This window comes from Cydia fagiglandana, chromosome 27, assembly GCF_963556715.1.
Source record: "Cydia fagiglandana chromosome 27, ilCydFagi1.1, whole genome shotgun sequence".
Lineage (NCBI taxonomy): Eukaryota > Metazoa > Arthropoda > Insecta > Lepidoptera > Tortricidae > Cydia > Cydia fagiglandana.
The window spans coordinates 8,504,403-8,792,760 of NC_085958.1; the positions used below are offsets into that span (position 1 = coordinate 8,504,403).

A 288,358-nucleotide genomic window follows, 5' to 3' on the forward strand; every position below is an offset into this window, starting at 1 on the left:
AAATATTTGGTGATGAATTCTGATGTTCAGGATATATTAAGGGGCTACCCCACGCGAATGACCTTCGATCTGAATCCCTTAGTTTTCTAATGTTTTTTGTAGCTTATTATATTAACAACAACAGCTTGAAGCAATATATATTGCAAAACGTAATTCAAGACCAAAAAAAGTAAGAAAATGTTGCCACTTTTTACTAGCGCGTCTTGTATTTATGCAAAAATAAGTATATAAAAGAACTTTGTTAAATCGCAGGCGTAAATTACTAATAAATTAATTATCTTAGCGTGATTATTTATCAAAAGGAATTTACTATTTTACAAACAAATTATTGCAATGGCAACATTGTCTTACTTTTTTTGGTCTTGAATTACGTTTTGCAGTTTAGTATCCTATATTTACTTCAAAGTTCATTGCCTTCGAGATATTTGGCATCAAAATTGAACAATTTTAGGCTAAAAACTGGTTTTCTGGCCATAACTTTTGTGTTAGTTTAAAATGAAAACCCTGGACACGTTTCTCGAGACGTCAAAGACGAACCCAAATATTTAGATTTCGTACATGTAATTGTAAGATTCTTCACTGCAAACTAGATAAGAAAAGTGTTTTTTTTTTAGAAATAATAGGAGATTCGATTCAAAACTTGTCAAAAATGTCGGGTAGCCCCTTAATATAATTAGTTCTTAAAATGTTATCAAAAAGTAGAAAGAAATTAATTGTAATGGCATACGAATTTTTGGTGCCAAAGAATATTTATTGGCTGATGAGGTTGAACTAAAAATGTGACTTGTGAAGTCAACAAGGCGGATAAAATAATTGCCAACCTGGAGGGTTCACATAATTATTGCAGATGGCGATTATTGTTTAATATCCTAAGCTAAGGACATATCTGGTGTAAAAGTGAGCCTTTTAAAAAAAAAGCAATTTTTTTAAGCCATTTATAGTCAATACCGGGATCCCGGGATCCCGGTATTGATGAAGACAGTTTCGGTATTAATACCGGTATTGAAAGAAGTCCGGTATTTGGAAGCCCTAATTGTGACCTAATTAACGTAAGCTGACTTCGTGATACTTGTCACCTGTCTTTATAAAGTATTAATTGGTTCTCCGACCTCTTGACGTGAACTAGCAATGTACAAATTACAGAACATTCCCAAAAAGCGGAAACGTTCTCGAGAATGTTCTCAGAACATTCCTGCAACATGGAAATTATTGTTCCGCCATCTTGGAATTTCCCCAAAAAAAATTTTTTGTCATACGAATCTAGAGGCCTCTATCTCCCGCCATGCCAAATCTCAGCGCGCTCGGACCAACTTGAAAAAAAAAAAGGTCGGCCGTTTTGATTTTTTTAATGCAGTTTGTTTTGTCTCGGCGCCCTCTATGACATTTGGTCGAGCACCCCCCACCTAGGTCTGACCGTTTGGCCGGGCCGTCATACATTTTTCTGACCGGAAGCGGTAGACCAAAAGTCGGAATTTTCTGGGGGTAAGGATATTTTTTTTTTGTAATCTTATTTATTTTAAAAGCCATACATCTTATGATTAAGTCGGCTTAAAAATAATAACATTGTAACTTAAACTTTAGGTGTTACTTAAAACAATTGGGGTTACTACTTAAGGAGTATTTTTATAATATTCAGATCTAAGGTCCAATGACTGTATAATGAAACTTAAAAATCTACCACTATATTCGGTAGTAAACCCTGAGCTTAAGATTTGATGGAAGAAGAAGAGGAGATCCCCCGCAGAGCACCGAGTTTCTTTTAAAAGATCCAACCTAGATTGTTCGTTGATTTTACACTCGAGAACTAAGTGAAGGAGGTCCTCCTCTCTCTCGCATCGTGTACAGTTTGGATCGTCTCTTTTTTTCATTACGAAATTAAATTTGTTGAGTGGGACGTGGTAAGTTCGGGTTCGAAAACAGATAACTATTTCCTTTCTGTTGAGGTTTCGAGAGGCAAACCAAGGTATGCGTGGTGGTTCGTCTACAATGGTCCTGTACCAGATACCTTTGTTTTTTGAGCACTCATTGAAATAGGATTTAAATTTAATGTAACTGTCGGTTTTAACTTTTGGAAGATGATCAGTATAGTGCGGTACCGTATCGAGAGGTATTCCGTTCTGTAGAGCCTCGGATGCAAGTGAGTCTGCTACCTCGTTACCCCTAATGCCCACGTGTGAAGGAATCCATTGCAAACGAACTTCAACCCCGTTACGTATCAATCTATGGATACATTTAATAATGAGGTAAGCTTCGTATCTACCGACACTGCCGCCCTTAGCACTTCCCAACAAATGTTGTAGACCGCTCTTCGAGTCTGTAAAGATTACAATATTACGGTATGTTGTCGACTCTATGTAATGTACTGCTTCATTAATTGCTGTCAGTTCGACTCCCATTATGGGTATACTTGGATTTTCAATAAGAAATTTGGCCCCAAAATTCGCAGCTTCATCGTAAAACGCGCAACTAGAACCGTGTCTAGTTTTGGACCCGTCAGTGTAAATTTGAATGTGATCTGAGAACTGTACGTCTGTCATATCTTCGGTACGTTGCTTAAGATCGTGAATGAGTACTTGAGCTTTAGGTTCATTAATAGTGTTCACTTTATGCATTATCATTTTATCCCAAGGGAGTGTTTTAAGATCATAGGAAAGCAAACATTGGGGCAAAACTTCAAATTTTGACATGGGTAGGTTGGAGTACTTTCTGAAACTCTCAATCAACAGTGGAAGTTGGTTTTTGCGCCAATATCTTGCGCCCGAATCTAATGTGTTGTTTAATATTTCTAATTGTGTTCTCAAATAGTCGTATGTTCTAGAAGAGAGTTTCAGGAAGTATTTGTCACTTAAATAAGTTCTTCTGAAATTTAAGGGTGGAATACAAAGTTCGCTTTCCATTGCAAAAATTGGGGTGTCCCGAATAAAGCTTCCACAAAGGCGAAGACATTGGTTTTGGATTACGTCCAATCTCTGGAGAAGTTTAGAGCTGGCGTTACCGTAAATTATACATCCGTAATCAAGTCGAGATCGCACCAGTGCTAAATACAGTCTTCTTAAGTGAGTTGGGTGGACACCCCACTTTGAGTTACTTATGGAACTAAGAATGTTAACGTACGCAGTACACTTTTGTGCAGTTTCTAAAACATGTCGAGTCCAATTAAGGCGACTGTCTACCCAAACACCCAAAAACTTTGTACAATTAATAACCTCAATTTCAGTGTTATTTATACGTATACTAATAGCAGGTACTTTGTATTTTCTAGTAAAAATGCAGAGTTTAGTCTTTGTGATAGATAATTCTAATCCAATTTTCTCTAACATTGATGTAAAGATGTTAAGACTTGATTGAATGGTACTAGCACAAAGATCAATGTTTTGATTAATACAATACAGAGCGAAATCGTCGGCATATTGTGATACCTTAACTGTCTTAACGAGTGTGTTGCATAACTTAATTGTGACTATATTAAATAAAATAGGTGACATAGGGTCACCTTGAGCTAAACCCTGTCTGCTTATTCGTGTTATTTCCCTACCATCCCGTAGCCTATATATCAAAAATCTTTCGTTTAAAAATTCTCTAATATATCTACACAGGAGCGGATCCACATCAAATTCAACTAAAGCGGTTATAAGAGGTTCAATTGCCACATTATTATAAGCGTTACTTATGGGTCAATTTCACCAAACGAGCATTTTTGTCTAATTTCCATGGAATTTTGAAATACCAACATTACACAAAAAAAAATATGCTGAGAATTTGATAAAAAATATAATAAATATTAATTTTCTTATGGGATAAAAATATTCATAAAACTATAAAAGTTATTTAAATTTTAAATTTTGGGCAGGGCACGGGAATTAGTGTGTCCATGGAAATTAGATTTTACTAGGACGGAAATTAAAACACGGCACGGGAATTGTTTTCTTAACTTATTTTGGTACTTAAAACTATTATTTATGTATATTTTAATCTACAATAATATACTGCAACTATACTGAAGTGGCATCGGACATATTTACCTTCTTTAATTTTATTTTCGAACGACAAATCTACGACAGTATGTTACACTAAAAACTACGTATTTGACTAATCCTTTCCTTTATTTTAATGGCAACTAATCTCTCTTTCTTAGTAAAATGTACATATTTCAAAACAATACTTTGAGTAGTTTCGTAAACTTGTCCGCCTTTACATACAAAACTATTCATTAAAAAGTGTCATTATGTATCTGCATGTAGATAGGTACAAGGTGTATGATCTGGTATATGGTCTTATAGGAAATGATACTAAGAAATAAATAGGGGCACAGTGAGAAGAAGTTATTGTGTAAGTTAATCTGAAGAAATCGAATATGCTGCCTTCATAAATTAATAACCCAAAAAATTTTTTGAACACATGAGTTAAGGTGGGGTAAGACTATCACCGGGGTAAGACTATCACTTGTATGGAATCCTCATACTGTTAGTCTTGCCCCGATCAAAATAAACTAAGTTAGTCTTACCCCGCCTTAGTTTACACATAGGTATACGGGGTGTCCCTGCCCTGCGGGAAAATCTTCAAAGTGTAGGTTGGTTAAGTAATTTCTCAAAAATATCATAATCTTCCTAAAAAAAACTTGCTTACAAAATACCCCCTGGCACTGACTAAAATAACCGACTTGGTTTCACATTACAGCCCAAAACTTTTTTGTAGTAGAGTAGAAGAACTGCGTTGCGAGATTTGCATCTTTTTACATGAATTGAAATGATCCCATCTCTTTTTGTAGGCTGTCCTTCTTTTCGGGTAAACATACCCATACCATACTGATACTATGTATATACATATCATAATACATCTTTATTCATACTCACATCGTCCATCGTAGTGTACCTTTATTTTCCCTACTAACTAAGAACTAAAAGGTAACGTTGTTATCGCATATATTTCTATAGGATTACAAACTTAATTATGCAGTTATCTTTAGAACGTGACTAATATTGCAGTATTATTAGATTTTTATTGGCTTAAAAAGCTAAAACCTAATTACGTTTCAAATTTGGAACTTGTGGGTATGCTAGAGGATATATTTAATTTTTCTTGTACCTATTAGAAAAGCTAATTTATAACAACTAATCTATTAAACGAGCAATTCTTGTATATATTTCGGGGATCTCGGAAACAGCTCTAACGATTTCGATGAAATTGGATCATATATGGGCGTTTTCTGGGATGAAAAATCGATCTAGCTAGGTGTCTCTGGGAAAATGCGCATTTTTGAGTTTTTAGGTAGGTATATGTTTTGTCTCCCAGATATTTAAACTTTATACGGCTTACGCTGTCAGCTGTCAAATTTACAAAATAAAACCATTGTAAATTTGATTAATTTTGTTTCATGTAACCTTAGGTACGGGTATTATAATATGTAATAATTCCAAAAATAGTTTTATGTTTATATAATATTTTAATATTATAATTGAATAAGGTAAGGTGGCGCAAGACTAACAGTACGAGGATTCCATACAAGTGATAGTCTTACCCCAGTGTCGTCTTATCCCACCTTACCTTACGTATTAAAATTGCCCGGGTTATTCGGGTCCACCCTGTAAGTATGTACTATAGTACTTATACTAAAAAACCGTTCATAGATTTTTGTGCATTCTCTGAGATTTCCTTAACCTTTTGGCCGCCGGACCTAGTCCGCAAAGACGCTCACTCACACGCCAGAGCAAATTTTAAGTAAACAACTAATAAAAAGTTTAGGGATTGCAAATAGTGATATCGATATTTACAATATTATGGTAAAAATCTTTTTAATTTAGCTTTGTTCTTATCCTGTTTTAATTTCATTCCAAATTGCCAAAATTAAACATATGTTTTACACCCGAAAATGTTTAAAATATAGGGATTTAACATAAAAAACAACCACTAAACAATGTCGATTCAAGACGTGATATCGCCGCACTAGGCTGTACGAGAAGTCTTTTATACAAGACAACGGCGCCCATGGACTGCCCGCAATGCAGACCGACAAGGACTGTTTCCGCGCGGATCAAGTAATAATAGTCTCTAGGTCAACGGCGTAAGCGCTTGTCGGTACGTAAACTTTATTGGCGTAACGTTAAAGCTGCGCATCATGTGTCGATAAAGTCAATATACCGGAACTGTTTTAGTGAAAATTACACGTGGGTTGAATTTTTAATGAGTGAAGATATTATTCCGGAATTAGAATCTATCATTATAATTTCAGTTTGGTTTACATTATTCTATAGGTAAACTCTTATCAAAAAAACGTTCAACGACTTGTTACAAAAAAATTACACATTAACTTCAATGTTATAACAATAAAAGTAAAGTCTGATAAACAGGTATGTCCCTGTACCACACTTGTGTGAAGCGGTCGCTGCGGTGTATCCCTTCCCACTAAGCTATAAAATAACATCAATTTTTTTTTTTATTTATCTCTTCTGCAATTAAATAGTCCACAATCTACAATGGCAAATTTACTTGTCTGACTCTACTTTATAGAGCTAAAGAAGCTACCTGAACTTTAAATATAGTTATGCCTATCTGACTCTCGTTCTACGTATTCTAGTAAGTAGTTACCTACTATTCGTTGAAAAAAATTGGCGATTAACAAGTGTTCAAATACTTAGATAAAAACATATTTCTGACTTTATATTTACTTTAAAAATTACCATATCGAGTTAACATTCCCATCCCTAGCTGTCTTTTATACAAGACAACGGCGACGAGGAACATGAAAAATGTTGAAAATTGGAGCAATTTTTTTAAATGCCTTATTATAAAAGAAGGGATTTATATAGCGGCTTAAAAAGCAAATAAATGAAAAAACAAAGACCTTAAATATGAACACGAGTGTAAATGAAATTGCAATTGTTATTATTTTCACATTAACTCAGTGGTTGAATTTGTGTCTTGTATACAAGACGACGGCGCCAGCGTATCGTTCTATCGTTGTCTTCTATACCGGACAACGGCGGTCAAAGGGTTAAATGTAAAATAGAAAGATATACGTCATATTATTATTACATATAATATATATTCAATGCCAATATATATATATGTAATAATAATATTATTACATATAATATATATTCAATGCCAATATATATATATGTAATAATAATATGACGTAAACATTGCCAATTAACTTACAGTGCCCCCAATTAAAAATTTGTTGACAATAAATGTAATACTTTCTAATTCCCGTGCCACTTAATCAGCTGTTTTAGGTAAATATTCTATGGGAATTAGGGCACGGAAATTAGAATTCGTAATAAAAAAATTCGCCAAAAATTTTAATCGTGTTTAACCAAACTGTTATGTTATCGCTTACATAAAGATACATAAAGGGCTCCTAAATATGATAATTGTTTTTGAAAAGCTATGTGGGAAATAAAATTTATAAGGGGCATCGAAATTAGAAAAAAATTGTCGCCCACCCGGATTCCGAAATACTTATGCGATTTGCTCGAACACGCCGCGGCTTGACGTACATCCGCTTGCTTTGAGAATCAGCCGAATATTGCCAGTACAGGTGAGGTGGGACACGAGGCGGTTCAGATACAGACGTCGGCTGTGAGAGCCCTTTGAGTTTTGCCGACGAAATTTTACTCGCGCGCTCGGACAAAATTTAAACTTCGATCACGAGTTATTTACCACAATGAAGTTAATAGTTTATGTGCTCAGTGATAGTAAATATCATCTAGTTTAAGTATTTGACACTAAATTAGTGATACTAATGTAGAATTTTTCGTAGGATTTTTCATTATGCTCAAAAGTAGATTCCGGACAGGGCACGGGAGTAGTAATTTGAGCCTTTAGGTATTTTTAAGTGTACTCTAAAAACCAATTAATCAGTGAATTCATATGGAACCCGGTGTGAAAGTGTGGCTTCTTTATGTAAAAAAAAAATGGTAAGTATTATTTGATGCTAACCCGCGATTTTCATCACGGACAGAAAAAAAATCGTGTTCAGAAATTGACCCTTATGTCTCCGTACGCGCATAAAACGTAATTTTTGTTTATAAACGCAGTTTCTGTATCTACAATGAACCTACTAAGATTGTCTTGACATGAAAGCCCACGACGGAAACCCAAAGTACTATCATTAAATAATTTGTTACTTTCGAAATGATATTCAAGGCGACGAGTTATCATTAAATTAAACGTCTTACAAAGGCAGTTAATAAGTGAGATAGGACGATACTTAGTACTATCAATATTTCTCTTTGGTATGGCTATAAGTTTGATCCTACGCCACTGATCTGGTATCTCACCTTTTTTATAAATTGTGTTAAATATGTGTAGAAGATATTCTTTCGCATTATCCGGTAAATGACTAATCATAGAATAAGTAATGGAATCTAAACCAGCCGAAGTATCTACTCTTTTAAGAATCAAATTTAGTTCTGAAAATGTAAATAAAAGTGGATTGGAACCATTCATATTAAAATCTAGGGGCTGAAAGGAAACACCATCAGGAGTGAGATCTGTTACAAACGAAACTGCGGTACTCTCTGGTAAGTAGTCTTTAGGACTTCGATAACCTTTAAGCCATCTGAGTTTCCTCCAAACCACACTGCTGGGCGTATTGCAGTCTATGCTATCACAAAACTCTTGCCATGAGTTCCTTTTTGCAAGCTTAATCAGTTTTCGAGCAATAATTACCTTTTCTTTGTAAATTAAGTAATTTTCAACCGTACGTGATTTCCTAAAGTGTTTAAGAGATAATCTTCTCTCTGCTACTGCCTTCGATAAATCAGGATTCCACCAAGGTTTTGGCTTGAATCTGTTAGGGTTAATACCGATTTTAATATAAGGAATGTTTTTGTTGGCACTTTCTTCAATTATGTCTATGAGTTTATCGTAATCACTTTGTACATTGTCTCCGAAATCTAATCCCTCACATGCAGATTTGATGTGTTGTGTATATTCTACCCAGTTGGCCCTTTTGATGTTTCTTTTCAATTCGCGGTTAATTTGAGTACTGTCTAACGTTTTAATAGAGATAATAAGGTGATCACTCCCAAACGATTCGTTAGTGACGTTCCAATCAAAGTCGAGTGAGAGATCAGCACTACAAAAAGAGATATCAGGTGATGTGCATACTATACTATCATTAAGCTTGGCGCAACGGGTAAAGTCTCCATTGTTAAGAAATACGTAGTTCTGTTCTAAGCTAGTGTCTGATAAAAGCCTACCCCGTGTGTCAGTTGTGTATGACCAAGCCGTGTGTTGAGCATTGAAGTCACCGACTATTAGAGTTTTCTCGGAGAAGTGGCTGAAAAGCTCCTGGTAATCCCCAACGCCCACTGTGACATTTGAGGGAGAATAGACACCTATGATATGTTGAAGTTTATTGCTATTAAGGACTTCAAGGCACAAAAGGTCAATATTATCATAATTTCTTGGAAGAGTTTTTAGAATGCAGTTTATAGATTGGTGGACCATAATAGCTAGACCCCCATATCCATCTGGTCGATCCTTTCTAAAGACAGAGTAACCTGTTAATTTAATTTGGCTATCACAATCCAGCCAAGTTTCAGAGAGAATGCATATGTGTACTTTTTCGTTATTTAGATATGAATCCAATTCACTTAATTTTGGTATTAGACTTTGACAGTTCCATTGAATAATATTAAGCTTGAAACGTGTACTTAAATGCATTAATTAATAAAAAAAAAAAAAAAATAAAGAAAAATTGGTACTTAAAAGTAACTTACTTATTTGTTGCGGGATTTCCCTTGCGAGATAAGAGCTTTAGTTTACTTACAATACGCGTGAGTCTGTTCTTAACACTACGACGTGAGATGTTAGGTATCAAGTCAGTATACATTTCAATCAGGGCATCGATATCTTCTGTGTAACTGGAAGTGATTTCTGAGATGTCCTTAACTCCATATGTGTCTGTGAGATATTGTTTAACTTGTTTTCCAGATAGTGAGTACGTTTTACAGGAATTGGTTATGAAGTTCTCCAAGTGGTCCCAATTAATAGATTCCAGATCGCTGTGAGGTGTTTTCTTGAGTTTCTTTCCACTCTTGGATTTGTATACTTCGTCTGAGCTGGACTGGGACAAGTTGTCGAAATCCTCATCACTGTTTCCGTTGCTAGATATACAGTCTTTTGTTGCTTCGGACTCCGTTAAATCAGTATTTGTCGAAGTTTCAGTAGGTGGATGTGGACGTTTGAAAATTTGTGGTTCCGTTGGATGAGAAGTATCCTGTGTTTCTTGGTTGGAAGCATTCATTTTGTTGGTGTTATCTGGGCATTTAGAGGCAACGTGACCGTCTTTTTTGCATATAAAGCAAGTCATTGTATCTGATGAAAAATAAATCCAGTAACTCGTTTCTTCAAAATCAATAGATATTTTTTCTGGAAGTCGGGTGAAATCCTCGGGTGTTACGTAAACTTGTCTTCGGAAGCTTAGAATGTGATTGTAGCCAGTTTCATTGAAACCAGCACGTAGGAAAGATATGGGTGACTGTGGCGTGATATTCATTTCTAGCAGTTTCTTTTCTATTTCAGTGTGCGGTATAATAGGGCACACGTTAGATATAATGATACGTTTGTTTCTGCTGATAAGCGGTCGGATGGGCAGTTTTTGTTTTTGGATTGTGACATATTTCTTAGTATCAATGATCTCATCAGCGATTTCCTTTGACGAAAGGTAGATACAAATTCTATTGTTTGCTATTCTTGACAAAAAACGGATTTGAGATGGGTCGATTATTCTACCTAAAGCTTGAGCATAATCTTTTATTTGTACATTTTCTATAGCATCGATGATGATTGCTTGGTCCTTTTTGGGGAACGTGGTGGTTTGTGTCACAGTAGCATAACTAGGGTTATTGTCTAACGTTTGGGAGCTCATTTTGTTCCTGTAGTCAGAAACGATTAGAAATTTGCGATATTGTCACTTATCAAAGATAAATAAAGTCCGATTCCATCATTAGGCACTTTACACAATGAGGGTAGAAATATCACTTGTGAAAATATAATTCACTAGCGCGCGCAGATAACGACCGGTCTCGGTGGCAGGTCAACGACCACTGGGGGGTAAGGATACTACACCTAAAATATCGTGAATATTCATGGTATAAACTACGATAAATAAATAAATTATCGTTCTCGAGAACATTCTCAGAAGTTACCGAGAAATTCTCATGTGGAAAGTTTCGCAACTTTGGAAAGTTCTCGTGAGTGCATTGCTACGTGAAACGTAGGTGAACGTCTTTAAAAACCCTTATTAGAGGGGCTCGGATCAAAAACCGATGTAACGAAAAAATACCTACAAACATAGTTTTGATATAAATATATAGAAGAAAGTAGCCATTACTCGGAACAGCACGTGCCGCTGACATAGATGGCGCTGATTCCGTGCTGTCACGACGTATTCTGAGCTAAAATGACCCCTATTTTCAGTGTTCATTTAATAGTGACTCATCGGCCCATTAACCGATTTCGGTAAAATTGGTGCCATTTGATAGATCTTATTTTATTTTAATGAAATATGAGTAAAATAGAGCTGGCGGAATTATAATAAGCTGCTAAAACATAAAAATGTGTCAGTTTTTACAGAATTTTTATCACTGCTCTTGTGCGAAAATTAAGGCACAAAACTGACGCAAAATACCAGAAGTAGTAAGAATAAGCAATAAAAGTTCTTTAAATACCACTCTTACCCTAGTAAAACAGGCTAATCTCCTCAAATAATGCATTAGAATCTATGGCGGCGCGGCGGCGCGAGTTACTTTGATAGAACACATAAGTAGAACTTATGACGGCTGCTTGACAATCTCGAGTTCCTATTGCTAATTACTATCTTAGTTGGGTACTTTCTGATGTACCTACCTATGGGATGGGTAAAACATATTGGACAATACTATAAAAGGTAACGACTCTGGTATATACATTATATATCCCGTTTTTCTCATATTTGAGTCTCAAGTACTGGAAAAAATTATTCCGCCTGTAAAGGTGTTGCGTAAAAAATTGCTTATAGATTCCCTTAAATTGGCGATGGCTACAGAGTTTGCTATAAAACGAAAAATAAAACGTGTCTTTCCGTATAAAATATCTATTCTCGTAATTTTGGTGTGTTATTTACAAAAGAATAGTACCTTATTGTTACATTCATTACTCCAAAATGAATTGATCATATAATTAAATAGGTGTGACGGTGTAATTAATTATTTTAAAATTACCTATCAAATGCTGTATTCAAGTTTTTTAGAAGGTACATATAGTGAATCATTATGACACGAAATATTCTTTACAGACGAAATTTAAGAAATCTCTAACTCTCTTATTAAGCAGAGAAATGTTAAATTTATTAATATAAATTACTAAAATACATAAACAGGAATATAAAACTAAAACTAACTACAATTAAAATAACTAAAACTAAAATTAAAAATACCTATCAAAATTTTATACCCTCGGGAGGGTGCCCAACACGCAAGATATTATTCAAAATTATTATAATACATCAAGCATTCGCGAGATGCGTGACTTCGGTATTCAAACACAAAGCAATAGTACAAGAGTCTAACTAAATGCGAAGGCCGAAGGCTGAGCTCTGCGTACGACCGATTCGAAGGTCCGAAGCGTCCGACAGACGCGCGCCTCCCGTAACTTTTATAGTATTTTAAAGTACAAGTGTCTAAAACGCAAAGTGTCCAAAGGCTGAAGTCGCGTAAGGCCGAGGGCCTCTAAGCATCCAGGAGGTCAGTTCTAAACACAGGTCAATAGTATAAGTGTCTAAATGCGAAGGCCGAAGGCCGAGCTCAGCGTAGGGCCGAAGGCCCGAAGCGTCCAGGATGTCAGTGGTTAAACACAGAACTGACAGCCTGGACGCTTCGGGCCTTCGGCCCTACGCGGAGCTCGGCCTTTGCATTAAGACATTGTACTATTGTTTTGTGCTAAAGTACTGACGTCCTGGACGCTTCGGGCCTTCGGCCCTACGCGGAGCTTGGCCTTCGGCTTTCGCATTTAGACACTTGTACTACTGTGGCTCTAGTGAAAAAGGGTACAAGTCACGCGCAGCTTAGGTGTAAAAGGGCATAAGTGTTACGTGGAACTTAGGCCCTTTTACAACTGCGCTGCCTGAGACTTGTACCCTTGTTCACTAGGGCCACAGTATTGTTCTGTGATTAAGCACTTAAATCCTGGACGCTTCGGGCCTTCGGCCCTACGCGGAGCACGGCCTTCGGCCTTCGCATTTAGACATTAACTATCACTACAACAATACTACTTTTATCTTATAATATTACTTCTACACATTTATTTATTTATTAAGGTTACAAAAAAAACATTAACATGCAGCGATACTTGCACTAGGCCATTGTAAACCCTATTACATTGCATTAAGGTTCATCACAAGGTTATTAACTATAATTAGTATATAATGGCGGCTACCTCGCACAACGTATCAGCATTGCGATACAGCGAGGAAATGCCGCCAGCATCCTTGGTACAATGCCTCAAGGGCCTATTTTAGATTTAAGCTAGTTATTAATTTCGTTTAGTAGTACCACTGTATATATATTGTATGTAAATAAATGATTTATATCAGTAAAAAAAAAAAGTATATAATGCAGTTGAGATCGTTTACTTTTGCTTTACACATTACTTATACTGGGTCAAGCAGATCTTGTCAGTAGAAAAAGGCGGCAAATTTGAAAAATGTAGGCGCGAAAGGATATCGTCCCATAGAAAATTTGAATTTCGCGCCTTTTTCTACTGACAAGATTTGCTTGACCATCTATATTTACGAGTTACCTATATTTATGATATCCTTATATACTAGTTGACATTTTAAACTTGATAAGTAAGAAGTTAGGTATAGAAAATTTTTAGTTATGTATTAGGTACCTGTTATTTTGGAGGGAAAAAGGGTGCCAAGAAATAAGACACGGCCGTTTATCGTACAGCTATATTCCGACTGACAGGGCTGTTGCCGGGTGCAACCGGCTGGCGTGGAAATCTCATCTACCCGATATCTTAAACCTAACAATCTTCTATTTATTATGGGTAATCATAATCAAATAATATACTGTTATAGTCAGACCGTAAAAAGTCTGCAGCGATTTTGATAGCCCACGCAGTGAAAGTGTCATTTTAAACGTCAAACTTCTATGAGATTATGACGTACTTATATACATAACACTTACACTGCGTGGGCTATCAAATCCGCTGCAGACTTTGTTTGGTGCGACTATACTGTCTGTCCTTCGGGGCCCCCTGCGGATGGGGGCCCTGGGCACGGGCCCCGTGTGCCCTTATGGTAAAGACGGCACTGGTTTCTGTCCAATGTTGGGGTTGCCGTGTACAGTCTTCATTTTTTATATGAAAATGAGCAGGCCGCCACAAATACAAACATAATCGAAGAGTGATTTTGGTTTAAATGATACGAGTTCAAGAATTTAAAAATATAATCTCTACAAAACTCAAGAACTCATATAGTTTTTCTCTCCTCTATTCTGACAGCAAAGCCGTCGGCAGCCTTCATCATAATGTCGAATTTGACAGGTAGAGGGCGCTGTAAGTCGTCTGCGCGCGCGCCGGCCGGCGGCAGCAGATGGTAGCGCCGAAGCAGGTTAGCTAAGGCTGTTTTAGCTGACAGCATGGCGTACGTTTGACCTGGAATAAAAAGTTTTAAATTTGTCATCATCTTCCTCGCGTTGTCTTCACATTTTTGCCGTGGCTCATGGGAGTCTGGGGTCCGCTTGGCAACTAATCCCTAGAATTTGTATAGGCACTAGTTTGTACGAAAGTGACTGCCGTCTGACCTTCTAACACAGAGGGCCAATAAGGCCTTGCTGGTATTAGTCAATACAGTCATTCGACGAAGCCGTCTAGACAGGCACGAAAATTATGGCTGTGGTACACCCAACATCTTGTCCAACGCTGCAAAAGAAAAATAGTTTTAAAAATGTACATAATACGAACCTATACAGTTTCTGACAGAGTAGCTGAAGGGTATGAACTGCGCTGGGTGTCGCAGCGCGCCGTCGAGGAAGCGCTCGGGACGGAACTGCTCCGCGTCGTGTCCCCAGTACGCGGGGTTGCGGTGCGCACCCCAGATGTTGATCATAACGGATGTGCCGTCCACTAACCTTGCGCCTGATGCTATAGAGTAAGAAAAATGTACATTACAAACCTATACAGTTTCTGACAGAGTAACTGAAGGGTATGAACTGCGCTGGGTGTCGCAGCGCGCCGTCGAGGAAGCGCTCGGGACGGAACTGCTCCGCGTCGGCGCCCCAGTACGCGGGATTGCGGTGCGCGCCCCAGATGTTGATCATAACTGATGTGCCGTCCACTAGCGTTACGCCTGATGCTGCAATAAATGATAATTCAGCCTATATACGTCCCACTGCGGGCACCGGCCTACTCTCATAAGCGAGAGGGCTTGGGCTATAATCCCCACGCTAGCCCAATGCGGATTGGGGACTTCACATACAAGAATACAGTATGATTCGTCCCTGAATCGCTGACAAAATTCGGTTTTGTAAGAAGTTTCCTTTCTGTACGGTAGTACCTAGTATTATTTATTCTGTGCTTACGTATCGCATAGCACCGCAATAATATTGGAGCTGCGTTAATAATAGCGCCATACGCCATAAGCTACCTTTGCCCGTGGGACGACAATTAGGAATCTCCATCTATCCATAGCCATCTTTCTCGCTAGCTCGGTATCACCTGAGATGATCCAGTTAGAAGGTCCAACCATACTGTTCAACCTTAAAAAAGTCCAGGGGGCGCCATAAGCCTTGTGAAGTGCATATACTTGGAAAAATTTGACCTATGCCGTTATGGCTCGGAGGCCGAATGGCACCACCTGCCGCGATTATTTCAGTTTATAATTAGGAATCTTACGTAAAACTAGATCGCTGTGCACCTCCCGCGCCACTATCGGCACGGGTGGGTAGAGCCGCAGACTCTCCTTGAACACAGCTTCCAGGTATTTCAGTCGCGGCAGATCTTCTGCTGTGACCGCTCGGTCCGAGTCGCCGAAAACCTCGAGCAATCTGGATTGAAAATTTAAATTTAAGTTTTGATACAAGCTTTTATCGCTGACTGTACTTTTCTTTCCACAGACAACTGAGACTCATCGTGATAAAACTAAAACTTACTCCTGATGCACTCTCTCCTGCACCTCAGGATGCCGCGACAGCAGCACAGCGCACAGGCTCCTGTGGCTGACGTGTCGCTCCCATCATGAAATGCCCCTTCAACTTACTCCTGATGCACTCTCTCCTGCACCTCAGGATGCCGCGACAGCAGCACAGCGGTGCAGCAGGCTCCTGTGGCTGACGTGTCGCTCCCATCATGAAATGCCCCTTCAACTTACTCCTGATGCACACTCTCCTGCACCTCAGGATACCGCGACAGCAGCACAGCGGTGAAGCAGGCTCCTGTGGCTGACGTGTCGCTCCCATCATGAAATGCCCCTTCCACTTACTCCTGGTGCACTCTCTCCTGCACCTCAGGATACCGCGACAGCAGCACAGCGGTGCAGCAGGCTCCTGTGGCTGACGTGTCGCTCCCATCATGAAATGCCCCTTCAACTTACTCCTGGTGCACTCTCTCCTGCACCTCAGGATACCGCGACAGCAGGACAGCGGTGAAGCAGGCTCCTGTGGCTGACGTGTCGCTCCCATCATGAAATGCCCCTTCAACTTACTCCTGGTGCACTCTCTCCTGCACCTCAGGATACCGCGACAGCAATACAGCGGTGAAGCAGGCTCCTGTGGCTGACGTGTCGCTTCCATCATGAAATGCCCCTTCAACTGCCACGTCTACGCCTCGGCTAGTCTGTGGCCATGAGTAAGCCCATTCATAATAATAATAAAAAAAAAAAAACTTACTCCTGGTGCACTCTCTCCTGCACCTCAGGATACCGCGACAGCAGGACAGCGGTGAAGCAGGCTCCTGTGGCTGACGTGTCGCTCCCGGCTACCATCATCACCATTATTTCTTCGCGAAGTTCCATGTCGGAATAGCCATTGTTCATGCCTCCAGAAGACTCGATTATTACGTCGAGAAAAATCGACCAGTCCGTTTTTTTGGTGTTTTCTAGAAAATATTTAAAATATTTAAAACATAATGCATTTTTTTCTATGAAAAGCGTCACGTGATTGTCTGTCATGTCAGAAAAGCATAGAAAAGTAAGCGCCGGCAGCTCCGGCCCGGACACGGCCCGGTCTAACGTGAGTCGATCATCCTTAAAACCGAATAATACAAAAAGCTGTATTCAGGATACGAAAGCTGTATATATTATAGTGACATTGCTCGGTATATCTCTCTGCGACAGAATTAGAAACGAGGAGATCTGGCGACGGACCAAAGTAGTAGACATCGGCCGACGGATTGCTACTCTTAAATGGGCCTGGGCCGAGCACATATGTCGCAGAGATGATATGAGATGGAGCAAGCGTGTCCTAGCGTGGAGGCCTCGTTCAAAAAGACCAGATCACAGACCTCCAACAAGATGGGAGGACGACATTAAAAAGATTGCAGGCCCGCTCTGGAGGAGAGAAGCAGCAAATAGGGCTGCTTGGAGGAGATTTGGAGAGGCGTATGCCCAACAGTGGGCGCATACTCGCTGAGGAAGAAGAAGAAGAAGAAGCCACCCAGAGACCTATAAAAAGGTCTCCTAATCCATTCTAATTTGAACTTTCTGTTGACAAAATAAAATTTCTTTTTGCTTGGGTTTGACGTATCGGCTAGAGGTTAAAGGACAATACAATTTTACACACATCGACCTAACTCCTCACACCCACTTGCACCATCCCTCTAACCCGGGGTTAAGCGGCTAAACCGTTAACCTAGTGTCAAATTGTATGGGTAACCATGGCAACCCCAGGTTTAACCGGTTAACCCCGGGTTAGTGGGATGGTGCAAGTGGACCTCAGTGAGATAAATAAAACAAGAGGCTTGTGTTTGTACCATGACGTTCAGTCATTTAGGTTCCTAGCTAAATTGGTTGATCAATACTAACGCTATAGAATTTCCAATTTAGCGAGAACCCTAATAATTACTTCTTAGTTGTTAATTACTTACTGTTTTCTTTTATTTCCGTTCGTTTCTTTTTTATAGCCTGTAAACAAATAAGTTTTTGGTAAAAATTTCATTTTTGGTACAAGCTTTTATCGCCGACTGTACTTTTTTTCCACAGGCAACTAATACTCATCGAGACAATTCTAAGAACCCTAAACAAAATTAGGTTTCGTTGTTTTATCAAGTTCAAGTTCAAGTTCAAATCACAGAGTTACTATGGCCACCTCCGGTCTCCATCATCAGATCAGCTCGATGACACCATAATATTGCATTGTCACCCGACTTACATATTGCAAAATTTCAGCTCAATCGGAAACCGGGAAGTGGATCAAATTTAACTTGCAAGATTTGATTACACACAGACAACGGTTACGTGAAACTAAATAAAAGCTTGTAATAAGCAAAATGCAATTATGTTGTTGGATAACTTGTATAATGTATTAAGCTATCACAATATCACACAAATATCTATTTTGACGTTTTCTGGGACATCAGTTATCCTCGACCACGACCAGTGTAATCTGCGTCGAAACGTCGGAAATAAAGGTAACAAATTAAATAAACCCGTTTTTAAGATAAGATAAGATAAGATCAATCATCTTCCTCGCGTTACCCCGGCATTTTGCCACGGCTGCCCTAGAGCCTGGGGTCCGCTTGACAACTAGGTAATCCCATGATTTGACGTAGGGACTAGTTTTTACGAAAGCGACTGCCATCTGACCTTCCAACCCAGAGGGGAAACTAGGTCTCATTGGGATTAGTCCGGTTTCCTCGCGATGTTTTCCTTCACCGAAAAGCGACTAGTAAATATCAAATGATATTTCGTACACAAGTTCCGAAAAACTCATTGGTACGAGCCGGGGTTTGAACTCGCGACCTCCGGACTGCAAGTCGCACGCTCTTACCGTTAAGGGGCCCACTGATAAACAGTCCGCCGGACGTTATCGGCCTATCAGTTGTTCGGAACTGTCAAAATTTTGTTCTAACTGACAGGCCGATACCGTCCGGTGAACTGTTAATCAGTGGGCCCCTTTATTGTCAACACTGTGTTGGTACATAGGTCTTATAAATATCATTTAATACGCAGTGCAAGTGTCATTTTAAACGTCAAACTTCTATGAAATTATGACGTATAAATAACACTTGCACTGCGTGGGCTATCAAAATCACTGCAGACTATTCTTGGTCTATGGTCTAACTCTAGACCCAGGTTTTAAAGTTGTTTATTCTAATATTCTAAAGCCTCCTCCACACTCGTGCGCGAATCGCGGCGCGAAGCCGCGAACGTAAGTGTGGCGTCGATTTTCGCAGACAGCGAAATCGACTCCACACTCGCGTTCGCGGCTTCGCCCGCGATTCACGCACATAGTCTGGAGGGGGCTTAATAACCCCATTAAGGGGGCCACAGCTTACCAGTTCGCCGGACGGTATCGGCACAGTATAATAAAGAGTACTAACGTACAGTATGGACACTCCCTGCCTCCCGTTGAAAGTGCCGCCCACCCGCTCTCGGTTACCTCACAGTTACCGGCTGGCAAGGACGCGACGACGCGGTGCGCAGAGCGGAGGCCACGTAAAATATTCAAATATTAAACAAATATTTACAAAACCTATCAGATCACACTGAAACCGATACAATACCTATATGAACAAATAATCATGTTTACAACTTACGTAATATGTTGGTGGCCTGAATTTCCTTACAAAATTTTCGTTACTTTGTTTATACTGATTCAAAATAGGAAACTATTGTATAAATTGAGCTTAGATACCCACCTTACAACATAATACGATTCTTATTTCTTCCTAATTCGCGCAATGAGTTTTGAGTAATTGAGGTCATCGAACTTGACAACAAACTGGCGAGAACCCTCGTACGTCTTATCTCACTCACACAAGCATGTTACGCGTTGACCTACACGAGCTTACCTACGCACACAGTCTATACGTAGGAACGCGTTTGTTTCATACATTTTTATCGCCAGTGTCCGGGGTGTGGTATCGGCCTGTCAGTTGTTCGGAACTACGTTTTGCGATTAACTGACTGGCTGATATCGTCCGGCGAACTGGTATCTCTGGCCCCTTTAAACTTTAAAAAATATATAGGTAAGTACCTCATCTAAAAACGCATTGGCGCCTTCTAAATGCTTTTGAAACTCTTTGTAGACGGGCAAGCTTTTGTACACAATGTTCGGATGGAGCCATGGCTGCAAAATCCTCTTCGCCACCATGTGTGTACATGCGTCTATGGCTTGCAGCAAATAGTGGTTTGGGTTCCCTTGCGAATTTAGTTTAGTGCCTATTGCAGACTCTGTGAATGAGAACCATTGACATATGTGACATCTATGAAAAGGGACCTTATTGTCGATGGCGCTTACGCCATTAACGATGCTCCGATATAAATATAATGCCGCGCGACGCTGTGCGGCGTAAGCGTCATCGACAATAAGGTCGGATCCCTTTTTAAGATAATGCCCCATATATTGAAGGATGGGCCTTATGGGCACTATGAATGGTGCTAGTTCAGCGGTGTCCCTCAAGAATTCGAGCCAATCGTGCAGTCTAACGCAACTTACTTGCGACCAATCGCGGGCGTGATGCGACCTCATCAACCAATCGCTTTGTGGCGTTAGATTGCACGATTGGCTCGAATTCGTGTGCGTGACTCCGCTGTACTGGCCCCATTCGTAAGGCCCGTAAAAGTGATTAAGTTATTTTTTCATTTCTCATGCTCTGAAAGAGGGTCATTGTTGTTCTAAAAGGTGTGCAGAAAATGATACGTTTCTGCACTAGAGCATTTTAAGGTTCCAAGTACGATTTTATTATAATTTTTTCGATAAGTACTTAATTGAAATTTGGGTATTAATGGATTTGTACCCAATTATTGTATACAATTTCCATTCTGATATTTGACTCCCCATTCCATAAATAAACGATACTTATGCCTAAATTGTTAGTTGAAAGTATCCTCATAAAATATTATAAATATTTATACTTTAGTCATGTTTAAAAAAAAACATAATGCATTTTATTTTCCTCGTATTTGAAATGAAAAGTAGAGTGTTTAACTCGGGTGAAAAGCATCATTTCTGCCAAGCCAAGTGCCGAGGTAGTTTGGAGCTCGAACGCAGTGAGAGTGGTTCATCCCTTGGTTAACAATCTACTATACTGCTACACTTTTCTGCATATCCCTCGCTACGCATCTTCGCACATCTTTGGTGGAAACGCAGCCTGATAACTGGGTTCACTTACCACCAACAGAATCGAATGTGTACGTAGTGATGTAATCCCAGATGGAGAAATCCCCTCGTCCGACCTCAGCCCTCATCAGGTCCACCATGATGGTGCTCTGCGTGTCAAACTGGGGTACTATTTTGTTCAAGTTCTTCAAACTGTAGAATGGAGAGTTGATTTTTCGGCGAGGGTGCCAAATGTTTACTGTGAACAGAGTTTGAATTTGAGTTATTTGACCTAAATACAGATGTTTTTTACAAGCTTTTATTTAGTTTCATCTGACCGTTGTCTGTCTGTCTGTGTGTAATCAAATCTTGCAAGTTTTTGATCCACTTCCCGGTTTCCGATCGAGCTGAAATTTTGCATGATTAATAAATCGGAATGCAATATTATGGTACCATCGAACTGATCTGATGATGGAGACCGCAGGTGGCCATAGGAACTATGTGATAAAACAACGAAACCTAATTGAATTGTGTTTGGGGTTTTTAGAATTGTCTCGATGAGTATTAGTTGTCTGTGGAAAGAAAAGTACAGTCAGCGATAAAAGCTTGTACCAAAAATGTAATTTTTGCCAAAAACTTATTATTTCAGTCAGTCCAGAAGAATTTTGTCTTGCTATTTCAGTCAGTCTCGGTACAAACGATGCGGAAATTGACTGAAGTAGCATGACAAATACGAACGGTTCCGAGAAAGTACGATGGAAAACAATTTTATGAACTACATCTGTAAGGTGATGAAGGCTGTGGAAGGAAGGAACCACGTTCGACGTGTTGCCTCCCAATTTACTATTTACAAGTGCGATAGAGAGGCAACACGTCGAACGTGCTTCGCGGTAGGCCCTCTGACATGAGATTCATGAGATTCAGCCTGCTAACAGACGGACAGTCTTAGTAAAAGGGTCCCTATTACCCTTTGGGTACGGAAGTAGAGATGCTCGAATTGTGAATTTGGCCGAATACCGAATATTCGGCCCCTCTCTCGGCCGAATACCGAATATTCGGCGACCGAATCATACCCATGATAAAAATAAAATATATGTAATCGACCAAATGCTCAAAAACGTACCTTCGTGTCTAACTACTTTCCAAGAATAAGTACATTTTAAATATTAAATAATGATGTGATTTTATTTGAATTAGCAATATTGGACACAATACATAATACATCTTAAATAATTACGAAAGTAACTATCCGTCAAAACCCGTTCCTTATCGCTTCCGGTGCAAAAGTGCCCATAACACTCACGGCATTACCCCGCTGAATGGCTATGGACAGCCTCTGCACCAGAAATGATTCGGAGCGGGGATCCTCTCCCTTTTGCCTGAGTCGACGGCCTATGTCACGCACAAATTGTTTCGCGTCAGCACCCCAGCAGCCCGCCGTTTCCACCGCAAAAGGGACGAAAATATAACCCGAGCCCAAGGGAACATACTTTTGGCGCTTCACCGCCGCCTGAGACTCGGCCGCCGCTCCGGCCGCGCGTGCCGTGCGACTGATATTAAATATACCTAGTTTTTGGTTATTTTTTTGTGTACCTACTTTTCTTTTTACGCAGGTGCAACAGATATTCGGCATTCGGCCGAATAGTAGGCAACATTCGGCCGAATACCGAATATTCGGCAAAGTAGCCGAATAGGCCGAATACCGAATACTTAGTTGCCTATTCGTGGCATCTCTATACGGAACCCTAAAAAAAGGAGATACTATAGGTACTCGTACCTGGTGCAAATATAGAGCCGTTGCCTATAGCCGTCCTGGTGAACTTCAGAGAGAACTCATCCTTGTCCAGACAAGTCTTGGACACTAGTTCGATAGCCGCCGGATCTGTCATACCTGCTCGATAATAAATAAGTTAATTCATAAAATTAAACTATTGAAACGGATTATGTCGCGTATATTGAATTCAGACTATACTCTGTATCTTTAGCACTTGATTTAACAATGTGTGTATGTTTCCGATTCAGGCCACAAGATGGCAGACCCTCCAACGCGCCCAGTCCCTACAGGTACTCACAAATGAACAGTCTGTTGACCAGCCAGGCACTTGACAGGCCGCCATATTGGTTTGACAGTCGACCCATTTCTTGTAGGTAATTCATTCGATCTGAAATAAAGTTACCGTCAAAAACATTTTTGATAGAAGAGCCCATACACGTGCACACTAGCGCCACTGCTAAATAATCGTGATTATACACCGTGTTTTTTTTTGTTTTCCGTTAATTTCAAGGGTGCATTCCTGAGCTTAAATCAAGTAACTTTCTCAAAGACACCGATATTCTAATTAACTCCATTTCGGAGATAATCAATATTTTATTTTTTTCCTATAAGGCCCCTACAAGCGTGTACACTTGCCTTAGGGCCGGTTTACATATTGATTAGTGTTTAGAATGAGTTCATGCATTTGCTACTAAACTTAAGTACAATCTCGGTCGATCGATGTTCGAAATGACATTGATATGTCATAGATTTCAATTGTTTGGTCGATTTAAATGTAATGCCCGTGTTACAACAACGCTATATGCTACATTTAATTACTTTTAAATATTTTTTTTCAAAAACTGCAAAAAACATTTTTTTTTTGAAAATTAACTATGCCATTTAGTTCTCTTAAACGTACCACCAACCATACCCCGAAGTTAATGGAATTCAATAAAAACACGGTGTATATTATAAATTTAATCATTCAATCATTCATTCTTCATTCAATCATTCATTCTTCATTCATCCATTCATTCATTCATATTCAAATGTTTGTACGATAATGAAATGATTTTTCATCTCAATAAAAATTACCTTCACTATTCCCAAGGAACATGAGCGCATGTCCAAATATAGGATAATTGTTCGGCAAGCAAGCTATCTCTGCCTTGAGCTGGTAGAGCCGCCTTCGAGACCATCGGTAGTACGCGGCACCGATTGCCAGAGCCGTCAAAACCAGCTGCCATAGCATTCTGACCGCTCTTCAATACGATACTGTAAATAAAAAAACCGGGCAAGTCGGACTCGCGCACGAAGGGTTCCGTACCATAATGCAAAAAAAGGCAAAAAAAAAACGGTCACCCATCCAAGTACTGACCCCGCCCGACGTTGCTTAACTTCGGTCAAAAATCACGTTTGTTGTATGGGAGCCCCACTTAAATCTTTATTTTATTCTGTTTTTAGTATTTGTTGTTATAGCGGCAACAGAAATACATCATCTGTGAAAATTCCAACTGTCTAGCTATCACGGTTCGTGAGATACAGCCTGGTGACAAGACGGACGGACGGACGGACAGCAGAGTCTTAGTAATAGGGTCCCGTTTTTACCCGACTACGGCAACGTAAAAGGAGGGTTAATACCCTTTGGATACGGAACCCTAAAAAGATAGGGATTGACTGGAAAACCTATGCTGGTGCCATCTGTAAAATACTTCAAACGGCCAACATTATTGTGTCGACCGGTCTGGTCTAGTGGGTAGTGACCCTGCCTGCGAAGCCGATGGTCCTGGGTTCGAATCCTGGTAAGGGCATTTATTTGTGTGATAAATACAGATATTTGTTCCTGAGTCATGGGTGTTTTCTATGTATTTAATGCATGTATTTATCTATGGATGTTTATGTCGTCGCCTAGTACCCATAGTAATAGTAGGTACACGCTATGCTTAGTTTAGGGCTAGGTCGATCTGTGTAAGATGTCCCCAATATTTATTTATTTTCACCACACCAGCTCGGAAAGAATTACTTATTTGCACTTCAAAAACGAATAGCAAAGTTGCATTTTATCCACATGTGAGGCAAAGTAATCAAATGCAAATTTTGAGATGTTTTCTTATGTTTGCTGGTAGAATTGACTTTTAAATGATGATTTTGGATGATAAATATTTAATAACATTCATTTGGATTTGATTTGGTTTGATTTTGTTTGATATTTTACATATAATATTTGCTTCGGGTTGGTGTGGTGAAAAATTTTGTGTTTCACTCGTGGGCAAATTTTGTTTAACCCTCGTGCTTTGAAACCCTTGCAACGCTCAAGATTCCATTTTTCGAACCACTCGCTTCGATCGTGGTTCAATTTTGGAATCTTTCGCCTGCTCGGGTATCAATATTGGCACGAGCGGTTAAACAACAACTTTGCCCCCTTCTAAAACAAATAACTATTATTTGTATTTATTGTGGTACCTCTTTTTTATATCCCAGTATTTAAGTAATTTTACTTACATTACAACACCTCAATATTTCTGGTGATATTTGTAGTGGTAGGTAGTATAAAATAATATGTATTAGCTTCTACTCTTCACAATAGGTACTGTGAAGTTATTTACAATAGAAATATAATTTCGCAACAATTTGTACACTGAGAGCTATATTCACTTTTCAGAAATCTAAAAACCAAAGAAACAAGAAAAAAAGAACAGAAAAGAAAAAGCCATAAGAAGAAAGAAGAACCATGAAAGAAAAAACCGTAATACGGCCCCGACACTATCATTAGCAATAACATGAAATTTCATGACGCTCCAGCGTTTGGTCCAGTCAGGTCATGACATTCCTAAATCTCCCCACACACTTTAAGAAGGCGTAAGAAGGGCCATGGTAACCATGGTAACTCTAGGTTTAACTGGTTAAACCCCAGGTTAGTGGAATGGTGCATGTGGCGCTAAGAGTCACTTGCACCATCCCACTATCCCGGGGTTACGCGGTTAAAGCGTTAACTCTGTGTCAAATTGTACTGGTAACCATGGTAACTCCAGGTTTAACTGGTTAAATCCCAGGTTAATGAATGGTGCACCAGGGGCCCTAAAAGTATTACCTCCCTGACAGTTGAACAACCCCCAATGAAGGTTGAGGGAGGCGAAATATCTTATGATATTACAGACACTTCTACACTTCTACACGTGCAGCCTATGGGTCAGCTATACGCGGCGGGCATACAGCGCTCTGCGGGTGCAGTACAACAATGCGTACAGGGTGGTGTTCGGGCTGCCGCGACACTGCAGCGCATCGGGAATGTTCACGGAGGGACGGATCGATGGCTTCCACGCGATCATCAGGAAGAGGTGCAGCTCGCTGTTGAGGCGGTGGCGCGCCAGCTCGAATACCATCCTGTGCATGTTGGCCGACCGGACTCACCATGGCTGAAGCACTGGGTGCAGCTACATGTCCCATTATGTAAAAATATATAATGTTAATGTTTTGTTTGTACTAACCCTAGATTTAAGCATTAGTATGTTACTAACACATATGGACTTTTGGTTCGAAATAAAATATTATTGATTGATTGATTGATTGATTGATTAACCATTCGCTTTTCGGTGAAGTAAAACATCGTGAAAAAACCGGACTAATCCTAATAAGGTCTAGTTTACCCTCTGGATTGGAAGGTCAGGTGGCAGTCGCTTTCGTAAAAACTAGTGCCTACGTTAATTCTTGGGATTAGTTGCCAAGCGGACCCCAGGCTCCCATGAGCCGTGGTAAAAAAATGCCGGGATAACGCGAGGAAGAAGACTACGAAGAAAGAGTATATATGTTTAAAATCTTAAAATAAAATCCTTGATTCTGATTCTGTTTCCCTAATCCATACTAATATATTATTAAGGCGAAAGTGTGTCTGCCTGTCTGTCTGCCTGTTGACACTTAAGGGGTCATCCATTAATTACGTCACACCAATTTCTAGGTTTTTTGACCCCTCCCCCCCTCCTTGTCACACTTGGTCACATTTGGCAAACCCCACCTAGTGTGACGTCACATTTTTTCTACGAAATCGCCAAATCGAATTAAGTAAGTACCTAAGTATTAGTAATATTTTATCAAAATATTTTTGACGATATAGATATTCGTAATTTTATAACCCAAAACTGCTTAGGAAAGAAAATTAAACGAATAAAAACGATTATCGTTTTAAAAACTTGTTATTTAAATGTACAGCGAATAAAATAATTTAAATAAATTTTCGGTTACTGATGAAGTTAAAGTGACGTCACAAAGTTTCTGTCTCCCCCCTCCCCCATGTCACAATATGTCACATTTTCTTGACCCCCTCCCTCCCCCTAAACGTGTGACGTAATTAATGGATGACCCCTAAGCCGCTGAACCGATTTAGTTGAAATTTGGAATAGAGATAGTTTGAGTCCCGGGAAGGACATAGGATAGTTTTTATATCGGAAATCATCCCTGAAGAGAGTGCAAAGGGGAGTGGAATTGAAAGAGTTAATGAATTGCCTAATAATTGGAGTAAGCAATGCGAGAATTGAATGATTGCTATTAGCATTACCCAGGCGCCGTACTTTAATAAATTGGGTCGATCAACTATTTCTTGCTGTTATTTTGTCCCATCAGCCACGAGACAATAGTAGCATAGTTTCTTAGAAAAGCTGTTGTACCATGTTCTACAAACGTGCTTAGTAGATGTCCCATTATGCAGTGGCGTAGCTAGCATGGATGGCACCCGGTGCGGAAATTGTGGGTGTCACCCCAAAATTCAATCAAAATTGTAAAATATATTTAATAATAGTAGTAATATTTAAAAAGAGTAATTGTAATTTTTGTTAAATAGCTCAGGATATACTCCATCGCTTTCATTTTACGAATTTTTATAGAAAGAAAATATAGCCCAAAAGAAAATATCCACGAAACGTTTAGCCATTTATTTTAGAGTGACATGTGACATATTGTTAAGAATCATAAAAAATACAAATTTAAAATATCTGACTTTGATCACAAAGGAGTTCGCAACATGTGGCACTACTGATGTTCACGGTCGAGTGTCACCCCTAAATGGGTGACACCCGGGGCTGACCGCCCCCGCCGCCCTCCCCCCCCTAGCTACGCCACTGCCATTATGGAAAGGCCTTACAACTACCAAAAAATTCAAGTTTGGTTCATTTAAATACGAAATAACTAGTATTTTAAGAGTGACCCGGGAGACCGTAACCATGGCAACTAGTGACAAGAAAAAGTTGATTCACCCAATTACACGCAGACGAAGTCGCGGGCAAAAGCTAGTAAGTAATAAATAAAAGAAATATATACCATTTTCATGAGCCAGCTCTTAGTCTACTATGCTTGAGAATGACGTAAAACAAGAGGTCAGGTTTAATTGTCATTGTCTTAAGTACGGAAATAGACAGTTTATTTTTTCAATGACATTATACAGGATGGCCAAATGACAGGTACACATTTTAGTTTTTGTAATTTTATTCTATGAGATATAATAGTTATTTACGATACAAGTACGGAAAAGAGGAACTCGTGACGATTCAATTTATCGTCACTCGTTTCGAATTACCTATTCACACGTGTATCGTACAACGTTTTACAGTACATATGGCCTGTTAAACTTTTGACACACGCACGGAAAGTGCTATTTTACGCACTAGTGCGGGAAAATACATATGTACTGTAAAAAATATTTTAAGTATTTCTTGTTAAATATAGTATTTAGGGCCAGTCATTAAATATGGAAAAAAATGACAGATAAATGTCCACCTCTATACTTCGTTGTTTTTAGCATTAGAAATTAGGTAAAACTGGAATTCAGTATAAAGAGCGGACGGACGTATCGGACCTATCAATAGATAATGTAATAGAATGTTGTGCTGTGGAACTGGAACCTAACATAGTACTTATAACTCTATATAGAGTCAGTCGCGAAATGGATGTATTTTTTGATAGTTTGTATAAAATACTAAGTAAATTTAAGTACAGGAATAATTTGCACCTAGTAATATTAGGAGATTTTAATATCAATGTATTTGAAAAATCTAAGGATTCCTGTAAGTTATGTAATATAATGTCAGAACACAATTTATTCCAACTTGTAAACAAACCGACTAGAGAAACACTTACGAGCTCTACGTGCATTGATTTAATATTCACAAATCGTAAGCAGTACAGTATATCTGTTGTAGACCACGGCATTTCAGATCACAAAAGTATAATTTATACGTTTGCTATAGGCAAGCCCCCCTCTATACCGCAAGTATATACGAAAAAAAGGCTTTTTACAAACAAAAATATAGATAATTTCAAGTTAGCATTACAAGATATAAACTGGCACAATTATCTTATGAGGGAACATGACATCAATTTAATTTATAATAACTTTAACCAAAAATTGCATGAATTATTAGACATACATATACCGGAAGTAAATATTAAACTAAGAAGTAATAATAACAAAGTTAAATGGCTTACAAAAGGCTTAAAAACGTCTTGTAGGCATAAAAGATTATTAAAAACAATGTTAAACCAATCGAAAAGTATCATATTAAGACAGCACTATAAAAAATATAGAACGACCCTGAAGAAATGTATAAAAGCTTCAAAAAGACTAATTTACGAAGAAGAAATGAGAAATTCAAATAATAAAACTAAAACGATGTGGAATATTGTAAATAATATCACAGGAGCTAAGCCGAAAAAGAATCTTAAAAACCTTACGTTAACACACCAAAACACTACCATACGTTGTCCCTATGCTGTAGCAAATATGTTTAACGACTATTTTGCTAGTGTAGGTGAGGCATCTTTGCTGTCGGAGAAGCCTGGCCGACCTGTTGTAAATCCTGCTATAAATACCATGTATCTTAGCCCTGTTACTGAAAAAGAAGTCAGCGCCATAATTAAGGGCCTACCAAACAAACACAGCTTCGGCTTTGACAACTTGCCATCAGCTATCATAAAAAAATGTAGCGACGAATGAACACCAATTATAACTGACTTAATCAACAAATCATACGAACAAGGGGTTTTTCCGGACAATTTAAAAATAGCTGTAATCAAACCAATTCTAAAGAAAAATAGTGAGAAGGAAAATCCCAGCAAATACAGACCAATTGCTTTACTTCCAGTAATATCTAAAATCTTTGAAAAAACAATAGCTAATCGTATATATAATTTCTTAGAAAAATTTAATATTTTAGATGACAACCAAAACGGTTTTCGTAAAGCTCGCAGTACTAGCCTCGCGGTGTATAAATATGTGAGTGAAATATTGAACTACATTAACGAGAAACAATATGCGATAGGCTTGCTCCTCGATATGACCAAAGCGTATGATAGAGTGTCCCATAAAATCCTATTAGCGAAATTATATGGAGTTGGCATTCGCGGAAACGCACACAAATTGCTGCGGTCTTACTTGAGCGACAGATCTCAACTAGTAGAAATCCCATACTATGACGAAGAGACAGGGGAACTCAAAAATATTAGATCTGAAACGCGAACAATAAATTCATCCATACCACAGGGAAGCGTTATAGGCTGCATTCTGTTTATAATTTACATAAATGATTTGCCCAAAGCCCTAAAACAACATAGCGTGCTCTTTGCAGATGATGTGTCCCTACTCTTCAAATGCCCTAAAAACTATGACATTGAATATGAGATTAAATCGACGCTAAACAGACGCAAAACAATGGTTGGAAGACCACTGTCTAGACTTAAACCCTAAAAAGAGCAAACTGATACAATTCAAGCCTTATCAAAAGCTATCTTTGGACCTAACAAACTTAACTAATGAAATCGGAATAGAAGAAGTAAACGAAGTAAACCTTTTAGGACTACAACTTGACACAAGCTTAAATTGGAAAGGACATGTTCAAAATTTGAAAACAAAATTTTCGCGTTTCGTCTACGCACTAAGTGTAACAAAAAGAAGCACAAATATCGAATGCGCTCGCTCCGCATATTACGCCTATGCCTACGCCTGGCTTCGTTATGGAGTGATCCTTTGGGGACATAGCGTAAACGCTCATGAAATGTTTGTTGAACAAAAAAAATGCCTGCGTATTATTATGAATGTTCATCTGCCAGAAAGTTGTAGAGACCATTTTATACAATTGAATTTCTTGACTCTACCATGCATATATATATATGAAATTAGTATATTTGTAAGGAAGCACATATATATGTACGAATTTCAAAAAAGCGCACGACGCCAAAATAAGTTAGCTGCCCCAGAATCGAAACTTAACATCTACAAGCAAGGGCCATACTATCGATCAATAACAATTTACAATAAAATACCAGAATTCATAAAGGCGGAAAACAAACTATGTATGTTCAGTAAAAAGCTGAAGACATTTCTCATCCATAAAGCCTATTACTCAATTGAAGAATATATGACTGACATTGCATGATATTAAACTTTTGTACATAATTATAGATACTTACCTATTAGTGAAATAATTATTTTTTATTTTTTTATCTTAATTTATTTTCTAATTTTCGTTTAATCTTTTTTGACATTTACTAAGTTATTTTATTGTGAATTATGCTCCTTATTAACTTTTTTTGACATATTGCAATATAAACTGTTTTACTTTGAACGTGCACCCGTGTGGCGTTAAAAATAGAAATAAGATTTTTGCTTGTCAATAGTATTGCTTAGAAAAAAAAAATCCTATATGCATGACGTTTGTACCTAAAATGTAGTATTTAAGAGATTTTTGCAATGCCCTGACAGGGTATCATGTACCACCTACTTTACAAATAACACCTAAGTATTGTAATGTACCTGATTATGCAAATAAATGAAATGAAATGAAATGAAATAAACAATCTTGATGTGTCTTTTAATTGAAAAATACATTTTAAAAATAAGTTACGGCAAATACGTAACTATTATGAATCTAATACGATCATTTATATTCTCCTGCTTTCATCAGTAATAGTTATTGATTTTTAAAAAGCGTTTTTCAATTAAAAGACATGCCAAGATCGCTTACCTTCTTTCAAGTTCTTTCTAATGCTAAAAAAAACGAACTGTAGCAGTAGCAGCACGGCAGATGTGAATGTGAACCTTTTTCAGCGCGTTTTTCATCTTTGTAACTAACAATGGTACTTTAAAGATTACCTAAAGATACAATATTTTTTGAAGAAAGTATACTTTTGTTGAAATGTATATTTCAGGTTAAGGAGTGATATCAATCTAAGGATGTTTTGCGCAATTTAGCCTGTTTAATAAACGTTTATCAAAATTGACCTTAAACAATTAAGTTAAAAATTTTATAATAATGGTGCGAATATTTTTTATCTGATATTAAAATAATCATAAATAATATAATAATTCAGCCTATACACGTTCCACTGCTGGGCACAAGCCTCCTCTCAAGCACGAGAGGGTTTGGGCTATAGACCCCACGCTGGCCCAATGCGGATTGGGGACTTCACATACACCTTTGAATTTCTTCGCTGATGTATGCAGGTTTCCTCACGATGTTTTCCTCCACCGAAAAGCTAGTGGTAAATATCAAATGATATTTCGTACGTAAGTTCCGAAAAACTCATTGGTAGGATTTGAATCCGCGATCTCTGATTGAAAGTCGGACGTCATATCCACTCGGCCACCACCTCTTAGGCCCACTTGCACCACTAACCCGGGGTTAACCGGTTAAACCAGGAGTTGCCATGGTTAGCCATACAATTTGACACTATTTTAATAGTTTAACCGCTTAACCCCGGGTTAGTGGAATGGTGCAAGTGGGCCTTAGTTATAATATTTTACTTATTCCCTTAATATTAATTTACAATAGCCTTATTCACCTAATTAGTATAGTCAATCAATTATTCGCATACGTGCACAATAAGATGTCTAACAGTTAACATTCCAACAAAGTTATTCAGTTCTAGCCAATCGGAATTGACACTTAATACTATGTCATTAAGATATATCGCAAACGCAAAATAATTCTGCATATAAAATACTCTACCAACTTATTTGCAATCAAAGTCAATTTGAAATGAACCGTATGTGGTAAGTAATAAGGTCCGTGACAACTGCAGGTATATGGCCTTGTGCGATTTGACAGTCTCTAAGGGTGTGGTCCCACTTAACACGTTGATTGCCAAGCCAAAAATGGCGAACATACCGAGATGGCCAACGAATGTCGAATAGGTAAATCCCTTCTCTAGTGGCCAAAACTAATGCCAAAAGCCAATACGCTACGGCCACCATTTTGCGGCGCGAACAAGATTGTATGGCTTTATCACGCGACAGCGCGTCATCGGCCACAGGGTAATAGACTGCATCATGCGACGTCGCGTGATGTGGCAATCAACGTGTTAACGCGCTTTAAAGGTAGTTTAAGCTTCTGATTTAGTAAAACTTATAAGTTTTTGGCAAAAAAATATTTTTTAATACAAGCTTTTACCGCTGACTGTATTTTTCTTTACACAGGCAACTAATACTCATCGAGACAATTCTAAAAACCCCAAACACAGTTAGGTTTCGTTGTTTTATTACAGAGTTCCTATGGCCACCTCCTGTCTCCATCAGATGAGCTCGATGGTAATATTGCATTGTCACCCGACTTACGTATGTATGCAAATTTTCAGATCAACCGGAAATCCGGTATTGAGTCAAATTTTGCTTCCAAGATTTGACCCATACTCACACACACCATCGAGCTGAACTCATAATGGAGTCAGGATGTGGCCATAGGAACTCTGTTGTTCTGTCTGAAAAGATATTGTAAAATCCTTTTTGATTAAAATATTATGTGTTTTTTTGTTAATTTTTCTGTGGAAAGAAAACTACAGTCAGCGATAAAAGCTTACTGTATAGTCTTTCGATTTGTAGCTGGCCCCGAACTGTTAATCTTTTGTCTATTGTTAAGTAAAACCGCACGTGCTACTACCTGCAAAAAGGGTCGTATACTTACCAAAAATGATAAAAATTGCCAAAAATAGATTAAAATGTTTCGTGTCAAATGCCACTCGTTGACACTCGCACCACGCCCTACGTCTAACCAAACTAATATCAATCGGGGGACAGCCGGATATATCGAAGGTCGGAATACCTGCCCTACCAACAAAACGGCTTAACCACCACCAAATCTTACGACGAATATCAACTCTAACACCTTAGCATAAGGTCCAAAATTGAACTAGAGCTTGTTGAGTTTTTTTAAGCTCTATTTCCAGTTTCACCCTTAGCTGTAGGCTAAACGTGGGTAGTTCCGCACAAAATTGGTCAAGAGTGAGACGGAACATTGCGAAAAAGGTTCTGCAAGAAATTATATGCCTACAGTGATTTATTTATTTATTTATTAGTCAAATAAGTAACACAGCATTACAGTAAAACCAAGGCACTGTGAAACTACAAAAAAAAAAAACAATACAAAGAAACTACAAATAAAAACAAATAAAGACAAATTAAACATTAGATTTGGGCGACGACGTAACAGCGTGGCTCCGTTGCGTCGTCTGACTTAATAATTCGTGATATTCGTAATTTTCATAATTGCAAAAATTAAATGGACAATATGTAATGTATTAATACTACATTACGACACAAGTACGAAAAGTAGGAAATTCGCAACGAGTGAGCTCGACAGGAGTTGCGAATTACCTTTGCTGCGGCTGTGGGGAATTACAGACCTCGCTTGTACACAATTGCACAATGTAGGTAGGTACCTACTATTAACCCTTATCTTGGCAAGGCTCAAAATATCTTAAATATAATTTTTTTTTTAGTTTTTTGTCACCTATTTATACGCGACTATTAAAAAATAAGAAAAAAAAATCCAGGATTTTCCAGTTTCGGAAAATCATATGTATCATATTTGATACAATGCCAATACCTCGACAAAATAGTTACCTACTTTTTAGAAGAAAAATGAAGATTTTAATAAAAATAAAACATGTAATGCAACAGAAATTAGCATTTACTTCTAATTAAACGCAATCTAAAGCATCAGATGACTATTAAACCTGTAAAAATAAATTTAATCTACGAATACCTGATCACATGGGCGGAAAATTAGATCCCGTAAAGTTTCAAAAAAGTCGTCAGCAAAAAGTTGAGTAAAATATGAAAAGTAAACAAATAATTAAAAGTAAAAAAAAAAATATTTTTTACTTTGGGGCCATTTTTTGCCATACACATTTTTCCGTGCTACGGGCTACGGCGTAGCAATAATGCTACAGCGTACGAATATATAGTTAAATAATTCACCTATAGTTTTTGTAAGTTTTATTATGTTTGTTAATTTATTTCTTTGTTTCTATCAATAAAGAACCATAATTCATAATTTTTTATTGCAACCATGGTACAGTATAGATGTCAAGTATAATATATGTACAATGTCTCACATGGACCCTGTAAGGGCACAGCATAGCTTACTTATAACATATAATTATTAATTTGTTTGTATGTAACATAATTGTATTGTATATATTACATTATCAGGTTCAGATCGCTAATAAGTTTATTACATTTATAATTAGAATTTAATTAATTAATTAATATAGGTACAATATTCATATAATAGGATTAATACAATTTTTAGTTATAATTTAGGTAAGTATTTTAATGTCATTATTTTAATCATAATAAATTATTTAGAAGGTGTCTGTAACATTATCATTGAAAAAGTCCTTTAGGTCGTAATAACATTTATTTATTAGAAAGTCTTTCAACATTTTATTAAATTTTTTGTCATTTGTTTGAGCTTTGATGTCGTTTTTAAGGTGATTATATATTTTAACTGCCATGACGTTTGGACTTGTACTATGAAGTTTTAGTTTAGAAGTTGACGGCAATGCTAGATCATGCTTAAACCTTGTTTCGAAGCGTCGGGGCTGGTCTGCTAACTTTGTAAATAGGTCCGAATGTTTTCTTACGAATTTACAGATTTCGTAAATATACATAGAAGTTAGGGTTAGAATTTCGTACTTGATGAAGTATGGTCTACAGCTTTCTGGAATCCTAATATTCGCGAGGATGCGTATGCATTTCTTCTGGAGTAGAAATAAATCGTTTACGTCTGTGCTATTTCCCCAAAGGATAATACCGTACTTGAGCCAAGAGTAGGCATAAGCATAATAGGCTATTTTTGCCGATTGTAGGCTAGTTGATCTTTTTAACTCTCTCAGGGCATAAATGAACTTGAGCATTTTATTTTTGATTTTCGTAACATGTGCTTTAAATAACATCTAGTACTTAAAAAAAATCAAACATTTAATAACTAAATAATACGACAACTAATATTAAATAATTGAAGCCTGTTTTGTAACCCCACAAAAATAAAAAAATTACAAAATCATGTAAAAATATTTTGACGATTACTTGGCAATGTATTAAATGTAATACAATCCTTTCGATATGTACATTTCTGAGTTCTTGGCAGTGTATCAAATATAATACATAACAGTTTCATGTAAGGTTCTTTGTATTAAATGTTTTTAAATTCGAAGGCATTGTAAATATGTATGCACTAAGAGACAGTAAATATATCAAAATGTAGATTATGGAAAAATATATACTAACATAAGAAATAAATGCAAAACTTCCAGTACGAACCGAAATCTATTGTTTCCGCGGCGCCATGTTGATTATTACTAATTAATTTACAATGACACTCGTGTCAACTATTTTTTTCTATAAGTAAGGAGGGTAGCTCGACATATTGATGGCAGAATTATTGTGTTAGGTAATAAAGTGAACCTGCTACATTTTTTTTAATTCCATGTATCACGCGTGTTACGATGCCAAGATAAGGGTTAAAGACCTATTTTATGCTATTTATTTATTAAATAAGGAGTATTTACTTAAATTACTTTTTTACATTTCATTACTTAAAAATAATTATAAGTAAAAAAGGACTTTTTGGATTAAAGTAGGTATATACGATAACGAAATTTTTTGGAAATCTATTATTCCATGGAAAATCTCAACATGTATGAAATAGGACAAACAAAATTTTGACAGTTGTTTGTAACTGTCAAAATTTTGTTCTAACTGACAGGCCGATTCCGTCCGGCGGACTGTTAATCAGTGGGCCCCCCTTTAGAACGTACCTAACCCTAAAACAGTAGTCTTTCTTGTAATATATTATTAGTGACATACGGGGTTACGTGAATTACATTATAAACATTGTGGTTTCTTAATTATTAATTAAACGGAAAGAATTTGATTTGAAACAAGGTTGAAATTATTGTGTGGTTGAGGACTGTGCGGCGCCTGCGCAGGCTGTGGGTCAATGCCAACCATCCGTGCATTTACCCTAGAGCGCTGAAATCACAGACTGGTTGGCAACGAACTCAAATACACTGTATTCGAACTTCAAGATATTCACAAGAAATGACACGTACTAGATCCATTCTAGATACAGTAGATACGTTATAGTTTAGATATCAACTAGTTCTGTGTAAAAACAAAAAATAATAACATTATATTACTATACAAAATAGTCCTATCTAGCTATAAGAATACTTGCTATACCCTTTATAGGGTGCCATGTGATTCTATTTTTATTGTACCACCTATGTACCATGGTTTGCAAATAAACGATTTCTATTTCTATTTCTATTTCTCTTTTGCAGCGCAATTCGAGCAACCAATGTCACTTTTACGTTAGATAGAGTAAGATATCTGTTAGATGTGAATTGGATCTCTAAGTCATATCCTGTGGAAAACGTTCAAGAGTATCTCCAGAATCGCGCAAATGTCAAATTTGACAGGTTAGATCTTAAACATATCGTTATTGTATATCTTGGTGATGACTAAAAGATATCTAATAGATGTCTATTTCAAAATCCGAATCGGGCCCACAGATTGTACATACGGCCCGATTCGAATTTTGAGATACGTCAATTAAAATAGATCTAGAAACGATATGGATTAGATAATATGTCAGTGTCAAATATGACGTTTCTCTAAACAAAAACATTTTTCACAGTGACACATCATGTATTCCATATCGTTTCTAGATCTATTAATTGACGTATCTTAAGACGAAACAGGAGCTGTGTTTTAAATATTTTAGGTAAATATACCCGTCTCCCTAACGGAAGCGGCTCCTAAAACTAGTGCGATAAGGACAAGGCGAAAAATCTTGCGTAAAAATCTCAAAAATCGAGGTTCCGTACTCGACTGTTTCCTCCTCCAAAACTTAACCAATCGTAACCAAACTTGGAAATCTAAATGATTATGAAATTATCTATGTCGGACTGTTTTGCTTTTTTGACTGATTGATATCAATTTTGAATACTACGCCTCTCATTGCGGCATAGGCAATGAGGCCATTTTGGTCATTTTTGTAGGGCTCTAGCGCCTTAAAAAACAAAAATATCAAAAAAAGCAAAACGGTCCGACACAGATATTGACAATATTAATCTGTGTTGGAAAAATCATTGCTCTAGCATCAAAACCCTCGGAGGAAACAGTCGAGTACGTTTGTATGGAGGAATGACCACTCCTGTTCGCTCTTGTGCATAATAAAAATCCGAGCGCAACTAATTTTATTACCCGCGCTAGATCAGTTGATCTTGTACCTAGGCAGAGGGGAAATAGTGAGAATGCCGCCTCCCTTCCGTGTTGCTCGAAGAACAAAAGTGTCACCGTTTGAGGAGTACAATCAATGTTTTAATTATTTGCTCATGTTACAGGCCACACCCGGTATACCTAGACACTATAACAAACCAAACTTGTATTAATATTTCTTATTTTTTCTTACATAGAGGAGGTAGAGGGGGGCAAAAAATTTCCAAAAATTCGTATCTAACAAATGAATGGCGCCTATGGTCTGTCACTTAGAAATAAAATCTTTAGGTAAATTCCTGCTCCGCTGCATTCGGAAATATACTTAAATAGCTAGATCTAACTTTTTAAACCATTTTTTACCCAATTTTGTGGCACTTTTTCGACCTAACCTAACGACCCGTGAAGAAATTTCGTGCGATCAGCACTTTTTGCGCCTAATGAGTAATGCTAATTAATAATATCTAGATTAATTGGCCTTTTGCAGACCTTACTATGAAGGTAAAGTTTTTATCGGGTAATTGACGGGTTATAGGACTTTGTGAAGAAGTCACCTGCAATAATATGTTGCACAACGTAGACCGCCAGTGTTGCCAACTGGGATTTTGAAAAAATGCTAGACTAATGTCTAGATTATGCCAAAATTATGCCAAAGATTTTTGAAATATACTAAAAAAAATGCTAAAATGTCACTTGAAATTAGACACTTAAAACACATACATTTTTCATATTTGCCGTCTTTTTCTACTGACAAGATCAAAAATAGACCGTCGACGTCCAACCGTCTCCACAAAAGTCAAAATTCATATGAAAATAAGAACCACATAAGGCGATGGCGCATATTGTTGCTGCCAAGTTGGTGCAAACTTGGTTTAGGCTAAATTATGCTAAAAAATATGCCAGGTGCCAAAGCGAGTGAAAATGTGCCAGATCTGGCATCATTTATGACAAGTTGGCAACACTGTTTGTGAAGAAGTCCCCTGCAATTGCGGGTCTCTATTGTTTCCCACATAGTATTTAGTAGAGATGCCACGAATATTCGGCAACTATTCGGTATTCGGCCTATTCGGCCACTTTGCCGAATATTCGGTATTCGGCCGAATGTTGCCTACTATTCGGCCGAATACCGAATATCTGTTAAACCTACCTAAAAATAAATATTTCACAATAAAATAACCACAAACTAGGTATATTTAATATCTAAAATGTAATCTTGGAGAAGGCAAGTTTTTGAGCATTTGTTGATTCCAAAATATTTTATTTTTTATCATGGGTCTGATTTGACATAAAACATATATCTTAGCAAACGTGCTTTGTTGGCGAACAGTTTTCGTAATAATTGTGACTCAAAATGTTCGCATGTTATGCCGAATATTCGGTCGCCGAATATTCGGTATTCGGCCGAGAGAGGGGCCGAATATTCGGTATTCGGTATTCGGCAAAATTCACTATTCGGGGCATCTCTAGTCAAGGGGACCCTAGCGACATCTACCGTAAGAGTGAGTGGCTCAGATGGCAGAGCGCTGGAGTATCGATCCAGAGGCCGTGAGTTCAAGTCTCACCCAAGACAGTAATTAAAGTTCCGTACCCAAAGGGGTCATCCATTAATTACATCACACGTTTAGGGGGAGGGAGGGGGTCAAGAAAATGTGACATATTGTGACATGGGGGAGGGGGGAGACACAAACTTTGTGACGTCACTTTAACTTCATCAGTAACCGAAAATTTATTAAAATTATCTTATTCGCTGTACATTTAAATAACGAGGTTTTAAAACGATAATCGTTTTCATTCGTTTAATTTTCTTTCCTAAGCAGTTTTGGGTTATAAAATTACTAATATTTATATCCTCAAAAATATTTTGATAAAATATGATAAATACTTAATTCGATTTGGCGATTTCGTAGAAAAAATGTGACGTCACACTAGGGGGGAGGGGTTTGCCAAATGTGACCAAGTGTGACAAGGAGGGGAGGAGGGGTCAGAAAACCTACAAATTCGTGTGACGTAATTAATGGATGACCCCAAAGGGTAAAACGGGATCCTATTACTAAGATTCTGCTGTCCGTCCGTCCGTCTGTCACCAGGCTGTATCTCACGAGCCGTGATAGCTAGACAGTTGAAATTTTCACAGATGATGTATTTCTGTTGCCGCTATAACAACAAATACTAAAAACAGAATAAAATAAAGATTTAAATGGGGCTCCCATACAACAAACGTGATTTTTAACCAAAGTTAAGCAACGTCGGGAGTGGTCAGTACTTGGATGGGTGACCGTTTTTTTTTTGTTTTTTTTTTTTTTGCATTATGGTACGGAACGCTTCGTGCGCGAGTCCAACTCGCACTTGCCCGGTTTTTTTTTTCATTTTTGCATTATGGTACGGAACCCTTCGTGCGCGAGTCCAACTCGCACTTGCCCGGTTTTATTTTTCTATTATTCTAAGCTTAATAACATATTATTGCGGGTAACTGTACTATTGTCGTTGACCGTACACATGACCAGATGACCCTGTCCTAGATCTCGCGAACGAAACTATTCATGTTATATAATCGATGCATCCATTATAATGGCCACCGTAACGAATACGGTACGATTGCTTTGTTGAAAAAAGGGCGCCGTGGCAAAAACCATGTCTATTATAACTTATAACTATAACTAATCCAATGTTTTTTGACATTTGCAGCGTTCTGTCGTTGTGTCAACGTATTTGAAGTTCACAAAAATTATAGGTAGCCCAGATTTTAAGGATGATTCACGCGAGACCGAACCGGACTGGCCAGTTATTGAAACCTTATACTGAAACGAATTATGTTTATAGGTGAATAGAATTCATTTTTAGTTAAGGGTGACGTTATTAGCCGGTGGCCAGTAATTGTCGATTTACCTTATGCACTACATCTGTATTTATATTGTAATCGCAGAAAAGTCGCCCGTTTTCTTGAACGAACCGGAAATAACAGTCCAGAACCTACTAAATCTATTATTTTTTATTTATTATCACATTTATCGCATTTAGGACACTCCGCGGCAATGGCACTGTGTTTTATGTTACCATTTTTGTTTGTTTTCGAGAAGAAAACGGAGCAGTAGTGACATTTTATTTTGTTGAAATCATTTTTATGGGGATAATTTGTGTAATCGTGCCCCTTGTTGGCACAATGAGAGCAATTTGTTTGATCTGGGGTGCAGCGCTTGCGTGCGTGCCCGTACTGCATGCATTTGTAGCACTGCAGTAAGGGCACATACACATACTAGGCTTGTGCCTGCTCGGTCACTACAAAGAGCGCTCCGCTCTCGGTCAATCGGTCAAAAGAACTAGTTCGGTCTTTTAGTTCCTTTAGTTCAGTTCGGTCTTTGAGAGCTGGGAATGTATGAATTGATTTTAAATTAGTTTTTTCTATCTTTAGCAACTGAATTACGATTCAAGGACCCCTATTCGACAAGCGACGTTTGACGTATCTTGTTGATCTCCCGTTGATGTGGGAAAAATCATAAGTTCTCGAATACATACAATGTCAAAATTTGACATTAACAATCCACAGTTAGGGAGACAAGCAAACCAAACCGAACCACCCTTAGTTTAGAGTTGAGTTTTGGTTGTACCAAATGATATTATCCACCGTTGATGGAATCAACACTCAGTATGCAATAAAATCAACTGTTGATTTGACGTGGATGCGAAATCTGACAGTTGTACGTGTCGAATTTGGCCCAAGTTGTATGATACTATATGACGATTAAAAATCAAAAAGTACAATAAAATAAAATAAAAAAACATGGAAAAAATAATTGATTTTTCTTCATACTTTTCAGGACTGTTTGTCACTCTTTTATCTCGTTCGCACTTGTGCCAGCGTCATTGTGAACCATTTCGTTTAGTCTATATATTTACTGTTTCACTCATGTCAAGCGCTCACCAATCCCACTGAACTAAAGGACCTAAAGACCGATTAAGAGCGTGCAAAGATTTAGTTCCTTTCGGTCCTTGACGGGATTTCATTCTTAACAGTTCTTAGTTCATGACCGACACAAGCCTAGCACATACTTGCACCCGTAGGTGATGAAGATTTACCTGTTTCTTTCAAGATAGCTTTGAAGTGTTAGGACGACGGCATTCATTATATCCTCCTAAGGCTCAGGCATACAAATGGAAAATGCAAAATTTGCCACAGAAATTTGAACCTGCAATGTAGGAAATAGAGTTGATTTTGCGTTGTTCAAAAACTGAACGAAACAAAGCAAAAGCAACTCTATTCCAATCGTATATGATTTCAATTTAATTGAACTGAATAAGTACTATAGGTAGGACCTTGGGCCTTAGGAGGATATAATTGTTTGTTTCTATTCCTTCTTTTGAATTGAAACTTAATGTCAGCCTCTTTGTCTATATGAGCGATTTTAGGGTTCCGTACCCAAAGAGTAAAACGGGACCCTATTACTAAGACTCTGCTGTCCGTCCGTCCGTCCGTCTGTGACCAGGCTGTATCTCACGAACCGTGATAGCTAGACAGTTGAAATTTTCACAGATGATGTATTTCTGTTGCCGCTATAACAACAAATACTAAAAACAGAATAAAATAAAGATTTAAATGGGGCTCCCATACAACAAACGTGATTTTTGACCAAAGTTAAGCAACGTCGGGAGTGGTCAGTACTTGGATGGGTGACCGTTTTTATTTTTGCATTATGGTACGTAACCCTTCGTGCGCGAGTCCGACTCGCACTTGGCCGGTTTTTTATTTAGTGTCACATTTAAAACATTTATTTATCTCAAATCGCAAATCGTGCGCGCGCGCTACCCTTCCGGTATGATTTGATATTTGAGTTGCGCAGAACGCTGCGCGGAAGCCGGCTTTCATAGTAAAAGCGACCACGCGCAAGCGCATGACGCCCTATCTTACCTTCAAATGTCAAAAAGGGCTGCGTTTGACGCATTTGCGTTAATGCGCATAACAGTAAAGTTGTGGTCTAAGATCCTAAGTAAGGTCGACCTTCAATGATCTGTCTACCGCAAAGAGTATAGAGTTAGACCGTAAAAAGTCTGCAGCGATTTTGATAGCCCACGCAGTGCAAGTGTCATTTTAAACGTCAAACTTCTATGAAATTGTGACGTATACGTAACAATTATACTGCGTGGGCTATCAAATCCGCTGCAGACTTTTATTGGTGGGACTATATTACAGTTGTGGTCTAAGATCCCAAGTAAGGTCGACCTTCAATGATCTGTCTACCGCAAAGAGTATAGTAAGTCTATCTTATAGGCCCGTGCATCAACTATATGTTTGTTTTTATTAAAATATGGGTTTATTGATAAGGTAGATACAAATATTAAAAATGAAAATAGACTAACTTATCTATAAAATAAAACTAAATTAAAACTAAAAACTAATAAAATAAGATAAAATTAAAATATATCTAAGTAATTGGGCCCCTATGTTTTTATTTGATATATTACATTTATTATTTGCTTCGGGTTGGTGTGATGAAAATTTTTGTGTTTCACTCGGGGGCAAAATTTTGTTTCGCCCTCGTGCTTTGAAACCCTCGCAACGCTCAAGATTCCATTTTTCGAACATTTTTTCAATTTTGGAATAATTCGCTTGCTCGGGTATCAATATTAGCACGAGCGGTTAAACAACAACTTTGCCCCCGAGTGAAACAAATAACTATTTACCGTTAGAAATACGGATTTAATAAACAACAAAAACAAGAGATTTACTTTTAATTCCAAAATTAAAATCGTATTTTTATTTTCTGTACCTACCTATGTCACGTGACCGAAAACGATGGCCATAATATAACAGAAACAGGAGGCCCATTTTAGAATTTCGAGTATTTCGTTAAATAGTCCGTTTTTTTTAGCATTAGAAAGAACTTCGCAGAAGTTCGCTTGTGGTTCTAAATCTGGCACTTTTAGCGGTAACAATTTGAAGTAAATTATATGTATTGACCGTGCTACATTAGATAATTCAATAATTATTAACAATTAACGAGCCTGATAAAAACTGCACGCTTGCTTCTGTGGAGTTCTTTCTAATGCTAAAAAAAACGAACTGTAGGCGTTTAATAAGTTCTACTAATAGAATTGAAATCAAGTGGTCAATACCACTAGATTCCGAATTCCTATCGCTCGTATTTCAAAAAACCGGGCAAGTGCGAGTCGGACTCGCGCACGAAGGGTTCCGTACCATAATGCAAAAAAACAAAAACAAAAAAAAAAAAACGGTCACCCATCCAAGTACTGACCACTCCCGACGTTGCTTAACTTTGGTCATAATTACACTCAATTATTTACACTCTTTTGCTTTCATAAAAAGCGTTTTTCTATTTAAAGACACGCAAGATCACGTAGTCTTTTTCCCATGATGAAAAAAAAACTAACTATGGATACTGCTATTATGACGTTACGATAATTAACCGTGCGCGAACATTAACAGTTTAAAATGTTTAATTAAACAATTTTTCTTTGCATTACGAGTATATAGCGATATCATTTTCATGAAGAAAAATTACCAGTTGGTTATCGAAGACATACACATTTATAAATAATATTTGAAAAAAAAAATCTTGTAATTTTTTTTGTACTTTTTTTTCTTGTTTTTTTTTCTTGTATTGATCGACGATCCCTCAACTGCCAGGCTTAGTTTAATATTTAACTTACTGGCTTCCTATGATCTTTCCCAGACCTCGCACTCCATTTCATATTTCCATATCGAATTTCATCTAAGTACGCGGTTTAAGCGTAAAGAGGTAACAGACAGGCAGCCAAACAGATTTAATATCTCATTTATAATATTAGTAGGAAGAGACCGCCCCTCCCCCCAATAAATAGCAGTTTAAAAGAACTCTTAAAACATTACGATAAACCGGGTGTGGCCTATAACATGAGCAAATAATTAAAACATAGATTGTACTCCTCAAACGGTGACACTTTTGTTCAACAACTTTAAAAAGTTATGAAGTATTTAGACTCCCTATTTTTCGTCATCATCATTCATCATTTGAGCCTATATACGACCAGAGATGTGACTTATTTGAAATACTTGTATTTAAAATGCAAATACAAAATGCAAAATACCTATTTTGTATTTTGTATTTAAATACCTTTTGAAGAAAACTATTTTGTATTTTATTTGAAATAGTTTTTGGGACCTATTTTCTATTTTCAAAATACAAAATACTTTATCATCATCATCTCAGCCATAAGACGTCCACTGCTGAACATAAGCCTCCCCCTTGGACCTCCATACGTGCCGGTTGGAAGCGACCCGCATCCAGCGTCTTCCGGCGACCTTAACAAGATCGTCTGTCCATCTTGTGGGTGGACGTCCTACGCTGCGCTTGCTAGTCCGTGGTCTCCACTCGAGCACTTTTCGACCCCATCGGCCATCTTCTCTGCGTGCAATGTGGCCTGCCCATTGCCACTTCAGCTTGCTAATCCGGTGGGCTATGTCGGTGACTTTAGTTCGTCTACGGATCTCCTCATTTCTGATTCGATCACGTAGAGAAACTCCGAGCATAGCCCTCTCCCTCTTTATAGTAGGTATACTTTATAGTAGGTAGGTAATGTAGGTAGGAGTTACAATCGCTTCTGATGTTACAATCCTGGCAACTCTATCATTCTTTTAACATGGAACTGTTGAATCTGTTTAGTAACGTCGCACATGACCACAAGCGTAGCGAGTGGTTAAAAAAGTGGAATCTTGAGTGTTGCGAGGGTTTCAAGGCACGAGAGGAGAACAAACTTTTCTGCCCTGGTGAAACATAAACGAGACGTTTTCATCACACTAACGAGAGGCATTATACTCGTACTAGCTGTAAAACATTACAAATTAATGCTTTAAAAGTTGGCCGTTAAAAACCATCATCCATACCTACATCCTACCGGTTAATATGAGCAAACAACTAGAAATTTGCACTTTAGATAGAGGATTGATTTCAAAGAATAAAGAGTCTTTTCAACTCGGAAATTCCGAGTAATACTTTTTAATTCAGACTAGGTATTTACTACTCAGAGTACCTTTTATCGCAAAGTATTTGTATTTTTAAAAAGTATTTTGAAAATACCTATTTCGTATTTTGTATTTAAATACAAATTCAAAAACTATTTTGTATTTTGCATTTGAAATAGTATTATCAAGGAAGTATTTGTATTTTGTATTTAAATACTTTTTATAAAGTATTTTTCACATCTCTGTATACGACCCACTGCTGAGCACAGGCCTCCTCTCATGCGCGTGAGGAGAAGAGGAGGAGGAGTGGAGGAGAGGATGCTATTTTTCATACACAATAAATATTATCTTCAATGGACGCCATCGCCACGCCATATCATTGTGCTTGTCAAGCCTTAAACAACAAAATTCGCGATACATTGCGTCCTTAAATTGTATTCAAAATCAAAGTACTTACAAGTTATTTTCAAAAGTCGCTGAACAAATGTAGATCAGTATGAGGAGTAGAGCCTATAGTTAAATTTTTTGCTCATATTACAGGCCACACCCGGTATGAAAACCCTTTTGTTAAATAAATTAGTTTAAGCCGCAAACCGCTTTATATTTGCGTTATGTCACAGAATAAATAATAGTACTAGATTACAGAGATACAGTCCAACCTGCAATAATAATATTATAACATTTTATGTTAGGTACTCTTAAGAGGCAACAGGAGTGGTCATTTCTCCATACAAAAGTACTCGACTGTTTCCTCCGTAAGTTTTGATGCTAGAGCAGTGATTTTCAACACGTATTAATATTGTCAACATCTGTGTCGGACCGTTTTGCTTTTTTTGATATTTTTGTTTTTTAATGCGCTAGAGCCCTTCAAAAATGGCCAAAATTGCCTCATTGACTATGCTGCAATGAGAGGCGTAGTATTCAAAACTGATATCAATTAGCCAATAAAGCAAAACGGTCCAACACAGATAATTTCATAAGAATTTGGATTTCCAAATTTGGTTACGATTGGTTAAGTTTTGAAGGAGGAAACAGTCGAGTACGAAACCTCGGTTATTGAGATTTTTACGCAGGATTTTTCGCCTTGTCCCTCGCACTAGTTTTAGGAGCCGCTTCCGTTAGCGAGACGGGTACTCGTATATTTACCTAAAATATTTAAAACTCAGCTCCTGTGTCGTCTTAAGCAGGCCACTGACGAGCCTTCCAAATGGATGCCGTTACAATGGATTCATCCAAATGGACGGCATCCTAATATTAAACATTGTACGTTTTTGACATTCACGGACCGATTTTGGATTGCAGCCACGCTATTTAGACTGTTGGAAGGCTCGTCAGTGGCCACCTTTAGAACGCCGCAAAAATATGTGACACGCTCTTATGGCTCTACAAATAAGATCGTGTCAGATATTTTTCCTGCCTTCGTTGTGTAACATATTATTGCAGGTGACTGTACAAATTTCGAGGATATGACAAGTTAAACGTAAAGTATTTAAATATTTAGTCGAAAAAACATATTATAGTGTAAGTGAATTTTTGTTAGACTATATTTAATGGTAACTGAGCGTTTTTAAAAATAAACGTAGGTACATTTCATATTAAATGTAAAATATTGACTTCTTGGGCTCATTTTACTCAAAATCATTTATTAGCACATTCACTCTTCATACATGAAAAAATGTGTCCCAAAATTTTCCCTTCCAGATCGTCACATTTTTGTATGAAAAGTTTTTTTATTTGTATGAACGTGACGCACTGGAAAAATATTTTTTCATACAAAATTTTGTGACACATTTTTTCATGTATGAGGCGTGAATGTACAAATGATTCTGAGTAAAATGAGCCCAAGATGTTAATATTTTGAAAACATTAAAGAAATGAAATTTTTTTTGGAAAACGCTCAACTGTGCACAGCATGTAGTCACAGTTAGGGATACCAGATACAAATTTAGAATGTCCTGACAAAATTCCTTATATTCGAATATTTTTCTTGACATTCATATTTTTGACGACGACGACGACCGGGGGGGTGGGGGGGGGAAGGGGGTCTGACCGTTAGCGATGGCCGATAGAGCCGATAGCCGCGTTTTATTAAATTTATTATTTGTATTAATGTAAGTAAATAAAAAGGTATTTTATAAAAAAAGTCTGTCGATTCAAAAATTCCTGACATTTTCATGTTCCGTCCCCATTCCTAACAAAAGGCCAAAATTCCTGACATGTCTGGAAAATTCCTGTCATCTGGCATCCTTAGTCACAGTCTATTAATTGTACGCCTTACAGCACAACATAGATGATACAACATTAATATTATAAGATCTGTACTTATGTACTATTCATACCTGTGTTGGACAAATATACGATTTTGTATTTGTATTTACAGAAGACTCACTCTCTAACAAAACGCGTCTGTTACGATCAGCACAGATATGGCAGCTAGGTGGCGACAGCGCCACGCGCGTCTTATGGCTTTCCCCAAAACTGGGGTGGAACGGATGTACTTTTAGCTACCTGTAGCAAAGCGACGAAATCGCGGAGTGAGCCACGCCTGCCAAAACTCGTCTATTACGACAGATATGACCGCTAGGTGGCGCAAGCGCGAGTAGGCGTCCGTCCCGTAGCGGGCCGCGGCAACAACAGATAATAATTGTAGTGCATAATTGTTTTCCATTGTATTTTGGCACTTGTCCCACCAAGAGCGAGTAAGCGATTAACTATCGGCGATTTTCTCGCCCAAGAAATGAACAAAAGATTACGATCCTGTGTTAGTAAAAGAGACACATATATTAATAGTTCATCGCTGGCTGTTCACACTGCCGTGCCGGCGAGAACGCTCGCAACGATCGCAACGCCGCGATAAGATAAAACTAGCTCAGCGGTACTCGCTCGGCGATGCTCGCTTCGTAGTTAGAATTCAAACTGCGAGACCAATCAGTCTGCGTGTTCGGCTACGCTGCACCGCCCGAGCCAGTGACGCGAGTAATAGCTCGTCGCACTCGAACACTCGCCTATAGCCGATCGACAAAACTATTGGAGCTAACACTCGCTTCTCGCCGCTCGCCCACTCGTTTCTAGTTTATCGTTCTACTCGCTTATCGCTCATCGTCGGCGGTGGGACAAGTGCCTTTCTAGGAAACGTTTGTATTTATCATGATACTTCAGTCGACGTCAGTACTTTTTGTGCCGAAACTGACTGAAATAGCTTGCTATTTGTATTAACGTCTGCCCTATTCGAACTTCAAGATATTCACAAGAGACGACACGTGCTAGATCCATTCTAGATACGTTATAGTTTAGATATCAACTAGTTATCTTATGCAGCGCAATTCGGGCAACCAATGTTACTTTTACGTTAGATAGCGTAAGATATCTATTAGATGTGAATTGGGTCTCTAAGTCATATCCTGAGGAAATCGTTCAAGAGTATCTCCAGAATCGCGCAAATGTTAAATTTGACAAGATCTTAAACATATCGTTATCGTATCTTGGTGATGTCTAAAAGATATCTAATAGAGGTAGAGAGGCTCGGTAAAGAGTACCATTTTGTACCATTTGGAGTTGAAACTCTAGATCCATGGGGTCCCAGCGCGCATAAGTTGTTCGCAGAAATCGCGAAGCGTCTGGTTGACGTAACTAGTGACCGAAGAGCTGGCGGCTACCTCGCACAACGTATCAGCATTGCGATACAGCGGGGAAATGCCGCCAGCATCCTTGGTACAATGCCTCAGGGGCCTATTTTAGATTTAAGCTACTTATTAATTTCGTTTAGTAGTGGTTCCGAATTGGGCCCCGTGTCTTGACGCGTGCTAGCTACCACGGTTTGTGAGATACAGCCTGGACGGACAGTGAAGTCTTAGTAATAGGGTCCTGTTTTTACGCTTTGGGTACTGAATCCTAAAAAAGGAAGAACTTGTTACCATTTTTCATACAAATTTTGGGTGTCAGTTTTGTGTATGAAAATGCGTCACAAAACAAACAATATGTTTTCATTTTAATAATGGTAGTCCTCGTGATTTTGAGTAAAAATAACCCAAAAGAGTTTCTCAAAAAAAAGTAAATGGTACTTACACTTTTCCCTGAAATGGTCCATTACATAAAAAACACAATTTTAAACTTTAGCGTGGGAATGTAGCCAGCCTTACGGGCACTATAGCCTCTAGCCGCCCAGGGACCTATAAAAAGGTCTCCTGTTCCATTCTAATTTGAACTTTGTGTTGACAAAATGAAATTTAATTTTGCTTGGCAAGGTTTGACGTATGGGCGGCTAGAGGATAGGGTGTATGGTTTAGTTTTTATTATAATATAAGTATTTAGTTTATTACAGTCAATTTTATTGTATTGCGTTGCGTGCCTTGCGTGCGACTTGCAATCCGGGGGTCGCGGGTTCAAACCCCGACTCGTACCAATGAGTTTTTCGGAACTTATGTACGAAATATCATTTGATATTTACCAGTCGCTTTCCGGTGAAGGAAAACATCGTGAGGAAACCGGACTCATCCCAATAAGGCCTAGTTTACACTCTGGGTTGGAAGGTCAGATGGCAGTCCCTTTCGTAAAAACTATTACCTTCGTCAATTCTTGGGATAAGCTGTCAAGCGGACCCCAGGCTCACAATAGCCGTGGCAAAATGCCGGGATAACGCGAGGAAGAAGAATCAATTCCATTGTACCTAGGTATAGGTAATGTATTTGTATAATAATTGTGATTAATATTTGTTTTTGTTTAGATTTTTTAAATCAAAAATACACCAAAAGCACTGGTGGGGGTTATTACAAGTTGTTTTAAAAGCAAGGCTGCCGCCGTCTGTGCCAGTGCACTCGCGCGAGTAGATCGGCCCGGTCGCTACTGGTCGCTAGTACTCGCTACTGTAGTATTTAGATAGTCCGCGGACTTTGAAATATTGCAGTGTTTGTGCACGTGAAACGGAAAAGGGAATTGGGGTAAGTGCAGTGTCCTAAAATTTAGGGAATAACCTTTTTTATTTTCTTATTTATTTATTCATTAAATATGTACAGCAAACTTTTCACTATATCTAATTGTACATTTTAATTGTGCGTTTAAAGACATAGTGTGCAGTAACAGCCCAAAAAGACCGGGGCCTGTGCTAGGGCTAGTTACAATATATGTGACACAAGTTTAGAGAGCGATCGGATTTTGGATAAATAATTTTCCTATACCTAATATAAAATTTACAAGTCAACGAAAAAAAGCTTAATTAAACATGCATTACTGGCAATTTTTTTGTAAGTACGTATATAACATACTATATAAGTACGTATATTATATGTAGGAAATTGTGTTTAAAGTTGGTAGTGTAAGGATATAATTATATTTTCAGGTTTAGAATATGTTCTATCAAAAAACTAACTTAAACTGTAAAAAAAAACTAAAAATTTGGACTAAATAAAACTAAAATATGTTTAATAAATTCTCTTTTTTGCGAAAGAGCATTTATATTGCTTTTCTTATATGTATATTTTTAGGTACTTATTAGTGTTGTTTAGGTAAAAGTCACACTATTATCTACACCCAAGTATACACATTTACAGGAACGCTAATAAAAAGTTTAATTGCTAATTTTGAAATTACTTTAGTTTCTGAAATCCAGTAATTACGAGTAAATCTCACTCGGGGGCAATTTTTGTTTAACCCTCGTGCTTTGAAACCCTCGCAACGCTCAAGATTCAATTTTGGAATAGTTCGCTTGCTCGGGTATCAATATTAGCACGAGCGGTTAAACAACAACTTTGCCCCCTTGTACAACAAATAACTATTTTTGCATTCCTCTCAATTTGTCCTTAATGTACAGCATGGCAAAAAGAGTAGAAATTAAAAAGTGGCAACATTGTAGTGTCGTCCCGTTTTCTTATACAGGGTGATTCAGGAGACGTGAGCAGGACTAACACTGCGCATTTCGTTAATTATAAGCAACTGTTTCGTATCAGTATTAGTGAGGTTAACGTTAATTTTCTAGTCATGTTGAAAAAAAAATTTATTAATTTATTTACGACATGCATGGTCGCCCTAAAGTTAGAATCCTAAACTACCGATATTCTGTGTCAAATTGAATGTCATCACGGTCTGGTTACTTTTGAAAACTCGTATCACACTCAAGTTTGACGTTTATTTTCTTCGTAATCAAAATGCTGTCATTACGGTTAAAGAGGTTTTATGTCTATTAATTAGGTCTTGTAGGGTGACCACGATTGTAGAGAATTAAATTTGCCCTCACCAAGAAGTTAAAAAGTAGGAAAAAGTGTGGTTGTTTCACCTAAATACGACGGTGATCGATCAATTATCAGTTACTGAATGTGCAGGATTATTCCTGCTCACGTCTCATGAATCACCCTGTATAAATTGGTTTGAAAGGGACGACACTACAGTGTTACCACTTTTTAATTTCTACTCTTTATTGCCAAGCTGTACAAATTACAAACTAAAATAAATATTATTATCACTACACCTAAAGGGGCCCACTGATTAACAGTCCGCCGGACGGTATCGGCCTGTCAGTTGTGCGGAACTGTCAAAATTTTGTTCTAACTGACAGGCCGATACCGTCCGGCGGACTGTTAATCAGTGGGCCCCTTTAGAAAACAAAGTCCCCCGCCGCGGATGTCTCTTTGTGTTTTTGTTCGCGATAAACTCAAAAACTACTGAACGAATTCTCATACGGAACCCTTCGTGCGCGAGTCCGACTCGCACTTGACCGGTTTGTTTGTATTTCGAACTGGGATTTCGTGGGTTTTCGGACTTGAATGAGGAGTTCTTCAACCAAATTATATGAAACCCTGATGAAAAAAAATCAAAAATTGAAAATCGCTAGGTAAGTAAGGCTCGATCACCAATCTCACCATACAAAGTTTTCGTATTTTTAAAAAGTTTTTACGAGTATTAGGTCGGCCTGTATGTAACTAACTATGTAATGGAATCTAAGGTAACTAATTTAACCATCTTCCAAGGATCGTAGCGTCATGAAAATTGGCAGCTGTATGTAGTTCTGATGACAATACAATAATATGGTACTGTCGAACTGATCTGATGATGGAGACAGGAGGTGGCCATAGGAACTCTCGACCTGTATGTAACTAACTATGTAATGGAATCTAAGGTAACTAATTTAACCATCTTCTTAGGATCGTAGAGTCATGAAAATTGGCAGCTGTATGTAGTTATGATGACAATACAATAATATGGTACTGTCGAACTGATCTGATGATGGAGACTGGAGGTGGCCATAGGAACGTCGACCTGTATGTAACTATGTAATTGAATCTAAGGTAACTAATTTAACCATCTTACTAGGATCGTAGCGTCATGAAAATTGACAGCTGTATGTAGTTATGATGACAATACAATAATATGGTACTGTCGAACTGGGGGCCGATTTTTGATTTCGATCGCTCGATTTTGTCATTCGAAAATCGGTGGAAAACGGCGAAATGCAAATTTTTGAAATACGAGCTATCGAAATTTGGAATCTAGTGGTATTGACCACTCGATTGAAATACTATTAGTAGAATTTAAATGCCTAGTGGTGGAGATATCATTTAACGAAATACACGAAATCGAGTGGTCGAATATCAAAAATTGGCCCCCTGATCTGATGATGGATACTGGAGGTGGCCATAGGAACTCTGTGATGAAACAACGCAACCTAATTGTGTTTGGGGTTTTTAGAATTGTCTCGATGAGTATTAGTTGCTTGTGGAAAAAAAGTACAGTCGGCGATAAAAGCTTGTACCAAAAATGATTTTTTTGCCAAAAACTTTTAAATTAGAACTTTGTTGTATTATTATACAACAAGTGTGACTTTCTTTTGTGTCAGAAAACGACGAAACAAAGGAAATCCTACCTTATGTAAGTAGTTTTATCAGGGTTCGAATTAGATTGAAACAGAGTGTACCTTATAATGCACATTGGGCGTTACGAGGTTCAAGAAGATAGAAAATAAATATTAATAAATAAATATTATAGGACATTTTTACACAAATGTACTAAGCCTCACGGTAAGCTCAAGAAGGCTTGCGATGTGGGTACTCAGACAACGATATATATAATATACAAATACTTACATACATAGAAAACAACCATGACTCAGGAACAAATGTTTGTATCATCATATTCATCATACAAATACCCTTACCGGGATTCGAACCCGGGACCATCGGCTTCATAGGCAGAGTCACTAAAGCCTATTTTTTTTTATTCCGTAGACTAAAATGACATTTCCTAGTATGAACATAAAATGTCATTTCATAGTATGAAATGTCATTTTAGTCTACGGAATAAATAATAGGCTTTACCCACTAGGCCAGACCGGTTGTCAATAAAAACACAAATTAAAACTTGAATTTAAAATGTTAATTTCTGTGCGTAATGCGTTTCCTGATTTGTTTTTGTTTAATTTATTCAACATTTAAATTATAAGTACTTAATTTTATGTATCGGACTCGCTGCGACCTCGGTTTTGAAGAGACTATGGTGACTGCTAACCTCCTAAGTCCCTGCGTACAGTTTTTTGTACATATTCCAAAATCTATTTTGAACTTTTATTGTGTAACTTAGGGTTCCAATTTCAAAAACAAAACAATTGCTTCTGGGTCTCAGGTGGCTATAGTTATTGGTTATTGGCCACTGCATAATTGGCCACGTCTTAACTCCACTAACACTTTCTGACATGCTTATACAATTTCACGAGAATCGGTACAGCAACCTGTAGAGGAGAACATCCGGGACATATTGATTGCCCGAGTCACAACGGAGACCTTTGCTAACGCTTCGGTCAATAACAGCAATGTCGCCACTGTCACAAAGCGAAGTCGAATACAGCCCTTGTCAGAATGTAAGATGCCGTAAAGTCGGTAACAATCACGTAACATCAACGCCAAGTGATCAGTACCCATCGGGGTCATTGTCAACAACCGATCTGCAAAAACACAAGCCAAAATCACCTTTATTCCACACACGTTAAGAGCCATCATTAATTTCAGCAACAGCAAAATTTACTTGGTCGTGTTTTGAAGGTGATAAAACACTTGCGGTTAATCAAGTGAAAGTTGAACGAAAATGAATCTTACACTGACATGTTAAGACACAACGTCTTGTTTTGCTAACGGTAAATGCATGTTTGTAACGATTTTAACGCCAAAAGGTTCTGGTTTGTGGTTTAATAGAATTTAAATCTTATGACAAGCGCATTAGGGTTGAATTTGGAAAAGTTAAAAGCGGGTAATTAAAAAGCTTAGTTTACATACAATGGTGCATTTTTCATTCATAATTGTAAACTGTTGTCAATGAAAAAAAAACTTGTTGGATCAATATTGTTTTAACTAGATGATGAACGGGAGTCATGGAAATCAGAGGGAGAGGCCTTTGCCTAGCAGTGGGACACTTCAACAGGCTAACTAAAAAAAAAAACCGGGCAAGTACGAGTCGGACTCGCGCACCAAGGGTTCCGTACCATAATGCAAAAAAAAACGGAAAAAATGCAAAAAAAAACGGGCAAGTGCGAGTTGGACTCGCGCACGAAGGGTTCCGTACCATAAAGGAAAAAAAAAACGGAAAAAAATGCAAAAAGAAAACGGTCACCCATCCAAGTACTGACCACGCCCGACGTTGCTTAACTTTGGTCAAAAATCACGTATGCTGTATGGGAGCCCCACTTAAATCTTTATTTTATTCTGTTTTTAGTATTTGTTGTTATAGCGGCAACAGAAATACATCATCTGTGAAAATTTCAACTGTCTAGCTATCACGGTTTGTGAGATACAGCCTGGTGACAGACAGACGGACGGACGGACGGACAGCGAAGTCTTACCCTTCCCCCCTTCCAGCGAAGTTTTACCCTTTGGGTACGGAACCCTAAAAACGGTCACCCATCCAAGTACTGACCACGGCCGACGTTGCTTAACTTTGGTCAAAAATCACGTTTGCTGTATGAGAGCCCCACTTAAATCTTTATTTTATTCTGTTATTAGTATTTGTTGTTATAGCGGCAACAGAAATACATCATCTGTGAAAATTTCAACTGTCTAGCTATCACGGTTCGTGAGATACAGCCTGGTGACAGACAGACGGACGGACGGACGGACGGACAGCGAAGTCTTAGTAATAGGGTCCCGTTTTACCCTTTGGGTACGGAACCTTAAAAAGATGAAGCAAAAGGGCAAAAAATTTTTTGATTAACTTGATAATTGTCCGACGATACAAAATCACGTTTGAATAGACATTTGTCTATTTAATAGTTTTGTCAAATAGTAGCATAATGCTGCACTGCTAGAGATGCCACGGATATTCGGCAACTATTCGGTATTAGGCCTATTCGGCCAATTTACCGAATAATCGGTATTCGGCCGAATGTAGCCTACTATTCGGCCGAATACCGAATATCAGTTGCACCAACCTAAAAAGAAAAATTATATAATAAAAATAACCAAAAACTAGGTAAGGTAAACGTACTAGTGCTACACATGCTAATGCCCAATAGATGACACCTTGCTGTCACCTCTATGGACAATGACTTAAGTTTCAAGATGACATGTACAGTCACCTGCAATAATATGTTACTCTTCGAAGGCCGCAAAAATATTTGACACGCTCTTATGGCTCTACAAATAAGATCGTGTCAGATATTTTTGCGGCCTTCGTTGTGTAACATATTATTGCAGGTGACTGTACCGGGACCGCGTCGAGCACCAGTACGTTTACGTATAAGTATTTAATATTTAAAATGTATTCTTTTTTGAGCATTTGTTGATTACAATTTTATATTTTATTTTTATCATGGTTCTGATTTGATTGACTGTAACTAGGTACATTAATTAATTCTGTTCACCAAAAAGTATAATATGTACTTAATACATATATCTTAGCAAATGTTATGCTTTGTTGGCGAATAGTTTCCATGATAATTGTTACTCAAAATGTTCGCATCTCATGCCGAATATTCATCCACCGAATGGGCCCGAATATTCGGCGCTTCGGCCGAGTGAGGCACCGAATATTCGGTATTCGGCCAAAACCACTATTCGGGGCATCCCTACAAATCAAATAGTCGTCACATTTTTAACAAGCTTTTATTAGGTCGACCTGTATGTAACTAACTATGTAATGGAATCTAAGGTAACTAATTTAACCATCTTCCAAGGATCGTAGCGTCATGAAAATTGGCAGCTGTACGTAGTTCTGATGACAATACAATAATATGGTACTGTCGAACTGATCTGATGATGGAGACAGGAGGTGGCCATAGGAACTCTGTGATGAAACAACGCAACGTAAATGTGTTAGGGGTTTTTAGAATTGTCTCGATGAGTATTAGTTGTCTGTCGGAAGAAAAGTACAGTCAGCGATAAAAGCTTGTAGCAAAAATTAAATTTTTGCCAAAAACTTATTGATAAACTAGTAACCTTCAATTAATGCCAGAACAATTAGTTATAACATAAATTATACAGTATCATTCTCGATGTTTTTTGCACGTTTTTAATTTATTCATGTCTTGAATTCATGTTTATTTACAGGCACAGATACCTCAAATGTCAAAGGTACTCAAAATGTATTTATAACTATAATCCGGTATCAACAATAAAAAAAAGCGGCCAAGTGCGAGTCGGACTCGCCCATGAAGGGTTCCGTAGCAGCAAGTAACATAATAAAATTGCGATTTAAGATTTATGACGTATTAAAAAAACTACTTACTAGATCTCGTTTAAACCAATTTTCGGTGGAAATTTGCATGGTGATGTACAGTCAAGGAATTTAAATTCCGACCCATTTCGTACTTTGTCACAGTGACAACCGTATGAGGTCTCTAGCGGCTTTCATATTGATTGTCACTGTGACAAAGTACGAAATGGGTCGGAATTTAAATTCCTTGACTGTACATCATACATATTTTTTTAATTTTATTTTAGAAGTTACAGGGGGGGGACACATTTTACCACTTTGGAAGTGTCTCTCGCGCAAACTATTCAGTTTAGAAAAAAATTATATTAGAAGCCTCAATATCATTTTTGAAGACCTATCCTATCACGTATGGGTTTGACGAAAAAAAAAATTTTTGTGTTTCAGTGCTAAGTATGGGGAACCCCCAAAATTTATTGTTTTTTTTTCTATTTTTGTATGACAATAGTTTCGGAAAAAAGTGGCTGTGACATACACGGACAGACGGACAGACGGACAGACATGACGAATCTATAAGGGTTCCGTTTTTTGCCATTTGGCTACGAAACCCTAAAAAGGTGATTTTTTTGATACAATAAGTTGCTAAGCGGGCGAGTTGTTAAAATGCGGCCAATTGCGAGTCACTCTCGCACGAAGGGTTACGTATACCAACGCAAAAAAACAGTAAAAAAATCAGGTTGTACGAACGATTAAACAACAACTTTGCCCCCTTGTAAAACAAATAACTATTTTGTGTGCAGATATATTTTTAGTTTTAGTTATTTTAATTGTAGTTAGTTTTAGTTTTGTATTACTGTTTGTCCTTTAGTAATTTATAATGATTTTATATTATCAGAAATATGACTTTTTCCGTCATGTTTTATTACCTAACCTTAGGGCGCGCCTTAAGTAAATCTTTTTGCTGCAGCCTGGCGCCTATTTAGGTTAGCGTACACCCAATTACAATAAAAACGACTTATTTTGCCAGTTAATTCTGTACAAAAGTAACCCATTTTCACACTCCTGAGTGCATAGTAAATCCTACTTCACGTTCGCCGCGCCTTGTTACATTACAAGTTACAACACTTAGCCTTGGGGGTATGTCACTTGAATTTAAGATAATCTAGTAAAGTACCTAACCTAGTATATGGAGCACGGATAAAGTTAGAATAGCATAATATCACTATCACTACAGCTTATACCGGGTGTGGCCTGTAATATGAGCAAAAAATTAAACTGTAGGCTGCAGAGATGTGACTTATTTGAAATACTTGTATTTAAAATGCAAATACAAAATGCAAAATGCCTATTTTGTATTTTGTATTTAAATACCTTTTGAAGAAAACTATTTTGTATTTTATTTGAAATAGTTTTTGGGACCTATTTTCTATTTTCAAAATACAAAATACTTTATAGTACGTAGTTAATTAATGTAGGTAGGAGTTACAATCTCTTCTGATGTTACAATCCTGGCAACTCTCTCATTCTTTTAACATGGAACTGTTAAATGGAACTGTTGTCTGTTTAGTAACGTCGCACATGACCACAAGCGAATCTTGAGTGTTGCGAGGGTTTCAAGGCACGAGAGGAGAACAAACTTTTCTGCCCTGATGAAACACAAACGAGACGTTTTCATCACACTAACGAGAGGCATTATACTAGCTGTAAAACATTACAAATTAATGCTTTAAAAGTTGGCCGTTAAAAACCATCATCCATATTCCATACCTACATCCTACCGGTTAATATGACCAAACAACTAGAAATGCACTTTAGATAGAGGATTGATTTCAAAGAATAAAAAGTCTTTTCAACTCGGAAATTCCGAGTAATACTTTTTAATTCAGACTAGGTATTCACTACTCAGAGTACCTTTTATCGCAAAGTATTTGTATTTTTAAAAAGTATTTTGAAAATACCTATTTCGTATTTTGTATTTAAATACAAATTCAAAAACTATTTTGTATTTTGCATTTGAAATAGTATTATCAAGGAAGTATTTGTATTTTGTATTTAAATACTTTTTATAAAGTATTTTTCACATCTCTGGTAGGCTGTACTCCTCATACTGACCAACATTTGTTCAGCGACTTTTAAAAATAACTTATGGTTTGATTTTTAATACACTGTAAAGTTTATTCTAAGACACAATGTATTGGGAATTTTGTTATGTTTAAGGCGTGACAAGCAACGTCAATCACAATGATATGGCGTGGCGATAGCGTCCATTGAAGATAATATTTATTTTGTATGAAAAATAGGGAGTCTAAATACAATACAATACAATATAAAAAATACTCTTTATTGCACACCTCAATAAAAGAAGACAATACAAAAGAAAACAGAAATACAAGCAGAGGTAAACAACAGGCGGTCTTATCGCTAAAAAGCGATCTCTTCCAGACAACCTTTGGGCAGCGGAAATACTTCATAATTTTTAAAAGTTGTTGTACAAAAGTGTCACCGTTTGAGGAGTAAAATCTATGTTTTAATTATTTGCTCGTGTTACAGGCCACACCCGGTATATGTGGGGTAATTTTTGAGCTCTAATCAGAGTTCCATAGCTATTCTGTTTTTGCGTATCTTAAATGGTCGACGTACAAAAATGTTTTAAGTGGTGCGCTCCAAAACCTTTCAGCATTGACCTATGTACTGCCATCGTAAACTGACAAGTTAGATTGGTACTTTGACGTAATTACATATGTCATAAAATACATGGGATTATAATCTGAGCATAATTAGTCTATTTAAATAAAGTGGCAGCATGATGGCAAATTAAAGTGTTATAAGGCCAAAATTTGAATAAATACGTTCACATGAAGGAGTGAATCAAGCAGGTGGCCAATGGCCATCTGTTCTCTTTTAAGACGTAAGTAGTGTATTAAAGTAGGTAATTAATTTAATGAATAATTATTAGCTGCCTACATGAAGTTAGTTATTTATGTAAAACAATATGTTTTTATCGGCCTCCGTAGCCTAGTCAGTAGTTACCCTGCCTGCAGGGCTCGAATCCTGGCAAGGGCATTTTTTTATCACGAATATTTCTTCTTGATTGACAAACAAGCATACGTACCGATGATGGCTGATAAATCCCTACATTATACCGGGTGTGGCCTATAACATGAGCAAATAATTAAAACATAGATTGTACTCCTCAAACGGTGACACTTTTGTTCAACAACTTTTAAAAATTATGAAGTATTTAGACTTTCATACAAAATAAATATTATCTTCAATGGACGCCATCGCCACGCCATATCATTGTGATTGACGTTGCTTGTCAAGCCTTAAACATAACAAAATTCGCAATATATTGCATCTTTGAATAACCTTTAAAGTGTATTAAAAATCAAACTACAAGTTATTTTCAAAAGTCCCTGAAGAAATGTTGATCAGTATGAGGAGTACAGCCTACAGTAAAATTTTTTGCTCATATTACAGGCCACACCCGGTATAATGTTATAAATGCGAAAGTAACACAGTGTGTTAACACAGACCGACAGACAGACCGTAACCCGCTTCACGCTTAAACCGCTGAACCAATTTACATGAAATTTGGTATGGAGATAGTTTGAGACCCGGGGTAGGACATAGGACAGTTTTTATTAATCATCATCATCACTTCGTTTCATCATAAATTAATATCTAAACGAATATCCCTTTGTTACAGATCGAAACGCACAAAAATCAATGCACTAAAAGCAAGATGGCGCCACAAGAGCGAACTTCGTGCTGCGAGGACGATTCCCGCCAAAACCACGGCATAGACAACCTGTCAAACATAGACTTGGGCTTCGTGAACAAGGGCTACCAACCTGACAGCGATAAACCCACAGAGAATGTTGCCAGCCCGAAAAAAGAGAAAAAGGCAACGGATTTCGATGATTTACTGCCATACGTGGGGGAATTCGGATTGTATCAGAAGATATTGTTTTTACTGATGATACCATTCGCGTTTTTCGTGGCGTTTGTGTATTTCTCGCAAATTTTTATGACGCTCGTGCCGGAGCAGCATTGGTGCTGGGTGCCAGAGCTGGCGAACCTGACTGTGGAGGAGAGGTGAGTTCTCTTTTTTCTTTTTTTTAATGACTTTCCCCTCTTGTGTGTATTGGCAGGAGGGATTTTGCCAATGACGACGTTTTAAGACGTACCACGCACGATAAGAATGCTCGGTGAATAATTTTGATTGGGTGAGAGTTCTCTTTTCTTTGACTAGAAATGGAATTGAGGTCAATCTCCAATTTAATCATCAATTTTAGATTTATGGTTACATTTGAGCCGTTTTTTAAAGAGATTAATGCATATTTAGCTATGTACACTTAGCCCCATTCGCACGGGAGCTTTTTCAACGCGCGTTAAAAAAGCGTTTGAATGACACAGATGGATAACCATGTATGTATTCACACGACAGCGGTGACGCTTTTTATCAAGGGTTGTTGGATTTTCGACTTTGAGCCTTGGTCTTTAAGTCGAATTTATAGTGTAGACAGATTCAAGCGCTTTTTTAACGCGCGTTGAAAGAGCTGTCTCATCGAATGCGAATGGAGGCTCATCAATAAGCTACTACATATATGGTTGGTTATCAAGTAAAAAAAATCATGACAAGTGACGTCGGGCCAAACAAAAGCCCTGTCCAATCTGATTAAACTGTCCGATCAAATCAGGCCGTGCGGACGCAAAAGCAACTGCCGTCGATTATTTTTTTAACTGCGTTAAAAAAGCGCTTGAATCTGTCTACACTATAAATTCGACTCAAAGACCAAGGCTCAAAGTCGAAAATCCAACCACCCTTGATAAAAAGCGTCACCGCTGTCGTGTGAATACATACATGGTTATCCGTCTGTGTCATTCAAACGCTTTTTTAACGCGCGTTGTAAAAGCTCCCGTGCGAATGGGGGCTAAGTGTACATAGCCAAATATGCATTAATCTCTTTAAAAAAAGTAACGGAGTGTATTTATGACTCACTCAAAATGTAGACATTATGTTATCGCTTAAAACAGTTAAAACATGAAGGCCATTGATACCTACACTACACGTCATATCCGCGTTACAATTAACTTCCTATAACTTAAGTATTTTAAAATGGAGCATGGATAGAATGGCAAATATAGCCTAGCCAAGTCTAGCGAGCAAATTTGTTAGTAGAAAAAAAAACCGGGCAAGTGCGAGTCGGACTCGCGCACGAAGGGTTCCGTACCATAATGCAAAAATAAAAAATAAATAAAAAAAAGCAAAAAGAAAACGGTCACCCATCCAAGTACTGACCCCTCCCGACGTTGCTTAACTTTGGTCAAAAATCACGTTTGTTGTATGGGAGCCCCATTTAAATCTTTATTTTATTCTGTTTTTAGTATTTGTTGTTATAGCGGCAACAGAAATACATCATCTGTGAAAATTTCAACTGTCTATCACGGTTCGTGAGAAGCCTGGTGACAGACGGACGGACGGACGGACGGACGGACAGCGAAGTCTGTAATAGGGTCCCGTTTTACCCTTTGGGTACGGAACCCTAAAAATGTGCCAAAAATATTTTTTTTAATTTAATGTTCCGATTTCATGAGAACATTCTCTTGCAAGTTTCCCCTAAGAAAATTCCCGTTCAGATTTACAAGAAGATTTGGCAAAAACCGTGCAGAAATACCAAAATAGAATTCATGGTAAATTAGCAATTTTTAAAAACTCTCTTTGGCAGGCATATTGCTAATGTTACCTGTGTTTTAAAATATATTATTTCACACCGGGCACGAATTAAAGCACCAGATAATTATTAGAAATTTTAGAAAAATATAGGTAGCAGTTATTTTTAAACGCAATTTCTATTGAATAAATCGGAAAGAAAGATAATAATTAAAAATTAAAAAACACGACTGCGAAAAAGCGAACTGAAAGGACAAAAATAATTTTTAGTTGTGTTAGTTACTCAACTTAATGAATGTAAATTAGAATATAAGTGTTCAGTGAAGGTTATAAACAGCAAACGCAAAAGTTTAATGCTCATTTAGGATCGTGACTGTACCTGTGCATTTTATTTCAATTGCAGTCGGGGACCTTGATGTATTGACATTTTCCCATTTAAAAGGTCCCCGACTGCAATCGAAATAAAATACACTGGTACAGTCACGATCCTAAATGAGCATTAAACTTTTGCGTTTGCTGTTTCTAACCTTCACTGAACACTTATATTCTAATTTACATTCATTAAGTTGAGTAACTAACACAACTAAAAATTATTTTTGTCCTTTCAGTTCGCTTTTTCGCAGTCGTGTTTTTTAATTTTTAATTAATTTATTTTATTATATACTTTTTAGATTTTTGAACCAACCATATTTTTTATGATTTAAGGCAATTTAGTTGGACCTTTCATCATGTTGATCCTCGATATGTTAGCATAAAACATGCTTAAAAAGCTAACGGTTTTAGTATGATAGCTTTGGTAAGCGTACAGCATGTCATGTACTTACGTCGGGGTACGCCTGACTCTTTTAGTATGAGGGCGCCGAAGGTGCCCGGCTTTGGAACGCGTACAGCGCACCACGTACGTCGGGCTACGCCCGATGCTTTGAGTATGAGGGCGCCGAAGGCGCCCGGATTTGGTAAGCGTACAGCGTGTTACGTACGAGGCACCCGGCTTCTGAACGCGTACAGCGCACCACGTACGTCGGGCTACGCCCGACGCTTTGGATATGAGGGCGCCGAAGGCACCCGGAATTAGTAAGCGTATAGCGTGTCACGTACGTCGGGCTACGCTCTACACTTTTAGTATGAAAAAGTCGAAGTCGCCTGGGTTAGGACCGCGCGCAGCGCGCCACGTACGTCGGGCTACGCCCGACGCTTTGAGTATAACAAAGTCGGCGTCGCCCAGCTTTGGAACGCGTACAGCGCGAACGTACGTCGGGCTAGGCCCGACACTTTTAATATGAGAAAGTCGAAGTCGCCCAGCTTTGGAACGCGTGTAGGGCGCCACATACGTCGGGCTACGCCCGACACTTTTAGTACGGCTTTGGAAAACGTACACCGCACCACGTACGTCGGGCTATGCCCAAGGCTTTGAGTATGTGGGCGCCGAAGGCGCCCGGATTTGGTAAGCGTCAGCGTGTCACGTACGTCGGGCTACGCCCGACACCTTTAGTATGAGGGCGCCGTTCGGCGCCCGGCTTTGGAACGCGTCCAGCGCACCACGTACGTCGGGCTACGCCCGACGCTTTGAGTAGGTATGAGGGCGGATTTGGTAAGCGTACAGCGTGTCACGTATTACGACACTCTTAGTATGAGAAAGTCGAAGTCGCCCAGCTTTGGAACGCGTACAGCGTGCACGTATGTCGGCCTACGCCCGACGCTAATATAATTATATTATTTTATGGTCAGCGGTCAAACTCCTTCCTTTTATAATAAGTATCCCATTTAATAATAATATTTGGTTTTATGAGATTATCTTCTCTTAACATATTTTGTCATTTCTTAATTTCTCAAAATTAAACTTAAACCCACATGTTGCATATATATTATCAATCGGCATTCAAAGCCCTTCATTTTGATACCCCACTCGATAGGTTTGCACGATATTTTTTTCTAAAGGTTGCGTTATATCGCGTATTAAGTCCGCCATATTGTTTTTATAATGACTTCACATAGCCTATGTCACCCGGGATAACGTAAGGATTCTAATGATGTATCATACATCTAAATCGGTTAAGGCATTCAGAAGTTAAGGTGGAATAAAGAAACTCACATAAATAAATATGTATACACATACAAACATGAACGCTGAAAACAATACACTCTTTTTGTTTGGGCAGTCGTGTAAAAAGTAGGTGAGTTGACCGTGACGCGAGGTGACGTCACTATATTAGTTTTCATATAAATTCCATATTAGCAAATCGTTTTGACAGTTCTAAAAAAGAAACTGATTTTACTGTTAGCCTATTGAGACCATTCAGCCTCTATTGGAGTAATTTATTAAAACTAAATAAACATGATAAAACTTAATAGAGTAATTTTATTAATACAAAAAATTATGCAGATATACCCATAAATACGTCAACAGCTGTCGGAAGCTGTCATGTATTGGTTTTTCTGGCGTATAATGAATGAGGCATCTAATCATGTTAGACAAGTGCGAGTTGGTGTATTATAATATTTATAATGTTGCAAAAAAGAATACTACGAGCTCATTTATCAAGTTTGAAACTCTGAATGTTTTTTACAGTACCTACAGTATTGGTCCTAGCGAATGAATAATCTTTTTAGGGTTCCGTACCCAAAGGGTAAAACGGGACCCTATTACTAAGACTTCGCTGTCCGTCCGTCCGTCTGTCACCAGGCTGTATCTCACGAACCGCGATAGCTAGACAGTTGAAATTTTCACAGATGATGTATTTCTGTTGCCGCTATAACAACAAATAGTAAAAACAGAATAAAATAAAGATTTAAATGGGGCTCCCATACAACAATCATGATTTTTGACCAAAGTTAAGCAACGTCGGGCGGGGTCAGTACTTGGATGGGTGACCGTTTTCTTTTTGCTTTTTTTTGTTTTTGTTTTTGCATTATGGTACGGAACCCTTCGTGCGCGAGTCCGACTCGCACTTGCCCGGTTTTTTGTAAGAAATTGTATGTAAATTATTATTCTTGAATTAAAACATTTTTTGCTGTGGCCATCGTTTACGAGTTATTTACGAATGACTAAAGAATTAAACTGGCAAAAAATCAAACTGGCCCCCATAAGGGGGTGGCCTATGTACAGCAGTGGACGTCTTATGGCTGAGATGATGATGATGATGACTAAATAATTCTCCCTTTAATATCTTCTTTAATATTGATCCTAGCGAAAAAAAGTAGTGCGCAGGTATTTTATAAGAAATCTTATTTAACGTTAAAGATATTATTTTGCTGTGGGGTACCGTTTACGAGATAACGAAAAAAAAACGATCTTAAAACAAATTATAAGTGACTTTCCCACCTTAATATACAGTGGAACCTGGATAATTGCAATCTCAAGGGACCGGCCAGTTTTTGTCAATTAACCAGGTTTTTCATTTAAGCAGGTCGTGTCAATTAACGAGGTTCAAAAAATCGTTAGGTATATCAATTATAGAGGTTTTCATTAATAGAGGTTGCGTTCTGACAAATTTCTTTTACGGAGGTGCAAATAACCATTTAAAGTAGATTTACACGCTTACGTTCTGGGTTTCTGGTCTGTATATTGCTTCTGTCTATACTTGCACTTTTACACTACATTAGTTACCACTTTATTTCCTTATCATTTGGGTTTAAAAAATCCCTTGAATTGTAGAACAAAGTTTTATTAGAATGTAAAGAGCATAATTTGTTTTTTATTGATGAAAACTATTTCACCTACTACAGGCTGTGATAGATACCCAATAAATAACTTAAATTATGGATGGAGATATAAATAAAATGATCATTGCTATTAAAATATTGTTTCTGCTGTCTACAACTAGGTACATTATTTCAATTACAGAGGTAATAAGTAAGACTCGTTTCAATAATAGAGGTAAAAACAAGAGCAAGAATAACGGATTTTTTTAGCACAGTGTCAATTATAGAGGTCTTAAGTTGCAATGTGGTCAATTACAGAGGCAAAATTACGAAAAGCACTAAAATTTAAATTTCAATTATAGAGGTTCTAAAATTTCAATTATAGAGGCCTTTTGGTCTCAAGGGACTGGGACCGGACTTTTGGTTGCAATTATTGAGGTTTTCCATTTATGCAGGTGCCAATTAACCAGGTTTCACTGTATTTTGAAATATTGATCCTAGCGAAAAAAGTATTTTGTAGAACATTTTATGTAGATTACTTATGTAATACAACATTTTTTGCTAAGGGTCACGGTTTAAGAGTTATGCACGAAAAACTATAATAAGGGATCTTATAAAACCCCCCCTACCCGTTATCTTCACCCCCACCCCCGGTACTTTTAGTATCTTGTTTAATACACCATTCCCTACAACCATGCCAAAATTGGCTTTTTACTCGAGTTAAGTATTTCCACCGATTGGCATTGTTTGGTGTTCGTTTGGTCAGAGATATATATAACTCCGTATAAGATAAATAAATTCTAAGAAAAAAACGTGCCTCGGAAATCAAGAAAAAGTCATTCTCGAATAGATGGCGCAATTACCTTTGGCCTATTCTCGGCTAGATGGCGTTGACGACACCGTTTGATATTTAACATTTTTAACACATATCAGTGAAAGAATATGGGTCAGTATGGAACAATAAAAAATAAAAATCATTTATCCGTAAACATATTTTGATTAATTTATACATTTTCAACTTTATTTTAAGTTTTAATCGTGTGTCGATAGATGCCAGTAAATGTACCGTGACTACAAAATTTACTTTGGCAATAAACAATACAATAAACAATACCAATAGCCCTCTATACTATCTCTACATTCTCTACATTACCTCTTAGGTGTATTCGGGTAATACCGAATGTCGGATAATTCCGAAAATCAGATGAAAATCACCCTAAATTCCATCATGATAAAAGTCTCTTTTCGGAATTACCCGATAGTTTTCGACATTCGGAATTACCCGAGTAAACCTTATATTCCCTTTGGTTTGGTGTACCTACTATACTTAGCTTATAGCAACGTCCAGAACTTTTCTTACCTACTTAAAAAACGTTTATTCTTAGTACAGTCCGTCTCTAACGTTTTTTTCGCACACCTCGGATGTCCGGAGGCGATACATACTTAAATCTAAAACGTCTTAACGCGCTTCAAGACTCAATACAAATCCTACATTTTAGTACTAAACCTTGACGGCGTCAATTGCTTCCAAAAACTCATATCTTAGTAGGAATATTATAGTTTGATACGACGTTTTAAAAGATTTCGGCAACAAACCATGACGGCGTCAATTACTTCGAAAAACTCATATCTCAGTACGAATGTTATAGTTTGATACGACGTTTTAAAAGAAAATGCAGTTGGCCGCGGTGACCGGCGAAGCATTAAGGCCGAGTATTATTGCGAGTGCGAACATTAACCAGTGTATCCTGAACTTTAAGTTGGTATTAAGTGTAAGGGATAGATGGGTCTAGTTATGTTGGTAGTTAGTTAGGAATGAAGTTGGAATGTAGCCTAGGGAGGTCAGTTACGAAATGTTAAATAATAGTTGATTGTTACAAGTGTTAACGTAATGTTTTGACTGAATACTATATGTAGAGACCAACACAAATCTGCAACTTCGATAGCACACGCAGTGCAAGTGTTATTTATATTTATACGTCATAATTTCATTGAAGTTTGATGTTTAAAATAACACTTGCACTCCGTTTGCTGTCAAATTCGTTGCAGACTTGTCTTGGTTTAACTCTAGAAGAGACTAAGCAGGCGGTAACTTCATCAAGAAAAGAGCGTACTCCCATCTTAAAGGCCGGGAACGCGCTTGCAACCCTTCTGGTATTGCGGGTGTCCATGACAAAAAACAAAATTTTGACATTTCCGAACAACTGACAGGTCGATACCATCCGGCGGACTGTTAAGCTGGAAACAGATTATCGGACGCGGCTGACGGGCGCGACATAAAAGTGTGCACAGTGTTCGGGACGTGGCTTGCGGACGCGCAACAACGCTTAGTCCGCAAAGAACTGTAGACGAAGAAACATCCATTTTTGTAATCCCTTAATTTGAGATTAAGTAATTCCTTGTTGCGAACACACTCGATAATTCTTTCCTCCATTTTTACCGTACGCACGTCCAAGCTGAGAGAGCTTGGACGTGCGTTCTGGCGCAGTGACGCGTCCCGCACCCCGTGCATACTACTGCATACCGTCCGCGGACGTTTTCGGCTGACAGGAACATCCAGCGCGCCAGATTTCTGTCGGACGTCCGAAGGCTCAAGGTCAGCACAAGGTTACGTCCACGGCTTACCTCCGATAGTTTGCACAGTTCAGTGTATATTCATTATCTAGATACCTATAAGTCGCGGCTGTGAGTCGCGTCCGTCAGCCGCGTCCGATAATTTGTTTCCAGCTTTAATCAGTGGGTCCCTTAAGAGCGCTCTTACAAGAAAAGTCGAAATAATGCAAAATTGATGATACTAGTCGACGAAATTCAGGACTTTGTGCTCATTATTAGAAACAATGAGTACTTGTTCCAGTAAAAGCGTCTTCTTATCTTTTTAAATATCGTTGTAAATATTAGAAAAAGGACTTATTAAATTAGTAATGAATTTTTTTCTGATGGTCGTTTCCGAAAAACCGCGTGAAGCACTGAACGGCAAGCTCTTATTTGGAAATGTTGAGAAGTTTACTCTGCTAAACCTGGCTATTTTGTATTACTAATACCCTGTACTTTAGGCATATCAAACGATATTTTTCCTACATACCTTTGAGAAAGAGAAAATCAAAGTAAAACGAACTCAATTTTCTCTCCGAAACAAGTGTCAATTCCTACGAAAATCTACTTAATATCGAAGTCATTTTCATACTCAAGCAATCTGCAACGTTTGCTTATACTGTTGGTATACATTAGTGTTTATGAAATTCTACTATAATTTTTTGGCAATTTTTTGAAAACTACTCTATATTACCGATGACGCGCGCTCGCCAGCTCAGTGCCGCGGCAGAGCTTGTACAGGCAGGACGTGTGTCGGTCGGCTCCGCACATTTTCAACGGCGACGACGAGGTTTTTTATCATTGTGTGCGGCGGGCGCCGTGTAAAACGCTATACTGTGTGCGTGTAAACCGCAACGAGAGACTTTGATCCTAGCACTGTTTTTATAGTATTATAATTTATAATACCAGTTTAATAAACTACCGGACAGGATTAAAAATATTTGAAACGACCTGACATTCTATATGTATTGATTTGACTCAAGATAGTACTCAGGGTCTGATGATGGAGCCGGAAGGTGGTCACCGGTACCAATCAACCATGCAACTAAACCACTTCGTGTTTGGGCACGTTTGATTCGGCTCAACAAGATCTTTGACTTAAGATAGTACTCAGGGTCTGATGATGGAGCCGGAAGGTGGTCACCAGTACCAGTCAACCATGCAACTAAACCACTTCGTGCTTGGGCTCGTTTGATTCGTCTCAACAAGATCTTTGACACAAGATAGTACTCAGGGTCTGATGATGGAGCCGGAAGGTGGTCACCGGTACTAATCAACCATGCAACTAAACCATTTCGTGTTTGGGCTCGTTTGATTCGTCTCAACAAGATCTTTGACACAAGATAGTACTCAGGGTCTGATGATGGAGCTGGAAGGTGGTCACCGGTACCAATCAACCATGCAACTAAACCACTTCGTGTTTAGGCTCGTTTTATTCGGCTCAACAAGATCTTTGACACAAGATAGTACTCAGGGTCTGATGATGGAGCCGGAAGGTGGTCACCGGTACCAATCAACCATGCAACTAAACCACTTCGTGTTTGGGCTCGTTTGATTCGTCTCAACAAGATCTTTGACACAAGATAGTACTCAGGGTCTGATGATGGAGCCGGAAGGTGGTCACCGGTACCAATCAACCATGCAACTAAACCACTTCGTGTTTAGGCTCGTTTTATTCGTCTTAACAAGATCTTTGACACAAAATAGTACTCAGGGTCTGATGATGGAGCCGAAAGGTGGTCACCGGTACCAATCAACCATGCAACTAAACCACTTCGTGTTTGGGCTCGTTTGATTCGGCTCAACAAGATCTTTGACTTAAGATAGTACTCAGGGTCTGATGATGGAGCCGGAAGGTGGTCACCAGTACCAATCAACCATGCAACTAAACCACTTCGTGTTTAGGCTCGTTTTATTCGTCTCAACAAGATCTTTGACACAAGATAGTACTCAGGGTCTGATGATGGAGCCGGAATGTGGTCACCGGTACTAAGCAACCATGCAACTAAACCATTTCGTGTTTGGGCTCGTTTGATTCGTCTCAACAATATCTTTGACACAAGATAGTACTCAGGGTCTGATGATGGAGCCGGAAGGTGGTCACCGGTACCAATCTACCATGCAACTAAACCACTTTGTGTTTGGGCTCGTTTGATTCGTCTCAACAAGATCTTTGACACAAGATAGTACTCAGGGTCTGATGATGGATCCGGAAGGTGGTTACCAGTACCAATCAACCATGCAACTAAACCACTTCGTGTTTAGGCTCGTTTTATTCGTCTCAACAAGATCTTTGACACTGAAGATACACAGGGTCTGATGATGGAGCTGGAAGGTGGCCACGGGTACCAGTCTATCCTGTAACTAAACCACTTCGTGTTTGGGCTCGTTTGATTTTTCTCAACAAGATCTTTGACACAAGACAGTACTCAGGGTCTGATGATGGAGCCGGAAGGTGGTCACCGGTACCAATCAACCATGCAACTAAACCACTGCGTGTTTAGGCTCTTTATATTCGTCTCAACAAGATCTTTGACACAAGATAGTACTCAGGGTCTGATGATGGAGCCGGAAGGTGGTCACCAGTACCAATCAACCATGCAACTAAACCACTTCGTGTTTAGGATAGTCTTATTCGTGTCAACAAGATCTTTGACACTGAAGATACACAGGGTCAGGGTCAGATACAAAGAATGTCACTAAAATGTCCCAAAACAGGACACCTTTCAATATTGCAGTTGAAAAAATGTTTAGAAACCTCTGTTTACCTCAGATATCGATTTTAAACGCAATCGGGTAATTTCTAGAAATGTCCCAAAAAAGGACATCTCTCAATATTTCCCTCGGAAACAAGTTTCGAAACCTTTGAGCACCTCAGATATCGATTTTGAACGCTATCGGTTAATTTCAAGGACAGTCCCGAAAATGTTCCAAAAAGGACATCCTTCATATAGCCATCGGAAACATGTTTCGGAACCTTTGGTAAACTCAGACACCGCTTTTAAACGCATTTGGTCAGTTTCACAAAAATGGCCTAAATAAAAAGGACATTAGGTAGGTACATACAAAGTAATCGTCAATCCGAATTGACGATTGAGGATTGACCGATCAATTCGAATTAACGATTAGTAATCGTCAATCTTCAATCAGTAGATTTAGAATTAGTTTCGTCAATCGTCAATTCGAATTGATCGGTCAATTCTCAATCGTCAATTCGAATTGATTTTTTGCCAACACTGCTATCATGTAACTGAACCACTTCATGTTTGGGCTCGTTTGATTCCTCTCAACAAGACCTTGGACACAAGTTAGTACTCAGGGTCTGATGATGGAGCTGGACTGTGGCCACGGGTACCAGTCTACCATGTAACTGAACCACTTCGTGTTTGGGCTCGTTTGATTCGTCGCAACAAGATCTTTGACACAAGATACTACTCAGGGTCTGATGATGGAGCTCGAAGGTCGCGACGGGTACCAGTCTATCACATAACTGAACCACTTCTTGTTTTGACTTCGTGTTTGGTTTATCACCTAGTGTCAAAGATCTTGTTGAGACGAATCAAACGAGCCTAAACACGAAGTGGTTTAGTTGCATGGTTGATTGGTACCGGTGACCACCTTCCAGCTCCATCATCAGACTCTGAGTATCACCTAGTGTCAAAGATCTTGTTGAGACTAATCAAACGAGCCTAAACATGAAGTGGTTTAGTTGCATGGTTGATTGGTACCGGTGACCACCTTCCGGCTCCTTCATCAGACTCTGAGTATCACCTAGTGTCAAAGATCTTGTTGAGACTAGTCAAACGAGCCTAAACATGAAGTGGTTTAGTTGCATGGTTGATTGGTACCGGTAACCAACTTCCAGCTCCATCATCAGACTCTGAGTATCACCTATATAGTGTCAAAGATCTTGTTGAGATGAATAAAACGAGCCTAAACACGATGTGGTTTAGTTGTATGGTTGATTGGTAATGGTGACCACCTTCCAGCTCCATCATCAGACCCTGAGTACTGTCTTGTGTCAAAGATCTTGTTGAGACGAATCAAACGAGCCCAAACACGAAGTGGTTTAGTTACATGATAGACTGGTACCCGTGGCCACCTTCCAGCTCCATCGTCAGACCCTGTGTATCTTCAGTTTCTTGTTTCTTGTAAATAAGCGAGTACCTATAATTTCTTTCGAGTAATACACGTTCATAAGTACGAGTATGGGGCTATTCATAAATTACGTCGTTTCAAATGGGAGGAGGGGGGGAGGGGTCTGGACATCGGATGATGGTAGCATGACGTAGGAGGAAACAGAGTCATCCGAAGCATGATTTTTGGATGATTTGAGGGATGGGGGGGGGGGGGTCAAAAATAGATGACGTAATTTATGAACAGCCCCTATGTACATTTGCACTGCATTTAGTATTTTCGTACTTACCAAATAACAGTTTTAGGACTTTATAATATAAGTTAAGTACAGTTAGTGTTGTTATGGTTGATTTCAATATGCTTCGCGAAGGATCAAGAATGTTTAATCCATCATGGTAGTGCGAGTGTGGTAGAAGGGATCGGAATACTGAGCTCGCACGGCCTGCCGCAGCGCGTAAAATACCTAAACTCGCTCAACCCCGAAATGTAATAGCACTCTTAACTATAGTAGTTCTTAGTTGGAACTTTTATATAAAACCAAATTAAACCAAACGAATATCATAACCCCGGAGCAAAAAGAATATATAGTATAGAGGGGTCCTGTCATAGTAAATGTGGTAGTCACTGAAAATTTACTGCCATCTATCGACACACGACTATAACTCAAATAAACACAGTCATATAAAATATTATCAATAAAAATGAATATAATTATATGGATAAATTATTATATTATTTTTATATCATTTTGACCCATGTTCATTCACTGATATCTATGTGTTAAAATTGTTAAATATGAAACGGTGTCGCCACGCTATCTAGCCAAGAATAGGCTAAAGGTGTGTGCGCCATCTATCCGAGAATGACTTTTTAGGGTTCTGTACCCAAAGGGTAAAACGGGACCCTAGTACTAAGACTTCGCTGTCCGTCCGTCAGTCCGTCCGTCCGTCCGTCCGTCCGCCCGTCTGTCACCAGGCTGTATCTCACGAACCGTGATAGCTAGACAGTTTAAATTTTCACAGATGATGTATTTCTGTTGCCGCTATAACAACAACAGTGAACAGGCACCTTCTGGGCGAGCTCGCTCCATCGTAGGCCACGTCTACGCCTCGGCTAGTCTGTGGCCATGAGTAAACCCATGCATAATAAAAAAAAAAAAAAAAACAAATAGTAAAAACAGAATAAAATAAAGATTTAAATGGGGCTCCCATACAACAAACGTGATTTTTGACCAAAATTAAGCAACGTCGGGAGTGGTCAGTACTTGGATGGGTGACCGGTTTTTTTGCTTTTTATTTGCATTATGGTACGGAACCCTTCGTGCGCGAGTCAGACTCGCACTTGCCCGGTTTTTTTTCATGATTTCCGAGGCACGTTTTTTTTCTTAGACTTTATTCATCTTATACGAAGTTACATATGTCTTTGCCCGGAGACACTGAGACGTTAAGGATACAAAAACATTTCGTAAAAAACGTGCGAATCTTTTTCTCCGAACACTTTATTTATCACAACATCCTTATAGTAATCACGATTTAATTAAACTACATATACACATTTACAGTCGCCATCAGATATATCGGAGCGGCCGAGGCGCTCAAAACTATCTGAACACGCACTCTAACGCCTTGACAATAGAGGCGTGTTCCGATATCTGTGAGCGCCTCGGCTGCTCCGATATATCTGATGGCTACTGTATAGTATACAGAAATGAATAATCCAAAATTAAGTTCCCAGAGATTTTGCCCGTTTGATTTTTTGCATTGTTTATTTTTAATGAAGAAGGTAGTACTTAATTTTATGAGCCGTGTATTAGGGTTCCGTACCTCAAAAGAAAAAAACGGAACCCTTATAGGATCACTCGTCTGTCTGTCTGTCCTTCTGTCACAGCCTATTTTCTCTGAAACTACAAGACCAATTAAGTTGGAATTTGGTACACATATGTAAATTAGTAACCCAAAGATGGACATGTTTTTTTATAATTTTAAAATACATAGGATCGAAGCTATTTAAGAAATTAGCCAAAAGATGACCATTCCCCCCCCCCCTTTATCTCCCAAACTACTGGGTCTAAAATTTTGATAAAAATACACAAAATAGCTCTACCTATATATGACAGGAAAACTACTATGACTACTATGACTAGAAATGTGCAGTCAAGCGTAAGTCGGAAGTCCGTACGGAACCCTAGAAACGCGAGTCCGAATGGTACTTGGCCGGTTTTTATTATTTTAAAAATAAAATCTGTACCTAATGGTTTTTTATACGCTTTAGACGGTCATGCTCAACAGTTACTGGTCACTTTAATATCTTATTAGGGTTCCGTTTTCGTTATCGAAGATTGTTTACAGAAAATTGATTATACCTTTCGCATCGAAAGATGGTCTCGAGACTCTATGACAGTTCAATTTCATATGGAGTAGCTGACACACAAAATGCTTTAGACATTTTCTGGAAATTTAGCACGCAAATGAATTTAGTAATTCACATAAAATTATAAAAATGCGGTAAAAACATAGGTATTTAATCAATTATTATTTACGCACCTTAAAGTAGTAAATAAAATAAAAAAATGAAAAGTTCTCATAAAATGTTTTCCGTATTTTTTCTGCACTTTGATTGCCGTAGACCAAAAATAATAGATAGTATAGAGGGGTCCTGTCATAGTAAATGTTGTAGTCATTGTAAATTTACTGCCATCTATCGACACACGACTATAACTCAAAATAAACACGTATAAAATTATTAAAAAAATGAATATATATGGATAAATAATTTTATCATTTTTGTATCATTTTGACCCATGTTCATTCACTGATATCTATGTGTTAAAATTGTTAAATATGAAACGGTGTCGTCACGCCATCTAGCCGAGCATATGCTAAAGGTGTGTGCGGCATCTATCCGAGAATGACTTTGTCTTGATTTCCGAGGCACGTTTTTTTCTTAGACTTTACTTATCTTATACGGAGTTATATATATCTCTGGTATTATTTACTCCGTTGTTGTTTCCTCATTTCACGGCGTTTGCAAATCATCTTCCAATTTGCAGTATAAGCTATAATTTAAGATCAGTCACGTTTTGTATGTATGCTTATGAATTAAACAGGTATCACAGTATAACCAGTAACTATGGCGATGGCGTAAACGGATAGTCAGCAAAGTTAAAAATAGCGTAAGGTAGGCAATTTACGTACGGCCTCCTAGCCTAGTCGGTAGTGACCCTGCCTACGAAGCAGGTGGTCCCGGGTTCGAATCCTGGTAAAGGTATTTATTTGTGTGTTCATCACAAATATTTTTTCCTGAGTTATGGATGTTTTCTATGTATATAAGTATTTATATATACGTGTATATTATATACATCATCGTCTAGTACCCACAACACAAGCCTTATTGAGCTTACTGTGGGACTAGGTTGATCTGTTTGTAAAATTGTCCTATAATATTTATTTATTATTTAAAACCTAATTAAGACCCCTCTTTTATGTAGTAAATACCTGGTTCTATAGTCTGTATCGTTAGGTATTTAAAAAAGTGTAAACAAAATCTAAAAATGGCTTCTTAAGCCAGTTGAGGGTAGATGAAAACATTACATGATCAAATAATGTAGGTTAAAGTCAGGTCGTTCAGTGACAGATCCAGGTGGTTGTGTATTTGGTTGGTTAATCAAGAAATGTTATAACTACCCGAAAATGTACAAATTATTTGTTTATTCTTATTTAAGTACCTAAAGATACAGAGTATAAATATTTCTTGTTGCTGAAAATCTTAAAAAATACTTACATTTGTTGCTATATAGTAAGAATTTGTGAATTGTACGTAAGTACAGTGAAACCTGGTCAAGTGGGACCTGGATAAGTGAGAAACCTCTATAACTGGGACTCATGGTGCGGTCCCGACACTTTAGCACTGAATTACCTCTGTTACTGAGAAAAAACGAACCTCTGTAACTGGGATTCGTTGTTGTGATTTTATAGTCACATTTACCTCTATAAGTGAGACGGAGAGTGTATTTTACCTCTTTTACTGAGACTATATTTATAAGATTACATTTTCCTAATTAATTTTTAGAATTTTATAGGGAATTGACTTCTGTATCTGAGATAACGTCAATCTATGACCTCTCTAACTTGGACTTCATTGAACGATTTCCGTATTCTTACTAACTTTTAGTCTATCCACAAATTCCGCATTTGCCTAATTGTGTCTAAACAACTTCAAACTTTGATTTAGTTAATTTATCTAAGTAGCTAAAACTACCGAAATGAAAACTGAAATTTTGATAAGTAACAAGAAAAAAATAATTTTCATTTATTAAATTTCTAATACGCAATGAAGTTCGTATCAAATTTAATTTAATTGTGATATATCTATCCATTGGAGAATCATTCAAAATAAATTCAAAGAAATATTTAAACAGGCTTAAAACATATTTTGGGTCAAGGATTATTTTACCTTATTTAGTTTTAAAGATATTAATTACTAAATACCTTATTAACCACCTCTATAACTGAAATATACTCTATTCTCACCTCTGTTAATGGAAACCTCTGTAAATGAGACAGAAATTTATCTGTACCTGGCTAACTGGGAGCCTGGGTAAGTGGAAAACCTCTTTAAGTGAGACAAATTTGCTCGTCCCTTGAGATCTCACTTATCCAGGTTTCACTGTATTTAGAATTCTAATTACAGACGTCAGAATCAAGCAGATATTTTTATAATTCAAGACAGGTACTTTTAAAAGAATCTAGTTTTAATCATTCTCGACAGGAAAAAACAACATTATAATGATTATAAAAACTGAGCGGTTAATCTGTATAACTTACAAATGATTGCACTATACCAAAGACATATGTAACTTCGTGATGAAAAAAAGCGCTGGTGGCCTAGCGGTAAGAGCGTGCGACTTGCAATCTGGAGGTCGCGGGTTCAAACCCTGGTTTTACCAATGAGTTTTTCGGAACTTATGTACGAAATATCATTTGATATTTACCAATCGCTTTTCGGTGAAGGAAAACATCGTGAGGAAACCGGACTAATCCCAATAAGGCCTAGTTTACCCTCTGGGTTGGAAGATCAGATGGCAGTCGCTTTCGTAAAACTTAGTGCCTACGTCAAATCATGGGATTAGTTGTCAAGCGGACCCCAGGCTCCCATGAGCCGTGGCAGAATGCCGGGATAACGCGAGGAAGAAGTATAAGATGAATAGTGTAAGAAAAAAGCGTGCCTCGGATTTCAAGAAATAGTCATTCTCGCATAGATGGCGCACCCACCTTTAGACCTTTAGCCTATCCTCGGCTAGATGGCGTGACGACACCGTTTCATATTTCACAATTTTAACACATAGATATCAGTGAATGAACATTGATCAAAATGATATAAAAATAATAAAATCATTAATCCAAATACAATACATTTTTTTGATTTTATACGTTTTCGTTTTGAGTTTTAGTCGTGTGTCGATAGATGGCAGTAAATTTACTGTGACTACAAAATTTACTATGACAGGACCCCTCTATACTATCTATTATTTTTTGACTATAGGTATATATAGTTAGACCAAGACATGACATGTCTCATTGTGTGCAAGAGAATATAATCATATAACCAAACTGGGACGCCTTGTCTGTAATTTTCTGTACAAAACAGTATGCCGACTTTTGCGGGAAGAGGCACGTCAATAGTTATTTGTTTTACAAGGGGGCAAAGTTGTTGTTTAACCGCTCGTGCTAATATTGATACCCGAGCAAGCGAAAGATTCCACAGATGAAACACGAGCGTAGCGAGTGGTTCGAAAAATGGAATTTTGAGCGTTGCGAGGGTTTCAAAGCACGAGGGTTAAACAATATGTGCCCCCGAGTGAAACACAAATATTTTCACCACACCAACCCGAAGCAAATATTAAATGTAAAACATCAAACAAAATCAAACCAAATCAAATTCAAATGAATGTTATTACATATTATCATCCAAAATCATCATTTAAATGTCCATTCTACAAGCAAACATAAGAAAACAACTCAAAATTTGCATTTGATTACTTTGCCTCACATGTGAATAAAATGGAACTTTGCTATCAGTTATTTTGTTTTTAATTTTGTTAACAACAATGTTTTTTTTTGTTTTGAAGATTTTTGGTAACTGATTTGAGCTTTTCTTAATTTACGTATTAAATTATAATTCTAAAATATACTTCTAATAAGAAAATAAAAAGACAAATAAATAACTTATGAACTAAATGTATCTATGAAAAAAACTATTTTTTTTTGACATATACAAACCTTTTTTTTAAGAATCGACAAATACCTAAAAGACAAATACAAAACGGAAATAACAATGAACATTAAACTAAACATAAAACTAAATTAAAACTAAGAACCCTAAATATATCTAAAATTAAACTAAACTAAAACTAAGAATCCTAAATACAATACAAAATATCTAAAATTATTTGAGGATTCCTAACACACAACCAGAAATGAGTGAACGTCATTAATGTTGCTAATTCTGATCGTCCATATTTATGTTTTTAATCTTTTATTAATAGATTCGCTATGACGCAGATTTGAATTGAAACTAGTTAGCTTGTTAGATACAACATAATTGACAAACAAAAGACGACCGGACTGGCCTAGTGGGTAGTGACCCTGCCTGCGAAGCCGATGGTCCTGGGTTCGAATCCCAGTAAGGGCATTTATATGTATGATGATACAGATATTTGTTCCTGAGTCATGGGTGTTTTCTATGTATTTAAGTATTTGTATATTATATATATCGTTGTCTGAGTACCCACAACACAAGCCTTCTTGAGCTTACTGTGGGACTTAGTCAATCTGTGTAAGAATGTCCTATAATATTTATTTATTTATTTATTTATAATTTGGCTATTTCTAAAAGTTGTAGAGTTGGGAGCTAGTAAAAATATTAGGAATTTTAGAAATGTAAAGTGTTAAGCAATTTTTTTACCTTTTTTAGAAAAGGAATGGAAGAAAATACAACATACCAGGTATATCGATCGATAAGGTAAACAGAAGAAAACATACAAACACTATCCATGCGTCTGTCCCTCAGTCAGAGTGCTAAAGCCTGTATCTCATGAACCGAAAACAATTCTCAGGTCATATAGTGACGTTATTTGTTTTTTCACAAACGTAGCCTTGGTTTCTAGTTTCAATTTCAATGTCATTAAAACTAGTCGAAGAGAACATTAAATACATTCCACTTAATTTACGTCAAGGTCGTGCTGTCATTTTATTTTAGACCCCTAGGGGTTATTTGACCTCTAGCTCCGTTATTCAGGATCTAAACTCGTATATGTCATGTCGCTTTTGACCTTCTATTACATAGGTACGAATAAATTACCTGCGCCGAAAAGATCCATTTTCATTTTTAGAGTTCCGTACGCAAAGAGTAAAAACGGGACCCTATTATTAAGACTCCGCTGTCTGTCTGTCATCAGGCTGTATCTCATGAACCGTGATAGCTGAAAGCCGTGATAGCCATGGTGGCAGTTGAAATTTTCACAGATTATGTATTTCTGTTGCCGCTATAACAACAATTAAATACAGAATATTTTTTATTTATTTATTTAGGATCACCAACAGACAATACATCATGAGAAAATAATCTGTAGCTTACATAACATTAGGTAGACGCAGGGTAGACGTTTGTCCAATTACCGTAAAATGGGGTGAGTTGACTGAAATTTGACTTTCAAACCTCGATAAAATTTTATTTTTACATGTGAAAACTGAATGGTGTATATAATAAGTGGTTCGGACGTTTGTATTTTATTTTGGGTAGTTCCATTTCATAACTTTGACGATAAAGAGGAAAACCTACCTCACCCCGTAGTGCCTCGTATTTGGGGTGAGAGGGTTTTTAATACAAAGGTGATTTTGGAAGATTGTTGGATCGACTTTTTTTATTATGCGTATTACTATAGCCCCATTTTAAATTGGAATACATTATTTTTGTAGCAGTAGCCTTAAAAACCCTTCTCACCCCCCTCTCAAACCTCTCCCCATTCATAACCCACCTCTCCCCGCGAAACCTACTCACCCCGTTTTACGGTATAGGTAACCACAGCTTACTCCAGTATCTTAGGACATACAATATATGTAGGTACATAATAATAAATATTTAAGTGGAGCTCCCATACAACAACCGTGATTTTTTGCCGGTTTTTGCGTGATGGTACGGAACCCTTTGTCCAACTCACACTTGGCCGGTTTTATTTTTATCCATAAGACTTTTTTTATTCATACAACAGCAACAATTCTATCGTACAGTCAGCAGCAAAAGTTTCTAAGCGGGTCAGGTGTTCAAAATGATCTTAACGCGACTTTATTATTAACAGAATAAGAGCTGATTGTATAATTCATAATTCATAATTCATAATATTTTTATTGAAAAAAGATTCTTACAGGACACTTTTTGAAAGTCAAGAATTGTTGAGATTAAATTAAAATATTTAGATATAATAAACAAGCCTATTAAAATTAAACTTATATGCCACTCTTGACTGTAGATAAGGTATCCAACCATACGTGTTTATCAGTTAAATAATCGTCTACTCTATAATAGCCTTTCTTTATTAAAGTACCTTTTATTACAGCTTTGAACTTGTTTTCTGACATATTCACAATATGATTGGGTATCTTATTGTAGCAACGTGTACAGAGCCCCAAAAATGATTTTCGTACTTTGTATATCGGTGGACCTTATTACAAAAGGCATAAGGTCCACCGATGTACAGTTATCAGTGTGGGCGATAGTACGAATAGGTATTCTAAACTTATCCTTGTTTAATACAAGTACCTAATCATTGTGTTTTTTAGGGTTCCGTATTATCCAAAGGGTAAAACGGGACCCTATTACTAAGACTCTGCTGTCCGTCCGTCGGTCCGTCCGTCCGTCTGTCACCAGGCTGTATCTCACGAACCGTGATAGCTAGACAGTTGAAATTTTCACAGATGATGTATTTCTGTTGCCGCTATAACAACAAATACTAAAAACAGAATAAAATAAAGATTTAAGTGGGGCTCCCATACAACAAACGTGATTTTTGAGGTTAAGCAACGTCGGGAGTGGTCATTACTTGGATGGGTGACCGTGTTTTTTTTTGCATTATGGTACGGAACCCTTCGTGCGCGAGTCCGACTCGCACTTGCCCGGTTTTTTTCTTAGACTTTATTCATCTTATACGGGGTTACATATGTCTTTGATACAAGTAATCATTGTGTTTTTTTACACATGCGAATAATTTTACATCTATTGCGGTATAAGTGCGTCAGAAGAGTTAATTATAAGAATATGCATATGTATCTGGGTATTCATAATTATCATAATTATGCTCTTATGTTGCAGTTCGTAATACGTTATGAATAGCTTTATCAAATAATTGAAATAACATGTATTTAATTACTGATAATAGGTAGATATATACAGGGATACCTACTACAGTAACTGTAGATACAAATACTAGACTAAAGGAGCCCACTGATTAACAGTCCGCCGGACGGTATCGGCCTGTCAGTTAAAACAAAATTTTGACAGTTCCGAACAACTGACAGGCCGACACCGTCCGGCGGACTGTTAATCAGTGGGCCCCGAAACTGTCACCTTTTGCGTTTAACTAACAGGCTGATAAGTCAGGCCAATAAGTCTATCCTAGAGGAGCTGAAGATCACCACACGGCTCTCTACAAAATGTCAAGAACGCGCACTCAGCTTCTTTGGTCATATCATGCGGTCTAAAAAGCACGACCTAGAAAGGCAGATTATCTTGGGCCAAATAGAGGGCAAGCGAGCGCGAGGAAAAGCACCCACGAGATGGTCTGATGTTGTGAAGAGGGAGGTTGGCGGCAACATGCAGTGCGTGACCCATATGGCTTATGATCGCACATTGTGGAGACGTAGCATACATGGTCGCGATCCTCAGCAATGAGGGACCGAGGAAGAAGAAGAAGAACAGGCTGATATCATAATCATAATCATAATCATTTATTCGATGCAATCCATGGTGTTTATAAAGGTGTTTAAGTTTCATTCAGTACAGCATGGACCCTACTAGGGCGTGGCAACATATTATACGTAAAAAAAGTAAGATATTTAAACATTCATACATTATATAACTATTTATAATTTGTCAAGCTATTTCCGTCAGTAGAGAAAAGCGGTAAATTTGGAAAAATGTAGGCGCGAGGAGTTCGCATCCCAAAAAAGGTTTAAATTTCTTGCCTTTTTCTACTGACAAACTTGTTTGACTGTCTATATTTATTATTTTAGGTAATTAAACTAATTAAATAGGTCACAATATGCTATAGTCCATATACTTTACTATCGTCCGACCTGTGGCCTATTTTATAAAGCTACAAGTTACAATTTACAAGCGGAAGTCCCTTTCTAACCCTATGTGTTAGAACGAGACTTCCGCTTGTAAATTGTAACTTGTAGCTTTATAAAATAGGCCACTGGGGCCCATTTCTCAAACGGTATTAGACTAATATTATTTATCGTTCGAGAAATGGGCCGCTGGTAATCTCTGGACCCCATTAGACTAATAATATTAGTCCACGAACTGTCAATTGGTATGGGTTACCATGGCAACACACTAATAATATTAGGCCCACCTGGGGCCCATTTCTCGACCGGTATCAGACTAATATTATTAGTCCACGAACTGTCAAATCGTATCGGTTACCCTGGGGCCCATTTCTCCAACGATATTAATCTAATATTATTAGTGTGTTGCCATGGTAACCTATACGATTTGACAGTTTGTGGACTAATAATATTAGTCTAATAACGTTCGAGAAATGGGCCCCTGGTAACACACTAATAATATTAGACTAATACCGTTCGAGAAATGGGCCCTTGCACCATTCCACTAACTCGAGATTGAATGGTTAAATCTGGAGTTGCCATGGTTACCAGTACAATTTGGCACTAGGTTAACGGTTTAACCGCTAAACCCCATGTTAGTGGGATGGTACAAGTGGGCCTTAGACTAAATAATACCGTGCCAGGGGCCCATTTCTCGAAAGGTATTGGCCTAACATTATTCGGGTATTGGCATGGTAATATACGATTTGACAATTCGTGCACTAATAATATTAGTCTAATACCGTTCCAGAAATGGGCCCCAAAATGGGCCCCGGTGCAAGTTAAACAAAAGCTTGTAAAAAATGTGATTGACCTGAGATACTAAGTTTAGCAGACGCCCGGCCTCAGAAAGAGGTCGCGGCGAGCACGCCGCAAAGGCAAGGCCGTGGCTAATCGGCCAGCTAATTCTTCGGCTTCCGGATCTACGGATATTCGTGTTCAACTGTACAGGGCATTGGCATCGTCGAAAGCGGGGCCATTTTGAAACCGTCTAAGTACCTTTAGGGCGTCTTGCACCATCCCACTGACCCACTGACGGGCAGGTGTGTCTCACTCCGCGATTTCGTCGCTTTGCTACAGGTAGCTAAAAGTACATCCGTTCGGCCCCAATTTTGGGGTTTGCCATAAGCCGCGCGTGGCGCTGTCGCCACCTAGCGGCCATATCTGTGCTGATCGTAACGGTACTGAACGTAGTAGCGGTACTGATAATTCCGCTACTTGATGCTAGATGTCGACTGCGAAAATAATAGTCTTTTTGGTACCAAAACTGATGTATGGAGTGAGCACTCTATTCTTATTTCTTACTATAGTTCGTTTTTTTAGCATTAGAAAGAACTTGCAAGAAGGTAAGCGATCTTGACATGTCTTTTAATTGAAAAACGCTTTAAAAATCAAAAACTATTACTTATGAAAGCAGAAGAATATAAATGATCGTATTAGATTCATAATTGTTACATATTTGCCGTATCTTATTTTTAAAATGTGTTTTTCAATTAAAATAGGTACACATCAAGATTGTTTACCTTATTTCTAATGTTAAAAAAAAATTAACTATACGAATATATTTCTGGCAATCACACTTGACTACAACTATAGTATTGTAAGCTTATATATGTCTGTATTATATGTATGTATGTTTTGCAATAAAGTTTTTGTCTATCTATTATCTATGCTGTATATGTATGTCGTATATATGTATAAGTATTGTGATATTGTTGTAGATTTAATATTTATAGGTATTTTCTTCAGAAGTATTTTTTCCAATTTAGTTTTTTCCACCTCCTAAAGAATTTAATTAATATTATAATTTCTCCACTACCTAAAGGTAAAAAACTCATTTATTGTAAAATAAGTGTTATAAAATGAATACAAAACTAAAATTAACTACAACTAAAAACTAAAGCTAAAAATTAAAAATACCTATCAAAATTTTGCGCCCTTGGTAAGGTGCCCATCACGCAGGCAGCGTTCCCGCGCTGGATTGCTATGGACAATCTTTGCGCGAGAAAGCTGCCCGCGCGAGGGTCACCTGTGGCCTGCCTTAGGCGTTTGCTGAGCTCCTTGTGGAGCCCCCGAGCCCCCCTAACCCACGGACCTAAAGGTTGTCTGGAAGAGGTCGCTCTTTAGCGATAACAGCGCCTTTTGTTGCCTCTGTCTTCATATATTATGTGTCTCTCTATAAATGTTTTATTGAGATTGTGCAATAAAGCGGATTTCTATTGTATTGTATATTTATCTATAGTTCGTTTTTTTACCCGACTACGGCAACGCAAAAGGAGGGTTATGATTTTGACCGTTATGTATGTGGGTATGTATGTATGTATGTTCATCTGTTCCCTCATAACTTCTAAAGTACTTATTATAATTTAACAAACGATGTGTCATTCGAATCGTCTTAATCGTCCGCTGGTTATAGGCTATATGGCGTCACAAAAAAATGAACACTGCGCCCTCTAGAGGTCATAAAGTCACGAACCAAAAAACTAAAATTAAGTAATGATGATGTGTTATACATCATTGGAAAGAGCTCAAATAGCACATTTCAAATATATAAATATTGTTAGCTTTTGCACCCGGCTTTGCTTGCATGCGCCAGATAAAACATTAATTTATCGGTTAGGTAATTAGAACTATGAATCTACAAGCGCTCTGGATTCTATCCGCGTGTTACGCGACTACGGCGATACAAGAAGGTTTTTGCAAAAGAAATTTGTTTGGCCGCTATACATGGTGTTTTTTTAATGTCCTGCAACATTTTATAACGTGAATAGGTATAGAAGTCCTGATCAGCCAAAATGTATGAAACAGTCAATTTTTTTACAAGATACGTACGCACTCCGAAGCCGGTCGCCTTCGGCGCCATCGTACTAAAATTGTCGGGCGTAGCCCGACGTACACACGTACGCGTTCCAGAGCCGGGCGCCTTCGGCGCCCTCATACTAAAGGAGTCGGGCGGTGCCCGACGTACGCATTCCAAAGCCGGGTGCCTTCGGCGCCCTCATACTAAAAGAGTCGGGCGTAGCCCGACATACGCGTTCCAAAGCCGGGCGCCTTCGGCGCCCTCATACTAAAAGTGTCGGGCGTAGCCCGACGCACGCGTTCCAAAGCCGGGCGCCTTCGGCGCCCTCATACTAAAAGTGTCGGGCGTAGCCCGACGTACGCGTTCCAAAGCCGGGCGCCTTCGGCGCCCTCATACTAAAAGTGTCGGGCGTAGCCCGACGTACTCGTTCCAAAGCCGGGCGCCTTCGGCGCCCTCGTACTAAAAGTGTCGGGCGTAGCCCGACGCACGCGTTCCAGAGCCGGGCGCCTTCGGCGCCCTCATACTATAAGAGTCGGGCGTAGCCCGACGTACGCGTTCCAAAGCCGGGCGCCTTCGGCGCCCTCATACCAAAAGTGTCGAGCGTAACCCGACGTACGCGTTCCAAAGCCGGGCGCCCTCATACCAAACGAGTCGGGCGTAGCCCGACATACGCGTTCCAAAGCCGGGCGTCTTCGGCGCCCTCATACTAAAAGAGTCGGGCGGAGCCCGATGTACGCGTTCCAAAGCCGGGCGCCTTCGGCGCCCTCATACTAAAAGAGTCGGGCGTAGCCCGACGCACGCGTTCCAGAGCCGGGCGCCTTCGGCGCCCTCATTCTAAAAGAGTCGGGCGTAGACCGACGTACGCGTTCCAAAACCGGACGCCTTCGGCGCCCTCATACTAAAAGTGTCGAGCGTAACCCGACGTACGCGGTCCAAAGACGGCCGCCATCGGCGCCCTCATAGGCACTAAAGGAGTCGGGCGTAGCCCGATATAGGCGGCGCTCTGCGTGTATTTCTGTACTGAGGACGCCCTCGCAAAAGTAATAGAAAGTGACTTCAAAAAGTTAGTAACGAAATCATGACCCCAAAATTAATTAAATAAAAAATAAGTTCAAAAACTAAAACCCGACTACTGCAAATCGCGCTCTAAAAAGTATGAAACAAGATAGAATTCTTATCTAAAATTATCATGCAGAAAATATTATATATGTTACCATTTTTTTATATAAAAATACAACATAATATAATTTACTGAATTTTTTATATATTTACAGAGATTCAGAGGATAGCCGTGGTCGTACGCCACATTACTTTTAAGTTTATAATCGTGGCATACGACCACGGCGATCCTCTGAATCTCTGTAAATATATAAAAAATTCAGTGAATTATATTACGTTGTATTTTTATATAAAAAAATGGTAACATATATAATATTTTCTGCATGATAATTTTAGATAAGAATTCTATCTTGTTTCATACTTTTTAGAGCGTGATTTGCAGTAGTCGGGTTTTAGTTTTTGAACTTATTTTTTATTAGCATTAGAAATAAGGTATATAAACAATCTTGATGTGTCTTTTAGTTGAAAAACACATTTTAAAAATAAAATACGGCAAATATGTAACAATTATGAATCTAATACGATCATTTATATTCTTCTGCTTTTATAAGTAATAGTTTTTGATTTTTAAAAAACGTTTTTTAATTAAAAGACATGTCAAGATCGCTTACCTTCTTTCAAGTTCTTTCTAATGCTAAAAAATACGAACTATATGCTATAATTTGATGATTTGGATCTGAAGACGGCTGTGGAATACTCATCCTTGAAGATTAGATTTCTGTTCTTTCTACCGCACAACTGTTTTTTAAATACGTTTAAAATTATTATTTTTTTTATTTCAATTAATATAATGATCAGACAAATAATACAAATAACATACAACTAAGGCTTACAAATAAAAATTAAAACTATAAATTTAAGAAAACAAACCGCTCCCTGCCGTTGCCGGTGCAAAGGTGCCCATGATGCTCGCAGCATTTCCACGCTGGATCACCACGGACAGCCTTTGCACAAGGAACGACTCGGAGCGGGGACCCTCCCCTTTCTGTCTGAGTCGACGTCCCAAATCACGAGTGAAGCGTTTCGCGTCCGTCGGCAGACCAGCAACCCGCCGTTTCTACAGAGAAAGGGATGACTATGTAGGCAGGGGAGAGAGGGGCGTTTAAAATTGTATTATTTAATGTAAATGTGTTATCAATCATTTTGCTTACATAAAATAAGCTATAATTTACCGATTTGATTGAACACGATTCTAACACATGTACAATCGGCAAATTGAATTATTTCTCACAATCAAAGGTCGAAACGAGGCCGAATCTAATAGACCGGCTAATTTGTGCGGAAGGAAGCGTTTCGCACGGCAGGTGGCCGGTTTAGGGTACTATTGATTTGTGATATTTTTTGTGAGTGAAGTTTAATATTAACTTAGTTACGGAATTAGAAATTCTCCTTTTCTTGAGTGACCTTAGTTACAACTTGGTCTGTGCGGAAAGAAATGTATGGCGTCCAATACTACGACTCTTTTCTTTCCGAACAGACTAAAATCCGATTTAAAAATCTTTTTCATTATTTACAAACCCTCTCAATAATCTCAAGGAAAAGATCTATTAAAAAAACCGGGCAAGTGCGAGTCGGACTCGCGCACGAAGGGTTCCGTACCATAATGCAAAAAAAAAAAAGCAAAAAGAAAACGGTCACCCATCCAAGTACTGACCCCTCCCGACGTTGCTTAACTTTGGTCAAAAATCACGTTTGTTGTATGGGAGCCCCATTTAAATCTTTATTTTATTCTGTTTTTAGTATTTGTTGTTATAGCGGCCACAGAAATACATCATCTGTGAAAATTTCAACTGTCTAGCTATCACGGTTCGTGAGATACAGCCTGGTGACAGACGGACGGACGGACGGACGGACGGACGGACGGACAGCGAAGTCTTAGTAATAGGGTCCCGTTTTACCCTTTATTGGGTACGGAACCCTAAAAACAGAAAAGTTTACGTATTTTTGCGTAACTGACTACTTGGCAGCTTTATTTCTTCTTCTTCTTCTCAGTCGTGCACTCTTGTCAGAGTGGTGGTGGCTGTTTGGATGACGCACATGCTTTATAGTTGTGTTTGCTCAGAGCAAAAAACCGGGCAAGTGCGAGTCGGACTCGCGCACGAAGGGTTCCGTACCATAATGAAAAAAAAAAACAAAAAAAAGCAAAAAGAAAACGGTCACCCATCCAAGTACTGACCACGCCCGACGTTGCTTAACTTTGGTCAAAAATGGATGGGTGACCGTTTTCTTTTTGCATTTTTTCCGTTTTTTTTTTTTGCTTTATGGTGCGGAACCCTTCGTGCGCGAGTTCGACTCGCACTTGCCCGGTTTTTTTGTTTAAGTTAAACACCCTAAGGCAAGTGTACACTTTCATAGGGGCCTTATTAGATAATAATGAAATTTTGATTATCTCCGAAATTGAGTTAATTAGAATACTGGTGTCTTTGAGATAGTAACTTAGTTTCTTCTTCTTCCTCGCGTTATCCCGGCATTTTGCCGCGGCTCTCATAGGAGCCTGGGGTCCGCTTGACAACTAATCCCATGATTTGACGTAGGCACTAGTTTTTACGAAAGCGAATGCCATCTGACCTTCCAACCCAGAGGGGAAACTAGGCCTTATTGGGATTAGTCCGGTTTCCTCACGATGTTTTCCTTCACCTAAAAGCGATTAGTAAATATCAAATGATATTTCGTACATAAGTTCGAAAAACTCATTGGTTCGAGCCGGGGTTTGACTTTGAACCCGCGACCTCCGGATTGCAAGTCGCAGGCTCTTACTGCTAGGCCACCAGCGCTTCGAGAAAGTAACTTAGTTTAAACTCAGGAATGGACCCTTAAAATTAAAAAATTTAAAATAACACCTTGTTCAGGGAAAATCATTCCTAACAAATTACAAAAAAATAAACTATCTTTATGATGACTGTGACTGTGAATCTGAAGGTACAGTCGCCATCAGATATATCGGAGCTGCCGATGTGCTCAAAAATATCTGAACACGCACTCTATCGCCTTGACAATAGAGGCGTGTTCAGATGTTTGTGAGCACCTTGGCCGCTCCGATATATCTGATGGCGACTGTACGTATGCTGTTATTATTATGTTGGTTTTTTTTGCGGTCAATGAAATTATCTTTTTTAACGAATTATGAAATATTACTATAGAAATTGACTTGTCTGCAAAACGAAATCTCCCGAGGTGATGTAAGGGGCCCACTGATTAACAGTCCGCCGGACGGTATCGGCCTGTCAGTTGTTCGGAACTGTCAAACTTTTGTTCTAACTGACAGGCCGATACCGTCCGGCGGACTGTTAATCAGTGGGCCCCTTTAGGGGTCATCCATTAATTACATCACACGTTTAGGGGGAGGGAGGGGGTCAAGAAAATGTGACATGTTGTGACATGGGGGAGGGGGGAGACACAAACTTTGTGACGTCACTTTAACTTCATCAGTAACCGAAAATTTATTTAAATTACTTTATTCGCTGTACATTTAAATAACAAGTTTTTAAAACGATAATCGTTTTTATTCGTTTAATTTTCTTTCCTAAGCAGTTTTGGGTTATAAAATTACTAATGTTTATATCGTCAAAAATATTTTGATAAAATATTAATAATACTTAGGTACTTACTTAATTCGATTTGGCAATTTCGTAGAAAAAATGTGACGTCACACTAGGGGGAGGGGTTTGCCAAATGTGACCAAGTGTGACAAGGAGGGGGGGAGGGGTCAAAAAACCAAGAAATTCGTGTGACGTAATTAATGGATGACCCCTTATCAATAACACCACAATTTAATAATTACATGAATTACATCGTCCTGCCATATTTCCATTGCCATAACATGACGAGTGACGTTTTCAACTAAAAGGTACCACAATGTCATTTGTCGATAAGGTTCATTTCAAAATGAAGCTTTATTGAAATAGAGCCTTATTGACAACTGGCAATAAGTACCCTCTAGGTTAAAAAGGCTTAATATGGAAAGGCGTAGACGTTCCCCGGACAAGCCTTGGGCCTAGTCGGCCTTCGGCACTCTCAAAGCGTTTCCAACAAGTTTTGCACCAGTTACCAGAGATCACTTGAGTACAAGATGCCGCATCGTCGGCATTAAATATTGTTTTTAGCTTGCTTTAAGTAACAAATATTGTACACCATTAAGGTAGGCTATGGTTTTAGTACCTATTAAATGTAAAATACCTTTTATGTATAACTATAGTCACAATAAATATTTTATGATTATAATTAGAGTCACAATTCGTTCACAAATAAAGCATTCGTTGATTTTTAAATAAATTGAAACCTATCTTTACATGTGAGGTCAATCATCACGTTGTACCTATATTCATAATAAATGTGGTAGAGTTAGAGCAAGAAAATATGCAACGATTTTGAATTTTGATAGGACACGCAGTGCAAGTGTTGTTTAAGATCCAACAGGAGTGGTTATTTCTCCATACAAACGTACTCGACTGTTTCCTCCGTGAGTTTTGATGCTAGAGCAATGATTTTTTCAACACAGATTAATATTGTCAATATCTGTGTCGGACCGTTTTGCTTTTTTGATATTTTTGTATTTTAAGGCGCTAGCGCTAGCCCTTCAAAAATGGCCGAAATGGCCTCATTGACTATGCCGCAATGAGAGGCGTAGTATTCAAAACTGATATCTATTAGCCAATAAAGCAAAACGGTCCGACACAGATAATTTCAAAATCATTTAGATTTCCAAACTTGGTTACGATTGGTTAAGTTTTGGACGAGGAAACAGTCGAGTACGAAACCTCGATTTATGAGATTATTACGCAGGATTTTTCGCTTTGTCCTTATCGCACTAGTTTTAGGAGCCGCTTCCGTTACCGGGGCGGGTATATTTACCTAAAATGTTTCAAACTCAGCTCCTGTTTCGTCTTAAGATGGTAGGCTATGGTTTTACCTATGAAATTTAAATACCTTTTATGTAGACCCATAGTCACAAGTCACAATAAATATATTATGATTATGATTAGTGTCACAATTCACAAATGAATGGAGAGCATCGTTCACAAATAAAGCATTCGTTGATTTAACATTTGCGTTTTTAAATAAATTGTTTGTGAGATTAACCATCACATATTACTAAGCAGTTTATTTTTCTATCTCTCAGTTTCCATTTGATTATTCCGCATCTTGTTACTTGCAATGCTTGATCGCACTTAAGCATAAAATAAACAAGATAAAACAGGGATGTCAGGGATACATTTTTTTTTTTTTCTCAACTTAAATCTGCAATCGGCTGTTCTAGCCATAATCAGATGGTTTGTTTCTTTTTTTTTTTAGGTTGTTATTTAGGGTGGTGTTCCACTGAGCACCATCACCAGTTTACGTGGGGGCTTATTGTCTCTGGTCTAGCCCTAGGATGTGCCATCTTTTTAGCCTCGGTGTGTAGTCTTGTTCGTTTAACAGGTTTCTGGCTAATTCGTTGCAGTGGTTTTGAAGTCTTTCCTTGTACTTTTTGCAGTATTCGTTTACCTCTTGTTTTATTGTTGGTATTTCTGTGTATTCATGTATTTCACTATTTCTGACCAGTAATGGTGCACACGTGATCCTTCTTAGGGTTTTGTTCTGGAATCTTTGAAGTATTTCTAAGTTTGAGTTGCTGGCTGATCCCCATAGCTGTATTCCATAAGTCCATATCGGTTTTATTATACATTTGTATATCAGTAGTTTGTTGTTAAAGTGTTAGAGTTGATTGTCTTCCAATTAGCCAGTATAAGTTCCTGCATTTGATATCTGCTTCTTTTCTTTTCATTTTGATGTGGTTGGCCCAGGTAAGTCTTCTGTCGAGGTGGAGTCCTAGATATTTGACGCAGCTTTGGCTAGGAAGGGGTTCGCCTCGCATAGTCACTGGTGGGCAGTCTCCCTTGCGTAGTGTGAAGGTTATTTGGACAGGGATACATAATAATCTAAAATATACTTAACTATTACAAAAATCTTAACCTACTCGTAGACAATTGTACCTACCTATATCCAACATAGGTGTGGTATCAAATTATGTGAAAATATTAGTAATGTAATAAATAATAGTAATATTCAAAGAGAAAAATGGGGACTACGTTTGTATAGAAGTGGTTGTCTTCTTGCCTCTTAAAGGAGCAATATATTTAAAAGATTCCTCATATTATTGCGGAGTCTAAACTGGTAGTCTACGAAAAATTATTAATGACGGTCCGGTATTGTTTTTTACCTTCGAATATTAAAATAAAACTTTAATTTCGTACTTAAATTGTCAATAACATCACTTGCGTCAATTGTTAGGGTTCCGTACTTAAAGGGTAAAAACGGAACCCTTATACATCATCATCATCATCATCATCTCAGCCATAAAACGTCCACTGCTGAACATAGGCTCCCCCTTGGACCTCCATTCGTACCCTTATACATAGGATCACTCGTGCGTCTGTCTGTCTATCCGTCTGTCACAGCCTATTTTCTCGGAAACTACTGGACCAATCAAGTTGAAATTTGCTACACATATGTAAATTAGTAACCCAAAGATGGTCATTTTTCTTATAATTTTAAAATACATAAATTCGAAGTTATTTAAGAATATAGCCTAAAAATGACCATTCCCTCCGCCCCCCTTTATCCCCGAAACTACTGGGTCTAAAATTTTGAATTAAAAAATACACTAAATAGTTCTTTACCTATAGATGACAGGAAAACCTATTACAAATGTGCAGTCAAGCGTGAGTCGGAATTATCTACGGAACCCTAGAAACGCGAGTCCGACTCGCACTTGGCCGGTTTTTTTACTTTTAACTCTGCCGGGAAAGGAATTAAGCTGTTTTTGGTTATAAAAACAATTATAATTATTATATGTGCAATCTTAATGCACAAAGCCAATATCTGAATGTATCATTATTGATACTAAAACAGAAATATGAGTACGACGGGTAAATTATGCAATTTTTTAAAAACACCGTACTGTCGCCATCAGATATACCTATCGGAGCGGCCACGTTGTTCACAATATCTGAACACGCCTCTATTGTCAAGGCATTAGAGTGCGCGTTCAGATATTGTGAACAACGTGGCCGCTCCGATATATCTCATGGCGATTGTACAAAACTTTGTTCATGGTACAGTCGCCATCATATATATCGGAGCGGCCAAGGTGCTCACAAATATCTGAACACGCCTCTATTATCACGGCGTTAGAGTGCGTGTGTATCGGAGCGGCCAAGGTGTTCACAATATCTGAACACGCACTCTAATGCCTTGATAATAGAGGCGTGCTCAGATATTTATGACTGTACTAGTACTACCCTGTTGAAAGAAAAGTACAGTCAGCGATAAAAGCTTGTACCAAAATATTTTTGACAAAAATTAAAACTGTCACCTAACTACCCTGTGATGACAAGGGCCCGATTCGGATTATGAAATAGACATCTATTAGACATCCTTTAGACATCACCAAGATACGCTAACGATCGGGGGGCACGGCAGTGCCCCCGCCAAGTCGAGCGCGAAGCAAACACTGCCGTACCATCCTTTACTGGAACCATTTCGCCGCATTTTCAGGCCCCTATTTGAGAACCTCTGGATAAGACCAGAACGCAGAAATTTTGGTCATCCAGTAAGCTATAATCACATACTTAAAATCCAAAATTTCAAGTCTGTAGGTCATTTAGTTCCGAAGTTAAGCGAAAGCAAAGTTTCGCATTTATGAAACTCACTCATGATCATCAGAATAGAACTAGTACTTTCCATAAACTCAGAGAGCTGAAATTTGGTACAGAGTTAGGGTTTAATGGCCACATAAAGGGAAAACCTAAAAATATTGCAATATCAGTCACGTTTTAAAGATCTAAGAACTGCATAAGTAAGTTTGTAATCCCATATAAATATATGATATTACAAAGTTACTGTTGCAGTTCCTACAAATAGTAGGTAAAGTAAAGGTACACTACGATGTACGATGTGAGTATGAATGAAGATATGTTTAGTTATGATATGTGTATACATAGTATGGGTATGAGTACCCGAAAAGAAGGACTGCCTACATAAAGAGATGAGATCCCATCAAAAACATTACATGTAAAAAGGTGCAAGTCTCGCAACGCTTTTACTACAAAAAAGTTTTGAGATGTAATGTGAAACCAAGTCGGTTATTTTAATCAGTGCCAGGGGGTGTTAAAACCGTATCAATAAGATATGTTTAATTTGTAATACGTATAATGACCTGGCCATCGCACGGCTGCATAATGACAAAAGGATCATCGTCACCTATTAAAAATAATTCTAATTGAACATAACGCTAGCGCTAATTGCAGTTTGAGCATTACACATATTTACGAGTACGGTACGAGTAAAGCATTATATGCGATTGCCAAGTCATTATATGATGATTAGTGACGGATTACTGATTATTATTTAATTATTAGATTTAATGAATGGGCAATACGAAAAACTGTTGCTACTGTACAAGAATCAGAACCGGAAAAAAAGAAAAAAAAGATTTGTAATAATAAAAAAACTACTCCTAAAAAGAAAAAAAATGTGTTAAATAAGATAATCTAATAATATAAATCAATATGCCCACGTTTCTACAAAAAGAAGTGAAATCCCACCAAAAACATTCTGTAAAAAACTAGCCAAGTCTCGATGGAGCTGCTTGTTTATCTCTAAAAAGTAATGAAATCTAGACAAAGTCGTGCCAAGTCTAAGGTTCCTTACTGCGATTTCTTTATTATTATAGTTAATGTTGTGTGACTTGGCCGTTGAAGGGTACAAAACCAGGTGCCCCATGACATCATTGCACCAATCTGCCATTGCACCAACAAGAAGTGTTTGTTTCCGGCTCGCCCATATATAAGTATTATTGAAATACGCAGCTTTATCAAGCCTACAATTGACTGGTTATTGAATCAACGTTTTCCTGGTGGCAATTTTCCATCATCAATGGGTAGCGGTTCTGGCGACAGATTGGTGCAATGGTGTCATGGAGCACCTGGTTTTGTACCCTTGTGTACCCTTCAACGGCCAAGTCACACAACATTAACTATAATAATAAAGAAATCGCAGTAAGGAACCTTAGACTTGGCACGACTTTGTCTAGATTTCATTACTTTTTAGAGATAAACAAGCAGCTCCATCGAGACTTGGCTAGTTTTTTACAGAATGTTTTTGGTGGGATATGTTTAAGATCTAACCTGTCAAATTTGACATTTGCGCGATTCTGGAGATACTCTTGAATGTCGGAAGCCGGTGTTGCTCGAAGCTCTTGAACGATTTCCACAGGATATGACTTAGAGATCTAATTCACATCTAATAAGTAGATATCTTACTCTATCTAACGTAAAAGTGACATTGGTTAATGGCTGCCCGAATTGCGCTGCAAAAGAGAACTAGTTGATATCTAAACTATAACGTATCTAGAATGGATCTAGTACGTGTCGTCTCTTGTGAATATCTTGAAGTTCGAATACGGCAGGAAATAAATAAATTGATTGATCTAATCTTTCATCATTTTCTATTTCAGACGAGCCCTCGCCATCCCCCCCAAATCCGAGGGCCCCTTCTCCCACGACCGCTGCCGCATGTACTCGACGAACTGGACGCTGGCGCTGGCCGAGGGCCGGACGACGCCGGACGACGAGTGGCCGATAGTTCCTTGTACCAAGTGGGAGTATAATAGGAGCGATGTGCCGTATGACACTATTGCTAGTCAGGTGAGCGTATACTGGACAATGCTGGACGACGCTGGACGAAGAGCCTATTAGTCTCCTGTACCAAATGGGAGTATAACAGGAGCGACGTGCCGTATGACACTATTGCTAGTCAGGTGAGCGTACACTGGACAATGCTGGACGACGCTGGACGACAAGCCTCTATTAGTCTCCTGTACCAAGTGGGAGTATAATAGGAGCGACGTGCCGTATGACACTATTGCTAGTCAGGTGAGTGGATGCAGGACGATGCTGGATGCCGCTGGACGATGAGCCTATAGTCCCCTGTATATATATAGTCCTCCTCATCGTTTTCGATGACGGCGACCCCAGATAAACATCATGGACGCTGTCTAGCGTGAGCCCTTATGTGGCTGGCCAGGCCGAACTACCAAAACCACCACCACCACCGCCACCGTTTGCCTAAAGTTGTCCTCTGCTCTGAGTTGGCAGTGGGTAAGCGGGAGCACGGTGGTCAGCACCTGCGCTACAAGGAGTCCCCTGTACTAAGCGAGAGTACAACAGGAGCGACGTGCCGTATGACACTATTACTAGTGAGTTGACGTACTGGATGATGCTGGACTATGCTGTACGACGCTGGACGACGAGTCTATAGGCCCCTGAACCAAGTGGAAGTATAACAGGAGCGATGGGATGAGCCGTGTGACACTAATATTCTGATTCTCCAGGAATAAATGTAAACACATTGACTCTATATCCGTACAGAAAGGAAACTTCCTACAAAACCAAATTTTGACAGCGGTTCAAGGACAAATCGTGCTGTCTCTTTTTAATGTACGGCAATATCCCTTTCGGCTAATTAGGGTTGTCAAAATTCAAGTAGGTAATTATCCTATCTGTCGTTCTGCAAGCAAAGGGGCGTCAAGCTGTGTCAACCCTAATAATTGCTCGGCGCAATACTGAGCCAACGGAGTCAAGAATGCCCGAACGCTGTAGTTTCCTACCTATGCCCTATGTGTACCTAGAGTCAGACCAAGAAAAATCTGCAGCGGATTTGGTAGCCCGCTGCAGACTTTTCGTGGCTTAACTCTATACTATATTTGTTATAGCTTGACTGGGTGTGCGAGAAGGACAACCTAGCGGCGACGTCTCAGGCCATCTTCTTCTGCGGGGCCATAGTGGGGGGCCTACTGTTTGGCTGGATCGCCGACAAGTATGGAAGGATACCAGCTTTAGTAGGTAAGTATCAACTCCGTTTATAGTATGAATTATCTCAGATGATGTTTTCGAGTTCGGGCGCTAATCCGTTAAACAAAAGCCTTGGTTTCTTTTAAGAGCGGTCTACAGCACGTGCCAAAGCAAACAAGTCTTTTAAAAAGCAACTATCGTGATAGTATTAAGGTTCAAATTCATATGTCAGCTTGTTCGGAGAACAATTAGGATGGTCTTGTTTTTTGAGATAACAAAAACGTGTTGTCTCCGAATGGGCCGATTCAAGAATTTGAACCATATAATTAGGATGGTAAATTTGCTTTTTAAATGGGTTTCTTCCCGTTACTTACGTCGGGGCTATTAGCAGTAAGCATTGTAACCACTGCATAAAGGAAACAATATCTTTTGTTTAACAGATTAGGGTCCGAGCCCGAAAAAATCACCTGAGATTATTCATACTATACTCACGTCTTAAGGACGACTCACGCTACAAAGGTCCGGGCCCGGGCCAGGTCGTACACTTCAGTTTTCTATAGAAAACGTCAAGTGTTCACCAGTCATAGAAAAAGAAGTGTCGGGAGTTTCGTCCCGAGCGACTTGCACCATCCTACTAACCCGGGGTTAACTGGTTAAACCTGGAGTTACCATTGTCATGGTTACCGGTACAATTTGACACGGGGTTAGCAGTTTTACGTCGGGTGATATTAGGATACCATCGATCTGATCTGATGATGGAGACAGGAGGTGGCCATAGGAACTCTGCAATAAAACAATGAAACCTAATTGTGTTTTGGGTTTTTAGAATTGTCTCGATGAGTATTCGTTGTCTGGGGAAAAAGAAGTAGAGTCAGCGATAAAAGCTTGTATCAAAAATGAAATTGTATGCCATGGGCGTCACCAGGGGAGGGCAGGGGGAAGAAATAAATATATTACTCTCAAAATTATAATTTCTCGCAAAATTATCTCGTTGTGTTCAAACCCCTTTGCTGCCCGATGGTTTAGTAAATTTTCGGACAGTTTATCACTTCAGGTCTAATTCTTAGTTAAACTTTTTCAGGCACAAACCTAATCGGTTTCGCGGCCGGCGTCGGAACTGCGTTCAGTCACAGCTTCTGGACCTTCTCCGTATGCCGGTTCCTTGTCGGCTTCGCCTTCGACAACTGTTTCACTATGATGTACATTCTGGGTAAGGACTCCTGACAACTCATGTTGCCCTGGTAGCTTCAGTGAAAAATCTGACCTGATTGGATTCGGGACTGCGTTCAGTCACAGCTTCTGGACCTTCTCTGTCTGCCAGTTCCTCGTCGGCTAAGTCGGCTTTGCCTTCGACAACTGTTTCACTATGATGTACATTCTGGGTAAGGACTCCTGACAACTCATGTTGCCCTGGTAGCTTCAGTGAAAAATCTGACCTGATTGGATTCGGGACTGCGTTCAGTCACAGCTTCTGGACCTTCTCTGTCTGCCAGTTCCTCGTCGGCTAAGTCGGCTTTGCCTTCGACAACTGTTTCACTATGATGTACATTCTGGGTAAGGACTCCTGACAACTCTTGTTGCCCTGGTAGCTTCAGTGAAAAATCTGACCTGATTGGATTCGGAACTGCGTTCAGTCACAGCTTCTGAGGGCCTACCGCGAACCACGTCCGATGTGTTGCCTTCCTGTCACACTTACGTACGAATTTACAAGTCCGACAAAGAGCCAACACGTCGAACGTGGTTCGCGGTAGGCCCTCTGGACCTTCTGTCTGCCGGTTCCTCGTCGGTTTCGCCTTCGACAACTGTTTCACTATGATGTACATTCTGGGTGAGGACTCCTGACAACGTATGATGCCCTGGTAGCTTAAGTGCACAATCCGACCTGATTGGATTCGGAACTGCGTTCAGTCACAGCTTCTGGACCTTCTCCGTATGCCGGTTCCTCGTCGGCTTCGCTTTCGACAACTGTTTCACTATGATGTACATTCTGGGTAAGAACTCTTGACAACTCATGTTGCCCTGGTAGCTTCAGTGCAAATTATATGGCGACATATCCGATCTGACCTGGTCTGACGTGTTGTTTAAGCGGGCCACTCACATACCTGCCGCAGGGACAATACCGGTCGCACGGCGGTCGGAGCAATTTAGGTTGTTTTCTACACACTAGCCTGCCACTCAGTTTGTAAGTGATAGTCCCGCTGAACGCACTTCGACGAGAATGGCTCCTGTGTTATCAAAGCACCAAAGGATTGGTCCATTTGGTTCGGTAGTCGCCAATGAACTGACTGGAATTGCCCCAATCGTACTACACATGTAACAACCTAGCAGGGCGGTAGATACAATCTAGGGAGCTAGGAAGGTCTTGCGCCCCTGCCGCCCTGCTGCAGGCCCAATCTAAAAATTGCCCCTGCTTCTCTACACATATCACAATTAAGAAGGCAATTAAGGGTCCAATTCCAATATTGCCCCTGCGGCAGGTGTATGAGTGGCCCGCTTTTGCCTTCGACGACAGTTTCACCATTCTGGGTAAGAACTCCTGATAACTCATGATGCCCTGGTAGCTACAGTGCAAATTATATGACAACAGATCCAATCTGACCTGCCTCATGCCAATCGCTACCTGTCACTATCACGATATGGCGAAGTTCAAGCAGTGTTTCCAACTTGGCATAAATGATGCCAGATCCGGCATAATTTCACTGGCATTTTTTTTAGCATAATTTAGTCTAAGCCAAGTTTGCACCAACCTGGCAGCAACAATATGCGCCATCGCCTTATGTGGTTCATATTTTCATATGAATTTTGACTTTTGTGGACGGATGGACGCCGACGGACTATATAAAGTTGGTCAAGCAGATCTTGTCAGTAGAAAAAGGCGGCAAAGAAAAATGTTTGTGTTTTAAGTGTCTAACTTCAAGTGACATTTTAGTATTTCTTTTAGCATATTTCAAAAAACTTTGGCATCATTTTGGCATAATCTAGACTTTGGTCTAGCATAACACTGATTTAAACTTTCACGATTATTTAACATTATGAAACTACACAACGGATTTACCTGCGACTGCAGTCTTCTCCGAGACCACGGGGACGTCGGAGGTAAATCTTAAAACTTAAATACGCGATTAAGTCCCGTTGTGTAGTTTCATAATTATTAGTCTAGCGTTTTTTCAAAATCCGAGTTGGCAACACTGAGCTCAAGCGATCGTCACATTCGTCACCTTAGCTAGGCCGCCAGATTACATTAATGAGATAGTATAGGTACTTAAATCTGATTTTATTAAGATCTAACTTAATTTGTTACGACTAGAAGGATTAGGATTTAGGCTACCTCAGCCATTCTCAAAGTGTGTTCTGCGGAACCCTAGGGTTCCGCAAAGCCTCTGTTGGGTTTCCGCGAAAATATACTTGTAATCATAACAAAAAACCAGCTCTTCTATAGGTATATCTGATCCACAGTGATGAACGAAAATATTTAATCTGGGGTTCCGTCAAATATTTTGCTTGCCGAAAGGGTTCCGTCACCAAAAAAGTTTGAGAACCGCTGAGATAGTAAATATGTAGGTACTTAAATCTGATTTTATTAAGATCTAACTTAATTTGTTACGACTAGAAGGATTAGGATTTAGGCTACCTTATCCATGCACGTATTTGACTTACTTAACTAATTACTAACTACAAAAAGTCATAAGCGACCACGTTTTCTATACAAACCAGGCTTTTTAGAAATGACAAGGATTTTAATACTAGTTCGTGATCTCGGGCAAGGCGACGGTACTCCAAAACACGATCAACCTTGGTATCTCATATAAGCCACAAACCTCACAATAAACTTAAGCAAAAAACGACTTTAACTTTATGCACGTAGGATTCAAAATTGAATGATAAAAACTGCTATAAAACGGCAAAGTTTCTTGCTGCTACTTTACGTTCCATATTTGAATTTTAAAACGAACTAAACTGACTTGGATTTTATTCGATTTTCAACCTTAATAGTACTACATATAGCACATTATTAAATGCAATTTAGTTTTTGTGTTATTTTTTATATTGAACAGTCGCTATCAGATATATCGGAGCGGCCAAGGTGCTCACATATATGTGAACACGCCTATCTGAGTGCGACTGTACATATCTAATTCTCAAATGCCTTATCCGGATAATAAGTGCGATTGAAAATGAACTTTAATACGTTGTAATACAGTTGTATATTTCATGTATTTTTTACGATTGTATTTCTGATGGTAATAAATGTTATTTATTACCAAGGCGAAATAATCTGTCACGTAAAATTAAGTCATTAAAATGGCTATTAAAATGAAGGTCTAACAAATAATAAATAAATTACATAATAATTAACTTGAGTCATATAATAATTTATGTGAATTGTAGTCTCACTGGGTAATTGTGCACCAAGTTTTTATTATGGTATAGGGTGGCTAAAAAATAACTGTATTCCCGTTGCTAGGGAGGTTTTGAGATTATACTGAGCAAAAAACATTACTCTCCCATAGAAATTGACCAGCCAAAATGTATGAAATAGCCAAAATTTTTTCGCGATTTCGGGCTTGGTCCCATAGCACAGATTAATTAGTCGAAGTCTCTCAGTATATAATCTCAAAATCTCCCTAGTATCAAATATCAAATATCAAATATCAAATATCAACATTTATTCAGCAAATAGGCCACAAGGGCACTTTTACACGTCAACATTGAATTTACATAAAAGCAAAAATAATAACATCAACAATTTTATAAATTAAAACTAACAATTCAATCTAACGTATTACAATTACTAAGAGATGTATATGGTCTCTTAATGTCGAATTACATACAAAATACAGATAAAAAAACACACACAAAAAATCTATAATATTTAGAGGTGTAAATGTCTCTAGGTGTCAGAACTATAAGATTATATAGTTTATCAAGTTATCCTTAGAGATGTATAGGGTCTCCAAGAGTCAATATCCTGTATAATTAATACATTCATTAAAAGAAAAGAAACATACGAGAACAGAATGAGGCGTCTCACTGTAATTAATTAATAAAAGTTACTAAGTATAATAGCTCGTGTTAGCTTAACAGACCAGTCTCCACAAACAGCACCCGTTCACGAGTATGACGCGTATCTCAGCCATCGCCTCCCTCAACCTTCATTCGGGAAAGTGGCGACCCGATCAACAACGCCACCGTAAGCAAAGACTTTTAAGCGAGCATGACATGTTCAAGCTACCGGCCTATATTAATATTAAAATAGTAATAACATGTAGCTGTAAGACACGGCATTTTGTGCTCATATGTTACATAAAAAGACAGTAATATAGCTTCACATAATTACTAGCCTAAGTTGACTTAGAGATGTAAAGGTCTCTAAGTGTCAGAAACATTAAAAATATAGGTAAGTATGTACAATCAAAAATAAAAATCAAATAAATAAATATGTACTTAGAGATGTATAAGGTCTCCAAGTGTCCAAAACTAAAATTAAATTAAACAATATAATCAAGCGAGAACATCATTGTCTCATGTGTCAATTCTACTGGACACTAGCATATTTAATTCAGTGTAAAAAAAAAAACAATATTTATTTAATTCTTATTATACTAATGAAACCAATCAAGCTACCGGCTTAAAAGCATCTCTATCGTTTATAAAATCATTTACAGTGTAGTACGCCTTACATAACAAGGAGTGCTTAATGTGCGACTTAAATTTGTGAAGTGGTAAATTCACTACATCAGTGGGGACTTTGTTATAAAAACGTGTACAGTTCCCGACGAAAGACGTACTAACCTTACGGAGGCGGTGGGCGGGCACGGCAAGTTTATGTTTGTTTCTAGTGTTATAGTTATGGATATCACTGTTAACCTTGAATTCGTGGATGTTTTTCCGAACATACATAATATTCTCTAGTATGTATTGAGATGCAACGGTAAGAATGTTAACTTCTTTGAATTTCTCTCTTAGGGATACTCGAGCGCCCAGTCCATAGATGGAACGTACAGCTCGTTTTTGCAGCACAAATATTGTCTGAATATCTGCCGCTTTTCCCCACAACAGAATTCCATAAGACATAACACTATGGAAGTAACTATAGTATACCAGCCTGGCCGTCTCTACGTTTGTCAGCTGTTTGATTCTCCTCACTGCATAGGCTGCTGAACTAAGCAATGGGAATGCAGTTATTTTTCATCCACCCTGTATATGAAATGAAAATGATAACTATATCACAACACACCCTCATTTTAGTGTTGCAATAGGATAGTAGTGATGGTTTACTTTAAATCGGCACTATAGCGACCCACCCCACCCAGGCTTCACACGGGACAAATCCCAGTCTGGAGCGTCATTCAAGGCTAATTTGAAGAAACTTAATGAATATGCTTTTCTCAAACATGCAATGAAATATTTATGTTATGTTCCTTATAATAGGCTGCGAAGTATGACGTTTCAGGTGCGGCTAGGACAAGAGGTCGTTAATGGAATTTCATACAAATCTTGCAGGCCTAGGCCGGCAAAGTCCTCTTTTTTAATTTCCATTTCACAGATATTTGTGACACAGCATCGTGGCATTCAGCCATTAAAAAAAACTAGAGGCAGTATTTGCTCTATGGTTCGTAATGACACTCTGCCACTACGCCTATAAAAAAAAACAAAAAACAATGTTTGCTACAATTTGCAGTTTTATTTGTATAAAATCAACATGAACTTAATAAATAGTATTATTAATTTATTATTAACCAAATTCTATAATTTTAAATTATAAATTTAACCACAAAAATAAAAACATTTAAAATATTTTATCTAAACGTTAGCAGTAAAAAGGTCTACTCAAACACGCGTAGTTATTTTTTTAAAATTGTTATGGAGGCAAAGTTGAAAAATTTTCATTCTGTATTTCTGTTTTATTGGATTTATGTTGCGTAGTTGATTTTTTTACTTTAATATGAGTTCCGACAAAATAACGAAATTAATATTAATTGTAATCGTAGGAGTTGGAATTGGCAGCGTAAGCAGAATTGATTTTAAATAACTTGCTGCCTCTGCCGCCAAGTCAAAGATGAAGTATGTATATGGTTGCTTATGGCAATTTTATTATTTGAGAAACTAAGAAAAATGGCTGACAGTTTATTAGAAACAGTTTTGTGGCATATTTTAAAGAAATGAAAGTAACTACAAACTCGTCAACACTGTGGAAATTATACTTATTTTGTGTGTGAAACATGATATCAACATAAAAGACTATGTAAACTTATGTGACGAAAGGCGAAAAAATCAAAGGTAGTACATGAAAATATACGGGTAGTAAAAGTACACGACTCGTGTAAAACATACGCGTGATAGAGATATAGGTACGTGTTAGTTATATTTTGGGTGTAGTTTACTTTTAGTTTTTTCTATAAATAAAACTTGGGTTTCGGGTTTATTTTATTTATTTCATTGCATGTTTGAGAAAAGCACTATACATACCTCGGCGGGAAATGGGGTTGCCCGCGCTCAGACCTATCCGGCCTCGCTTCGCTCGGCCGTCTATATGTCTTCGGCCGGCAACCCCTTTCGTCCCGGCCTCTGTAGTAATGTACTATTCCAACCAAGCGTCATTTGGTTAAGTACTGATATCATTTTTTTTTATATAGGTATATTTATAACCCTATTTTTCCCAGTTCTCGAGTACGTGGGCCCAAAATGGCGGACGTTCGTAGCCAACATGTCAATCGCTCTATTCTTCACGTTGGCGGCGTCCCTGCTGCCGTGGATAGCGCTGCTGGCGGATGATTGGAGGACATTTGCGTTGGCGACAAGCGCGCCTTTCATCATGGCCGCCGCCACGCCCTGGCTGGTGCCGGAGAGCGCCAGGTACGATCCAACATGTATTCTGTATCTGTAAATTTTCCTTGATAAATGTAAGTCACGTTCGCAGCCGCATTACGCTGCGTCTAGTCTAGTCTTACGTAAGCGAACAACTCGCGACGCGGCGCGGCGCGGCGGGCCCAAGGCGTTCGCGTTCGCAACGAGATCGCCCACGTAGGACATTTCTATAGGTCAAAGGATTGATTCACCCCGCGCTGCATCGCTTCGCTTCGCGTTCGCGTGTTGTTCGCCTACGTAGTACCTACGCTGCATTACAGCCGCGGCTATGACGTTCATTTCGTCAATCATCAGAGATATACGAGCGTCGATTTCCTATGTTTTAGATAAGCCTCCTGACTTCTACATGATGGACAAAGTTGCGTTCAAATATAATTTTCAATGCTATGAAGACCGGCATACAAAATGTAGAGAAGACCGGTCTGTAGACCGTCTTATAATTTTCAATGTTATGAAGACCGATATGTAATTTATTGCAGGGAAGACCGTCATAAGGCAAGAACTGTCATATTTGTATTCATGTTTAGACACAGTCAGAAAGGAAGAGCTACTCGTAGACTCCTGCTCTACCGGCCATCTTTAAGTGGAGTATGTGTACAAACGCATGAGTTAAAGCGACGAAAGATCCTGTAGACGGTCTTCGCTTATAGACTGTCTTCACCACCTTATTATAAAATAACTTAATTTCAGATGGCTGGTGTCGCAAGGAAAGATCGAGAAAGCTCTGACAATAATGAAGAAGTTTGAAAGAATCAACAAAACGAAGATTCCGGAGAAGGTTCTCAGTGATTTCACGGTAAGTTTTTAATCGCCCTGTAACGGATGAATCACGTTAGACCGGGCCGTGTCCGGGCCGGAGCATCCGGCGCTTACTTTTCTATGACGTGACAGGTGATGACGTGATGCTTTCCATAGAAAACGATACGCTGGAAGCTCCGGCCCGGACACGGTTCGGTCTAACGTGAGTCATCCTTAACCCACCTGTAATCGCCATAAATAAGTATTTGGGGTCAATCTTACAAGGATCGAACTAGCCTTTGGGGCCAAAGCTTGTACTATGGGTACTAGACGACGATATACAAACTTAAATAGATAAATACATATTAACATACATAGAAAACACACATGATTCAGGAACAAATATCCATGCTCATCACACAAATAAATGTCCTTACCGGGATTCGAACCCGGGACCGTCGGCTTCATAGGCAAGGTAACTACCCACTAGGCCATGCAGGTCGTCAAATGATGCTGTTATTGTAGTTGTCTTAAGGCACTTCACCACCTGCTGATAGCTCGTCCCCACCTAGAGTGATCATCATCATCATCATCTCAGCCATCTGCCCGTCCACCGGTGGTCTTGGATGTAGTTTAAAGACATACCCAGAGTGATAGTTACTAGACTGTAATGAACTTACCTACTGCTATTATATCTTTCAGGAGTCATCCCTAAAAACCATCAAAGAAAACGAGGCCGAAAACCGGACATACTCCGTCCTCGACCTCTTCCGTACGCCTCGTCTGCGGCGCAACGCGATACTTCTCATTGTCATCTGGATGGCTATATCGTTGGTCTTCGACGGCCACGTCAGGAACGTGGGGTCTTTAGGCCTCGATGTATTCTTAACATTCACTGTGGCCTCGGCCACTGAGTTACCTGCTGATACGTTCCTCACTGCTGTTCTGGACAGGTACGTTGAGGCTTCCTTTCATAAACTTTAACAAAAAAAGAACTGTTGTGGGTTTTAGTATCCCAAGACTTCACTGGAACTCGATTCTACTGTTATTCTACTCATTATCTGGATAACTCTGGAACAATATATAAATCTGGACATCTCATTAGGGTCCTTACTCCTACCTTCATGGTACCTAAGGAAGAGCGGAGGCTCCCAAAAAAAATATGATGTCGTGTGTGTATTTAATGAACGGGTCTACCGCGAAAAAAATTCAATATTTTTACCTTAAATCCAATGTTTCCGCTGAGCTTCCGGCGCTTACCTTTCTATGACATGGCAGGCGATCACGTGATGCTCTCCATAGAAAACGATGCGTCGAAAGCTCCGGATCGGACACGGCCCGGTCTAACGTGAGTCATCCTTTATACCTGTGGTCATGGAAAGACTGACGTCCCAGCAAAATGTCAACGGAGATATAGATATCATTAAATATGTGTAAAAAACGCAAGAGTTTAAAGTATTTCTGATGTTAAGCCCATTTTCCAAATGTGCAGCCTAGCTTAAGGGTTGAAACTTGTTTGTTTACAGATGGGGCAGAAGATGGCTCGCCTGTGGTTCCATGGTCATCAGTGGTGTGTTCAGTTTACTGGCCACTGCTGTACCAGTTGGTAAGTACTACTTTCAACCAGTTATTGGTCCAGACTCTCCAAAATTTACTCTACAATCTCTACATGTCCAGGGTATACAATATTGACACCTACAGTTCAGTTCACGCAGCTCCCTACTTGAAAGTTCTGCCAGGCGTGGCTCACTCCGCGATCTCGTCGCTTTGCTACAGGTAGCTAAAAGTACATTCGTTCCACCCCAATTTTGGGGAAAGCCATAACGCCGCCGCGCTGTCGCCATCCAGCGGCCATATCTGTGCTTATCGTGACAGACGCGTTTTGTTAGAGACTGAGTCGAAGTACCTAGTACTATTATTTATTCTGTGGTTCTGCTAGCTTATGATAACAATTGAAATATTAATCTTGACATTAGTTTTTCGAGCAAATAAACTATAGTTCACGTACCATCGCCCACAGCCTTAATTGTCCATCGGTAGACCTTAAGCCTTTTGTAATAAGGTCCACCGATAGACAGTTAAGAACGTTGCTATTTGTACGCTCCGTAATTGCTTCGGAAATCCTGAAGAAAGGCCAGGTCAAGAGCACCCTAAACCGGCGAGCGTGTATGAGGAATGTAATGAAAGTGAAGGAAGCGAAAGAGGTATGTCAGGATCGTAGCAAGCGGAAATCCGTGGTCTCTGCCTACCCCTCCGCGAAATAGGCGTGATTATATATATGTATGTACTTTTGTGTAAAAGCAATAAGCATCGCCAACAAAATATGAAATTCTTTTACAGGTGGACCTTCGGCCTCGCTAGCCATCCTCGGCCGCTTCGCCGTGAATATCTCCTACAATATCGGACTCCAATACGCGGCTGAACTACTGCCTACTGTCGTAAGGGCGCAAGGCGTAGCGCTCATCCATATCATGGGCTACGTAGCCAGTATAGTTGCGCCCTTTGTAGTTTATTTGGTAAGTGTTTTCTAAAGAAATCTCTAATCACCAGTAATTTCGCCGCGAGTCTCTCTCAAAACATGGGACTATAGTACGCAGCTTCAGCGTTGCTGTGATCTGTCATTAAACACATCGAAAACATAAATGACGATGACATTCAAATTTTAACGCACAGTCAACTGTAAAAATATGGGTGTACAAATCATCTCAAAAATATGTCCCATAACTCTTATGTTAGTGAATTAAAAACTTAATATGCGACATATTTTTGAGTAAGTTTTTACATCCACATTTTTACAGTTGACTGTACCTACCTATCGGTGATATGTCAAAAAAATTCTAAAATATTCTCTTAAAATTATTGGTGCCGTTGCAGGGCTGTACTCCTGCAGCTCGGCCTTAGGCCTCGCGTAAGCACGCACAGCTGAGGAACTCGGCCTTGTAGTGTTGCCTATTACAATTAGACATAGACGTAGAACAATTTTATTCAACATCACATGAAATGACAAAGTTAACAAATAGGTAGTAACACATTTTTACAGATAAATCTTATTAGACTTAAAAACGAAGAAATTGAGTTGCACATCTAAGGGAGAAATATGAGTGTTAAATAGGAGCTAGCCTCAGCATAATGTTGCAGTGTATTAACTACAACGCTGGTTTTCAGACAGACCCTTGATACATTATCCCTTGCTCGCTGTTATGCCGGCTACACACGTACCTAACTATAAATCTGTGCAGTCCGATTTGCGCAGTTTTATCTACCGTGTGTATGACAAATCGTTGTCGATTATCGTAACGATTTTTCATACACACGGTAGATAAAACTGCGCAAACCGGACTGCACAGTTTAATCGCTACGATTTATAGTTAACGTGTGTAGCCGGGGTTAGTCTGAAACTAAATGGCTTAGAGTTATGTTAAATGTGTACCTATGAGTGTAAATTGCATGTATTAGAATTTGGACAGAATAATTGCTAGTACAACTGATGACACCAATTTTCTCCAGGCTACCGTGTCCCAGGAGCTTCCCCTCCTGATCCTGGGAGCCCTGGGCATCGTCGGGGGCCTGCTCTGCCTGTTCCTACCAGAGACCATGGACACGGAGATGCCTCAGACCCTCCAAGATGGGGAGAACTTCGGCAAAGATCAGAAGTTTTGGGACAATCCCTGCTTCAACAGGTGGGTTTGGGTTAAACCACAGAATAAATAAAAGTACTGCCGTACAGAAAGGAAACACTGATTTAAACTTTCACGATTATTAAACATTATTAAATTGCATTATTACTTAAGTCTTCTCCGAGACCACGGGGACAAAAGTCGGAGGTAAATCTTAAAACTTAAATACGCGAAGTCCCGTTGTGCAATTTAATAAGGTGGGTTTAGGTTAAACACATATTTTGATGAAAAGGTCACTTTAACACATTTTTGACATTCATGATCACGACTCCAAAATCACCAAGGATATGCACATATTCATAAAGGCACTTTTTAAAAACTGAACTAAAACTAAACATTCGGAAGATTGCGGGTCACTTCTGAATGAGATTAGCTCAGTACCGGGACAAGTGGCGTACTAGAAGAGAGATTTATGCTCAGCGGTGGGCGATCAAAGGCTGATATGATGATGATGAAACTAATAAGTACCCTGTTTTTATTTCAGGAAAAAACCCGAAGACGACGAAGAAAACCCGGGGCGCTACACCAAACGGAACTCGGTGACGCAGAACCAAGAGTTCGTGAGAGCCATTCCATCCATCGGCTCAAGGGCATCCATCAGAGCTTCCATCAGAGCCTCCGTGAGATCCAGGAGACAAGAAAATGGGGTCTGAGGTCAAATTATTGATAATTGATAGTTTTGGTTGTGACTACGCTTATATACTGTCATGTGATATTGCTGATCTGATTTGGCATCAGAAAATTTGACTATCAGCTCTTTGGAAAGCTAAATGCTTTGATAGGTAGAGCTTTTGATAGCTTATGAGCCTCAAAAAGCTTTAAGCAAAGAGCCCATGATAGCCAAATAACTTCAAAGAGCTTTAGGCTAAGAGCTTTTGATAGCCAGAAAGCCTCAAAAAGCTTAATCAAAGAGCCTGTGATAGGCAAAGAGGTTTTGATAGTCAGAGAGCCTCAACGAGCTTTAGGTAGAGCCTTTGATAGCCAAAGAGCTTTAAGCAAAGAGCCCATGATGGCCAAATAGCCTTAAAGAGCTTTAGGCTAAGAGCTTTTGATAGCCAGAAAGCCTCAAAAAGCTTAATCAAATAGCTTAAGGTAAAGAGCCTGTGATAGGCAAAGAACTTTTGATAGCCAGAGAGCCTCAAAGAGCTTTAGGCAGAGCCTTTGATAGCCAAAGAGCCTTAAAGAGCTTTAGGCAAAGAGCCTTTGATAGGCAAAGAGCTTTTGATTGCCAAAGAGCCTCAAAGAACTTTGGGCAAAGAGCAAAAGCTCAAAAGATAGACAAAGAGCCTCAAAGAGCTTTAGGCAAAGAGCTTTTCACAGGAAAAGAGCTTTTGATAGCCAAAGAGCTTTAGGCAAAGAGCCTTTGATAGGCAAAGAGCTTTAGGCAAAGAGCCTTTGATAGGCAAAGAGCTTTTGTCAGGCAAAGAGATTTCGTCTGGGAAGAAAGAGCCTTTAACAGACAAAGAGCTATCTAAGGCAAACCTTTGACATGCGAAGCGCTTTTGACAGGCAGCTCTAAAGCAAGGAGCCTGCAAAGAGCATTTGATAGGCAAAGAGCTTCTGTCAGATAAAGGATTGAAGACGTTTGACAAGCTAGTCCACAGGATCAGACTTAGGAATATAAACATAACCTACATGAAAAGAAAACCTGACAACTTAATTGTTTTTGAAAGCGATTATCGAAGGATAGCGTTATGGCAAACGTAATAGTGCTCGACATGACGCCCAATAGATACCTTGCTGTCACCTCTATTGACGGTGACTTAAGTTTCAAGATGACATGTACTGGGACCTCGTCGAGCACCGTACGTTTACCTTATAAGCCATTTTTAAACTGCGTGCCTTCCTATAGTTCGTTTTTTTAGCATTAGATATAAGGTAAACCTTCTTGATGTGTCTTTTAATTGAAAAACACATTTTAAAAATAAGTTACGAGAAATATGTAACAATTATATGAATCTAATACGATCGTTTATATTCTTCTGATCTCATAAGTAATAGTTACTGATTTTTAAAAAGCGTTTTTCAATTACAAGACATGTGAAGATCGCTTACCTTCTTCTTTCTGATGCTAAAAAAACGAACTATAGGGCACATCTAAATTCATCATCATCTTTGCTTTGTCCCGTTTTTCCACGGCTCATGGGAGCCTGGGGTCCGCTTGGCAACTAATCCCAAGAATTGGCGTAACCACTGGTTTTTTTAAATCGTCTGCCTTCTGACCTTCCAGAGGGTAGACTAGGCCTTATTGGGATTAGTCCGGTTTCCTCACGATGTTTTCCTTCACGGAAAAGCTGGTAAATAGCCGATGACATATCGTAGCAATGCTTCCAAATAAATACTGTATTTTGTTGTGTTTGTGTGCATTCAATGTGTCCCTATAGGTTTAAGAATGGTTAATTTCTACAAACTTATACACTAAGATATAAGAAAATGCTTCTGTAAAGAGTATATAACACATAAACATAACTATTTCAAATTATAATTCCGTTTAGTAGGAGGTACGTAGTACCACTGTATACCTATATCTTGTATGTAAATAAACTATTTCTAATAGTACAAATATTCAGAAAAAAAGTAGTTTTAAGTGTGGCTGTGACTTTTAAAAGCGACTATTGAGGAAAACCGGACAAGTCCGAGTCGGACTCGACTACCGAGGGTTCCGTACTTTTTAGTATTTGTTGGTATAGCGGCAACAGAAATACATAATCTGTGAAATTTCAACTGTCACGGTTCATGAGATGCAGCCTGGTGCAGATAGACGGACAGACGGGCAGACTAACAGGGGAGTCTTAGTAAAAGGGTCCCGTTTTTTACCCTTTGGGTACCGAACCCTAAAAACGAGAAAAACTATACTGCAAAACGTAATTCAAGACCAAAAAAAGTAAGACAATTTTGTCACTGCAATAATTTGTTTGTAAAATAGTAAATTCATTTTGATAAATAATCACGCTAGGATAATTTATTTATTAGTAATTTTACTCCTGCAATTTAAAAAAGTACTTTTAGTTACTTTACTTTTACATAAATACAAGACGCGCTAGTAAAAAAGTGGCAACATATTTATATTATCTTACTTTTTTTGGTCTTGAATTACGTTTTGCAGTTTAGGTACAAAACTTTAATGAATAAATAAATTCGACGCTTATCATGAATAGTGGCATAAAACAAAATGAAATGCCGTTCGATTTTAAATCTTACCAGTAAAAGATAGAATATTAAATGCAATAGCATTTCATTTTGAGTTGTGCCACTATTCATGATAAGCGTCGTGATGACCCTAAGATTACCAAGCCGCCTTGTTTGTGATTGTAGTGATTGCTATTAATTTATTTTAGGCGTTAAGTCAAATCTTGCCTTCATTCGCTGATTTTGAGAAAATTTCTTAATATATCGAATTAAAACGGCCAACTTTGTATGTAAATATCCATATAATAGTGGCCTGATTTAATTAATATCGAGTCTATTTATGTAGTTTTAATTTAATCAGTGATTCTTGTAAATACTTAAAAAATGTGATAAATTTATTATTATACATACTTATGTATGATCAAAAATAGTAATAGTAAGTTATTGTTTAACTTAAGTTTTGCTATTTTAAGTTAGGGTTTAATTTTAAGTACTGTACTTTAGTTTCATAATAGTTACCTGACTTTTAAGTCCTTAAAAAAAGAGCAAGCGATAGTCTGGCTAATGAAAGCTGAGCTCTCATCAGCCAGACTCTAGGTACCTATTTTTGTTCTTTCGGAGTTATTTTTTTCCAAAAAGAATTATTCATTTTTGACATTGTGTCACTGTGTCACTGTCAGTTTTGTATGATGCCATCATAATTTAAAATTGATGCAAATTTGTGTTTTTCGTTATACTTAATTCTGTGATAACAAATAAAACAAGATTACCATGAAAGTTCTTTATTTATTTATCAACTGTCCCATTGTTTAACCCTTTAACCGCCAGAGTCTGATATATAAGACATTACATATCCAGCTCATTTTGCCACAGTCTGATAAATAAGACAAAGATCTGATTTGGTTTTTACAGCACATTTATAACTCCCGTAACTATGCCAACCTTACTCTGCGTGGTACAATTACTGTCGGTGGCGACACGAGCAAGCTCGATCAAAAATTGCTGGCGGTTAAAAGGTTAAACCAGCGGCATGCGGCCCGCGAATCTCTCACTTGCGGCCCGCGAGCCCCCTGGCTATATTGTATGTAATATAGTCAAACAACAATGTCTAATAAAGTCACACATATTAACAAAAGCGACCTTGTTAAGGCCGCCGGAAGACGCTGGATGCGGGTCGCTTCCAACCGGTACGAATGGAGGTCCAAGGGGGAGGCCTATGTTCAGCAGTGGACGTCTTATGGCTGAGATGATATTAACTACTATGTGGCCCTTGGCTGCTAAAAGGTTGCCGACCGCTGGTTTAAACAGTTTATTTACAATTTATGAAACTTATTCTTAGAAGGACCTTATTCTAAATAAATTAGGTCTCCCATGGTCAGTTATATTAAAGAATCAAGAATTATTAATTCTTGGCGAGCTACAATTCATTCAAACGTATTGTGTTACAAATAAAGATGTATTTTGACATGTTATACACGGTGGTCTTAAATGTTCTAAGAGGGTCAAACAGAAAACTGTGTTACGTCTTTCCTGTAGACATACACAAGAGTTAAGGGCTATAAAGGTTAATTTTCTTATTTAACCCTTATCCACGTGTAAAGGTCCTCCTTTTATTTAGAGAACTATGATAAAATTATTACTTACATGCCCACAAGCTGTTAACTATTGTCCACAGGAGAGAAAAATGTACAGTTCGCGCGAACACACTAGTTCTCGTGGATAAGGGTTAAATAAGAAAATTAACCTTTATAGCTCTTAACTCTTGTGTATGTCTAAAGAAAAGACGTAACACAGTTTTCTATTTGACCCATCCCCGTTGCCAGGGAGGTTTTGAGATTATACTGAGCAACTTTTACTATGGGAGCAACCTCGAATCGCGAAAAAAAAATTACTCTCCCATACAAAATAGACCAGCTAAAATATGATTCATAATATTTGCCGTGACTTATTCTTCAAAAGTGTTTTTCAATTAAAAGACACATCAAGATTTTATTGTACTTATATTGATTTTAGTTTACCTTTTTTCTACTTACTTATGATAAATATACAGACATGACGAATCCATAAGGGTTCCGTTTTTTGCCATTTGACCACGGAACTCTAAAAAACGAACTTTTTACAGGGTGATTTCTGGTTCGTGATCCAAATTCACTTTTTCTGACTCTGTAAGTGATCCATATTATCATATGGTAGTACTTGATTAAAATAGATCTAGTTTTATTTTTCAAGTAAAATTTATCTTATATTAAGTAATCATGGTCACCCTATGACTTTTGACATACCTACGCTGTTTGGAAAACGAGAAGACGTCACACTGAGTAGGGTGACCAAATTGTATGCAAAAATGTTTTCTTCTACTTGTCGTTTGAAAAATAATCCTCGTTATTGGTGATAAACAAGAATTAACATCATTGTGGTCATCTTTGAATTCTATATGATGTCTTGTTCTCTTGCCACATGACCCCGAAATCACCCTGTATAGGTACTGACAGCAATCTAGGCTAGTTTAATACTTCTTAACTGTCTCAACGTCTTCTTTATTAGGCAGATTTTTCCTGTAAACAAACATTAATTATATTAGTAGGTACATTATTGCAGAGGCCGGGAAATACCAATTCGTGGATGAGTATCGATTCAACTTAGGGTTGCCAGATTGTCGGGCTTTGGCGGGATTCTCCCGATTTTTAGCATGTGTTCCCGATTCCCGACACTGTCCCGAAAAACAGCTTCACGTTATAAAACAATAATTTCAAGTTCCGAACTGACGTTGAGCGAGCGAGCTGACGTAGTGCCAATAATGTAAAATATCGCTGTTTTTACTTTAATTTTATACAATATAATACAATTACTTTAATTTGAATGTATTTTTTTTCCCGAATTAAGTCCCAAAATCCCGAAAAATTTATATTGTTTCCCAATAATAGTGCCTTTCGATCTGGCAACCCTAATTCAACTAGATATACCTTATCTTAAACTGAAATAAATGTTATAAATGTCATATACCTACTAAGAAATAGTGACCAAGGCCTCCAGTGCCCTAGGTTGGAATCGAACCAGCGTCCTGCCACACCTGCCGCAATAGCAGAGAACGCTGGTTCGATTCCAACCTAGGGCACTGGAGGCCTTGGTCATTCTTTCTAAGTAGGTATATGACATCATTAACTCTTTCAATTTCACCCCCCTTTGCACTCTCTTCAGGGTTGATTTCCGACATAAAAACTATCATATGTCCTTCCCCGGGACTTAAATTATCTCTATACCAAATTTCAACTAAATCGGTTCAGCGGCTTAAGCGTGAAGAGGTAACAGACAGACAGACAGACACACTTTCGCATTATAATATTATATATATATATATATAGTATGGATAGTATGGAATTCAACTAAATCGGTTTAGCGGCTAAAGCGTGAAGAGGTAACAGACAGACAGACAGACAGACGGGCACACTTTCGCCTTTATAATATTAGTAAGAATATATTTAGCAGCTTATTAAAGTCCAACCCTCACCTTCCGCAGCAAGGAAACTCCCAGAACCTCTGGTCGCGACCATAGTCCTCGCCATCCTGTATGGTCTGCGGCATGGTCTTGCCCATGGACTCGGGCAGGAACAGGCACAGGGTCCCGCCCAGGATGCCCAGGGCGCCCAGGATCAGGAGAGGGATGTAGACGGCTATAGTTGCCTGTAACATGAAATCCATATGTATTTATGTAGTCGCCATTACATATATCGGAACTATATACAGAGGTGCAATTTTTTTTAGCCTGTAGGAGTGTCCCACTGCTGGGCAAAGGCCTCCCCTCTTTCCCGCCATTTGGTCCTATCCGATGCACACTCCCGCCACTGTTTACAAAACGTGTCAAGGTCGTCCCGCCATCTCCGTTTTGGTCTTCCTCTGCCCCGAGATCCGTCCTGTGGGACCCAGTCTGTAGCTAATTTGGTCCAGCGCTCCGGGTGCATTCGGCAGATGTGCGCTGCCCAGTCCCACTTTATTTGCAAATATCTCGGTAAAAATATCTAAACATATATGCCGCATCGCATTGACAATAGAGGCGTGTAACAGATATTTGTGAGCACCTTGGCCGCTCAGATATATCTGATGGCAACTGTACATTAACGGCAGAGATAACAGAACTCCATGCGTAGAAAATTGCTTGCAGGGGGGATCAATATACACAATGTATGGAACCAGTATAGTAGCAACATATCCAGCTGTATGTATGAGAGCCAATCCCGGCGCTCACACTACTGCGAATACCCGCATTCTGTGAACTGATTGTCATTAACTTTCTTCCTTTAATATCGCTTGAAATATTGATCCTAGAGAAAAGTGTTCTAGATGTCTTTTGGAGGACATTTTATGTAGATAATTTATTTTTAAAAACTTATTTTGCTATGGGACACCATTTACGAGTTATTTACAAAAAACTAAAAAGGGACTTTAAAATTGATTATAATTAACTTACCCGCTGCTTTGTCTTTTTAAATATTGATCCTAGTGAAAAGTGTTCTACATGTTTCTTGTAGGAAATTTTACGTTTATTAAATAAATAAATAAATATTAGGGGACATCTGAAGATTTTTTTTGCTATGAGTCATACTTTTCAAATTATTAACGAAAAAATAAAAACAAGGAACCTTAGAATTTATTATAATTAAATTTCCCTCTTTATTATCTTTTTAAATATTGATCCCTGCGAAAAGTGTACTGAATCTTTTTTGTTCAAAATTTTGTGTAGATTATTAACGTCTAACAACATTTTTTGATATTGGCCACCGTAAATGAGTTATTTACGAAAACCTAAAAAACGGGACCTTAGAAGTGATTATAATTAAATTTCCCGCGTTAAAATCTCTTTGAATATTGATCCTAGCGAAAAATTGTACTGAATTTTTTTTGTAGGCAATTTTATGCAGACTTATGTAATATAACATTTTTTGCTATGCGCCACCGTTTAAGAGTTATTTACGAAAAACGAAAAAAAGGGACCTTTAATGTCAAATATCTCACTTTCGGTCAAGATTTCGATCGAGCATCGATCAAATTCGGATTCGGGGTCTAATTAGGTTAAAAAACCCGGTTGCCAAAAAGTAATATGATTTGCCAGTCGCATCAAGAAGGAGAGCGATTTTGAATTTTTATGCCTAGTCTAAGAGCCAAGCCCTGCGCTCTCACCACTGTGAATACCCGCATTCTCACTAAAAGACTCTTATTTCTATGGGTAGGTGTAGGTACCTACAGGGTACACTCACTACTATAGGTACTTACCATATACACAATGGAACCAGGCCGCGTAGCCAAGATGCCAATCGCTAACGCTCCGTAGCGATCGAAACGCAACTGTCACTGTCACACTAATGGGGAAGAGTGATAGAGATACATAATGCTTTTCGTTGTCGAAGCGATAGCGATTGTAACCTTGGCTAGGGGGCCAGGCCGCGTAGCCAAGATGCCGATCGCTTACGCTCCGTAGTGATCGAAACGCAACTGTCACTGTCGCACTAATATGGAAGTGTGATAGAGAGACATAATGGTTTTCGTTGTCGAAGCGATAGCGATTGTAACCTTGGCTAGGCCGGCTGTATAGTAGCAACATATCCAGCAATATCTATGAGAGCCAATCCCGTCGCTCACATTACTGCGAATACCCGCATTCTCACTAAAAGTCTCTCACTGCTATGGGTACACTCACTACTGTAGGTACTTACCATATACACAATGTATGGAACCAGTATAGTAGCAACATATCCAGCAATATGTATGAGAGCCAAGCCCTGCGCTCTCACTACTGTGGGTAATAACTCTGCTGCGTATTGCATGCCGATATTGTATGCGATATTCACGGCGAAGCGGCCCACGATGGCTAGGGACGCCGTTGGTATGCCTGGGAAAAGATAACCCAGCGGTTTTAGGTTCATTCTTCAAAAATCTCATTCCCCTGGTCATACCTATTCGTAAATTCCCAGAAAATTCAGATTTATTAGCATAAAATTTTTGGTGACTGTGTAACTCGTGCCCAGTTTCATCTACAACCAAAACGCGGAATCTCTTGAGAATTTCCGAAAAAGTATAGTCAGGGGAATGAGATTTCAGGGGAATGGGAGTAGAATGATTCTTTAACACAAATTGCGAAATCTAAACTGCAATCTTGTTTTATAATTTTTATAAATTAAAGTGAATAAATACAATTTAAAAAAAATTAACTGTACAGTCAGCCTAGAAAGTTTTTTGTTTCTTTTCGACTCTATCATCTGATTGATAGAGTCGAAAAGTCTCTAATTTTTTTTTAAGTTTTTAAAATTGTTCTCAATATCGACTCACGGTTGACCTTCTTGTAGTTTTTCACTTATGCCCTGAACGTATATAACTATTTATTTAATCGTATGGCATGCATGATTAGGCAATCAGAGAACAGCTTTGAGGTTGTTAAGCCAGGCAACTACGTAGGGTGTCAGGGCATCCAGATCCTCAGCTGGGCCAGGATAGGAGTGAAGAGTCACATAACTATTTGTGACGTTCTACGGTTAAAGGTACCTAATGGCGGTCGGCGCTTACGCTATTTTACCACATACGCGACGCAAGCGCCAACCTGCATAAGGTACCCGTGGAAGGTCACTTTTTATTTCATCATTTTAGTTTCAGAGAAGAAGGAGGTAGGCCAGGGTACCTACATTGTAATTTAAGAATACTTATAATACATTTATAGGGAGGTGATATTTTAATCTTACCTTGAGCTACAGTTGTGGCCAGAAAACTGAAAATCCCACTGACCACCATGGAACCGAAAGCGAGCCAACGGCGTCCCATTCTGTAACAATTAAATAAATGTGACGTCCCACGGGTAAAGGTACCTTATGGCGGTTGGCGCTTACGCTATTATTAACGCCGCTCCAATATTATGGCGGCGCTATGCGACGTAAGCGCCAGCCGCCATAAGGTAACCTTTTGCCGTGGAACGGCACAAATATTTTCTACTCCTTGACAATAATTATTTATTATTTATTTATTAGTCAAATAAGTAACACAGCATTACAGTAAAACCAAGGCACTGTAAAACTACAAAATAGAATACAATACAAGAAACTACAAATAAAAACCAAAGACAAATTAAACATTAGATTTGGGCGACGACGTAACAGCGTGGCTCCGTTGCGAGAATAATGAGATCATGAGGTTACAAATGGTCCCGCCGGAAGGTCAGCGCTGAATTTCGGGTCAGTATTAGAGATGACCAGATGACTTACGTTTGACCGGGCCGTGTCCGGGCCGGAGCATCCGACGCTTACTTTTCCATGACAGATGACAGGTGACCACGTGATGCTTTTGCATAGAAAATGAAGCGCCGGAAGCTCCGGCCCGGACACGGCCCGGTCTAACGAGTCATCTTTTATGCTGAGGCGAGGCCATTTCGTGATAAACTTTAACTCTTACCAATTTTATGAAGATTTTGTAGTTTTTAGTTATGTGCCCGAAGGTCGTGAGAGGCACGAGATCTGTGAATTTTTTTTAGTTGTATTCTTTCTACATCAACTTTTTCGTCTAAGGCAGAATGGTACGTACATATCTAACACAGAAATGAGTAAAACATCAGCAGGGAACTCAGTGGCAGTAGCGACGGTGAACGTCAAGAACATATCCAGTCCCAGAGAACCCACGTTCCTGACGTGACCATCGAAGACCATGGCCGTGCAGCACCAGATCAGCACGAGGAGTACGCTGTGCTTGCGGAGACGGGGGGTCTTGAAGAGGTCCAGAGCTGAGTAGTTTTTGGTCTCCTGTTCGGATTTTGCGAGTTCTGCTGCGGTCTCCTAAAATAAGAGTAAATCTTCAATTTTTGAAGTGAAAACTTCTTTAGCAGCGCTGTGCACTTTTTGTGACGGGGAAAAAATGTTAAACTCGCGACAGGTCACGTGACCGTAAGATTCGTAAGACGTGACCTGATCGAAAAACTGTTACAATGTCATTGAGTTTTCACTTCTGTCGGCACTCCCGGAGTGCAACCCGTTGTTTTTAGGGTTCCGTACCCAAAGGGTAAAACGGGACCCTATTACTAAGACTTCGCTGTCCGTTCGTCCGTCCGTCCGTCTGTCACCAGGCTGTATCCCACGAACCGTGAAATTTTCACAGATGATGTATTTCTGTTGCCTCTATAACATTTATACTAAAAACTGAATAAAATAAAGATTTAAATGGGGCTCCCATACAACAAACGTGATTTTTGACCAAAGTTAAGCAACGTCGGGAGTCAGTACTTGGATGGGTGACCGTTTTTTTTTTGCTTTTTATTGTTTTTTTTTTGCATAATGGTACGGAACCCTTCGTGCGCGAGTCCGGCTCGCACTTGCCCGGTTTTATTTTTATAATACAGTCAGAAGTAATGAAAATGAGTCAGTTCGTATGCAATTCTTCACATAAGGACTAACGCTAGACCGGGCCCGGGCAGAGCCGTCCGAAATGCCATTCTCTATTACGGCTGATCGGTGATCACGTGGTGCTGGTGAAAACGAAGCGTCGGAAGCTCCGGCCTGGCCCCGGCCTCACATTAGACCGGGCCGTATCCGGGCCGGAGCTTCCGGCGCATCTTTTCCTATGGAAACCATCACGTGATCGCCTGTCATGTCATAGAAAAGCATACGGAAGCTCCGGCCCGGACGGCGGATATGGCCCGGTCTAAGTTATCTTTAAAAGAGACTCAGTTTCATTTCGGCACGGCAATATAATAAATAAACTCACTCTGAACTCCTTGATTATCTCGTCCGGTAACTTCTTCCCATTAACTTTCCCACATTTCTGGAGTATTTTGATCGACTCCTCTATACGGCCTTGGGATATTAACCATCTGAAAGATAAAAACAGATTACAGAGGTATAATTTCTAACACCTTTTTAACGAAGCAAAGAGAGAGAAAGAGTTTTTGATATTTCCAGCTATTTAATTCGTGAACTTCTAGAAACAACTGGAAATATCATCGATAGTTTAGAGACATTTTGTCAAAACTACACACTGCCAATGTAAAGTAGACTACTATGGATTAAACGTTAGGTACACTAACTTCACTATTCACTAACTAAAGAGTACATCAGATACCTGACACTCTCCGGTACCAGGCAGGGTGTGAACAGGGCTTAAACTAAAGGCACGCTAATGACCAGGGTATACACGCGCCAGGGCTACTCCTAAAGCGATCCAGCCGGCCTAGCCAAGGTTACAATCGCTATCGCTTCGACAACGAAAAGCATTATGTCTCTCTATCACTCTTCCATATTGGTGCGACAGTGACAGTTGCGTTTCGATCGCTACGGAGCGTAAGCGATCGGCATCTTGGCTACGCGGCCAGGGCACACTGCTAACGTGAAGTAGACTGATATTGATTAAACATTACACTAAAGAGTACATCAGATACCTGCCGCCCTCCGGTACCAAGCAGGGTGTGAACACGGCTAAAACTAAAGGCACGCTAATGACCAGGGCATACACGCGCCAGTCGGCCACTCCTAAAGCGATCCAAGGGACACTACTAACGTGAAGTAGACTGCTATAGACTAAATGTTAAACTAAAGAGTACATCAGATACCTGGCGCTTTCAGGTACCAAGCAGGGTGTGAACACGGCTAAAACTAAAGGCACGCTAATGACCAGGGTATACACGCACCAGTCGGCCACTCCTAAAGCGATCCAAGGCACACTGCTAATGTGAAGTAGGGTAATTCGCCAGTAACTGGCCACCCTAAACTAAAAATGAATTCTATTCACCTATAAACAGAATTCATTTTAGTATAAGGTGGCTAGATATTGAAACCTTGTACTAAAATGAATTCTGTTTATAGGTGAATAGAATTCATTATTAGTTTAGGGTGGCTAGTTATTGGCTGGTAGCCAGTTACTGGCGAATTACCCTAGATTGCTATAGACTAAACGTTACACTAAGGAGTGCATCAGATACCTGGCGCTCTCCGGTACCAAGCAGGGTGTGAACACAGCCAGCACTAAAGGCACGCTAATGACCAGGGTATACACGCGCCAGTCGGCCACTCCTAAAGCGATCCAGGGTAGCAGACAGGCCGCGAACGTGAAGTAGACAGCTATGGACATGTTGGAAACGAATGTGCGCCATTTTAGCCCAACATACTCTATCACTGGAACAATAAATAAATAGATCATCGGGTGACAAGCAAAAGTCACTAACACCATCGAAATTATTGGATAATAAACCGTGTTACAAGTGTAATAAAGTGTATTGTTACTTTAATTTTTTGATAGTACTTAGTGACTTTTGCTTGTCACCCGACGAGATATTATTGGACAGTTATATACAAATCGACCTACTTAGTCCCACAGTAAGCTCAATAACGAAGCGTACTACGTAGACGAACAACACGCGAACCCGAAGCGAAGCGATGCGGCGCGGGGTGAATCAATCCTTTGATACCTATAGAAGTGTCCTACGTGGGTGATCTCATTGCGAACGCGAACGCCTTGGGCCCGCCGCATCGCGTTCGCGAGTTGTTCGCTTACTTAAGGTAAGACGCAGCGTAAAGGTGACAGTCCATTTCCAACGACATCTGCATTACTGTTCATGTTCATTTAAAATAGCTATTAGCATTTAAAATTAGCATTTTACTATGGAAATTGACAATGACAGCGACGCGTTCAGTACCGGTAGTGCAGCTGCGGTTAGAAGGCATAAGGCTTCAACGGGTGTCGATCTAGAATCATATATTTTGATCATTTTATAAAGTGTCATCTTCCTTGCGTTATCCCGGCATTTTTGCCACGACTCATCGGAGTCTGGGGTCCCCTTGACAACTAATCCTAATAATTCACGTAAGCACTAGTTTTCACGAAAGCGACGGCCATCTGAGCTTCCAACCCAGAGAGGAAACTAGGCCTCATATTTCGCGATTTCGAGGTTGGTCCCATATGGAGAACGACTCACGTTAGACCGGGCCGCGTCCGGGCAGACCTTTCGGCGCATCGTTTTCTATGGAAAGCATCACGTGATGGCCTGTTATGTCATAGCAAAAATGCTGTTCAGCGCCGGAAGCTCCGGCCCGGACACGGCCCGGTCTGACGCGAGTCATCCTTAATGGTGGTCTGGTGACTTACCGACGATATACATGACCATGAAGCAGTTATCATACGCCAGGCCGACCAGGAACCGGCACAGGCAGAATGACCAGAAAGAATTGGTGAAGGCTGTCCCAACGCCAGCTATGAAACCGACCATGTTTGTACCTGAAAAGGTTTTAGCGGTTGAAATGTGGCCAGTGTGGGTTCGCGAATAGCACTGCTATATCATGATCATATATAGTTCGTTTTTTTAGCATTAGAATTAACTTGCGAGAAGGTAAGCGATCTTGACATGTCTTTTAATTGAAAAACGCTTTTTAAAAATCAAAAACTATTACTTATGAAAGCAGAAGAATATAAATGACCGTATTAAATTCATAATTTTTTACCTATAGTTTTTGTAAGTTTTATTATGTTTGTTAATTTATTTCTTTGTTTCTATCAGTAAAGAATTCATAATTGTTACATATTTGCCGTGACTTATTTTTAAAATGTGTTTTTCAATTAAAAGACACATCAAGATTGTTTACCTTTTTTCTAATGCTAAAAAAAACGAACTATAGAGAAGTACCGGCCAGGTGCGAGTCGGACTCGCGTTCCAAAGGTTCCGTACATTACTCAATTTTTAATAATGTATCTTTTTGTGTGGAACGTGAATAAAATGTCTTTAAAAAACCCGTAGGGGTCGGATCAAAAACCAAGTAATTAAGTCCGATTCAAGCTTGACTGCACATTTTTAATAGGTTTTCGTATCATCTATAGGTAAAGAACTATTCCAAAATTTTAGACCCAGTAGTTTCGGAGATAAAGAAGGGGAATGGTCGGACAGACACACAGACGCGCGAGTGATCCTTTAAGGGTTCCGTTTTTTCCTTTTAAGGTACGGAACCCTAAAAATACATAGAATGCTCACTCTATACTTACGTAAGTTTTGGTAGGTTCTAAAACGACTATTTTTGTAGTCCACATTTTTAGCGTCGAGTAGAGGAATTATCAGAACTGCTACGATGTTGCGACGACCGAAAAGTCTAATGCTCAACAATTTTCAGTTAATATTATAACTGTATTAACCGGAACTCTATTTTCAACTCCTTCTGCTTTTAATATTATTTGTAGTACCTAGTAGTAGTAGTAGTAGTAGTAGTAGTAGTAGTAGTAAAACACTTTATTGTACAAAAAACAAAACAAAACAGGAAAAATAGCATTCGTCATTAGTACAAAGGCGAACTTATCCCTTTAAGGGATCTCTTCCAGTTAACCTTTGAGCAATTGAGGGAGAATTGGAGACGGTAGACATCCGTACTTTACCAACAGCGTAAATAAAAGAACGAGAAAAGAAAATTATAATGATAATAAAACGAAAAGTTACCTAAATTGTTGTTCAATACAATTTTCGTGAGTCGCGACACTAAGAGATCTAGTATCAAGCAGCGGTACAGATAATTGCGCTAATCGATGCTAGATGTCGACTGCGAGAATCAAAAATCGTATTGGTATTTTACCAAAACTGATGTATAGAGTGAGCACTCTATTCTTACTATATTTCTCCATGGCTTGATATAAAATTAATTTCTTATAGCTGTATTTTGTACCAACCGACCAGTGCTGGCACACGTCCATACTTGTCGGCGATCCATCCGAAAAGCAGACCACCGACGATCGCTCCGCAGAAGAATATGGACTGAGCTGTAGCCCCATTGTTGTCTTCGTCGCACACCCAGTTCAGCTGAAGGACAGAAAGAGTAGGCATTAAAGAAACTAAAAAAAAAACATTCACTCAACAGAAAAGAAGTAGTCAGAGATAAAAAGACTTTTTTTGTTTTTTTTTTCGATTAGACTCATCATCTTCCTTGCATTATCCCGGCATTTTGCCACGGCTCATGGGAGCCTGGGGTCCGCTTGGCAACTAATCCTAAGAATTAGCGTAGGCACTAATTGCTGACCTTCCAACCCAGAGGGGAAACTAGACCTTATTGGGATTAGTCCGGTTTCCTCACGATGTTTTAATACACTTCACCGAAATCAACTGGAAAATATCAACTGATATTTCATTTATAAGTTCCGAAAAACTCACTGGTTCGAGCCGGGGTTTGAACCCGCGACCTCCGGATTGAAAGTCGCATGCTCTTACCGCAAGGCCACCAGCGCTTGCCTTCTAGGTACCGGCAGGCGTGGCTCACTCCGCGATTTCGTCGCTTTGCTACAGGTAGCTAAAAGTACATCCGTGCGGCCCCAATTTTGGGGTTTGCCATAAGCCGCGCGTGGCGCTGTCGCCACCTAGCGGCCATATCTGTGCTGATCGTGACAGACGCGTTTTGTTAGAGAGTGAGTCTTCTGTACTTACTACTATTATTTATTCTGTGCTAACACTAAATTAAAAACACATAACCAGATCAAGGAAAGAAGAAGAAAATTGCAATAATAAATACAAATGTCAAAAAAATGAGAGACTGTAAGTAGGTACTTGACTTGTATTAAAAGCCGAGAACAAGAAAATCAAAATAAGTATCTAAAAATAAAATATTCTACCTGCGTGGCAATAGTCTCATAAGGCACATCGGTGAAGTTGTACTCCCATTGCTTCTCGCATTTCTTGGTCGGCCATTTTGTGTCGGGCTCCGAGACGCCATCTTGTATTACTTTCGTCCAGTCCACATCGTACACAAGGCATTTGTGGTATTTGTCGTCAAGGCGGGGGATGGAAAGATGGCGTCTGTAAAAAAAATACCGTCACAGCGATCTATAGTCAGACCGTAAAAAGTCTGCAGCGATTTTGATTGCCCACGCAGTACAAGTGTCATTTTAAACGTCAAACTTCTATGAAATTATGACGTATACATAACACTTACACTGCGTGGGCTATCAAATCCGCTGCAGACTTTGTTTGGTGCAACTACAACAGTTATCTAATATATACCTTTAAAAGAGCAATTCTTGTTTATTTATAAGTATATGTATTTATTTCGGGGATCTTGGAAACGGCTCTAACGATTTCGATGAAATTTGCTATGTGGGGGTTTTCGGGGGCGAAAAATCGATCTAGCTAGGTCTTACCTCTGGGAAAACGCGCATTTTTGAGACTTTATATTATATGTTTTCCGAGCAAAGCTTGGTCTCCCAGATATTTTGTTTTACAAGGGACAAAGTTGTTGTTTAACTTACTTTATGGTCCTACATCTGTTAGCGCCACTTTTGCACCATCCCACTAACCCGGCATTAACCTAACCGTTAACCCAGTTCAAATTGTATTGGCAACCATGGTAACTCCAGGTTTAACCGGTTAACACCAGGTTACTGGAATGGCCCTTAATAGTTTTGAAAATTTTATATACAAAAACCTTTGCTCCACAGTCAAGTTCTGCAGCTCCTTGACGTAGCACCAATGCTGCTCAGGCACCAGCGTCATAAATATCTGACCGAAGTAGACGAAAGCGAAGAAGAACGCGTAGGGTATCATCATGAGGAACAGAAGACGCTGGTACCAGCCGAATTCTCCCACCAGGGGCAGGAGGTCGTCGAAGTCTTTTATCTGTTTCTTGGGTTCTGTAAAATATGAATTCTGTGAACATATGTCCAAAAGGCCCATAATAGTCTAATAAAACACGGTCTTCTCTTCCCAGAGTGACACAAGCTTACGTCACAATAACATGGCCGCTATATATAGCACTATCGCATATTATTATTATATAGCGCTGTCGCATGATGACGTAGGCTTGTGTCAGTCAGGTGACCTAGAAAAGACGGGAAGAGAGTACCAGGCGGAGTATATTATTATACAATGCAAAAGGCGTATAACCTTCTTATTTAATCATAGGTAACCTAAGAGTGCTGGTGGCCTAGCGGTAAGAACGTGCGACTTTCAATCCGGAGGTCGCGGGTTTAACCCCGGCTCGTACCAATGAGTTTTTCGGAACTTATGTACGAAATATCATTTGATATTTAAGTACGGTTTCGGTGAAGGAAAACATCGCGAGGAAACCGGACTAATCCCAAAAAGGCGTAGTTTCCCCTCTGGGTTGGAAGGTCAGATGGCAGTGGCTTTCGTAAAAACGAATGCCTACGTCAAATAATTGGGATTAATTGTCAAGCGGCTCTCATGAGCCGTGGCAAAATGCCACGATAACTCGAGCAAGATGAGTTAATTTAGATTTTAATTAAACTGATATTTTACGCCAGGCAGGTAAATTATAGTCGTTCGAGTACACCTATAAATAGTTCAGAAATAAATGGTATACCTACCTAATATCTTTTACAGTATCTACTGTATGTGTCTACATATGATGCTACTTTACCGCACTAGTGCGTTAATTGGCACATTACGTGACTATGTCAAAAATTTAAAGGGCCATATATACTGTAAAACGTTGTACAATACACGCGCGAAAAGGTAATTCGCAACTCGTGTCAATTTAAAACACTCCCTTCGGTGGCGTTTTAATTTATAACTCGTTGGTAATTTCCTATTTTACGAACTTGTATCTTAATGTACTAATAATAAACTCACCAGCCATTTCCAGTGTGGCGACCACCTTCTCATGTGATTCCATTCTCGTACTCAACTTTACTCTTCAAAGACACTTTTTGCGACGTCTTTCCTGACTTCTGAGACTAATGTAAAATGCTTCTATCTGAAAAAAATACATTCATAGTTTTGGGTCAACGAAGTAGCCTATAAATTTTGATTACCTTGAGCAAAAAGAATAGATATTATAGAGGGGTCCTGTCCTATAGTTCGTTTTTTTAGCATTAGAAAGAACTTGCAAGAAGGTAAGCGATCTTGACATGTATTTAATTGAAAAACGCTTTTTAAAAATCAAAAACTATTACATATGAAAGCAGAAGAATATAAATGATCGTATTAGATTCATAATTGTTACATATTTGCCGTAATTTATTTTTAAAATGTGTTTTTTGATTAAAAGACACATCAAGATTGTTTACCTTATTTCTAATGCTAATAAAAAAGACGAAGTATAGTAAATGTTGTAGTCACTGTAAATTTATTGCCATCTATCGACACACGACTAAAACTCAAAATAAACAGGTATAAAATTATCAAAAAAATGAATATATATGGATAAATGATTTTATTATTTTTATATCATTTTGACCCATGTTCATTCACTGATATCTATGTGTTAAAATTGTTACATATGAAACGGTGTCGTGACGCCATCTAGCCGAGAATAGGCCAAAGGTGTGTGCGCCATCTATGCGAGAATGACTTGTTCTTGATTTCCGAGGCACTGTTTTTTCTTAGACTTTATTCATCTTATACGAAGTTACATATGTCTTTGCCTTGAGTGTCGATTTCGACACTATATACAGGGTGATTCAGGAGACGTGAGCAGGACTAACACTGCGCATTTCGTAAATTATAAGCAACTGTTTCGTATCAGTATTAGTGAGGTTAACGTTAATTTTCTAGTCGTGTTGAAAAAAAAAGTTATTAATTTATTTACGACATGCATGGTCACCCTACAATTAGAATACTAAACTACCGATATTCTGTGTCAAACTGAATGTCATCACGGTCTGGTTACTTTTGAAAACTCGTATCTCACTCAAGTTTGACAGTTTATGTTCTTCGTAATCATAATGCTGTCGTTACGGTTAAAGAGGTTTTATGTTTATTAAAATTATTAAATTCGTTCTTGTAGGGTGACCATGATTTTAGAGAATTAAATTTGCCCTCGCCAAAAAGTTAAAAAATAGGAAAAAGTGTGGTTGTTTCACCTAAATACGATGGTGATCGATCAATGATCAGTTACTGAGTGTGCAGGATTAGTCCTGCTCACGTCTCATGAATCACCCTGTATAATAATTTGTCGATTGGTAAATAATTATTCTGTAAATTTGTTTAACCCTTGTGCCTTGAAACCCTCGCAACGGTCAAGATTCTATTTTTCGATAAAATAAAACATTGCATAAGTAGGTAAGTAGGTACTTCAAATGTCGATGAAATATCATGTGTAAAAAAGTTTCGATAAAATGAATATTCTATGTTTTAAGCTTTCGACAAAACGCATTGTCGGTGAAATGATATTTCGATGAATGGTACCTTCGATTGATCAAGCTTTCGTCTAAAAGTGGATTCGATAAAAGGTCTTCGACGAAACAACAATCGGCAAAACATCTTTCGAAATGGCGTAGGTAACCCCCTCAACGCTAGACCGGGCCGGGGGCGGGCCGAATTTCATTTCGTATCATTTTCATTTCACCGATCAGCCGTCATAGAAAGTGACATGTCGGACGCCTCGTTATCGGTCTAGCCACAGAATAAATAATAGTACTAAGTACAGAAGACTCACTCTCTAACAAAACGCGTCTGTTACGATCAGCACAGATATAGCCGCTAGGTGGCGCCACGCGCGGCTTATGGCAAACCCCAAAATTGGGGTCGAACGGATGTGCTTTTAGCTACCTGTATAGCAAAGCGACGAAATCGCGGAGTGAGCCACGCCTGGTCTACCGTGAGTCATCCTTCAATTAGCTTACCAAGTACCGAGTTTTGATTAACTTACCGATCTGAGAATTGTCTAATAAAAAAACACTTATCTTGAAACGTCTACAAGTTATTTAATACAAAACAATTACACGAGAGACTATACGCGGAATGAGCGCCGACGATGATATGTGGGGCTTAAAAGTAGTGAAATATTTGCACAGTGCACGGAAGTGTTACAGCCAAGATCTATGAAACATTTTACATTTTCGCTGATCATACGACTATTTCACGCTTTCCAACGAGCCCAAAAAGATGTTTTCACCTCAGCGGCTCGAACAAGGGTACTTTGCTTCTTAAAAACAGTGAGCAAAATGCGATTTTGCTCACTGAGTAATTTTGTCTCACTCAGTGAGCAAAATGTGATTTAGTGAGACAGTATGAGTGAGCAAAATCGCATTTTGCTCACCGAGTGAGATAAAATGTCATTCAAGTGACTTTTATAGTCAAATGTCATTTCAACATGCGGGGTCTAATACAAGTTCGATATACTTGGGTTCTATTATCTCTGTCCCTCTAGGTATGTTCTCACTGCTTAGGGTGAAAAATTTTGTGTACTACACGAGATCAAAGTTATTTACATCTCGTGCGCTCTTGAATCCCTTACTACGCTCAAGATTCTAAATTAGATTCACTCGCTACGCTCGTGAATATTATAGAATCTTTCGCTTGCACGGGACTCAAAATAAGCACTCGAAGAAATATCAAACTTTGATCCCTTGTTGTACAAATAACTATTATTGTCGAGGAGTTCCTTTGTTCACCTTTCGAAACACATTAGTTTAGTTTAGTTTTAACAATACGTGTAAGTTAAGTCGGCAAAAATAATAATCCGAGGGGGTGCGGAGACCCCCCGTCCTCCTAGAGGATAAAATTTGTAACTTTAGTATTTTGCTATCAATTTGCTATTGCATTTAATGACATACCAATCCTTATGGAAGGCAAACGGACAAATTACAAGGCATACAACGAGTTAAAACCGAGAGCCCGCTGCCTCTGGTATTTCCGAACTTGGCCTAGTTTCAACCGCCTGTGTGTGAAGTTTCATATTTATTTAGATAATTGATTGACGTCATACCAGTATAAACCAGTTAATACCAGTCTTAGAAGATATTTAAATCTATGTTTAATATAACAATAGGTATGATTTAGCTAGTTAGATAACAATTTTGTATGGGGTTTTTTTTTAATAGTTTTTTTAAGAAACATCGAAACTCAGATCCTCGTTAGCTACTATTAGACGGAACAAATAAAACAAAATGGCGGCGTTTCATGATATGCACAGCATGAAATAAGGTATTTTTCAAGCAAGAGTGATAGCGGATGGCGCTGGAGCTAATATACGGCGTTGCATGAACAAGAGATTTCCTTTGGCAGGATTGGTCCTTAGGACCCAGGGATGGATTCAAGAAGTGGAGCCACCGAGATTTTTGATGTAAATTTTTAGGGGGGGGGGGCTCTCAACTTGATCTTGATATCTGTATCATTTAAGTTACTAGGTCAAGTTTGGTATCGTTTCCGTATAAATCGGGGGTGCCGAATTCATTTCTGATATCATAATGACACCATTCCGAAGTAAAAACACATAAAATATGAAAAAAAATACATATTTTAAAATTCCTCTTCACGCTTAAACTGCTGAACTAATTTAGTTAAAATATGGTACAGAGATAGTTTGAGTCCCAGGGAATAACATAGCATACTTTTAATCTCAATAATCATCCCTTAAGGGTGTGAAAAAGGAGGAGGAAATTTGTACTGGGATACAATAACCGCTGACTCGATTTAGATAAAATTTGGTATAGAGATCGTTTGAGTCCCAAAGAAGAACATAGCATAGTTTTTATTCCGAAAAAATACCTTAAAAATGAAAGGTAAGGTGTAGGATTGTATGAGAAATCAATAAACGCTGAACCGATTTCGATGAAATCTATGTCTACATCTTTGATTTAGTTGAAAATGACACTAAACTTGACTTAGAACCTAAACTTAAAGATTTTTTAACCTCAAACGTCGCAAACGCTTAACCCCCCCCCCCCCCCACCTGCATCAAAAATCTGGGTGGCTCCACTTCTTAAATCCATCCTTGGGTCCTAAGGGCCAATCCTGCTAAAGGAAATCTCTTGTTCATGCAACGCCGTGGTTGACCTTTTTTTGCTCTGAGCAAACACAACTATGATGAAATAGGTACATGAATACATAGAAAACACCCAAGACTGGAACAAATATATGTGTTCATCACACAAATAAATGCCATGTAATTGTTACACTTGACTATACAAACACAAAGCCATAACGATAAAAGCAATGAGTATCCTTGGTAGAGGGCGATAATTGGCCTAAATAAGGCAACCTCCTAATAAGAACCTAATAAGGCACGTAAAAAGCGAGCGAACTAGTGTGGCGGTATGTTAAATAAATATTTCATAACACTTGCTCGAAAAAGACCGTATTTCATGCAGATGTACTGAAGGACAAAGGCCTATATTGTTCCCGCGGGAGTTATAGATTGTGAAATAAAAGCTATGTATCCCTATTACCACAGAATAAATAATAGTACTAGGTACAGAAGACTCACTCTCTAACATAACGAGTGTGTTACGATCAGGACAGATATGGCCGCTAGGTGGCGACAGCGCCACGCGCGGCTTATGGCTGCACCAAAATTGCTGTGGAACGGATGTACTTTTAGCTACCTATTGCAAAGCGACGAAATCGCGGAGTGAGTCACGCCTGCTATTAAGTACGTCGTTATAACACTTAAAATGCCCTATTAGTACATTTGACCTATTTATTATTGTACCTAATATTTCGCCTAATTTTTAACCATTAATTCCCTGACTCCATGGTGTATTTATGAAGTGAAATTTACGTTTTATTGTCCCTTTATTTTGACTTGGTAGTAAGTGTACAATACGTGGAAATAATTGCGAATTATCGGACAGACAGACGCACGAGTGATCCTATAAGGGTTCCGTTTTTTCCTTTTGAGATATGGAACCCTAAAAATCAGGTTTGAATTTTTGCGCCGTACGTAGATATCTCCTCTTAGCCATTGGCGTCAGTCCTAAGTACATAATATTTAAAATATCAACCGATTTCGACCTGAGCCGATTCACCCTGTGATCGAATTTGCCTCGATCTACTATACACGGTGGCTAAAAAATAACTGCGTTCCCGTTGCCAGGGAGGTTTTGGGATTAAGTACCTATACTGAGCAACTTTTACTATAGGACCAACCCCGAAATCATCAAAAAAATAGGCTCCCATAGAAAATGGACCAGCTAAAATTTATGAAACAGCCAAATTGTTTTTTCGTGTCTTCGGAGTTGGTCTCATAGTAAGAGTTGCTCAGTACAATAAAATCCCTAAACCTCCCTGGCAACGGGAACGCACTTATTTTTTAGCCACCGTGTAGGTATAGACAAAAGACTTTTCATCGAATTAATCGAATTTATGTACTATTCATACCTATGTTGGACAAATAAACGATTTTGTATTTTTTTGTTTTTGTAATTTAAGCTGTGAGACATACTAACATTGAATAATTTTACGGTTTAGACTCACATGTTTTTATTCGCTCGCGCGACATGTTTCGGAGAGCCTAGGTCTCCTTTCTCAAGCACTAACAGTGCGAGCAGCGTTCACAACGGCCGTGTATCGCGTACTGCGGCTCGCCGCGTCGCACGCTGCTCGCGCGCTGAGAAAACAGGTTGGAGGAGGTCTTTCGCTATTATTGTAGGCGGGCATAGTGCTGTGTTTGGGCTTGGGTCACCTAACACTTGTAGCGATACACAGCATAGGATAGGCTCTCCGAAATATGTCGCGCGAGTGACTAAAAACAAGTGAGTCTAAACCGTAAAATTATTCAAAAACTTTTCATATTTACCTGCTAGTTTTCTATAATTTCACTGGACACTATGTTTTATGTGTGTATGTCTGTATGGAATAAAATGATACGTGTAATTGCTCCGCTTCTATTGAGCGAAGTGGTTCTCATTGAGGAACCAATATTAATCTGTGATCATTATAAATGCGGACTTGAGTAGTTTATAGACATGACCACAAAATAAATAATAGTACTAGGTATACAGAAGACTCACTCTCTAACAAAACGCTTCTGTTACGATCAAGACAGATATGGCCGCTAGGTGGCGACAGCGCCACGCGCGGCTTATGGCAAACCCCAAAATTGGGGTCGAACGGATGTACTTTTAGCTACCAGTAGCAAAGCGACGAAATCGCGGAGTGAGACACGCCTGACATGACTGAAAAAAAAACCGGACAAGTGCGAGTCGGACTCGCCCGCCGATGGTTCCGTACTGTTTAATATTTGTTGTTATAGCGGCAACAGAAATACATCATCTGTGAAAATTTCAACTGTCTAGCTATCACGGTTCGTGAGATACAGCCTGGTGACAGACAGACGGACAGTGGAGTCTTAGTAATAGGGTCACGTTTTTACCCTTTGGGTACGGAACCCTAATAACGATTGTGCTAAAATAAAAATAAATATAGAACATTTTTACATTAATTAAGGCCACGGTAAGCTCAAGAAGGCAAGTTCCTATTCAGATTAGGGATTATTACTCAATCAATGTTCATTGGTCATAATATTTAAAAAAGGCCTGGCTGGACGTCGTGGCAGCGGACATGGAAGAGAAGAAACTCACAGACTGTAGTGTGTGCTACACCTTACCCACACATATACAGTGTTAGAATATATAAGGCTATACACATGTATCATTTGAGGCGCATACCAATATTCAAGCAAACGCAAGCAGTTGTTTAAATTTACGTCCCACCTCACATGGCGACCCTGCCAGTGGGGCCTTGTGCTGCACTGCCGGCGCGCCGCGCCAGGCAAACAAGCAGGCAAGCAGTTTGTATTTACGTCCCACCTCACAAGACTGAGCAAGGAAAGCGGACCCTGGCGCTATAGGCCCGGAAAACGGTAGGTTGACGAAGAAGATAATTTGTCTGACAAGGAAGGGTACCCAACTGTCCGACTCCGATTTGATTTATTTTGATATATGTTATAGAGTAGTCTAAAATAACGGACACGTATTTTTTTTAAGCTGCCCAAACTCAACCTGTTAGGAGAAAATGGCCTTCAAAGTACTGAAAATTGACCAAACCTTCTAATTTCTATGAAAAACTTTTTTCAAAAAAATTGATAATTAATTACTGGTTTCGTTATATGTTGGAGAACATGAATAAAGAATGGGGACGTGTTTTGTCATTTCACCATAAACTCATTTTTTATATAAAAATATATTTGTACCCACAGTTTTTGAAGCGATGGTGGCCTAGCGTGCGACATTCCATCCGGAGGTCGCGGGTTCAAACCCCGGCTCGTACCAATGAGTTTTTAGGAACTTATGTAGGTACGAAATATCATTTGATATTTGCCAGTCGCTTTTCGGTGAAGGAAAACATCGTGAGGAAACCGGACTAATCCCAATAAGGCCTTAGTTTCCCCTCTGGGTTGGAAGGTCAGATGGCAGTCGCTTTTGTAAAAACTAGTGCCTTCGTCAAATCATGGGATTAGTAGTCAAGCAGACCCCAGGCTCCCATGAGCCGTGGCAAAATGCCGGGATAACGCCAAGGAGAAGACCCACAGTTTTTGATAGCATAGTTTTATTATGAACTGTTATTTGATATTTAATGAAATACCTACACATGTCTAACCATTTGAAACTCTGCCATACAATCCACTCGCGCGCACGTTTCAATCATGAGTGATGATCAAACGCAACCGCTAACTACTCTCGCTCGATGTACCAAATAAGGTACAATTTCAACTGTAATACGATGGTATAAGGTTTAGTATCGGTTAGGTACTTGTGTATCCGCTCAACGTACCTAATAAGGTACAATTTATACTTTAATACGATGGCATAAGGTATAGTATCGGTTACTTGAGTTGTAGTATGACGGTAACCAAATTAAACGAGTGGACAATAGTTAAAAAGGGGTCATCCATTAATTACATCACACGTTTAGGGGGAGGGAGGGGGTCAAGAAAATGTGACATATTGTGACATGGGGGAGGGGGGAGACAAAAACTTTGTGACGTCACTTTAACTTCATCAGTAATCGAAAATTTATTTAAATTATTTTATTCGCTATACATTTAAATAACAAGTTTTTAAAACGATAATCGTTTTTATTCGTTTCATTTTCTTTCGCAGTTTTGGGTTATAAAATGACTAATATTTATATCGTCAAAAATATTTTGATAAAATATTAATAATACTTAGGTACTTACTCAATTCGATTTGGCGCTTTCGTAGAAAAAATGTGACGTCACACTAGGGGGGAGGGGTTTGCCAAATGTGACCAAATATGACAAGGAGGGGGGGAGGGGTAAAAAAACCTAGAAATTCGTGTGACGTAATTAATGGATGACCCCAAATGGCAATGACTAAATTTATTACAATGCAATGTATTGTTATACTACTGTTAGTTACATAACCACTTAATATGAGAGAACAATAGAGAATATTACGTAAAACTCTGTATAGGGGGCGTCTTTAGCAGAAATAGTAAACAAGCCGCCTTGATGCATCAATGTTATATTTATTCGTAATAAATATTCTGTGTTTGCGGCATAGTACCTATACATATAACTTATACCGGGTGTGGCCTGTAATATGAGCAAAAAAATTTACTGTAGGTTGTACTCCTCATACTGACCAACATTTGTTCAGCGACTTTTAAGAATAACTTGTGGTTTGATTTATATATAAAGTTTATTCTAAGACGCAATGTATTGTGAATTTTGTTATGTTTAAGGCCTGACAAGCAACGTCAATCACAATGATATGGCGTGGCGATGGCGTCCATTGAAGATAATATTTATTTTGTATGAAAAGTAGGGAGTCTAAATACTTCATAATTTTTAAAAGTTGTTGATCAAAAGTGTCACCGTTTGAGGAGTAACAGTCTATGTAATAATTATTTGCTTGTGTTACAGGCCACACCCGGTATAAGTTATCCACAGACAAAAAATCCTCTAGATTTAGCATAGTCGCGCTACCCTCTCTGCCACACATACGGTAATTTTACTCCATGTTCGAGTCAAAAGTGTCTGTGTGACGTCCGTGTCTTTGAACGGACCAATCACGGCACGGGACTTCGTTCACCTCGTCCCGCGCACCCCCGCATTTTTGGCATCATCGGTTGCATGAAATAATTGCTCTAAACTCGGTCTAGAGGATTCCTAGTCTATGAAAGTATCCTATGGTTTACCATTAGATTAAGTATATTAGATTTTTTTATTTCAAGATGAAAATTACACTATAAATTTGCTACATTCGCGTCAAAATTATGTTTATCTTAAATCATTTTTTTAGGGTTCCGTACCCAAAGGGTAAAACGGGACCCTATTACTAAGACTTCGCTGTCCGTCCGTCCGTCTGTCTGTCACCAGGCTGTATCTCACGGCATTAAAAAACCGGGCAAGTGCGAGTCGGACTCGCGCACGAAGGGTTCCGTACCATAATGCAAAAAAAAACGGAAATAAATGCAAAATAAAAACGGTCACCCATCCAAGTACTGACCACGCCCGACGTTGCTTAACTTCGGTCAAAAATCACGTTTGTTTATTTTATTCTGTTTTTAGTATTTGTTGTTATAGCGGCAACAGAAATACATCATCTGTGCAAATTTCAACTGTCTAGCTATCACGGTTCGTGAGATACAGCCTGATGACAGACGGACAGCGGAGTCTTAGTAATAGGGTCCCGTTTTACCCTTTGGGTACGGAACCCTAAAAAACATAGCTTGCCTTTGTAAAGTCGGGTAAAACCCTCAAAATGCTATCAACACTTAACTATGGCGGATAAAAACAAAGAAATTCGATGTATTCGAAATTAGATGCCTACAACTACGTAAACAATAACACGCGACGGAAACGGGCGCGTATCGATAGTGTCGGCGTTTGTCGATAGATGATATCGATAGATTATTCGTTTTATTGTCGTGAAATAATAACCAATAATATACAGGGTGATTTCTGGGTCGTGATCCAGAACCACTTTTTCTGACTCTGTAAATGATCCACATTATCAAATGGTAGTATTTGCTTAAAAGATAATTACTTTAATTATTCTTATTTTTCTAGTAAAATTAATGTTATACTAAATAATTATGGCCTATGACTTTTGACATACGCTGTATGGAAAGCGACAAGCGTTCACATTGAGTAGGGTCACCAAATTGTATGCAAAAATGTTTTTTCCTACTTGTCATTTGGAAAATAATCATCATTATTGGTGATAAACAATAATTAACAACATCATTAGGCTCATCTTTGGATTCTGTATGATGTCTGGCTCTCTTGCTCCACGACCCCGAAATCACCGTGTATATTCTATATATTGTACCTAACATCCCCATACTGTATATCAAATAAATAATTTCTGATTTCCCCAATAGCCTCATTTGAAAATGTAACATTTTCTGTATAATGTTATGCCCGCGGTATACCAAATCCGCTTTCTTAAGCCTCTCACGTCGAATAATTGGTCCACAGTTCCACACATAATGTTATTTTGAAGGAAGATTTTTCTATAAGGAATGCATTAACCTAACCCACTTTTCTGATAACAGTTCGTTCTTTTCTGTGGAGATCGCAGTTCCTATCTTGTTACGGACATTCGCATCCGCATTCGCGACCGCGGAACTTCCGCAGCCTTTCAGATCCGCCTCCGCAAAAATCCATGCGGAGTTTATGCGGATGCGAAGCCATGCAAGTCGCTACATGAACGGGGCTTGACATTGGTGTCAAATCCACATGCGTATATTGCGAATGCGTTTGTTTATGTTCACGTTGTTATCATGAATTAACGTGTTTATTTATTTAACTTTATTGCACAAAACATAAAAATAATATACAAATGGCGAACTTAATGCCTAATGGCATTCTCTACCAGTCAACTATCGGGCCAAACAGAGACATGTAAAAATGGTGCAAGGAGAACAGAGGCACCAGGTTTATATTGTTTTGATCGGCATCGAAGATAAATCTATTTCGAAGTGTAGCTAAAATACCTAGTACATTTTACGTCATATTTTAAACTAGTAGTCTAGTACCCAGTTATTTGAAAAAAAAAAACATTTAAGGGGTCATCCATTAATTACGTCACACGAATTTCTAGGTTTTTTGACCCCTCCCCCCCTCCTTGTCACACTTGGTCACATTTGGCAAACCCCTCCCCCCTAGTGTGGCGTCACAATTTTTCTACGAAATCGCCAAATAGGATTAAGTAAGTAGGTACCTAAGTATTATTAATATTTTATCAAAATATTTTTGACGATAGAAATATTAGTAATTTTGTAATCCAAAACTGCTTAGGAAAGAAAACTAAACGAATAAAAACGATTATCGTTTTAAAAACTTGTTATTTAAAAGTACAACAATTAAATAATTTAAATAAATTTTTGGTTGCTGATGAAGTTAAAGTGACGTCACAAAGTTTGTGTCTCCCCCCTCCCCCATGTCACAATATGTCACATTTTCTTGACCCCCTCCCTCCCCCTAAACGTATGATGTAATTAATGGATGACCCCTAATGACTAGTTTAGAGATCAAATGAATAGGTTTAAATTTAATACAATGCGATTCAGTAGCGGATTTGGAGTCTTTGCCGCCCTAGGCCCCAGGCCCTGTAGCCGCCCCTTTCAAGGCACCCATAATATTGAATACATTTTGAGTTATTTCTTGTTACCATCAGCAAATTTTTTGTCATATTTTGCCGCCCCTAAATATCTTGCCGCCCTAGGCCCGGGCCTACTGTGCCTTAGGGCAAATCCGCCACATGCGATTACCAATGCAAAGTATGGCGTTCGTTTCTGTGAGGGTCGCAATTCTAACCCAGAATGTAATGATTTCACAAATTACTATACAATACGTTTTAATGCACCTTTTTCCATAACTCAAAACAACAAAAAGAAAACTATCGATATCGACACATCATTCACAACCACATCCCTAACAAAGTTTATAAACAACGCCCAAATCATAGTAAGCAACGAAAATTTCTGCTCATTTCTCAGCCCACTTGACTACGAAACTCAAGTATTTCATTGATCCGTTAATGGTTGCCGAAAATGTCTCGATATTAAACCCACTAGTGATGTGGCTTCTTGTTTTATCGATAGGTGTCGTGGCCGGTGACATTATTTTGTCGAACAACGAAATCGGACCGCGCTATGAAACGAATAAAATCAACAAAGGTAAGTGTAAGTACAATTATCATGTACTATTTCGTAATTAAAAACTAATACCATACTGATTTTGACAGTTTACTATTGCAAAATTAAATTAATGCATGTCACATTTATATTTTAATTTTTTGAATGAAATTGAATTGAATTGTATAAACAAGTCTTGTCGGAGCAACCATAATGAGCTAATTAATTAGTGGAAACTGTTTTGGCTTATGTAATATTTAATTGTAATTATCTATATGTGTTATTTTTCGCTGTTTGTTTCCCATTATCAATAAAAAAAATAAAAAATAATAATTAAATATTATCAAAGAGAATAGATAGTATAGAGGGCTATTGCCAAAGTAAATTTTGTAGTCACGGTACATTTACTGCCATTTATCGACACACGATTAAAACTTAAAATAAAATTGAAAATGTATAAATTAATCAAAATGTGTTTACGGATAAATGATTTTTAATTTTTATTGTTCCATACTGACCCATGTTCTTTCACAGATATGTATCAACGCCATAATGGCGCCATCTATTCGAGAAAGACTTTTTCTTGATTTCCGAGGCACGTTTTTTTCTTAGACTTTATTTATCTTATACGGAGTTATATATATCTCTGATATTATTAAGATGAAACGGGAGCTGAGTTTTAAATATTTTAGGGAAATATACCTGTCTCGCTATCGGAAGCGGCTCCTAAAACTAGTGCAAAAAGGACAAGCGAATAAATCGCGTAAAAAACCGCGTAAAAATCTCAAAAGTCGAGGTTTCGTACTCGACTATTCCTTCTCTTCTTAATACACGAAATCGAGCGGTCGAATTTCAAAAATCGGCCCCTTGATAGAAAAACTGTTACAATGTCATTGAGTTTTCACTTTTGCCGGCACTCCCGGAGTGCAATCCGTTGTTTGTTTTTACAAGCTTTTATTTAGTTAGACCGTTGTCTGTATGTCTGTCTGTAATCAAATCTTGCAAGTTAAATTTGATCCACTTCCCGGTTTCCGATTGAGCTGTAATTTTGCATGCATGTATAAATCGGATGACAATGCAATATTATGGTACCATCGAGCTGATCTCTGATCTGATGATGGAGACAGGAGGTCATAGGAACTCTGTGACGAAACAACGCAACCTAATTGTGTTAGGGGTTTTTAGAATTGTCTCGATGAGTTAGTTGTCTGTCGTAAGAAAAGTACAATTAGCGATAAAAGCGTGTACCAAAAATGAAATTTTTGCCAGGAACTTTTTTTACCTACAGTGCCTGTTTCAGGGGTCTGGCTCCGACATAGACAGAGGGTGGACGGACGGGAGAACTCGGGACACTACTTCATCTCCAACTCAGTTGAAAACGAGTCGGATGCCCCATTCCTGGGCGCCTTGGCTTTGAGACAAAAGCGGGCTGTGCTGAGTGAGTAAGATTTATAATTATTATATTTTGGGGCATTATCTATGAAAAGGGACCTTATTGTCGATGGCGCTTACGCCGCACAGCGTCGCGCGGCACTGTGTTTATACCGGAGCATCAATAATAATGGCGTAAGCTCCATCGACAATAAGGTCCCTTTTCATAGATAACGTCACATTTTATCATAGCTTCCTAAGGCCCGAGGTCCTACTTATAGCACCTCATCAGTTCGATGAAATAAAAAAAAATGTTAGTATCATATCACGTTCCCTGTGTACCGTAAAATGGGGTGAGTTGGGTGAAATTTGACTTTAAAACCTCGATAAAATTTTATTTTTACATGTGAAAACTGAATGGTGTATATAATAAGTGGTTCGGACGTTTGTATTTTAATTTGTATTTTATTTTGGGTAGTTTAATTTCATAACTTTGACGATAAAGAGGAAAACCCACCTCACCCCGTAGTGCCTCGTATTTGGGCTGAGAGGGTTTTTCACAAATATGGATTGTAAAAAAAAATCTGAAATAATCTTTTTTTTTTTCATACTAAGGTGATTTTGGAATTTGTTGGATCGATTTTTTTTTATTATGCGTATTACTCCATTTTAAATTGGAATACATTATTTTTGTAGCAGTAGCCTTAAAATTTCTTCTCACCCCCCTCTCAAACCTTCTCTCCCCATTCATAAACCACCTCTCCCCGCGAAACCTACTCACCCCGTTTTACGGTACCTGGGAACCAGAAATTGAGTCCTCACGTGCAACATGTTTTTGTCAAAAGGTTCACAGCCAGTATGTGCATGCATATAAAAAAGACCTAGCTCACACGTGCTGTAAATTTTGGAAATGCTTTAAGTTTATATGGGGTCGTGCATCATTAGTGGTGCATGCACGTATCATATGTACCCTAAAATGCGGTATCGTCTTGGGTCGTCCCATTCGTTTTTCGTCAAGTTCTTAAATTAGTCCTATTCTGCTTTCGTCACTCATTCTACATTCGTCACAATCGTCGGTGGCTTTCAATCGGTGGTCGGACGACCCAAGACGATACAAAAAATTCTACACATATGATGCATGCACAGGGAACGTGATATCATTACAGCTACATGTTAGTAAGTACATTAAAATTAATCATTAACATTATACATAAAGGCAAATAATTGACACAATGTTTAACTCCTATTCAATTGGAACTGAGTCGCTATTGGTCTGTTTCGTTCAATTTTCCAACAGCGCAAAATAAACACTATTTCTTACTATATAGGTTTAAATTTCAATGGCAAATTTGGATTTTTGATTTGTATGGATGGGCCTTAGGAGGTAGAGAAATATATGTAAAGAAAGAGCAATGTGCCTGCTCTTCTTGAGCCGACTGGCATTATCAGAGATGATGGCAAGAGGCCCGACGGGGTGTCTTTAGTTCCTTGGAGCTTGGGACGGATGCTGGTGTGGGATGCTACCTGTGTAGACACGCTGGCACCGTCCCACCTCCAACGGACTACTGTAAGAGCGGGCGGGGCGGCGGAAAGCGCCGAAATTCTAAAACGTAACAAATATAAGAGCCTCGGTAGAGAGTACCATTTTGTACCATTTGGAGTTGAAACTCTAGGTCCATGGGGTCCCAGCGCGCTTAAGTTGTTCGCAGAAATCGCGAAGCGTCTGGTTGACGTAACTGGTGACCGAAGAGCTGGCGGCTACCTCGCACAACGTATCAGTATTGCGATACAGCGGGGAAATGCCGCCAGCATCCTTGGTACAATGCCTCAGGGGCCTATTTTAGATTTAAGCTAGTTATTAATTTTGTTTAGTTGTACCACTGTATATACAGGGTGGAAAGGCACGACGATCCTTCCCGGAAGTATTAGGTCGTTTAAGTGATACAGAGCAGATTGGTAATGGTAAGAATCGTTAATTGAATAAAAAATAAAAATACAAAATTTTCTACTTTTTAACTGTGGTGATAACCCTATAGCATGTGCACATGACGGCTAGGTTAAGGATCTCCGTCGGGAAAGCTCGGGACTTTACGCTTTTTTCCGATTGTTGACAGAATCGCAATGATGTATGAATGACGCATAAATGACAAATAAATCAAATGAATGCAAAAATATTACAAACAATTTAATTACTTCCTTAGATAATTAGGTACTTTTTGCCAATATTTAACACTATCTTCTCTTCACATACGGTTTTCAAATGTACCTCCGTGTCTTATAATGTACGCCGCAGCCCGCACCCGAGCCCGCGCACATTGCCCACATGTCATTTCATTGAAGAAGAAAGAGAAGAGTTTTGTAGTAGATATTTGATAATGTTCCTCATTTTTCCTCCGCAGATTGTCAAAAGCAGCAATTAGCCTTTAATGTCTCATTTCGTCCGCAGTTTCACATTCCGTTTGGTACACCATATCTTTTACACAGTCCCACAAATTTAAATAACCACGAGCATCTAACAACGGTATTTTTATTTGAAGAATATGACATTAGATAAGTAAAGTTCAATGACAATTTAATTTCAAACATCAGACGTTTTGTCTATTTCCTACCACGCAAGAAGGTTTGTTAGTTAGATATTTAAGAAGTACCTATTTATTCTTGATGTATTCTTAGTAGATATTTCATTTTTGCAAATTCATTTGGTCTATCAAACACAACCTACTTGTATTAGTTTAGACAGTTTCCAATTATTCGAAAATAATTTTGTGAAACGTGTTAAGAAACTATAAAACCTTTTTATCAGTCAAGGAAACCAGAGATATTTATAAGACGATTGCGTACTTTTGAGTGGTTGTCAATGTCACAATTTAAACTGTCGTTGTAAACCAAAGAGTAAAGTAAGTATAATAGGTAAAGAGAGCCCTCTTGAAGCATTTTATGGAAACTCATTTGAAAGCGCCATCTCTGATTCTCCCCTGAAACTAAGTATGTATGTGTGCGTGTACAACTACATATGCATCCATACGTGTACTTTCGTCCCACATAATATTAGGTCTACTTGGTCGGTTTAAAAGTCCATTTTTTGATTGGTTTCTTGTAACAAATAACTGTAATTGTTTACAAGAAGTCAAACAAAAAATGTACTTGTAAACCGCCCAAGTAGACCTAACATTATGTGGAAAACGTTAATTAATGTTATCAATAATGGAATTTAAAAAAAAGAACAGAATATTAAAGTAAATATGTTTATTGCTTTCATTTTGTTGATAGCGTAATACAATAAGTGTAGGGAAAATAGTAACAGAGACAATAGAATAAGTGTACTCGTAAAGAAGCAAACTTGTTGTTTACCTCTCGTGCTTATATCGAGATCAAAACATGCGAAATATTCCAAAATTACTAGTGTATAGAGAGATTTAAAAAGTGGAATCTTGATCGTTGCAGAGTCACGAGAAGCGAGCAAACTTTGCTGCCGAGAGTAATTCATGTTTTACTCCACATGATCGCTAGAAAAGTACAATTTTTGGTAAATAATAGAAAAGAAGGCGTGTGGTGAAAAAGCATTCACACACAAGAAAATACATGTTAATAAGAAAATTTACTACGCCATAAGAATAAGAAGAGCCTAAAAATATGCGTTATACCAGTGCAAACTCCATTTAACATATTTTATTTTTGTAATGTTTATGTCTGTTGTAATATGATTGTGCTGCACGTTTAGTTTCGTCTTCATCATCATTATAATTTATTTTACCACATAATATGCGATTAACTGATCTGCACCAACTGTACAGTAAAACATTTATTGTAGTGTTTGTGAAATACTGGGTCAGTTTATCTTTATGTATAAAACATTTAAAAGGATAATTAACCAACACATCAGTTATTGCGGTAATGTCTTTTTTCAAGTTATTCTTCGGCACATTTTTTTTTTTAAATGACATTGTAATGTTTTGTATGTCATGAAAACAATTGACAAAATCCTCGCTTGGGTAGCAAAGCCATCGCCTCGTGCTATATTCTTTTGCTTTAATGAATGCATTTTTTTTGTCTGCGTCTTGTCCATCAACTAGACTTTCTCTGCAGGTCTCACACCTTTTGACAACATTTTTAAGACATTTAGTCAGTACCCATCCACACACATAATTCCGCTGACCCGCATCGGATTCTTGTAAATTGTCACATGAGAAAACCTCAGCATTACATTCTACATCCTTTTCAGGTGGAACGTCTGCGTCTGCATGTTTTTCTTTCAGAAAGAAATCTAGTGTTTGTAGACATTTATTTGAGTCATCTTCGCAGTTCGCATTTTTGGAATGGAGCGAGTTATAATTGTTTAATAAAAGCGCTTTAAAGGCCGCTTCAAACGCCGTAGTATTAGGCGCGTTGTTTCTTGCCCCATAGCTGCGAATGTTCCCGAAAAAGTTTTCTAAGGGATCCTGATTTAAGTGTCGGGTTAATAAAATGTCAAAACCGAACTTTTCCGACAAAACTGTCCATATTCTTTCTACACCTTCTATAGTTTTAATAAAATTAATAACAGATGGGACGGTCTGTTCGATTTTTCGCATTTTATTCCCACTCATTTCTTGTTTTTTTATAAATGTTACTGTCTTTAAAATTGTTTTACAGTCTTGCCATAGTTTATGATGTGGCGAATTCCGCTTCACGCATCCTTTGTATTTTTTTCCGTTAGGAATGCTTATGGTATTTCCATTCAGGCTGTCGAATAGGTCGTCGAGCATCAAAGTAATGTCAATTAATTGACGACACTCCTGAGGCAGATCGCCACTGGCCGATAGGTGTTCAGCGGCTACAGCTACGCTATGGCTAAATAATTGGGTCGCTAATTTGACTCGCATTTTTTTTATTTTTTGTCGATTTACATGCTCTTCGGTCAACTTGTCCACTAGCCGTAGTTCTCCATATGTTCGGTCGGCGGCATATAACATTTCATAATGTTGCCACATCACTATTTTCTCTTGCCCGTTTGTGACATAGCGCATGTCCTTGGAAAGTAAATTATTCCTGAGTCCCTTCATTAAATGGGGAGTGTCATAAATATGGATAATGTTTTTGCCATTTATTTTAAAATGTTCATATGGTAACTCCTTCTGTAGCTGTTTATTTTCTTTTTTGGTGTCATTTACTAGTTCCTTGATGGCTCCAACATTTACTTGGCTCTGATCACAAACAGTATTCACGATTATGAGACCAGATTTTTGTGCGTGTTTGATAACATCCACAATAATGTTATTTAATTCCGTTTTCTGCAAACATGTCGTAAAATAGTAGGCAATCGGTTGCTTAAAATTATGTTTGATTCCTTTTACCATAAATACTAAGGCGTGGTCCGCAAACGCCTTGTCACGGTTGCAAGCAAAGCCTTCCATTCTATCCTTCTGCGCATTATAAGAAACCTGCGGTTTTAATGACATCTCGTCGAACATGAGGCTGCATAATCTGTCAGATAGGTTTTGCTTCGCAACAGTTTCCTTAATTTTTTTGAAAATTATGGGGTTTATCCCCGGTCTAAGTTTTATCTGGCCCAGTAAGCGCTTCATAGCTTTTGTAGATGGTAAGGTAAAATATTTATGAAGTAATGCATAGCATTTCGGACTTTTTTTGTATACAGATAATGACAACACCTTTTCTTCAACCGTGAAGCGTCGTCCTTTTGGTGTTTTTTTCGCTTGCTGCTGCATCTGCATAAATAGTCGCGCTGGTTTTGTCATGTTATTTACAATATCCTGGAATGCAGGATTGGTTGTGAGGTCTTCGGCATTTGCCAGCCTCGCTGCAAATGACTTAGATTTTTTCTGTAACCTTATTATCTCCGTACGTAGCCGCTTGATTTTTGTACGCAGTGAGATTGATTCTTCTAAGCTGGTGCTAGATGATTTTGTTTTCAGCCCATCTGAAAAACAAAACTGAATGTGTGAATTTGGAAGCATGGTTAAAAATAATAAACCGCACTGTTACAATAGAGACTATTACTGCCATGTTCTGCCGCCAGAGAGCAACATTAATTTGTTTGGTAAACCATAATGCAGTGGTTCCTAACCTTTTCAGTCCGGTCACCCCTATGACTAACTAGGTAACCTGATCTTAAACTGATTTTTATGAAATTTGGTACCAATAGAGATAGTTTTCTGAGTTGGTACCGAGGAAGGACAAAGGATAGCTTTTATAAGATAAGATAAAAAAGGAAGCTCCGTGGAAGTATGTGTGGGTAATCTATGTATAATAAGCAAATAGTCTGTTCGAGATCCTGAAAACGGTGAAAAATAGAGATACTACTCCTAAAAATACGTGTGACACCTCATTAGTTTCGTCATGATGCCTAGAAAAATGTATTCGAAGAGAGTATTAGCACACAAAAGATATCAAAAGTTATAAACAAAAAAAGGGGAGATTAAATAGTTGTTTTTTATTTCCCCAATATCGCAATAAGTATCTGTCCTTCCTTTTCCCGAAGCGATTTTGTGCTGGCTAAAGCTATTAGAACCCTTAATTTTCAATGATATATAAGGCTTAACATGCTTTACTTTTAATATTTTTTGTGTACATTACACGCTTCGAATACATTTTTCTAGGCATCATGACGAATGAGATATCACACGTATTTTTAGGAGTAGTATTTCTATTTTTCACTGTTTTCAAGATCTCGAACAGGCTAAAAAGGTGGATAAAAAGTAAGCTACTTAAATCATAAATTCCACGTAGAATTAAGTCGTGGGCAAAAGTTAGTATACAGTGTGTAACTGGCTTGCGGGCATTTATTAAAACTGATAATAATATGATCCATTAGCAGTTGTTTTGAATTAACTGCTTAATTAAATTTCCGAAATCCGCACATGCAATGTAGTGGGTGTACTGCGTAATTGTCGTTACTCATATCGCTAACGCAGGTGGTACAAGGCATATCATGGTACGGGGATAAAAAACTGAGACAACTCTATCACAAAATTACTGTCGTCCTTATCATTGCGTTCATATATGGAGGTTTTAAGTGTTTTTTGTAAACTTTGACATGATAATTTCAAAAGTCGTCAACACGTCGGGTTGTCAAAACACACCAAAAAATATGCAAAAGTGGTATTAGATTTTCTTTAAAATGGGTTACGATGCTCAAGAGTTGTTAATACACGTGGAACTGCAGCTCAAGGCTTAAGGCTTTATCGGAAACACTTCCCTAATTGACGACATCCACACAATGCTCGATTGATAACAGCGGCTTCTCAGCGAGTTCGTGAGATCCAGCCAATCGCCCCTGGTCAGCTTGAAAGCGCAATGCACGGGACCGTGCCAGTGCAAGTTGGGGAATGGATTCTCGAGCACTTCAGACAGGTAGCAAACCAACGACAAGTACCTTACCTACTCGTATTATGTGGCGTTAATGTATTATATTGTAATGTATAAAAATTAGGGGTTTGAATTTAAGTTAAATTTAGTTGGTAATAAAGTGTTTATCAATGAAACTAGTGCCTTTAATTTGGTGTAGCTATCTTAAGTGTTGTTGGTATACTTGGTATCGCTAACTCTTAAAATTAAACGTCGTAATAATAATAAACAAAGTATGAAGAGCTGTCATTAGCACTTACTTGTCAATTTACTGTGCTGACCATTGCTGGCAATTAAAATTTCGTTAGAAAGTTCATAAAGGCTGAATTTTAGTTTTTTAATTAAATTAAGATCATGGTTAAGTTAAAGAACTAAATATGTTACTTTACCCTGTTTCAATAAAAGCCCACTTGTCGGTAACAGACTGTATATCTATTGTATAAATGTAAATATACCTTGACCGCCCAAAGCACCTCCCGCCCATTTAGATTTGCTTATCACGCTGTAATTATGCTCCATGATTACACCGGCGCGAGCTTGAGCAGCACTCGTATCTTGAGTTATAGCTGAAAAAGTATTAAGATTCTTATTATCTATCCATTATACATACCTACTAAATAGGCAGAAATTTATGTCATGAATTTCTATCGCTTTATTGTACAGTGTTGAGTGAGGTACGGCTAAACCGGAAATAACTGAATCGAATTTGATGAAATCCGCTCGTACTCTGAAGCTATGGCTGTGGCTAAATGTCTCTGTCGCATAGAGCTGGGTGCGCCTCATGCTGCCCTCCAGTCGCTATTATGTGTTCCCTTGTTTGGGATGAGGTTGTTATTGTTACTCATGAAACCATGACATTAAGTAAAATTTCTGTGAGAATGAAATAGAGGGCAACTGCTAGAATACTCTCCTTCACATTCCATATTTTAATTGCTTAATTTTACAAAAAAACATGTACCTTTACAAGTAATTAAACAATATTAGTTAGTTGTACATTGTTGTTCAATACAATTTTCGTTGGTCGCCACTTGAGAGACATCTAGTATCGAGTAGCGGTACAGCCGGCCTAGCCAAGGTTACAATCGCTATCGCTTCGACAACGAAAAGCATTATGTCTCTCTATCACTCTTCCATATTAGTGTGACAGTGACAGTTGCGTTTCGATCGCTACGAAGCGTAAGCGATTGGCATCTTGGCTACGCAGCCTGATAATTCCGCTACTCGATGCTAGATGTCGACTATGAAAATACTAATATTTTTGGTACCAAAACTGATGCATGGAGTGAGCACTCTTGTCTTACTATATTTCTCTATGGTATTATTTAAGCAAAAACCTACCTGCGGAATTGCTTTGTGTTGGTGTACTGAGACTCTGAAACTGCGGAAAGAAGGCGGCTTGAGGCATTTCAAAAATATCTGAAAATAGCATTTTTATATATAAATAACGTTAGAAAAAGAGAAACTGTGGCGAGTAACAAAAAACCCGTGGTAGCCTGTTCGGTAAGGGAAATTATCGCTTACAAACAACAAACACAAACAAACAAACTTTTATCCCTTTTTAACCCCCTTAGGGGTTGAATTTCCAAAATCGCTTCTTATCTCTTGTACACTTTATAAATCTAAACTGGTGTGCAAATTTCAAATTTCTATCTTTTGTAGTTTCGGCTCTGCGTTGATGAATCAGTCCCTCGGTCAGGACACTTGCATTTATATATAAAAATATAATATAAAATATATAGATTACCCGTATTGATTGGTAATGCAGCCTGCTGTGGTGCTTCAATAGAAACTTGTTGTAAGTTTGAGGTAGAGGCTTGTTCATTAATGTTTGGCTGAGTAGCATGCGAAATTTCCGAGATGTCAACATGCCTTTGTTCTGTAAAAAGGTACAGAGATTGGTTGTTGCGCATGCAAATTTGAACCCCATACAAACTTTCATCCCTTTTGAACCCCTTAGGGGTTGAATTTCTCAAAATCGCTTCTTATCTCTTGTACACTTTATAAATCTAACCAGGCGGCGTAGCACGGTCGCGTTTTTATCCCTTGTCACCATGCCTGTCACGTTCTAACAAGTATGTAAGTGCGAAAGGGACGCGCATAGTGATAGTCGATAAAAATGGAACCGTGCTGCGCCCGCTGGTGTGCAAATTTCAAATTTCTATCTTTTGTAGTTTCGGCTCTGCGTTGATGAATCTGTCCGTCGGTCAGGACACTTGCATTTATATATAAAAAATATATAGATTACCCGTATTGATTGGTAATGCAGCCTGCTGTGGTGCTTCAATAGAAACTTGTTGTAAGTTTGAGGTAGAGGCTTGTTCATTAATGTTTGGCTGAGTAGCATGCGAAATTTCCAAGTTGTCAACATGCCTTTGTTCTGTAAAAAGGTACAGAGGTTGGTTGATGCTCTAATGGACGGAATAGTTCATATGACGGAATTAGCTACGTTTATCATATTTCTGTCAGCGGTACATTGCATGTAATGGCTTCTTTTCTCTAAATATCACTATAAAAATTATGCATACTGCTTTTTAAAACACGTAACAATAGTAACCTAATCAATCATTACAGTCAGCAGCAGAAGTTGCTAAGCGGGCGAGTGGTTTAAAATGATCTGGACGCGACTTTATAGTTAAGACAATAAGAGCATGTCAAGGTAATTTTGAATACCTCGCCCGCTTAGCAACTTCTGCTGTTGACTGTACTACAAGTACCATTGCGGCTACGTGCCAGATACAGCCTAGTCGCATTTTTTGTTTTAAGTCCGACTCACGCTTGAAGCTAAAGGTACTCCTCTTTGGGACACTTCGGGAATTCGGCCACAAAACTTTATTTTTTAACTTCCTCATTTACCGCCCAAAAGTGGCCCTTATGTCTAAAATTTATTTCTTTACGTTACACGTCCATCCGTGTTTGGGTCACTAATTTACATAATTATGTGTACCAAATTTCAACTTAATTGGTCCAGTAGTTTCCGAGAAAATAGGCTGTGACAGACGGACAGACAGACAGACGCACGAGTGATGCTATAAGTGTTCCGTTTTTTCCTTTTGAGGAACGGAACCCTAAAAACATCCTTATAAAGAGTTAGACTGGTTTTTCCGACTTACGTATAACTAATTCTGAAAGATAATCTTATAGATTCATACCAGGTAAATGCAGTGAAGGCACTGCTAATCTATTTAACCGGTGATTACGGTTTTTGTCTGCAATCTTGAAATGTTTATCACAAATGATCCTCTTCTTATGGTACTCATAATCCGAAGACTGTTCCAACTTGCCACCAACAAGTGTGACCCAAGATTTGAATTGTTCTGGATACTTGTCAGGATTTGGAAAGCGATGGGTTATTGTTCCTAAAAAAATAAATTTACTCTCCTTGTATTATGTCTGCCTGATACATGTAATATAAGATAATGTTAAAATAAGTATGTATAACACATATTTTTATACCATGTCTGGAGTATCTAGATATGGGATTTTGAACTATACATATGCATAGATATGACAAGATTCTTATAGCTATATTTTATTGTTAATTAATAATATTTAAATGATAAGTTTTAAGAGGTATTCTAATAAGCCTACAATTTTTCATTTTTATTTGTATTAGGTATAGGTTATTTTAAGTAATTGCTATGCCCTTGCAGGGCTCATGTTTGAAACAACTTATTTGTTATTTACTACCTATATGTACAACATGAATGCAAATAAAGAACTTGAACTTGAACTTGAATGTATTAGGTACCACAATTCGTGAAAATGAACTTACCAGTGTTTTTACATCCAAAAGCACATAGTCTAGGCATTGTAGCAGATTTATCGATAGTGGCCTGCCTTATCAAAAGTTACTAGTACTTAGGTACTAGTACTTAGGTACCTACCACGAAATAAATTTACTGTAAAATAGCGTCCATATCGCACAAAATAACACAGCACACAGCGAATGCTCAACGACAAGGCGGAGCAACACAGAGATAACTCAACGCACTTTCGGGGTTTTCATAACAGGGTATGTGTTTTAATTCGGGCTATAATCTAATTTCTTCAGAACCGTAACGAAGAAAATGGCTGAACCATCACTGAAATATTTCAAATTTACCCTCTTCCAGTGACAGCAAAAAAAATTGCTTGTCTATGCTTGACATGGTCTTGGCGGATATGCAAGTGTTGCCAGCATAAAAAAACAGTATAATTAAATCAAATTTATAACAAAATTCTTATTTTTTCACAAAATTTATTGAAAATTATAATAATTACAAATATGAATTCGTACTTATTTTAATTTAAATATTAATGCCACTGAAATTATATACATTTTATAGTGACATCTGGTGAAGTAGTTTGTGTAATCGGAAGTCAACTAATTTTGTAAGAAGCAAGATATAGAAGTCGCCTGCATCTTTACTGACGTTAACTACATTTGTAGTGTCCCCCCCCCTGTTGTAAACAATGTTGTGGTTAGTATTATTAATATTAAGGAATAACATAACTACTTCATTCAAGTATTGAACCAGTCGAACCACTAAGAATGCGAAAATCCTGCAACGATTCTTACCGTGTTGTAAGCAGACCTAAGAATAGTTGGATGGCAACAAATTAGTACAATTTCCTGTCGTATACAGATTGTTTACTAATAAGTTCATTGACCTTGTCACCTGTTAGGGTTAGAACAAAGTAGTTTTTGCATGGATGTTTAAAAGGCCATAATTTAGAAACGGTTGCCCATATTAACATAGTTTCTATGGAGAAAATGTAGAGCTTAGGCTAAACAATCCGCCTTTTGCGGAAAGGATCGTCGTGCCTTTCCACCCTGTATATTGTATGTAAATAAATGATTTATGCTATTAAGAAAGAGTGGTAACTCCATACATCAGTTTTCTTACCGAAATGCGAGTTACAGTGGAACCTGGATAATTGCAATCTCAAGGGACCGGCCATTTTTTGTCAATTAACCAGGTTTTTCATTTAAGCAGGTCGTGTCAATTAACGAGGTTCAAAAAATCGTTGCGTCAATTATAGAGGTTCCCATTAAGGCCCACTTGCACCATCCCACTAACCCAGGGTTAAGCGGTTAAACCGTTAACCTAGTGTCAAATTGTATGGGTAACCATGGCACCTCCAGGTTTAACGGGTTAACGCCGGGTTAGTGGAATGGTGCAAGTAGGCCTAATTGAGGTTGCGTTCTGACAAATTTCTTTTATGGAGGTGCAAATAACCTTTGAAAGTAGATTTACACGCTTACGTTCTGGGTTTTTGGTCTATATATTGCTTATTACTTGTACTTTTACACTACATTAATTACTAAGTACTTTATTTTCTTATTAATCATTTGGGTTTAAAAAATTCCCTTGAATTGTAGAAGAAAGTTTTATTAGAATGTAAAAAGCATACTTTGTTTTTGATTTAATCAAAAGTATTTCACCTACTATAGGCTGTGATAGATACCCAATAAATAAATTGAATTCGGGATGAAGATATAAATAAAATGATCATTGCTATTAAAATATTGTTTCTGCTGTCTACAACTACATTATTTCAATTACAGAGGTAATAAGTAAGACTCGTTTCAATAATGGAGGTAAAAAGAAGAGCAAAAATAACGATTTTTTTAGCACAGTGTCAATTATAGAGGCCTTAGTTGCGATGTGGTCAATTACAGAGGCAAAATTACGAAAAGGACTAAAATCTAAATTGCAATCATAGAGGTTCCTAAATTTCAATTATAGAGGCCTTTTGGTCTCAAGGGACCGGGACCGGACTTTTGGTTGCAATTATTGAGGTTTTCTATTTATCCAGGTGCCAATTAACCAGGTTTCACTGTATTACGTAGTCGACATCTAGCGTCAAGTAGCGGAACTTATCAGTACTGCTTGCGTGCGTAATAAGTTTTTTAACAAAAATATTAATATTTGTAATTTATTATTTATTAGATAAAGACGGCAAAGGGCACATAAACGACAAAGGACTAAAAAAGGAGAAAAAATCAATAATTTCACTTTTCAACAATGCAGCAATGCTGCTAGAAAACACTAATGACAAAAATTTGGACTACAATGGTTATACTAAGCCAGCAACTAAAACTGCCACGGTCATTGGAAATGTAACTAATGTAGTACAAGAAAACCACAGTATCGTGGATGACCAGTTAAACTATTTAAAAGATATATTAAATATTACTGAAGGAAATGCAACTGCTAAGAGAAGTATGAAATACGACGAATTAGTTGTCGATAGAATCGATTTAATTGATATGTTCAATAAAAGTAATGATTTAGATAAAGAAAAAAATTGGCAAAATGCTCCAGTTCAAGATAAAAATGCGTATGAAATTCTTACTCAAGAATCTACAACAGAAACGGTAACGCCAAAGCCCATTTCAGAAAAAGGACTAGTAAAAGTACTTACAATGTTAACACGTACTTTTAAAAAAATAATGAAGCAACACAATGCCATCAAAGTAATTCATGAACAAATGAACACCGAAAACAAAGAATTTAAAGAGAAAATGAAAGTAAACACGAAAAAACTTAATGATTTCGATGTGAAATATTTGAATATCTTGAAATTAATTGAGAAATTAAATAACTTTCATGACTGCTTGAAGAACAAGGAACAGATGTTTAAAAAGAAAGAAGAGACGATAGCTAAGAACATGCTGGATTTTGAGAATCAGCAAAACAAGTTCTTATCTCAGCAACAACAGTTTTACAATATACAGAAGATGATGCTGTTACAAAATGAAAAGATTAATGAAAAACAAAACTCAATTGCTAAAATACAGAATGAAATATCACATAGGCAAAACCATTTTGCGAAAATACTTAAAAAGGCTAAACAAAATATTCAAAATGACAAATATCTTAAGGTTAATCCCGATATAATAGGACCCAAGGAAAATAAAGAAAAAAACACAACTATAATGAATTATGTACATCAACAACTTACAACAGAACGTACTACATCAATAGAACCAATTAAAATAAATCTATTATCTATGCCATCCAACAACGTTATAGAAAACCAAGATCAAATGATACTAAAGGAGAAAGATGACAAGTCAGTAGACGACTTAATTTATAAATACTACTTCAACAACACATTCATCGACACAATAATAAAAAACAAAATACTAGGAGGTATACACATGGGAGACAAAACAAGCATAGCGAGAAGCGCTAAGCTATCAGCAAAAAGGAATCAAAAGCAAGACAAAAATGTTAAACCTAAAACAACATTGCTATTTCCAGTTGACAAAATCAGTTTCAAGCGACAGCGGAGATGGATAAACCATCATTCGACACGAAAACATAGAAAACGACACCATAGCAAAGGACATCCAGTTCTTAAAGACACAGGTAAACATGAGACTGTCAAATCAACAACTACTGAAGCACCGAAGGTTGCTAAAGAATCAGATCTGACAGCGAAAGATCCCTTTCTGATGATGGCGACAAGTTTCTGTAAAGAAATAGGACAACATAGCACAAAACAGATATTGGACTGGTGTGTGGAGAAGGCGATCAGACGACTGAGCACTTTAGGTAAGTGACAAGTATCTTTAGCGTTATAAAAAAGGGTAACTAGCTTTTTCAAGTCGAAAATTACTTGACATATTTCGTACCAAGACGAAGCTTAGAGCCAAGACCTGAAGCGTGATCCATTTGAATATATTGCTGAAATGTTTAAAGCATTGTTGATGTAGAAATGGAGATAGTATTGTTGTCGAGACACGTACGGCCCAATTCGAACTTTAAGATACGTCAGTTAATAGATCTAGAAAAGATATGGATTAGATATGTCAGTGTCAAATGTGACATTTCTTAGAACAAAAACGTCACTTTTGACACTGACACATCTAATCCATATCGTTTCTAGATCTATTAATTGACGTATCTTAAAGTTCGAATATAGCAGTTAGTGCTCAGTCAGTAGGTCTAGCACAGGAACAGCGGTATAGTATGTCACCCCATGCCGTCTGTCTAGAGCTAGAGCCTCACGCCGAGAGTTTCGGCACTGACTGACTGTGTAATCCTTCGACACCCTTTTGAGGGGGTGTGTGTGGCCTCTTCTGGCTTTTGGCTGAGGAGGCTGCATCAGGTCGCGCCCCACCTTGTGCCGGTCGATATCTCGTCATTTGAGGACGGCGGTGTATCCTGTGTGGGCCAGCTTTTTCACCATCGGCCATTTATCCAACCCCGCGACCCCTAGCCTAGTGATACCGTTTGAACCTCGGCACCGCCCGGACCCAATGAGGGTTTCCGCGTTCGAGTTTTTCACTATATGACAGCACTGTGGCGAGACCAGCTGTCATAATCCACCATCATGTTTAACCATGTTTTTTTATTAGTGGATTTTGACAGCAACTGTCAAAAAGACCTCTCGTCACGGTGCTGCCATCTAGTGAAAATCTCGATCGCGGAAAGCCTAATTGAAGAAGGGCAAGACGAGACGACACAGAACGAGGCGAGCAGTATGTACACTTGTTCAAAGCCTGTCTCGCGGTCTATCGACAAGTGTGTACAGCCGATATACAACTACATCTACAACTGTACAGAAATATGTAGTGCATATTTGTTTTCCTTCGTATTTTCTCGCTAACGTTCGTATTTGTCATGCTACTTCAGTCAACGTCAGTACACATACCGAGACTGGCTGAAATAGCAAGAAACATTCGTACGTTTCCGTGAAAATGCAATGGAAAATAATTATGCACTACATCTGTATTAACATTGTAAACCAGGGCTCGGAAACCGGTATTTGCTCCATACAAAAATACCGATATTATTACGTTCTTTTTCGTTCTTTGGTTTATTATTTCTTTTTTAATTAAACAATCTGATAACACAAATTCGTTACCTAAATACATGATCCAGTCTTACGTAAAAAGCATAAAATAATTCAAAATATTGGTCTATTTCGGGGTTTTTAAAAAATACCGGTTCCGAGCCCTGTTGTAAACATTAATTATGCGCATATTTACAGACAGGAATATGATGGCGCCTAATATTGTGCCTAAGCTGCCACAACAACAGCCAAGTACGAAAATGGCCGTTACGGCAACGACACCAATTGGTACCACAACTACACACATCACTGAAGGTAATATTATTAAAGGACAATTTTAAAGCAAGTACCGTTACAGACCCTATAACGTACGACCACAAACTTATGACCTCAACCATTTTCATAAGAGACTAGAACCAGGCGTGGCTAGCAATGTACAAATTGCAGAACATTCCCAAAAAGCGGAAACGTTCTCGAGAATGTTCTCAGAACATTCTGCAACATGGAAATTTATTGTTCCGCCATCTTGGATTTTTCCAAAAAAAAAATTTTGACATAGGAATCTAGAGGCCTCTATCACCCGCCATGTCAAATCTCAGCGCGCTCGGACCAACTTGATAAAATTAAAAAAAAAAGTCGGCCATTTTGATTTTTTTTAATGCAGTTTGTTTTGTGTCGGGGCCCTCTATGACATTTGGTCGAGCACCCCCCACCTAGGTCTGACCGTTTGGCCGGGCCGTCATACATTTTTCTGACCGGAAGCGGTAGACCAAAAGTCGGAATTTTCTGGGGGTAAGGATACCACACCTAAACTATCGTGAATATTCATGGTATAAACTACGATAAATTAATAAATTCTCGTTCTCGAGAACATTCTCAGAAGTTACCGAGAAATTCTAATGTGGAAAGTTTCGCAACTTTGGAAAGTTCTTGTGAGTGCATTGCTAGGCGTGGCTCACTCCGCGATTTCGTCGCGTCCCTACAAGTACATTTTTGTTAGAGAGTGAACCTTGTGTACCTAGTCCAATCATTTATTCTGTGCTAGAACACAATAATTAATAACCGTCTGTCATACTAACTTCACAAAGTCTACACCTTAGTCAAAATATTTCGCTTGGCCGTTATTACTTCAAGAACTGTTGTATATTTCTAATGCTTTTGTTGGGATTCATAATCAGGCGTGAACTGACATATACTAGGGAGTGCAATAACCGGCCAAACTTCATAACCGGTTTCGGTTACGGTTATGCCCGAAAAATAACCGAATATCGGTTATAATCGGTTACGGTTATTTTTGACGAAAAATTATAAATTTACAATGAAGTAATTAAAAAATTACAAAAATATTCATTTTAGTACCTACAGTATTAGGGAATGTGAGTAAAAGTCTTCGTTTTTTAATAAAACACGCCAAATATAGTAAAAGTAAAATATGACCTTGGACATGAATGACGTGATACAATATTCAATAAAAATATTTCATAAATAAGGGAAGTTTTGGTACATATTTTAGTTATTAAAGTCCAGGAATGACAAAAATTATAGTCACAGGCGTCACAGCCAAAACAGGGAGGATTTTGTAATCATTAGATGATAAAAACATACAATTTAAGTCATAAATAAATAACCGTAACCGGTTATTCGAGTTTCCAATATTCGGTTATAACCGAATATTTCGGTTACGGTTAGGTATGACCGATTTGCATTCTGTAACATATACATACACATAATTGAATTGTGCGTTGTATGCTGAGATGTGGCTGAGATCATCCCTTTTGTCACACTATTGTTCTACTACTACTGATAGACTTATATAGACTTACAGAATGTAGTGCATAGTTATTTTCCATCGTATTTTCACGGAAACGTACGAACGTGTCTTACTATTTCAGTCAGTCTCGGTACAAAAAGTACTGATTCACTGAAGTAGCATGACAAATACGAACGTTTCCGAGAAAATACGATGGAAAACAAGTAAGCACCTACATCTGTAATAAATTAAATAGGTATCCAACATGTCTATTTGTTTTTTTTTCCGTGTGTGGCAAGAAATAATTATTATTCCGTGTTGGCACGGGCGAGACGCGCGGTAATTAAATGTGAGGTCCTACGGGTAAAGGTACCTTATGGCGGTTGGCGCTTACGCTATTATTAACGCCGCTCCAATAAGCGGCGCTATGTGACGTAAGCGCCGGCCGCCATAAGGTACCTTTTCCGTGTCAGAAATAACATCATACAGTTTTGATATCAGTGTACAGTCAGCTGCAGAGATAGTTGATCTAGGGGGGTGGGGAGCGAACTGACTGTTTAGATATAGTCGCACCAATAAAAGTCTGCAGCGGATTTGATAGCCCACGCTGCGTAAGTGTTATTTATACGTCATAATTTCATAGAAGTTTGACGTTTAAAATGACACTTGCACTGCGTGGGCTATCAAAATCGCTGCAGACTTTTTACGGTCTAACTATACAAATTTGTTTGCAGGGGGGATAAACTATCTCTGCAGATCACTTTAGGTTCGAAATGGCCTGTTTTTTTACATTTTTTCCATTATTTACGTTACAGCACCCGTCTCCATGGTAACGGCACCACCAGCGTTATTTGTCAAGGATACTCAAAAATTGGCAACTAAAATAGGACTTAGTGACAACCATTTTTTCCCAGGTATGTTTTTATTTTTACAGTACATAAATGGTGCAACTTTTCCGCACTAGTGCGGGAAAGAGCACTTTCCGTGCGTATGTCTAAATTTTAAAAAACCTTAGGTACTGTAAAACGTTTAACCTTTTCGACGCAGTGTCAAACACAAAAGCTGTCACGCTGACGCCACGTCACCGAAGTGTCAAAACTGAAATTGAACTTTATGCATATTCACGTAGGTCTATGTTGCTCTGTGGTCCGTGACCGATTAATCAGTCTTTGGCGTTGAACCTACGGTGCGCATATATCGGTCATTGGCGTCCAAAAGGTTAAGTACTTTGGCACAGCACATTCTAGATCTGAGAGATCTAGATTTGAGAATCCGCATCATTCACACTGAGGTATTATTACTATAGAGACGACATACCAACCTGTACCACGCGACCAAAATGTCGTAAGCGCCGACAAATTAATGGCGCTTACGCGTTTAGGTCGCGAGAGTCGCACTCCGCTTCTTTGCATAATAAACTACATCTAATATTACAAGCGGAACTCCTTTTCTAATACTTAAGTGAAATTAGAAAAGGAGTTCCGCTTCTAATATTAGTTCTAGTTTATTGCAACACGGCCTAAAAGGGTCAAAAACAAAACTGTTCGCGTCTTTCCTGTAGACATACACAAACGTTTTAAAGGTTAATTTTCTTATTTAACCCTTATCCACGTGAAAAGGTCCTCCTTTTATTCAGAGAACTGTGATAAAATCATTACTTACATGCCCACAAGCTGTTAACTATTGCCCACAGGAGAGAAAAATGTACAGTTCGCGCGAACACGCTAGTTTTCTCTCCTGTGGGCAATAGTTAACAGCTTGTGGGCATCTAAGTAATGATTTTATCATAGTTCTCTAAATAAAAGGAGGACCTTTTCACGTGGATAAGGGTTAAATAAGAAAATTAACCTTAATAGTCCTTAACTCTTGTGTATGTCTACAGGAAAGACGCGAACACAGTTTTTTTTTTGACCCAAAACGTCTTGAGCGCCCATAAATTAATGGCGCTTACGCGTTTAGGTCGCGAGACACACGCTCCGCTTCTATGGATTGTTGTCAAAACAACATCAAGTCATGGCGCAAAATATTGGTTCTCTGTGCCAGTTCTATACGTTAGTAATACTTAATAGTTCAATGATCATTCATAGAATATTTCTATTTTTTGTAGTTTCGGCTCTGCGTTGATGAATCAGTCAGTCAGTCAGTCAGTCAGGACACTTGCATTTATATTATATACATATATAGAATACTAAGCCTACTTTAGAGTAGATATACCGATTGCGTTATGATCGTTCGTTAATTTTCTATTATAAATAAAACTGAATTTTAACGGAACAACTATTGTTTTTGGTTCAATAAAGAATTAATGCTACCTTTTTTAAAATTTCAGATAACCAGGAATTGGAACAAAACTTAAAAGCATTTGGTAAGTTATACAAAACGTATCCACATATTTTTATGTAAAGTAAAAAAAACTTAATTTCCTGTCAAGTCAAGATGTTACATTGTTTACAAATTCCATTAAATATTTGGGGCATTATCTATGAAAAGGGACCTTATTGTCGATGGCGCTTACGCCGCACATCGTCGCGCGGCATTGTGTTTATACCGGAGCATCACTAATAATGGCGTAAGCGCCATCGACAATAAAGTCCCTTTTCATAGATAACGTCACATTTTTTATTTATTTTTACTCCACACGTGAAAACGATTTCTTTATACAAAATAATTAGGTACCTACAGATGTAGTGCATAATTACTTTCCATCGTATTTTCACGGAAACGTACGAACGTGTCTTGCTATTTCAGTCAGTCTCGGTACAAAAAGTACTGAAGTTGACTGAAGTACCATGACAAATACGAACGTTTCCGAGAAAATACGATGGAAAACAATTATGCACCACATAATCCTGTTTGCCTTTAAAAACGCTTGAGTGTATTTTTACAAGCTTTTATTTAACTTGCAATATTTGTAATTTGATTTATGTTTGCACGCGTCAAAACTTGCCAAAGCCGATGGTCCCGGGTTCGAATCCCGGTAAGGGCATCTATTTGTGTGACGAATAAAGATATTTGTTCCTGCTATCTAGATAGTTGTCTGTTGGAGGAAAAGTACAGTCAGCGATAAAAGCTAAATCAAGAATGATTTTTTGACAAAAACTTTATTTTTTTACAGATTTAACTCCTGACACCGCTGGCAACGTTTATTTCGATGGAAGTCTACACGCAAGCGACATACGTAAGTAGCAAAAACACCGGACAAGTGCAAGTCGGACTAGCCCACCGAGGGTTCCGTAACTTTTTAGTAATTGTTGTAGCGGCAACAGAAATACATCATCTGTGAAAATTTCAACTGTCTAGCTATCACGGTTCGTGAGATACAGCCTGGTGACAGACAGACGAACAGTGGAGTCTTAGTAATAGGATCCCGTTTTTACCCTTTGTTTACGGAACCCTAAAAAAGAAGTTTTAAATGATCCCCGTCAGTAGACGATGAGTATCTAAACGAAAATGAAAAACGATTTTTTTAACCTTTTGAACGTCAAACGGCGCATCCATTTGCCACTGACGCCACGGGGGTAAAATTTCGTTTTGTGAATAAATGATGCCAACCTAAAAATGGGGTGTTTTTCAGTAGATTTTCATCAAAAAACGACCGACGTCAAATGCCGTCTTTGGCGTCGTTGTCACGATTTTGCGTTGACGTCAATTCCCGTCTGTGGCGTTCAGAAGGTTCTGCCATCTTGTGGCCAGAATTGGAAACATATGTGCACATGTAGATTGCCAAAGGAAGTTCTACCATCTACCTTTCTCGTCGGTACGTTTCCTTGTGCATAGTAGGTTCTGCCATCTAGTGTAGCCCACACAGCATCGGAAGCATAAACGACACATTTACACATAGATTAGTATATGTTATTAACACCTCGCGCCGAAAATCTGACGGCTCCTATGCTGCCCCCTATAGTTCATGCACGGGGCCTATTAAGTTTTTTACAAGCTTTTATTTAGTTTCACCTGACCGTTGTCGATTGAGCTGAAATTTGCATACATACATACGTAAGTCGGGTGACAATGCAATATTATGGTGTCATCGAGCTGATCTGATGAGGAGGTGGCCATAAGAAGGTAATAAAACAACGAAACCTAATTGTGTTTGGGGTTTTTAGAATTGTCTCGATGAGTATTAGTTGCCTGTGGAAAAAAAAGTACAGTCGGCGATAAAAGCTTGTACCAAAAATGATTTTTTTGCCAAAAACTTATTTTTTATTTGTTGACAGTCGGCGACAAGCAAAGCGAGGGCCTGTCAGATGTTCTGCCGGGTTATGACAGCAATTCGAAAATCGAACTGGACCCGAGATTCATTCGGATGCAGCTTCAAAAGAAACATCTTCAAACCAAGTACGTATTTTTTGGGAGGAATTATAATTTATTGTTTTGAGGTACGGAACTCTAAAAACAATGTTACTAGAACTTATAAGTGAGTCGCTTAACTGCAAACTCGGGTAAATCCATCTGTCAGATTATATGATTTGGTATTAACCCTTTTCCGCCGCACTAAACCACAGAATAAGTAATAGTATTATCATACAGAACGGACACGCACCGCCCCGCCCCGACTCGGATTACCTCGCCCCGCGACTGAGTTCTGACGGACTCCTGACAACTGACATTGACATACGCTCAGTTCGGCTAGCGACGCCGCGACGCGATGACGCAACGTTCAAATTGCTGGTGTATTGTGCGATGTACGGGTACCTACTTATTGTAGAAATGAATAATAATATAGTTTTCCAAAGAGACAAAATGTGTATCAGTAAATAAGGCTATACTTTTGCGTAAAAATAATAATATCATATGAATTAAAACCGGTTCGTTGAATTTGTGAATGTTAAGCCAACATTTAATATTTAAAGTACCTAAGGTAACTAGACCTTCTACACAGATATTCCTCGTAAATGTTTTATTTTTAGTTTAACACTCTTTTCACAAAAAAGAACTTGTTGGTCGCGGGACATTCGCGTTTGATTTTTAATTTAATTTTAAGAATTTAAGAATTAATTATGTATGTTATATAAAATAATCAATAGGCATCAAAACAATAAGGTACATTTAATAATGGCGTGTTGAAAGTCCAAGTACGTGCAGGACTATAAACTGACAAAGCCAATTCAACAATTGGAGCGAAATAAAACATAAACCTATATTTTGTTTTTTTACGTATTTCGGTCGAATTATGCAACGCAGCGGGCCGCTCGTCGTGTCCTTTGGCCGGCCTCGGCAAGCCTCGGCTTCGCCTTCCCCGCGCGCCGCACGAGTCAGCCCTAAGCCACTTACTCACACAATGACGCGTGTACAGACGGGCCGTGCACACATATAAACGCAAATGATTTTCGATGTATGGCGTGTCCGCCCTGTGACTAAACTACAGCCTGGCAAAAAGCCGGGCGAGTGCGAGTCGGACTCGCGCACGAAGGGTTCCGTACCATAATGCAAAAAAAGGCAAAAAAAAGGTCACCCATCCAAGTCAGTAGACCCCACCCGACGTTGCTTAACTTCGGTCAAAAATCACGTTTGCTGTATGGGAGCCCCACTTAAATCTTTATTTTATTTTGTTTTTAGTATTTGTTGTTATAACGACAACAGAAATACATCATCTGTGAAAATTTCAACTGTCTAGCTATCACGGTTCGTGAGATACAGCCTGGTGACAGACGGACGGACGGACGGACGGACAGCAGAGTCTTAGTAATAGGGTCCCGTTTTACCCTTTGGGTACGGAACCCTAAAAAGAGTAGAAATTAAAAAGTGGCAACACTGTAGTGTCGTCCCGTTCTCTTATACAAATTGATTTGAAAGTGACGACACTACAGTGTTGCCACTTTTTAATTTCTACTCTTTTTTGCCAGGCTGTACAAGGTTTTTCCAAAAAATCCAAATATATTCCAATTAATCTGGCATTGATGATGGATTTACCCGATTTGAAGTTAAGCGACAAAAGTATTTATTGTAAAATCTCTAACGATATCGAATCGATACGACATTACTTATGTATCATTTATTTGTTTCAGCATACCTCCTAAAATATGGAAGAACTGAGAAACGAAAACCAGCAACCAATTAATTGAAAACCATGTCTCAAAAAACCTGAACAAAATCCCGATTTTTTTAAATTGACGGGGCTTATGGCTCCTCTACACGATGGCCCAGCGCCAGCCACTCCAAGGGACGCATTTATGCGTTAGAGGGAGCAAGTGATATTGCTATTTCTACCGCATGGCTGCGTCCCTTGGAGGAGCCATTATATAGATGTATGGAGTTGCCACTCTTTTTTTACTGTCTACACGGTGTAACATGAGGAAACCGAATAATTTTAACAGCGTATTCCTGATCATTTTAGAGACAAAAATGTCCTATAAACTTTTTGAAATTCACCTATTTTAGCATTAGAAATAAGGTAAACAATCTTGATGTGTCTTTTAAATGAAAAACACATTTTAAAAATAAGTTACGGCAAATATGTAACAATTATGAATCAAATACGATCATTTATATTCTTCTGCTTTCATAAGTAATAGTTTATGATTTTTTAAAAGCGTTTTTCAATTAAAAGACATGTCAAGATTGCTTACCTTCTTGCAAGTTCTTTCTAATGCTAAAAAAAACGAACTTCTAATGCTAAAAAAATAGTTCCAGAGATAATATTAATTAAAGAAAAACAAGTTATTATTGTTACATAGTGTAAAAGGGCTTTTTGGTGATGTAAGTGATGTTGCTGCTATGGGACGTAGTCTAAATATCCTTATTGATAGATATCAAAAAGTGACAAGTAACGTACACTTTGCAAAAATTAAGTTTTACGAAATTAAAATGTAAAAATCAATTTTAAGTGGCAAGTTTACCAATAACATTTATTAAAAAAATTGAAAAAACAAATCAAAAAGAAACTTTTTTTTGGCGAAATTGCCCTAAACTCATATTACACTATTTCCTTCTTTTGACCTCAGACATGCGTGGTTGAAATTATTCCGTTTCATTATGTTACACCGTGTATGTCCGATGTATGTCTATGTTTATGTATGTCGGGTTTTTTTTCTCTATGGGCTTGCGCACAAATCACGATAGGGGCCCCTCACAGACAAAACATCATCCAGACTGAGCATATAGTCGCGCTACCCCCTCTGTCACGCATACGGTAATTTTACTCCATGTTCGAGTCGAATGTGTCTTTGTGTGACGTCCGTGTCTTTGAACGGACCAATCACGGCACGGGACTTCGCTCACCTCGTCCCGCGCACCCCCGCATTTTTGGCATCATCGGTTGCAAGAAATAATTGCTCTAAACTCGGTCTAGAGGATTCCTAGTCTATGGGAGTCTATAAGTCCAGTCGCCATCAGATATTTCGGAGCGGCCAAGGTGCTCAAAAATATCTGAACAAGCACTCTAACGCCGTGACAATAGAGGCGTATTTAGATATTTGTGAGCGCCTTGGCCGCTCCGATAAATCTGATGGCGACTGAACATTTGATAGTACTTAGTTGTAGATTTTCACATTGTAACCGTCAGTTTCACAGTGTAAGAAGTAACAGTGGACCGACGCCTTTGATGTTTGCGTAAATGCCGACACCGCACAAGAACACAGTAGGGTTGACACAGACTTTTACAACTGCCTAAGACTTACACTTGACTTACTATACGACACGCAGGCCCTGTAAGTAGTACCGAGCTACTAACAACGGCGAAGTATGCAGCTCGGGTGCACGCACACACGTGCACAGTTAATCTTGTACCTCGGTAGAGGGGAAATAGTGCGAATGCCGACCCCCTTCCGTGTTGCTCGAAGGTGAGACCAGCCAGCCTAGCCAAGGTTACAATCGCTATCGCTTCAACATCGAAAAGCATTATGTCTCTCTATCACTCTTCCATATTAGCGCGACAGTGACAGTTGCGTTTCGATCGCTACGGAGCGTAAGCGATTGGCATCTTGGCTACGCGGCCAGTGCCTTAGAACTTTTGACTGGAAAGTCTATAGCTTTAGGGTAGTATTATTAGTTAGCCCCCCCCCCCCCACATCTGGCGTCTTTCGAGCGTCGGCGTCTACAATTCTATGGCCGACGTCGACGCAACGTCGACGCAGCGTCGACGCAACTGCGCAGTAACGTCATTTTCATAGCGCTGGACCGACGCCGACAGACGCCGACGCTCGAAAGACGTCAGATGTGGGGGGGCCCTTACTCTGTGGCTTTAGATCAGCGGTCGGCAACCTTTTAGCAGCCAAGGGCCACATAGCAGTTAACGAAGTGCACGCGGGCCGCAATTTGCTAATATTTATGACTTTATCAGCCATTGTCATTTGTCAATATTAAATACAAAATAGCCAGGGAGCCGAGCCAGGGAGACTCGCGGGCCGCAAGTGGGAGGTTCGCGGGCCGCATGCGGCCCGCGGCCGCGGGTTGCCGACCGCTGCTTTAGATAATAAGCATTAACCTATAAATAATTATAGTGAATAAGATAACATGTGTTTTAAGCTAGATGTAAAATAAAGCATAATTTTAATAAAATGTGATACGTATTAGACATGTTTTTTACTAATCCTACACGGACCCAAACCGATCATACACTGAGAGAAAAATCATCACCAGGAATTAAAAAACAGTTCTGTACTGGGGAAAAAAAGGAAGTTTTAGTAATAAGGTTTACCTTTATTTTGCCGTAAATTTTTCTGCAGATTTGCGTTTCACAGAAAAATTTTCAAGTAATTTCAAATCGCAAAATAATCTTTACATAGAATATTTACTTCAAATAATTTTAGATCGGATTAGTTACGTTTCACCAAAAATTTAAAATATTAGTTTTGTTTCAAGAACAATTTGTTTATATAATTTCATTTCACAGAATCATCGATCTGTAGAAAAGTTACTTCTTATAAATACGGTTCACCAATATTTAATATACAGAATAGTCATTTAGCCGAATTTTATTTCTTTAGTCGTTAATTTAACGCAATCTGCTTCTCTGGAAGGAATTCGTTTTTAGGGGTTGCCGTTCTAACCTAACCCACTTTTCTGGCAACAGTTCGTTTTCTTGGGGGTCGCAGTTCTAACCTAACCTAACCCACTTTTCTGGCAACAGTTCGTTTTCTTGGGGGTCGCAGTTCTAACCTAACCTAACCTAACCCACTTTTCTGGCAACAGTTCGGTTTCTGGGGGGTCGCAGTTCTAACCTAACCTAACCCACTTTTCTGGCAACAGTTCGTTTTCTTGGGGGTCGCAGTTCTAACCTAACCTAACCCACTTTTCTGGCAACAGTTCGTTTTCTTGGGGGTCGCAGTTCTAACCTAACCTAACCCACTTTTCTGGCAACAGTTCGGTTTCTTGGGGGTCGCAGTTCAGAATCAGAATCAGACTCCTTTTTTAGCAATTTCAGTGGATACTATGAGTATGTGAAAGGTAATTTAGTAAAATAATAATTGTTGAAATAAATATTCTGTGAACTGTAGTGTCGCACAAATAATATTCAATGAATGATAATTCTACAGTCAGTCTTTTATTTTATTTAAAATTCTTTGAATAAATATTCTGAATTTTAATCAAGTTACAAAATATGTTTCTTTGAAATGAATAATCGAAGAAACAGAATTAATTGTAACAAAAATGTGTGATTCGATTATTCTATGAATAATTTTCTGTCTAACAAAATTCTGCAAAAAATTTGGCGGTAAAATAAGGGTACACCTAGTAATAATTATGGACGTTTCACTATTTCTGTAAAGTTTATTTATTTCTACAAACAGCTCAGTAATCCCAAATATAATTTTAATTGAAATTACAAAAGTCAATTTGTTCCTATTAGTTAACTCTCCTTGTCCCCGGATTAAGTTTATTTTTGTAATTCTAAGTGTATTTTTGTTGTACTTTTCTCTCAGTGTACCAGCAGGCGTGTCTCACTCCGCGATTTCGTCGCTTTGCTACATGTAGCTAAAAGTGCATCCGTTCGGCCCCATTTTTGGGGTTTGCCATTAGACGCGCGTGGCGCTGTCGCCACCTAGCGGCCATATCTGTGCTGATCGTAACAGACGCGTTTTGTTAGGGAGTGAGTCTTCCGTACCTAGTACTATTATTTATTCTGTAATGACATGACAATTAGACCGGTCCGTGTCTTACAAGTGCAAGTGGCTTAGCGCTACGAGTGTAGCTTAGCAATAGCAATGGATGGTTTAAAGGGCTGTGTACAGTACCGCCTTTACCGTAAGGGCACACGGGGCCCGTGCTCAGAGCCCCCATCTTCAAGGGGTCCCGAAGGACAGACAGTAACAGTATATTTGATTACCTATAGTATGATAATACTATTACTTATTCTGTGCTAAAGTTTAGTTTAGTTTATTTATTTATTTATTTCATAATGATAAATTACAGTATAAATTATTCTTACGCTAATCTATATGAATTTACATTATGATCGTCAATAATTTAGCATGCACACATAATTATACAATGTCAACAATGAAAAACAAATTAAGGTGTATTCGGGTAATGACCATCATTTTTCTTTCCTTCATTACGTACTTAGACCCCTGACGAACCGCCATACTGGTACAAAGGACCCAGTAAAATGTGTCACTATCTCCCGGTCTATAATACCGAATGTCGGATAATTCCGAAATTCAGATGAAAATCACCCTAAATTCCATCATAATAAAAGTCTCTTTTCGGAATTATCCGACAGTTTTCGACATTCGGATTTACCCGAGTATACCTTACAAATTTACAATTTAAAAAGAAATTTGAGAACATCGTCAAATTGAAAAACTCAATAAATAATATAACAAATAATACATAAAGAAATAATATAAAGAAGATCATAGTGGAAAAATGTTAGTTTAATTCGCTTTCTTTACTTTCCGAAAGGGCCCCATATCCTTATGTGCCGAAGGGCCCCAGCATAGTTTAAGGGTCTCCCCAAATATATCGACGCGCATTCGGCAAAAGCCGATAGGAAAAAGCTTTATGTCCACGCAATAAGAGCGAAGAAGCCGATGACGCGTCGGCCGGCGCCGGCCGATGCGAGCCGAGCCGAACGACGACTTTTTCGCTCTTATTTTCCTATCGGCTTTTGCCGAATGCGCGTCGATATATTTGGGGAGACCCTAAGACGATATATCGACGACGGGCATATCGAGATATTCCTAGGAGTACATATAATGAAACGCCGACATTTCATGATCTTAATAGTGACTACCAGCCATATCGTTCAAACCTCAACGTTTGACGATTGGCCTAGCGACTTTTGGCTTATCAAATAAAGGTTGAGGGAGGCAACGGGTGACCCCCGCGCGGGCAGCTCTCTCGCGCAGCGAATTGCCATCGCAATCCAGCGCGGGAACGCTGCCTGCGTGTTGGGCACCCTCCCGAGGGCACCAAATTTTGATAGGTATTTTTAATTTTTAGTTTCAGTTATTTTAATTGTAGTTAGTTTTAGTTTTATATTCCTATTTATGTCTTATAGTAATTTATGTAATTTAATATTTTACAGTGCAATAAAGATTTTTGAGCATTATATGTAATGTAAAGAAATGAAAATATATTTGTGGGACTCTAATAAGTAGGGGTGATATTCCTAGGCAGATCATGAAATAAAAAACAAATAAAAATAAAAATCCCGCTATCATTAAGTACATGACATGTTGTGTTGCCTTAAGACGAAACGCGCAGTTTTGAGATTTCAAGCTAAATATACCTACCCGGAAAAAAACCACGGAGGAAACAGTCGAATACGTTTGTATGGGCAAGTGAGCACTCCTGTTGGCTCTTAACTTAGAAGCCGATACCTATACAAATATTGTAACTGCGCAATACCGATCTGCTATTTTCCTTCATTCGATAATATTCTGTGAAATCATGTTGACCAGCGTCCGTTGCGGTCTGCAGTTAGGTATACATTATCAGTATTGCCAACTTGGCATTAATGATGCCGGATCTGGCATATTTTCACTCGCTTTGGCACCAAAATTTTCCATTTAGCACCTGGCATATTTTTTAGCATAATTTAATCTTAAGCCAAGTTTGCACAACTTGGCAGCAACAATATGCGCCATCGCCTTATGTGGTTCATATTATCATATGAATTTTGACTTTTATGGACGTCGACGGTCTATATAAAGTTGGTCAAGCAAATCTTGTCAGTAGAAAAAGGCGGCAAATTTGAAAAATGTATATGTTTTAAGTGTCTAATTTCAAGTGACACTTTAGCATTTTTTTTAGCATATTTCAAAAATATTTGGCATAATTTTGGCATAATCTAGACATTAGTCTAGCATTTTTTCAAAATCCAAGTTGGCAACACTGTACATTATCCTGAAAACTTTGGTCCGGTGACATCACCGATTAACCCGAGTATATTAGGTAGTTAGTTCATTACATAATTGATTTCATAGAAATAGACGACTGCAGACTTACCAGAGCTATAACCGAGAAAATCGAAGTTCGCAAATTGCGAGCATTTTGCTCTGTCACTCTAATTACGCCTTCATTTGAGTAGAAGAGAAAGATCCCCGCAATTTGCGAATTTCGGTTTTCGCGGTAGCCCCTCTGTCTGGTTGATCTCTCCAGAATATGAATGGTATTATGTCGACATGGTAAAAAGAAGCATTTTCCTAATCAGCTTTATCGAAAAAGCCTTCAATCGAAAAATTTCAACTTAACCTACTTAATCGTTATATCCCATCCCAGCAGTATTTAGTCCATCGCTTTCATATAATAGATTAGTTTTACACTAAAATAAAACGCCAATTAAAAATAAGTTACCATATTCGGAACCTAAATATGTATACAGTGTGGAAAGATAAGTCGGGCCCTGGAGGGAAACTACCTTAAATCCTTAACCTGGCTCATTTTACTTAAAGGAGACATTCCTTTATTTTTAAAAAGAAACAAAACTGCATTCAAAGATTTTCTAAAACTCGCTTGCCTCGCCCGGGACTCGAACCGACTAAAAATTCCAAAAAATAAAAACTCGCAACTTTATTGTACTAGTCGATACAGTTAATGTTAATGATAACATTTCTCCAAGAAACATTAGCTCTTACACTCGTCTGTCGTACAAAATATCCATAAAATCTAATATTTAGTACTCAAGATTTTTTTAGACAAGCGAAATTGAAGAAAAAAAGATAAAATCTTTGAATGCAGTTTTGTTTCTTTTTAAAAATAAAGAAACATTTCCTTTAAGTAAAATGAGCCAGCTTAAGGATTTAAGGTAGTTTCCCTCCAGGGCCCGACTTATCTTTCCACCCTGTTATGGTCGCGCTATACAGAAACACCTTTTAAACGAAACACAATTTTATTTTCAGACAATTACACGAATAGGGTCTTGTTAAGACGAGGCTGTTTGTTAGACTACTATGGCAACGTAAAATTCCAATTGTTCTACTGTGACAAGGTTCTAAATCCAAATATAAAATTATGAATATAAAATACACTGTATAAAAACCTCTTTAGAAGAGCAGGATACGTCACATTCCCGAGCGGGAAGAACCGGAAGGTTAAGCTACTCTTATTAGTCCAAAATATAATCAAACAGGTGTTGTGGCAACCTTCTGGCTCGTGTGACGTATCCTGCTCTTCTTACTCAGAGCTTCTTTGCATACTTATAGGTTTAATATACTTAATAACCTACCTGTAATGATAGATTTGTTTTAATTACTAAATAAAATAAAAATAAATAATCACAAATCGTTTTAAAACTATCTGACTATAGTTTGTAATATTTAATCACCACCACTTCAGGAAAACAACAGGCTGATGTCATGTACAGAGCTTTATCTTCGAACAGTTCATTATTTCATATTTAATTAAGTTGCATTTAATTCCAAATTAGTCATTTGCCTGTTTATCGGCACATGATACAAAAAGTCGTGTATATAAGTGAGTGTGCCGCAGCACTGGCTCATTACAGTAGTGTCCTTCCACGATGTGTACTAACATGGGTGCTGTGAGCGTGCTGGCGCTGCTGGTGCTGAGCGCGGCGCGGGCCGGGGCTGCCGGCGGGGCCCGCGCCCGCCCGTGCAAGGGGGACCATCCACCGCCGAAGATGACTATTAATCTCCATAATAAAGTCTTTAGAGGCTATTATGAGACAACATACGGAGAAAACCTTGTAGTACATTGTTCCGGTGAGGATACACGCAATATCAGTATGAAAGTAAACGGGCAAGCAATACAAGCTGTTACGATAAACAAGACTACCGTCCAACTGGAGATGTACGAACCAGAACTCGGTAAACATGAATACATCTGCACTGACACTGGAACAGGCTGCGGAAAGACCTTGGCTGTGCTGGTCGCGGCCGCGATGATTATCCAGTCGCCGAGGGCTCAGTATAAACGACGTGGTGTGTATGATTTCTACTTCGTGCCTCACGGCGATATGTATCGGGTGCTCTGCAGCGGGCCTCGTGGTGCTTCTCTCCTGATTCAAGAACTTTTCGGTGCAAATAAGCTACGAACAGACTTAATCAACAGTACAACATTGATGTACAGGACACGAGCGGACCGCGGAGAAGAGGAGGTATCGTATGTGTGCCGGGATATAACACCGGTAGACGATGAAGAATACGAGGTTTTGAGCGCGAAGTTGGTGAGAGTGGACTACTACCCGCAGTGTGAACGTTTCCGGTGCGTTATACATGACTGGCGTATACTGGAGTGTACGTGGCGGTATCCGAGTGACAGATTTACATTTAGCCTGTTTTATACAGATAACTACGATAACCATAAAGGAACAACACTGTTTTGTGACACTGATGTGCCGGGCGAGATAAATAATACATGTAAGAAAATTTTCCAAGAAAAATTCAGTTTGAACCGAAATATTTCATTTTTACTTATGACTTGCTATTTTGAATTTTGTTTTAATGAAACATTTAATGTGAATACTAACTCGCTTATAAAACTAGAAACGGTTTCGCGCTTACAAGAATTACAAACAAGTTCACACAATGCTGTTATGAAGTGGTGGAGTCCGACTGTATGGATACTGCCCGCTGATAGTATGGAATGGAACCACATTGGTTGCCATACTTGTGTGTACAGAGTGGAGTTCCGGCTGCCGGCATTCAGAGATGAATGGCGACAGGCGGACACGACGTCTGTGCGCTGTAAAGGTAGAACGTGCGAGTTCGCGTTACCCCTCCCGTACCCGGACACCGAGTACGTGGTACGGGTTAGCGCCAGACATAAGAGCGCGACAGACGACAGGGTGTGGTCGGACCCTAGTGAGCCTACATACGTCCAGACGGAACCCCGAGCGGTATGCGCGTGTGACGCGGCGCTCTACACACAAACAGGGCCGACTGTCTCCACCGAGGCCTGTGAAGCTTGTACACGCACAGAAGAAATTGTTAGTGAGAGCCTCGCTTTGAGAAACAGAATAAAAAGTGTCTTAAGAGAAAAACTTGATATAATCAACCAGTTTTCTACAGTGTTATCGGAGACCCAAAAACTAAAGGAGAAAATTAAGAGATTTGGTTGAAATACATTAATTCGATTCCCAAAGCGGTAAAGGCTGCCTAGCCAAGATGCCAATGGTTTGCGCCGTAACGAACGATACGCTAATGTCTCTCTGCTGCACTAATATGAAGGAGTGATAGAGATTACCGTTTCGTTCGCTATGGCGCAAACATTGGCATATAGGCCCTCAGTGCTGCTACGCGTTACGTCATAGCGCACACGTACAGTGTTGCCAACTTGGCATAATTGATGCCAGATCTGGCATATTTTCACTCGCTTTGGCACCAAAATTTTCCATTTAGCATCTGGCATATTTCTTAGCATAATTTAGTCTAAGCCAAGTTTGCACCAATTTGGCAGCAACAATATGCGCCATCGCTTTATGTGGTTCATATTTTCATATGAATTTTGACTTTTGTGGACGGATGGACGTCAACGGACTATATCAAGTTGGTCAAGCAGATCTTGTCAGTAGAAAAAGGCGGTAAATTTGAAAAAAGTAAAGTAAAGTAAAGTAAAGTTTTAAGTGTCTAATTTCAAGTGATATTTTAGAATTTTTTTAGCATAGGTGTTTCAAAAATCTTTGGCATAATTTTGGCATAATCTAAACATTAGTCTAGCATTTTTTCAAAATCCGAATTTGCAACACTGCACACGTAGCGCCGGAGGCTTCAACTTCGCTACTATTTTATTGCTGACACCAGAATTCGCCAACTAATCCAATCGGAACTTTAGAACCAAAATTTTTATTATTCGTGTGCGTTTTTTATCTATTATTCATAATAATCATAATATACTGCCGACAACCTTCAAATTTTAAATTCTAAGGTCGAAATTGCTATGCAACAAATATCTCAATGGTTTGCTGCAAACGGAATGCTGTTAAATTTAGAAAAAACCAATATTTTATATTTCCAGCTTAGATATAACATCAATAACAAACTAGATATTAAACTAAATAACATCGAAGTACCACAAGTTAAAGAGGTAAGATACTTAGGCTTCATTCTGGACTCCGGTCTCACGTGGTCCCCCCACATCGACCATGTGTGCGGTAAACTGTCTTCCGCATGTTATGCACTTTCGAGAATAGCACCGACATTGTCTCACGAAAATGTGAAAAAAGCTTACTACGGATATTTTCATTCTGTTCTTATCATGGGTGCTGACCTGTGGGCGACGGCGGCTGACCGCGATAGGCCTTTCAAATTACAAAAACGTGCTGTTCGTATCATTAGCGGTAAGTCACATGATCATCCCGCAAAAAGTTTATTTAAAGACCATAAGATACTCACTCTTCCAAGTGTTTACATTTTAACTGCCTGTAAGTATGTTAGGGTCAACGTGGATCGATGCGCTACCCATTCGCAGGCCCGTAGAAAAAACCGGTTAATCGTCCCGGGGTGCAGACTTGCAAGAGCTCGGAAGTCTCTTGGCATCTTAGGCGTAAAATTATATAACTTACTACCCGAGGAAATAAAGATGGCAAAAACTGATAAAATGTTTGACCGAAACCTTAAAACATTTTTAATTGACTTAGCATGCTACAGCGTCGACGAATTTGTCGAAACGTGCACTAACCCTAAGTAATCTACTATACTTATACACAATATAAACAAATGTATACTTACTTTATGAAATTAATAATATAATAACTTATGTTTGTTCAAGCTATATGCGACCCTATTTGACTACTTACTGATTGTTTACTTGATTTGTTTCGCTTAAAATAAGTTGTTTATTTAATAGTAATATAAAAATTACTGTGCAAATGCTGTACCAACCTACCTACTGCATATTATTATTAATTCATTATTTACTGACTTGTAAAACATTGACTTTTATCAATAAATATCTTGTATCTTGTATACTTATAAATAGGACAATCATTGACAAATTAAAATGAAGATGTATATATATTTACCTACGTATGCCAGTAGGTAACTAGTAATAATTTATATAATTTAATTAATTTTAATCTTTATTGCACAATATAACAAATAAAGTACAAATGGCGGACTTAATGCCTAAAGGCATTCTCTACCAGTCAACCACCAGGCTAAACAGAAACAGTAGTAGGTGCAGGCATTAAACAAAAAAAAAACGCAGAATAGGTAACTTAAGACAAAAAAAAATAGCGATATATATATATATACATACTATAATTAAATAAACTTACATATATATTACTTTATGTACCCAGTGCAAAGAATACTATGCCTACGATGGACAATTAACCAGTGAGTATATACTTTTACTTTTTTTTTTTTTTTTTTTCTTGTTAAGTATATCATAAATTATAATGGTTTTTAAATTGTGTATTGCTTGACATTTGTATAATTAGGTATATATGTATAATCAATTGTTATTTTCCTACCTGACGATCATAATATAGATTCGTATAGATTAGTGTAAAATAATTTATATTGTAATTTCGTTTTATGAAATAAATAAATGTAAATCTATAAAATTAGACCAAGAAAAGTCTGCAGCGATATTGATAGCATACGCAGTACAAGTGTTATTTATACGTCATAACGTTTTAAATAACACTTGCACTGCGGGAGCTATCAAAATCGTCGCAGACTTTAGCTTTTTTTATAATATATTATTTGTCACTGCGACAACAATATGTGATAATTATTTTTTAATGTAAGCACATTTTAATTAGGTATTGTTTTATGTAACTATTTTTAAGATTCTACGATATTTTGTTTTCATGCACGTTTTCTTTTTACAATTGTAGCAAATTTCCTTTAGTTCGTTTTCATAATGTAAATTTTACCGATCATGTCATTTTATTTTTTACACCATTTTTGGTGTTTTGGATAGAATATACTTACGGTAAATGTTGCTATACGCGTCCCTTAGACGTACAAAGAAAGAACGCGATGGAAAAATTGGCATGGGTCTGGCGAGCTTCGGTAGGTTAGTTTGACAAACTGAGGGCCTACCGCGAACCACGTTCGACGTGTTGCCTCCCCGTCACACTCACGTACGAATTAACAAGTGCAACAGAGAGGCAGCCCGTCGAACGTGGTTCGCGGTAGGCCCTCAGATCGGAGCGGTGTTCTGAGAGATAGCTAGTTCAAATCTTGGCTGAATCGGCCAGTTTTTCCACTCCTGTGGAGTGTGGACACCACTTTAGTACTACCCACTATGTTAACTTAATTATAATTATTATGTAAATAAATTAATTAAAAATTAAAAAACACGACTGCGAAAAAGCGAACAGAAAGGACAAAAATAATTTTTAGTTGTGTGAGTTACTCAACTTAATGAATGTAAATTAGAATATAAGTGTTCAGTGAAGGTTATAAACAGCAAACGCGAAAGTTTAATGCTCATTTAGGATCGTGACTGTACCTGTGCATTTTATTTCGATTGCAGTCGGGGACCTTGATGTATTGACATTTTCCCATTTAAAAGGTCCCCGACTGCAATCGAAATAAAATACACTGGTACAGTCACGATCCTAAATGAGCATTAAACTTTCGCGTTTGCTGTTTATATGCTTCACTGAACACTTATATTCTAATTTACATTCATTAAGTTGAGTAACTCACACAACTAAAAATTATTTTTGTCCTTTCAGTTCGCTTTTTCGCAGTCGTGTTTTTTAATTTTTAATTAATTTATTTTATTTTATACTTTTTAGATTTTTGAACCAACCATATTTTTTATGATTTAAGGCAATTTAGTTCCTTCAAGGACCTTTCATCATGTTGATCCTCGACATGTTAGCATAAAACATGCTTAAAAAGCTAACAGTTTTAGTATAGCTTTGGTAAGCGTACACTGTACTTACGTCGGGCTACGCCTGACTCTTTTAGTATGAGGACGCCGAAGGTGCCCGGCTTTAGAACGCGTACAGCGCACCACGTACGTCGGGCTACGCCCGATGCTTTGAGTATGGGGGCGCCGAAGGCGCCCGGCTTGGTAAGCGTACAGCGTATCACGTACGTCGGGCTACGCCCGACGCTTAAAGTATGAGAAAGTCGAAGTCACTCAGCTTTGGAACGCGTGCAGCTCGCCACGTACGTCGAGCTACGCCCGACACTCAGAGCATGACGGCGTCGAAGGCGCCCGGCTTTGTTAAGCGTACAGCGTGTCACGTACGTTGGGCTACACCCGACACTTTTAATATGAGAAAGTCGAATTTTGGAACGCGTACACTTTTAGTATGAGGGCGCCAAAGGCGCCCAGTTTTGGAACATTTACAGCGCATCACGTACGTCGGGCTACGCCTGACGTTTTGAGTATGAGGGCGCCGAAGGCGCCCGGAATTAGTAAGTGCTTCGAGCAACACGGAAGGGAGGCGGCATTCGCACTATTTCCCCTCTGCCGAGGTACAAGATTCGCGCGTCAATTTAATCTAGCGCGGGTAATAAAACTAGTTGCACTTGGATTTTTCACTAGACCGAGTCCAGACGGGCGCGTGAACACTGCTGCACAAAAATGCCTGTTTGCTCAGTTTTTTGCTATAAAAAGAGGTCGGGGACATCAAATTTACAAAAAGAAAGTGTTACATTTCACATGTAATATTTTTTTTTACATATCATACGTTTAATTACATTTAAATACAATTATTATAGTTTAGTCTCAAGTATTTGTTGGATTTATCGATTTTGCTCGCTCAGTACAAATTGCGGATCGGTCGAGCGACAAATCCGACTTCTCATCTCTCAGAATACAATGACATACTTCAACGAAAATGTGTTAGTGTGCGTGTTGTGACACTAGTCACTCGTCCATACACAAAAAGAGAACGAGGTTTGCAAGATTTGTCTTTGACGTGTGTCATTTTCTATGTATTTGTGTCGTCATTACAGAGGGCCTACCGCGAACCACGTTTGACGTGTTGCCTCCCTGTCACACTTACGTATGAATTTACAAGTGCCATAGAGAGGCAACACGTCGAAGGTGGTTCGCGGTAGGGCCTCTGATTGGATTTTGTATGTAAGTGTGTGAGAAGTGCGACTGTGTGCACCTTCCCCCCGCGAAAAATGGCAGAAAGATTTGTACGGTGAGATATCGCTTGGGCCCCTCCCTTCCGACGTGTCGGAAGCCGGTGTTGCTCGAAGAGTAAGTGTATAGCGTGTCACGTACGTCGGGCTACGCTCTACACTTTTAGTATGAAAAAGTCGAAGTCGCCTGGGTTAGGACCGCGTGCAACGCGCCACGTACGTCGGGCTACGCCCGACACTTTTAATATGAGAAAGTCGAAGTCGCCCAGCTTTGGAACGCGTGTAGCGCGCCACGTACCGTACGTTGGGCTACGCCCGACACTTTTAGTATGAGAAAGCCGAACTTTGGAACGCGTACACTTTTAGAATGAGGGCGCCGAAGGCGCCCGGCTTTGGAAAACGTACACCGCACCACGTACATCGGGCTATGCCCGACGCTTTGAGTATGTGGGCGCCGAAGGCGCCCGGATTTGGTAAGCGTCAGCGTGTCACGTACGTCGGGCTACGCCCAAAATCTTTATGTATGAGGCACTTTTAGTATGAGGGCGCCGAAGTCGCCCGGCTTTGGAACGCGTCGAGCGCACCAAGCTTTGAGTAGGTATGAGGGCGCCCAAGGCGCCCGGATTTGGTAAGCGTACAGCGTGTCACGTATTACGACACTTTTAGTATGAGAAAGTCGAAGTCACCCAGCTTTGGAACGCGTACAGCGTGTACGTATGTCGGCCTACGCCCGACGCTAATATAATTATATTATTTTATGGTCAGCGGTCAAACTCCTTCCTTTTATAATAAGTATCCCATTTAATAATAATATTTGGTTTTATGAGAGAAGCACTGGTGGCCTAGCGGTGAGAGCATGCGACTTGCAATCTGGAGGTCGCGGGTTCAAACCCCGGCTTGTACCAATGAGTTTTTCGGAACTTATGTACGAAATATCATTTGATATTTACCTGTCGCTTTTCGGTGAAGGAAAACATCGTGAGGAAACCGGACTAATCCCAATAAGGCCTAGTTTACCCTCTGGGTTGGAAGGTCAGATGGCAGTCGCTTTCGTAAAAACTAGTGCCTACGTCAAATCATGGGATTAGTTGTCAAGCGGACCCCAGGCTCTCATGAGCCGTGGCGAAGTGCCGGGATAACGATTTTATGAGATTATCTTATCTTAACATATTTTGTCATTTCTTAATTTTTCAAAATTAAACTTAAACCCACATGTTGCATATATATTATCAATCGGCTTTCAAAGCCCTTCATTTTGATACCCCACTCGATAGGTTTGCACGATATTTTTTTCTAAAGGTTGCGTTATATCGCGTATTAAGTCCGCCATATTGTTTTTATAATGACGTCACATAGCCTATGTCACCCGGGATAACGTAAGGATTCTAATGATGTATCATACATCTAAATCGGTTAAGGCATTCAGAAGTTAAGGTGGAATAAAGAAACTCACATAAATAAATAGGTAAATACATACAAACATGAACGCTGAAAACAATACACTCTTTTTGTTTGGGCAGTCGTGTAAAAAGCGCACTAAGACCTTACAATAATTCGGGTTAGTATCGTTTCGTCTAAAAAGCAGCTGGTCTATGTAGCATCTGGTCTAAAAAGCAGCTCGTCTATATTGCATCTGGTCTAAAAAGCAGGTGGTCTAAAAATCAAATCGTCTAAATAACAGCTCGTCTATGTAGCATCTGGTCTAAAAAGCAGCTCGTCTACGTAGCATGTTGTCTAAAAAACAGCTCGTCTATGTAGCATCTGGTCTAAAAAGCAGCTCGTCTATGTAGCAACTGGTCTAAATAGCCACTGGTCTAAAAGTACCTCCTCCTGCTCAGCCTATATACCTACGTCCCACTGCTGGGCAAGTGGACACAGGCCTCCTCTCATGCATGAGAGGGTTTGGGCAATAGTCCCCACGCTTGCCCAGAGCGGATTGGGGACTTCACATACACCTTTGAATTTCTTCGCAGAAGTATGCAGGTTTCCTCACGATGTTTTCCTTCACCGAAAAGCAACTGGTAAGTATCAATGATATTTCGTACATAAGCTCCGAAAAGTTAGAAACTAGGTTTGAACCCGAGGCCTCCGGATTGAAAGTCTAGCGTACTACTGCCACGCCACTAGTGCTCGACAAAAAGTACATTTTATAATTACTAAGTGTTTTAAAACGCTGATGATGTAATTAGCAAGCAGTCTTAAAGTAACCAAGTCCACTCTGTATCCAATAAATCAATCTGTTTGCAATTCATATTGAAACTCCTTTACATCGGAAACATACTGGCCACTTTAGACTACATACTGATTCCGTATTTGATTAGATTAATGACAACTACATTCTATTATGTGCTGTTTTCCTGCGATAATGCAATATTATTTTATGGTTATGTGAAATAGTTAACATAAATTATGAATCCCGGACCGAGTAGTGGAGAGCATACACAGCAGGAACTGGTATTTATAGAGAGCCAGAGAGGAGGTAAATCGCTATTACATGACGGCTATAGATACAATTTGAATAAAACTAATAAAGACAGCACTACACTATGGCGTTGCGTAAACCGTGCCGACTGTAGTGCATCTATAAAATTAGGCCCGCAGCGAAACAATGTGAGGACACCCCCAACTCCACATTCCTGCCGAAGAAACAAATTTAGAAATGAAGTAGATTTGATAATTGATTCCTGTAAAAAAGAAGTATGTAAGAATTATGCCCCCGTTAAACAGATTTTTGAAGAACAAATAACTAAATTGAATTTACATGAAAAGTCAAAAAGAAAAATAATAGAAATGGATATGTATGTGTCGAAAAAAGATACACTAAATAGAAAACGAAGAAAATTTCTAAATTTACAAAAAACCAACCCCCTAAATTTAAATGACGTCGAAGTACCTGAAATTTTGGCCACAGACTTTTTGGTATGGTGTGATGGAGACAATAATGACAAAATATTAGTATTTTGTACCAAAAAAAGTCAAAATACAATAAAAAACATTAAGGGCAAACAGTTTTTCGGAGACTCCACCTTCAAAAGAGTTCCCAAACCCTTCAAACAACTTTTCACGTTACAATTGGATATTGGAAGTAACGAAAACCATACGAATATTGTTCCAGTTGTCTATGCCCTCCTCCCTGACAAAATAAAAAGAACATATATCAGATTGTTTGAGGCACTTAAAAGAGAATTATCGCTTGACATAGACTTTTTCAAATGTGACTACGAAGTAGGCCAATACAAAGCGTTCAGAATGGTATTCCCTCAAGCTAAGTTGACTGGATGCTACTTCCATTTTAACAAAAATGTATGGGATAAGGGTGAAGAAATGAATCTCACATCAACAAAGGAAGGACGCCACGCTGTCAGATTGACCGCCAATTTACCATTGATTCCCACCGCTTGTATAGCCGACGCTTGGATTAATATTATACAAATAACACCTGATACGGACGAAATGCGGGATTTCCATCGGTATGTAAACAAGCAATGGCTTTCATTACCCATGATAAGCTGTGCCAAGGAAAGACATCGCACGACGAACAGTGTCGAAGCTTGGCATAGAAGATTGAATAGTCGAGTGGCCCGAAAGCCCACATTTGTTTATTTCTTGCAAAAAATACGCGAAGAATCCAAAATCCAAGACATTAAACTGTGTAAAAACATTTTCAACGTCAACAACAGAAAAAAGGTTGATATAAAATTCGACACTGAATATACTAAGCTGTTGACTGCGTTGGAGGAGGGTTTGATTACGCCATTTGACTGTCTGGAGAAGGTTACAGAAGTGAAAAAGTATTTAAAAATATACAAACGATAGGAACGGGATAGGTGATGCAAGAATATGAGAAATGCCACATTAGGAGCAAGAAAGTTTTTAGTTTAATAAGAAGCATTCTTTAGTTTAAAAAACGCATTTTCTCTTTGATAACAAGCATTTTAGTCCAATAGTTTAATTAAGAATAAAATGTTATTTTCACCTACAGCCTGGCGTATTATTCTTATTTACCTTACTACAGTCGCCATCAGTCGCAAATACTTCTGAGCAGCGTTAACCCATTCATTGCCGACGCTTCATATTTTTAATCATCACAGTGCCGCCTCCTTCCACGCGACGACGCGAATTCGCGTCCTCGGTATCACGTTTAGGCATAGACAGGACGCGAATTCGCGTCTTCGGCACTGAATGGGTTAACGCTGCAACCGGGCGACGATGTATATAATATATATTGACGAACACAAACACAGAAAACATCCATGACTCAGGTACAAATATCTGTGATACTTACACAAATATATACCCTCACCGGGATTCGAACCCGGGATCTCCGCTTAGCAGGCAGAGTCACTACCAACTAAGCTACGCAGGCCGTCAAAGTTATTTCTAAGTTTCAACTTACGCACTAAAAAAACACTTTTCATATTAAAATCAGTAGGTATTATTTATTATACACCGAGGCCCTGAGGAACCCAAAAGATTTTAACAGCGTACTTCAGATGATATTGATATTACTATTAATTAATGCCTTTATTGATAATAAATATGTACACTGTACAGCAAACTAACTACTTAAATCTAGAAATATTAACTAGCTTAAATCTAGAAAATTAAATAAAAACTTTAATTAATGTTATATCCAATTAAGTATTTTAACAAAATATTGTTTAGAACCAAACTAATTAATAAAGCTAAGCATGTCCATGTGAACAAATCATTAGATGAATGAAAGAAAGACAATACTATCCCTAGGCGAGAAACACGTCCCAATAAGCGGTTTCTGTAGCCTGTGGACGCCTGTGACGTCAGAAACACAATTTAGACAAAATGCATTGTAGACTACTTGCATTAAAGACGAATAGCGTTTTAGACAAGTTGCGTCTTAGACGAGAGGTATTTTTAGACCAGTTGCTTCTTAGGCGAAAAGCATTTTAGACCAGTTGCCATGGGCGTTTTAGACAAATTGGTTTTTAGACCACCTGTTTTTTAGACCAGATGCAATATAGACGAGCTGCTTTTTAGACCAGATGCTACATAGACCAGCTGCTTTTTAGACGAAACGATACTAACCCAATAATTCGATACTCAAATAATTACTTTCGGTTCGATTCGGAAAATGAATTAGATTTCTACTAGACTTCAAGTTACGATATGGATAATTTTAAGATATTTGTCAGATAGATATGTCAAATTTGACGTTTCCGCGATTCTGGAGGTCCTCTTGAACGATTTCGACAAGTTATGACTTAGATATCCAAGCCACATGTAGTCGATATCTACTGTAGATCTAGTTGATCTCTAAATCGTCTCTAGACTTGTGATTATCGGCCTGATTCCAACTTTAAGATACGTCAGTTAATAGATCTAGAAAAGATATGGATTAGATATGTCAGTGTCAAACAAGTGTCAAAATTGACGTTTCTTCAAACAAATACGTCACTTTTGACACTTGTTTGACACTGACATATCTAATACATATCGTTTCAATATCTAGTGTTTGACGTATCTCATTGTTCGAATACGGCTGTATCTCGAAATCCGAATAGGCCTGTTACCTTAATTATCGTACTACTATTGATAATAAGTATGTAGTAGAAATTCCTACTGTTTTACTTATAATTTATATTTTACAATTTTTATTCAACTACCCATATGCTAAGTAAATATTTGCTGTTTCAAAATGGTTTCAAATTATCTTTGCTAATATGTCTCTTGTAGGATTACAAATTTAATAAATTTGATTATTAATATAATGCGCATTTTATTGCTGCCCTCTCAAACCAAAGATTCATTGACATTATCAGATGTGTAAAATGTAAGTCCCGTTCGTATCGAAGACATCTCCGTGGATGATGCGGTAACTCCGGTCACCACAACACAGATGGCGCTATATAGCACCAACATTATTTAGAGCTCGATTACACTTTGATTAGTACAGTCGCCATCAGATATACTGAAGCGGCCAAGGTGCTCATAAATATCTGAACACGCCTCTATTGTCAAGGCGTTAGAGTGCGTGTTCAGATTTTGTGAACATCTTGGACACTTTGATATATCTGATGGCGAATGTATTTAGTGCGAGTTATACATTTTCTACTCGCGTTAAGTCGCAAATGTATGAACATTTAATTCTTCATTAGTTCTTCAAAAAAGAAAGTACCTCGATTGTACAGTCGCCATCAGATATCTCGGAGCGGCCAAGGTGCTCACAATATCTGAACGCGCACTCTAACGCCTTGACCATAGAGGCGTGTTCAGATATTTTTGAACACCTTGGCTGCTCCTATATATCTGATGGCGACTGTAACTTGTTAAAAAAACTGGAAATTTAAATGGTTTGGTACCATCGCCCACACTGTTAACTGACCATCGGTGGACCGTATTACAAGAGACATAAGCAGGCGTGGCTCACTCCGCGATTTCATCGCGTCGCAACAAGTAGCTACAAGTACATCCGTCCCACACCAATTTTGGTGGCTAGCCATAAGCCGCGCGTGGCGCTGTCGCCACCTAGCGGCCATATCTGCCCTGATCGTAACAGACGCGTTTTGTTAGAGAGAGTACTATTACCTATTTATTCTGTGGCATAAGGTCCACCTCCATACGTGCCGGTTGGAAGCGACCCGCATCCAGCGTCTTCCGGCGACCTTAACAAGGTCGTCTGTCCATCTTGTGGGTGGACGTCCTACGCTGCGCTTGCTAGTCCGTGGTCTCCACTCGAGCACCTTTCGACCCCGTATGGAGGTCCAAGGGGGACGCCTATGTTCAGCAGTGGACTCTTATGGCTGAGATGATGATGATGATGATGATAAGGTCCACCGATGTACAGTTTACAGTGTTGCTGTCTGTACACGGTAAAAAAATGAAACACAATTATTGTAAAATTAATTTTATTTGACAGACTAGCTATGCATTCACTCGTTACTTATCAAGCTAGTGGTAAAATAAATCATATTAATAATCTATGTATAGAAAAAATACAAAAACAACGCAAAATGAAACCTTTTGAACGCAAAACGTCAAATTAATATCCATCTTTTTTAGGGTTCCGTACCCAAAGGGTAAAACGTACTTATTGAAGGCTGGACGGTTATTGAAACCTTATACATACTAAAATGAATTCTATTTATAGGTGGATAGGATTCATTTTTAGTTTGGGGTCGTCCAGAAATCATGTGATCATATTTGGCCTATTTTTGACATTATTGAAATTTAGCCTATTATTGAAATGTCAGCCTAGTAAATGGTTAACTTTTACAGAAATGGATTGGTTTATTAAAAAAACCGGTCAAGTGCGAGTCGGACTCACGTGCCAATGGTTCCGTACATAAGTCCGACTCACGCTGGACTGCACATTTCTAATAGGTTTTCCTGTCATCTATAGGTAAAGTACTATTTTGTGTTTTTTTTTCCAAATTTTAGGCCCAGTATTTTCAGAGATAAAGGGGAGGGAATGGTCGGACTGACAGACAGACGCACGAGTGATCCTATAAACGTTCCGTTCCGTTTCCGTTTCCGTTCCGTTTTTTCCTTTTGAGGTACGGAACCCTAAAAACGCAATTAATGAGCGCGTTTTTGGCGGTCAAATGGTTGCCACATAATCTAAATTATTTCTACAGATAAGGCAGTATAGGAGTATTTTATAAGTTCAAGCTTCTAATAATTTCACTGTTGTATAATAAAATAGTTAATATCTACTTAAATATATGTGGAGCGATTTTAAAAACAAGTAATTTTTATTACCAAATAATATTTTGGGGCTATTATCTTTAAAATAATGATGATATCATTATTATAATTATCAACATGAAAATATGGAATGGAGTGGAAGAGCTCAAAAAGTCAAAAAAATCGTGGGTGGGTGTTTTTGAGCTCTTAGTGCGTGTATTTATTTCTGAAGCTTATGTACAGAAGCTGCTAACCGGGCGAGGTGTTCAATATTACCTTGACGCGCTCTTATTCTCTTAACAATAAGGTCGCGTCAAGATCATTTTGAACACCTCGTCCGCTTAGCAACGATTGCTGCTGTACACCCCCAAAATTTCTTTAAGGGAAACAAAAATGGTTGATAGTGAAAAGATAAATAAAACAATGACATGGTACAGCCGCCTACAGATATATCGGAGCGGCCATGGTGCTCAAAAATATCTGATCGCGCACTCTAACGTGTTTATAAATTTTATAATAGAGGCGTGTTCAGATGTTTGTGAGCACCTTGACCGCTCGGATATATCTGATGGCGACTGCATCAAAAATGATAAATCTAAGAAATGGGCCGCTTAATTTTTTTTTTGTTAGGTATAGAAATAGATAAAATTTGATACGTTTGAAGAGCTCACTCTGGTCGGAATAAAAACGAGATCCCAATTTGGGTCAAAAAAGAATGTAATTCTAATTAGGTATCCGTTGAATTAAGAAAATACCATAAATTTTCGTAACCCATCAGAGGAACAATTTTATAAGACACACAGTAGAATTGAAATACCATTCTACAGAACCCCCAGTGTAAATATTCGATGGCGTGACGAGCGTCCGCGTTTGCGTTATGTTATGTCTATTTTTATATGGGATTTTAGCGCGCCAAGCGGGACGTTTTGGAAACTCAAAAATTCCCATACAAAATGACACTTAACGCAAACGCGTACGTCACGTCACGATATCGAATGAAATTCACACTAGGGGTCCTGAATAGGGAACTCTGTATATCCATCAAATTTTATTGAATTCTTACCAAAAAAAAACTAGGTATAGTTCGTTTTTTTTTTTGCATTAGAAAAAAGGTAAACAATCTTGATGTGTCTTTTAATTAAAAAGCACGTTTTAAAAATATGTCACGGCAAATATGTGTAACAAATGAATGTATGAATCTAGCACAATCATTTATATTCTTCTGCTTTCATAAGTAATAGTTACTGATTTTTAAAAAGCGTTTTTCAATTAAAAGACATGTCAAGATCGCTTAAGGTGTATTCGGGTAATACCGACTGTCGGATAATTCCGAAAATCAGATGAACATCACCCTAAATTCCATCATAATAAAAGTCTCTTTTCGGAACTAACCGACAGTTTTCGACATTCGGAATTACCCAAGTAAACCTTACGTTCTTTCTCTCGGAGTAATTAACAATGGAGCCGCCATTAACAGGCGTTCCCCTCTGTCGAAAATAGGCGGCCAATGGTCAACCACATGTCAACCACATGTATGGACTGACGTTTATCTGACATGACGTACCTATACATTTGATGTGCCCCTCCCCCGCAAAAAACGGCACACTATTTGGTACCGAAAATTTTAGACATGGCGTCTCCGTTGGTTATATCCTCTAAGTTCTTTCTAATGCTAAAAAAAACGAACTATAAAACAAAAAACTCGGCCCTAATAGTTTGAGATCATTATATCATAGCAAAAATAAAATTGTATACTGCTTTTTTTCTTTTGATGATAGCAATCAGACAAAACGAGAAGTAGCTAAGCGGGCGAGGTGTTCAAAATGATCTTGACGAGACTTTATTGTTAATAGCTAGTTTGTTACTGCACGACACCTTGCACTTTGAGACTATGCGCTGAAACTTGGCACAGTTGATTGTTAGCTGGTCTTGAGCAGATACAGACCGGGAGCCGTCGAGAGCTACGTCCGAATCCGAAAATGATATATCACATGCCCTAATAGGTATGGTTTTAGAGAAATGTTGCTCCAAGTGAAGCGCGGCGGCGTCGAACTTCACCCCTCCCCCCCACTAAATGAGACGTGGTTCTCGATGTCTACCGGTCTGTATCTGCTCAAGACCAGCTAACAATCAAATGTGCCAAGTTTCAGCGCATAGTCTCAAAGTGCAAGGTCCCCATACAACGTTGTGCACTGTCAAACTAGCTATCATTAACTAACATTATCTTATCTTATCTTAGCTAGTAGAGAATAAGAACGTTTCAAGGTAATTTTGAACAGCTCGCCCGCTTAGCAATTTCCACTGCTGACTGTACCTTATTATAAATTCATACATTTGATCAAGCACCTTAAATTAGTCGATCAATCACTTCATTTATTGAGTAAACAGGTTTTAACCCTTAGCTATATCTGGTATTAATACAAATCAGCTTTGCGTAGCCAAGTTTCCAGTCCGGACCTGATCAATAACTTCTTACCAACCGCCTCAGTTAACCCTTTTCTTGACAATGTATCCTACAATATACGTATTTATAATACTTAAATTTATATTTTTCGTAGACGATTTTTTAATTTTACCAAGAAAAGGGTTAAACGGTAGACATATACAGGGTGACTAAAAATAACTACATTCCCGTTGCCAGGGAGGTTTTGGGATTATACTAAGCAACTTTTACTACGGGACCAACCCCGAAATCGCGAAAAAAATTTGGGAGTTTCATACATTTTGTCTGGTCCATTTTCTATGGGAGGATAGACTTTTTTGGCGATTTTGGGGTTGGTTCCATAGTAAAAGTTGCTCAGTATAATCCCAAAACCTCCCTGGCAACGGGAATGCAGTTATTTTTTGGCCTCACCGCATATTGCCATTGCTAGTATTAGGTATTTTTTGCTAGTTTCAACTAGAACACCATAATCTCGCTCCTCGGCGTATCCATAAGGTTATCGTCTATCGTCAGATACATATTGAATGAGAAAAACATGGCGATTGAAGACATGAAATGCCAGATGTCGTGGGCGTCGTATAGTTGAAGTAGAGAGCACGGACGGTTGCTCTGTCGCGACTGGGCTGGGGTCAACTGTAAAAGATAATATTTTACTATCAAAATCAAAATAATTTAATTTGTTCATTTACACAAAAGGTTAATGGTATATAAAATCATACAAAAATAACTTAAATATAACTAAATATGTTGTTTATTTATTGATAAAAACAAAGAAAGGAATAAACAAACATAATAAAATTTACTAAACTATAGATAAAAATTTTAAATATTAATATATTTTAATCTAAAAGACCTCCGCGAGTTGTATCGGGTGCAAAGGTGCCCATCACACCACGTTACCACGTTGGATAGCGCTGGCCAGCCTTTGCACCAGGTACGAACCCGCGCGAGCATCGGAGGTCCTCTCCCTGATTCTACCTCCCACCTCCCTTATAAAAGCTATGGCGTCAGAATGGTGTAAGTATCTTCTTCCTCGGGTTGTCCCGGCATTTTGCCACGGCTCATGGGAGCCTGGGATCCGCTTGGCAACTGATTCCGAGAATTGGCGTAGGCACTAGTTTTTACGAAAGCGACTGCCATCTGACCTTCCAACCCAGAGGGGAAACTAGGCCTTATTGGGATAAGTCCGGTTTCCTCGCGATGTTTTCTTTCGCCGAAAAGCGACTAGTAAATTAAATATCAAATGATACTTCGTACATAAGTTCCGAATAGTACATTGTGTATTAAGGGCGGGAAATAAGAAATTACGAACGAGTGTCAATTTTAAGCCCGACGCGAAGCGAGGGCTTAAAATGTTCACGAGTTCGGAATTTCTTTACCGCCCGTGGCACACACAATGTTTTTCATCACACTTGTAAGGAAAAAAAGGAGAATTAATAAAAACAAACTTCTGTATAAAACACTTTTCCGCCCTAGGGCGAAAATTTCAATTTCCCGCCCGCAAGCCCTACGTGTAAATAAGTGTTTTTCATCACACTTGCTCGGAAAAGATTTTTTCCGCCCTAGGGCGAAAATTTCAGTTTCCCGCCCGCAAGCCCTACGTGTAAATACATCTTTTCCGAGCAAGTGTGATGAAAAAACTCATTGGTACGAGCCGGAGTTTGAACCCGCGACCTCCCGATTGAATGTCGCACGCTCTTACCGCTAGGCCACCAGCGCTTCCAATACGGGTAATCAATAAAAAGCAGATTGTATAAAAATTACTAATTTCACGCAAGCGAAGTCGCGGGCAAAAGCTAGTCAAACATCAAACATCAACATTTATTCAGCAAATAGGCCACAAGGGCACTTTTACACGTCAACATTGAATTTACATAAAAGCAAAAATAATAACATCAACAATTTTATAAAATAAAACTAACAATTCAATCTAACGTATTACAATTACTAAGAGAATATGGTCTCAATATGGTATGGGAATATGGTATGGAGTATATGGTCGCTTAATGTCGAATTACATACAAAATACAGATAAAAAAAAACACAAAAAAATCTATAATATTTAGAGGTGTAATTGTCTCTAGGTGTCAGAACTATAAGATTATATAGTTTATCAAGTTATCCTTAGAGATGTATAGGGTCTCCAAGAGTCAATATCCTGTATAATTAATACATTAATTAAGAGAAAAGAAACACACGAGAGCAGAATGAGGCGTCTCACTGTAATTAATTAATAAAAATTAAGTTACTAAGTATAATAGCTCGTGTTAGCTTAAACAGACCAGTCTCCACAAACAGTAGTAATAGTATAACGTACCGCCCAGTTGGTGATCTGGTCCAAGTAGAAATAGCTGGAGCTGAACCAGGTGGCGTACGTCAGCACAATGAACACCCAGCTGCGGCACACAAACATACATTATCATATTTATCTACACACATAGGGTAATTCGCCTGTAACTGGCCACCTGTTAGTAACTGGGCACCTGTTAGTAACTGTCCACATGTTAGTAACTGGCCACCTGTTAGTAACTGGCCACCTGCTAGTAACTGGCCACCCTTAACTTAAAAAGGAATTCTATTCACCTATAAACAGAACTCATTTTAGTATAAGGTGGCTATGTTATTGAAAGCTGGCCAGTTATTGGAACCTTATACTAAAATGAATTATGTTTATAGGTGAATAGAATTTTATTTTTTTTGTTTAGGGTGGCCACTTATTGGCCGGTGGCCAGTTTACCTAGGATTCCAACCCGGGACCATCGGCTTCATAGGCAGGGTCACTACCCACTAGGCCAGACCGGACGTCAATTAAATAAAAAATAGTAATAAATAAATTATATTTTATTTGTAGGTAATTGAAATATTTATTTTATTTAATCTGACATGTTTAATTATAATTTTTAGATTTTTTTTTCCGTGGCTATTCAACGCGGGAACGCCGCTGGCATTTTGGGGACGTTTGTCCCGGGTACTTACCGGATTAGGATATAGGTTTATGGCTTGTTATTGTGTTGTGTGTAATGACCAATTTTCTTTTAAATTTGACGATGCGTGTTGCGGATGACATATGTGAAAGTATACATGTTATTTTGACAAAACCTGAGGTGGATGAGCTATCTGTATAGTGACGAAGCCTACGCTGTGGATCTGAAGCTACCTATACTGTTATTATTATGTTTTATTTGGGTCTATATGATATGATATGATATGATATGATTTATTTATCTCACAATATACAATGTCACTTAAAATTACACATGGTAAATTTTTAGGAATTTATATTGTGATTGTCAGATTTTTTAAATTATGAATAATTACGAAAAATAACACTGACAATCAAAATTTCATTCAAAATTATTAAATAACAATAATAACATATAAATCAATTCATAATTTTTAGATATAATTGTTTGTGTAACGTATCTGTCGTTTGTAGACTAAAGAAAATACTTTTTTTTTCGGAATATTCATAGGGGGAACCTATAAGAATGTGACGCACCCGTACCACCGTATCGACTCTCTGTGTAGCAGCTTGATTACTATGTAGAACAGAGTGTACAGTTATAGATTACTCATCAGCACTAGCAGCAGATGTGACGCGAAGTCTCGGCTATGCTGCGCTACTCGTCGTCACATTATCTCTCGTATATGACATCTATTTCAGTTTAACCTTTAACGTCAAACCTTGTCAAGCAAAATGAAATTTTATTTTGCCAACACAAAGTTCAAATTAGAATGGAACAGGAGACCTTTTTATAGGTCTCTGGGCGGCTAGAGGTTAAGAAATGTGACGCACCTGTACCACCGTATTGATTCTCTGTGTAGCAGTTTGATTACTATGTAGAACAGAGTGTACAGGAATAGATTACTCATCAGCACTAGCAGCAGATGTGACGCGAAGTCTCGGCTATGCTGCCGCTACTCGTCGTCACATTATCTCTCGTATATGACATCTATTTCAGTTTAACCTTTAACGTCAAACCTTGTCAAGCAAAATGAAATTTTATTTTGTCAACACACAGTTCAAATTAGAATGGAACAGGAGACCTTTTTATAGGTCTCTGGGCGGCTAGAGGTTAAGAAATGTGACGCACCTGTACCACCGTATCGACTCTCTGTGTAGCAGCTTGATAACGATGTAGAACAGAGTGTACAGGAATAGATTACTCATCAGCACTAGCAGCAGATGTGACGCGAAGTCTCGGCTATGCTGCGCTACTCATCGTCACATTATCTCTCGTATATGACATCTATTTCAGTTTAAGAAATGTGACGCACCTGTACCACCGTATCGACTCTCTGTGTAGCAGCTTGATTACTATGTAGAACAGAGTGTACAGGAATAGATTACTCATCAGCACTAGCAGCAGATGTGACGCGAAGTCTCGGCTATGCTGCGCTACTCGTCGTCACATTATCTCTCGTATATGACATCTATTTCAGTTTAACCTTTAACGTCAAACCTTGTCAAGCAAAATGAAATTTTATTTTGTCATCACACAGTTCAAATTAGAATGGAACAGGAGACCTTTTTATAGGTCTCTGGGCGGCTAGAGGTTAAGAAATGTGACGCACCTGTACCACCGTATCGACTCTCTGTGTAGCAGCTTGATAACGATGTAGAACAGAGTGTACAGGAATAGATTACTCATCAGCACTAGCAGCAGATGTGACGCGAAGTCTCGGCTATGCTGCGCTACTCATCGTCACATTATCTCTCGTATATGACATCTATTTCAGTTTAAGAAATGTGACGCACCTGTACCACCGTATCGACTCTCTGTGTAGCAGCTTGATTACTATGTAGAACAGAGTGTACAGGAATAGATTACTCATCAGCACTAGCAGCAGATGTGACGCGAAGTCTCGGCTATGCTGCGCCACTCGTCGTCACATTATCTCTCGTATATGACACCTATTTCAGTTTAAGAAATGTGACGCACCTGTACCACCGTATCGATTCTCTGTGTAGCAGCTTGATTACTATGTAGAACAGAGTGTACAGGAATAGATTACTCATCAGCACCAGCAGCAGATGTGACGCGAAGTCTCGGCTATGCTGCGCCACTCGTCGTCACATTATCTCTCGTATATGACACCTATTTCAGTTTAAGAAATGTGACGCACCTGTACCACCGTATCGACTCTCTGTGTAGCAGCTTGATTACTATGTAGAACAGAGTGTACAGGAATAGATTACTCATCAGCACCAGCAGCAGATGTGACGCGAAGTCTCGGCTATGCTGCGCTACTCTGTGGACGAATAAAATACGTATTATAATTATACAGATTTTTATTTCATTCGTTCATTTTATTCATTTGGGGTCATCCATTAATTACGTCACACGAATTTCTAGGTTTTTTGACCCCTCCCCCCTCCTTGTCACACTTGGTCACATTTGGCAAACCCCTCCCCCCCTAGTGTGATGTCACATTTTTTCTACGAAATCGCCAAATCGAATTAAGTAAGTACCTAAGTATTATTTATATTTTATCAAAATATTTTTGACAATATAAATATTAGTAATTTTATAACCCAAAACTGGTTAGGAAAGAAAATTAAACGAATAAAAACGATTATCGTTTTAAAAACTTGTTATTTAAATGTACAGTGAATAAAATAATTTAAATAAATTTTCGGTTACTGATGAAGTTAAAGTGACGTCACAAACTTTGTGTCTCCCCCCTCCCCCATGTCACAATATGTCACATTTTCTTGACCCCCTCCCTCCCCCTAAACGTGTGATGTAATTAATGGATGACCCCTTTCAGACTTTCTTTTCATTCATTCATCTGGGGGCACGGCAGTGCCCCCGCTAAGACGGGCAAAGCTAAGCGCAAGGGCACTACCAATGAGAATATATATATAGAAATAGAAATAGTTTATTCGTGGCATAAAAAAATAGGTAATAGACAAAGAGAAAAAAAAAGAGGAACAAAAATTAAAAAAAATACACTTAACATTACAACACATGTCATTACATAATAGAACAAGTAAATAGCCACGAAATGGTCCCGACTCAGCATAGAGACGGATTGACAAAGTAAATTATGTAACCACTGTAAATTTACTGCCATCTTTCGACAGAAGATTAAAACTGTTAGAACGCCATTTGACTTTAATCCTTGTTCTTTCACTAATATGTGTTATCTTATTAAATATTAATATTAAGAGCCAACAGGAGTGGTCATTTCTCCATACGAACGTACTCCTCGTTTTCCTCCGTGGTTTTTGATGCTAGAGCAATGATTTTTTCAACACAGATTAATATTGTCAATATCTGTGTCGGACCGTTTTGCTTTTTTTGATATTTTTGTTTTTTAAGGCGCTAGAGCCCTTCAAAAATGGCCAAAATGGCCTAATTGACTATGCCGCAATGAGACGCGTGGCATTCAAAACTGATATCAATTAGCAAAAAAAACAAAACGGTCCAACACAGATAATTTCATAATCATTTATATTTCCAAATTTGGTTACGATTGGTTAAGTTTTGGAGGAGGAAACAGAGGAGTACGAAACCTCGATTTTTGAGATTTTTACGCAGGATTTTTCGCCTTGTAATTATCGCACTACTTTTAGGAGCCGCTTCCGTTAGCAAGACGGGTATATTTACCTAAAATATTTAAAACTCAGCTCCTGTTTCGTCTTAACGCCATCTACTCGACTATAGGCCAAAGGTACGGTGCAATGTTTTCGAACGATGTCGCCATAACCTTTAGCCTATGCTCGAGTAGATGGCGTTAATATTAATATTTAACAAGTTAACACATATCAGTGAAAGAATAAGGATCAAAATCAAATGGCGTTCAAACAGTGTTAATCTTCTATCGAAAGATGGCAGTAAAAGAACTGTAGCTACATAATTTACCATGACACTCTACTTCAAATTCTCTTTGGCATTTTCTTTTTTTCTCGAAGCGCTTCGTCGTTTTTTTGAACCCTCATAACTTGGGGTTTGATTATACCAGATAAACATAAACTAAAGCATAAAAAATTTCAATTGCATAGCTCTTATACTTTAGATTTTATTCATATCTAATAAAACCCCGATTTCGTCACCAACTCACTCACTCACTGACGATCATTAAAACCTTTAGAGTACTTCCTGAAGTCCTAGGATGCTGAGTTGGCTAAGTTGGCTATGACTAGCAACACACAGCGGCCGACGTATGTAGGTATTATGGCGGAACCAGCTCTCTGGCGCGATATATAACTCCACTGACAGACATGACTACGTACCCGTAAGCCGCAATACCCCAGTTCGCCAAGTTGGCTATTACAAGCAACACGCAGCGGCCGACGTATGTAGGTGTTATGGCGGCTAGTGGCCTTGCAACCAGCTCTCTGGCGCGGTATATAACTCCACTGACAGACATGACTACGTACCCGTAAGCCGCAATAGCCCAGTTCGCCAAGTTGGCTATGACAAGCAACACGCAGCGGCCGACGTATGTAGGTGTCATGGCGGCTAGTGGCCTTGCAACCAGCTCTCTGGCGCGGTATATAACTCCACTAACAGACATGACTACATACCCGTAAGCCGCAATAGCCCCGTTCGCCAAGTTGGCTATTACAAGCAACACGCAGCGGGCAGCATATGTAGGTGTCATGGCGGCTAGTGGCCTTGAAACTAGCTCTCTGGCGCGGTATATAACTCCACTAACAGACATGACTACGTACCCGTAAGCCGCAATAGCCCAGTTCGCCAAGTTGGCTATGACAAGCAAGACGCAGCGGCCGACGTATGTAGGTGTCATGGCGGCTAGTGGCCTTGCAACCAGCTCTCTGGCGCGGTATATAACTCCACTAACAGACATGACTACATACCCGTAAGCCGCAATAGCCCCGTTCGCCAAGTTGGCTATTACAAGCAACACGCAGCGGGCAGCATATGTAGGTGTCATGGCGGCTAGTGGCCTTGAAACCAGCTCTCTGGCGCGGTATATAACTCCACTAACAGACATGACTACGTACCCGTAAGCCGCAATAGCCCAGTTCGCCAAGTTGGCTATCACAAGCAACACGCAGCGGCCGACGTATGTAGGTGTTATGGCGGCTAGTGGCCTTGGAACCAGCTCTCAGGCGCGATATATAACTCCACTAACAGACATGACTACGTACCCGTAAGCCGCAATAGCCCAGTTCGCCAAGTTGGCTATGACTAGCAACACGCAGCGGCCGACGTATGTAGGTGTTATGGCGGTTAGCGGCCTTGAAACCAGCTCTCTGGCGCGGTATATAACTCCACTAACAGACATGACTACATACCCGTAAGCCGCAATAGCCCAGTTCGCCAAGTTGGCTATTACAAGCAACACGCAGCGGCCGACGTATGTAAGTGTTATGGCGGCTAGTGGCCTTGGAACCAGCTCTCTGGCGCGGTATATAACTCCATTAACAGACATGACTACGTACCCGTAAGCCGCAATAGCCCAGTTCGCCAAGTTGGCTATTACAAGCAACACGCAGCGGCCGACGTATGTAGGTGTTATGGCGGCTAGTGGCCTTGGAACTAGCTCTCTGGCGCGGTATATAACTCCATTAACAGACATGACTACATACCCGTAAGCCGCAATAGCCCAGTTCGCCAAGTTGGCTATTACAAGCAACACGCAGCGGCCGACGTATGTAGGTGTTATGGCGGCTTTTGGCCTTGAAACCAGCTCTCTGGCGCGGTATATAACTCCACTGACAGACATGACTACGTACCCGTAAGCCGCAATAGCCCAGTTCGCCAAGTTGGCTATTACAAGCAACACGCAGCGGGCAGCATATGTAGGTGTTATGGCGGCTAGTGGCCTTGAAACCAGCTCTCTGGCGCGGTATATAACTCCACTAACAGACATGACTACATTCCCGTAAGCCGCAATAGCCCAGTTCGCCAAGTTGGCTATTACAAGCAACACGCAGCGCCCGACGTATGTAGGTGTTATGGCGGCTTTTGGCCTTGAAACCAGCTCTCTGACGCGGTATATAACTCCACTGACAGACATGAATACATACCCGTAAGCCGCAATAGCCCAGTTCGCCAAGTTGGCTATTACAAGCAACACGCAGCGGCCGACGTATGTAGGTGTTATGGCGGCTAGTGGCCTTGAAACCAGCTCTCTGGCGCGGTATATAACTCCACTGACAGACATGAATACATACCCGTAAGCCGCAATAGCCCAGTTCGCCAAGTTGGCTATCACAAGCAACACGCAGCGGCCGACGTATGTAGGCGTTATGGCGGCTTTTGGCCTTGAAACCAGCTCTCTGGCGCGGTATATAACTCCACTGACAGACATGACTACGTACCCGTAAGCCGCAATAGCCCAGTTCGCCAAGTTGGCTATCACAAGCAACACGCAGCGGCCGACGTATGTAGGTGTTATGGCGGCTAGTGGCCTTGGAACCAGCTCTCAGGCGCGATATATAACTCCACTAACAGACATGACTACGTACCCGTAAGCCGCAATAGCCCAGTTCGCCAAGTTGGCTATGACTAGCAACACGCAGCGGCCGACGTATGTAGGTGTTATGGCGGCTAGCGGCCTTGAAACCAGCTCTCTGGCGCGGTATATAACTCCACTAACAGACATGACTACATACCCGTAAGCCGCAATAGCCCAGTTCGCCAAGTTGGCTATTACAAGCAACACGCAGCGGCCGACGTATGTAAGTGTTATGGCGGCTAGTGGCCTTGGAACCAGCTCTCTGGCGCGGTATATAACTCCATTAACAGACATGACTACGTACCCGTAAGCCGCAATAGCCCAGTTCGCCAAGTTGGCTATTACAAGCAACACGCAGCGGCCGACGTATGTAGGTGTTATGGCGGCTTTTGGCCTTGAAACCAGCTCTCTGGCGCGGAATATAACTCCACTGACAGACATGACTACGTACCCGTAAGCCGCAATAGCCCAGTTCGCCAAGTTGGCTATTACAAGCAACACGCAGCGGGCAGCATATGTTGGTGTTATGGCGGCTAGTGGCCTTGGAACCAGCTCTCTGGCGCGGTATATAACTCCACTAACAGACATGACTACGTACCCGTAAGCCGCAATAGCCCAGTTCGCCAAGTTGGCTATTACAAGCAGCACGCAGCGGCCGACGTATGTAGGTGTCATGGCGGCTAGTGGCCTTGGAACCAGCTCTCTGGCGCGGTATATAACTACACTAACAGACATGACTACATACCCGTAAGCCGCAATAGCCCAGTTCGCCAAGTTGGCTATTACAAGCAGCACGCAGCGGCCGACGTATGTAGGTGTCATGGCGGCTAGTGGCCTTGGAACCAGCTCTCTGGCGCGGTATATAACTACACTAACAGACATGACTACATACCCGTAAGCCGCAATAGCCCAGTTCGCCAAGTTGGCTATTACAAGCAGCACGCAGCGGCCGACGTATGTAGGTGTTATGGCGGCTAGCGGCCTTGAAACCAGCTCTCTGGCGCGGTATATAACTCCACTAACAGACATGACTACGTACCCGTAAGCCGCAATAGCCCAGTTCGCCAAGTTGGCTATTACAAGCAACACGCAGTATGTAGGTGTTATGGCGGCTAGTGGCCTTGCAACCAGCTCTCTGGCGCGGTATATAACTCCACTAACCGACATGACTACATACCCGTAAGCCGCAATAGCCCAGTTCGCCAAGTTGGCTATCACAAGCAACACGCAGCGGCCAACATACGTAGGCGTTATGGCGGCGAGTGGCCTTGAAGCCAGCTCTCTGGCGCGGTATATAACTCCACTAACCGACATGACTACATACCCGTAAGCCGCAATAGCCCAGTTCGCCAAGTTGGCTATTACAAGCAACACGCAGCGGCCGACGTATGTAGGTGTTATGGCGGCTAGCGGCCTTGAAACCAGCTCTCTGGCGCGGTATATAACTCCACTAACAGACATGACTACGTACCCGTAAGCCGCAATAGCCCAGTTCGCCAAGTTGGCTATTACAAGCAACACGCAGCGGCCGACGTATGTAGGTGTTATGGCGGCTAGCGGCCTTGAAGCCAGCTCTCTGGCGCGGTATATAACTCCACTGACAAACATGACTACATACCCGTAAGCCGCAATAGCCCAGTTCGCCAAGTTGGCTATGACAAGCAACACGCAGCGGCCGACGTATGTAGGTGTTATGGCGGCTAGTGGCCTTGAAACCAGCTCTCTGGCGCGGTATATAACTCCACTAACAGACATGACTACATACCCGTAAGCCGCAATAGCCCAGTTCGCCAAGTTGGCTATGACCAGCAACACGCAGCGGCCGACGTATGTAGGTGTTATGGCGGCTAGTGGCCTTGAAACCAGCTCTCTGGCGCGGTATATAACTCCACTGACAAACATGACTACATACCCGTAAGCCGCAATAGCCCAGTTCGCCAAGTTGGCTATTACAAGCAACACGCAGCGGCCGACGTATGTAGGTGTTATGGCGGCTAGCGGCCTTGAAGCCAGCTCTCTGGCGCGGTATATAACTCCACTGACAAACATGACTACATACCCGTAAGCCGCAATAGCCCAGTTCGCCAAGTTGGCTATCACAAGCAACACGCAGCGGCCAACATACGTAGGCGTTATGGCGGCGAGTGGCCTTGAAGCCAGCTCTCTGGCGCGGTATATAACTCCACTAACCGACATGACTACATACCCGTAAGCCGCAATAGCCCAGTTCGCCAAGTTGGCTATTACAAGCAACACGCAGCGGCCGACGTATGTAGGTGTTATGGCGGCTAGCGGCCTTGAAACCAGCTCTCTGGCGCGGTATATAACTCCACTAACAGACATGACTACGTACCCGTAAGCCGCAATAGCCCAGTTCGCCAAGTTGGCTATTACAAGCAACACGCAGCGGCCGACGTATGTAGGTGTTATGGCGGCTAGCGGCCTTGAAGCCAGCTCTCTGGCGCGGTATATAACTCCACTGACAGACATGCCTACGTACCCGTAAGCCGCAATAGCCCAGTTCGCCAAGTTGGCTATCACAAGCAGCACGCAGCGGCCGACGTATGTAGGCGTTATGGCGGCTAGTGGCCTAGAAACCAGCTCTCTGGCGCGGTATATAACTTCACTGACAAACATGACTACATACCCGTAAGCCGCAATAGCCCAGTTCGCCAAGTTGGCTATCACAAGCAACACGCAGCGGCCGACGTATGTGGGTGTTATGGCGGCTAGTGGCCTTGAAACCAGCTCTCGCGTGGCGCGGTATATCACACCACTATCTGTAAGAAGTTTTTGTTTTAGTTTAGTATAATGTGTCCTCGCCGTGTACGGTCGACGTCAATAATTAGTTTAACCCTTAACCTCTAGCCGCCCAGAGACCTATAAAAAGGTCTCCTGTTCCATTTTAATTTGAACTTTGTGTTGACAAAATAAAATTTCATTTTGCTTGGCAAGGTTTGACGCATGGGCGGCTAGTCTGTGGCCATGAGTAAGCCCATTCATAATAATAAAAAAAAAAATGCATGATTTTTTCTTTTTGCCCGAAATTTATATATGTATCACATCATTGTTTGCCGATTCTAGGAAAAATAGTAAAAAAAATATATATAAGTCCGATTTTCACTGCGATCAAAATCAGCGTTAGAAGTTGAATATGTAATTTTACTTTAATTTAAGAAGTTGAATATGAAATATGTAATTTTCAGGAATAGATATATGAATTTTTTTACTACCATTAGAAAGTACACTATTTGTGATATACCTATGGTAAAGTGTTTAAATATAATATAATTACAAACCCCAAAAACACCTTTCAAAATCACATACTAAAAATATCAACTTCCGGCTTTTTCCAAGCTTTCCGACTTTTCGTCTTAAAACGAATGTAATTTTCGAGTTATGGGGCTAGTGGCTCATGAAAGGTTTTGGAATAAGAGATTTACTTTGGGTGAAATGGCCATCCAGGGAATGTCTGGAATTTTAGGGTGATGTCCGGATTTTTGTCAGGATATTCCATTTTCAGGGTTCCGTACCTTAAAAGGAAAAACGGAACCCTTATAGGAAGTTGAAATTTGGTACACATATGTAAATTAGTGACCCAAAGATGGACATGTTTTTTAGGGTTCCGTACCCAAAGGGTAAAACGGGACCCTATTACTAAGACTTCGCTGTCCGTCCGTCCGTCCGTCCGTCTGTCACCAGGCTGTATCTCACGAACCGTGATAGCTAGACGGTTGAAATTTTCACAGATGATGTATTTATGTTGCCGCTATAACAACAAATACTAAAAACAGAATAAAATAAAGATTAAAGTGGGGCTCCCATACAACAAACGTGATTTTTGACCAAAGTTAAGCAACGTCGGGAGTGGTCAGTACTTGGATGGGTGACCGTTTTTTTTTGCTTTTTTTTTGTTTTTTTTTTGCATTATGGTACGGAACCGTTCGTGCGCGAGTCCGACTCGCACTTGCCCGGTTTTTTATAATTTTATAATACATAGGTTCGAAGTTATTTAAGGAAATACCCAAAAAATGACCATCCCCGCCCCCTTTATCTCCGAAACTACTCGGTCAAAATTTTAGATGACAGGAAAACCTAATAGAAATGTGCAGTCAAGCGTGAGTCGGACTTATGTACGGAACCCTAGAAACACTTGGCCGGTTCTTTCATATGACAACCCTATTTGCAAGACTTACCCAATCGGAACCTGCCAAGATAGTAGATCTGGAAGGTCATGATGAGGCACGTGGTGAGGTGGAGGATCGTGAACGCCACCCAGAAGTACACGTTGGCGTTCAGCACGCCCACCAGACCTGGAAGGCGAAACCATTGGAAAACTTACCATCAAGAAAAATACTTACGATTTAAAATTGTTAAATAACAAACGGTGTCGCCAACGCCAACGCCATCTAGACGAATATAGGCCAAAGGTGTGGCGTCTATCCGAGTATAACCAGGCGTGTCTCACTCCGCGATTTCGTCGCTTTGCAACAGGTAGCTAAAAGTACATCTGTCCCACACCAATTTTGGTGGCTAGCCATAAGCCACGCGTGGCGCTGTCGCCACCTAGCGGCCATATCTGTCCTGATCGTAACAGACGCGTTTTGTTAGAGAGTGAGTCTTCTGTACCTAGTACTATTATTTATTCTGTGATATAACTTTATCTAGTTTTCCGAGGCACGACCTTAGACTTTACTTATCTTATTGGCTACCTACTAGTCAAATCAGCTTCTTTTTTAGAACTGTCAAAACGATTTGCTAATATGGAATTTATATGAAAACAAATATAGTGACGTCACGGTAAACTCACCTACTTTTTATATTTTAATCCGATTTATTAAATACAAATTGTGTTTAAAAATAGCTGCTATACTTGGTCAAGCAGATCTTGTCAGTAGAAAAAGGCGGCAAATTTGAAAATTGTAGGTGCGAAGGGATATCATCTCATAGAAAATTGGAATTTCGCGCCTTTTTCTACTGACAAGATTTGCTTGACCGTCTATATCTATGTTTTTCTAATAATTATCTGGTGCTTTATTTTGTGCACGGTTTGAAACAATTAATTTTAAGTACAGGAAATATACGGAACTATACGGAGTTACATATATCTTTGCTATAGGGTGTTTGACTGTATTTATAATAATTTTACACCATGCATGAAATAAAGCACCAGAAGATTAATAGAGAAACAGACAGCAGTTGATTTTAGACACAATTTATATTTTAAAATCCGTCATCATCATCATCATATCAGCCCTTTATCGCCCACTGCTGAGCATAGGCCTCTCTTCTAGTACGCCACTTGTCCCGGTCCTGAGCTAATCTCATCCAGCAGTGACCCGCAATTAAAACCCGTATAAAACTATAAAGAATAGGTAATTTGATTGTGACGTCACATGCTAGTGTTTCATATAAATTCCGTAGAGTTAGACCAAGAAAAGTCACCAACGATTTTGATAGCCCACGCAGTGCAAGTGTTGTTCATATGTCATAATTTCATAGAAGTTTCACGTTAAAATAACACTTGCACTGCGTGGGCTATCAAAATCTAACTAAACGATTTTGCTCTAGTAGCAAAATCGTTTAGACAGCTCTAAAGAAACTGATTTGACTGGTAGTCGAAGATTGCAGGTTCGTGTCCTGTCACGGTCGCCACTATTGTCCAGGCGGACAATAAGAACTCCAGCAATACTTTTATATATTTATTACTAAAATTACGAAATTATAAAAATTGACTCTGAGCGACGTGCGCGTGCTTCAGAGGTGACTCGCCGACTGGTTGGAGCGGCCGATCGGCCGCGCTCTTCTAGCCGTGTGCTGCGTCCCGCACCCCGCAACCCTTCGTGGCCATCAGGTGCTCGTACACCATAAAATGAACTTACCAACGAATATAATAAGCGCCAGCACACCAAATGTGGCGTGCGCCCTCGCGTTGATGTCCGGATGCCGGGACTGGTATATCTTCACCATACATAAAACTGATGTCACGTACATGAACGACGTATCTGAAACAAATTAACCTTCGTAAAAAACCGGTCAAGTGCTAGTCGGACTCGCGCACTAGGGATTCCGTACCATTACGCATAAAACGGCAAAAAAATCACGTTTGTTGTATGGGAGCCCCAATTAGTAGTCTACGCCTATGGAACAGGACTAGATGCATGGAACAAAGTCTACATCTGTAGAACACGAATTTACCCGTATGGAACAAAGTCTACATACATATGTAGAACACAACTCTACGCGTATGGAACAAAGTCTACATCTGTGTAACACGGCCCTACGTGTATGGAACAAAGTCTACGAGTGTGGAACAACACTATGCACATGGAACACTCACCGAACTGGAAGTTCATGCTGTTGGGACAAACGTGGTAGGCCGCTGAGAGCATTCCTTCGCTGACCAGCGCTATGCCCATGGCGTATAGAAGACCGAAGTGCTGGGGTATACCCAGCTCTTTCTGAAACCAAATAAGATTTTGGTCACAAAATTCATTTTTGATTTCTTTTTTTTATGAATGGGCTTACTCATGGCCACAGACAAGCCGAGGCGTAGACGTGGCCTACGATGTAGCGAGCTCGCCCAGAAGGTGCCTGTTCACTCTTGACTTGAAGGTTGCCGGGTTATAAGAACACGGAAATATAGACGCCGGCAAGGAATTCCATTCCTTGGCATTGCGCATAAGGAAAGAAGAAGCAAAGCGCTTCGTGCGAATTGGTGGAATATCTACCAAGTAAGGATGGAAACCGGCCGTGCGTCTAAAAGTCCGATGGTAGAATGGGGACGGATATAAAGTTTTTATCGCTGACTGTACTATTCTTTCAACAAATGAGCATAAGTCATAAGATTATAATTATTATGGGTGTATAATTATTATGGCGATAGGACACTAAAGAAACGTTTACCCTATTTACTGAACACTTTGCCCACGGATATAGTAAAAGAGCCCAAAATAAATAGATTTAAAATCAGTCTAAAAAGGTATCTCCTGAATACTCTATAGGGGATGTGTTACCCTATAGTGTATTCATGATATACCTACCTATTTCAACTATGAATGTAAACCTTTTCTAATTTTTAAATTTAATTAAGTATAGTATTATTGTATACTGAGACTCCACAGTCAAACTAAATGTAGTTTTGTGGAGCATTGTATGTAACAATAAAGTTGTAACTTCTAGTATAATAAATAACTAAATAAATAAAAAATATAGTCTATACTCTGTGTCTTTAGGCATTTAACCTTTTGAACGTCACAGACGGCAATTGACGTCAACGCAAAATCGTGACAACGACGCCAAAGACGGCATTTGACGTCGATCGTTTGATCGTTTGACGGCGGCAAATTTGAAAAATCGCGGGTTAGCAACACTGTGTTCGAATAATTCGAAAATCGCGTGTCATCTGTGCTTTATCTGTGGAATGTGGATCGCGAATGACAGCCATCATCATTGTTTACATTCTGAATCGATTCTATTTCAAGAGATATTTCTGCTGTGTCACCATTAAATACCAATATATTAAATAAGATTGTGCTTAATCAAAGCTAAGATGCCTACAATGCCTACGGTGGCAACTGAGAAATCTAATAAAATATTAAAATCCAGTAGTAGGACATCTACCTGCTGAAGCAATGATTTTATTCATACATTCTTGTTTAACGGCATAATCCACTTCTAATTTTATTTTGAGATCTTAAAATTAGTTAATCATTTTTATCAACATCACACACCGCTTTTAAATTGTCAGTCCATACCTATTAATAACAATTTCAAACATTTTCAATAGAGAATCCGTGAGTGACAATTTGAATTGACGGGTGCGCTCAGCGGAAAAAAAAGTTTAGGTTCGATGTACATTGTACATTGCTGCTTTTCTTAGCGCAATACTACTCGTTGAGTGTTGCCCTACTTTAGTTTGCTTTACATTGCTACTGACAAGATTTGCTTGACGCACTATAGTATAGGATCCCACCAAAAATTTCCCTAAGTCATCAGTTTATATACCAGTATCCCAACAAATAAAATCATCATTTCATCATCATTTCAGCCTATTTACGTCCCACTGCTGAGCACAGGCCTCCTCTCATGCGCGAGAGGGCTTGGGCTATAGTCCCCACGCTAGCCCAATGCGGATTGGGGACTTCACAGACACCTATGAATTTCTTCGCAGATGTATGCAGGTTTCCTCACGATGTTTTCCTTCACCGAAAAGCTAGTGGTAAATATCAAATGATATTTCGTACATAAGTTCCGAAAAACTCATTGGTACGAGCCAGGATTTGAACCCGCGACCTCCGGATTGAAAGTCAGACGTCATATCCACTCGGCCAACACTGCTTAACAAATATTATGCATTCATTTTTATAACAAGTTACCTGAGGATGCTTTAAGATTACCCTTTCCAGCTCTTAAGAATTACTTAAAAAAGTCATTGATGTTGAAGGCTTATTACAGAGTCGAGGACTACTTGACAGACAAACATGCATGGTCCAAACCAGAAACTGTAATAACGACAAGTAGCAATTAATAGTACATTATTGTCGAGGCTCGGAAGTAGCTACTTGCAGGCTGAGGATTCGTTTTAAACGGACGACCTTGGGAGTCCGTTTAATTGAATCCGAAGCCAGCAAGTAGCCTTCCAGCCGAGTCATATATAGTGCTTTTCTCAAAAATGGTGCAAGAAATATAAATATCATAGAAATATTTTACAAAAGCAACGTTCTTACGTATATATTTTCACAGAAAAAAAGCCCTTGCCGCCTTTTTATTTTTTTTTTTTTAAAAAATTAAGTGTATTTTTCTGCCGAAAATACGCCAACCTATTTGAGACACCTAAATAGTCGCGGTACTAATCATCTGTTTGGCTGTTTAATGGGCCTGTGCCTTCATTTGATATGGCCATTTCAACTTTTAAAAAGTTTGGAACTCGACAAATAATGGAATTTGTATGCAACATTGCAGTCCCAAAATCGAGACTGCAATGTTTTTAACTTTTTAATTTTTGACTGACCATAAACTACGCGCTTCGCGACCTATTTTTTAGACGGCAAGGTCGACTTTGCCGTCCATTTTTGAGAAAAAATATTGTATTATGTGTAGAGTTAAAGGTGACTCAGCTCAGGTAAGAAAGCACATCAAATTGTATGAAAGCATCTCATAACAATCAGTCAGATTCATATAATATGTATTCTCATTTCTTTTATTGATTTTAATTTCTTTTCCTTTTGTAAGATTTGATATGTTTTCTGAAAGAGCTACGTATTTGTGATTTCATGTACATATATGTTTATTTTTTATATCAAATTCTATAAAGTTATGTACTCACTGAGTATAATTGCATGAATTCTATAGTAATTTAAATTGTATTTTTCTTAATTACTCGTAATGCATGTTAATTATAAGATGTAATAATGTTTTGAAAAGATGTGTCCCGCCGAGTTTGTTGCCGGTCCCATATTGGGATACCCTCCTCCAATTGAGGGGGGATTTAAATCTTCTCGGGGCAGAGGTGTACGGTTGGAGCCGGTAAAGGTTTATTTGACGTTCATAAGCGCATTGTAATATGCCTACTTGAATAAACTATTTTTTATCTTTTATCTTATCTTTAATAAAATACGTTTCGTAAAATTCCTTACCTCTCGCCTAAGTCGGGCCTGGTACCAGTCGTGTCTGCGCCACACCGCGGCCAGAAAAAGCGCCCCTAGCACCACATAGCCCAAGTTAGAATACACGTGGTTAAAGTCAGAGAGTGCCAGTAGGGGATGGGCGCATAATGAGTTGAAGTAGCATAGGTCCGCGTTGCCTGATTGATTTAGCAACTGTAACAAACATGAAATAACTTACCAAATAATTTGAAACATAAGCAGAGCTCGGCGGGGGTGAGCTGTTTTCAGAGTTTGCACAACATGAACATGCCTTGTCATTCGACGGTATATGTGGTGTAATTTAATAACTAAAGAAATTATTTTATTTAGGCTGCCTTTCCGCTACGATCTTTACGTCGCCATTAAAACAAATGAATTTTACAGCAAGCTTTTTTAGTAAACCTCTTCAAATAATATGTGTATCCATCCATATGCTACTATTAAAGTTTAATTGTACATAAGGCATTGTCATTTTAGTTTAATTATAATTATTAAAGTTTTATTTTAATATTTCTTTCTAAGGCGTATCTATATTTATATCTACACTTGACATCAGTGACGTCAAAATGGCTCACCCCTGCCGAGCTCTGAACATAAGATATTTTAATTCTCGGCCGTCAGAATATTCCAGAGGTACATTTTGAGCGAACTCACCCTTTGGTATGTCACCACCAGCTGAATGACCGGCAGTGTGTAGAACACGGCTACCGTTAGAACATTCCACAGATACATTTTGGAGCGCGCCTGCAATACTCGAGGGCGACACCTAAAACATATGTCACGTGTTACAAGTAGTAAATAAATTTATTTGTCAATAAATATTAGTTCATACACCCCAGGCCAAAAGTATGGAAACAAGTTTATATGACAATAAAAAACAGCCTCCCCATCGTACTGAGATCTTTCTCAGTCTCTGGCGATGAACCGGCGGAGATAGGTAGGTATTACCAGCCTCGTGTTCATAAGACGCCTCGCTTCGCTCGACCTTTAACACCACATTCGACCGGCAGTTGCCAATTTCCCAGCCTTTGTAACAAGATACTATTAGTGTCCGGATTACCCGCTACCCACCTGGCGCCGCCGTCCAGGTTTTTGTAATATGGTACTAGTCCGGATTGAACCCGCTACCCACCTGGCTAAGTTAGCGACGCACAGTCTCCCCATTATTCTGAGATCTTTCTCCCGATTGATGTCATCCAATGTGGAATAGTCAGATTCCGTGTCTGACGATGAACTGCATTCTGTAACAAGTGGCAGATCATATCACGACACCTATAGTTAGTTTATAGCGTTAGAAAGAAGGTAAGCGATCTTGACATGTCTTTTAATTGATAAACGCTTTTTAAAAATCAGTAACTATTACTTATGAAAGCGGAAGAATATAAATGATCGTATTAGATTCATAATTATTACATATTTGCCGTGACTTATTTTTAAAACGTGTTTTTCTATTAAAAGACACATCAAGATTGTTTACCTTTTTTCTAATGCTAAAAAAACGAACTATTACACCTTATAAAACAAAGTCCCCCGCTGGATCTGTATGTTCGTGAATTTGTTTGTATGTTCGTGATAAACGCAAAAACTACTGAACGGATTTTCATGAGGTTTTCACCTATCATACTATAAAACTCCCGTGAGTCTTGCTCATATATTAGTATTTTACAGTACATTTATACAATCGTGATATATAATAGAGAGCTTTTCAGTCGAGTGCCGTGATTAGGCCACGAAGCCTGCTGAGTGGCCTAAATAAGGCACGAGATTGAAAAGCTTGATTATATCACGTATTCAAGTATATTCTACAATTTTTTGGAGTTTATTAGGTAGCTGCTGAATTCCATTGGATGAAAGCATTAGCCCTATTTCACACTAGCCTTCTTTTATGTGTGACCCTCGAGTATAAAGGCCAGAACACACCGGCTGCGTCTGAGTAGCCGTGCACACACATGTCACGCAAGCGGTGTGCCGTCTCTTATAAGGATCTATACATTACAACGCGCGCGTGCACTGCATACGGTGTGAACAGGCCTTAAAGCAATTAACATATATACTACAGTAAGCGTAATGGTATGTAATGACAAACACAACAAACTGGCCCGATGACGTCATCACACACCACTATGCTCACCGCACAACTCTGTCACGTCAGAATACAGCTCTGTCACGTCAGATGACAGTTCTGACACGTCAGATGCTCGAGGCTGCATGAAGGCCAGTTTGATGAAACTGCCTTCCATTTGATCTGAAAAGTCTGACAGCAAAACTTACTTAAGTATCCTATGGCACTTGTCCCACCGCCGACGTTGAGCGATAAGCGAGTAGAACGATAAACTAGAAACGAGTGGGCGAGCGGCGAGAAGCGAGTGTTAGCTCCAATAGTTTTTGTCGCTCGGCTGTAGGCGAGTGTTCGAGTGCGACGGGCTATTACTCGCGTCACTCGCTCGGGCGGTGCAGCGTAGCCGAACACGCAGACTGATTGGTCTCGCAGCTTGAGTTCTAACTACGATGCGAGCTTCGCCGAGCGAGTACCGCTGAGCTAGTTTTATATTATCGCGGCGACAAACTAGTAGAGCGAGTGTTCTCGCCGGCAGTGTGAACAGCCAGCGATGAACTATTAATATATGTGTCTCTTTTTACTAACACAGGATCCTAATCTTTTGTTCGTTTCTTGGGCGAGAAAATCGCCGATAGTTAATCGCTTACTCGCTCTTGGTGGGACAAGTGCCTATAAGTCGAATTTAAAGTACGATGAGTTCAGGTCGTCTTCCGAACGCAGATCGCTGAGCACTGAGCGGACGGCCGTGGGTGCCCGGGATTGTTATTTTTAGTATTATTAACAAAAAAAAGAAATCATATATAAAATTACGCATTTTCATGTTAATGTGCTTTTGTGCAAAAATTGTTATACGTTAACATAATTTTCCGTCAGAGGAAAAAGGCGGCTAATTTAAAACATTTAGGCGCGAAGGGTTATCCTCCCATAGAAAATTAGCATTTGGCGCTTTTTTCCACTGGCAAAGTGGTTTTGCCAGAGTATATAGTATACAGATCTAGTGCATTAGTTATTTGTACAACAAGAGATCAAAGTTTGACACCTATTTCTTCGAGTGCTTATTTTGAGTCCCGTGCAAGCGAAAGATTCTAGCGTAGCGAGTGAATCTAATTTAGAATCTTGAGCGTAGTAAGGGATTCAAAAGCGCACGTGATGTAAATAACTTTGATCTCGTGTAGTACACAAAATTTTTCACCCTAAGCAGTGAGAACATACCTAGAGGGACAGAGATAATAGAACCCAAGTATATCGAACTTGTATTAGACCCCGCATGTTGAAATGACATTTGACTATAAAGGTAACTTGAATGTTGAGGCAAAATGCGATTTTGCTCACTGAGTGAGACAAAATGACTCAGTGAGCAAAATCGCATTTTGCTCACTGTCTTTAAGAAGCAAAGTTCGATATACTTGGTTCGTTGTTCGAGCTGCTGAGGTGAAAAATAATTTTCCATCGTATTTTCACGGAAACGTACGAACGTGTCTTGCTATTTCAGTCTCGGCACAAAAAGTACTGAGGTTGACTGAATTATCATGCCAAATACGAACGTTTCGGAGAAAATACGATGGAAAACAATTATGCACTACATATGTACCGATATTTACCGATGTCCCGGCGATCTCCCTCGCCCACTAGACACCGCTGCGAGGTGATCTCGGCCTCCGCGTTGATGGGCGTAGTGTGCCGTCTGCGCACGGACACGTTGCCCGCGTCGTGCGGGGTCGAGGGGGATGAGATGCATTCCACTGTGTAAGACTGTAACTATATTTACCGATGTCCCAGCGATCTCCCTCGCCCACTAGACACCGCTGCGAGGTGCTCTCGGCCTCCGCGTTGATGGGCGTGGCGTGCGGGGTCTAGAGGGGGTAGATGCATTCCACTGTGTAAGACTGTATAGTCTGTAGGTTTGTAGCTGGCCCCGAGCCGGTAATCCTGTCTATTATGTAAGACTGTAACTATATTTACCGATGTCCCGGCGATCTCCCTCCCCCATTAGACACCTAAAGGTTGTCTGGAAGAGATCGCTTTTTAGCGATAAGACCGCCTGTCGTTTAACCTCTTCTTCCTGTATTATTTGTATTGTTTTCTGTAATGATGTGTGCAATAAAGGGTATTTGTATTGTATTGTATTGTATATTTACCGATATCCGGGCGATCTCCCTCGCCCACTAGACACCGCTGCGAGGTGCTCTCGGCCTCCGCGTTGATGGGCGTAGTGTGCCGTCTGCGCACGGACACGTTGGCCGCGTCGTGCGGGGTCGAGGGGGAGGAGATGCATTCCGCTGGAAAGAGAGAGATGTAATTATACTCGTAGTAAATATTTTATATTGCAAAAATAATACGAGGCCTTGAAATGTACAAGCCACGTAGAAACATAAGAAGAAGCCGAGAGCAGCCCCCGCCGCGCTCATATAGCCCTGGTACCTTTACTTGGATATTCTCGATATATTGTAGTATATTTGTGAAGTATTTACATGTATTTGTGTGTATTCGTCCAGTATTGGCATGTATTCGTTCAGTATTTACCAGTATTTGTCTGTATTTGTATGTATTTGCCAGTATTCATGTGTATTTCACTTGCAATATTCAAGTTTTTGCCTGTATTTCACCTATCCTAGCCAAATACTGTCCGGCTATACTTTTTCTTACCTTCATTCAAGTTAACCTCAGCATCTTGTCTCGCCTTACGTCGTTGGTACACGACCGTAATTATAAACGCCACGTAGAAACATAAGAACCCGAAGCGAAGCGGCCCCCGGTGCGATCATGTAGCCCTAGTACCTTTACTTGGATATTCTCGATATATTGTAGTATATTTACAAACGATTTTACTCTGTTTACATGTTTTTATGTAGTAGGTATTTACCTGTATTCGTCCTGTATGTGCATGTATTCGTCCAGTATTTACCAGAATTCTCATGTATTTGGTTATTATTTGCCCAATATTTACCTATATTAATTCTGCATTTACACAGTTTTCTAGTATTTTCTTACCTTCATTCAGATTAGCCTCGGCATCTTGCCTCGCCTTCCGTCTTTGATACACGACGGTGATTATAAACGCCACGTAGAAACATAAGAAGAAGCCCAGAGCAGCCCCCGCCGCGATCAAGTAGTCCTGGTATGATATCGTCGCTATGATACGGAGGCTGCAACAAATACTCATTTTAAAGTCGTATGTATTTGCACTATGCACTGCAGGCAGGGTGTTTATTTAGTCACCTGCAATAATTTACGGGGTGAATATATAGGTCATATTGAGCAACTTTTATTATGGGACCAACCCCGATATCGCGAAAAAAATTGGCTGACCTTGACATTTTCTATGGGTAGTAATTTTTTTTTCACGATTTCCGGATTAGTCCCATAGCAATAGTTGCTCAGTATGACCTATATATTCAGCCCGTAAATTATTGCATGTGACTAAATAAACATCCTGTAATTGCGATGGATTCATGTCGTATTGAGGTTTTCGCTTACACTTGTCAAAAAGTTATCTGTATTTGACGGTATTCGTCAATTATTGTCCTATATTTGGATGTATTTACCTGTATTTAATTATATTTATTTGTATTTGCCAGTATTCCCATGTATTTCGCTTGTATGTGTAAAGTATTTGCCTGTATTTCACCTGTTTATGCATGTATTCAGATGTATTCGTCAACTATTGCTAACTTACGTGAAGTTCTTAGTCCTCGCAGTAGTAGCCACGTAGCTCTGCTCCCAGCCTAGATACCGCGCCATGGTGGGTAGAGTTTTGTTCGCGTTCTGTCCCGTGCAGTCCTCGTCTGAAGTTTTCACTATGAAAACTATGTAGAAGCCCACGGGGAACATGTCTTGCTGGAATTCAAGAATTAAACAATTTAGCGCACGTAGAACAGGTTTAAATATTTGAATAAATATACAGCTTTTGTTCGCGTGCGTCACGCCGACACATTCGTTTAGACCCTTCTGCTGAATAGCCAAAATTTGGATCAGTGCCTATTTCTTTCGACAATATACTTCTTTATCCAGATCATCATAGTTTCCTTTACGCTCCAGATCCAATATTGACAAACGTATATTGCTGTTAGTGTGTACATAGTTTACTTACGTTTAATGTGATACCTCCTCGCCTCGTCATCGTCAGGTAGTACCCGTCGTATAGTATGTTTCTCTCGTTATCGAATACTGGACACTAAAAAAAATATAGGAAACACGTTAAGGTCAATGAGAAGACCGTCTGTCAGGTAAGACCGTCTATAGTTCGGAGCTTTGTAACAGAGCCCGGCGGCTAATTCTATTGTCTATTCAATAGATAGAGATAGAGAATAGTAGCACGTGCGGTTTTACTTAACAATAGACTCTATTGTTAAGTAAAACCGCACGTGCTACTTACCTGCAAAAAAGGGTCACCCTTATTCTAATTGGCACATTTGGCACCCGAGCGCGGACTAGTCCAACGCTCAAAAAACCAGAGGTGCGCTCTCCGATAACGCGTCTTTGTTACGCATCTCGATGACACATTTTAGACTGGTTCTGTAGTGTTCGACTCGCCGGCACTCAGTAACAGGTTTTTATGCAGGTGGTTGTGGCACATGGCACGAGCGGTTTTACTTAACAATAGACAAGTATCCAAGTAGTTTATTTGCATTCATGTTGTACATAAGATCTTATGAAATAAAAGTTTCAAACATGAGCCCCGTTAGGGCATGGCAATCCTTATAAGTAACTTAAGCTAACTTAAACTAATGTGTTTTTTTTACACTAGGTAACAAGTGTAACAAGCTTATTAGTTATTGTACAGAAAAATGGCATTTTATAATTTGTCGTTAAAATATTCATTCACAGAATAATAGGTTTTTGCTATAAGCATTTGTTTTAGTTTATTTGAAAAAACACTTTCTTTTTCTTCTTTTTTAATTTCTTCAGGTAGTTTATTATATAATTTTATCGACATTTTTAAAGGGCCAGTAGAATGTAGTTTTAATCGGGAGGGTGGTGGCATTAATCTTGAATTGTATCTAGATGGGTAGGACGAGGGTATGTCTCCTCGTTTTGTGTAAAATTCTGTGTATTTATGTACAAATTTGCAAGTCTCCAAAATGTAAAGGCAGGGTAGAGTAAGTATTTTATATTTTACAAAGTATGGTTTGCAACTATCCGGTTCTTCAATATTGACGATTATCCGTATCAGGTTTTTTTGCTTAATGAAAAGCGAGGGAGCTTCACTACTATTTCCCCATAAGATTATTCCATAGCAGTAGTAGTACAATATGATTAGCTCGGGCTCTATTAAAAACCTACGAACTATACAAGCTCTTTCGTCGCTTCTATAATAACATTAATAACTGTTGCGTTTCTACAACCGTCCCCAAGGGGTAAAACGGGACCCTATTACTAAGACTCTGCTGTCCGTCCGTCCGTCCGTCTGTCACCAGGCTGTATCTCACGAACCGTGATAGCTAGACAGTTGAAATTTTCACAGATGATGTATTTCTGTTGCCGCTATAACAACAAATACTAAAAACAGAATAAAATAAAGATTTAAGTGGGGCTCCCATACAACAAACGTGATTTTTGACCGAAGTTAAGCAACGCCGGGCGGGGTCAGTACTTGGATGGGTGACCGTTTTTTTGCCTTTTTTGCATTATGGTACGGACCCTTCGTGCGCGAGTCCGACTCGCACTTCCCCGGTTTTTTCCACTACTTTGTGTATATCTTAGTTTTGTAAAATATTTTCAATGTTTATGATCAGTATTTGTCAAATATTTACCTGCATTAGTCCTGTATTTGTACAGTATTGACCTGAATTTAATACTTACCACCCATATTAGGCTAGTATTTCCAACACTTAACCGTATATAACCTTTATTTTATTGTATTCGTTAAATATGTTGATGTATTCAACTGTATTCGTCTTGTATTCGAACAGTATTTATTTGCCTTTGTAAATACTGCTCAAATACAAGACGAATACATTTAAATACATCAAAATATTGAACGAATACAGTAAAATAAAGGTACAGCTAAAGCTACAGGGTACAGACCCTAAGGTGTATTAAATTTGGTCTGGTTTTATAAAATATAATTACGGAAAAATTCTGAATAGATATGACAGCACAGACGTCATCGTCCGACTCTATCATGACGATCACGCTCTTCGGTTGTCTAAACCACGAGTATGAATCTTGACTTTCGAAGATGTTCTCCAGAAACACGCTCTTCTCTTCTCCGCTACACATGGATTGTCTTTTCTCACTTTGTTTCTTCAAATCCATTTCCTGGAAGTTACATTTAAATGGTTATTCACAGAATAAAAAAATAATTAATAATAATATAATAAATAAATATTATAGGACATTCTTACACAGATTGACTAAGTCCCACAGTAAGCTCAAGAAGGCTTGTGTTGTGGGTACTCAGACAACGATATATATAATATACAAATACTTAAATACATAGAAAACACCCATGACTCAGGAACAAATATCTGTATCATCATACAAATAAATGCCCTTACTGGGATTCGAACCCAGGACCATTGGCTTCGCAGGCAGGGTCACTACCCACTAGGCCAGACCGGTCGTCAAGAATAGATATACGTACAGAACATAATTCTCACTTTCCGACTAATGCCACAAATAAAATTGGAGAAACATAAAAAACAAAATCATATTTGTCAGCATATGTTGGTCATTGTGGTGTCCATAGTCTACGGACACCAGTCACCATAAGGATAGGCCGTATGCTTGTTTGCCACCGCCGTGGTATAATAAATGAGCCGATGTGCTATACTATGACTTTAGTAGGATACAAATTAAAACATTTGAGAAAAAAGCCTTCTTTTTCCTCTGGATTCTTCGATTCTTAGTTTAATATCTACACACCTTTTAAAAACCTCCTGGTTTAAATTAGTAGTATTTCGGAGGACTAGGCGTCACCGTTTTATGTATAGAAATCTTTGACCGTTTCTCTTACAATAGTGACATTTTACATAAACCTTACCTTTTCCTGCTTAAAAGGAAAGAAGTAATATTTCGGCTGGCTCGGCATCACCGTTATATTAGTAGTAGTATTTAATTGTATGTAGAAAACAATGACCGTTTCTCTTACAATAGTGACATTTTACATAAACCTTACCTTTTCCTGCTTAAAAGGAAAGAAGTAATATTTCGGCTGGCTCGGCGCCACCGTTATATTAGTTCGTATTTAACTGTATGTAGAAAACAATGACCGTTTCTCTTACAATAGTGACATTTTACATAAACCTTACCTTTTCCTGCTTAAAAGGAAAGAAGTAATATTTCGGCTGGCTCGGCGCCACCGTTATATTAGTTCGTATTTAACTGTATGTAGAAAACAATGACAGTTTCTCTTACAATAGTGACATTTTACATAAACCTTACCTTTTCCTGCTTAAAAGGAAAGAAGTAATATTTCGGCTGGCTCGGCGTCACCGTTATATTAGTAGTAGTATTTAACTGTATGTAGAAAACTTTGACCGTTTCTCTTACAATAGTGACATTTTACATAAACCTTACCTTTTCCTGCTTAAAAGGAAAGAAGTAATATTTCGGCTGGCTCGGCGTCACCGTTATATTAGTAGTAGTATTTAACTTTATGTAGAAATCTTTGACCGTTTCTACTACAATAGTAACTTCTATCGGGTCCGGCGAGGAGGACGTTAGGTGGACGAGCGGAGTGTTCTGGTTCGAGACGTCTGAAAAAGACGAGGCAGGTAAGACTTATTTATTTTAATTTCAAGCTAACAGGAACGGTACAATTATAACTACTATTAAACTCTAAATTTAAATGGAACAAACAAAAAGCTTTGTAAAAAACACCACTACAGATCATTACTAAAACTGGCACGTATGTATAGAACATCATCTGTGTATAAGTCATAATAGCTAAATACATATATATGCTGCTTTTACTTAGTCATCCATGTTCATATATTCGGTTCATATGCCAAGATATACGTCAAGTTTGGCGCTACTATGCGATATGTATGCATTAGCTTGGCACAGACAAGTCAGTGAAAACTTCGTATTAGCATGTATTAGTCTACAATTCGTGCCAGTTTTTGCGTTACTAATTTTGTGGCAGAACTGACGATTTAGTGAGTAACTTATTTATTTCATGAAGAATATTAGATATAAATATAAAATATTATATAAAATTGTTTATATTAGCAGTGGGGGATAGTCTCCGCATAATCGATTGAATATAGGTAGACATATTAAAATATCATATATTTTTCTCATTGAAGAAATTATGAACTAAGTATAGGTGTATGCAATAATAAATATAATAAATAAATACATTATTTCTTGGTTTTATTACTATTTACAAATGGTTTATTTACAGTAGGTATACGGTTTATTTCCTCTATACAACGACCAAATCCTTGAGTATATTTTGTATAAATACACCTATATCCATTCGGTTACTTTAGCTATACATAAGAATCTTATATACTCACATAGTTTTCATGGAAAACCAAAATAGAGGCCCAATAATCGATTTTTCACCACACAAGCTCGGAAAGGCTTACTTTGCACTTCATAAACTGATAGCAAAGTTGCATTTTATATTTTATTCACATGTGAGGCAAAGTAATCAAATGCAAATTTTGAGTTGTTTTCTTATGTTTGCTGGTAGAATTAACTTTTAAATGATGATTTTATATGATCAATATTTAATAATTCATTTGGATTTGATTTGGTTTGATTTTGTTTGATTTATTACATTTAATATTTGCTTCAGTTTGGTGTGGTAAAAAATTAATTTTGTGTTTCACTCGGGGGCAAATTTTGTTTAACCCTCGTGCTTTGAAACCCTCGCAACGCTCAATTTTGTAATCTTTCCCTTGCTCGGGTATCAATATTAGCACGAGCGATTAAACAACAACTTTGCCCCCTTGTAAAACAAATAACTATTGGCAACTTTCCGCGCCTCAAAAATTTTGTTTTATTTACTTTCACTGTGACAACTGTGTATATAAGCTTCTTGTAAACATATAAGTGTAAACAATCGGTGATATAATAAAAACGTGTTAACAATAAAATTATTTACGTATGAGGGGCCCGCAGTAGACACGGATCCGTCCCCCATTTACTATGTCAGCGTGAACAGAAAGACAGACCCATTTTATATGTGACGTTCTCAAGCAAAAGTTATAGTTTGTAGCTTTCTAATAGACCCCGACGGCTAGTCCTGTCTATTGTTAAGTAAAACCGCTCGTGCCACGTGCCACAACCACCTGCATAAAAAATCGTTCACTTGACCCAGGTAATGAATTACAACTCCTATGGAAATTGCAATAAGATTCAAAATTAACTAAAGTGATAAATATTTTGTTAGGACGTGTGTGGTCCGTTCAACTCGCCGGCACTCAGTACTACGGTTACAGAGTGCCGGCGAGTCGAACGCTACAGAACCAGTCTAAAATGTGTTATCGAGATGCGTAACAAAGGCGCGTTATCGGAGAGCGCACCTACACTGGTTTTTTGAGCGTTGGACTAGCCCGCGCTCAGGTGCCAAATAGAATAATTAAGACCCTTTTTTTGCAGGTAAGTAGCACGTGCGGTTTTACTTAACAATAGACAATAGGATTAGCCGTCGGGGTCTATTAGAAAGCTACAAACTATACCACATTGTCGTTTACCATGACGAGATTTGCTTGTACCTTCATACGAATGACCTGTCAGAGCATCCTTATGGCAAGCGACAATGTGGTACCTTTGCTTGGGAACGTCACATATGTGTATAAAACCCGAACAGCGGGCTTATGATGGTCGCGATTTTACGTCTATCATTGTGGCATGTCAAGTTCTAATAATAATAAGCCTTGGATTAAAAATTTAATGCAAAGCGGAACCATCATACCCACCCAGAAATGTATGACTTCTTTTAAGGCAATTGTGTTTGTTAAAGAAATTGTTTCAATAATATTCTATAACACCTTTCGTCATATTAGTCATTAAATTACAGAAGGTAGATGCCACGCGGCATTCTCTACCATGTCTGGTCGGATTTTATTTTGGAAATCATGCAAATATATGTAATCACGGATTAAAAGACCGCAATAAAGAAAAATATATATTTATATTCGTATCATAGAGAAACATAAGTACAGTCGCCATCAGATATATCGGAGCGGCCAAGGTGTTCACAATATCTGAACACACACTCTAACGCCTTGACAATAGAGGCGTGCTCAGATATTTGTGAGCACCTTGGCCGCTCCGATATATCTGATGGCGACTGTACCTAAAGAAAGAGTGGTAATTCTTTTCAGTTTTCTCACCAAAACGCAAGTTATTTCGTGGTCGACATCTAGCGTCAAGTAGTGGAACTATCAGTACCGCTACTTGACACCAGGCCCCAATTTCACATCGGTGACAGGTGCGACGAATTGTAATATCACTGTTGCTGACGTCACATTCATCCATGGGCTACGATTACCACTTACCATCGGGCGGGCCGTATTCCTGTTTGCCACCATCATTGTATTATTCAAAAAAACTTTATTATATCGGAAAAAAACAGATATTTCTCCTGCGAAGTTTCTGACAATTGTCAAAGATTTAGAAGAATTGTAGGTAATTCTTGACAGGTAAAGAGTTATATGTCGAAATTTCGTGACAATTGTAGTGTTTCTTGTGATAATTGTCATAAACTTAGCAAGAGAAATATCTGTTTTTTTCCGATATAATAAAGTTTTTTTAAATAATACAATGATGGTGGCAAACAGGAATACGGCCCGCCCGATGGTAAGCGGTAACCGTAGCCCATGGATACCTGTGACGTCAGCAACAGTGATTTTACAATTCGTCGCACCTGTCACGTTGGTGAAACAGGGGCCAGATGTCACAAGTGTCGCTACTGACGAAAAATGTACTGCTAAAACAATTTACAACTAATATTATAAACAGGAGTTGAAAATAGAGTTAATTCGGTTATAATATTAGCTGAAAATTGTTGAGCATTAGTTTTCGTTCGTCGCGACATCTATTGTCAACTAGCAGTACTGATAAATTCCGCTACTTGGCGCTAGATGTCGACTATGAAATAACGCGCGTTTTGGTAAGAAATCTGATGTATGAAGTTGAGTTACCACTCGTTCTTTACTTATACAGGGTGTCCCAGAATTCGATGTCAAGCCGTTAACGGATGATAGACCAAGTCATAACAGTTATCATAAAAATACAAAAAAAAATCCAACTCATGTTCTTTCAAAATTATGGTCACTTTAAAAATTCACTAATAAATCCACACCCTGTAATTATTCAAGATTACACAATAATAAAAAAATTAGAATAAATTATGGAATTTGTAGTAACAAGAGTTAAAGAATCATTACAGGGTGTGGATTTTTTATTGAATTTTTAAAGTGACCATAATTTTTTAAAAACATTAGTTGGATTTTTTTTTTGTATTTTTATGATAACTGTTACGACTTGGTCTATCATCCGTTTACGGCTTGACGTCGAATTCTGGGACACCCTGTACAGTGTGTTTTATGTAACAGGAGCAATAAATTAAACTGTAGGCTGTACGCCTCAAACTGACCAACATTTGTTCAGCAACTTTTAAAAATAACTCATGTTTTGATTTTTATTACACTTTAAAGTTTATACTAAGACGCAAAAAGGAAGTCTAAAGGATTCATAATTTTTAAAAGTTGCTGAACAAATGTTGGTCAGTTTGAGGAGTTGAGTTTTATTAGTATGTTGAGTTTGGTCAGCCTTTAGTTTAATCTATTGCTCCTGTTACTGGAAGCACCCTGTATATGTATTTATATATAGGTATTCTTATGAGGCTATATACTTGTGTATACACAATATTAACAGCCTAAGTACTAACATCAATATCCCTACTAGTTTTATAAATGCCAAAGTAACTCTGGTAAAATTTTTGGTACAACTTTAAATAGAAATGCCCAAATACGAACGTTTCCGAGCAAATACGATGGAAATTATGCACTACATCTGTGCAGTCGACGTCAGAAATATGTTTACATTTTTCGCCTTATTACAAAGGGTTAAGGTGCAAAAGTGTAGACATATTTTTGACATCGACTGTACATTAAAACGTTGGTTGGGCCAACTCGAAAGAATGGGTGAAGATCGTGCTGTAATGAGAGCATAGGTCGACCGACTGGACACCGCCCTATCTTCCTAAGACCCAGCCATACAAAGGAAAAAACCAGAATTTGCCACTGAAGTTTGAACCTTTAGTGCAGGGAATAGAGTTAATTTTGTTTGAAAATTGAACGAAACAAAAGAAATGCGACTCTGTTACAATTGAATATGATTTAAATTTAATCGAACTGAATAAGTACTATAGGTAGGACCTTGGGCCTTACGAGGCTACCTATAGGTCGTCCTAAGTATCGGTGGGCGGATCGAGTGGAGGCAGAGGGGCTACCGCGAAAACAAAAATCCGCAAATTGCGGGTATCTTTCTCTTTTACTCCAATGAAGGCGTAATAAGACTGACAGAGAAAAATGCCCGCAAATTGCGAACTTCGATTTTCGCGGTTATAGCCCCGATCTCCGGGAGCTCGGCGTCAGTGAAAACTGAGTAAATTGGCGTGCTTTTGTGTTGGAGGCCAATCATTTTGGGTCATCGTGCCAAACTAGTAAGGGCCACTTCCACCCCACTAACCCGGGGTTAACCGGTTAAACCTGGTGTTACCACGGTTACCAGTACAATTTGACACTGGGTTAACGGTTTAACCGGTTAACCCCGGGTTAGTGGGATGGTGCAAGTGGCTCTAAGTAGTAGTAATGCTTTTTTGACATTTCCTATCTGATTTCAATTTTTAACAAGCAGAGGCGTCTGCTAACGATGCTACTATTAAGGGGTCATCCATTAATTACGTCACACGTTTAGGGGGAGGGAGGGGGTCAAGAAAATGTGACATATTGTGACATGGGGGAGGGGGGAGACACAAACTTTGTGACGTCACTTTAACTTCATCAGTAACCGAAAATTTATTTAAATTATTTAGTTCGCTGTACATTTAAATAACAAGTTTTTAAAACGAAAATAGTTTTTAATCGTTTAATCTTCTTTCCTATGCATTTTTGGGTTATAAAATTACTAATATTTATATCGTCAAAAATATTTTGATAAAATATTAATAATACTTAGGTACTTACTTAATTCGATTTGGCGATTTCGTAGAAAAAATGTGACGTCACACTAGGGGGGGAGGGGTTTGCCAAGAGTGACAAGAGGGGGGGGAGGGGTCAAAAAACCTAGAAATTGGTGTGACGTAATTAATGGATGACCCCTAAGGTTAGAATAAGGAGATCCAACAGCTAACTAAATGACAATGGAATCTTAAATAGATATATGTATAGAGCCAATCACAGGAACTCGCAAATAGATATGTAATAAAAACATATACTTAAGTAACTTAATATGGTGGAAAGATTTGCTGCCTAGGGATGAGGTCTTGGTGGCTCAGATGGCAGAGCGCTGGAGTATCGATCCAGAGGCCGTGAGTTCAAGTCTCAACCAAGACAGTAATTTTTCCACTTTTAAATTTATTTCCTATCTGGGTCATAAGCGTTACTATCAAAACATGTTGCCTTACCGCACGTCTCCTCGTCCTCAGCGAACATGTTGTTGTGTGGACAGAGAGTCCGCGATATGTTGGTGAACTGTTGGAAGCTGCCAGGCACCTCCACCACCATGGGCAGCTGCCAGGACGACACCCCTGAGGAATACGCGATACAGTCAATCTATCAATCAAAATCATTTCAATTTCATTTGTTTCGTCATCACAGGTATAGTGTGTAGCTTCCAAATAGAGCTCGACGGCTAATCCTATTGTCTATTGTTAAGTAAAACTGCTCGTGCCACTTGCCACAACCACCTGCATAAAAAATACGTACTTCGGTTACTGAGTGCCGGCGAGTCGAACGCTACAGAACCAGTCTAAAATGTGTCATCGAGATGCGTAACAAAGGCGCGTTATCGGAGAGCGCACCTACACTGGTTTTTTGAGCGTTGGACTAGCCCGCGCTCAGGTGCCAAATAGAATAATGAGGACCCTTTTTTGCAGGTAAGTAGCACGTGCGGTTTTACTTAACAATAGACAATAGAATTAGCCGTCGGGCTCTATTTGAAATCTACACACTATAACAGTATCACTACACCCACATGACTGGTGTAGTGATACTGTTATAGTGTGTAGGAATGAAGGATGTTACCAACGTAATAGCTTAGATCTTAAGAGCCAACAGGAGTGGTAATTTATCCATACAAACGTACTCGACTGTTTCCTCCGTGGGTTTTGAAGCTAGAGCAATGATTTTTTCAACACAGATTAATATTGTCAATATCTGTGTCGGACCGTTTTGCTTTTTTTGATATTTTTGTTTTTTAAGACGCTAGAGCCGTTCAAAAATGGCCAAAATGGCCTCATTGACTATGCCGCAATGAGAGGCGTAGTATACAAAACTGATATCAATTAGCCAAAAAAACAAAACGGTCCGACACAGATAATTTCATAATCATTTAGATTTCCAAATTGGTTAAGTTTTGGAGGAGGAAACAGTCGAGTACGAAACCTCGATTTTTGAGATTTTTACGAAGAAGTTTTCGCCTTGTCCTTCTCGCACTAGTTTTAGGAAATTTAGGTGCCGGTTCCGTTAGCGAGACGGGTATATTTACCTAAAATATTTAAAACTCAGCTCCTGTTTCGTCTTAATTGTAATCGTTCATAAAGAGCCGTCTGTTGTCTCTAGTTGACATACGCACATATTTATATACATATAGGTATACATATACATTATCAAAATAATACCAATCTAATCTGGTCACGTCTTAATTATATCGTAGTGATCTATCAAAATTAGAATTAGAAGCGAAATATAAAAGTAAGTCATGAGCGAATTTGCGATTTATAGAGTTAAGTTTGCCTCTTTAATTTTTACTCTAATTTTATGGGTCCTCTACACGATGGGCCAACGCCGGCCACTCCAAGGGACGCAGCCATGCGGTAGAATGAGATAGCAATATAACATCAAATAAATAAAAAAAGTTAAGTGCAATTGAACGTCTTTCGATCGTGTAAGTAGATTATAATTATCTTAAGAAAAATTAAAAACTAAATTACTTACACTTCATACAAAAAGACCACTCCGTCACATTTTTTGAACAACGAAAATATGAATCTAAGATGTTAGTAGATCTGGCATGAGGGCGGGGGGAAATGACCGAACGGGATAGTCTTATGTATATTTCCGTAGGAGTAGCAGCGAAAGCGTTATTATTGTTTGTCCTTGTCACAGTCTCCAGTATTATGGTGGGCAACAAATAAATTCGACCAATCATAGTGTTGCATTGCGTACGTTTTGTCCCTCACGGATCCCGCACGCGTATAAAGGCCTGCGCAAACCGGCGGAGCGCAGCGCAGATCACTTTAAAATTATCAATGTATTTTCTTCCCTATTTCAACTACCCTCAGGTATAAAATTTAAATGCATTGAGACCGACCTCGGAGCATCACGGAGCAGTGTTGCCAACTTGGCATAAATGATGCCAGATCTGGCATATTTTCACTAGCTTTGGCACCAAAATTTTCCATTTAGCATCTGGCATATTTTTTAGCATAATTTAGTCTAAGCCAAATTTGCACCAACTTGGCAGCAAGAATATGCGCCATCGCCTTATTTGGTTCATATTTTCATATGAATTTTGACTTTTGTGGACGGATGGACGTCAACGGACTATATCAAGTTGGTCAAGCAGATCTTGTTAGTAGAGAAAGGCGGTAAATTTGAAAAAAGTATGTGTTTAATTTCGAGTGATATTTTAGCATTTTTTTAGCGTAGGTCTTTCAAAAATCTTTGGCATAATTTTGGCATAATCTAGACATTAGTCCAGCATTTTTTCAAAATCCGAGTTGGCATCACTGTCACGGAGGATTGTTACTCCGCGGCATCGAGGAGCATGCTAAAGGATACCACGGCGGTAGGCGCCGGCATGCAGTGGCATCCCGCGGCATGCGCCGAGGCCTCCCGAGTGCGCCGGAGTGGCGCCGGGACGACGGGGGAGAACTCGTGCACACTAGTCACTAATCCCTTGTGATAGAGTACACGTGGCACCATGCCGCGGCAACCCCTCGCGGTATCGCGGGGGATTTTACCTCGCCGGTGTGTGCTGCGCGGCGTAAATCCTCCTTGATGATCTGATCTGCGCTCCGCCGGTTTGCGCTGGCCTTACCACTCCTATAGGATCCTACCTTCTATGAACGAAAATAATTTTGACCCAAGCATACCTTTCTGTTGTCGCGCCGTGACAAAGAGAGGGAACGTGCTGTTAGCGAAGTTGCTGGCGACTGTCACTCGCGCCGGCGTGTCGAATGAGTCCTGCGGGCCAACACAACATTTGTTAATAGGGTCCAGGACACATACGAGCCGCCTCGCGAGGAAATTGCCTCGCGAAGGAACTGCCTCGCGAGTCAATTGCCGCGCGAAGCACGGCCAGCAGTGACGTGCCTCGCCACGATACAAATATATAGCCAAGGAAATTAGAATTTTGACTTCTATAGTTGACGCTCGATGTTGACTACGAAATAACTCCTGTTTTGGTAAGAAAGCTGATGTATGAACTTACCTCTCTTTCCTTACATACAGGGTGTCCCAGAATTCGACGTCAAGCCGTAAACGGATGATAGACCAAGTCATAACAGTTATCATAAAAATACAAAAAAAAAATCCAACTCATGTTTTTTAAAAATTATGGTCACTTTAAAAATTCACTAAAAAATCCACACCCTGTAATGGTTCTTTAACTCTTGTTACTACAAATTCCATAATTTATTCTAATGTTTTTATTATTGTGTAATCTTGAATAATTACAGGGTGAGGATTTTTTAGTGAATTTTTAAAGTGACCATAATTTTTAAAAAACATGAGTTGGGTTTTTTTTTATGATAACTGTTATGACTTGGTCTATCATCCGTTTACGGCTTGACGTCGAATTCTGGGACACCCTGTATATCTCTCTATGGTATAGACGTAACCAAGTTGCTTCACGCAGCAATTTCACGAGGGCCCTCTTGGCCAGGTATGTATCTATAGGGCAACAGTTGCCAAAAAATAAAGATTTTTCATTTCATTATCTGGGTCCACACAGAGCGAGCAAACACGAGAGGCAATTTCCTCGCGCACAAAACGACCAGTATAGACGTGCCTCGCCCGAGGCGGCGCGCGCGAGGCACGCGTGTGTGGACCCGGCTATTCATTTTTTTTTTTTTCAAAGACTCACCCCAGCAAACTCCATGATGTATTCCACATTTTTACTGACATTGACAGTGTATTCAACGTCAAATTTGTATCTGAAATAATAATAAAATAATTTGCTGACAAATAACAGTAAGTATAAAAGCTCACTACTTGTTAATGCATTTGTGGTAATACTGGTTACTCGTAACACTAATGAGTTTAATAAGCAGAGTTATAAAATATGTGCTTGTGGCCTAGTGGTAAGAGCGTACAACTTGCAATCCGGAAGTCGCGGGTTCAAACCCCAGCTTGTGCCAATGAGTTTTTAGGAACTTGTGTACGAAATATCATGTGATATTTACCAGTCGCTTTTCAATGAAGGAAAACATTGTGAGAAAACCGGACTAATAAGGCCTAGTTTACCCTCTCTCTGGGTTCGAAGGTCAAATGGCAGTCGTAAAAACTAGTGCCTACCCCAATTCTTGGGATTAGGTGCTCCCATGAGCCGTGGCAAAATGCCAGGACAACATGAGGAAGAAGAAGCTAAGTTAAAAATACATAAGAAATTCCTAAGACAATTCAAAACTGTCAAATATTCTGGTCTCGTATCCGTACACAGCAGGAAGAACTTGATAACTCGAGATATTCTACCGAAGAAATTTGAACTTAAAAGTAAATTGCATAAGGTTCAAATTTCTTCAATTTTTTCCTGACAGATATCAATACAATACAATACAAATACTCTTTATTGCACACCTCATTACAGAAAACAATACAAATAATACAGGAAGAAGAGGATCTCTTCCAGACAACCTTTAGGTAGCGGAAATTAATAAATTTATGTCATGTCAGTAGGTGTTTCAAATTCAATAATTTTAGCACAGAAAAACAGAATACAAAACAGTATAAAAGTATAACATACAAATAAAAATAAACATATTATACATACATAAAATTATATACATATATCAACTTCTTCCCGCCGTGTATGGATATAATAAGTCAATGACATACACATATTATATTAGATAATCAGTGATATGTTACATACCTATAAGTTTACAACGGGAGATCCCACAAATCAGTATGATTCATAATTTCTTATCTTTGCAGTGATAATTGATTGATTTTTCTAAACATACTTAATCCAAAGCAATTATGAATAACTATTATAAATAAGTACTATTAAAAGGATTAGATTTCAGTTTACAATTAAGTAATACATTTTGTTATTATAATTACTATTCGTTGCAGAATAATTAGTATAAATAAGATCAGAAATGCGGTTGAAACAATGATGAGCATTTTGATGATTTATTCATGATTATATTAATTGTATGATGTATTTTAGTGTTCTTATTGAGTGGACAAGTAAGTCAAATGCATAATTATAGCTTAAAATTACTTACGTGTTGTTATAATTAAACACAATACCAGAATCTGGCTGACACAAAGAAACGAAAGGAAAACTTAACAATATGTACAATTTTAAACAGCCGCGCGCCATTTTGCACCACACACTTGATTATTTCACTTAACACATTGAATTTGAATTACTTATAGCACTTTTAAAGGTAATTTGAGCGAAATTGTCGCCTATTTTGGAAACTACTGCAGTATCTATCTACCGTCAAATCATGTGTCAGTGTCAATTCTGTGGTTTTTTTTTATGGCCTGGCTACGTGATCTTTAAGCATTCTTTAAGCTGTATCATAACAAAATCCAGTTACCATGTGCAATGAGAAAATCCCTTATAAAACCATTGAAAAAGCAGCACAAACAAGGGACCCCCTTGTTTATTGACGTGAAGTGTAAATGTTAAGTTTATGCTTCCAATGTAGCCCACAAGCTGGCAGAATCTACAATACAATATACAAGGAAACGTACATGAACGATAAAGGGCTTGTGCACAAATCACGCGAGGTTCGATAGGGGGAGGGGGGGTCACGAAAAAATCATGATAGATCACGTGGGGGGAGGGGGGTATAAGGAAACCTCACGTGTATTTTTCTACAGTGAACGAAACTAAGAAAAATAACCTACCACATGAGTAGATATTTTTTCTCGGTTTTGTTAAACATAAATCTCCACTCTGCACTTCAAAATAGCGAGTCTAGTTTAACGAAAATAGAAAAATAAACTTGATTTTCTATATACAATACAATTTATCTTAAAATTAGGTCGAATGAAAAAATTTAAAAAATATATGTGAGGTTGTGTGGGGGGAGGGGGGTAGCCAAAAACCTCACCAAATAGCACCAAGGGGGGGGGGTCAAAAAATATCCGAAAACACCTCGCGTGATTTGTGAAGAACCCCAAAGGGCAGCACATGCTTTGGCGTGAAGTTGGCGTGAAGTGTCAATGTATAGTTTATGTTTCCGATTCAGACCACAAGATGGCCGATGCTCTAACTCGCACGGTCCCTATATCGCTTGAAAGCTAGAGAGGCAGAAAACTTTAAATTTGACTTTTTATTATATTATACCTGATATGTACCGTAATTTGAGCACACCATCTATTAGGAGGAGGGCCCCGAGGCCCCTGAGGTCTCGTGCCTTCAACTTTGCCCGTCATTATCTAGACACGCGGTAGCGTGAAAATGAAAATTCTTTATTTGCATAAAATATGGTATAACAAGGTGTTATTGGAAATATATTCCCGTACAGAAACATATTTTGCTGGTTAAGCATGCAAATATTATCTTGAAGCTATTAATCTAATAGGTAGGTACATTGTTAACTTAAAACTAATATTTCTATTTAATACTAGGTATTAGATATCGAACAACTCACTTACAGAGTAAAACACCTGTTTTTTGAGCCAACGATACAGCTGTGCTTTAAACGGGTTTAGAGGCAGGGGTTTGATGTTTTCCGGAAGGGCATTAAATATTTTCATACATAAATAATAACTATTTTTCATAAAAAGGGAACTATTCGGAATAAAATTTAATACAAGTTTATTGGGATATCTCGTGTTTCTATTGTAGAAGTCTGTGCGGAAAGAGAAGAGTCGTGGGATTTGAGGGCGCGCCAGTGCTATTTTATGGTTTTTAAATTGCTATGCTGACAACACTGGTCACGTGATTATAGTACGACACTAAAGGTCATGATACTTGAATTCCTTTTGTTCCGGTTTTTTACCACGGCTTACGAAACGGAGCCTGGTGGTGGTGTCGGCTCGTCAACTCAATCCTCTGATTTAGCGCAGGCACTAGTTTTCTTTTTAGAACACACTTGTTTTTATATCTCAGATACTAAAAAGTGACTGCGATTGACAAAACTGCTAAACTATTTAAGAATCTGCCCAATACAACTGTAATTTTAGTACCAAACAAGATACGAGTCTCATTTATGTACTGCCTAATCTGTGCAGTCCAACAGTTATTAAAACCGGGTAGATCGGGTAGAAATTGGGCAATAGCTTTTTTTCTGCGTCGCGCCTTTGCTCTGAGCGGACGTGTGACTGGCTGTTGAATTTGAGTTTTGTGGACGTTGATTTATAAATAATTTCAATTTATTCTGTTTTCTCGGACCCTCCTTGTCTTTCGTGGGATTAGTTCCGTATAAGCCGTCGGCCATATTGGTCTGTGTCGGACGTCCCGCTCTAATAGAGTGGGATTAGTTTAGTTTAGTGTGTGAACTTAGCTGTGAAGTGTCAGTGACGATGTTAATTGAGCAAGTTGGTGTAGTTTGGTGAACAATAATACTTTTTGTATTTTTGTGAGATTTGAACCCGGGGTCGCTGCATCTCAGCCGCGCGTGTTACCGCTGAGCCACGGATCGTTGATCGCACTCGGTCGAATCTAGCGGATACCTCTAGCGACGTCAACGCTGTTCTTGCTTTTGAACTTTATTGCATAAGTCATATAGCTCAATTTAAAATGATTTGCAGTGGTTGCAATACCAATGTCGAGGCGAACGCATCATTACAATGCACGGGCTGCGGCAAATACTACTGCTTGAGATGCTTAGACGTATCACCATTGCAAGCAGAGGAATATATTGCCAAAGTTGCTAAATCATGGCTTTGCTCATTCTGCACTTCAGTGACTAACCGACGACGAAGAAATGATGGCACACCGGTTATGGGTGTAAACACCGTGCTGTTGTCGGGCCGGGGCTCCGTATCCGGGGCCGAGGTCACGCTAGATGACTCCGTTATGTCTTTGGACGGCACATTAGACGATTCAAAGATAACTAACAACGCACACGGCACGAGTGAGTTGCAAAGGCAGTCACTGACCACTCCTCCTAACACGTTCCAGTTCCAGTCATTACATAATACTCCCTCTCAGTCTGATCAACACGCCGAGTTATTAAATAGTATTCTGCTTAAAGTATCCGCACTGGAAACACAATTTTCGGCCATCCAAGCAATCCAAGCAGACATGAACCAGGTTAAATCTGATGTGGCGGATATGAAAAACAGCCTTGACTCAAGACTGCAGGAAATGTCAAGTAGAATTGAGAGTATTGAGTCTAGAGTCAACGGACTAGAGAACTGTAAAACTGAAGTAGATGAGTTAAAAACCAGCGTAAAAAATATAGTGGCAGAAATGCGTAGTAATGAACAGTGGGTAAGGAGGTCCAACATCCAGATTAACGGAGTACCAGAAGCCAGAGGCGAAAATCTCTACTCAATTTTGAACTCGCTGGCAGGGTTAAGTGGTTACCCTCTTAATGTCGCGACAGACATCGACTTTGTGACCCGCGTTGCTGTGAAAAACGATACCGATAGTAGGAAACCCAAGCCGATCATTGTCAAACTGCAAGCACGCTACAAAAAAGATGATTTTATCTCTTCTTTACGGAAGCTAAAGAATTTAAAAGCTAAAGATCTGGGATTTACCAACAACGACTCTCGCATATACGTCAATGACCACCTGTCCGGATTCAATAAGTTCTTGCTTAAACAGGCTCAACTCAGAAAGACTCAAAAACAGTACAAGTATTGTTGGGTCCGGAATTGTACGGTGATGGTGCGGAAGACGGATAATTCACCGATTCTGTACATTACGACTGAGGAAGCTTTAAACAAAATAACATGAGCGTGACCCTTCCCATGTTCTTGTTTTTGTTTATAGGATATGTTTTCGGATTAGTATTTATATCCATATTGATTGAACTACATTTGTATTGCAGAAACAAAACTATTACTTACTTTTATTTGGTATTTAACATATTGGTGCGTTGTTTACGAGTACTTTTGTTTACATTTATCTTGCGTCTGTATTTTAAAATCTTAACAGGAAACATGAACATACATATTTTATTAATGGACCAAATTTTGAATAAGCGAACTTTACATACGTACTATATATTATCTTGTCAATCGTTTTTAAATGTCTTTTAACTTATACTATCAAAATGCTCGTGGACTCAGGACTAAAACTACTGTATTTTTACGAAATCTATTAAAATACAATTATGATTTTATATGTATTACTGAGACGTGGCTTGTTCCTGGCATTTATGACTCAGAATTGTTTGATTCGAGGTACAACGTGTACAGGACTGATCGAGACTGTGAGAGACTAGGGGTGACGCGGGGTGGCGGCACGTTGATAGCGGTGCGCCGCGAGTTGCGGGCTGACGCACGCGGCGCACGCCCTGTCGTGGCGCTCCCGGACGCCGATGTTACATGTCTTGATATTCATATAACTCAAGGGCCTGTATGTAAAAAATTAAGGTTGTTTACTTGTTACTTCCCCCCAAGTAAGGAACAGATAGATTCCGAATCACTATTTTTTGAGTATTTGTCTGACTTACATGCGGATTATCCCGATGATGTATTTTTGGTTCTAGGTGATTTCAACATCGGAGATGCGGTTTGGAGCCAACTTGATCAGGGCTCTCATAGCCTTAGGTTAGGTAATCCTAATTTTAACAACCTAACAGTGCAACTATCAGCATTTTTGCAATTTACAAACTTTGAACAATATAATCACATCTCTAACAAGAACGGTAGGTATCTGGATCTAATCCTTTCTAATCACTTGTGTGAGGTAGCTAGCGCGGACCCTCTTGTACCCATAGACGCTCATCACCCAGTCCTTTGTATAACGATTGATATTGGTTCGACTGAGCGTCATTTAAAACCGGCCTCGCGTGTAATACGTCGATTTTTTGCAGCCGATTATATTAAAATTAATTCAAAATTAACGGAAATCAGTTGGGAGACGCAACTAGATACTGATAATATTGAAAGTGCGGTCAATGATTTTTACACCACTGTAAATGATATAATTCAAGAATTAGTTCCCTCCAAAACCTTCACAAAACCAAGTAATTTTCCTTCCTGGTATTCCCGTAATCTTATCATGTTAATTAAGAAAAAAAACAAGATACACAAAAAATGGAAAATATATGGACGGTTAGCTGACTATAACGCTTTTTCTAATTTACGCTCTAAAATAAAAAACGAAGAAATTTCTTGCTACAATTTATTTATTTCTAGGGCTGAAAATAATATAAAAATTAACTCTAAGTCGTTTTGGTCATTTATAAAATCCAGGAAGGATAACAACGGTATTCCCGATTCGCTCTATTTAGACAATATTACGGCAAACGATGGAGTCAGCACAGCCAATTTATTCAATGACTTTTTTCATTCAGTATTTGAACCTATTCATTCTTCCATGCCTAGTGTCAATAGCCCACAAAACTGTGTTATTAATAACGTTCAAATTGACGTACCTCTGGTGGAAAAATACTTAAAGAATCTAAATGAATCCAAAGGTAGTGGACCAGATGGCATTCATCCTGTGTTTTTAAAACGTTGCAGTAAGTCTCTTGCATTACCGGTATGTTTACTCTACAACATGTCACTTAGGTCTGGGTCCTTACCAAAAATTTGGAAAAAATCTATCATTGTGCCTATTTTTAAAAGCGGTGATAAACATAATATTAGAAACTATCGTGGCATTTCAAAATTATCAGTACTACCAAAATTATTTGAAAAAATAATTTATGACACGCTCTACCCAACAATAAGACCGATGTTAATAACGCAGCAGCATGGCTTCATTAATAAACGGTCAACGGAATCTAACTTGTGCGAGCTACTTGATTATGTTCTGAGCGCAATGGACAAGAATTATCAAGTTGATGCTATCTATACCGATTACTCAAAGGCATTTGATAAAATTTCACACTCGGTCTTATTAAATAAACTGGAAATGTTCGGTATTCATGGAGACTTGTTGCGTTGGCTCACATCGTACTTGCGGGATAGAACTCAAGCAGTTACTATTAAAGGATATACCTCTAGTTTCGTGCCTATTACGTCAGGGGTCCCGCAGGGCTCGCATTTAGGACCACTACTATTTAACATATATATTAATGATGTCATTAACTGTTTTTTAAATTCTAAAGTGTTGTTGTATGCTGACGATACTAAAATATTTACCGTTGTGAAGTCCGAGGCTGATTGCGTTAATTTGCAGGATGACCTTAATAGATTGAACAACTATTGTTTATGTAATAAGCTGTATTTAAACTTAAATAAATGTTCAATTATTACATTTACGCGGAAGATTCACCCTATAACATTTAATTATACAATTGGAAACCAACCACTTACTAGAGTTACTGAGGTTAGAGATTTAGGAGTATTTATAGACAGTGAAATTCAATTGGTCTCACACATAGATAAGATAACATCTAAAGCTTATAAAATGCTTGGTTTCATTTTCAGGCAAAGTAAAGATTTTAAAAACCCCACAACGTTACTTCTTTTATATAATGCATATGTAAGGTCATATTTGGAATACGCATCTACAGTTTGGAGTCCCCACTTTTTAGTGCACATTAATTCATTAGAAAGTATTCAAAAAAAATTTCTTAATCGTATGAAATATAAATTCAAATCTTTTAAGCCTGAGAATTTTGAATCCTTACAAGTGAGAAGAGAAAAGCGAGATGTAATTTTCTTGTACAAATTATTAAATAATTTAATTGATTCTGAAGATCTTCTCAGCAAGATAATATTTAGATGTCCTACGTATCGTACACGGTCCACCGCTTTACTATCCGTTCCATTCACCCGCAAAAAATATGTAAGCAACAAATTTTTAGCAAGAGCTTGCAATATATACAATAAGAAATATTCACACATTGATTTGTTCCAGCATAAGTGTAATAGATTTGTTTCTGTCATCAAACTAAATAAAACTCGTAGCTCGTAATAAAATTGTAATCTTGTCTAGTATTGTTCTAATTGTTATTGTAATTGTAACTATTGTTTGCAATTTCAAATTCTAAATGTGCTTGTTATTTTCCAAAATTCTAATTGATGCTTGTTATATATATATATATATATATACATATATATTTTAATTGTTCTTGTGGAATATCTTACTTGCTGAATGTTACTGTTTAACCAACTTCTAAATTCAAAATACTTAATAATTGTACTTTTTTTCGGAGCAAAGGAATTTTGTATTAGCTATAAGTGGAAACTGTTTTGGCTTATGTTTTAACTATATCTTTTACCTTATTGTATTATTATGTGCTGTATGTTTCCCAAGTAAATAAATAAATAAATAAATAAATAAATAAATAGAACTGTAATTTTATCTGGGATATATTTCACCCATTGTAAACTTGACTTGTATGTGTACATTATTAATAATAAATATGAATATGAATAAAAATAGTGCATAAGTAGGTAGGCCTTATTGGGGATATGTCCGGTTCTCTCATCTCACGATATTTTACTTCGCCGAAAAGTCACTGCTAAATATGAAATATAATTTCGTAACTAACAGAACCTACAAATAAAGAAATATTTTATTAGAAAAAGTTTTATTCTTTGTAATCGAAGTCTGAATTAAAATATTCAATGTCACTTATGTTTGAGCTAGCTTCAAAACAACCAGGGACACTCATAGAACTATCGTCATCTGAACTGGATGTGCTTGAATCCGGCACGTAGATTACGAATTCTTGTATATCACCTACTTAGCGGTCTTTTATTCGAGATACCGTAGGTACTTTTACACAATCCTGAAAAAGAAATTACATATAAATATGCATAAAATGGCAAGTATCAAGACTATTGACAGTTATTTTAAAGATCATGGATGACCTGCATATTTATGAAAATTAATATATTTTGAATGAATATACTTACCGATTATGTACCGGAGACAAGTTACTTAGGGGGCTTATTAAATTGGTAATTATTTAATATTAAATACAACATCAATACCCGCGAATAGCGGAAACACGTTCCGCGACTTTTTGTAAGTCGATAGTCGGCTTTTAGCCGTTTTCTTCCCGCTGACAAAACCGAACAATGTTAAATATAATTTTCCTTGTGGTTTTATGTACGGCTTTATCGTGTTTTGAAAATATTTTATACATAAAACTTGCGGTTTTTGTTAATAAAAATATACATTGACAGAAGTTTGTTTACTTTTTACAAGACAGGTGTGAAAGGTTTGATTGCCATATAAAATTTAAAATGTTAGTTCCCGTTTCTGCCACGACTCTTCTCTTTCCGCACAGACTCTATACATCTTTGGCCTTTTTGAATAGATCTGTGGCCCATTTTATAAAGCTACAAGTTACAATTTACAAGCGGAAGTCTCTTTCTAACCCTATGTTTTAGAACGAGACTTCCGCTTGTAAATTGTAACTTGTAGCTTTATAAAATAGGCCACTGGATATTTTTTTACAAAAACTGCTGCCTCAAAAATGTACATGCAAGGTAGTGTCAAAATTTCATGTTTTTCGAATAACGGTTTACATGATTCCCGTTGACCTACCCCACACATTGCTCTTATACATTTTTTTTGGGCTATAAATGCCCTGTTTATGTCACTGCAGTTACCCCATAAAAGAAGGCCATACCTTAAATTTGACGCAATACATCCGTGATACGCCATCAGTACTGTACTCCAAGCTGAAATGCTACGCAATCTTCTCAAAATATATGCGAATTTGATAAGTTTTTCATACACAGTATCTACTTGGTTTTTCCAATTACAGTTTTTATCAACAGTAATACCTAAAATTTTGGCTGTATCTACTTCATTAATTTGTGACTCATTATAAGCGACGTTTAACTTTTTACCTTTATTTTGTGCGTTATGAAATTGGATGTATTGAGTTTTATTAAGGTTAACCGATAAATTATTGAGTTTAAGCCATTCTATTACTGTTTTAATTGTGTTATTAATATCAGTATTGTACTGTTCTCTTCGAGCAACACCGGCTTCCGACACGTCGGAAGGGAGGGGCCCAAGCGATATCTCACCGTACAAATCTTTCTGCCATTTTTCGCGGGGGGAAGGTGCACACAGTCGCACTTCTCACACACTTACATACAAAATCCAATCAGAGGCCCTACCGCGAACCACGTTCGACGTGTTACCTCTCTATGGCACTTGTAAATTCATACGTAAGTGTGACAGGGAGGCAACACGTCGAACGTGGTTCGCGGTAGGCCCTCTGTAATGACTACACAAATACATAGAAAATGACACACGTCAAAGACAAATCTTGCAAACCTCGATCTCTTTTTTTTCGTTGAAGTATGTCATTGTATTCTGAGAGATGAGAAGTCGGATTTGTCGCTCGACCGATCCGCAATTTGTACTGAGCGAGCAAAATCGATAAATCCAACAATTACTTGAGACTAAAATATAATAATTGTATTTAAATGTAATTAAACGTATGATATGTAAAAAAAAATATTACATGTGAAATGTAACACTTTCTGTTTGTAAATTTGATGTCCCCGACCTCTTTTTATAACAAAAAACCGAGCAAACAGGCATTTTTGTGCAGCAGTGTTCACGCGCGCGTCTGGACTCGGTCTAGTAAAAAATCCAAGTGCAACTAGTTTTATTACCCGCGCTAGATTAGATTGACGCGCTAATTTTGTACCTCGGCAGAGGGGAAATAGTGCGAATGCCGCCTCCCTTCCGTGTTGCTCGAAGACTGTTCTTCATCTTCACATGTAATTAAAATTGATACATCATCAGCAAAAAGTGTACATTGGTGGGTAGTGATATCTGGCAGGTCATTAGCCAAGTTCAAAGAAAAAGGAACTGGTGACGCAGCAACCGTGTGTAATATTACACGAACCATTTCTAGCTACTTTTGACCCCTTCACAACTTGAAACCTACTTTACCTACACAAATGAAATTTGGCACATTACTCTTTCCAGGCTATCCGGAGAGCGACGTGAGTGAGAGGTGTCCGAAGTATGAAAGCTTTTGGTCTTGGCATATCGTTGACAACTAACTATGTTGACCACGAGTGCCTAAAAGAAGTACACTGGAAAGTTGTAAGCCCTCTGGCCTCACCTAATTAAAAATAAAAATATCCTAATTTTACGGAGACGCCATGTCTAAAATTTTCGGTACAAAATAGTCTGCCGTTTTTTGCGGGGGAGGGGCACATCAAATGTATGGGTACGTCATGTCAGATAAACGTCAGTCCATACATATGGTTGACCATAATTGGCCGCCTATTTTCGACAGAGGGGAATGCCTGTTAATGGCGGCTCCAGATAAATTGAATTTAGGGCAACACCTGTAAAATGACTGTTTTTAACTAAATGCGTTCATATTTTTAGCCATAACAAAACATTTTGACCTCGAACCGAAATAAAATAGTATTCTAAATTACTTACACAGTTATCAAGATTTTTACCTGTTTAATGATATTTTTATAATAAAAAAAACTATTCAAAATTTAAAAATGCTATGAAATTGTAGTTACAAAACGCAGTTTTAAATATGAACGCATCTATAAACGAACCAATGATATGTATTGAAGCGACATCGTTATTTAAAAAAAATAACGGCAGCCAATGAGAGCTCAGTATTCATCGCACCGGTTAAATGAAGCGCTGTGATTGGCCGCACACTTGAACAGGTGCTGTGCGTCATCCGCCATAACGTACGTGAATTGTGAAAGTGTGCTTTGTTTAGAATATTGTTAAATCCAGTGTCGTGTAAGTTATTAATTAAAGTTACAGTGTTATTAAAGTGTAAAGTGTTATCTATGTGTTATTAATCATGACCGAATGGTACAGAATGAATACGGGATTGACCAAGCATAATTCTACGGAACTGTCGGAAGAAATGTCAGATTCCTTCAATACATTTTCGGAAAATCTAAGTCCTATCCCGCCAGTGTTCCCAAGGAAGCTGGATTTTAGTTATCCTGACGATGAAGAGAAAGTGGGATCTCCTGCGCCATCATCAATGAGTCCACCATACAGAAAAGTTCGAGCTTTGAGGTAAAACTTTCACTATCACCTGAACTTATCCCATAAAATACCACGTTAAAGCTTGTTTGTCGCATTTAAACGCTGAACGAATGCCAAATTACCGAAAACCCGTTATATAACACTTTAGGCTGACGCTGGCTTGTTTTGATTGCGAGGCAGGTGTTGCTAATAATAATAGCAGTTTCTTTTCTAGAAAGTGTGTTAATTTTATTCATTTATGAGCATCATCATCACATGATTGTTAAATAGCTTTTCATTTCGTTCCATTTCTAAGCGTTTTGTCACTTTATAAGTACTCTGAAGATTCAGTAGGTTATCTGCTTATAATTACAATTATTCATAAATAATAATGTAAAAATGTCATTGTATTTGTATTCCTTGTCTTTATAATATCCGTTTTTCTATAAGTTTGACCAAGGAGTCAGTAATAATACTAATACAGTAGAGTCCGGTTAGTACGACTCCGCATATACCAACCAACCGCTTATAGCGACGTAAGTATAGGCACTTGTTTGGTTTTAGTACAAGCTACTATGAAAGCACAACCGTTTATAACGACTCTGCTTATAACGACCGATCGCTTTTAACGACGGAAATTGACTCAAAATCCGTCCGTCAAGTCCGGTTACAACGACGAGCGACGTAGTTTTTACAAATAAATTGTTGGTAAGAAGCTTACTCCGTCCCGCGCACCCAACTCTCCTCCCCGTTTTGCATATAGGGAGTAAGATGAAATAAATAGTCATGCGACTTTTCGTAATCTTGCAAACTAAATAAAACAATTCCCATTATTCGATTGAGCTTAAACTTCACACACATAATAAAAAAAATAAGATAAATAAGATATAATTATGTAAGTTGGGTGACAATGCAATATCTTGGTAGGTACCTTCGAGCTGATCTGTCGATGGACACAGGAGGTGGCCACAGGAACTATGTGATAAAACAACGTCATCTTGATTAGATCCCCAAGAATTACGACTTTTTATTTTACGGGATTCGAGTAATTTGCGGATGACGAGTGAGTACACCTTGATGAAAAGTGGCTTCTTCTAAACACACAAGTCTCTCCATTTAAGACAAGGTGTCGTAAATGTCGTAATACTAACGTAAATATATATTTTAAAAGAAATGTTTTATTTCTTTGATTGTCGCATAAGTATTAATAAATACAAAATGATGTAATTATTTTGATTAAAAAATATATTAAAATTGGCGGCTCGTTTTGTACGACGTCCGGTTAGTACGACGTAATAACAGCGGTCCCTTGAGTGTCGTTATAACCGGACTCTACTGTAATTTGTATTTAATAATACCAATGGATTAAATACAAACTTAGGTTATTTTTCTTCCATCTATTCTATACTAAGTGGCATAGCTAGAAGTAGGCCCTCGCCCTCGGCCTCGCACTTAAGGGGGCCTCGCGGAAGCCAACCCATTTTATTATCTTGGGATTAGTGTATGCTATGCCACTCAGTGGCGGATTTGCAGTCTTTGCCGCCCTAGGCCCCAGGCCCTGTAGCCACCCTTTTCTCAGCACCCGTCATATCGACTGCGGCCCTTAATGTCATGCGTCCCTAGGCCTGGGCCTACTGGGCCTTAGGCATCCAATCCAGAAATTTATTAGGATGGTTGACCCTATAGTTGACCAGGCACCAGTAGTTGACCAGTAGATAGAAAAATGTATACTAAAAACCGGGCAAGTGCGAGTCGGACTCGCGCACGAAGGGTTCCGTACCATAATGCAAAAAAAAAAAACAAAAAAAAAGCAAAAAAAAAACGGTCACCCATCCAAGTACTGACCCCTCCCGACGTTGCTTAACTTTGATCAAAAATCACGTTTGTTGTATGGGAGCCCCATTTAAATCTTTATTTTATTCTGTTTTTAGTATTTGTTGTTATAGCGGCAACAGAAATACATCATCTGTGAAAATTTCAACTGTCTAGCTATCACGGTTCGTGAGATACAGCCTGGTGACAGACAGACGGACGGACGGACGGACGGACAGCGAAGTCTTAGTAATAGGGTCCCGTTTTACCCTTTGGGTACGGAACCCTAAAAATTTTCTATCTTTGTCACACTCATATGGTCAACATGCCTTTACTGGTCAACTATTGCTGCATCTACCCTATATTAATTAAATGTATGAATTCTTAGGATTGACAATGAAATCTTCATAATTTGACATGAATAAACATTGAAATAAAGATTTTTAAACATAAAATAGGTAATAGTAATTTTGTAAATCATTGGATGAATCAATCATCATCATCTTCCTCGCATTATCCCGGCATTTTGCCACAGCTCGTGGGAGCCTGGAGTCTGCTTGATAACTAATCCCAAGAATTGATGAAGGCACTAGTTTTTACAAAAGTGACTGTCATCTGACATCTGACCTTCCAACCCTGAGGGGAAAGTTGGATGAATCAATGTAAAGGATTAAAATTTTCCTGTAAATAACCATTTTCCCTGTAAGTCATTCTTTCTTTATTTGTAGGCACAAATAACATACCAATTCATATAGGTACAGACATCATTATTGTTTCATAGGTACTTGTGACATATTCTATTACTTTTGATGTCTTTTGTACAATTAGTAGAGGCCTACACTACACCTTGGATCTAACTCAGCAGTCAGCAACAGGCGGGCCGCAGTACCTCTCTCTTGCGGCCCGCGAGCCTCCCGACTATTTTGTATGTAATATTGACAAACGACAATGTCTGATAAAGTCATAAAAGTCCCATCATTAACTACTATGTGGCCCTTGGCTGCTAAAAGGTTGCTGACTGCTGATCTAACTCATCTGAAGCATTCTGTGGGTTGTCTCATCTAATTTCTATACATAAACATGTTGAGACAAGTTGCAGTTACAAATCTCATAAAGTCTGGCAAACCTGTCAAACCTGTTCCCAATGTTCTTATCCTACTTTTGGGCACAAGTTGTAACAAGTTTGTTACTCTAATAATCTTTCATTTTACCCTTTTTATTTGAGGAAGGGTAATGTTTGGTCTATCTTGTCCATGAGGCCAGTTGAAACTTATATTTTGATGCATGATGTCTTTTGTTTTTCATTTGCACATGCATTTCGCTCATACTTATTTGTACATGTAATATAAAGGAAATTGGCTTATAATTATAACAAATTCATAACATAAATGGAGAGAAGTATTTAAAAAAATAAGGAAGATACAAAAAATTTACAGTGTAAAAATTAGGCAAAAGACCAGAGTAGTTGATGCTCTCATACAAGCTCTATCCCTAAAATGGCACTGGGCTGGCCACATATCACACTATACTGACAAAAGGTTTGGCCTTGTGGGTAGTGACCCTGCCTGCAAAGCTGATGGTCCTGGGTTCGAATCCCAGTAAGGGCATTTATTTGTATGATGATACAGAGATATTTGTTCCTGAGTCATGGGTGTTTTCTATGTATTTAAGTATTTGTATATTATATATATCGTTGTCTGAGTACCCACAACACAAGCCTTCTTGAGCTTACTGTGGGACTTAGTCAATCTGTGTAAGAATGTCCTATAATATTTATTTACTTATTTATTTAAAAGGTGGACCATAGACCCAACAAAATGCAGAGGACCACCAGTTGGGGCGGCGGTCCGATGTGATCGAAATGTACTAACTTTTTGAGACATGCTCATAAATGGCTTTTTATTTATTATTAACATAAATGCATGTTTGGTAAATTGGTAAATACCATGAAATCACCATGTCATGTTACCAAAGTTAATTCATCCAAAAACACAGTGTGCAACATGAGTCATATAATCCCACATTCCTATGCTTATCCCTAATGGGTTCCTGATTAGCTAATCAGGCTGGTAACTGATAAGGGGTCCCTAATCTATTGTTAATTCGTGGCTCTATCCATGTGGGACTTATTGTGCCACTTTCCCTCACAAACTAGATAAAAACAGAGTATGACAACCGATCTGGCCTAGTGGACCCTGTGGGGCTTAGTCAATTTGTGTGAAAAAGTCCTATAATATTTATTTAATTATATGACATTGATTTATAATCATAATCTTTATTGTTTGTGAGTAATGGGTTATATTATATTGCCAGTACACATTTTGCAGACATGTTTGTTAGATAAATCCATTTAAAAGAATAAGTGGAAAAAAATTCAACATGGCCATGTGTTGACAAGGATTTCAGTTAAAAATCAGTTAAAGCACAGTTATAAACAACAATGACACAAACATATGATCACTGGCATCACAGCTGTCCCCACAAAAAACACCCACGCAAAAACACCACAAAGAAAAATCAATCGTATTATAACACACAGAGAATCCAAAAAAAAATGTGCCTCACCTTTCTTAGGTAGCTTGTAAACTTTTAAAAGGATTTCAATCTTACGTCCCAACATATTAAGTTCATTTTGCAATACATGATAGGTGCATCATCTTGCATGGACATAAAATGAATGTGTTTTAGAGATTTTGAGTTTTATTGCAAATGTGTTTAAGTCCAAATTTGATTGAGTTTGATACACTACTTACAATTTGTCTGAGTCTTGCAAGTTTCTTTTTTAAATCTTTCTCAGGTGTTACAAGTATTGTTGCTATAAGGTGGGGAGTGCAAGTGTGATATTACATCTGTGCTTTCCATATGGGTTATAATTGTAGCAACCACATGGCGAAAAAAAGAGGTAGTCAGGGCTCAATAATATGTGAATACAAATTATTGAGATTATTTTGTAATTTTATATTTATTAGGGCTTGGCTAAACTATCATCATAGAGAAAAAAATACATAGATTGCTCACTCCATACCATACCAGTGGCGGTGCGTCAAACATATCCATAGGCAAGCCGGGGCTAATTTGGCTTACATATTTTTTTAACAAGTATAGGGCCCCATTCGCACGGCAGCTTTTTCAACGCGCGTTAAAAAGCGTTTGAATGACACAAATGGATAACCATGTATCTATTCACACGACAGCGGTGACGTTTTTTATCAAGCGTTGTTGGATTTTCGACTTTAAGCCTTGGTCGTTAAGTCGAATTTAGAGTGTGGATGTGGACAGATTCAAGCGCTTTTTTAACGCGCGTTGAATGGGGCGCTGTCGTGCGAATGGGGGCTAATGCTCTAACGTCCAAAAACAGGCAAGCCGGTGGGAATCGGCTTTTATGGACGCGCCGCCACAGCTCCATACATCAGTTTTAGTACCAAATCAACTATTATTTTCATAGTCGACATCTAGCGTCGAGTAGCGGAATTATCAGTACTGCTACTTGACAATAGATGGTGCAACTACCAAAAAGTCTAATGCTCAACAATTTTCAGTTAATATTATAACCAGATTAACTGAAACTCTATTTTCAACTCCTTCTGCTTTTGTTCAATACAAATTTCGTAAGTCGTGACACTAGAGGATTCTAGTATCAAGTAGCGGTACTGATTAGAGATGTCCCGAATAGTGGTTTAGCCGAATAAAGTTAGACCGTAAAAAGTCTGCAGCGATTTTGATAGCCCACACAGTGCAAGTGTCATCTTAAACGTCAAACTTCTGTGAAATTATGATGCATAAATAACACTTACACTGCGTGGGCTATCAAATCCGCTGCAGACTTTTATTGGTGCGACTATACCGAATATTCGGCCCCTTCCTCGGCCGAAGCGCCGAATATTCTTTTTAATAATCTTATTTTATCTTCATTTATTTATTTTTTCTTTATTATTATCTTTACAGGTTATTTGACAGTCCCCGGACGCCGAAGAGCCTTCTAGAAAAATGCTCAACGCCATCGCACAACACTTCGAGATCGCGACTGTTTCCTCCCAAACTCAATGTACCATGTAAGTTACCATACAACATTACAGTAAAATTTGGCGGAATCACAGAATACATAGTACTAGGTACAGAAGACTCACTCTCTAACAAAACGCGTCTGTTACGATCAGCACAGATATGGCCGCTAGGTGGCGACAGCGCCACGCGCGGCTTATGGCTAGCCACCAAAATTGGGGTGGAACGGATGTACTTTTAGCTACCTGTAGCAAAGCGACGAAATCGCGGAGTGAGACACGCCTGGCGGAATAGACAATGGGTACACTTAAATGTAATAAGGATAGGGATAGGGTTATAGTAAGGATTTCATTTATTTGTTTTACTTCTTAGGCTAGGTCATTTATAATATGAATATAAAAGTAAAATACAAAAACACATAAAAAGCAAATAAAAAACAAGTATGAGCACATTATAAACAAGTGCGAGTCGGACTCGCGCACGAAGGGTTCCGTACCATAATGCAAAAAAAGGAAAAAAAAAACGGTCACCCATCCAAGCACTGATCCCGCCCGACGTTGCTTAACTTCGGTCAAAAATCACGTTTGTTGTATGGGAGCCCACTTAAATCTTTATTTTATTCTGTTTTTAGTATTTGTTGTTATAGCGACAACAGAAATACATCATCTGTGAAAATTTCAACTGTCTAGCTATCACGGTTCGTGAGATACAGCCTAGTGACAGACGGACAGCAGAGTCTTAGTAATAGGGTCCCGTTTGACCCTTTGGGTACGAAACCCTAAAAACCTAACCTAGGGTGCAGCCAGCAGCGGGGCAAGGCCAAAGCTGGTCAGGACCGACGTACTATACGCGCCATGTCCAAAATTACCGCCTTCTGCATCTGACCCTTGATCCAACCACCCAGCGAGAGTCTCTCAAGATGTAGGAGACTCTTCGCTATTAGACCGTCCACTGAAACGACTATCGGTACAATGATCGTCGAATCAACATCCCACATGGCGATTATCTCGTGAGCCAAGTCTAGGTACTTATAGTAAGGGTTTAATTATCATTCTATCCGAGCCGGTTTCGACCATGGCGTCTGGGCATACAGTTATACACTAGTCAATTTGAGCGTCATTCATGATCTCTTTATGATTGAACTTGATAAAACTAAAATAAAAGCGACCAAGTGCGAGTCGGACTCGCCCATGAAGGGTTCCGTAGCAGCAAGTAACATAATAAAATTGTGGTTTACGACGTATTAAAAAAAACTACTTACTAGATCTCGTTCAAACCAATATTTTTTTTAGTTTTATCATTCTCTTATGTTAGAAGTTACAGGGGGGGTTACACACACACACACATTTTACCACTTTGGAAGTGTCTCTCGCGCAAACCATTCAGGCCGCGTAGCCAAGATGCCGATCGCTTACGCTCCGTAGCGATCGAAACGCAACTGTCACTGTCGCACTAATATGGAAGTGTGATAGAGAGACATAATGGTTTTCGTTGTCGAAGCGATAGCGATTGTAACCTCGGCTAGGCCGGCAGTTTAGAAAAAAATGATATTAGAAACCTCAATATAATTTTTGAAGAACTATCCTAGATATCCATAGATACCCTACACGTATGGGTAAGATGAAAAAATATTTTTTGCGGTTCAGTTCTAAGTATGGGGAGCCCCAAAATTTATTGTTTTCTATTTTCGTGTGAAAATCTTAATGCGGTTCACAGAATACATCTACTTACCAAGTTTCAACAGTATAGTTCTTATAGTTTCGGAAAAATGTGGCTGTGACATACGGACGGACAGACAGATAGACAGACATGACGAATCCATAAGGGTTCCGTTTTTTGCCATTTGGCTACGGAATCCTAAAAAGATGTGAAAAGACATATCATATCATCATAAGTCATATCATATAATTTTCTATTGCCCCCAGGCGTCACCACAGGCTCCAGCCACCACCTGCATCCTCCGGACGAGGACAGCGCCCTCGGCAGCATGCACGAGGACTCCAAACCCGTGGCCAACATCAACCCGTTCACTCCTGACGGTAAGACTACCATTATAAATAAATAAATAAATATTATAGGACATGTTTACACAAATTGACTAAGCCCCACGGTAAGCTCAAGAAGGCTTGTGTTGTGGGTACTCAGACAACGATATATATAATATATAAATATAAATACTTAAATACATAGAAAACAACCATGACTCAGGAACAAATATCTGTATCATCATACAAATAAATGCCCTTACCAGGATTCGAACCTGGGACCATTGGCTTCATAGGCAGGGTCACTACCCACTAGGCCAGACCGGTCGTCATTATCACTACAAGTCACATTTTCAGACCTTAATGTACCTTTCTACGCCAATTCTTGGGATTAGTTGCCAAGCGGACCCCAGGCTTCCATGAGCCGTGGCAAAATGCCGGGACAACGCGAGGAAGGTGATGATGAATGTACCTTTCTAGACACATTTACCCTGTAGATCCCAAGGTATAAGCTGACTAGTAAGCTACCCGGGCGATTACGGTCCAACGGAACGGCAGCTGACGGTCACAAAGCTTCATGACACTTTCTATAACCTTCTATGAGTTATAAGCCACATTTACCCTAGAACTCTAGTATACACTGTCTAGTAATTTCCTCCCAAGCGATATTCACAATCCACCATCGGAGCCACAGCTGACGGTCACGAAGCATCATGATACATCCCTTAGATATTAATTATAATAACTAACTTGTATTTATTGTACACAGGCCAAGCGTTGAACAAGAAAAAGCGGGCGCTATCTAAAACACCGACGTCTATGGGAGATGCCACACCGGAGCAGCCGGCTAAAAGATTGAGGGTAAGCTTATGTTTCATACACATATTTAGTATTAATTTTATTTGCCATATACTAAAATGACAGATCTTTTCATTAAAAGTGTCTCGGATGTATATTTTTTGAAAAACGATCAATTCTTGGGTTATTCGACTTGTATTACAAGAATTATTGAATAAAACAAAGAAAAAAAGAATCCCTTGTTTTTCATACAAATTTTAGGTGTCAGTTTTGGTACGGTTCATACAAAATGTATGTGAAAAGGCGTCACAAACCTGGAAATTTTTATCGTACACTTCTTAAATTCATAGTTTTCGTGATTCTGAGTAGAAATCACTCAAGAGTTGATATTTTTTCGAAAATAAGCTATTATACATTTTTACTGAAATGATTTTTATTACTGAAATGGCCCAGACACAGTGGTTTTAGTGTTCCGTACCCAAAGGGTAAAACGGGACCCTATTACTACGACTCCACTGTCCGTCCGTCTGTCTGTCACCAGGCTGTATCTCACGAACCGTGATAGCTAGCTAGCTAGTTGAAATTTTCACAGATGATGTATTTCTGTTGCCGCTATAACAACAAATGCTAAAAAAGTACGGAACCCTCGGTGGGCGAGTCGCACTTGTCCGATTTTTTTTACAATTAATATCATAAAATGAAATGAAATACTCCATAGTTTAATATACTTAATATTAATAGTAAATACGAGCGATTACAGCGGCAGTTAAGCCTCAGGGGGCTTTGTTTGCTGTCATGATTTTTTAAATGTATTATTTTGTGTTAATAAATAAATGAAAAAAAATATATATATATGTATATTGTCACCAGGAGTCCAACATATCCCGGTATAACGTAGAGTTCATTGAACTCGGCGTGATCGGCCGCGGCGAGTTCGGCCGCGTCACGCGCTGCGTCAACAAACTGGACGGCTGCGTGTACGCACTGAAACGGTCTCTCAGACCGGTGGCGGGCTCTGCGCAGGAGCGCGCCGCGCTGACCGAGGTGTACGCTCATGCCGTGTTGGGGAAACATCCCCGGGTCGTCAGGTGAGATACAGTAAACAAGCTAGACGGATGCGTGTACGCACTGGAGAAGTTCCTGAGACCGGTGGCGGGCTCTGCGCAGGAGCGCGCCGCGCTGACCGGGGTGTAAGCTCACGCCGTGTTGGGGAAACATCCCCGGGTCGTCAGGTGACATACAGTAAACTATACGGATACGTGTACGCACTGAAGCGGTCTCTGAGACCGGTGGCGGGCTCTGCGCAGGAGCGCGCCGCGCTGACCGAGGTGTACGTGCCGTGTTGGGGAAACATCCCCGGGTCGTCAGGTGAGATACAGTAAACTATACGGATACGTGTACGCACTGAAGCGGTCTCTGAGACCGGTGGCGGGCTCTGCGCAGGAGCGCGCCGCGCTGACCGAGGTGTACGTGCCGTGTTGGGGAAACATCCCCGGGTCGTCAGGTGAGATATAAATTCATTCATTCGAGGCAAATTCATATTCATTTTTGCTCTGGGTCCAATTGAGGTCTCAATCGGGGCAAGTGCCGTGGTTATAGTTACGCTGGACACAACCATATTGCAGATAAGATATGAATAGACTGGTATGAAAACATTTAAAAGACCAATCTCATATGAACAAACCGAAATTCTTAGGAAATTTGTTATTTCCATATTATCATTATCAAGTATCAATAAAACAATATTAATACTCATTACTTTCTACAGATACTACTCAGCGTGGGCGGAAGACGACCACATGATAATCCAGAACGAATACTGCTCCGGGGGCAGCCTGCAGCAGATGATGGAGAAGGGACCGCTGCCGGAAAGCGAACTGTTACTGTTGCTCGCCCATGTTGCTGATGGCTTAGCGTAAGTATTCTACTGTTATAATTGGGCAGTAGACCACATGATAATCTAGAACGAATACTGCTGCGGGGGCAGCCTGCAGCAGATGATGGAGAAGGGACCGCTGCCGGAAAGCGAACTGTTGCTGCTGCTGGCCCATGTGGCTGATGGTTTAGCGTGAGTATTGTACTGTTATACTTGGGCAGTAGACCACATGAAAATCCAGAACGAATACTGCTCCGGGGGCAGCCTGCAGCAGATGATGGAGAAGGGATCGCTGCCGGAAAGCGAACTGTTGCTACTGCTGGCCCATGTGGCTGATGGTTTAGCGTGAGTATTTGACTATATAATAGAATTTTATACGATCGTGATATAATAGAGAGCTTTTCGTGTGTACCGTGTTGGTACGAAGCTTGCTGAGTGGCCTAAGTGAGGTATGAGATTGAAAAGCTTGATTATATGTATAACTATTGTTTACAATACTTTTACTATGACTCAACTTTTGACGATCGGTCTGGCCTAGTGGGTAGTGACCCTGCCTGCGAAGCCGATGGTCCTGGGTTCGAATCCCAGTAAGGGCATTTATTTGTATGATGATACAGATATTTGTTCCTGAGTCATAGGTGTTTTCTATGTATTTAAGTATTTGTATATTATATATATCGTTGTCTGAGTACCCACAACACAAGCCTTCTTGAGCTTACTGTGGGACTTAGTCAAACTGTGTAAGAATGTCCTATAATATTTATTTATTTATTTATTTATTTATTTATTATTTAACTAAAATAATACGTTTTCTACTATATTATAACCTAAATAAAAAAAAACAAAATTACGTAAGCGTCTCAGTAGATACTCCCCCTCCCCCTCCCTCTAATATGTCTTTCATTGGAATTTGGAAGTCAAATATCCCTGTACCAAATTTCTGATTATCCAGACCTGTGTTGAAAATAGATTTGCATATATGTAGGTACATATATTTTTCATTTCTAAACATTATTATCGATTGTTACAGTTACATCCATTCGTTACAACTCGTGCACATGGACGTGAAACCCGGTAACATCTTCGTGTGCAGCCGAGAGGGCGAGCCAGCGGCGGACTCAGACGATGACGACTATAACACCAACACGCACATATACAAGATCGGTGAGTTACAGCAGTTACATTTGGCACACATGGACGTGAAACCCGGTAACATCGTGTGCAGCCGAGAGGGCAAGCCAGCGGCGGACTCGGACGATGACGACTATAACACCAACACGCACATATACAAGATAGATGAGTTACGGTAGTTGCATTAGCTACAACTCTTACTTATAGTGGTGGTAAGGTCTTCGAGTGTAGGCGAGCCGGCGGCTGACTCAGATCAATATTGAGTCACAGTGGTTACATTAGTTACAACTCACGCACATAGTGATCAGTAACGTAACAACGTCGTGTGTAGCCAAGACAGCCATACCAACACGCACAATATCGGTGAGTTACAGAAAAAGATAAGATAAAATGGATGCATCATACAAACCTGATCATGGTTTTAGGTTTTCGAATTGACCTCCCCAGTTATTATTCACACATTTTAATTAAAAAGATGTTTCATTATTCCTTATATTTTTACATCACGGCATACTCCAATATCCACCCAAAAATTCACAGATCTCCCTATAACTATATAAATTATGTTCTTTTTTCAACAGGTGATTTAGGTCACGTGACGTGCGTGTCATCCCCGCGTGTAGAGGAGGGGGATTGTCGCTATCTCACTCGCGAGATCATTCAGGAGGATCTCACACATCTCACCAAGTCCGACATATTCGCTTTCGGTAAGTCTACCTCATCAATCATCATTATTACCAAAATCGCTGAGCCGAGCTGAAACGCTGGTGGCCTAGCGGTAAGAGCGTGCGACTTGTAATCTGGAGGTCGCGGGTTCAAACCTCGGCTCGTACCAATGAGTTATTCGGAACTTATGTACGAAATTACATTTGATATTTACCAGTCTCTTTTCGGTGAAGGAAAACATCGTGAGGAAACCGGACTAATCCCAATAAGGCCTAGCTTACCCTCTGGGTTGGAAGGTCAGATGGCAGTCGCTTTCGTAAAAACTAGTGCCTACGCCAATTCCTGGGATACGTATCTTGTTTGTTTCTTCATTGAAGAAGAGAGAATAGTCTTAGGGTATTCGGGTTATTCCCACTAGTTACCACCAAGTTGTTACCAGTGGTAACTACTGGGAATTTTTTTCCCACCTTTTACCACTGGTAACAAATGGGAAAAATAATTCCCAGTAGTTACCACTATCTCGGTTTGGTGGTAATTACCAGGGATGTTGCGGATGCAGATTTTTTGACATCCGCGGATGCGGATGCGGATATTTAATGGCTCACACCCGCGGATGCGGATGCGGATGTCAAAATTAGGTACTTAGAAAACGTCAAATATTAAATTTTTAGTGTATTTTTATTAAAAAAAAAAACGAAACGTTTAGTATTTGACCAAGAATATAGGTGCGTTATATTTAACAAACAGTAACATGGCCGACTTTACTAGGTCTAGACGATTTCGTTATAGGTAATACTACGTCGCCGCTAAGACGTTCCTGTACCGACTTGTTCGACATCCGCATCCGCATAAGCTCCTCATTGATTTTATGCGGATGCGGATGCAGATGCGGATGTTGAAAATAATGCGGAAGTTCCGCGGTTGCGGATGCGGATGTTCGCAATATCCCTGGTATCCACTGGTAACAACTTGGTGGTAACTAGTGGGAATAACCCGGGTATTCCACCTGTCCAATTTCTTGGTCCAATATGCATTACGTCTCACTCTCTCATTAAGCAAAATGTGAGTTCGAGAAAGCAGTTTGGTTTTTAATGTGTGTCATCATCATCATTAGGTAAATACACTGAAAATGGTTTTAGGTTTGTTGTAATATTTAAATTAATTATTGTTACATTCGGTTATTTGGGTCGATCAACTATATCTTGTTGAAGTGAAAACTTCTTTAGCGGCGCTGAGCACTTTTTGAGGTGGGGAAAAAATGATAAACTCGATTCAGCGTAACGCGTAACGTAACGCGTAACGTAACGCTGACGTCATGTGTCACGGACAATGTTATTCACCAAAGAACTTTAGTCATAACGTATCATAATCAGGTCAATTATTTAAAACTGGACTTTTATGTTAAGCAATAAAGCTCAATGTTCTAATCTTGTACGGGCTGAAATACGAGGATCTCACAGTTACATTCTAACTTTATATCACTCCAATATAATTCAATAAAGTCTCATCTTGATGAAATCGCTAATAAAAGTGAACTCGAGTACTGGTGAACAAAACTCAAAATATCATGATCAAATATATTTACAGTGAAACCTGGTTAATTGGCACCTGGATAAATGGAAAACCTCAATAATTGCAACCAAAAGTCCGGTCCCGGTCCCTTGAGACCAAAAGGCCTCTATAATTGAAATTTTGGAACCTCTATAATTGCAATTTAGATTTTAGTGCTTTTCGTAATTTTGCCTCTGTAATTGACCACATCGCAACTAAGACCTCTATAATTGACACTGTGTTAAAAAAATCCGTTATTTCTGCTCTTTTTTTACCTCTATTATTGAAACGAGTCTTACTTATTACCTCTGTAATTGAAATAATGTATTTGCAGACAGCAGAAACAATATTATAATAGCAATGATCATTTTATTTATGTCTTCATCCAGAATGCTATTTATTTATTGGGTATCTATCACAGCCTGTAGTAGGTGAAATAGTTTTGTTAAAACCAAAAACAAAGTATGCTTTTTACATTCTAATAAAACTTTCTTCTACAATTCAATGGAATTTTTTAAACCCACATGATTAATAAGAAAATAATGTTGTAATTAATGTAGTGTAAAAGTGCAAATATTGACAGAAGCTATATATAGCTTTTTTATAGACTAGAAACCCAGAACGTAAGCGTGTCTACTTTCAATGGTTATTTGCACCTCTATAAAAGAAATTTGTCAGATACGCAACCTCTATTAATGAAAACCTCTATTTCATTAATAGAGGTTGCGTACCTCTATTAATGAAAACCTCTATAATTGACACAACGATTTTTTGAACCTCGTTAATTGACACGACCTGCTTAAATGAAAAACCTGGTTAATTGACAAAAAATGGCCGGTCCCTTGAGATTGCAATTATCCAGGTTCCACTGTAGATGCGAGGTCTGCAAGGTAACTTTACAATTTCTATTCGAATTTTAAACAATTAACGCTACAAATTTAAGTTCACTGGCCAGCAATTTCGGAACTAAAGTTTTTCAATAGAAAGGAGGATGGGTCAATTATACATAGTGCTGCAAACATTTTGGACTAGTCATTGAGTTTTCACTTCTGTCGGCACTCCCGGAGTGCAACCCGTTGTTTTTTAAGTGTATTTTAAGAGTGACCCAGGAGACCGTAACCATGGCAACTAGTGACAAGAAAAAGTTGATTCACCCATTTACACTCTATAATGTTTTGAATTGTCCAGGTCTGACGCTGTTCGAGGCGGCGGGCGGCGGGCCTTTACCTAAGAACGGCCCCGCCTGGCACGCGCTCCGGGACGGGCAGCTGCCCGACCTGCCCGGTATATCCCGAGAATTCCACCAGCTCATACAGGTAATATACTGGGACGGAACTTTTAGATCGTTAGGAAGCCTTTGACACGGTTGACTTCCTAATCGGTATAGAAAATATAGGTATAATCGACATGCAGCAGCGCCATTAGAGCTCCTTTATGCTAACCAGAATTAGCAAATTGGCATTATTAATTAGTTAGAAGAAAGTAAATATTGGAAACCATATCACTGTAGAACCGAACAATTTTAATGGTGTGCCTCAGGGTAGTGTTGTTGGACCCGTACTCTTTAATTTAAAGAATTCCATTGACTATTCATCGTTACTACTCCGCAACGGTCTAATTAGCCATATTATTATGTATTTATATTCAATATTTGTATCTTGTTCTAGGCTTGTTTAAATGTTATTTTTTAAACATATTAAATACATGTATTTTTCGCCACAGATAAATTCACTAACAGTAATATTATAAAAATATCCAGCTAAAAATTAAGATATAGTGTTTTTTCAAATTTATGACATCTTTTGACCTATAATAATCAGATCCATGATCTTAACCCGTATAATTAATTTCAGAAAATGATCGACCCGGACCCGAACCAGCGACCGTCCGCGAGCCGGCTGCGGAAGCACCCGCTGCTACATCCGGCCGGCAACAAGAGCAAGACGCAACTAACGAGGGAGCTAGCGGCCGCTAAGCTTAAAAACGAGTTGCTCACCAAGAAACTAGACGAATATGCGAGGTAAATAAAATAACTAACATTTTAACTAATTTTATTACCTTAGAAATTTACCTTAGATGGGCCATTTTATTTAAAGGACACTTTTTTTCTCCTATTAGGATAGAAAGAGCTCGTGATTCTGAGTAGAAATAACTTAAAAAATCCCAATTTTGAAAAAAAAGTGTAGGGGACAACTTTAAATAAAATGGCCCAGATATAATTATATTAAAATAAAATAAATTGAAATCTCCTCCCCCCTCTTTTTGCGTGGGGGGTTAAAAATAAACTATGTACTCATGAGGCTTGTTTTTTTATGACTTCTGTTACTGATTTTACTATTAGACTTGGACTAAACCTCGGACTACAATTTTTTTTCCAGATGTCTAAAATCCCTGACTCCCGGCCGCCTTGTAACCCAAGACTCCGCCAAGTTCCGAACGCGCTCAGCGAAGCGCATGCAGAAACCGAGGGAACATCTCCTCGACGCCATACAAAATATCAGCTCGCCCATACACCGCTTGGACAGGCGGACGGACAGACGGAAAAAGGTATAGATATACATATATAGCAACCCACAGAATACAAGAGAAATTATAACGGAAACTTGGAAACTGCAAATGTTTAAAATGCATCAAGGATTTGATTATCATGTAAAGAAGATAATTATAGATATGTAAGCGACTCACATTTTATCAGAAAAAAATATATATTAAAATTGGAAACTACAGTTACACCTTACAGTAGTGCATAATTATTTTCCGTATTTTCACGGAAACGTACGAACTATTACAGTCAGTCTCGGTTCAAAAAGTACTGAGGTTGACTGAAGTAGCATGACAAATACGAACGTTTCCGAGAAAATACGATGGAAAACAATTATGCACTTGCACTACATCTGTATAGATATATGTAAGCGACTCTCAATTTTTACCGGAGAAATATATATTAAAATTGGAAACTACAGTAACAATCTACTTACAGCATTACAGTGGCATATACCTGGGTAAGATCGGATGGAGGGTAAGATTAAGATCGTATGATCGCAATTGCTACCAAAGCAGTAGTTATTTTATATCACTAGCAATATAACGTTCGTCCCTCTTGACACATTGTATATAGTAACCGCTCAGTCGTGTGTTACGGAAGTTTGAAAAAAAAATGCAGAAAAGTTAAAATTTAATGGAAAAGATCGGATTTTTTTTTTTTTTTTTTATTATGCATGGGTTTACTCATGGCCTTTTCTTAACGTATCAAATTGTACTGGTAACTGTGGTAACTCAAGGCTTAACCGATTAACCCCGGGTTAGTGGGATGGTGCAACGACCTTATTCTCCTTGTTTTAGGGTTCAAATTAGCATTTAGTCCGATCTTAGTCCAAGCAGGTTTTTCGGAATTGGTGTCTTGAAAAAATGTTGTTCAACTTTGAGTGTAGATTACTCCTAAACTATTCTATTAAGGGACAGTAAGTGAATCTATAATAAAAGATTGTTTTCTTTTTTATCATTTGAAATAAACATTCGGATTAAAACCAAAATATTACTTTGCTAATCCGCGAAAAGATAACGTGCTAGTCGATCAGTGCTAACCCGTTATACTTACTTGCGTATTTTTACATGCAATTAATATTCCCACCCTCCCACCGCAAAAATAAATACGCAAATAAATATAACAAACCACCACCAAAAGAATAAACCTCGACACGTGGTTCGCCTCTCTACGAGGCATCCTCAGGAGTTGTTGACGGTCTGACGCCCGGCAACGGGCCGTTCCCGTATAACGTATAACGGGTTAGCACTGATTGACTAGCATCTTTACGCGGATTAGCAAAGTAATATTTTGGTTTTAATTAGTATGGATTTCCGCAAAGTAACGCCTGATTCTATTCACTAAACATTCGGAGGTAAAAGTCAGTGTAAAATAAGTAATATATATTTTTTGTGACTTCCTTCCAACTCGCCGAAAAATAGTCCGGTGTTACCCGGGTATATCTTACATACGATTATAATGGATACTTTTGATTTTAACTAAAATCAGAAAGCCTTATAATTGTAAATTATATTGACACTAATGTAAGAATAGGGTAAGTTACTCAATAATTGGCACTCAAAATTACCAGTCATTGGCACTTTTGAAGGAAAATCACTATTACTGCTTGAACATAAGGCTGGAGGTGCCAACAATGGGGTAGTTTAACCTACTTGGGATAAGTTCATAAAGTTGACATCAAAGTGAATTGGTAACTACTGGGGATTATTTTTCTTAGGAATCGTCCATTAATTACGTCACACAAAATTTAGAATTTTTTTTAGTGCCTCTCACTTTTACATAGGGGCTGTCCAGTCGCCATCAGATATATCGGAGCGGCCAAGGTGCTCACAAATATCGGAACACGCCTCTATTGTCAGGGCGTTAGAGCGCGTGTTCAGATATTGTGAACACCTTGGCCGCTCCGATATATCTGATGGCGACTGTCCATAAATTACGTCATCGTTTTTTGACGATTTTAGACCCCCCCCCCCCTAAAATCATCCAAAAATCATGCTTCAAATGACCCCGTTTCCTCCTACGACATGCTACCGTCATCCGATGTCCAGACCCCCCCCCTAATTTGAAATGACGTAATTTATGAATAGCCCCATAGGAAAAAGATAGGTCTTTAATACGCACTGTCCCACTTGGCATGACCCCCCTCTCTGTTGCTGTGACGTAATTTGTGGATGAACCCTAGGTTATCACCACTGGGTACAACCCAACTAGTGCGAATAACAAAACCGAGTTGGTGGTAACTACTGGGAATTATTTTTCCCAGTAGTTACCAGTGTTAAAAGGTGGGAAAAAAATTCCCAGTAGTTACCACTGGTAACAACTTGGTGGTAACTAGTAGGTATAAACCTAATAGTGACGATGTGTTAATAACAGATTTAAGTGCCTTATGATGGTTTGGCTAAAAATTAACGGTAAAAATTAACCGTACGGTCAAATTATACTCGACTTTTATACATGTACCTACACATGTTCGCGTCATCGCGCGAGATTGACTACCCGTCTCTTTCTAATTGATACAGTTAGATAAAGATGGATAGTCTCGAGTGCAACGTCTACGCAAGTTAAAATCAGTTGATATTTAAAGTCGAGCACGAAGAATGTCGTACATTAACCCGCCTGTTTCTATCTCTATCGCACGCGCGTAATTATATGGCTGTCTCACTTGCACAGGGGCATTGACCGCCATCATGGGCAGAACAGCAATATCGTGCGTGCAATAGAGATAAAAACAGGCGAGTCAATGGTCGCCTTACCATACAAATATATCGGAGCGGCTGGGGCGCTCACAAATATCTGAGCACGGCTCTATTGTCAAGGCATTAGAGTACGTGTTCAGATATTGTGAACACCTTGGCCGCTCCGATATATCTGATGGCGACTGAACTAAGTTCTTTGTACTTCGTTTCTATTTTAAAGACTCATACTTAAAAAAAATATATTCTTAAGTCGTCTACTTTGTTGATTAGACTACGAATAGTGATCAAAGCGTGTCGAACGAATTTAAAATGTATATTAAATTTATTATTAAAATAAAAAAATGTCCTAAGTAATCTTCCATGGTCTTCAATGTGATATTTATAATGTGGATTTAATTAATAATAGGTCTTGTTAGATTTAAGTAATTTTTAATACTCCAATCAATGAGGTGATTAACTGGGTCGATCAACTATTTCTTGTTGTTATTCTGTCCCATCAGCCAGGAGACAATAGTAGCATAGTTTGTTAGAAGAGCTGCTGTACCATGTTCTACAAACATGCTTAGTAGATGTCCCATTATGGAAAGGCCTTATAACTACCAAAAAATTCAAGACGAAATAACTAGTATTTTAAGAGTGACCCAGGAGACCGTAACCATGGCAACTAGTGACAAGAAAAAGTTGATTCACCCAACTACTTAAATTCTCTATCCGTCGAATTTTGTTGTAAAATACGAAGGAATGGAGTATTTTTGTATTGTCCTTTTTGATTAGTATTAACCAAAAAAATTTGGAATAGTGGAATATTGTGAAAGTAAATTATGTAGTCAGTACATTTACGGCACAAATGATTAAAACTTTTAGAATGCCATTTGACTTTGATCCTTATTCTTTCACTGATATGTGTTAAATTTGTTAAATATCAAAATAGTTTCGCCATCTACTCGAGACTTGGCCAAAGGTATGGTGCCATCTTTTCGAGCGATGGCGACCTTAAGCCTTCTTTGATATTTAACAAATTTAAGAGCGAAAGAATAAGGATCAAAGTCAAATGGCGTTCTAAAAGTTTTAATAATTTGTGTCGATAGATGGCAGTAAATGTACGGATTACATAACTTACTTTGACAATCCTCTATTTCAAATTCTCTTTGGTATTAACGTCGACACATACCAAAATTGCATAAATCAACATTTGGTTCACAAATTTGACATATTGGGCGAATTATCTTTTTGACCGACAGTGTCTCTGGCGTTACTTTTTTTTTTTCTATTATGCATGGGTTTACTCATGGCCACAGACTAGCCGAGGCGTAGACGTGGCCTACGATGGAGCGAGCTCGCCCAGAAGGTGCCTGTTCACTCTTGATTTGAAGGTTGCCGGGTTATAAGAGCACGGAAATATAGACGCCGGCAAGGAATTCCATTCATTAAGGAATACTTAAAGTGTCTCTGGAGTTACCAAGAAATTGGGCTTCTAATATACATAATTTATTAAGTTTTAACAGTTCAGGCCTTGATTATAACATACACCAGAAACTGAAACATAGAAAGGACATTATTTTAAGATGAAATTTTACAACGAAGTTTAAAAGTTGTGGACAGAATTGTGTCGGTCAAAAAGTTCATTCACCCGTGAAAAATTTCGTGACCATTTGTGAAAAGGTACCTTATGGCGGCTGGCGCTTACGTTGCATAGCGCCGAAATAATTATGGAGCGGCGTTAATAATAGCGTAAGCGCCAATCGCCATAAGGTACCTTTACCCGTGGGACGTCACATTATTGCATTATTATATAAGTTAGATGTGTTGATACAGTAAATATTTAAATATGCCTTTTTAAAATGTAGGGCATGTATTAGTAACGGTTATGGTAGTAGTAATAAAGTTATTGAACATTATAATATTTAAACATTAAGAACGTCCAGAAATCAGTTTTTTCACAAAAATCCTTAAAAATGACGCAGTAGATTTATAATTACAGTGTTTAATCCAAACAAGAAGTATATTACGCAATAAAATATTAAAAAAAAAGAGTAACGGTTTTTAAAGATTAAACAAAGTGGAAACGCACATGTGACACCCCGACATAGCACTGGAATTATAAATCTGCTTTAAAATTTCAGAAATGTGTTTATTATTCTTAAATCTTTTTTAAGTTAATAGGCAGCTTCTAAATCTGTAATATATCAATCATTTATGTATAGATATGTAAACTAAAAAGTTAAAATGCTTATCGAGAATAATTTTAAGTTAACTTACTTATATTATAATTAGAATCGAATATTTAATTAATTTTAACTGCTTATTTAACCTTTTTTTAAATATAATAAGTTGTTACGCTAATGGCGTTGTTAACCATCCGCAACGTCGAGTTAATAAATCTAATAAAGTATATTATTTAGTCGCAATGAAACCACCTTTCAGTTAAAGTAATCATTATTATTAAAATATTTCTTATAAAGGTCTACCGCGTATCTCAGGCTAATGGAAGTAGCGCGGTCGTTTTTAGGGTTCCGTACCTCAAAAGGAAAAAAACGGAACCCTTATAGGATCACTCGTGCGTCTGTCTGTCTGTCTGTCTGTCCGCCTGTCACAGCCTATTTTCTCCGAAACTACTGGACCAATTCAGTTGAAATTTGGTATTTAGCAGAAGGTTTATGGCAGTGCTCGGAACCGGTATTGAAATGCCTGTTAACATCGTCCCGAAACCGTTATATTATTTCGTTCATTAAAAACCGGTTAATTCAATAACCTCACATTACCGGTAAGAAGACGGAACGAAAGTTTATGATTCGTGGAGACCGATATAATACCGGTTAATCTTAGCTTTCGGAGACGGTCGGTTAAACTCGTCTTCATACGTTCTTGCTTCGATATTTTCAATTTAACCTATTAATTAAAACAAGATACGAACGAATTTGGCATAAACCTGTATCTTAATAGAACAGTTTTACCGGTAACCGGAAACGAAACCAAGTCACGTATCAACTTCGGTTAAACGGTAGACCTATAGTTCCATAATGCGCACATATAAACTATTATTTTAACTAGTGATACTTACACTATGCCATATGCTGTATTTCTATAAAAAAACATTGAAGTAATATGTTACCATTTATAATTTTTTTACTATAATTGCAGACAAAATTCAATTCAAATTTTTTTTTTGGTAAAAGTCATGTAGATTAGATTTTAAAACAAGTAATTTTGAAGTAACATTTATGGGTCGATCAACTATTTCTTGTTGTTATTCTGTCCCATCAGCCAGGAGACAATAGTAGCATAGTTTCTTAGATGAGCTGCTGTACCATGTTCTACAAACGTGCTTAGTAGATGTCCCATTATGGAAAGGCCTTATAACTACCAAAAAATTCAAGTTTGGTTCATTTAAATACGAAATAACTAGTATTTTAAGAGTGACCCAGGAGACCGTAACCATAGCAACTAGTGACAAGAAAAAAAGTTGATTCACCTACGAGTATACACATTTAAAATATATTCCTTTTTATATGGAGTGGTAACATATTACTTTATAATTATTAGAAGTTTCTTTTTAATTAAGTAATAAATTTAGACTATAGTTGCATTTGCAACGTAACATATTAATTATTAGTTTTTTTATAAGGGTTTGTTATTAAAAAGATAATAATATTATAATAATTAATAATTTCCTACTAAGTGGGTGATAATTTTAGATGTCAGATCTCAATTTTCTTTTTATTATATACGAATTTGTATCACGGCTGTAGATTTAGTGTCATGAGTGTCATGACAGTTTAAAAAAAATGTAAATTTGACGAACTGTAGATTCTGTACATTTAAGTGACAATTGTCATGAAGTTTTTTATAAATATTTTGGCGTACATTGTAAATTTTGGTTGGAATTTCTTGTTAAGGAGAATATGTTTGAATTATAAAGGCCTATACAGACGGAATGCAACCCGGCTGCATTTTGTATGGAAACCACAGAATAAATAATACTACTACCGTACAGAAAGGACACTTCCTACAAAACCGAAGTTTGACAGCGATTCAGGGTCGAATCATGCTATCCCTTTCTAATATAGCACTATCCCTTTCGGCTATTTAGGGTTGTCAACATTCCTGTCATTACCTTATCTGTGGTCGTGCACGTAAAAGGACGTCAAGTGGTGCCAACCCTAATAATTGCTCGGAGTAATGCTGAGCCGAACGAAGCCGAGTTTACCCGAAGTTAGGAGTGTCTCCCCACTGTGGGAACTGCACGTCAACTGCAACGTCGGCAGTTCCCATACAAGTTGCAGTCGGGTTGCAGTTCGTATGTACCGGTCGTAATAGTTGTTTTTTTTAAATGGCTGTCGGTGGTTGACCAAAGGAAGGGATATGTGAATAAATGTATGTATATTTGCTATTATTATATTGTAATAAATGTGCTTGTTTCAATTATTTAAGTTTTTTATTTATTTTGGCCACAATAATAACAGTACTAAGTACAGAAGACACTCTAACAAAACGCGTCTGTTACGATCAGGACAGATATGGCCGCTAGGTGGCGACAGCGCCACGCGCGGCTTATGGCTAGCCACTAAAATTGGTGTGGAACGGATGTACTTTTAGCTACCTGTAGCAAAGCGACGAAATCGCGGAGCGAGCCACGCCTGTTTTAGCGCGACCACCGCTATACATGAGACGGGGACAGATGGAAATGATTCCTATGAATGCACACTTCCCATCTGTGCCCGGCGGGGACAAATGGGAATACACCCAGACCTAGTCTTGAGTAAAAACTAGTTGTAAATAACTCGTCTGTCGTGATTACAACGAAAGGGATACTATATTATGAGACATTGAGAGGGTTAATATACGCTGATATACGATTCCTACAAAACTATAGTAAGCAAAAGTCAAAGGAATGTAAAGCTTCTATTGAGTAGTTACAGTTCATATTTCAATGGCAACCGCCTGCGATTAGTCTACAACTCTACAGACTTGGCCAAACAACGCCATCTTGCTATATAACAAGGTACCATTTCGTTACTAATATTAATTCTTTTAATGATACATAATAATACTACTCGACGACAGATGGCGCTAGTAATATAATCAAGCAGCCAGCAACTCGATCATAGATGTCGCTAAGATTGTTTTCTGTAGTGAATTATTTGGTGAAAGAACTCTGGCTCGCCGTACTCACCGTAGAACCATATCAAATTAACAAAGTATGACAAATTCCGGAGTGATTTTGTTTAAAACGGAATTTCGACGTAGTTCTGTAGATCATAAATAAATAAAATAAAACAAGTGAATCTACTTTAGAATATCACAAATTCATCATTATAATTTACTTTTAATCATTGAATTAATATTTATGCTGAGTTGCTGAGGGCTGGAACTAGCGACTTGTAGCGCTTACACCTTACTACTTACAATTAGTAATTATTACATCGAACCATATTGAACATAACCGAAAATACCACAAATTGACCTGGGCACATCTCGGTTATAGCACAGAATAAATAATAAGTACTAGGTACAGAAGACTCACTCTCTAACAAAACGCGTCTGTTAGGATCAGGACGATATGGCCGGCTTATGGCAAACCCAAAAATTGGGGTGGAACGGATGTACTTTTAGATACCTGTAGCAAAGCAACGAAATCGCGGAGTGAGACACGCCTTGTTATAGACGATATTTTTCAAAGATTTTTGACAAATAGATAGATACTTACTTGCAAAAGTGTGGCAATCAGTCCGTAACTGTAGTGTCTTAGATACCGCTTGTAATTCTACGGGTACATATAACATTTGCGTTGCTATACTTATTTGAGTATGTTCAGGAAACAGCTATAGTAACAGCACCAGTCATGGGACATTTAAGAGGAAATTTGGAGTATTTATGATATTTCCCTTATATATGTAAATGGTCTACTGCTTAGCGTGTTAAAAGATGAAAGTCCTATCCGTCTTTCATGTTTTAGGCGTGTTGTATCAAAGATACTGCAATTAGTTTCCACATATTTAACAAATTAAAACTATGCTTTTTTTCTCCAGTCATGGACACCAAAGCTCCAGTAATGGGCCCCCGGTAATGGACGTGGATCCAGTAATGGGCCCCCTATAATGGACATTGCTCTATCAGTATAAAATATTGAAATGGGGAATAAGTTACGGCAAAAAAATCAATTTCTGGTATAAGCTTTTATCGCTGAATGTATTTTTCTTTCCACAGCCAATTATTATTGTATTAGATCCATCGAGACAATTCTAATATACCCAAACATAATTAGTTAGGGTTTATTGCGATAAAGTTCCCATGGCCACCTCCTGTCTCCATCATCAGATTAGGTCCATGTTATCATAATATTGCATTATCATCCGATTTGCATACTTAATTACGTACTTACACAAAATTTCAACTGAATCGGAAATCGAAAAGTGGCTTAAATTCAGCTACCAAGACTGGACCCACACTAACTAACAGGGCAAGTTAAATAAAAGTTTGGAAAAACGATATTAATTTATCCGAAGTCCGAGAATACCTCCTGATTGACATATTTCGTAACTACATTTTACTTCTGTATTGTTTAAACATGAAATTATGGCATGGCAAGCATCATTCTGTCAATTGTCCCATCATAGGAGGTACGCAGTTTTACAGCTCCTATAATGGGATTGGGCCAAATACCACTATTTTTTTACATCTGTGGAGTCACAACATCGTGTGTTGTATACCTTATCTCATGGTAAATGCAATTAACAAAACACATTCTAGTTTTCATCAAGTATTAATTAATTAAAATTTAATAAATTAACTCACCTCTCTTAGCGAAGTTGTTAAGAATTCGTAGTGGTATTTTTTTTCAGTGACACGACAACTTTTGGGTTGACGCCAATTTCTTAAAAAGCAACCAAATTTAATGAAACTTCTAACTGAAACAGCTCTAGGACTCTAATTTATGATAATATACAGCCAGTGTTTATAAACTACTTTTAAATACTTATCTTAGAGGAATTATGTTTTTTTGTCCCATTACTGGTTCCACGTCCATTATAGGGTATACTACTATAGTAGACAGCTAATTGAATATTATTATTTGCAGTACAGTCACCTGCGATAATATGTTCCACAACGAAGGCCGCAAAAATATCTAACACGATTTTATTTGTAGAGCCTTAAGAGCGTGTCACATATTTTTGCACCTTCGAAGAGTAACATATTATTGCAGGTGACTGTACATCTAGCGCTCCATTACGACACCCTGTGCTATAATAAGCATATTACGTAACTACGTCGAAAATTTAAATAAAACGTACGATACACGTATTTTTCGCACTCGTATATAATAATACCAACTCAAGCAGAAACGAAATCGCAGATCTGCTGGGCCACCCCAGGAGTCAAGACGGGGTCCCTTTGTTTCCCATAAAGTTTTAAGTCATAATGTATTGTTTGTCATATTATCGTTAGTCATAAAACTGAAACCGTTAACTTTTCAGGATTTTCCTAAGGTTATTCTATAGATTCATTAGGTTAGGTTAGGTTTGGTTTATGTCAATCCTGAAAAGTTACGCGATTCTGAGAAAAACCAATTATGACTAACTAAAATTCGGACAGACAATACCTACATTATGACTTAAAACTATCTGGGAAACAATAGAGACCCAGTCAAGACACGTCTGTGATCGATGCGGCAAGAAGTGCCGATCGGCCATTGGTCTATACAGTCATCGCAGTCGATGTAGGCTGTAGACTACCTCCTCGAAATACCTTCTTTAGTCGCCGCAACTATCATCTGCAAAGATGATGTGGCTAATAATGATGATATAATAATAATAACTATTAATCAGTGAACGGTTTAATAGCGAAGAGTCTCGACCAACATCTCGAGAGACTCTCGCTAGGTGGTTGGATCAAGGGACAGATGCAGAAGGCAGTGATCTTGGACACGGCGCGGATAGTCCGCCGGTTCCTCTCTCTGCAGCCCTGACCACCGGTAGCTTGGGCCTTGCCCCGCTGCTGGCGGCACCCTAGGTTAGGTTTTTTATAATGTGTTTATATGTATTTTTTATTGTTTTGTAAGTGTTTTTATATTTTACTTTTATATTCATATTATAAAAACCCTAGCCTAAGAAAAATGATGAATAAAACTATTAATACTCCAATTCGAAGCCCCAATTAGCAACAGGCATCATCTGCGCAATAATTAAATCAAGAAAAAGCGTGAACACATCATAACCATTAAACGCAATAAATTAATAACACCCCCCTAAATTCGGAACGCGACTTATGGAGGTGACAGTTGACAGCTAGCACGCGGCGCCATCTATTGTTCGATCCGCGACGCTCTGATGCCGCAACACAAACGTCAAAGCATTTTCAACTCTAATTTGTAACCGTTAAGGTTTAAATTTGTGTGTAGAAATTTGGGTGATGCGGCGTTTTGAAATTGGGAACCGTGATTAGGCATGGCGATTTGATTTTGTCATAATTGTATTATCTTTTTATTTATTGCATAATGTTTTGATCTGGTTTTATTTAATTGTATTCAAATGCGTTCCGGTTAGGATTTTTAATCGTGGATAATTTTTGATTTAATTTTTGGGATTTGGTATGGGATTAGTAAAATAGTGACTTAACCCAAAACAAAATATGTATATCCATTACGTCCCGGGATACGTCACTAGGTATACGCCATCGCTCATCATTTAGAGTTAGAATAGAATATCATTTAATCAAGTAGGATTTTACAATCGCTTTTGCATCGTCAAAGTACATTATAAATTAATTAAAATTAAATTAAAAAATAAATAACAGCTCTTACAAAATACAAAATTCAACAATTACAATTTACTACTGATAATACATTTCATAATAATTAATTCATTTATTAATAGACGGCCATGTGTGTTTATCATTAACATAACAGTTAGACCAAGATAAGACTGCAACGATTTTCATAGCATATGCTGTGCAAGTTATTTATACGTCATCATTTCATAGAAGTTTGACTTTTAAAATAACACTTACACTGTGTATGTTGTTAAAATCGTTGCAGAGTTGTCTTGGTCTAACTCTAAGTATTTTTATGACTATTTATTTCACCAATAATTTGTCCTGTATGTATGTTTGTATGTGTATTTCTGGGTCGGGCTAAGTAACTAGAGTAGATACAGTCGAGAAAATTATAATACCTAGTCAACCAAATTAGAAGGGGACTAAAGATATGGCGCGCCGCGCAAAACTTAAGACGGAAAAAAAACCGGGCAAGTGCGAGTCGGACTCGCGCACGAAGGGTTCCGTACCATAATGCAAAAAAAAATTTGGGTACGGAACCCTAACAAAAAAAAAACAAAAAAAAAACGGTCACCCATCCAAGTACTGACCACTCCCGACGTTGCTTAACTTTGGTCAAAAATCACGTTTGTTGTATGGGAGCCCCATTTAAATCTTTATTTTATTCTGTTTTTAGTATCTGTGAAAATTTCAACCGTCTAGCTATCACGGTTCGTGAGATACAGCCTGGTGACAGACGGACGGACGGACAGCGAAGTCTTAGTAATAGGGTCCCGTTTTACCCTTTGGGTACGGAACCCTAAAAATGACTGAAATTACTTATCCTTGATTAAAATGTTTAAAAATTTAAAAATTCTATACATATATATAGTAGAATATTGCGTTAGCTTCAATTAAACCCATTTTTAGGGTTCTATACCCAAAGCGTAAAAACGGGACCCTATTATTAAGACTCCTCTGTCTGTCTGTCACCAGCAGGCTGTATCTCATGAACCGTGATAACTAAACAATTGAAATTTTCACAGATGATGTATTTCTATTGCGGCTATAACAACAAATACTAAAAAGCACGGAACCCTCGGTGGGCGAGTCCGACTCGCACTTGTCCAGTTTTTATAAACCGGTCCAGTTGCGCCCCTACCAAACGGTCCGTAGCGAATTGCAGTAATTGCATAAATATGGGATCAATATCAGAAGAATGCATTATTTTTAACTCTAATATGTCTGTCTGTCTGTATCACAGCTGCGGTATAAACAAATAAATCGATCAGTTTTAAATTAATTAATTTAATTTCAATGGTTATCTTACCTTACTTACCTTCAAAGGGGTTGTGCACAAATCACGAGAGGTGTTTTTGGCTACTTTTTGACCACCCACCACCCACCCCTTGGCACAGAATAAATAATAGTACTAGGTACAGAAGACTCACTGCCTAACAAAACGCGTCTGTTACGATCAGCACAGATATGGCCGCTAGGTGGAGACAGCGCCACGCGCGGCTTATGGCAAACCCCAAAATTGGGGCCGAGCGGATGCACTTTTAGCTACCTGTAGCAAAGCGACGAAATCGCGGAGTGAGCCACGCCTGCCCTTGGTGATATTTAAAAAAGTTTTTAGTTTTGCCTAACCCCCCTCCCCCACAGAACCTCACGTGTATTTTTTGAAAATTTTCCATTCGACCGGTCAAGGCCACGCGTTCCAACATTTCTTAAAGAATAGACTCGCTATTTTAAAGTGCGGAGTAAAGATTTATGTTTAACGAAACCGAGAAAAAATATCTACTCTTGTCGTAGGTATTTTTTCTTAGTTTCGTTCACTCTAAAAATACACGTGAGGTCTCCTTATACCTTATACCCCCCTCCGACCCCTCCCCTTTTGAACCTCGCGTGATTTGTGCACAAGCCCAAAAGAACGTACGATCTTAAAGTCCAGTAACGCACTTGCAGCTCCTCTGGTGTCGCAGGTATCCATGGGTGACGGCAATTGCTTACCAGGCAATTTGTCAGCTATATAGTTTTAAAAAACCTATAACCTGTATTTTCTTAAAATAATACGAAATAGCATTTTGTATGAAAACGCAAAATATTAATCTGTTGTAATATCCATACCATATTACCTGCCGTAAAATCAAACAAAAACGAACCTTAACTCTACGTAATAACAATATTGGAGCAGCAAAAATAAGTTAGTAGCTCTCGGGTCCCCTAAATATCAGTAACTGTGTCAATCAATATGCAAAAATTATTCACCAAGCAGAAAAATACTGCCACAAGAATTGCCACGCAAATGTACACTATATGGACACAGAAATAGAGCTCTAATCAGATTGGGAGATTAAAGTGCACTTAAGACATTTTAAACGGAGCATCGCAGCCAATAACAATATAGGGGGAGTGGCTAATTTCAAAATCCGAACGATTTCTTTCTCGGCAGCGGACGATTTTCTTTTGTGCCAGTCTTTAGTCTATAGATGTATTTTTTTTTGTAGAGTGACCACGGAAATGTAATATGCCAACTATGCCATGTGTGTTTTGAAACTAGATGCTTTTGTATTTGCATTTAATTTATTGCTTACTCTAATTTTGTTAATAATGTATTATTATATAGTACCATAACTGCTACTAAAATATTCATACCTACTAAGTAGTAGAAACTTGCCAAATTTAGTTACAATTTTTTCAAACTCATATAAAAGTAGGTATATCAGATGGCGATGTACCATACCATACTAAGTTCACGCGACTAGTTGTTATAGCGGCAACAGAAATACATCATCTGTGAAAATTTCAACTGCCTAGCTATCACGGTTCATGAGATACAGCCTGGTGACAGACAGACGGACAGCGGCGTCTTAGTAATGGACCCTAATACCCTTTGGGTACGGAACCCTAATAATGAAATGTCATAGGGATCGACGCGAAAAGTACCTATATTAGACCCTGAAACGAAGCAAGTTGTTATCCGTAGACGTCTACGCCGTAGACTATGCGTAGCTGCTACGACGCGTAGCACATGAATTTTAAAATGTGGTATTTCTGAATACCACTCATAATTTATTCAGTCTCACTCTTAAGGGGCCCACTGATTAACAGTTCGCCGGACGGTATCGGCCTGTCAGTTAGAACTTAGAACAAAATTTTGACAGTTCCGAACAACTGACAAGCCGATACCGTCCGGCGGACTGTTAATCAGTGGGCCCCTTTAGGGCGTACCTATGCCATCAAAATGTTGTAATGGTGAATATGTGGTGAAAAAGGTCGTATTATCATACGAAATATGGAATCTTGAGCGTTGCGAGGGTTTAAAATCAAAATTTGCCCCCGAGTGAAACACAAAAATTTTCACCACACCAAGTCGAAGCAATTTTAATTTGTGGCTTTCCAACAGAGAAGGGTCCTTCATGTGCAATAAGGACATTGTTATCAGAATTTATTTAGGAATTTCAGATGGATAAGACCTTTCCGTACTTTAAGCAAAAGGACCCTTCTGGAAAGCCACATTTATCCTTAGGAAAAGGTCGTTAACCTGCCCAAAGCAATATAATTAAACCAAAAAGGATCTTTTGCCAGCCTTCTATTTGAGGTTAATATAAAACAATTTTTGCCATGAATACCACTTAACGAAATCTATAACAACACACTTACCCGTTCCTTATGAATAACGCCATACATACATAGACTGTCTAACACACTAACATATAAAACGGGCAAAAAATTACATCCTTTATTACTAACACATAAGGTTTTAAATCGCGTGAAGACAACTACAGAGGAAAATCTGTAAGTTTGCAACAGCCAGCATTAGCTGAGCTCTGACTCTCCCTACGCTAACGGGAATCGTAAGGCGTTTTTGCAACTCTAAGGGGGCAAGGGGGATCTTAGTAAAATGGACGCCTAATACAAAAGCGCCCAAAAACGCCCCTTTCATAACCACTCCTCTTTCTAGTTAGTAGCTTCTTGAATACCAAACGCGACGAACGTATTTGAAATTGGAACGACGACGTTCGATTTTTGAAATTTGAATTCTCGCGTGTTTTTGTTGCGTTTTGTTTTTTCTTTTTTTTTTATAAACATGATAGTAGGCTTCGTATAATGTACCCGAATGATAAAAATGGAGCGTTGAAGTTGAATCCGTTTGTGAATCAGAAGTTGGACCACAATATGTTGAAAACTATACAGAACTTGTGTTACAAGTCAAATGCCCCTTTTAATATGACTTCGCCGTTCCTAGTGGACAATATTTTGCACCATCAGAAAGTGAATTTACACAACCAATATCTGAACCAGCAAATTGAAAATTACGTCATGCAGCGAAATTATGAAAGATCGAGGGAGACCTCACCAGATTTGGAGAAGCCCGACGAAGAGCATAAATTAGAAAACGATAACGATTCGAAAACGGACGAAGAGGAATTTTCAAAAACCGAACAGTATTACGACTATAAGAACGAAGAGAAGGTGTTGAACATTCCAAATTTGACGCGTCGCTGTCAAAATTGTAACGGTTTCGAGTGTTCGCCGTTCGCTTGTAAAAAATCGGGTATTACCAGACTTGAGGAACTAGAAAAGAGGTTTAATATGTATCAGGATGCCTCAGATGAGGACGGGAAGGAAAAGGCGTATACAGATGATTTAGTAAGGTGTGAGGAAATGGAGAAAAAGCCTATGCTTAAATTTAGTGTTAGTGCTATTTTGGGGGACCGGGAGGAGGGAGGGGCGAAAAATAGTGTTAATGGTGAGTTTTTCATTATATAACCCTAATTACTAAGATTACACACACACAAACACACACACACACACACACACACACACACAAATGGCTTTGGACAGAGTAGTATGGCGGTCTTTGGTGTCGGAGGCCAAGATCCACTTCGGGTCGTTGCGCCACTGCAGTAAGTAAGTAAGTAATTATTAAGATTAAATAAACTTTTACTCTGTATCTTTAGGTACTTAATAAACCGGGCAAGTGCGAGTCGGACTCGCGCACGAAGGGTTCCGTACCATAATGCAAAAAAAAAATGCAAAAAAAACGGTCACCCATCCAAGTACTGACCACTCCCGACGTTGCTTAACTTTGGTCAAAAATCACGTTTGTTGTATGGGATTTAAATCTTTATTTTATTCTGTTTTTAGTATTTGTTGTTATAGCTGCAACAGAAATACATCATCTGTGAAAATTTCAACTGTCTAGCTATCACGGTTCGTGAGATACAGCCTGGTGACAGACGGACGGACGGACGGACAGCGAAGTCTTAGTAATAGGGTCCCGTTTTACCCTTTGGGTACGGAACCCTAATAAAAGTAAACAAAATCCTCAAATGGCTCCTTAAGATAGTTGAGGGTAGATGAAAACATTACACGATCAAATAATGTAGGCTAAAGTCAGGTCGTTCAGTGACTGACCCAGGCGGTTTTGCTCTCCAAATTAATGTGTCTCTCCAAATTGTACCAATCTCTTTTTGACCCAGTATTTGACTGGTAAAGAATGCCTTAAGGGATTAAGTCCGCCATTTGTACTTATTATTTTATGTGTAATTAAATTTAAATGAATAAATATTCTCTAAACTAAGCTTTAACTCAAGTAAAACGAATATTTCATGAATAAATGATTTATCTCAAATATTTTCAATTAGATACGGTCCAATAAGACTTCAATCATACATGGGCGTTTTCCTAAAAAGTGTTTAAATTGAGAAATGTATTATTACAAATTTATCCTGCAACTATGCGGGATTTTACATTATTTAGACTTTATTATGATATAAAAATACAGACTAAACAATAATAAAACTAAACTACATCATGCAATATAAAACTTAAAATAATCTTATAAATAGACTGATAAATAAACTTATAAATAAAAAATGCTCCCTAGGTCGCTGTCATGAGCTATGGTGCCCAGTAGACTGGCAGCGTTACCTCGTTGGATGGCCAGACTTACCCTCTTATTCATAAACGTTTACTAAAGTCGACAAGCCGATAATAATCGTTTGTCCCTTTCCACCATATCCATACGTCGGAAAGGGACAAACGATTATTATCGGCTTGTCAACTTTAGTAAACGTTTATGAATAAGGGGGTTGGTCTCTGGCCGAAGTAGCTGCCAGCCCTAGAGCTCTGGTCACCAGACGCATCTATAAGGCGCTCGGAAATGTCTTTATATAAAGACTTCGCACTGGGCCCCCACGGACCCAGAGTTTCGACTCCGGATTCATAATTGAGAATTAAACGATATCACTATAAATAAAAAAAATATAAAAAAATAAAAATAAAAAAAACTTTCTAAGTATCTACTATTAAATAAGACACCTACTAGCGACCCGCCCAGGATGCGCTCGGATAAACCTTAACAAATTATACACCTAAACCTTCCTCAAGAATCTCTCTAATGATAGGTGAAAACCGCATGAAAATCCGTTCAGTAGTTATTGAGTTTATCGCGAACATACATACAGACGCGGCGGGGGACTCTGTTTTATAAGATGTATAATAGTGATGTGTAAAACACTGATTTTGTATTACCAATAGGGAGTATTACCACAGAATAAATAATAGTACTAGGTACAGAAGACTCACCAAAGAATATAATACTCACTAGGAGAAGAACGGTAACTCCATACAAAAAAATGTCCCCAACCGTTTATACGTTTATACTACTGGCGCCCTCGATGTGTACCAATGGAACTAAAGTTGACAACCGGTTTAGCCTGGCGGGTATTGGTATTATAGGTATATAGTAATTATGTTGATAAACATATTTGTTATCTTCATATCACGAAATATATGAAAATGCAAATATTACCCCTTGTTTGTGGTATTATCTATTGATTTAAATAAAAGGCATATTTATGTTTATAACATTGTATTATGTTTTACATATAGAAATATACACTGAAAATTAAACCCTGACAACTTAATAAAAATAGACAATAATAAAGCGCATTCACAAAGTTTTCAGTATTATACAAATAACATTAGGCATGCCTACCTATTACACTTTACACACAGATACACTACACTTTACACACGGCATTTTACACAGATTTCTAACTTGTATTCATTCATACATTTCTTCACGGTTAATTAATACGCTTTCCAGATGCGTTATGTATGACTCGGTTCCTTCTGAACCCACTAAAGCTGTATAAATTTCACTCTGGCTGCTTCAACAGCCGTTGCTCCGCATTTAGCACATTTTCTATGTGCATTGCTGTAATCTATGTAGGTACAGACTTACAGTCTTAAGTGGTTGTACCGCTACGTTGTATTTATTATTTAAAGATTTAATAAATAAAATTTTCGTTATGAACTTTAACCACAGCAGTTGGACAGAGTCATTGACAAATATATTTTTTTATTATGGTGGGTAGACGTACCTACCCTCCATATATTTTATGAATATTGATAAAGACAGTTGGAAGCAAATATTAATTATAAAACTTAATCGCGTGTAATTAAGTTTTAAGCGTTTTAAGTTCCGTTTTGTGATTAATTATGTATAAAATTCGTGATAATTTAAATCAGAGTTGGGAGCAATGTTGCTGTAGAAAAATGTTTTTATTTTTATTACTCGCAACTTTTTCTCGGAGGCCAACGCACACATAGAAGCTTCAGGCGCACACATGCGCAATTATTTGGGGACATAACTTTCTTAGGAAGTGAACAGGCCTTGAGACTCACTCTCTAACAAAACGCGTCTGTCACGATCAGCACAGATATGGCCGCTAGGTGGCGACAGCGCCACGCGCGGCTTATGGCAAACCCCAAAATTGGGGTCGAACGGATGTAGTTTTAGCTACCTGTAGCAAAGCGATGAAATCGCGGAGTGAGCCGCCTGGTATTACTGCAATGTTCTGCCGCCAGAGTGCAGCACTAATTTTGTTTAGCAAACCATAGAGTAACTTATACATATTAGGCCTTAAACAGTTTTTTGACAAGTTTTCACTATGACATTGATGCACCAAGTCGGTTTGTTGATCGGTGGCCTACCGCGAAACGCGAAAATCGAAATTTCATTATCTGCCTCTATCGATCGAATAAGCAAGAGTGATAGAGAGGCAGAAACCGAACTTTCGATTGTCGTGTTTCACGGTAGGCCGTGTGATTGACCTAGTGATGCACGATGTGTCATTAATGATGTCAATGTGCTTTGTTTACTGTATTTGCTAGTGATGCCACCTACGCAGAGCTTTGCCTAATATTCCCTATTGGAAATCAACCTGTAGAACCTATCGATTTGAATGAATCAATGAAAGGGCTGAAAGAAGCCTCCAGCACTCAAAGGGTTGAGCTCTCACCTTTATGTTGTGTTCCCCTCTGGGCCCTCTGGCTAAACACCTATACGATACAAGTAATGCAATGAGGGTGGTTACCTCTCGCGAACAAGTAAGTGTTGCGTAATCTAAATTGACGACCTCTCACAAAAAAGAAATGTTGCCAAAACTAAATTAAGGGTCGGTTGCACCAAACTGTTCGTATCGTTAAAGAGTTAGCAAAATTTTTATGTATGGAAAGTTTCATAGTAAAGCGCCGGGGCGCGCCGGCTGACGTTGATCAGTCTGTCAAATGTGGTTGGTGCAACTGGCCCTTAAACTCGTAAAACGAAAATGCATAAATGCTGACAGACATATATATGCATATATATGCAATAGATTAAATGATTAATTGTGATTCAATTGTGATTCAATTGTGATTGAAAAGTACATAGAATGCTCACTCCATACATCAGTTTTGGTACCGAAATGACTATTATTTTCGTAGTCTAATATTATAACCGGATTAAATGGAACTCTATTTTCAACTCCTTCTGCTTTTAATATTAGTTGTAAATTGTTGTTCAATGCAATTTTCGTGAGTCGCCAAAAGAAAAGAAGAGAGACATCTAGTATCCAGTAGCGGTACTGATAATTCCGCTATTCGATGCTAGATGTCGACTGCGAAAATAATAGTCCTTTTGGTACCAAAATTGATGTATGGAGTGAGCACTCTATTCTTACTATACTACTTACTTGCTCCGTTGGCTCAGTATATCAGTAACCCAAAATGAGACTTGTACGCGTATTCGGGAAACGAGATAATCACAAGATCTAGAAACGATATAGAGATCAACTAGATTTACATTAGATATCGACTAGATGTGACTTGGATATCTAAGTCATAACTTGTCGAAATCGTTCAAGAGGACCCCCAGAATCGCGGAAACGTTAAATTTGACATATCTATAGCCCCCTCCAGACTATGCGCGTGAATCGCGGGCGAAGCCGCGAACGCGAGTGTGGAGTCTAGTTCGCTGATATGCGAAATCGACTCCAGACTCGCGTTCGCGGCTTCGCGCCGCGATTCGCGCACGAGTGTGGAGCGGGCTTATCTTACAAATATCTTTAAATTATCCATATCGTAACTTGCTGAGGTCTAGTAGAGATCTAATACATTTTCGGAATCGAGCCGTTGGCCTCCGACACCAGAGGGCCTACCGGCGAACCACGTTCGACGTGTTGCCTCTCTGTCGCACTTGTAAATTCGTTCGAAAGTGTGACAGCGCCACTTTTCTCTGTACTGCGCTTTTATATTTTGAATAATTAGACCACGTTAAGTCTGCAACGATTTGGATAGTGTTATATTTTAAACGTCACACTTCTATGAAATTATGGGCTATGACGTACTTATAAATAACACTTACACTGCGTATGCTATCATAAATCGCTGCAGACTTTTCTTGATCTAGCTCTACGAGTATGGTTGCAAACTTATTTTGGTTTAACTCTATTCCTTTCATATTCTTATGTAGATATCTTTTTATGAAATATAGATACTAGCTAAAAATATTTAACTAGGCGTGGCTCACTCCGCAAGTTCGTCGCTTTGCTACAGGTAGCTAAAAGTACATCCGTTCGACCCCAATTTTGGGGTTTGCCATAAGCCGCGCGTGGCGCTGTCGCCACCTAGCGGCCATATCTGTGCTGATCGTAACAGACGCGTTTTGTTAGAGAGTGAGTCTTCTGTACCTAGTACTATTATTTATTCTGTGACTAAAGTAACAAGACACGTTATTTCCGTGTACTTACCTACACTTCCTTCACTTACTTTAATTTAAACTTTAATTATTACTATAAATTTAAATTTAACTGTTTCAACAGTAAATGTATACTGTGCGTTATTTTATATAAAATAAACATCTCTTATTCTTACTCTTATTCTTATTCTTAAAATAAAATAAAAACATCTAATGCCGTGCGACGGGTAAAACGAAAAATTAGAAAAACAGCCGACGGCGTTTCCGGATCCGCCGGAAGCGTTCGCTATATTTTTAAGATATTTGAGAATAGGGGAAGTCCCAGTTCAAATTAGTTACTTTTTTAAAAGTGGTTAATTATTTCACAGTTTGAAGTTTGTATAAATTACCTACAGATGACATCATAATACTCTTTTAATAGTAAAACTGACTTGAATTTTACGTAAATAAGTTTAGTGATTCTTGAGTAATTGTTTCATTGGTTAACGTGAAATAATTATGAATAGGCCCCGTGCATGAACTATAGGGGGCAGCATAGGAGCCGTCAGATCATTAGTGCGAGGCGTAAATGTGTCGTTTATGCGTCCGATGTAGCCCACAAGATGGCAGAACCTACTATGCACAAGGAGACGTACCGACGAGAACGGCAGATGGTAGCACTTGCTTTGGCAATGTACATGTGCACATATGTTTCCGATTCAGGCCACAAGATGGCAGACACTGCATTACGATTTCGTATTGCATGTAGAACTGTGAACGGTTTGCTTTATTTATTCAGTATTTAATTACATTGTGAATATAATCGATTACGAAGCAATTTATAATTATGACACCGTATTTTTATTAGTATTAACTTAATACTAATACTATTTCTAAATAAATTAATGTGCTACATTTTGAAAAAATATGAACAAACTCCATGCTCCATATAAAAATAAAACCGGGCAAGTGCGAGTCGGACTCGCGCACTAAGGGTTCCATACCATAATGCAAAAAACGGTCACCCATCCAAGTACTGACCACGCCCGACGTTGCTTAACTTTGGTCAAAAATCACGTTTGCTGTAAGGGAGCCCCACTTAAATCTTTATTTTATTCTGCTTTTAGTATTTGTTGTTATAGCGGCAACAGAAATACATCATCTGTGAAAATTTCAACTGTATAGACAACTATCACGGTTCGTGAGATACAGCCTGGTGACAGACAGACGGACGGACGGACAGCGAAGTCTTAGTAATAGGGTCCCGTTTTACCCTTTGGGTACGGAACCCTAATGAACTGTCATGATCATTCAAGGCAAGAGGTATTTACACTTAAGGTGGTTCGCCTAGGTTACTCAAAACTTAACTCTCGCTAGATGGCACCACTTTTGCAAAATTTCAGATTTTATTTTTTTGTGAAATGGTCTTGGTATTTGTATACTTAAAAGTATGTTTCGCGCACTCTTTAAGTAAATATTGAACTATTAAAATAAACATTGAATACTTCATTGTGCAAAAACCACCTTTTTAATTCGACGGAGTGTTGCTGTCACGCTTTTTCCTACTATTACTCACACATGCAAACAGTGTTTCCGTGATCCTTGTAGTAGACAATTTCACACAACGTAAGTATGTTGCAATAGCGTAACGGTATGTTCGTGGAAATACGTGCAAGAGGATTGGGGTTCAAGACTGGTGCGAGTAGGTAATTTCTTTTTGTTTCTCCTTTGTGTTATCTTACCTTTAAACGAGCAATTATTAGATATATAATTATTTATTTATATATTTGGATGGTATCAGAAACGGCTCTAACGATTTCGATGAAATTTGCTATAAGGGGTTTGATCTCTTAGCTAGGTCTATGAGAAAACGCGCATTTTTGAGTTTTTATGTTTTGTAAGCTTTGGTCGGTCTCCCAGATATTCAATCTCCGCTTGGCAACTAATCCCAGAATTGGCATGCGCACTAGTTTTTACGAAATCGACTGCCCTGACCTTCCAACCCAGAGAGTAAACTTATTTGGATTAGTCCGGTTTCCTCACATTGTTTTCTTTCACCGAAAAATAGGTATCGGTGTATAAATAGGTAGGTATCAAATGCTATTTCGTACAAAAGTTCGAAAAATCATTGGTACAAGCCGGGGTTAGAACCCGCGACCTCCGAATTGCTTTCCGCTAGGCCAGCAGCGCTTCCCCCACATACTCAGTGTTATCAGGTTTTTTAAAAATCAAAAACCGGGCAAGTGCGAGTCGGACTCGCGCACGAAGGGTTCCGTACCATAATGCAAAAAAAACAACAAAAAAAGCAAAAAGAAAACGGTCACCCATCCAAGTACTGACCCCTCCCGACGTTGCTTAACTTTGGTCAAAAATCACGTTTGTTGTATGGGAGCCCCATTTAGATATTTATTTTATTCTGTTTTTAGTATTTGTTGTTATAGCGGCAACAGAAATACATCATCTGTGAAAATTTCAACTGTCTAAGCACGGTTCGTGAGATACAGCCTGGTGACAGACGGACGGACGGACGGACGGACGGACAGCGAAGTCTTAGTAATAGGGTCCCGTTTTACACTTTGGGTACGGAACCCTAAAAACGATTACTTATGAAAACAGAAGAATATAAATGATCGTATTAGATTTATAATTGTTACATATTTGCCGTAAGTTATTTTTAAAATGTGTTTTTCAATTAAAAGACACGTCAAGATTGTTTACCTTATTTCTAATGCTAAAAAAAACAAACTATAGTAATAATTGTGTTTTTCATTCATAGACAAAATCCATTATTTTTAACCACAGGAAATTTTATACACTTCTTTTTAGGGTTCCGTACCCAAAGGGTAAAACGGGACCCTATTACTAAGACTTCGCTGTCCGTCCGTCCGTCCGTCCGTCTGTCACCAGGCTGTATCTCACGAACCGTAATAGCTAGACAATTGAAATTTTCACAGATGATGTATTTCTGTTGCCGCTATAACAATTAACAAATACTAAAAACAGAATAAAATAAAGATTTGAATGGGGCTCCCATACAACAAACGTGATTTTTGACCAAAGTTAAGCAACGTCGGGAGTGGTCAGTACTTGGATGGGTGACCGTTTTTTTTGCTTTTTTTTGTTTTTTTTTTGCATTATGGCACGGAACCCTTCGTGCGCGAGTCCGACTCGCACTTGCCCGGTTTTTATTGCAGTGAGGAAGTCCTGATTGTAAAAATCAGAGAGATTAGGAAGAGTATAATTTCTAATTATCTTTGTAAAAATAAAAGAATACGTGTAGCCCATACTTAATAATCTATTTATGATAATAAGAAAAATTAAATAAAAATAAAAAAACAATACCAAATTTAGGTGTAACAAAAATACAAAAAGTTATGTTCCAGCATACAATGACTGGGGATCGAACCGGGAATCTTCCGTTTGCAAGCAAAAAAGCGACTGTTTGCATAACACGCCATGATAGTTCTTAGCTAAGCTGACGAACTTCTCGCTTAGGTCAATTAACTACCTGTCAAATATCAGTGTCAACAAAATTGCACTAAACATGACGGCACTCCAAATTCGAGCCGTGGTCAGCCCGGCAACGTCGGAAATGGTATGGCAACGTCGCAAATGTATCTGTACACGACATTTGTGACACATACATACGTAAAATTGATGAAAAGTTAACTATGATTTTTGCATAATTTCTGTATGAAACATTGTTTTCCTGTTAATTTCGCGCAAACGAATATTCGAAAGAAGATAAATGCGGAAATATTTGTGTACTAATAGTGTGTAGTTACTTAATGAGCTTTGATTGAATTTTGTATGAAAAGCGAACCACCTTAAACAATGAAACATTTTGAACACCTGTCACATTACCCACTTACTGCTGAGTTGCTGACTCTACCAATAAGACAAAAAGCTGTAAAATCAAGTTATCACATTATAGCACAATATGTCCGTCCAATAAAACCTTAATCGCCATTTTCCTCCAATAACACCTTTATTAATAAAGATATATCCAACATCAATAATAAAATACTAAGAGCCAAGAAAAGACATATTAATTCCGCTCGGACACCCTCCACCCCTCCATCTCTCTCGCACTTCAGTGAAGCCGCATTAATCCGTCTCTCTCTAGCCCCTTGGCTTAAGTGTCGGCGCAGATGTTGCCAGTTTTATTGAAAAAGTCGGCCATATTGCGAGTTTCTGTTAGTAAATTAAGATGTCGCTAGGGAGGCGCAGTAATAGCGTTAATGGTTAGTTCTGTTATTAACTTTTGGTTTTTATCTGTGCACAGATATTAGTGATGTCAGTACAGATAAGATATTAAGCCAAGCGCGCACCACGATTTTTTGTCGCGCGATAATTTAGTCGCAGAAATGTAACGTATGGGTTTATATGGCGGTGCGCGCATATGCGACAAAAAAATCGCAGCGATTTTAAAATTGTGATTTGTTACATTTTTCCGCGACAGCGCGCGACGCGATTGTCGCAAAGTGAATTGCAGCATACGAAGCTGTATGCCCCGCGCGCACTGCGATAATAAAATCGCAGCCGGGACCTCAGTCGGCATTTCGCTCTCCAAGCGTCAACATATCGGAACCTGCTTCTCCAATGGAGTTACAAGATGAGACACTATTAGATGTTGACCGTTTAATTATAGAAATAGAAGGAGATCACCTTTGTGGTATAAATACTCAGTCATACAGCGATTGCATATTGTTTCCCGACAAGCGACTGGTACGACATCCATGTCGAGAATGAACAAATCGTCGACTTTTTCATCGCAGTGCGCGCACTGAATTTTCTGCGATAAATTACAGCGCGATTCTAAAATCGTGTCGCAAAAATTAAAATCGTGGTGCGCGCTTGGCGTTAGTGATGTTTTGTTAGGGCCGGGCAGTTTAGTGCAGTAATTAATGCTTGTGTAAGACAATGTCTGTCAAACAACTTTGTCAATAGAAAAAGGGGCAAAATTTAAATTTTCTATGGGATATATTTTCTTCGCGCCACATTTTTAAAATTTGCCGCTTTTTTCTACTGACAGAAATGGGTTGACAGACTATATTGTTTGCAGCGATGGTGACCGAATGTATTTGACGTCCGACTTTGAATCCTAAGGTTGTGGGTTCAAATCCTGGCTCTTACCAATAGTGATCCAAAAGACTCCAGCCTTTGAGCTCTTTTGTTAGGGCTCGCCTCATCTCTTGACGCCTAAAAGGCTAAAAGCCTTTTCTATTGAATTAGTAAAATAGGTTTTTAGCCTTTTAGGCGTCAAAAGATGAGGCTAGCCCTAAAAAAAAGAGCTAATAGGCTAGATCTTTTGGATCAGTACTTACTAATGAGTTTTTCGAAACTGATGTACGGAATCAACATTAGTCGAATTTCTCTTCTCCCATTATTAGAAATCTATATTATCCCTACATAAAATAACATAATAAATGTGAAAGTACTCATGTACAGTCACCTGCAATAATATGTTACACAACGTAGGCCGCAAAAATATCTGACACGATCTTATTTGTAGAGCCATAAAAGCGCGTCACATATTTTTGCAGCCTTCGAAGAGTAACATATTATTGCAGGTGATTGTACCTATATAAGTATTTCTGTCTGTCTGTTACGTTTCACGCTTAAACCACTGAACCAGCTTAGATGAAATTTGTGATGGACATACTTTGTAGCCCGGGCCGGAGATGGATATTAAATAGTTATTATACTTTTTATCAATATTCACTATCATCATTTCCACCACCACCAACCACCACCACCACCACCACTCCACCACCACCACCACTCCACACCACCACCACTTGACCACTCTGTCAAGAGTGATACCGACGAAGAAGAAGACTATCATCATTTCACCCTGTATTCTATTAGTTTAATTTCCCAAAAAAACTATTTTAAAGTACCTACGCGGCCTTTGCACTTTAAGTTATAATGTAACTAAAAGCCCAAGTCATATAAGTTTTATTGTAATTTTTTATTGTTTCTACAGACAATTTCATAAGAAACATTCTTCCGCATAATGTTTTAAGAATATCCATTCGGGATTATGGGCGTGATCTCATTCAAAGCCACTCCTCACTCGACCCCCCTAGTGAGGAGACCCTTATTCCCAGATTACCAGGAATATTCCTGCCTGGAATTATTCCCTACAAAAATACTTACTACTTACTTGGTTGTCGCGATTACCCAAATAAGTCTTGGCCAACACAAGAGCACGCCACTTCATCGGTCCAGAGCCCTATAAAAATAATCTATCTAATAGGTACCTACATTTAAACGAGCAATTCTTGTTTATTTATATAGGTATATATTTGGGGGTCTTGGAAACGACTCTAACGATTTCTATGAAATTTGCTATATTGGGATTTTCGGGGGCAAATAATCGATCTAGCTAGGTTTTATCTCTAGACATACGCGCATTTTTGAATTTTTATGAAATCTGCACCCTGAAATTTGTATACTTGTCCCTGCCTTAAGGCTAGTGTTTTGAGTACTAGACGACATACCGAATTAATAATATGTAGTTTATTTGAAACTTGATTTCTTTACATTCGCTAGATAGAAAAAAAACTGCTTACCTAGGTCTAAAGCACCTTAAAATTTACCCGCATATAGCAAATTTCAGCGAAATTGTTAGAGCCGTTTCCGAGATCTCCGAAATATATACATATAGGTATTTTAAATAAATATACAAGAATTGCTTGTTTAATAGATTAGGTATGTAAGTACGTGGGCTAAACGTGTCCCCAGCTTTATTGAGCTCACTGTGGGACTACGTCGATTTAGAGTGACATTCCATTTCCAACTGCAGCTGCAATACTGTTCATTTTACTATGGAAATTGACAATGACAGCGACGCGTTTCCATAGTAAAATGAACAGTATTGCAGCTGCAGTTGGAAATGGAATGTCACTCTTATGTAGCGTGTGAGTAGCGTAAGGGTCTCCCCAAATATATCGACGCGCATTCGGCAAAAGCCGATAGGAAAAAGCTTTATGTCCGCGCAATAAGAGCGAAAAAGCCGTCGACGCGTTGGCAGGTGCCGGCCGATGCGAGCCGAGCCGAACGACGACTTTTCGCTCTTATTGCGCGGACATAAAGCTTTTTAAACATTTTTTTTTGTGGGTAGTGACCCTGCCTGCGAAGCCGATGGTCCTGGGTTCGAATCCCAGTAAGGGCATTTATTTGTATGATGATACAGATATTTGATCCTGAGTCATGGGTGTTTTCTACGTATTTAAGTATTTGTATATTATATGTATCGTTGTCTGAGTACCCACAACACAAGCCTTCTTGAGCTTACTGTGGGACTTAGTCAATCTGTGTAAGAATGTCCTATAATATTTATTTATTTTATTTATTTATTTTCCTATCGGCTTTTGCCGAATGCGCGTCGATATATTTGGGGAGACCCTAATAAGAGAAACACCCATGTCACACCGTCACATTCCCGCACGCGAATATTTCCCTCTTTCCCATCACTACCCATAACAATACGCCACCTGCATTCCACCATTTTCTTTAAACCTCCCTTTTATTTCACAAAAAGATTTCTCCAGAACGACATTTCCACTCTTTACGATTGGAAAAAAAATCGTAATATAACCTACCAACTTACAACGAACACTCTGCAAATACTCCACAGACCTTATTACGAGAAACTTAGTGTCGATTTTCCTTTATCTAAGC

The 288,358-nt window shown here is 38.8% G+C and overlaps 6 protein-coding genes across 8 annotated transcripts; 3 read left to right on the forward strand and 3 right to left on the reverse strand.

The window, feature by feature from the left end:
- Nucleotides 1–14,464: 14,464 nt before the first annotated feature.
- LOC134677819 (cytochrome P450 4C1-like) lies at nucleotides 14,465–23,140 on the reverse strand. Its single transcript, XM_063536245.1, has 8 exons — nucleotides 23,029–23,140; nucleotides 21,325–21,510; nucleotides 20,187–20,383; nucleotides 18,076–18,112; nucleotides 16,881–17,088; nucleotides 15,889–16,040; nucleotides 15,170–15,349; nucleotides 14,465–14,649 (listed from the first exon to the last, which is right to left on the reverse strand). Exons 1-8 carry the CDS (start codon nucleotides 23,138–23,140, stop codon nucleotides 14,465–14,467), a joined length of 1,257 nt encoding a protein of 418 aa, XP_063392315.1.
- A 28,186-nt stretch (nucleotides 23,141–51,326) lies between these two features.
- On the forward strand, nucleotides 51,327–115,498 carry LOC134677917 (organic cation transporter protein-like). The gene is made up of 12 exons (XM_063536363.1): nucleotides 51,327–51,442; nucleotides 61,837–62,225; nucleotides 97,973–98,162; nucleotides 99,230–99,359; nucleotides 100,390–100,518; nucleotides 106,973–107,165; nucleotides 107,868–107,973; nucleotides 108,618–108,868; nucleotides 109,442–109,521; nucleotides 110,256–110,431; nucleotides 111,423–111,595; nucleotides 112,077–115,498. Exons 2-12 carry the CDS (start codon nucleotides 61,873–61,875, stop codon nucleotides 112,243–112,245), a joined length of 1,950 nt encoding a protein of 649 aa, XP_063392433.1. The 5' UTR covers nucleotides 51,327–51,442; nucleotides 61,837–61,872; the 3' UTR covers nucleotides 112,246–115,498.
- Nucleotides 115,488–136,301, reverse strand: LOC134677869 (solute carrier family 22 member 13-like). Of its 3 annotated transcripts, XM_063536299.1 has the most exons (14): nucleotides 132,316–132,333; nucleotides 130,296–130,419; nucleotides 129,130–129,334; nucleotides 128,321–128,504; nucleotides 127,388–127,517; nucleotides 125,828–125,956; nucleotides 124,665–124,857; nucleotides 123,455–123,560; nucleotides 122,282–122,529; nucleotides 121,450–121,529; nucleotides 120,430–120,605; nucleotides 118,230–118,402; nucleotides 117,212–117,276; nucleotides 115,488–116,851 (listed from the first exon to the last, which is right to left on the reverse strand). In XM_063536299.1, the coding sequence occupies exons 2-13, from the start codon at nucleotides 130,336–130,338 to the stop codon at nucleotides 117,228–117,230; spliced, it is 1,716 nt and encodes a 571-aa protein (XP_063392369.1). In that variant the 5' UTR covers nucleotides 130,339–130,419; nucleotides 132,316–132,333; the 3' UTR covers nucleotides 115,488–116,851; nucleotides 117,212–117,227. The 3 variants fall into 3 exon arrangements, with proteins under 3 accessions (XP_063392369.1, XP_063392368.1, XP_063392366.1); XM_063536298.1 differs by lacking the exon at nucleotides 132,316–132,333 and adding an exon at nucleotides 136,186–136,301 and having other exon boundaries at nucleotides 115,488–117,276; XM_063536296.1 differs by having other exon boundaries at nucleotides 115,488–117,276.
- Nucleotides 136,302–157,227: 20,926 nt separating this feature from the next.
- Nucleotides 157,228–167,848, forward strand: LOC134677820 (uncharacterized). The gene is made up of 7 exons (XM_063536246.1): nucleotides 157,228–158,755; nucleotides 160,197–160,313; nucleotides 162,564–162,662; nucleotides 164,078–164,113; nucleotides 164,864–164,926; nucleotides 165,966–166,086; nucleotides 167,757–167,848. The coding sequence occupies exons 1-7, from the start codon at nucleotides 157,228–157,230 to the stop codon at nucleotides 167,782–167,784; spliced, it is 1,992 nt and encodes a 663-aa protein (XP_063392316.1). The 3' UTR covers nucleotides 167,785–167,848.
- Nucleotides 167,849–192,061: 24,213 nt separating this feature from the next.
- On the reverse strand, nucleotides 192,062–232,255 carry LOC134677915 (SID1 transmembrane family member 1-like). The gene is made up of 21 exons (XM_063536361.1): nucleotides 232,046–232,255; nucleotides 230,680–230,749; nucleotides 229,688–229,778; nucleotides 226,997–227,119; nucleotides 220,927–221,105; nucleotides 219,478–219,666; nucleotides 217,496–217,579; nucleotides 217,082–217,242; nucleotides 216,397–216,551; nucleotides 215,556–215,684; nucleotides 213,662–213,680; nucleotides 212,479–212,589; nucleotides 212,001–212,112; nucleotides 211,338–211,520; nucleotides 208,040–208,160; nucleotides 207,582–207,704; nucleotides 205,896–206,012; nucleotides 204,347–204,479; nucleotides 197,392–197,517; nucleotides 194,582–194,660; nucleotides 192,062–192,897 (listed from the first exon to the last, which is right to left on the reverse strand). The coding sequence occupies exons 1-21, from the start codon at nucleotides 232,141–232,143 to the stop codon at nucleotides 192,721–192,723; spliced, it is 2,580 nt and encodes an 859-aa protein (XP_063392431.1). The 5' UTR covers nucleotides 232,144–232,255; the 3' UTR covers nucleotides 192,062–192,720.
- A 10,279-nt stretch (nucleotides 232,256–242,534) lies between these two features.
- LOC134677921 (wee1-like protein kinase) lies at nucleotides 242,535–259,830 on the forward strand. Its single transcript, XM_063536367.1, has 12 exons — nucleotides 242,535–242,895; nucleotides 248,602–248,701; nucleotides 249,477–249,486; nucleotides 250,584–250,697; nucleotides 251,413–251,504; nucleotides 252,312–252,529; nucleotides 253,210–253,356; nucleotides 254,348–254,481; nucleotides 255,030–255,155; nucleotides 257,854–257,981; nucleotides 258,519–258,685; nucleotides 259,044–259,830. The coding sequence occupies exons 1-12, from the start codon at nucleotides 242,672–242,674 to the stop codon at nucleotides 259,216–259,218; spliced, it is 1,635 nt and encodes a 544-aa protein (XP_063392437.1). The 5' UTR covers nucleotides 242,535–242,671; the 3' UTR covers nucleotides 259,219–259,830.
- Nucleotides 259,831–288,358: the final 28,528 nt, after the last annotated feature.

Excerpts from the sequence above, each read along its gene's own strand:
- LOC134677915 (XM_063536361.1), bottom strand. The coding sequence starts at position 232,143 with ATGGCGCGCGGCTGTTTAAAATTGTACATATTGTTAAGTTTTCCTTTC. Across the intron at positions 227,120-229,687 it reads CACGGCGCGACAACAGAAAG|GGGTGTCGTCCTGGCAGCTG; the intron begins GTATGCTTGGGT and ends CGTATTCCTCAG. Across the intron at positions 197,518-204,346 it reads TGGGCTATTGCGGCTTACGG|AGTAGCGCAGCATAGCCGAG; the intron begins GTATGTAGTCAT and ends ATTCGTCCACAG.
- LOC134677819 (XM_063536245.1), bottom strand. The coding sequence starts at position 23,140 with ATGACAGATCCGGCGGCTATCGAACTAGTGTCCAAGACTTGTCTGGAC. Across the intron at positions 21,511-23,028 it reads CGGCTCTATATTTGCACCAG|TAAACATTTGGCACCCTCGC; the intron begins GTACGAGTACCT and ends CTCTGTTCACAG. Across the intron at positions 16,041-16,880 it reads CAGGAGAGAGTGCACCAGGA|ATTGCTCGAGGTTTTCGGCG; the intron begins GTAAGTTTTTTT and ends TTTTCAATCCAG.
- LOC134677921 (XM_063536367.1), top strand. The coding sequence starts at position 242,672 with ATGACCGAATGGTACAGAATGAATACGGGATTGACCAAGCATAATTCT. Across the intron at positions 252,530-253,209 it reads AAACATCCCCGGGTCGTCAG|ATACTACTCAGCGTGGGCGG; the intron begins GTGAGATACAGT and ends TACTTTCTACAG. Across the intron at positions 253,357-254,347 it reads CATGTTGCTGATGGCTTAGC|TTACATCCATTCGTTACAAC; the intron begins GTAAGTATTCTA and ends CGATTGTTACAG.
- LOC134677820 (XM_063536246.1), top strand. The coding sequence starts at position 157,228 with ATGCTGCTAGAAAACACTAATGACAAAAATTTGGACTACAATGGTTAT. Across the intron at positions 158,756-160,196 it reads CAGACGACTGAGCACTTTAG|ACAGGAATATGATGGCGCCT; the intron begins GTAAGTGACAAG and ends GCATATTTACAG. Across the intron at positions 164,114-164,863 it reads ACAAAACTTAAAAGCATTTG|ATTTAACTCCTGACACCGCT; the intron begins GTAAGTTATACA and ends ATTTTTTTACAG.
- LOC134677869 (XM_063536298.1), bottom strand. The coding sequence starts at position 130,338 with ATGGAATCACATGAGAAGGTGGTCGCCACACTGGAAATGGCTG. Across the intron at positions 129,335-130,295 it reads CGCCACACTGGAAATGGCTG|AACCCAAGAAACAGATAAAA; the intron begins GTGAGTTTATTA and ends CATATTTTACAG. Across the intron at positions 124,858-125,827 it reads CATGGTCATGTATATCGTCG|TGATAGAGTATGTTGGGCTA; the intron begins GTAAGTCACCAG and ends TTATTGTTCCAG.
- LOC134677917 (XM_063536363.1), top strand. The coding sequence starts at position 61,873 with ATGGCGCCACAAGAGCGAACTTCGTGCTGCGAGGACGATTCCCGCCAA. Across the intron at positions 99,360-100,389 it reads AAGGATACCAGCTTTAGTAG|GCACAAACCTAATCGGTTTC; the intron begins GTAAGTATCAAC and ends AAACTTTTTCAG. Across the intron at positions 108,869-109,441 it reads CTCACTGCTGTTCTGGACAG|ATGGGGCAGAAGATGGCTCG; the intron begins GTACGTTGAGGC and ends GTTTGTTTACAG.